At 39.1% G+C, this 288,358-nt stretch overlaps 11 protein-coding genes and 2 long non-coding RNA genes across 19 annotated transcripts; 3 read left to right on the top strand and 10 right to left on the bottom strand.

Annotated features, from left to right (window-relative positions):
* Positions 1-8,533: 8,533 nt before the first annotated feature.
* LOC141546113 (membrane-spanning 4-domains subfamily A member 4A-like) lies at positions 8,534-20,289 on the bottom strand. Its single transcript, XM_074273684.1, has 7 exons — positions 20,014-20,289; positions 17,440-17,611; positions 16,466-16,597; positions 15,110-15,166; positions 13,874-14,032; positions 11,315-11,416; positions 8,534-10,198 (listed from the first exon to the last, which is right to left on the bottom strand). Exons 2-7 carry the CDS (start codon positions 17,593-17,595, stop codon positions 10,127-10,129), a joined length of 678 nt encoding a protein of 225 aa, XP_074129785.1. The 5' UTR covers positions 17,596-17,611; positions 20,014-20,289; the 3' UTR covers positions 8,534-10,126.
* Positions 20,290-24,030: 3,741 nt separating this feature from the next.
* Positions 24,031-35,931, bottom strand: LOC141545710 (membrane-spanning 4-domains subfamily A member 4A-like). The gene is made up of 7 exons (XM_074272922.1): positions 35,803-35,931; positions 34,316-34,487; positions 32,252-32,380; positions 27,481-27,537; positions 26,793-26,951; positions 24,817-24,918; positions 24,031-24,261 (listed from the first exon to the last, which is right to left on the bottom strand). Exons 2-7 carry the CDS (start codon positions 34,469-34,471, stop codon positions 24,127-24,129), a joined length of 738 nt encoding a protein of 245 aa, XP_074129023.1. The 5' UTR covers positions 34,472-34,487; positions 35,803-35,931; the 3' UTR covers positions 24,031-24,126.
* A 1,955-nt stretch (positions 35,932-37,886) lies between these two features.
* Positions 37,887-49,775, bottom strand: MS4A3 (membrane spanning 4-domains A3). Of its 2 annotated transcripts, none has more exons than XM_074272694.1 (7): positions 49,581-49,775; positions 45,949-46,107; positions 45,253-45,390; positions 43,020-43,076; positions 40,868-41,023; positions 39,583-39,684; positions 37,887-38,563 (listed from the first exon to the last, which is right to left on the bottom strand). In XM_074272694.1, the coding sequence occupies exons 2-7, from the start codon at positions 46,102-46,104 to the stop codon at positions 38,447-38,449; spliced, it is 726 nt and encodes a 241-aa protein (XP_074128795.1). In that variant the 5' UTR covers positions 46,105-46,107; positions 49,581-49,775; the 3' UTR covers positions 37,887-38,446. The 2 variants fall into 2 exon arrangements, with proteins under 2 accessions (XP_074128795.1, XP_074128796.1); XM_074272695.1 differs by having other exon boundaries at positions 45,958-46,107; positions 49,581-49,728.
* A 2,073-nt stretch (positions 49,776-51,848) lies between these two features.
* Positions 51,849-60,129, bottom strand: OOSP2 (oocyte secreted protein 2). 2 transcript variants are annotated; one of them, XR_012483080.1, is made up of 5 exons: positions 59,988-60,129; positions 59,288-59,370; positions 57,746-57,924; positions 54,685-54,800; positions 51,849-53,599 (listed from the first exon to the last, which is right to left on the bottom strand). XR_012483080.1 is itself a non-coding variant. In XM_074272696.1 (4 exons), exons 1-4 carry the CDS (start codon positions 60,121-60,123, stop codon positions 53,464-53,466), a joined length of 567 nt encoding a protein of 188 aa, XP_074128797.1. In that variant the 5' UTR covers positions 60,124-60,128; the 3' UTR covers positions 51,849-53,463. The 2 variants fall into 2 exon arrangements, 1 of the variants encoding a protein (XP_074128797.1); XM_074272696.1 differs by lacking the exon at positions 59,288-59,370 and having other exon boundaries at positions 59,988-60,128.
* A 6,570-nt stretch (positions 60,130-66,699) lies between these two features.
* Positions 66,700-80,184, bottom strand: LOC141546329 (uncharacterized). Its single transcript, XM_074274070.1, has 8 exons — positions 80,066-80,184; positions 78,204-78,382; positions 76,124-76,230; positions 75,239-75,433; positions 74,757-74,809; positions 73,094-73,193; positions 67,894-68,018; positions 66,700-67,009 (listed from the first exon to the last, which is right to left on the bottom strand). Exons 1-7 carry the CDS (start codon positions 80,133-80,135, stop codon positions 67,958-67,960), a joined length of 765 nt encoding a protein of 254 aa, XP_074130171.1. The 5' UTR covers positions 80,136-80,184; the 3' UTR covers positions 66,700-67,009; positions 67,894-67,957.
* Positions 80,185-85,802: 5,618 nt separating this feature from the next.
* On the bottom strand, positions 85,803-93,161 carry LOC141546630 (putative oocyte-secreted protein 1 homolog). 2 transcript variants are annotated; one of them, XR_012483342.1, is made up of 5 exons: positions 93,017-93,161; positions 90,021-90,199; positions 88,448-88,554; positions 86,895-87,080; positions 85,803-86,179 (listed from the first exon to the last, which is right to left on the bottom strand). XR_012483342.1 is itself a non-coding variant. In XM_074274594.1 (5 exons), exons 1-5 carry the CDS (start codon positions 93,084-93,086, stop codon positions 86,095-86,097), a joined length of 612 nt encoding a protein of 203 aa, XP_074130695.1. In that variant the 5' UTR covers positions 93,087-93,161; the 3' UTR covers positions 85,803-86,094. The 2 variants fall into 2 exon arrangements, 1 of the variants encoding a protein (XP_074130695.1); XM_074274594.1 differs by having other exon boundaries at positions 86,895-87,065.
* A 15,731-nt stretch (positions 93,162-108,892) lies between these two features.
* Positions 108,893-113,185, bottom strand: LOC141546821 (uncharacterized). The gene is made up of 5 exons (XR_012483428.1): positions 113,047-113,185; positions 111,827-112,005; positions 111,161-111,264; positions 110,278-110,457; positions 108,893-109,141 (listed from the first exon to the last, which is right to left on the bottom strand). It is a non-coding gene; the product is annotated as an uncharacterized LOC141546821 (long non-coding RNA).
* A 5,412-nt stretch (positions 113,186-118,597) lies between these two features.
* LOC141547010 (uncharacterized) lies at positions 118,598-125,593 on the bottom strand. Its single transcript, XR_012483490.1, has 5 exons — positions 125,480-125,593; positions 122,646-122,824; positions 121,936-122,036; positions 121,082-121,228; positions 118,598-118,862 (listed from the first exon to the last, which is right to left on the bottom strand). It is a non-coding gene; the product is annotated as an uncharacterized LOC141547010 (long non-coding RNA).
* An 11,136-nt stretch (positions 125,594-136,729) lies between these two features.
* TCN1 (transcobalamin 1) lies at positions 136,730-155,903 on the top strand. Its single transcript, XM_074273762.1, has 9 exons — positions 136,730-136,841; positions 141,008-141,187; positions 142,830-142,964; positions 144,025-144,174; positions 149,084-149,247; positions 150,241-150,424; positions 153,274-153,466; positions 155,318-155,436; positions 155,666-155,903. Exons 1-9 carry the CDS (start codon positions 136,763-136,765, stop codon positions 155,725-155,727), a joined length of 1,266 nt encoding a protein of 421 aa, XP_074129863.1. The 5' UTR covers positions 136,730-136,762; the 3' UTR covers positions 155,728-155,903.
* Positions 155,904-163,785: 7,882 nt separating this feature from the next.
* CBLIF (cobalamin binding intrinsic factor) lies at positions 163,786-178,756 on the top strand. Its single transcript, XM_074275329.1, has 9 exons — positions 163,786-163,864; positions 164,383-164,559; positions 166,055-166,168; positions 166,718-166,858; positions 172,585-172,766; positions 175,208-175,376; positions 176,201-176,402; positions 178,161-178,279; positions 178,688-178,756. Exons 1-9 carry the CDS (start codon positions 163,786-163,788, stop codon positions 178,747-178,749), a joined length of 1,245 nt encoding a protein of 414 aa, XP_074131430.1. The 3' UTR covers positions 178,750-178,756.
* Positions 178,757-184,043: 5,287 nt separating this feature from the next.
* Positions 184,044-187,835, top strand: MRPL16 (mitochondrial ribosomal protein L16). Its single transcript, XM_074274024.1, has 4 exons — positions 184,044-184,260; positions 184,959-185,024; positions 185,624-185,772; positions 186,797-187,835. The coding sequence occupies exons 1-4, from the start codon at positions 184,206-184,208 to the stop codon at positions 187,280-187,282; spliced, it is 756 nt and encodes a 251-aa protein (XP_074130125.1). The 5' UTR covers positions 184,044-184,205; the 3' UTR covers positions 187,283-187,835.
* A 270-nt stretch (positions 187,836-188,105) lies between these two features.
* Positions 188,106-242,007, bottom strand: STX3 (syntaxin 3). Of its 4 annotated transcripts, none has more exons than XM_074274021.1 (11): positions 241,540-242,007; positions 223,988-224,071; positions 211,652-211,751; positions 210,630-210,704; positions 209,495-209,562; positions 207,335-207,443; positions 206,533-206,606; positions 204,835-204,969; positions 202,358-202,468; positions 191,457-191,566; positions 188,106-190,615 (listed from the first exon to the last, which is right to left on the bottom strand). In XM_074274021.1, the coding sequence occupies exons 1-10, from the start codon at positions 241,567-241,569 to the stop codon at positions 191,489-191,491; spliced, it is 864 nt and encodes a 287-aa protein (XP_074130122.1). In that variant the 5' UTR covers positions 241,570-242,007; the 3' UTR covers positions 188,106-190,615; positions 191,457-191,488. The 4 variants fall into 4 exon arrangements, with proteins under 4 accessions (XP_074130122.1, XP_074130120.1, XP_074130121.1 ...); XM_074274019.1 differs by lacking the exons at positions 188,106-190,615; positions 191,457-191,566; positions 202,358-202,468 and adding exons at positions 194,314-196,518; positions 199,609-199,724; positions 202,590-202,700; XM_074274020.1 differs by lacking the exons at positions 188,106-190,615; positions 191,457-191,566; positions 202,358-202,468 and adding exons at positions 194,314-196,515; positions 199,609-199,724; positions 202,590-202,700.
* A 34,669-nt stretch (positions 242,008-276,676) lies between these two features.
* OR10V1 (olfactory receptor family 10 subfamily V member 1) lies at positions 276,677-279,881 on the bottom strand. The gene has a single exon (XM_074276345.1). The coding sequence runs from the start codon at positions 277,824-277,826 to the stop codon at positions 276,885-276,887; it is 942 nt and encodes a 313-aa protein (XP_074132446.1). The 5' UTR covers positions 277,827-279,881; the 3' UTR covers positions 276,677-276,884.
* Positions 279,882-288,358: the final 8,477 nt, after the last annotated feature.

The following is a 288,358-nucleotide window of genomic DNA, read 5'->3' as shown; positions in this document are numbered from 1 at the left end:
AAATTTTGTAAGGGTCAGTGTTGAAAAATTATCTATGCATATGTTTTGCAAATAAAAAGCTTCAATAAAAATTTTAAAAGTAATTGTTAAAATTAAAAAAAAAAAAAATAAAGGGAAAGGGAAGCAAGTTTTCTATATGAAACTGTCCAGATGACTTCCTGGCAATGCAATTGTGTTAGCAACTGGGCTCTGAATCCTCATCCCTCCTGGGTAGGTTTTAACAGCAGAGTTCTCTGGCACATAGATAGAGAGAGCCATGAAGTTGTTGACCTCTAAAGCCCATAAAAACCCTATGTATGAGTCTCTGATAGGTGCAAAAATAGAGTTGTAGAGAGATTTAGAGCAGTAAAATTCCAATGACTTCATCCTTCTGTGAAGGGCTGCCCTGGTTAAACAGGACAAGAAAGATGGCATCATGAGGACCTGGATGCCCAACTTCTCATATTCACTTATTCTTCTTATTCATCTCTGCAAGAGGAGCTAGAATGAAGGAATAGTTTATCTATGTGTCTCCAGAGCCCAATGCCCCAAGATACCTCTTACTTCCCTAATCTTAATCTCATTTGCACAATGGAAATATCTGTCATCCAAAGAAGGGAGAGATTCTGCCACCAAAATGAACAACCTTATCCATGCATTGGTCCAAAATATTATTCCAAGTCAAGAGGCTTTGTTGTACTTGAGAGCTGAACAATTCTTTTAGCATTGGGAAATTCAGAGCAGTAAGACCCAAGAGGGCACCAGTCCATTCCTCTTGTCCCCAATATCCAGAAGAGAATTGGAGAGTCCTTCTGGCTGCCACTGAGGTAAATGTATTTGTGAACGACCAGGGACTGTCCACTGTGTAGCATCCCTGGTCGCTTACCAATCAGTACCACCACGATGTCCACCGTGTGGCAGTTCCCTTCAGATCTCAGGAAAGAGCTTTCTGAAAAAACTGTAATGCTCCACTGTCTGTGCACACGGACAAAAATATCTTTGATTCTCATTTATGCTCTTGTAATTAAAGCTGCTCTGTCCTGTAATCCCAGAAGGTAGAGCTGACAAAGGACTCCCTCAAACAAACAAAAAAAAATGAATACTCCTCCTCCCAGAATGCTCCCCAAGAGAACTCGCCCCAAGCAGAGAGAAGACGGATTTCTTCCCACCCTCATCTTCCCTAAAATCTAGTTTTTGCCAGAACCAGTTAGGGGATCACTTATGGGTACTTTCCTGAACTCTCGCTCAGTTCTCCCAGGGTCTTATGGGCTTCAAGTCTCCCTCCTCACACTTTGCCTGCTTCCCCTAACATATTTACCATCTCATTGTGGTTTCCTCTGCTTTAAAGAATTTATAGATGAGATGACAGCAAGGAAAGTTTCTCAGCAAAGTGGATTGTTATTTAAACAACATAAACAGTAACTAATCTTTAATTTTTCTTGCAAGAAATCTTTTCTTCTATTATTAATTTTTAAAGTTTTGATTATAGTCCAACAATCAAAAAAAAGAAGAAATTATCGTTTCGGAAATTGAATGGCCAACTCACTGTTATGTTTTTTATTTTTTAAAGAAATCTATGTATACTTATTTCTAAGTCTGATTTTTCTTGTGCAGCAAAATAACTGTATGGATATGTATACATGTATTGTGTTTAACATATACTTTAACATATTTATGTATTGATCTACCTGCTATCTGGGGGAAGGGGTGGGAGAAGGAGGGGAAAAGTTGGAACAGAAAGTTTTACAAAGGTTAATGCTGAAAAATTACCCAACCATATATCTTGTAAATAAAAAGCTATAATAAAAAAAGAAATCTATGTATAGTCAGGTTATATGATTCAATAGTCAAAAAGCTTTTATTAAAACTTTGCTGACATGTGAAAAGGTGCTTTAAATCACTATTTATCACAGAAGTGCAAATTAAGACAATTCTGAGGTACCACTTTATACCTCCCAGATTGGTTAAAATGACAAGAAAAGAAAATGATGAATGTCAGAAGGGATGTGGGAAAAATGGGACATTAATATATTGTTGGTGGAATTGTGAACGGATGCAACCATTCTGGAGAACAATTTGGATCTATTCCCAAAGAGCTATCAAAATGTGCATACCCTTTGATCCAGCATTGTTTCTACTGGGCTTATATCCCAGAGAGATCTTAGAGGGAAAGGGCCCATATGTGCAAAAATGTTTGTGGCAGCCCTTTTCGTAGTGGCAAGGAACCGGAAATTGAATGGATGCCCATCAGTTGAGGAATGGCTGAATAAATTATGGTATATGAGTATTATGAAATATTATTTCTCTGTAAGCAATGACCAGCAGGATGATTTCAGAGAGGCCTGGAGAATGCTGAACAAAGTGAAAAGAACCAGGAGATCACTGTAGATAGCAATAACAAGATTATACAATGTGGCTCTTTTCAGCAATGAGATGATTCAGGCCAGTTCCAACGGTCTTGAGATAGAGAGAGCCATCTGCCTCCCCAGAGAGGATGTATGGATGACAACATACAAGTTTCACCTTTTTATTGATGTTTGCTTGCATTTTGTTTTCTTTCTTATTTTTTTCCTTTTTTGATCTGATTTTTCTTGTGCATCATGATAATTGTGAAAATATGTTTAGAAGAAATGCACATATTTAACACATTGGATGACTTGGTATCTAGGGGTGGAAATGGGTGGAAAGGAGGGAAAAAATTTGGAACACAAAATTTTGCAAGGGTGAATGTTGAAAATGATCTTTGCATGAGTTTTGAAGATAAAGAAGCTTTAATTAAAAAAAAGAAAGAAAGAAAAAAGAAAAGAAAAAAAGAAAAAAATTTAAAAAGAGTTTACTGAGCATCAGGCACTGTGCTAATTGTTGGGGATACAAAAAAAAGCAAAACCAACGATCTTTTCTTTAAAAGGGGACCTGTTCTGACAGAAAAGGTGATATGTAACTAAATTGAAGATAATTGCAGAGAGTGGTTGGCACTTGTTTGTCTGGAGGTGGAAGAAGAGAGAGTAGATCAGAAAATCCTTTTGCATAAAGTGGGGTTTCACCTATCTTGAAGGAAGGCAAGGAATCCCAGAAGGAGAGGTGAGAAGAAAGAGAATTCTTCCCATGGGGCAGAGCCAGTGCAAAAGCTCAGTGAAGGTTATGGAGATGGAACGCTGTGTACAAGAAGCAGCAAGAAGAATGGTGTGGCTGGGTGGAAAGGAAAATGTAGGATGAAATCAAGTTATGAAGAATTTTAGATACTGACGAGGACACGTTATATTTGACCTTAAAGGAAGGAAGCTATCTGGAGTGAGAAAGATCTCAAATTGCACCTTACTTGCTTCCTGGCTGCTTGATTCTGAACATGTCATTTATCCAATTTGTCTCTGCGATCCAGAGTAACCATAAAGAGAAAATGATAAATTATCGGAAAAACATTTTCCAAACTTGGAAGAGTTATGAAAATGTTAGATATCGTTGTTGTTTCTGTTGAGGAGGTCCTGAGTATCTAGCTAGGGCTGGCAGAGAAAGCCTGAAGTATTGATGAGATTAATCCCCGAGTCAAGCAGGGAAAGGTACTTATGGCAGCAGTTCAACTTTGTGGAACCCCGCTCTGTAGAGGTCATGGGGAGCCTGTCCAGTTGGAAATACAAACTATGCCAAACTATTGAGGTTAAATTTCCCCTGTAAATCTGTCCATGGCTCATCCATGGAAGGAGGAATCCCTTTCACGCTCAGCCCGCCACTCTGATTGATGCTGTCTTTCTCCTCACCCCTCCCCATGCCTCACATGCCTTTGTGAAGTCATTTTGTGTTTTTGAATGTCCATCTCCTCTCATATAAGTGAGAGTCAAAATACTTTCCTTCCTCCTAACCTCATAGGATATTTATAAGAAAAATGCTTTGTAAATTGTAAAATGCTCCTAAAATGGAACATATTATTTCATTGCACCAGCTATATGCTTTGCTTCACCTATTGATACATAGTCTGATTTTTTTCCTTTCTCTGCTCTTATTTTTTATTTCTTTTTGCAGCATCTGGGGAAATTACAGCTGTTTTTAGTAATAAAATTCAACAAACAAGTTAAAAAATAATTTTGTGAGATAGGTGGGCTATTATTGTTCTCACTTTATTGATGAGAAAACAGGCTGGGAAATGCTAAGTGATTTGGTCAAAGTCATCCCTATAATTATTATCAGGAAGTAGTAGTATAGTAGTATAGTAAGAAAGAGGTCCATTCAGTTCTTTCTTACTCCAAGCGCAATATTACTGTGCTCACATTCACTTTTGAGTTTGAAAAGTGCCAGATGAATGCTGTATACACCATGTAATGCTCCCAATAATCCTGTGAGGTATGTCAGAGAGCCCTGACTGGCCCCATTTTAGTCAAGAAAGCAGAAGTTCAGTCTAGGCCTGCATAGATGCCAAGTGCCAAAGATAGGATTCGCTCCTTTCTAGAGCTATTGCTCCCATAAAACATTAAAACAAAAAGTCTTTAAAGGAGACGTTGGTGGTAGGGGAAGGGCAAGCTGTGGAGGGATTTACAATTTTGTAGGAAGAAGAATCTTGGAGTATAGGGTGACTTCCTCTACAAATGGGTCACTAACAAGGGAAACAAAGGAGAAATAACTGTAGTCAAAAGCAAAGATGATGGAGCTCTCAGATCATTGGAGGTAGAATTAGAATCAATTCTCAGGTAAAAATAGAAAGTTCCAAAGGCTGAGAGATCTCATTCGCTGGGGAGAGAAGGAGAGCCAGATATGTGCCACCATCTCCATCCTTTCCCTTTCCCTCGTCTTCTTCGAATCCTGCTTCCCATTATCCTTAGAGCATCTGAGGCAAGTTAGGTTGCCGAAGAAAAATATGTTTCACCCAGCTACACCCAGAGAAGGAACACTGGGGATTGAATGTAAACTGTTTGCACTATTGTCTTTCTACCCAGGTTACTCGTACCTTCGGAATCCAATTCTCACCGTGCAACAGGAAGTTTGGTTTTGCACACATGTATTGTATCTAGGTTATACTATGGCCCATTGGATATGTATGGGATTGCCTTCCTGGGGGGGGGGGGGGGGAGGGAGGGAGGGGAAAATTTGGAAAAATGAATATAAGGGACAATGTAAAAAAAAAATTACTCATGCATAGGTACTGTCAAGAAGGATTGTAATTATAAAATTAATTTAAAAAATATGTTTCACCTACATTTTTGCTGATTCTGTTGTGAGCAAATACTGAGATTATTAAGGGAGACAAGAAAGGGGAAATGAGGAGTCCACGAGCAAGGCTGAAGAATTCCAGTAAAATATAGTCAATGCGCTCGATATCTCATTGAACAATAGCTAGTTAGGAAATAGGGAAGCATGTGGTCTATGTGAAACTATAAACATGGCTTCCAGGCAATGCGATTGGGTCAGCATTTGGGCTCCGAAGCACATCCCTCCCTTGGAGGTTTCAGCAGCTGGGCTTTCGGGCACGTAGGGAGGGAGAAGTGTGAAGAAGGCAGCCTGTACTGCCAATAGGAAACCCCACACAAGAGTCAGAAAGAATGCTGAAGGAAATGCTGGGGTAAAAATCTTTGGCATCCCCTTTACACTAAGACCTTGGCTAAACAAGGCAGGAAGGATGGTATTCTGTGGGTACTCACTAGCTAGCTCCTCATGTCTTCTCATTCCTACTTCGAAGCTCTTTCATCCCCTTTCCTTCCATCTCTTTCTTGATTATGACTAGAGTACAGGATATCTCTAATGTTTGATTTTCAAAAACTTTTCCTTTTTTTACTATTTCCCCTTTCCTCATCATTCATTCCCTTCTAAGCTCTTCTTTTTTTGAGACCACTAAGGTGACCTTTCCCTCATTACCAGCCCTTTATCGGATCTCCATGTATCACTCTTTCCATCCTCCTCCGCCCTTCTCTGTTTTCACATATCCCTCATGCTGTTATGTTTTTCTATAAAAGAAGCATTCACCTGTCACCAATTCTATCCACCTTCACTCCTCTCTCTTCGTATACTTTTAGAAAAAAAAACTTCTTACTGGTCTTTCTGCTATCACTGTGTTGCTGTTGCTGTCTGCATTTGTTTTCATTCTGCTATATTTCCGTTGTTTCAGGGTATTCAAGAAGGAAAACTCTTTTCATTTCTGGTTTTCTTTTTAAAAAGCTTCAACTTCTTCTTGATCATTTCACACCTGTCTTTTGTCCTTCAAGGTAAAACTCAGATTTGAAAGACAGGTCATCTTGAACTGAATTCTGAGCTCCTGTGTTCTTTGGATCATATTCCATTTCTCCCTTCTTGTTCTATTGGATGTGGAATGAAATTGGGTTATTTGAATGGTCTTTCCCTTGTATCTGGAAATCTTTTTTTTGACGGCAAGAAGAACTTCTTGTTTCTGAACTAAAGTGCTAAATATAACCACTGTATTTTGGCCTTTACACCTTCATTTTTATTTGCTTGTTTAAAATTTCCATTTTTCTGGAGGCCATCTGTGAATTCTCAAGTACAACTGTGTTTTTTGTCTTCAGAAGTTTTCTTTATTATTTTCTTCATTGTGGTGCTAATTTTTTTAATCCATCATCTTCTTCTAGAAGAACTCTGAGCTTGATTGTTTTCTCTACTCATCCTATTTTCTTTCTTTTTTTTTTTTTTTTTTTTTTTTTCTGTGCCCAGGATCACACAGCTAGGAAGTATTAAGTGTCTGAGGTAAGATTTGAACTCCGGTCCTCCTGAATTCAAGGCTGATGCTCTATCCATTGCACCACCTAGCTGCCCCCTACTCATCCTATTTTCAAGATCCATATAATTTGCTTACAGAGTGAATATATTCCTTTAATGTTCTTACTTTCAGCTTCTCTTCTTCTAGGTTAGCTTTCACTCCTGTATATTTGCATTTTCAGCCTATTATTCTCTCTTTTGTTTCTTTGATGAGACATCATTAAAGATTCAATTTTTTTCTTTCCGCTCATTATTTTTGCTAGAAAAAATAATCGCAAGAGATAAATTCTTCTCTCACAATTTTAATTTCTCTCTTAAATAATTTTAGAAGTGCATTTTGCAGTTCTGTAGGATTTTCTGTCTCATCAAATATTGATTCATTTTCCTTCATTCTGCAGCATTTATAAATACCTGAACTGATTTAATAGACCCAGAGGCTATATTTTCTTCGGTTGTTAGTTTTTCTCCTGTTGATTTCTGTGTTTATGTTCAAGGTCTTTGAGACTGCTTCTTCCTGGAATCTTTGGCACTTTAATCTCCTCCCTCCACCCTTATCACTCATTTCCTGGCCCTTTCTTCTTTGACTGTGGTCAGGATTGGACCTCAAAGCATCTCAGCCTTCTCCCACTTGAGTGATTCGGGATTCTCCACCTTAGGTAAATTTCCCAACTGATTTTGGGGTGGAAAGAACTCGTCCCATAAGATACTATACTTTTCCCTCAGAGTTACTGGCATATTACAGAGCTACACACACTTATCTGGTCTTGATGACCTGTTCTCCTCCTGTTCCTTAATTCTCTGTCCTGACACCAGCAAGACAGGGCTTGCTTTCCCAGGTACTGACAATTCAGAGCTTTGCAGTGCTGGTTCTTTGGGGTTGGAGCCCTGAGCAAGCTTTTGCTCCTGAAAAACTATGGTCAAGCTAGCTGCTGAGGTCCAGGGGAAACTCTACAGTCGGAAGCCAGGGTTCTAGAGCACTGAAAAGAGAGGAGGAGAATCAAGGAGAGAGTTTTGATGAACATTTGTGTTGTGTCCCTGGCTCTGTTAGTTGAGCCTTGCTGATAGTGTGGGAGGGAGGGCTCAGTAAATATCAATTCTTAAATTTTGTTTTGTTCTGTGTTTTTTAATGTTCTTTTGATGTCCAGGGGTTCTGGACTATAAAAACAGCTAAAATTCTTTATATTTGGTACATAATTTCTGTTTTGGAGAGTCATGAGAATAAGAGAAAATATCTGTTCATTATCTTATTGTTCATCTGACCCAGAAGTGGCCCCTACTGTTTTAATACTCACTTCAGTGATCTCTCCCAAACAGACTACAGACAATATTTGTTTGCCTTCTTATTTGTTATAAGAGGTAATGAAGGGGCAGCTGGGTAGTGCAGTGGATAGAGCACCAGCCCTGAAGTCAGAAGGACCTGAATTCAAATTTGATCTCAGGCACTTAACATTTCCTGGCTGTGTGACCCTGGACAAGTCACTTAATTCCAATTGTCTAAGGAAAAAAAAAAGATGTAATAAAATCATAGTCGTGAACATTTTAACTATCACTCTTTGAGGATGATATGAAGAAACCAAAAGTTCAGTTGCTTTTCTGTACTTATTATTAATTGTATTGGCTTGAGAGAAATAGTGAGAAGACTGAAGGAAAAGACTAAAATAATTCTTTGACCTTGAGAACTTTTTTTTAGCTCTTACCTTTTAAAAAGAAACAAATGTTAGGAAATGAATTTTGGGGAAGATACTTTAATTGGTATTTTGAAAGAGCTGAATATGAGCTTCTTTTTCTAGAATGAGAAGTTAGTACCAGTGGTTAAAAGAGACACTAAATTTGATTCTTGTCACAACAAACTCATTTTCAGTCATTTTGAACATTTTTATTATTTATTTCATGGTTACTAAATTGTACAAACCTAATATTGATTTAAATCAAAATTATTGAGGAAAGGTAGCAGTTTTTACCAAAAGGCATAAGGAAAAGCCCATGGGAAAAAAGTTTTCTCTAATTTATGTAACAAATCTTTCTTAAACTGGAGAAAGGGACTCAGAGAGGAGGGATTAATTCATATGAGAAATGATGCAGCTTTAATAATGGTGAAGGAATATCAGAACACATGCTATTTATTTCCCTAGAATGTAAATGAGGTTATTTAATTAAATTGCCTTCATTTTATATGGAAGGAAAATGACTCCTAAAAGATGTTGTCATTTTTCAAGGTTCTCCTAGTGATTAAAAGTCAGAGATCTTATTTCCAGGCCCATGATGTCTGTCTTCCACTGAACGATACTATTTGAACCCTCATGTATTCAGAAAAGCTTTGACTAGAATGGTCGTGACATGGTATATGTGAAGGGCTTTGTAAACCTGGGAGTGCCAAGTGTCATCAAGGTAGAACTATGAGCATTGTGTGAGCTGGCGTAAAGGAGAACTGAATGTACATTTAGCTTTAAACTCTTATCAGTTGTGTGACTCCCCAACCCTCTTAGTGGATTATAAACTTAAAAGCACACCTAGGACTGGACTTCTGCCTGGTGGCTGCAGGTCCCATTGTGGGCTGGGAGATCTCAGGGGATGACTTTACACTCCACAGTCACCAAATCTTCAAAGAAAACAAACATAGAAATTGACCCCTGGTCAGAAACTCTGTCATCTTCTAAAAGATTTGGGTTTTTCTTTATCAAACAAACTGAGGTTCAGAAAAGGTAAGACTACGGCTTCATAAATGCAGAGTTAGGATCTGCATCAACAGCTCTTGTGACTCCCAATCCAAAGGGGTCCATTTTTGGTTTTATTTGTTTTTTACAACATACTGAACTGGAAAACCTTCAAAGGAGACTGGTGGTAGGGAGAAGGAGTAGTTGTGAAACCATTTCTGATTTTTTGGGCAACTGTGGGGACAACTGTGGGGGAGATCAGAGTAAGTTCTCCTAAAAATGTCTCATCCATAGGAAAATAAAGTAGAAAAGAGATATTTTCTTCATTGGCCAAGAGGTCAAAGAGCCAAGATGATGGAACCTAGACTATTGGAGGTAGAATCACAGTAAATCATCAGGGAAAAGCAGCAAAACATTCCAAAGGTTGAAAATCTTCCTTCATGGGAGAGGATCTATTTGTGTGCCTCCATCTCCATTTCCTCTTCCCTTAGCCTATCCTATTTCCCAATATCCATAGGCTCAGACAGGCTAGCCTTGGTGTTCAGCCAAAAAAAAAATATGATTTACTGACATTTTTTCCTGATAGTGTTGTAAGCAAATATTGAGATAACCAGAGTTGTTATGGGAAATGAGAAAGCAAATGTGATTAGACTCTGGCCAAAGCTGAAGGTTATTGCTTAAGAATTCCAAGAAATTTACTCTGCTTTGTTGAGAAACAGCCAGTAATGGAAGGCGTCTTCCTTGGGAACAGGACATGTGTTTTGGATAGTGTCTCGCAGGCACTGCAGGAGTCTCAGCAGCTATACTTTGAAGTCTTGTCTGTTCTCAGGGTTCTCTGATGCTTGGGATGGAGAAGACATGACAATGGTGACCTGTAAGGCAAACGGTAACTTAGAGAAGTCCCCCACGGAGACAGAGAGGTGATGCAATTGTCAGAGCAGAAAGTCTCTAGGGACGTCACCTTTATGCCGAGGACTGGCTCTGGCTACAAGCGGCGCCTACAAGGCTGCCATTCTAAGGACGTGGCTGGCCAACTTCCCACACACACTTAATTTTCCAATTCACTCTCAACATTTTTCTCCTCTCTTCCCACCATCTTCCCTTTGTACTCTGTCTCCAAGGTCACTCTGGAATGGAGTGATTCTATAACTGCCTTCTTCATTTATGCTGAATACAAAAAAATGACACAAACCTAGAAAGCCCAAGATAAACAACCAATGAGACGTGAAGATGGGCCCTCTGTCTAGGTGGGCCATATCTGGGTATGTTCCAGTAGGTTCCTTTCTAATCAAGGGGCATGTCCCACACCTTTCCTAAGTGGATGCAATATTCCAGATAAAGACTCATCATCACACTGTCATCAAATTGACCAAAGCCCTTCCAATTTCTATGTCTTTTATTTAGAACAAATATTCCTCAACTATTTTATCCTTCTCTAGGATACAATATCTGCCTAGTTATAGGGTGAATGATGGATTTTCAATTGAATAATCCTGGTGAGGGAGAAAATCGGGGAAAGTTTCCCTACATTGTGCCTCTTTAAGACCTGAGAATCTGTGCAGCAAGATTATTGTGTATATATGGATACATATATTGGATTTAACATATATTTTAACATGTTTAACATATGTTGGATTACTTGCCCTCTAGGGGAAGGGATGGGGGAAAGAGAGGAAAATTTGGAACACAAGATTTGTAAGGGTTAATGTTGAAAACTAGCCATGCATATGTTTTGAAAATAAAAAGCTTTAATTTAAAAAAAAAAAAAGACCTAAGGATCCTTCATATCCTCAATGGTGGCCCCAGAGAATGGTTGGTCTCTGACGATGGATATGATGCTTAGGAGTATGGAGGCAGAGACTCTTATTCTCTCTGAAGACAGATTGTCTTCCCATTAGTCCTTGAAATGACCTAGCTCCCGATCCATCCAGGAGAAGCCCTATTGCAGTCCCACCAAAAGTGATCGCTTCATGATATCAGTTACTCACCCCACTCATACTACAGCAGGTGGCTTTGCAGCCAAAGCTTGAAACTGTAAGGGAGACGACAAGTTCCAAAATAGTTAGGATCAGCAGGATCCCATTGATTCCCTGGAGAGAGGGACCAAACAGAAAGTGTTGAGGAGTTGACACAAGACCCAACTTCTAATAACTCAGGAAGAAAAAAAATAAAAGAGCAGATTAAAGGTGAGAAAAAATCTAAGATATATAAGAAGCTCTTTTCAAACCTTAAAGTGCAATACAGATGGTAGTTTTGTTTCATTAGCTATAATAATCTCACAATTAAATATATTTGAGTCCCATAAAATACTTTCCTCATGATAATTCTGTGTCATATATCGTACAAGGATGACCACCCTGTTGTGCAAACTGGCCTATGATCACACACCATGGAGCACTGTGTTCTGTCCCATACATAAGTTAAGCTGCCATCCATCTGGGTACATCACGGATGCTCAACATAGGTTTGTTGATAAAGGAAAACTTAAAACGTCTAGAAGACAGAGTTCTGACCAGGGGCCAATTTCTATGTAAGATTTGGTGACTGTGGGATGTTGAGTCAGTCCCTGCAGTTTCCCAGCCACCGGTCAAAAACCCAATCTGAGTGGATTTAAAATTTATAATCCATTAAGGCGTAGGAAGCAAAACCTTTTATTAGAGGAGCTCTTTCTTGTTCCTCATTTGTAGTTTTTGCCTAAATCATCCATTGATCTTTATCTCTTATTCATTCATTCTTTTCTAATCTCTATCCAAGCTAAATTTTGACATTCTCCCTTTCATTCTTGCCCTGCTCTCTCCCTTTATAATTGCCCTTGCCCGCACTGGCAAAAGACCAGAAATAAGATCGTGTTTATCTGTTGATTCTTCTGTTCCTTCAAAATTCTCCTCAAAAATCATTTTTAAATGGAAAGGGATCTACATGTAAAAATTTTGTGACAGATCTTTTTGTGGCAGCAAAGAATTGGAAATTGAGGGGATGCCCATCAATTGGAGAAAAGCTGAACAAGTTATTATATGTGACTGGAACGGAATACTATTGTTTTATAAGAAATAAGCAAATGGATTTCAGAAAAGCCTGGAAAGACTTCTATGCACTGATGCCAAGTGAAGTGTGAGAAGAACATTGTACACAGTAACAACAACATTGTGTGACGATCACCTGAGAAAGACTTAACTCTTCTCAGCAATACAGTGACCCAAGATAATTCCAATAGACTTGTGATGGGAAAATGTTTTCCACATCCAGACAAATGGAGACTGAATGCAGATCAAAGCATGCTATTTTCACTTGCTTTTGCGATTTGTTCTTTCTTGTGGTTTTTCCCTTTTGTTCTGATTTTTCTGTCATGACACAACTAATATGGAAATATATTAAACATGATTACACATATATAATCAGTATCAGACTGCTTGGGGATGGAGGAGGAAAAGGAGGTAAGGAGAAATTTTTGAAATTCAAAATTTTACAAAAAATGAATGTTGCAAATTATCTTTACATATAACTGGAGGGGAAAATCAAATGCTATTAAGTGAAAAAATAATCCAAAATTATTTTCTCGACACCACTTCCTCCTTCAGTCAAAAATAGGTTCCCTCTCCTCAAGCATTTCCTGAAACTCTCCTTTATATTTATTTGCCCTCTTCCATCACAGATCTCTTTTTTCCCTGCTTTTATTTCCCCAAAGAACAAACAAGAGAGTAAGTTCCTTGTCAGCAGGAGTTGTAGCATTTTTTTAATTACCTTCTTATTTCCTGTGCAGAGCTTATTATCTCATAAGTATTGAAAACTACATATCCACCAAATCAGTTCCAATTGATCAGAAATGAACAGAACAAGCTACATCCTGCGAAAGAACGCTGGGAAATAAGTGTGGACCACAACATAGCATTTCTACTCTTTCTGTTATGGTTTGCTGGAATTTTTGCTTTTCTTCCCAGATTATTTTTACCTTCTTTCTAAATCCAATTTTTCTCATGCAGTAAACTGTATAAATATGTATACATATATTGTATTTAAAGTATATGCTTTAACATATTTAACATGTATTGGTCAACCTGCCATTTAGGGGAGGGGGTAAGGGGAAGGAGGGGAAAAATTGGAACAGAAGTTTTTGCAAGGGTCAATGTTGAAAAATTACCCATGCATATGTTTTGTCAATAAAAAACTATAATAAAATAAATAAATAAACTTACTAGAAAAAAAATAATAAAAATAAAATAAAATACCCAGATAATGTTCTGAAAAAAAAAAAGAAAGAAAGAAAACTATCTATCCAGATCCTTAATTGTTGAATTGAATGAAGTGGGAATGAGCTGAACTGAATGAAGATACTAATTGCTTTTTGACCCTTTGGAATTCGCAGAATTCATGTTTCTGAGACAGAACACAAGAATGACCAGAAATATTAAGGAATATCCTTTTCTTTCCTCACTCAAGCAAACTATCTCAGAGGTTCAGAGTTCTTAGTGTCTTTGCCCTGGATTGAAAAAAGATTATTTACTCCAAAGATCCATGGTCAGAAATGGCCCCAGTTGGAAAGCACTCACCACAGCTAGCAATATGCCCCCAACACAGGATTCAAGGACATTTGTATGATGACAAAAATAATAGGAGGACCGTTCGTATGACAAGCTGAATGAGAGAAAGATGATTCCCAGTACTGCCGCCACCGAACTTACAGCATTCATTGCCAGGCTGGTTTGGACCTGAAAGCAAGCAAAAATCCACTTCTCAGTCAACTCATTAACATGGAGTCATGGAGCTGCTTCCGTGTATCCAGTCCTGTTTGAAAGACGGATGTGCCTCCAATAGCAAGAGAAGGATATTGAGCACCTGGATGAGCTACAAGTCTCTCCAGATACAAGAACCAATTTAAAAACTTCTTCGTTCTCAAAGTCTTTTGAGGCAATACAACATCTGCATTGGGACCCTTTGTTGTCGTTCAATCATTTCAGTCATGTTGTACGCCGTGAATTTGGAATTTCTTGGTAAAGATACTGGAGTGATCTGCCATTTCCTTCTCCAGTTCATTTAACAGATGAGGAAACTGAGGCAGAGTGAAGTGACTTGCCCAGAATCACACAGGATTTGAAGCTGGATTTGAACTCATAAAGATATCTTCAAGTCAAGCAATCTATCCACTAAGCCCCCTTTATTTTTATATTAATATAATTTTTTACAATTTTTTTACATTTTTATATTTTTATATATTATATTGTATATTATATATATGTTTTATATATATTATAATATATTTATATATATATTTTATTATATATTATATATTATAATTTATATTATATTATTTACATTAATTTTTACTTTTATATAATTTAAGAGGTCAAAGGGACTGAAAAATCAGAATTAATTTTTTTTTGGTTGGTTTGGCCAGAGGCATTATTACCAGGTAACAACCTGAATAATAGAGGAATAGCCAATAGGGATCTATACCCTCCGTGACCTCAAGTTACAAGATAGGCCCTAGGGCATTGCTCAGATAAGCCTATTACACCCCAGTTAAGGGTTACTGAGGCTCTCTCTCAATGAGGCTATGCCTTTGGTCAGCTTTGGTCCCTGATTGAGAGGAAACATTTCATGAGTAGTTGTGCTTCCATATAGATAAGAAGAAAAAGACCAGGAAAGATGAGATTTCCATCTTCATTCTCTGAACTATACTTATATAGTTTTCTTTTTAAAAATTCCAGAAAAAAATTTCTAGAGGGTGAAAAAAAAATATCAAAGACACTTTCTTGAGCTACAGACATAGAGAGAATGTCACTCACCAGTGCATTTGTGGTTTTGTTCTCTGCAACAATAGAGAGGACACCAGAGATGATGAACTGTGGACAGAAGATGTAATACATGAATGACCTAAAACCTTCGTTTCAGTCTCCTAGGGGCAGCTGTCACTGAGATTTTCCTTTTCTCTCCCTGAGAACTTGATGTCTCTGACCATTTCATTATATCCTCCAGTCACTTCATAAATATTTGAACAAGGATTAATTGTCAGGCTTCCCTTCTTTCACAATGAGAATTATGACAAATGATTCTGAATTCAAATAACCATGTCAAAAATCAAAACAAAGTCAGTCTTTTATGAGCCATAAGAGTTTCAGAAGAAAAAAGGCTCCTCAGATGTATTTCTCTCTCTCAATCTAACGATACATATATGTGTACATAGGCATTTATTTGTTTCTGTATGTATTTTTCCTCATGTATGTGTGTGATGAGATTCACAAATCAATGTGGGGACTTGAGAGAAAAGCCCAGCACTGACTGATTCATGATGTTGTAGTTTACCGTGGTCTGTAACTACCTTTACATATAGTGGGTTTCAGTATTAAAATAATGTCTGACTAATATATGATTGATGAAGTTGTGAAATGATCCAACCATTCTGGAGAGCAATTTGGAACTGGGCCCAAAGTGCTATCAAAATGTGCGTTACCCTTTGACCCATCAGTGTTTCTACTGGGATTCTATCCCAAAGAGATCTTAAAGAAGGGAAAGGGACCCACATGCTTATAGTAGCCCTTTTCGTACTGGCAAGAAAATGGAAATTGAATGAATGACCCTCAATTGGAGAATGGTTGGGTAAATTGTGGTGCATGAATGTTATGGAATATTATTGTTCTATAAGAAACTGCCAGCAGGATGATTTCAGAGAGGCCTGGAGAGACTTACAGAAATGCTAAATGAAAAGAGCAGAACCAGAAGATCCTTGTATAGAGCAACAACAAGATTATACGATGATCAATTCTGATGCACATGACTCTTTTCAGGCCAGTTCCAATGATCCTATGATGAAGAGAGCCATCTATATCCAGAGAGAGCACTGTGGGAAACTGAGTGTGGACCACAATATAGCATGTTTCACTCTTCTGTTGTTGTTTGCTTGCATTTTGTTTTCCTACTCATTTTTTTCCTTTGTGATCTGATTTTTCTTGTGCAGCATGATAATTATATAAATATGTATACATAGATTGGATTTAACATATACCAATTCTTCCCTCTCTTCACCAGTGGAAATTGCAAATGACAAACACTGGGCATAAAGATCATTTTGTAGACCAATGAGTCTCCAAGGAACAAAAGGGAAAACTCCATATTTCAGAATTAGCTTCATTAATTCTACTCACAAATATTGTCCCCCAGAATATGTAGCCAGTGTGAAGCAGAAAATGTGTCTCGAAATAAAAATTTCTCGGAGGAATCAAAATGAAAACCATTCCTAAGGCGAAGTTCATTAGAGCAACAATGATCTGGACAGTCTAAAAAAGAAAAAGATTTTCATGAGTACATAGAGGACTTATTCACTTCTCTCTAGATACAGAGTCAAGAGTCTTTGTCCTTTCCAAAAGTGTTTTTTATCAGATCCTTACTGAGCATGAGCAAGAAGTCACAGGAATTGGCATGTGGTGGAGATTTAATAAAAACTTTTAATTTTCTAACAGATTGACTGAAATTTCAAGTCAGAAAAAATAGGATCAATCCCCAACTCTACTCGCTAAAACCTCGAGCACTTTGGACAAGTCCTTTGCTCAGTTGTTTTTCAGTCATGGCCAACTTTTCATGATTCTACTTGGGATTTTCTTAGCAGAAATGCTAAGTGGTTTGCCATTTCCCTCTCTAGCTCATTTTACAGATAAGAAAACTGAGCAAATTAGATTAAGTGATTTACTAGCATCACACAGCTAATAAATATCTGAGATCAAGTTTTAATTCATGAAGATTAGTCTTCTTGATTCCAATTCCATTCTATCCACTCTACTATCTAGCTGTCCTCCTCAACTATAAAATAAGACAGTTGGACTAAACAGTTTCTAAAGCCCTATTCAGCTCCAAAAATCCTAGAATCATATAAGAGCCAGACAAGCAGAAAAGTGTAATGGATAGACAACTTGCTGAAGGATCAGGAATGGGAATAGGTCCTCCTAACTCTTACATAGATTGACTATGTAATCCCAGTTATATTATTTAATCTCTTAGCAACTCTCTAAGATTATAAATGGTGGGTTCTTGCCTAGCTATATTGGTAGAGGGAATTCTTATTAATTCCTCCCAGTCAGAAACATCTGAATCCACTTTCCCAAGAATAGGGACTTTGACTCACCCCCAGCACTTTGGGCTCCCCTTTCAAGAATGCCTGGAGGTGTGCTTTCGATCGAAAAAATGGCATAGATCCCTTCCCTGTACCCTGAGGTAAGGAAGCGAGACCTGACTGGGGAAAGGTTGGAACCATTCTCTCTGGAGTTGTCTGGGAGTCCATGAGGCCACTGATGATGCTGTAAGAAGAGAAAAGAAATCATATGAAAAATGGGTTCAGGGTGCCCTTTCCTTCAAAAAAAAAAAAGGATGGTGGAAAGTGAGTCAAAGAAGCTAACACAATCCTAGGCTACAATGAGAGTGTCTAAATAACACCCTTGGCAGGTTTTGCCCTGTCAGACCACAGTCTGGGGTCCTGTAATTTAGGAAGAACATTGATAAGCTGGAGTATACAGTAAAGTCCCACCGGGATGGCCAAATGGCTTAGACCGTACTATTTGAGAATTGATTGAAAAAAAAACTAGGAATCGTTAGCCTGGAGAAAAGAATATTTAGATTGTTTAAAGAATAGACTGAGGCAATGGACGTGAAAGGCAAGATCCAAAGGCAAGGAGTCGTGTCCTTCCTAGGGGAAGGTAACCCTGACTATAAAATACTTACTTTTAACCGTTTTCCAGCTGTGAAGATGAGTTTAGTAAAAATTGAAATATCCTATCCTGGAGGATAGCCCTGTCCATTAAGGCTGGGTCCTGGTCAAAGATCAGAGCAAGGTGAACTGGCTCATGGGAACTTTGGGACCGATCAGTCTGAACCAAACTAAAAATGCACAGCTGGCACTTTGACTCAGGTTCCGAGTCCTCCGGAGTCTCCAAGTTGAGAGAACTGAGGAAGTGGAAATGTCTGAATGAAAATATGGGTGGGTAAGGATCTTCAGTCCATCCTTCTCATTCTTAACTATCCCAGATGCTTAGACTAGGCTATATTCCACCTAGACAGTAGGACATTATCATTTACAAAACTCCTTAAACCTACTCTCCCAATCCTTTCTCTTTACTTATACCCAGAAAACAATAAGCAAATCAGCCCTGAAAAAGGCTCAGAAACTTGTGTCCCTATAGCTTAACGTGGAGGCAACTTTGTCAGCCTAGAACAAAGTACCCTTCTCAGGCTAGCATTTGCCCAACTGTCTCAACTTTGAATTTGTGTCTCCATGAAATATACCTAGAGTAGTGCTGAGGTTGGCACATAGCGTCCATTTAATATATATTTTGTTGATTGGCTGATCGGTTGATCAATTAAAAGGGAATTCATTGAATAAAACATATAAATGAGGTTATCGAGCTTACTTAAAGGGGGCTGGGAGAAACAAGCTTTTATAAATCAGCCCTATTCTGATAATGAAAAGGATCCCATTAATAATCTCACTTTTTCTCTGTTCCAGGGTAGGCGAGGCACAGAGGCCACAGCTCAAGCCTATCTCCCCAAGGCAAGGGGTGAACAGACTTCCCCCAAAAAAACCCTCATTCTATGGGGACTAGGGAGGTCTAGAATAGGGGAAAAAGAGGAAGAAATGAAGTTAATCAGCTAAAAGACCCCATTCCTCTCTGATTCCTTGATTCGATGGAGCACTGAAGGCTTAGTAACAAATCCAGCTATGCCATGAAGAAAGGAGTAGAAGACTACAATTCCTCCTTTTCCAAAGCTTGCCCTTGTCTAGGGAGAAGGAATGGACAAGACAAGAGAAGTGGAGGAAAAAAGCAATCTGTGAACTATCTCTGGAAAAGTCTAAGGGAAAGAAGTGCTTTGGAAGGATTACTTCAGGAGCCCCAAATGGTCAGGAAGTCAGGCTTAAAGTTGTTGTTTACCTTTGAACTGGGCTTTGAAGAATATTCATATCATAAGATGTGAAAAGGGGAAAATAGTGCTGCAAGTGGATCTCTGTGAACTCTGACTGCCAATGTTCCCCATCTCTCATCCTGCACCCTCTTAAGACTTTAGAAAGGGCTTCAGGTCTACATTGTAGGAGTGAAGCTAGCATGCATACAGATCTGAAATTTGTGCAATGGGATTTAAGTGTCTATTTTAGGATTAAGAAATTTCCACTTCCCCAGCCTTAATCCCATCTGCACAATAAAATGTGCAGATGACTGTCACCAAAGAAAGGGACCTTGTCAATATACTGGTACAATTTTTTTTTCCTTTAGTTTAAGAGACTCTGGTTGCAATGAATTCTAGACTGAAGAATTCAAGGCAGAAGGATCTTCAAAAGGACAATCATCTATGCTTCTTGTTTGCAAAAAACAGGGCAGATTGGAAGACTTCTTTCGGCCACCCCCAAGCTAGAAGTCTTTGTGAAGGGTTGCCCAGTGAATATCTATTTCCTTCAAAAGATCCCAGCCTGGGCAAGGCTAGGAAGACCCAGAAGGTCTCTGCTCAGAGTCAAAAAATCTTTTATCTTCATCTTCTGGTAACCAAACCTGATCTGTCGGGTCTGGCTTGGAGGAGAGCCGACTAAAGAGCTATTTCAATCCTAAAACATGAGCATTCCTTCCTCAGGGCTCTCTTAGACTCCTTCCAAAGCCATCTTCTCTGGTTCTAGCTTCTCCTAGAACCAGGGATGGGAACTACGCAGAGTTCTTACCTCTCCTCCTCACCAGTTCATCCAGAGTTTCCTGGCCTTCAATCTTCCTCCTCACGGTCTGATGAAGCAAGGATGGAGCTCCTCTGGGGTTCCAACCTGTTTTGTATTCCTTCTTCCTCCTGGTACTATGCCCCTCCTCCTGGTCTTCTCTTACATATGTGCTGGTGATGACTGCAGCAAGCAGTTTCCAGAAATCATGAACTATTGCTTTCCAATATAGGAAGTGACATGATAAATTTGTGCCACAAATTCGTCTCATGTGTTATGGGAGGATGTGAAAAGATAGTAAGACATGGATAAATGGATGAATTGCATTTTGAATTAGTGGAGCTCAAGTGAGAAGAAAGAGGAGGAGAAGGAGAAGGAGAAGAAGAAAGAGGAAGAAGAAGAGAAGGAGAAGAAGAAAGAGGAAAAGGAGGATGTAGAGGGCTAGAAGAAGAAGGAGAAGAAGAAAGAGAAAAAGGAGAAGGAGAAAGAGGAGGAGGAGAAAGAGGAGAAGGAGGAGAAGAAAGGAGGAGAAAGAGAAGGAGGAGAAGAAAGAGGAAGAAGAAGAGAAGGAGAAGAAGAAAGAGGAAAAGGAGGATGTAGAGGGCTAGAAGAAGAAGGAGTAGAAGAAAGAGGAGGAGAAAGAGGAGAAGGAGGAGAAGAAAGGAGGAGAAAAAGAAGGAGGAGAAGAAAGAGGAGGAGAAAGAGGAGAAGGGGGAGAAGAAAGAGGAAAAGGAGGATGTAGAGGGCTAGAAGAAGGAGAAGAAGAAGAATGTCTATATATAATCCTGTACTTTTTCTTATTCCTGTTGAGCAGTGTACAACTTTTTACGACCCCATTTGGGATTTTCTTGGCCAAAAATACCAGAATGGTTTGCCATTCCTCTCTCCAGTTCGTTTTACAGATGAAGAAACTGAGAAAAACAAAGTTATATGGCTTGCCCAGGCTAATACATCCAATAACTATCTGAGGCAATTTGCCTTTTTTTATCTTCCTGGCTCCTGGCCCAGAAATCTAGCACCACCTAGCTGACATGTTCATCAGTCTTCATTCTCAGAATAACCAGGTTAGTACTGAGTCCAGCCCTGTCTGGGGAATCATTGCTTAATGTACACCCTGTGCCAGGTCCCCAACTTCTCTTGTCCTCCAGAGCCATCGGGGTCCAGTGGCCAGACACAGATCAGGAGGACGGGAGACGCCCCTAATGCAGTGGGAGACCTGGGCTTTTTCTAAGCTAAAATTTTAACAGATCTCAGGTAAGATTTTAACAGATCTCACTTTGACTGAGGCCGTACCCCTGGCAATGTAGTTTACCTAATTTCCTTCTTTCCTTCCTTGCTACCTTCCCTTCCTTCCTACCTTCCCTTCTACCTCTTACCTTCCTTCCTTCCCTCCTGTCTTCTTTCTTTCCTCCCTTCTCTCCTTCCTTCCTTCTTTCCTCCCTTCTCTCCTTCCTTCCTTCTTTCCTCCCTTCTCTCCTTCCTTCCTTCTTTCCTCCCTTCTCTCCTTCCTTCCTTCTTTCCTCCCTTCTCTCCTTCCTTCCTTCTTTCCTCCCTTCTCTCCTTCCTTCCTTGCCCATTCCCATCTTCCTCCCTCCCTTTCTTCCTTAATGTCATGGTGTTCGCAATCTAGATTTCTTTTCTATAATTTAAATGCCAAATCATTCTAGCTTTCATTGATTGACCCCATTTGGTCTTTGTTTTGTCCCTGATTGCCTCAGAGTGAAGGACAAACAACAGCAGCCTGTATTCTTTGAACAGCTTACGCTCCCAACACCTGTAGAGCATCAGATTTGTAAGTGGGATGCTAGCAAAATCCATGGCTACCTTTTGTTCTGATTTTTCTTTCACAAAATGTCTAACATGGAAATCTGTTTAAAATGATTGTTCATGTATAACCTATATCAGATCACTTGATGCTTTGAGGAGGAAGGAAGGAAGCAAGGGAGGGAGGGAGAAAAAACTGTGAAACTCAAAATCTTATAAAAATGAATGTTAAAAACTGACTTTACATGTAATTGGAAAAATAATACCATTGAATTTAAAAAAAAAAAGAAAAAAAATATCCACGGCTACACACCTGTGTCATGTTCTTATTGCTGTGGATTTACAATAGGCTATATAACAAAATGTTATTTTTAAAAGTATGTCCTATTATAACTGCCCTATGAAATTTTAACATTAACAATTAACAATACCATGCTAGTTTACATAGTTAAGTGTGTTCAATTTGAATTAAATTTTAATGTAAAGTTTTTTTCTCCCTGAATATTTCCAGAAAAAAAATAGAGGTGAGAAATTTTCAGGACTTCTGCAGATGCTAGAATTTAGGCCAAATGTGCTAAGTGTTTCATTTGTCTAGTTATCCAGGCAATCCTAAAAATGGTACACAATACAGGGGTCGTGTTTCCTTCCACTGATGTGCCATGATTTGTTCATCCTTTTGATGGTCACCTACCTGATTTCTAGTTCTTTGTAAACACAAAAGAGCTGCTGAAATTGTTTTTGTACATATGGAGTTTTCATTTCTTTTCTCGATCTTTTTGAAATATAGAACCAGCAGGAGCACTGTCCTATCCTAATTAAAACATAAAATTTTACATTTAGGGGCAGCTAGGGGGCGCAGTGGATACCAGCCTTGAATTTAGGAGGACCCGAGTTCAAATGTGATCTCAGACACTTAACACTTCCTAGCTGTGTGACCCTGGGCAAGTCACTTAACCCCAGCCTCAGGGGAAAAAAAAATTTACATTTATCTTTCCTGCTGTATTTTTTTCAATTCTAGCTGGCCAATCATTTGCTGGATCCCAACCATCTTATACAGAACGCTTTCTATATGCCCAGGCTTATTTTTGTCACATGAATATTTGAAAAGCAATCTCTCCAAATCACTGATATCAATTTTAAAGCAACTCAGAATCATAGAGCGGTCCAATATCCTGATTAAACCCTCAATGTGTCACATAATTCTTTAAGATACCTGTACTGATTTTCACCCTTGATTATTTTGCTCAATTAAACTTGAAAAAAGAGGGCATTCGTAATAAAGGTCCTATTGATTCTACTAGTGTGCTAGAAGATAACTTCCATACAACTTTAAATAAACCCAGGTTTATAGGGAGAATTTGCCCTGTGGTGGAGCTAAGGACTTTGGGCTTCGATTCTCATTAGCTAACAAGTCAGGAAAACGTACTGAGTGTAAGAGCCTTTGGCTGGATGACAAAAGACCCTTTGGAAAGTTGGCTATACCACAGCACTTCCTCAGAAACTGTATGTCTTTAGCAAAGCTACCAGTCTCTCTATAGAATACTTCCCCATTTTCACAAGAGTAGGGAAATGAGGTACTTTCTCTCTGTACAACAAGGAGATAATGGCCGTAGTAGAAAGAACATCGGATTGGGAGACAAGAATCTAAATTTGATAATTACTGGCATGAACCAAAGAAATTCAGGTAACTTCTTTGGGCTGACAGAGGGTTAAACTAGCTGATCTCTAAGCAAGTTAAAAAGTAAGACTTGCATCTGATTCCCTACTAGAGTTCCTTCTCCTATGCCACATTGAATTGGGGAGCCCTAAAAAGGAGACTTTGGTGGGAGGGGAAGGGGACGCTGTAAAGGAGTCTATGGTTTGGTGGGCAGACTTTGAGATCAGCAGTAAGTAATGATTCACTGACAGGGAAGCAAGTAGAGATGAGGGGCCAGAGGCTAGGGCGGCCGCCAGAGCAAAGATAGAGTAAGATGGAGCCCTGAGCCCTGGAAGTGAAGGCAGTACCTCCTAGGAGGAGGCAGCGGATGTTTCAGAAGCTGAGGATGCTCATTTAGGAGGACAGCTTGCGTTCCAGTTCTGTGCCATCGTCCCCAACTCCGACAGGGATCCATAGGGTGGCTGGGGCAGGCTGGATTTGGGGGACAGCCACATTAAAACAAATTCACTGATATTTTTATTGATATTACTGTGAGCAAATCATTGACATTATTAGGGGACTGTTAGGAGAGAAAGAAAAGAGGAAGTAAAGAGTCCACAACAAAGAAATCCAGGAAATCATCATTATTTTTTTTTTCTTTTTTTAAAATTGAGAAACAGCCAGCAAGGCAAAGAGCTTTCCCTAAGAACAGGGAAGCATGCACTCTATACAAAATTGTCAGGATGGCTTCCTGGCAATGCACTTGGGTCAGCAGTTGGGCTCTGAACTGTCCCTCCTTTGCAGGCTTCAGCAGTTGGATTTTCTGGCACAGAAGGTGGGGAAGGCATGAATACAGTGACCTAGAATGTCAACAGAAACCCTGAAGTGAGTCACCCAAAAGTGCAGGAATAAAGCCGAAGGGACTGCAAGGGCAGAAAATGTTCTAGTGACATGCCCTTTATGCTAAAGTCCAAGCCCAGGCTAAATGAGAGAGGAAGGCTGGCATTCTAAGGGTGATGGACAGCCAATTTCTCATGTCCTTCCATTCTTTCTTTGTACTTGCCACCCGTCCCTCTCCCTGCCTTCTCTTCCCTCCATTTTTCTAGCTTCTGACCACCTTCCCCTCAGATTTTCTCACTCTTTCTCCAAGTTCACTCTTGGCTAGGTTGCTCTCTGAACTTGCCTAAAATATAGAGGGAGAAACAAAAGGCTGATCCATAATTTTCCCTTTTCCAAAGATCTGGTGGTATTCCAAAATAATCAAATTATCCCAATGAATGAGACTTAAGAATATGTCTTCACTCTCCATTCTTAAGCCTAAAAAGGAGCCACTTAGTGATGCTCCAAGGTGAGGGTAGCTTCATTATATAGTCCCTCCAAAGGGACCAGGTCACCCCGTGACTTCAGCTACTCACCCCACTCTGATTACAGCAGCTTGTCTTGCAGCCAAAGCCTGAGACCACGAGGGAAATGATAAATTCCAAAATAGTTAGGATCAGAAGAATAAGATTGATTCCCTGAAAAGAGGAACCAAAGAGAGAATGGTGAGAGGTGGACATGAGATCGACTTCTAACAACTCAGGAAAAAAAGGAGATAAAAGGAAGTATTGGACGGGACAAGATAGGACATGAGAGATTGTCCTAAAACAAAATTTAAGATATATTTAAAGATCTTAAAGTATGATATGAATATTACGTCCTAAAACAAAATTTAAGATATATTTAAAGATCTTAAAGTATGATATGAATATTACGTCCTAAAACAAAATTTAAGATATATTTAAAGATCTTGACAAACTTTAAAGTATGATATGAATATTACGTCCTAAAACAAAATTTAAGATATATTTAAAGATCTTAAAGTATGATATGAATATTACGTCCTAAAACAAAATTTAAGATATATTTAAAGATCTTGACAAACTTTAAAGTATGATATGAATATTACGTCCTAAAACAAAATTTAAGATATATTTAAAGATCTTAAAGTATGATATGAATATTACGTCCTAAAACAAAATTTAAGATATATTTAAAGATCTTAAAGTATGATATGAATATTATGTCCTAAAACAAAATTTAAGATATATTTAAAGATCTTAAAGTATGATATGAATATTACGTCCTAAAACAAAATTTAAGATATATTTAAAGATCTTAAAGTATGATATGAATATTACGTCCTAAAACAAAATTTAAGATATATTTAAAGATCTTGACAAGCTTTAAAGTATGATATGAATATTACTTATTTTGTTATGAGCAATAATAATAAATCCTATTTCAATGGCATTTTAAGATCCACAGAGCACTTCCCTCCCAATAACCCTGTGTGACACATCATGAAAGGATGACCCCCCCCATTTTGCACATCAGCAAAAAGGATCCAAAATGCCCACTGGCCTGCCTAGGATCACATAAATATTCTTCCCTTGTGCTCCATTCCATATACAAACTAGACTGACATCCATCTGGGTATGTCATGGATGCTCAGCAAAATTTTATTTGACAAAGGAAGCCTCAAACTCCCTAGAAGTAAACAAAGTTCTAACCAGGATTCAATTTCTGGGTCTATTTTCCTTATAGATTTGGTGATTCTGGGAGCTCAAGCCATCAGTAACTCCCTGGTGCATCGAGCCCATAATGGTACCTGTAGCTATCATCCAGAGACCTGCTCTTGATTTAAATGTTTATCATCCACTAAGGGCAGGGGAGGTGAACAAGGGCATTGGTAGAAGATCCCTTGCTCCCCACACTTGCCCTTAATCTCTAGTTCCATCTCTATTGTGATCTTTATCTCTTGCTGTAATGATTTTTCTTTCCTGATCTCCATGCAGGCTAACTTTATCCAGGCCAGCTCTATCCCCGTATCTTTCTCTGTTCTCTCTCTTTTCAATGACCTTCCCTGTACCAACCACCAGCAGGAAAAGGCTAGTACGCCCCATGTTTATCTGCTGAAATCCTACTCCTTCAAGAGCTATCTCAGGTGGGCCATTTGCTCCTTAAAGACTGTCTTGACTCATCTTCCTCTTCTTAAACTGAAAATCAGCTGATTCTCCTTTAATACTTCCTGAAACTCTCTTTCATGAGACTTTGTCATCTCACACATGGTAATAACTGCTTATTATTATTATTATTATTATTATTATTATTATTATTTCACCAAATTGATGAGAATGAACTGAATTGAATGGAAATGTTATTTGCTTTTTGCCCTTTGGAGCTTTTACATTTACAATTTCTGACTCAACTCACAGCAATAAGACCAGAAGTATTAAGGGATCTCTTTTTTGGTTCTCAACCCAAGGAAATGACCTGTTCTCAGAGTTAATGCTTTTGCCCCAGTCTGTAAAGATCTATGATCATATTGGCCCCATGTGGAAGTACTCACCACTAATAAAAAATGACCAAAAACACAGACTTCATTGTGATTATTTCGGTAGCAGGAATAGTAAGTGTGATCAAACCATATCAAGTTGATTGAGAGAAAAATGATTCCCAGCCCAGCCACCACTGAGCTAAGAACGTTCATTGCCAGGCTGATTTGGATCTGAAAACACATAAGAACAGTCAACCCCTTAACATTCGCCCGGGGAATGTTCAAGATACACATGTGCATCCAGCAATAAGAGAAAGATGCCTCTATTGAGCACCTACTATGCATAAGACTATGTCAGACACTGGAGATATAAGGAATAAAGGGAAATTGCCCATTTTTCAAAATTCATATATTCTACTAGGAAATGCAGCATGTATGTGGAATACTTTTCTTTACATTAAGATAATTTGAGATCAAGGGAACTGAAAAGTCAAGAAAACTTATTTTTTTTCTCTGCTGGTATGACTTCAGGTTTTACCAGGTAGCAATCTGAATGATGGGAAAGCAGCCAAAAGGGATTCACACATAGACTTGTGATTCTATATGGTATTGGCCAAGCAAGCGTACTCCAGGCCAGCTAACGGCTGCTGAGATGGTGTCTCAATAATCCTTCTATTTTCCCCTCCCCTTTCAGAGCGTACAAAAAAAGATCAGAAACTTCTTCCTCTTGAGCTGCAGAGCAAGAGGGAATGTCACTCACCAGAGTATTTGTGATTTTCTTTTCAGTAGCAATGGAGAGAGAGCCAGAGATGATGAACTATGAAGAGAACAGAGAACAAATCAGTGCCCTAAAGTCGTCATTTCTGTCCCTACTGTGTTCACCCTTGCATAGTCAGTCACTAAGACTAAGAAATTGATGTTTCTGATGGCTCCATCAAACACTTCAGGGGCTTCCTAAACATTTAGACAAAGAACAAATAGACTTCTTTCATAGTGAGAATTAGCACAAGTCACTCTCAGATCAAGTAACCCTGCTAAAAAGGGAAAAATTTTTAAAAAGGTTTTTTTTGATGACTTGGACTTGGAGAATGTTTGGAAGAAACAGAGAAAGGGTGAAGGGAGGAAGAGAGAGAAAGAAAAGTGGAGAGAGGCAGAGAAGGAAGAGGGAAATAGAGATGTGTACGTGTGTGTGCATGTGTGTATTTATATATAGATATGTGTATAAGTAAAAAAGGTATGTGTGCCTCTAGATGTACATGTGCTTATAATTGTGTTTGTCTTTGCGTGTATCACTGTGTATATAAGAAGATTCATAAAACATTCTGAAGATCTGAGAGATCTTTGTTCTGTCACAAACACACACATACAAGATAGATGGATAGATAGATGATAGATATATAGATTATACATAAATAGATGATAGATAAACAAATGATAGACATACATATAGATGAGAGATACATAGATTATACATTGATAGATGATCGATATATAAATGATAGACTGATAGATGATAGAGAATAGATAATTGACAGATAGACATAGATAGATTATACATAGATAGATGATAGATAAATAAATGATAGATTGATAAATAGATGATAGATCATAGATAATTGATAGATAGACATAGATAGATAGATAGATTATACATAGATAGATGATAGATAAATAAATGATAGATTGATAGATAGATGATAGATCATAGATAATTGATAGATAGATAGATGACAGATAAATAGATAGATTGATAGATAGATGATAGATCATAGATAATTGATAGATGATAGATAGATAGACATAGATAGATAGATTATACATAGATAGATGATAGATAAATAAATGATAGATTGATAGATAGATGATAGATCATAGATAATTGATAGATAGACATAGATAGATGGATTATACATAGATAGATGATAGATAAATGATCGATTGATAGATAGATGATAGATCATAGATAATTGATAGATGATAGATAGACACAGATAGATTGATAGATTATACATAGATAGATGATAGATAATAGATAATAAATGATAGATTGATAGATAGATGATAGATAATAGTAATTGATAGATAGACATAGATAGATGGATTATACATAGATAGATGATAGATAAATAAATGATAGATAGATAGATGATAGATAATAGATAATTGATAGATGATAGATAGACACAGATAGATTGATAGATTATACACAGATAGATAAATAAATGATAGATTGATAGATAGATAGATAGATATTGATAGATAGATAGATTATACATAGATAGATGATAGATAGATAGATTGATAGATAGATTAGATAGATGATAGATAGACATAGATAGATAGATAGATAGATAGATAGATAGATTATATATAGATAGATGATAGATCATAGATAATTGATCGATAGACATAGATAGATGATAGATACATAGATAGATGATAGATAAATGATAGATTGATAAATAGATGATAGATAGATAATAGATATAGATAGATAGATTGATAGATTATACACAGATAGATAGATAAATAAATGATAGATTGATAGATAGATGATAGATCATAGATAATTGATCGATAGACATAGATAGATGGATTATACATAGATAGATGATAGATAAATGATAGATTGATAAATAGATGATAGATAATAGATAATTGATAGATGATAGACACAGATAGATAGATTATACACAGATAGATAGATAAATAAATGATAGATTGATAGATAGATGATAGATCATAGATATTTGATAGACATAGATGGATTATACATAGATGATAAATGATAGATTGATAGATAGATGATAGATAATAGATAATTGATAGATGATAGATAGATAGATAGATTATATATAGATAGATGATAGATAATAGATAATTGATAGATGATACATACATACATACACATATATACATACTAAAAGGACTTCTTTGAAAACCGAACCACTGGCTGAGCTCATGGTGCTGTGGTGAATGTGGGTTCTGCTGTTCCATTGCATTTAGCTATATTTGGTTTTGAAGTCTACAGCTGACAAGCTAGTTTGGGAATATGGGAAGATCACAGAAAGCTTGTTGCAATCATACCTGGCATAAAGGTAGAGCTTTTGAGTTGTACATAATGGGGTCAAAATGAGGTTTTAAATACAGAAGGTTTGAGGAGACAACAGAAGCTAAAGAAGAGAGGAGATGAGAAGAACAAGTTGGACCAAACTAAGCACAGAGGATCGGAAGGCAGAAGAAAGCGTGCACTTAGCAGCTGCTTAAGGAGACAGGTTGAGAGTAAAAACTGCTGCTTTAAAGAAGGATGGAAGGGACTCACAAGAGTAGCTGTGTCAGATGGAATCATGGGAGAGAGATGACTGAGGGGAAAATCTACAACTGCTGGGAGCTCCTTTTGCTGAGAGATGATTGGAGAAAGTTGAATCCTCTCCCATTTGAAGGATTTTCAGAGCTTATTGCCATCTGGCTCCATCTACCTCCTGAGAGAAGGGAAACTTTTCAGGGAAGCGAGGTGGGGCAATGGACAGAGTGCCTGCTCTGGGGCCAAGAAGACCTGAATTCAAACACTGTCTGGGACACTTATTAGCCATATGCAGGCCTCAGTTTCCCCACTGGTCAAATGAGCTCCAAATATAGTCACAGAGAGTCGGACATGATGAACAGCCACCACCGCCTGTGAGAGGAGAAACCTTCCAGAATTACCCGTGTTTCCCTAAAGTATTCTATGTGTTATATTACATCTAGGTTATATTGTGACACATGTAAAATGTATGGGATTGCTTGTCATCTAGGGGAGGGAGTAGAGGAAGGGAGGGGAAAATCTGGAAAAATGAATACAAGGGATAATGTTATAAAAAAAATTACTCAGGCATATATACTGTCAAAAAAATGTATAATTATAAAATTAATAAAATAAAAAAAATTTAAAATAAAAATTAAAAATAAATATTCTATGTGTGTGAAGGTACTAGGTGGCACAAAGGGGAGCCAGCCCGAGGGTCAGAAAATACAAATCAAATCTGGGTGATGCTAGACAAGTCCTTCAATTTCTGTTTGCCTCAGGTTCCCCATCTGTAAAATGGGGATACTAGTAAATAATAATAATAGCAAACAATAAAATTAATAGCACCTACCTCCTGGGATTGTGGCTAGGATCAAATAAGATAATTATAATGCCCTTACCACAATCCCTAGTACATCATAAGCATTGTATAAATATCAGTTCTTCTTGTTGTCTCAAAAGAAAAAGAAAGATGAGATTTGCATCTGCAATCTCATGATAAGTGTGGAAATATGCATAGGAAAATTGCACATGTTTAACATATGTTGGATTACTTGCCACCTTAAGGAGAGTGTGGGAGAAGGGAGGGGGGGAAATTTGGAATACAAAATTTTGCAAGTGAATGTTGAAAACTATTTCCATATATTTTAAAAATAAAAAGCTAAAAAAAAAGAGCAAAAAATAAACTATGCTGCTATATTTTACTTTTTAAAGTAAGCATAATAATTATGAAGGATAGTTGTATGATAAAAGAGCTTAATATTGTTTCCACAGGGGCAGCTAGATGGTACAGCGGATAGAGAGCACTATCCCTGGAGTCAAGAGGTAAAATGCATCCTCAAACACTTAACACGTCCTAGCTGTGTGACCCTAAGCAAGTCACTTAACCCCAGTTGCCTTGCAAAAATGTCAAAGATATTGTTCTCCCAGCCCAAAAGTCAGAGAGATTTGGGTTTGCCTAGCAGCTGTGAGGACGAGGCGCAGAAATGATAGCAGAGTTCTTTTGCCTGGCAGGTGATGCATGGTACAGACTGCAATTGTAAGAATGAGAGCAGCAGAGATGTTAGTCCAGAGTTGAGTTGTCCTTTGTCTATGGGTTTTCCTACTCAAGCTACTTCCTGCTGTTTTCTATGTGCTCACTCTCCACAATAGACAATGACACATTTATGGATGTATTATTTCTATGTTCTACTTTTTCCCTCTATTAAATATTATATTTATTAAATATAAATTTAATAAAATTAATTTAATAAAATTTAAATTTTTAATTTAATAAAAATTAAATATTATAATTATTATTGTTTTTCTTATTGATAAGTGTTTTACATTTAAGAGTCAAGGATGACTGACTTTGCACAAATGGGGAGCCCTCTAATAAATCTCAGGGGTTCCAGTGGTAAGTCATAAGGATGAATCCACCCCTGAGCTTGGCTCATGACCGGGACTCTGAATGATTTTGTATGATAACTACATGACTCCTCCCCTGGGAAAATCTGGCTTTACAGCATAGGGACCATTTGGGTGCATGAGGCAGCCCAAAGAACGATGGGGAGTCCATGCCTTTCTCAGGCTACAACTAAGCAAATAAAAGTTTTACACTTATTATGTCATTTTAAAGGGAAATGATCTGCTGATAAGCTGTTCCGGAGAATGCCTGAAATATTGAAAATTCACTTTAATATTATAGTCACTAGGTTCAACGCGAATAACTCTGCATTTCAGAATTAGTTTCATTGATTCTACTCACAAATGCTGTTCCCCAGACTATGTAGCCACTGTGAAACAAAAAAGATTCATGCATATAAGGATCCATAGGAGTCAAAATGAGAACCATTCCTAAGCTGAAGTTCATCAGGGCAATGATGATCTGGACGGTCTAGAAGGAAAAGAGATTCTCGTGAGCACACAGAGCACTGATTCGCTGTGTTCTTCTGCCTTCCTCAAATGTTTTCCTTTCCAGAATCTCACTGGGTACATCCCACAGTGTCTGGCATGTATAGCAGAGGCCTAATAAAAATCTATAACGGGGATGTCAAGTCAGAAAATAAGGAGCAACTTCCAGATCTGTTACATAAAATCCCTAGAAATTGACAAATGTCCTGTTTTTTCACTTCTTTCTTTAGATTGTGATCTTTGAAAGCAGGAATTATATATTTTTTCTTATTAGTTGTATCCTCAGGGATTAGCACAGAGCCTGACTCATAGTAAGCACTTATTAATAAATGTTTATTGGATTGAAGTAAGGCTACTGACATCCTTGAAAGGTAGTTTACTTCTCTGCCCTCGGTCAGACTGTCAATCGATAAACATTGATTAAGCATTTACTTAATAATTTAATCAATTTTATTTAACAATTTACTTGCCAGACAAGAGGTAAACCAAAAAGAGAACCTAATTAAGCAGTTGTAAAAGATTTATATAATTTCTTTTATGCTATCAGCCGTTTCAAACGGTTTCCTTGCTCTTCTTGGTCCAAGAAGCCCGCTCTTTCCAAGATATAAGGATACACTAAAGAATCTGCAGTTGGGAGAGCCAATGGCCAAACTAGTTGTCAGAAGGATTTGTCCTTCTGAAATTAGCCCTGCCTCTAACTCAGAGCTTGATTTAATGTTTTGTTGATTGTCTAGACTTAGTTGACATAGTCAATTAGGCTAATGTAGATTAAACTTTAAAATGTCCTGCATGCATTTTTTCAAGAACCTATTATTAAATATTTATATTCCTGATGCTGAACCAAGAAAACATGAGGATAAACAAAAGGCCGTAGAAATTATATCGATGGTTGGCATTAGTGCATAAAGAAATGATCCACTCAATTTAGAATCCCAATGCTGAGACGTTCCTGTTTCTTTTTTCTTCCTCTTCCCAAGAAGCACTTGGGCACTTATTTACCCTAATTCCTGCTAGTCATTCTTACATAATGCTGTCATCAAGGATAGAATAGGAAGAAAAAAACTTCATAAGAAAATCCCTACTTTACTCCCTAGGACAACAGGAGGGAGGCAGGCATTCCAAGTCAGCAATTTAAACCCTCCTCACCCACTCAGGTAAAAAAAAAATCTCTCTCTTCCCCTTCCCTGTCTAAATTAAAAGGATTTGAGACTAGGGACCCACGAAGTTGGTACAAAGTCCTGGATCTTCCTTTGGTCTAACTGGTACTGTTTAGAGCAGGGCAAACAGGGAGAATGTCCATCTCTGATACTAAATAAATATATCCCAAGTGTCATTCTGGCTCAAGCTGAGGTCTGCCAAGCTTTGAGAAGGTCATATTTCTGAGGCAACCTGGAGAATGGAAATAATATTGAATTTTAAGAAAGGAGAAGTGTTCAGATTATGAGCATTTCTCCTTGCTATCCTCATACCAGCAAAAGTTATTGACTCTCTCATTTACTCATCCACAAAATGGGATTTTCCTGAGATGCCGACTCTTGAGAAAGTATTGGGATTGGAATCATCTTCTTGGGTTAAAATTGTGGGTCTGTTATGTCCTATCTCTATGCTCAGAGTGTGTCTCTAACCCTAGCAGAGTCTCAGTTTCCTCAACGTAAAACAGCTGGGGAAGGCTGGAGTAAATAATTTTTGATATCCATTTCATACTTCATGGTATCAAAGTCTGTCTTATTAATATTTAAGTTAATCATCCCACCAACATTTATTTATTAAGCTCTTACTCCTTGCCGGGCACTGTGCTAAGCTCTGCAAAGACAAGACAAAAGCCGTTCCTTCTGGCTCCCAAATCTACAAATCTCTAAGTTCCTCCCAGCTAGAAACATGTGCGTGCTCTCCCAAGAAATGGGGAACTCGGACTCACCCCCAGTGCCTTGGGCTCCCCTTTCAGGAATTTCTGCAAGTGAGCTTTCGATTTATAGAGCTGCATGGGCGTCGCCAGTGGAACCTGTGAGAAGTTGATGAAACCTGGCTGAGAAGAGGATGGCCCCATTCCCTTCGGACTTTGCGGGGAGTCCATGAGGCTCCTGGTGATGCTGTAAGAAGAGAACAGAAGAACATGAAACCTATATGTGTCTCTCTCCCCCCCCAAAAAAAAAAAAAAGGAAGTTGGATTGGGAGCTAAAAAAAAATTAATGTTCTCGGGTTATAGTAAGAGAGGAGAGCCTGGAATAATGAATTTGACAGGGCCGTATTCTTGAACCCAAGTCAGATCACCCCTGGACTGTTGGGTTCAGTTTGTGGTTCTGTGTTTTAGGAAAAGCCTGAGAAGCTACAGAGGGCAACTAGGATGACTAAGACTTAGCCACATTATGGTTGATTGAAAAAAATGAGAATGATTATTCTGGAAAGGAGATTTAGGTTGTTGAAAGGATAAAATGAGGAAATGGATATGAAAGACCTTGAGCAACATAGGATGAGATCTAAAGACAAAAGGTCATGTCCTCCACAGGGAAAGGCAGCATTCCTGAATCACCACTACCGGACATAGATTATCCACATTTCCCCCCACCCCAGTTAGGCAAGAATTCATCCTCTTCAGCCTCATCCTGGATATTACCAAAGACCTAGGGGGAAGGAGGCTGGTGGTTGTAGACCTTGAATGGAACTTTAAATTAAGCCACAAAAATATAGAGGTGAGAAGGGTCTCTCACCTCTAACATCCTTTCCCTCCCATCCATCTGGAATCGTAATGGCTCATTATCTCCATTACACAGTGATGTTTAAGAGATAATATTACAAGAAGGGAGCTAAGACCGGGAGAATCATCCCTTCTTCCTTTTCCAGAATTAATTTTATCTGCACAAAAAAAAAGCTGCCACCAAAGGAAGAGGGGGATTTCACTCATTCCATAACCCACCTTGTCAGCCCATTGATGCAAAATGTTTGTCCCTAGTTTTGCCTGAGAATCAGGCAACGAGCTCTGGGCTTAGAAATTAAGGCAGAAGGCGTCCCAAGAGGCCACTGAACCACGCGCTTGTGCCTTATACCCAGGGCAGATCCAGAGTCTTCTGGCTGCTCCTGAGCCGAAGGGTTTGGGAGGCACCAGGGGCTGCTCAGTGGGAAGCACCAGGGACAGCCCATTCCCTTCGGAGGATTTCAGCCTGAACAAAATCAAAAGGAGCTTTCTGGAAGAACTATAAAGGTCCAGAGGCTCTCCTTTCAGTCCCAAAGAACCTTTTATCTTCATGCTCTGTCCCGGGATCCCCAGGAGATGGCTGACTGAAGAGCTGTCAGACCCAAAACCTTGAATATTCCTTCCCACTCAAGGCTCCCTTGGGTTCCTCCCCCATCCCCATCTTCCCTTCACTTTACCTAGAAGCAAAAATGGGAACCATCTAGCATTCTTACCTGGCCAATCCACTAGTTTTTCCAAGTCTAAAAGTCTCCCGCCTTGCACACTGCCTCGTCAGTGGATGGAGTTCCCCAACAGGAGATGTTCCTCTGCGGTTGCTCTCTACACTATCTGCCTGCTTCCCCCTAACACATTGTCCTTCCCCCTTTAGTTTTCTCTGTGCCTCAAAGGATATGCTGATGATGACTAAAGCAAGCAGAGTTTCGGAATATGGTGAATTGTTTCATCTCCAACATAGGAAGTAACTAACAATTCCTTTTGTCTCTGCAAAAGATATATTTTCATGCTTTATTTTTGTAACTTTGATAATGAATTCAAGTTATAAACCATAACATTTTTTCTTTTTTATTAAAGCTTTTTGGTTTTCAAAGTATATGCATGGATAATTTTCAACATTCACCTTTGCAAAATCTTGTGTTCCAAATTTCCCCCCCTTTCCCCTATCCCCCTCCCCTAGAGGGCAAGTAATCCAATATAGGTGAAACATGTGCAATTCTATACATATTTCCACAATTATCTTGCTCCACAAGGAAAATCAGATCAAAAAGGGGAAAAGTGAGAAAGAAACAATGCAAGCAAACAACAAAAAGAGCAAAAAGGTTATGTTGTGATCCACACTCCATCCCCACAGGTCTCTCTCTGGGTGAGATGGCTCTCTTCATCACAAAACCATTGGAACTGGCCTGAATCGTCTCATTGTTGAAGAGAGCCACGTCCATCAGAATTGATCATCGGATAATCTTGTTGTTGCCGTGTGCAATGATTTCCTGGTTCTTTCACTCAGCATCAGTTCATGTAAGTCTCTCCAGGCCTTTCTGTATTCATCCTGCTGGTCATTTCTTACAGAGCAATAATATTCCATAACATTCATATACCATAACTTATTCAGCCACTCTCCAACTGATGGGCATCCCCTCAGTTTCCAATTTCTAGCCACCCCGAAAAGGGCTGCCACAAACATTTTTGCACATGTGGGTCCTTTCCCTTCTTTAAGATCTCTTTAGGATTCATTATGAAGAGTCTAATCTCTATTTTCAGATTCAACATTTCTCTCCTTTACATTTTCTCCATTGCAACAAAACTTGACAACTTCCTGTTCCTCACGATGTTGAGGATGATGTAGAGGGGATTCTCCTCGAGGGACAAGCTGGATGATATTTTTATTGAAATTCTGTGGAACCAACCAATAACTGATTCAGGCTGAAAAGAAAGGGAGTGTGGCAGAGCAGACAGAGACTAAGCCTCCAAGCCAGGAAAACTTGGATTCAAATCCAGACTCCCATACATACTGACAAGCCAGAGAGCCTCTCAACACTCTAGTCAATTCCCTAAGACCATTAGTTTAAAAGGAGGAACAAATTTGGATTGTTAGAAGGAGTTCCCTCGCCCAGATGGTTTCTTATACCAATAAAATCACAGATCTATCTTCTATCATTATTTTTTTTAAGTTGCTATAAATATTGTTGATTTATGGTAAGCTTGCAATCTTCTAAAACTGTAAATGGATTGAACTGGTTCTTTAAGGTTCTCTAAAGTTACAATGACTAGTCAGTGGTCCTAATAGTCTTGAAAATTGAAAGTACTTCAACTCATATTATGTTCTGTCCATTCAGTTTCATTTTCCATGTGCATACGGTCCTTCAGGAGATCTGGGATGTAGCCTGTCGATCTTTTCTGTGAGATTTGGTTTCTCTCTGTCTCCAGCATAGAAAAAGACTTTTACCCCTCCAAAATAATTTGAATTAAAAACTTTTATAGTTTGTTCTCTGTAAAGGAGATTCGGTCACCTGTCCCAGATTGGGCAAATGGTAAGGAAGCATCAAAGATTATTGATGGAGCAATGGAGATTCATCTATTCCATTTCTATCTAATAAATACATCTAATATCTATTTATCTATAGCTAATAAATGCTTGGTGTAGATGCCACCATTACTACCAGCTTTGGAAATTTCCAAATGGATGAACAATGAGGGAAACAACTTCATTAAATCCTTCTTGCCCCCAACATACTTCAAGGACAACTTGTTATCCCTCAAAGAGAGTGCATTCTTTCATGGCCCAGAGAAAGGAGATATTTAGTACATTTAGCACACAGATTTCATGATTTATTGGAAAATAAGGAAAAAATAATGTTGTGTTTCAAGCCAAACAGCTATTTCGAATCACAGGATATTTAAATTTGATGCAAAAGGGAGACTTCTCTGACTATGCAGCAAACTGAAGAGCTAAGGAAATGAATGGCCAACTGCAGTCTTCATTTCTGTATCTATTATGGTTTCAGCTGAGGAAGATGTGTCCCTGATGACAGCATCCCCAGTCCAGATCATTTTTAAGTGTCAATCTCCGAAGTTCTCCCGACTTGAGCTGAATATGTCTCTGATATCTCTGTATGATATATATCCAGCATATTCTTTGGTCTCTAAGTCCTAGACAGCTAGAGGGGAATGAATATTCATCAATAGGATTTTCATGATAGCAAACAAATCCTAATGGAGACAAAATGGCAGGTGAGGTTTGGAAAAGGCACAGAGGGGACCTGATCCGGAAGTCATATTATATTGAAAGTTAGTAAGGTCCCGCAGGATCAAGTCTGTTCAACTGTTAGCTGTAAAAGAGTATTTCTGGAGACATCCCTAGGACTATTTGCTTAGTATCTCAGTGTCATTCGCTGGGATTGAGGCTTGCAGGCCTTCAGGACGCTGTTCAACCGGGGATATCTCAACCACCACAGAAGAATCAGAAAGAGATGAAATCACCTGTAACATGAAGCCAAAGAAAAAAAAGAAAAAGAAAGTTGTTCATTGTCCCTTAATGACCACCTTCCATCTCCTCCCACCATATCATCAGCCTTGTCTTTTGACACTAATCAAAGAGCATTTGTGAAGCACTTGGGAGACGCCAGACACGGAACTTGCTGGGCGTACAAAAGCAACTGGAAATAAAAGTCAGCGATTCATCCAAGTGGAGAAAGAACAGGAGTATCCAATAGGAACCCAGGAGGCTTCCACAGAGGAGATGGGATATATAACACCTTAGACGAGGTTATAAGAGACTTCAGCCTGGAGAGCCTTGGAATGGAGCCTTGAAACTATGGATTGTGAGAGGGGGGAGATCGTTCTGGACGTGGAGGAACAACAGACAGAAGGCACCGAGACAGAAGGTGGAGCAGACATGTAGGAACCCAAGTGGCCAGAATGGCTGTATCCCAGCAGCAGCCAAGGAGATGGAAGAAGAAGACTAGAGAACTGACAGGGGACCGCACTGGGAAGCTCTTTAAAGGGAAAAAATGAGCCTGGATTTGGGGCTACAATAAGGGAGAGCTGTCAGAGGTTATTGGACTGGGAGGGAGGTCACTCTGGTCAGACAGATAACTTAAGAAAATTACTTTGGTAATTAATGAGAAGATAGATTGGAGGAGAGAAAGGGGAGGTTGAGAGACTAATTAGAAGGCTAGAACAAACTCCAGATGAAAAGTGATGAGGAACACCAATGAAATGCAAGTGCAAGTAGGAAGATAGGCACGTATGTGTGTAAGAGAGAGACAGAGAGACAGAGAAAGACAGAGACAGAGAGACAGAGCAAGACAGAGACAGAGAGACAGAGAGAAAAAAAAAGACAGAAGAGAGAAAGGGGGAGAAAGGGGAGAGAAAAAAAGGGAGAGGGAAAAGGAAGGAAAGAGAGGACATGGAAAGAGAGAGAGGGAGAGAAGAAGAGAGAGAAGGGAAGGAGGGAAAGGGAGAGCAGAAATGTCAAATGTGAGGCACAGAACACATACCTCATCAGAATCACAACAGTTTGCTTTACTCCCCAAGACTGTGAGAGAAATGGTAATGCAAAATTCTAGCACAGTGAGGATCGATATCAAAGACAGGAGCCCCTATGGAAATCAGTGTGAAAATCAGATCAACCAGTAAATCACAAAGGACAGTTTTCTAATTCCAATTTAAGCCTGGTTTTTCCACTGGAACAAGCACCTCTCCAGCCCCGTAGAGTTTTGTATCTGTAAAAGGATTGCCCTCATCAGAGGCCTAGATCATTGCCTGACTAGGATGCTCTTCCTCTGACTGTTATTGCAATGATCAATTAGAATCTTTCTATATAGCACAGATCACCTCCAATGCAAAGCTGAATAAGAATATGAGCTTCTGGGTGGTAGAGACTGGCTCATTTATTTTGTCTTTGCATTCCTTGTATCTTGTAGGGTTTTTTTCCCTTTCTCTTTACTTCTTCCTTCCCTCCCTCCCTCCCCTTTTCTCCCTCTCCTCCCTCTTCTTCTCCCTTTCTTCTTTCTTTCTTTATTTTGATAGGGCAGGAGTAGGGATCAAATCTGTTATTTCAATGCTACAGGAACTTTAAATAAGAAATCCATCTACCAATAGTAGTGTTAAATTATATTCTTAGAAGAAATTCCCACAAGAGATTAAGTGACTTGTTTAGAATCACAGAGAAAAACCTAGGTATTCCTAACCCAAAGAATAGAAGTCTATCCATTATTCCATACTGCCATAATAGATTTTTAATAAATGACAATAGAAAGAACGGTAGACTCAAAGTTAACAGAGACCCAAATTAAAATTCCACGGCTGCCATTAACCATCTAGGTGATTTCTAAGCAAATCATTTCACCTTCCTGAGCCTCAATGCCCTTATCTATAAAATGATATACTAATTATAGATGGAGGAGGTATGGTTAGTTTCATTGGCAGGACTTCTCTTACTATCAATTTGCCAGATCCAGTTCAGATACTTATACTACACAGTTCCCAGGATTATGGGATAATGTCTGTCCCTTTAGATCTTTCATACTTCCTGACTCCTGAATATTTACCCAGTCTCCATCATTTCTTCCCACTTGGCTTCCAGTTTCATGCACTCTCTCGATTTGCATTGTCTCCATCTGCTGACTCTACCGTTTCTAATGTTTAAGCATTCCCATTTTGATTTCAGCTCTTTTAGTCCCAGTCAATAATCCTGCACCCCATCTTTCTAGCTACGCCCACAGTTCGGCATCATAAAATCACTATCTGTCCTTGCAGAATATACACTCCCAAAAGACTTACATTCGATGTGAAACTGGTCAAAGTGCACACATTAGGAGCTGCTGATAAACAGTGGCTGACTTCCCAACCATTTACCAAAAAATTGATGATAAGAAAAATGAAGCCGGTGAATGAGATTGTTGCACTGGCAACGTTCATTCCAAAACTGCTTTGCACCTAAAAATGATCACAGGAACATTGAGTATATATGGGACCCTATATTTTTCTGGGCAACACAGAACTGCATCTGATTATAATTTTTACTTTTAGGATGACCTATTCTTAACTCTCACATTTCACCCATAAAGAAACAGATGAAAAGAGGGAAAGTGTGATATCTGAAGTCACACTGGGATTTATTTGAATCTAATTCTTGAAATTCCAAATTTATTATTTTGTTATTCGCCTGTAGGTGGCACTGCAGTGGATAAAGTGCCAGTTCTGGAGTCAGAAAGACTCATTTTTATGTATTAAAATCTGGTTTCTGTGTGGCTCTAAACCAGTCACTTAGCCTTACTTGTCTCAGCTTCCTCATCTATAAAATGAGCTTGAGAAGGAAATAGCAAACTACTCCAGTGTCTTTGCCATGAAATCCCCAAATGGGGTCACAAAGAGTTGGACAGAACTAAAATGACTAAACAACAAGATATGTAACTAATGCAAAAAGTTATTCATGAATTGAAGCTCTGGTTTTCAGAATATGAGATAGATGGGGAGAAGTATAGACTTTTCCCCTACAGCCTTCCATATCACTTTGTATTGTATCTTCCTAGTACATTTGGGCAACATTTTAAATTAGTTATTTTTTTTGTCATTTCTCCCCCTATTAGACTGCAAAATCCAACAAGATAAAATCTGAGTCTAAATATTATATATCTACAGAATGTGGAAGATTATTTTCTATATGGGAGATAGTTGATAAGTATTTCAAGTGTCACCATTTAATAAGACAAATCCCTGGCTGCTTTTTGTAGAAAACTCATGAAACTAGTTGTAAAACAAAGATATAGAATAACAAAGTCATAATAACTGAATAATTTGGGGAAGTGGGTCTGGACCTATAATTTTAAAATGTGGAGATCTCCCTCTGTTGAAACTTCTTTCACAATTGTCATCTCTTCTATACCTTAGTTTTAGAAAACTGACTGGGAAAGTGAGAAGTTGAGTAGTTTTCCCACGGATACATAACTAGTATTTTTCTAAGTCAAGACATAATACCAGAGTTCCACAGATCCGAGTCCAAATTACTACCCACAATACCTTTCTTCTTCAATTGATGTTATCTGATGGTAATACTAGGGGTGAAGTTAAGAAATTCCCATCATTCATCCTTGGTAATAACATCTCCTTCTAAGGTAGAGTTTCCAAGTTTGCTTTATCCATTCTCTTAAATTATTTTCTAATGAAATTCTTGCAATCTTGCATGGAGATTTGCCTCAGTTTCCCCTTTTATTAAAATTCAAATGCTATATATCAACTACCTACCCCCCTCCGTTTTTCTTATAACCCACTCCCGTTCATGTATTCTTCAGCTGAACAAAAAAGCCTCTCTCTCAGCTCTGGGAATGTTCTCTGTCCCCCATACCTGGAATGATCTCCCTGATTATTTCCACCTGTTGACTTTCTTGGCTCCCTTTAAATCCATACTAAAATCCCATCTTCTAGAGGAAGTCTTTCCTAACCCATCTTAATTCTAATGTCTCCCCACTGTTAATTATTTCCCATGTATTCTGTAGATAGCTTGTTTGAATATGATTGTCTGCTTGCTGTCTCCTAGATTGTCAACAGGGGCAGGAATCTTTTTGTATCTTCAGTATAGTGATTGGCACATACTAAGCATTTATTAAATATTTACTCACTGACCAAAGTGGCCTTGGCAAATATTTCCCAAAGGGCCCTGTTTGCCTCTTGTTAGGAAGCTTTATATCCCCTTGTTCCCAGGGCTCACCATATCAGTGCCAGATCAGTATGGACATCCAATAAGCTTCAGATTCAGAACTCGAATGATCTGCCAACCTCAGCTTACTCAGTAAAATAGACTTAGAAGTTCTAGCCATCATGCCCCAGAGCCAGCCCCAATGAAAGTTCATTGAGTGAAATATCTTCCCTCAGAAGGAAAAAGATTGGACCCTTTCCATAATCTTAGAGATAAAGCAGGAATGTCATCACTTACCAAATTTTTTGTGGGTTTTCCCTCAGCTACAACGGAAATAGATCCTGAAATGATGAACTGGTTATAAAAAAGAAACATCATAAAGAAATGTTAAGTTTCAACCATATTACCCTCTTCTTCTCAATGTGGGCTCACAAGTATTCAGCTAAGAAGCAAGATGCTAGCCCTCTCCTCTTCCCCCATCCCGAAATCATGATAAGACCTGGATATGAATGGTGACCTTCATAGTTCCACGTAGTATAAATCCGAGAAAGCCATTTAAACTCTCTGAAACTCAGCTTTTCTTACTATAAAATGGGGATAATAATAGCACATCACTCATAGAGTTATAAGACTCAGATGTCAGTTGATTCACAATTTAGAAGCACTCTATGTACATAAACTATTTTTATACTTATTATTGTTACCATTAGGCCTCATAGATGGCTATCCAGCCTTAAATTTTCGTTCCTTGTGATTTTTCTCCATTCTTTCCGTAAGTCCTCCACAGAGAACATGACTCCAAAATCCGAGGTCAATATGAGGCTCTTTTGACATTTCATAGATACTGATGCAATTCTCAGACTGCTCCCCATACTCTAACTCAAAGACCAGCCTATCTCCTTATGTTAAAATTTGTCCATCGGGATGCATTTCATTTTATTTTTTTAGATTTGTTTGTTGTCCACATTTAACATGTATGGGACTGCCTGCCATCTAGGGGAGGGGGTAGAGGGAAGGAGGGGAAAATTCAGAACAGAAGTGAGTACAAGGGATAATGTTGTAAAAAATTACCCACGCATATGTACTGTCAAAAAATTATAATTATAAAATTAATATTAAAATTTTTTAAATAAATAAATAAAATAAAAAATAAAAAAAAATTGTTGTGAGGATCAAATGAGACAATATTTTTAAGTGCATAGTTATACAACTATATGTAATTATTTCAATGGGAACTTAATAAATGCTTATTTCCCTCAAAAAAAATTGCTTGTTGTCCTTCATTCTTGAAGAGAACTAAATACATCACTCTATTACCATCCTAGTATCCAACTGTGGACCAGAGCATGGAAGGCTCTACCATGTATTGGGCACAACCTAGATTCCATGATACCAGAGCCTTGTTGGGTAGAAATCTGTCTTGCTTTTACAAAAGGGAGAAACGGAAAAGTGGAAAACCACTGGCTTAAAGACAACCTAGGTGGTGTAGTAGATTGGATTCTTGTCCCTGGAGTAGGGAAGATGTGAATCTAAAACTAACCTCATTCATTATCTGTATGCTTCTGGACACATCACTTAACCTCTCTCAGCCTCAGTTTCTTCATCTATAAAAGGGGAATAACAATAATGCATCTATACCCCCAAACCAAAAAGCAAAAGCTTAAAATACCATATATATGTGTGTGTGTGTGTATAAATTATTATTTATATATATATATATATATATATATATATATATATATGTGTGTGTGTGTGTGTGTGTATAAATTATTTATATATATATGTGTGTGTGTATAAATTATTATTAATGATAATACCATATATATAATATCATATATATGGTATTATCATTAATAATGATAATTCTTAGTTACAACTATTAATATTGCTAATAAGTGCTAGATATTATCTATTTACATTGATAAAACTAGCTAGCATATATATGTATAAATATATAGTACTTTAAGTTTTGCAAACTATTCTGCATGTAATATTTCATTTTATTGTCATGACAACCCTAGAAATGGAATGCAGCTGTTGTAATTATTGTTATGACACAAGAAATCAGTGACAAAATGTGACTCAGACTCCAGTCCCAGAACTCCTGCATTACATCATTGTGTCGGTTACTCTGCCTTTTTCAGAACTTTTTAAGGTTTTCACCCTTGGGCGGAGAAACTTAAACCACAAAACTATACATCTTTTTTCCATAAAATTCTGCAGTATACAGGTGATCACTGACAGAGTTGTTTACTTCCAAATTGTGAGAGGGTACAGCAATGTTCAGTAGTTTTGTGTCATGAAACTGAGTGCTTTATAAACTATAAGATCACTATAAGTCTGAATTTTAATAGTTGTGTATATTCATTCAATAATTAATCACTCCGTGCCAGACATTATGCTATGGACTGATGATACAGACATACCTGTTACAGTTCCTATCTTCAAGGAACTTAAATTTTACTAGAGGCAAAATCAACATGAACAGAGAAAAAAGAAACCCCAAATGTTAGTAGCTGATAGTACTTACAAATGCAGCTCCCCAGAAAGGGTAGCCTGTGTAGAAGGTAATAAAGAAAGATTTTCTGGGGAAATCAGAAGCAGGTTGGAGTAAGCCTAAAAATATCCCTAAAGCAAAGATCAAACCCCCATTCAGGATCTGGAGAACCTGTAAAAAGAAGAAAGAAAAAAGGAAATTGCCTCTTTATTTTGTCTAACCCGAGAAGATGGTTAAAATTAAGGAACCATAGTGAATGACCCAAGATTTCCTCTTCCTCTGCATTCTACTCCTTGCTCTACAAGGAAATCAATCTGACCACTTCCCACTGATCCCTGGATGAAACTATAATTATTGACCTCACATGAATATCCTCTCCCTAACTTTTAAATGAATCTGGAGAGGGAGAATATCTGGAACCAAAGAGGTTAGAAAAAGTCAAACTGCCATTAGAGGGTGTCAGGTAAAGGATTCAAAGTAAAGGAAAAGGCTTAAAAGACCTGGAGCTAGGAGGGACCTTGAAATCATCTGGTCCAATTCTCTTATTTTACAAATGAGAATTAAAGGTCCAGCTAGATGGAAGAAGGGACTTGCTTGAGATGGGAGACCCAGGTTTCAAAACCAGTTCTCCTAGCTCTGAATCTAGTTAATCAAGTCTCCATCTCCTGCCCTTACTGTGTAAACTGGTTATTCTGTCTGAACTCTCACTGAAAGCAGAGGTTGACGTACTCCAAGGACCTTTGAATCTCCCTTGAGCATCTTCAGAGATTGATCCAACGGCTTATAAGGAGATCTAGCCACCATCTTCCGTCCCAACCTCATGAGGTGAGCATCGTGGTTTGCGGTGGTCACACATTGTGGACTCTTTTCAATCTGCTGCTCCATTGGCTGGAAGACAAAACGATAGAGAACCATCCCGCTCCATTCCTCTCTCTCCAATGCAAGAGAGTGATTGCCGCTGCTCCTATGCACCCAACAGAAGCAGTTCTCCAGTGGAGTGCTGAACGTTCAACCTTAATCTGAAATGTTCTTTTATAATAAAATTACTGTAGCCTGAAGTAGATGTCCTAATGAACCGAAATGAGTAAACTATTTGCTTAAATGGTGAGAAAATTGTTCTCTGTCTGTATACATATATTGTATTTAACATATACTTTAACATATTTAATATATATTGGACTACCTGCCATCTAGAGGAGAGGATGGGGAGGAGAGAAAACGTGGGAACAGAAGGTCAATGTTGAAAAATTACCCATGCATATGTTTTGTCAATAAAAAGCTATAATAAAAAAGGGGGAAAAAAAAGAAAATTGTTCTCTGTCTCTTTCTTTCTCCCTCCCTTTCTTTCCCTCCCCTCTTTCCCTTTTCTTCCCTTCCTTTTCCTCCCCTCTCTCCCTTTTTTCCTCTCTTCCTTCTGTTCCCCCTTTCTCTGTTTCTCTCTTTGTATGTTGTCTCCCTCTCTGTCTCTCTGCCTTTTTTTGTCTCTTTCTTTCTGCCTCTCTATCTCTCTGGCTCTGTCATCTGTCTCTCTTTCTCTTTTTCTCCCTCCACCTCGCCTCCGGCCCACTCTTTCTCCCTCTCATATATGTGTGTTTGAATGTGTATATACATATATATATATTACATATATAATATATATATTTACATACAAACATATACATATATGCATATATAATAGGATACAAGTGTCAATACACATACATATCATATAATTTAATTACACAATTTACTCACCATTTGAATCAAAATATAGCAATTTAAATACATAGCTACATCTATATGGAGATATCTATGTATATAGTTATATAGATATGAATATGGGGGAAAGCAAATCTACTCTAAAAAGTGATCTTCTACACGAGAAACTAGCTTCTCATCAAGCCAGAGTAGTTGTGTTGTCATTTGTGTTATAATAGAGAATATTTCATTATACATTGGAGCCAGACGGAGAGGTGATGTCTCTCACTAAGCTAAACCTATAGCACAACATCCCAAAGCAGGTCTTATTTCATAATGAGAATTTCTCATTTCATAATGAGAAAATAGAGATAGGCTGATTATGCAACAAGCTGACAAATGGACAGCCTGAGTCCTTCACAGGTTGTCATGAAAAGTAAAAAGTTCTTCAGGAACTTATCGATACCATAGGTCACTCCTATTTGGAAAGGACAAGGATTCCCCAAGCTCAGCCCCCCTAATGGGTTGTGGACTGTATTGATGGAGAACATCTCCATACTCGGGATGTTCAAAATCACAGATTCTCAAGCCCAACTTCCTCATTTTATAAGTTAGCAAATTAAGGCCCCAAAATGCTTAAATGATTTGACCAGATTCACACAATGAGAAACTGAGGTAAGATTTGAAGCCAGGCCTTCTTCACTCCAATTCCAACACTGTGCTACAAATCAGCTGATAGTTATAAAGTGCTTAGCGCATAGTGGGTACTTCAAATTCTCTTTCATTTCCATCAGTAGAAGAGCCTGTAAGTTATAGGGTGAATTTGTCATGGTTTTATACATTCATATCATCATAGCACCTTGGATCTGAAAGCCATTTTCTTCAACATCATCACTTTATAGATAAGGAAACTACATTTCAGAGAAGTTAAATGACTTGCCCCAGCATCAGGGACAGGACTACAACTCCCTGACTTGAAATCCAATACTTTTTCAGTATTCTACACAACTTCCCTCGTTATATTAGTAATGATTCATTCTCATTCTCTCTCTCTTTTCTTCCCTCTGTTCCTCCCTCCCTCTTTCCCTCTCTCTACTCCACCCTTCTGTGTCTCTGCTTCTCTCTGTCTTTATTTTCTCTCTTTCATTTTCTTTCTCTCATTTTCTGTCTCTCTGATTCTATATACATCTCTCTCATTTTCTATCTCCATGCATCTCTCATTTTCTGTCTCTCTATCTCTATACATCTCTCTATTTTCTCTATCTCTATAAATCTGTCTCTTTATTTTCTGTCTCTCTGATAATCTCTATGCATCTCTCTTATTTTCTGTCTCTCTATCTCTATACATCTCTCTATTTTCTCTATCTATAAACCTGTCTCTTATTTTCTGTCTCTCTAACAATCTCTATGCATCTCTTATTTTCTGTCTCTCTGACTATCTCTATGCATCTCTCTTATTTTCTGTCTCTCTGACAATCTCTATGCATCTCTCTTATTTTCTGTCTTTCTAACTATATACATCTCTATTATTTTCTGTCTCTCTGACTATTTCTATGCATCTCTTATTTTCTGTCTCTCTGACTATCTCTATGCATCTCTCTTATTTTCTGTCTCTCTGACAATCTCTATGCATCTCTCTTATTTTCTGTCTTTCTAACTATATACATCTCTATTATTTTCTGTCTCTCTGACTATTTCTATGCATCTCTCTTATTTTCTGTCTCTCTGACTATCTCTATGCATCTCTCTTATTTTCTGTCTTTCTAACTATATACATCTCTATTATTTTCTGTCTCTCTGACTATTTCTATGCATCTCTCTTATTTTCTGTCTCTCTGACTATCTCTATGCATCTCTCTTATTTTCTGTCTTTCTAACTATATACATCTCTATTATTTTCTGTCTCTCTGACTATTTCTATGCATCTCTCTATTTTCTGTCTCTCTGACTATCTCTATGCATCTCTCTTATTTTCTGTCTTTCTAACTATATACATCTCTATTATTTTCTGTCTCTCTGACTATTTCTATGCATCTCTCTTATTTTCTGTCTCTCTGACAATCTCTATGCATCTCTCTTATTTTCTGTCTTTCTAACTATATACATCTCTCTTATTTTCTGTCTCTCTGACTATCTCTATGCATCTTTCTTATTTTCTGTATCTCTATTCATCTCTCTCTTATTTTCTGTCTCTCTAACTATATACATCTCTCTTATTTTCTGTCTCTCTGACTATTTCTATGCATCTCTCTTATTTTCTGTCTCTCTGACTAGTTCTATGCATCTCTCTTATTTTCTGTCTCTCTGACTATCTCTATGCATCTCTCTTATTTTCTGTCTCTCTGACAATCTCTATGCATCTCTCTTATTTTCTGTCTCTCTGACAATCTCTATGCATCTCTCTTATTTTCTGTCTCTCTGACTATCTCTATACATCTCTCTCATTTTCTCTATCTCTATAAATCTGTCTTTTATTTTCTGTCTCACTGACTATCTCTATGCATCTCTCTCGCATTTTCTGTCTCACTGACTCCCCCTCTCTGTCCCTCCCTCCCTCTCTCTGTCTCCCTATGTCTAGCATGTAAATCTTTCATTTCCAAGGATGCTAGAAGCAGTCTACCAATAGAATCTTTTTAGAGAAGCAGGCAGACAGGCCCCAACAAAGAAGGATTTGCGAGAGCTACCTGGAGGTGATCTTGGCAGATTTCAGCCTTGTTGCACCCCTATGTCTCCTGGATGTCTCTGCTTATAATGGTGGAGGAAAACTGTCCCTGCAAAACATTACGTCTTCACCTTCTTGAAAGGGTTACCCAATACTTGGTTTGGGCAATAAAGATGTGTGTGTCCTCAAACTTATCCAAACAGCTTCTGTCTTCCCCTTTAGTCTAAGCAATCATGCAGGAAGTGGTGTCAAAAAATTACGAAACTAAGGGAGAATACATTCAATTTTTGGTTTGCAAGGTCAGCTTTATACATTAATTGGGTCAAAGCTAACCTTGAAAAGTCCCATCTCAGACTCTCCTTTAACTCCAGTAGTTAATTGGAACCTCCTCAAAAAAAGGGTGATTAATATCTTTTTGGGGAGAGAAGAAGCATGTAGTATGTCTCAGACACGTGCTCAGCACTGAATATAAATACAAGCAGAAAAGCAACCCCTTCCTTTCAGGAGCTTATGTTCTAATGGCCGAAAAAAAGCCCAAGATAGTGGGTCATATTTGTTATAGTGTTATAGTCTAGTGTTATAGAAATGTTGTCATCATTATAATTATTATTATTTATTATGCATTTGCATAGTTCACAAAGCTCTCTCCTCACAGAACCACTGTTAGCTAGGATTTTAAGTCTATGTTTTATTCTTTCCATTTATATTTATTCTTCTGTTCCTCCATTCAGACAATAGAGGAACAGAAAAGTCAAAATGACTTTCTCTTCCTCACACAGGCTCCTGTTTGAATTAGGAGTCTTCATTAAGATCTAGGCAGAAGGGAGCAGCTCAGTGGCGCAGTGGGTAGAGCACCAGCCTTGAATTCAGGAGGACCGGAGTTCAAGTCTGGTCTCAGACACTTAACACTTCCTAGCTGTGTGACCCTGGGCAAGTCACTTAACCCTCCAAAAAAAAAAAAAAAAAAAAAAAAGGTTCTAGGTTCTATAGCAAAGAGTACCATGAGGAAGAAACTCATGGGAAAAGGGATCTATAGTAACATGGATGTCAATGTTCTTGGCTCAAAGTGGCACTTTAGCTGGGACCCAAAGGAAGCAGAAAGGCCGAGCTCTACGAGGGAGGAATGCCGGGAGGAATGCCGTTCTGAATGGGAGACAGCTAGTGAAAATGCTCTGTTCGATCAATAACAGAAAATAAGAATGGGTGTTGATTTGTCTTCTACAACCTATAGTGTATAAATTTTGTGATATGTTATTGTAGTAAATACTAATATTTTATTTCAACGTTTGCATCGATATTCATTGATACTAGTTTATCATTTCCATTTTGACTCTTCCTGATTTATATACCAGGATTATATTTGTATCATACAGAGTAGATATGGCAGCATCTCTTTTTTTCTATTTTCTTTTTCAAACAGTTTATGGAATATTGGAATTAATTGTTCTGCAAATATTTGCCTGAATTCACTCACTGCTTTTTTTTTCCCTTTGGAAGGTCATCTATGGTTTGTTTAATTTCTCTTCCTAAGAGAACTTAAAGTCTATTACCTTTTGTTTAGACTTGGTCATTTGTTTTTGGAAATATTCATAGAAATAAAAGAATTGCTCAGATCATTTTCCTCCTATTTCATTGACTGTGAATTTGTTTTTGTTTTTTTGTTGAAACAGTCATTTGGGTTTTTTTTTAATAAAACTTTTCTAATGATTTATCTACTTTATAAAATATTGCATAACTATATAGATTCCTAGTTTTGTTTTCTCTACTTAATATTGGGGTTTGCTTTCAGTTTTGTTATTCTCTCCTTTGATTTTAAGGATGGCTAAATTTTAATGTTTAATAGATGATTAATTTCTTGTTTTGGGGGAGGGAGATAGTTTGTAGATCATCTATATATACACTGATGACAGTAGTGAGGAATATAAGTTTTCCACTGTCCAGGCTTCTTGGATTTCCCTCCCAACTTTTATTGGGAAACAGAAGAGAAATAGATAGACTTTATGAATGGGACAGTTTTAAAGATTACATCTGCCTTGATGTCAAGAGTACATACTGTACATGCTCATTAGCTTGACTTGACTTACTAACTTTATTCTGTAGGCAGTCCTTGCTTCCAGGAGTTTTGCTCTTGTCGCTTTCTTCTAATCTTTCTTCTCCCTAACCAAAAGGGACAGAGATCCCAAAGCTGACACAAGATAGGGCTGCTGTCGGGAAACAGCAGAATGTGCCACAAACATACATAGACTGTGTTTAACAACTGCTAAAGAACCAGAGCCACGGGGCCCACAAACTTAGTTTTTATTCCTTTCAAAGGAACAAGCAACCAGAAAAGTTCACATTTATATGAGGACATATATTATATAATATTTACAGTAAGAATAGTATGGTATTTTTCAATGTATTTCACATTTGATCATCAGCAAGTGATTAGTTTTAGTCATATCCAACTCCCTATTACCCCACTTGGGGATTTTTTGGCAGAAAAACTAGAGTGGTTTGCCATTTCTTTCTCCAGTTTATTTAACAGATGAGGAACTGAGACAAACAGGGTTAAGCATCTTACCCATGATCACATAGCAAGTATCTGAGACCTAGAGCAGCTAGGTGGTATAATGGATAATGTGCTTAGCCTTGAATCTTGAGTTCAAATCTGGGCTCAAATACTTCCTAAATGTGTGACTCTGGACAAGTCATTTAACCTTGTTTGCCTCCGTTTCTCAATGATGAAATAACTGCAGAAAATGGCAAACCACCCCAATATCTCTGCCAAGAAATCTCCAAACGGCGTCAGGAAGAAACAAGCCAAAAAAGTCATTGGTATCTTATTATGAATAAAGAGACCCATTCCTGTGACTTGCTGTGTGGTCCATTTAGTCCCTTTGTCCACAGAGGCAGCAAAAAAGCAACATGAGGTTTATTAGAAAATGCATTTGAAAAAAGGAAAAATCTTAAGATGCTTTTTAGCTTCCAGCAGATATCTACAGCTTCAAAGTGTATCTACAAGTTGTGAGACTTACACAAGATAGCACCATGATAGCAGTGATGGTGTTTACTGCTAAATCTTATAGTCCTGGGCATAGATAACCCACTATGGCTGTGGCAGAGACGATGACAGAACGTGAATATGAAGACCAGCCATGGAATCAAGAAATAGTTCCCGGGAGAGAATGCAGAAGGATTTAGGGAGCAGACCTTGCCACAGAGAGGCTTCATGGAGTAGAAAAAGCAAATTTCTTTAAATCCATTCCATAAAGATAGAAACACAGAGAGAGAATTAATTTCTCTTGCCTGAATTCATATAATCTTTTGCACTTATCTTACTTTTATTTACATTATAAATTAAGTCTACAAAGTTATTTGTATGTCGTTTACCTCTATCAGAACATGATCTCCAAAAGGGGACTATTTTTTGCCTTTCTCCATGTCCTTGACACAGTGTAATAGACGGCACATAGCAAATGTTTATTGATTAAGATAAAGATTTTCTATTCTTTGTGTCCTTTTTATCAGAATGAATCTCTCTCAACTCGCAGCAAACAAGCATTTATTCTAGTACTTGTGTTCAATACAAAAAAAAGACATATGATAGTTCTTGTTCTTAATGGTCTTGGGTGGTCCTATCCAAGTGATACTAGACATATATGAATAACAAATAATAATTACAATTTAAATACAATAAATTTAAGCAGAGAAGACCTAAGCAATTCAAGATAAGGGGAAAAAACATCAGAAGAGTTTTGAGATAAAAAATGGTGATTGAACTGGGTATTGATGGGTGAATCCATTCCAGGAATGGGAAACTGTCAAATATAAATGATCTTGCAATAAGAGTCCCAAATCACAAACTTTTCAATAATGTCGAAATTCACCTTCATAAATGCTGACATATCTTCGGCACGATGGATTTATATCTCCTGAGGTTCTGAGCTAGTTCCCGGCGATACGCAGATTTTTGGATCTGGAGATAATAATGAACTCAAGGATGCGCTGTCCTGTGGATCTTGCCCAGGGGGCCATAGAGAATACTCTGGTTGTACTATCCTGTAAAAGAGAGGTGAAGAAAAGGAAATTTACAAAAGGTCAAGATCATTCAATTATAAACCATTTATTATAACACCCTAATGTGCTAAGTACCAAGAATAAAAAGATTAAAAAAAAGAAAGAAAAAAAGAAAATATATCCTGTTCTCATGGAGTTTACATTTACAAGAGAAAGCAAATTGTATTATTTAACTGGTGAAATAAAGGAAGCAGGAGAGTTGGGAATCCAAAAGATCATTTTGGAATTGATATTTTTGCCGAGTTTTGAAGATCAGATTCCAAAAAGGGAGAGAAAAGAGTATATTCTGACCAGAATAAACAGCCTATGTAAAGGCAGGGAGACAGGAAATAGAGTGTTTTGTATAATGAGGAGGAGAAAGTACTTTGATTGGAGTATAGAATACAAATGGAATAATGTATAGTATGACTAAATGTCGGTCGGGCACAGATTGTGAATGGCTTTCACTGCTAAAGGTATTACGTTATTTTAGGTATGACCCTTGTGCTACTAATCCCAGAAATTATCAGAATGGTCCTTCAACCTTCCCCCCTCTTCACCAAATCCAGGTATTTTCCCCCTTGGAATTTTGGGAAATATGCTTCATATTGCACCATCACTACCTGCTCTGGAATAATAAGTTGTGGGACTATAAATTATCCAGATACATGGTCCACAATTCAAGGAATCTAAGCAAATGGTAATGCCCTTGAGAGCATTGTCTGCTGAAGATGTTTGGAGAAGGAGAAGAGGAAGTTTTTAAATTCTAGAAACAAAATACTTTATATCTATTTGATTAATGAACACATACTGAATTGACCCTGTTTAAATTTACAAATAAGATAGTTAAATCAGGGAGAAGAGTGAATCTGAATATTACAAAGGTAGTCAAGTAATACAGTGACAATTGAAACAGAGGTTTTGGGATCCAAGACCACAATTTTTTCTGGGGCCCCATCTTGCTTCTCCTCTGTAGTTCCAATCCTATTCCAGGGTTTCTAACAACACTGACTAATTGGCAAGGGGGAAATAAGCCACTGTCCAGTTGGGAGGATATTAAGATGAATAATAACAGCTCTGGAACTTACCTGCTTACTACACATGATACATGGAAATCAGTCTTTGAATGATAATCTTGTAAAAGTAAAAAGCACTCTGGGTCATAGTGGACAATAGTGTGAAAAATGACTTTGGTAGCATAAACCTGAGGGGCAGAAAGAAAGAATTTCTGTAAGAGTATCAAAATTATCTCCCCTCTGCCCTAACTTCCATCTTTCTCTTTCTCCTGGAAGCTTAACCCTTTGAACATGCCTTTGATCTTCTTAACTTTCAATCTCTTTATGTACTGGCTGTTCTGCTTTTTATAAAGAAGTCTGGCTTTTATTCAGTTTTTAAAAGACTCCCCCCAAAAAAATAAATAAATAAAATAAAAGACTCCAATTGACTCTAGTGTCTCCTCATGCTAAGTTTTTAGTTTTCTCCTCCTTCCCTTGGATAATTTACTGGGAAAAACTTCCTATACTCATTGCTCCACTTTATCATCTTTTCCTCAATTCCTCACACCATAAAATTTGGTTTTCGTTTTTCCTATTCGATTTGAACTGGGACTTCCAAAGTTACCAATGATGTGTCAATTGACAAATAGCAGCACCCTCCCCAGGTTTCCTTCTATCTCATTCTGTAGTCAGTGAGCCAATTGGCCAAATCCTATCCCACCACCCCTACCGATAACTAGGTCTCTTTCAATGTGTTTATTCATATTATCCCAATCTTTTGCAAATTGTCATCCTTGTCCCCAAGACTATAAATGGGTATGAAAATCAGAGTTCTGTGTCCGCCCTTTTTATTCCATCTATTTTTTCCATCTTTTAGAAATTTAACTTTTTCTAGAGTAATGACATCCAGATCTATAAATCTAGTCCAATTTTCTCTATCAAGACTTGTTTTGACAATTATTATTTGTCTGTGGTCATCACTACATCAAGTTAAAAATAATCCAAAATAGACCGTATTATCGATTCCTATCCTAACAGAGCACTCGCATTTTGCTAACTATGCCTACCATCCTAGGGGGCAGCAAGCTCAACCAACTTGTAATAATCTTTGGCTTTCCCTCATGTCTTCCATTTGTTCTATCTTGAAAACATCTTGCATAAATAACTGTATAGATATGTAAACATATATTATATTTAACATATACTTTAACATATTTAATATGTATGGGACCACCTGCCATGGGGGGGGGGTGAGGGGAAGGAGGGAAAAGTTGCAACAGAAGGTTTTGCAAGGGTCAATACTGAAAAATTACCCATGCATATATCTTGCAAATAAAAAGCTATAAAAAAAGAAAATATCTTGGATAAGGGGCTTTGACTTGATTGGACCAGTTCCTGAATAGTGGGGATGTTTTTACAATGTCAAGACTTTTCTTTTTTTCCCCCAAATAGTGGTAAATTTCCAATATTTTCTTGGAAAAATCTGCAAATTATAATAATAACAGCAATAAAACTGTAACTTTTTTTAAGTTTTAGCATTCACCAATTCATACTAATAATTAAATATTAAAAAAATGAAATGCCTTGCATCTATCCTAAAAGTTCCTCTCACACAGCTATCACCCTAATAAAGGTCTTTATTATCTATTTCCTGGATTACTATAAGAATATCCTCCAGTCTCCAATGCATTCTCCCAACAGCCTGTAATTGCTATTCCTAAAGCACAGGAAGCATCAGATCTAGCTTCTGCTCCAGAAGTTCCAATGACTCTTTAACTTCTAGGTTTAAACATCAGCTCTTTTGTCTACCATATAAAGATCTTTGCAATCCAACTCCTGCTTAACTTTTCCAAGCTTATTACATGAAATAGTACTTATAAAGTGCTTAGCACAGTATCTAGAATATTTGTTGTTGTTGTTCAGTCATCCCCAACTCTATTTGGGGTTGTCTCGGCAAAGATCCTGGAATTGTTTACTATTTCCTTCTTCAGCTTATTTTACAAATAGTCTTCCTGTTTCTAAGCCCAGTGCTCTATGGTGCTATCTAGTGGTCTACTTGGAACATAGTAAGTGTTCAATAAATGCTTGTTCACGTTTCCCTTTCTCATGTCCTACATATTCATTACTTCTTCCAACTGGACTAGTTCCTTCACATAAATTCATTCTATTTTCAATTTCCATGACTGGCTCCAGGGTCCAGATAGTTCTCTCTAGCTTCATCTCCGTTTCGATCTGCAGGTTCCTTCCAAGCCCAGATTAAGTGTTCTTTCATTTTTTTAAGTGCTATTTAAACGTTTATTTCCATCCCCCCTTATCTCAAGTACAACAGCTGACATACAGTGACCACTTAATAAATGCATTTATAAGTTGAGATTACCCAAGAAGTAAACCTCTGGATTCACCGTGTAAGAGTAATATACCTAGAGTCAGTCTGCTCATCTAGAAGCAATCATGAAAAAGACTAGTTCTTCCACTTCCCAGATTCAATCTAATGGAAATGTTCTTTATTAGCAAAACAAGACCCAATTGTTTAGGCATCCTAATTCAAGTAAGACCTCTAACGGTGGAAACTGTCTGCCTAGAACTGTGGGGTGAAAAGATTAAACGGTAAGTCTAGGTGTAAGGAAGCGAAAACACTATTAAGTAACTCAGAGAGATAGTTAAAAGTAAATATTAGCCGCGAGTTCATATTTTTTCACCTAGAGTTTTTCAATTTAAGTGTTTTCTAGACATCATCTCTTAAGCACCTAGTAACAATTCTGGTAGACTCCCCTATGTGACTGATCCATACCCGAGCTCCCTTAGGGAGGGATGGCTCTGATCCAGGAACATCATACTTTGGCTCATAGGGTCTAAGTTGAGTGTCAAGGATAGATCCAGACAGATCTTTCCAGGCAAATGGGATCCATGTTTTTGGCCGTGGAGAATCTCCAAGCCCTGTAGCAATGGATATTGGGGCTTATGTGGTACCACCAGTTCTTTGTTCCCACACATACCTATCCCTTAGACTCATACTAGCATTGGCTCATGGGAAATTCACTTTATTTTTCTCTCTAGACAATACTTTACAATTCAAGATATAGTTCTGATCAGCTAGCCATGGCAACAGAGAATAATTCAACAGTTGGTTAGCTATAGCGTGTACTTCACTTACCTTTGTTTCAATTCCGCACTCTCTCACAGAGTAATTGAACTCAAATTCAAATTCTCTCATATTATTTACTTGGCAGTTATTTCCCATTGTCAGGGCATTAGAGCTCACCCATATACCATCATTAAATATGATTTTCTTCACAAATACCTGAAGTATGTGAAGATTGCATTCTGTTCTCACTGTAGAAAGACCAAAGAATTATTTCACATAGTCTAAATGCAATCAATGGCCCCAAGACATGATTGAAGACTACCAATTAATTTTCTGATTTGTACAGTCAAGAAAAATGTAACCAAAAACTGATCCACAAAAAAAAAATGAGCTCATATTTTTGTAGAGTTTGTATGTTTGCAAAATTCTTTATCTATAATATCCTATTTGACAGTAACAAAAATCAGTAAGAAGATAGAGTTATGATCTATGTTTAACATGTTTTCAAGTTTGGTCTCAAATATTGGAGGGGAAAAAATAACAGATTTGGAGACAAGATAACAGAAAAACTAAGCATATGCACCATGGCACGTAATACCAGACTAAACAATAACTACACATTTCCTCCAGAACATCATCCAGATTGGCTGTTATAGAGTATGACTAGAAATTAATTTAATACTTTTCCAACAAGTATCAGTACTTAAGTACTCTGAACTCTATCAGAATTAAACTAATTTCAATCAAAGTTGAACATAGAATAGTCAGTACATGGCATAGCTCAGGACTTCTTAAACTTTTTCCACTTGCATCCCTTTTTTCTCAAGAAATTTTAGGGAACCCTGGGTTGAAATAAATGATTCTTTTCTATAGAATCCAAAAATGTTGTAAAAGTAGGTTAAAAAGAAGAAAAGAGGGTGCAAAATGCCCAAATGAGCAATCTCAACACACCACCATTCATTTAAGCATTGGGATATGAGTGTCCCACAGCCATCATACTAAAAATCCATTACAAGAAGTAGAAATTGGATACACAAGAAAGTAACTGAATAACCTGGATACAAGAATGATGGTAAATAGGCAAACTAGAAAGTAAAAATGAGGAGAAAATGAAAGCTATAAGCTAACAAACCAAAAAGATTGACGAGAGAAAAGTAAGAAATGAATCAATGAAGAGTACAAGATTCTAAGACTGTGAAAGAGATGAGATCCAAGAAAACTAATTATGAAGGGAAAATAGTTTGGAAGAAGGAAGAGAGAAAACTGAAGAACTGGATGTCAGACATATTGAGTTGTGCTCCACAGGACAGTCAAAAGGAAATAATATGACCCCAATTAAATATATTATTGGACCTTGGATCAAAGGTAACAGCTAAAGATATAAAAATAGAAGCGAGTCTATTTGAAATAGGAATCAAAGCAATAACAATAAAGTGATTCTCATGAGGGTAAAGGAACAAAATATTAAGCACTAAGAATTAGAAGACAGCACCAGGGAGAGAGAAGCAAAGCAACAAGGGTCAATCTCTTCACACAATCCTCAGGGAAGGGGAAGAAAGGGTAGATAGAAGAAAATAAAAGAATCTATATATTCTAAAATGTTTATAGTACCTCTCTTTGTAGTGGTCAATAACTGGAAACTGAAGGATGATCGAACAAGTTGTGGTATATGATTGTGATGAAATACTATTGTGCTATAAGAAACGATGAGTTCAAGGATTTTAGAAAATATGGAAAAACTTGCATGATATAACAACCCCATATAGTAACAACAATATCATTCTAAAAATGACTTTCAGCAAATGACTACTATAAATACCCAAATTAACTCTAAAAAATATGAAAAAGGAACTATCTCCATCCAGAGAAAGAGCTGATGAAATAGAAACATAGATTTATGTATAGAAATAGATAGATAAATATGTATGACTGTATATATTTATTTGTGTCTAATGGTAAACATCTCTAAGGTGTGAAGAGGGGGAAAAAAGAAATTTATAATTTTGTTATATATTTGAAAAATAGCAATAGTACATAGATTTACTGCTTCAATGCAAATTTTCTTTTATTGTGTTATGGAAATGCTTGTTTTATTCCATAAATTTTAATTTAAAAAAAATTTAAAAAAAGGAAAAGCAGCTACCCAAAAAATATTCTCCATTTAACATGTGAAATGATGGGTTTAGCTTTGGACAAATAACACAGGGAAGAGCTTACATCTCAGGAAGTCAATTTTTCCACAAAAAACTACAGCCTCAAGAAATAGCTATTAAAAGCCCAACTGGAAACTGCTATATATTCTCCCATGTACCTGGAAAGCTTTGGATCCAAGCCCGTAAAACTAAAACACACAGCACTCTTAATCTCAGAAATCTCTTCATATTAACTGAGTTTAGAGAAAGGCAAATATCTTCAAGAGAGAACAAGAAGTTGTGTAGAGGGGTCATTAGCTCAAGTTACTTTTGTAGATGACACCTCTCTCAGGTGTCTCCAATGTCCCACTGTTTCTGCTGTTTTCTCTACCTTATCCTCATTTTCTCTACCCCTGTCATGATAACAGCTTTTCTCTATTAAGTCAGGTGTTCAGTCAAAGGTTTTAAAATTCAAATCAAATCAAGTTAAATCACCTGATCCTTATTAATTAACTATTATGTGTCAGGGACACAAAGAAAGGCAAAGTACAGATTGAAAACCTCTATGAACATTAAACATATCAAGGAAAAAATAGAAATGAACTTAGCCTGAAGACAGTATGGCATTATGAAGGACAGGGGAAGGTTTCTCACAGAAGATGAGCTTTGGGGGGGGGGGGCAGGTAGGTGGTGCAGTGGGTAGAGCACCAGCCTTGAATTCAGGAGGACCTGAGTTCAAATCTGGTCTCAGACACTTAACACTTCCTAGCTGTGTGACCCTGGGCAAGTCACTTAACTCCAGCCTCAGGGAGGGGGGGGGGAGATAGAGTGGGATCTTTTTTTGTTTTTAGAAGTTAGCTCTTTGTAAGAATAAGGACCACTTCTTCATTAGAGACGTGATTGAAGTAATAGAGAGAAAAGGCATAATATGAGAGATGAGAAAGGAAGAGGGAGCTCTATATGACCTCATTTTTCTTCAGTGATAGATGAGACAAAATTCTCAGATGAAAACGCATGAAGAGAAGTAGAGAGAGAGGGAGGGAAAGCATGAGACATTTGAGAAGAGAGGAAAATATTTTGAAAATCTGCTACAGTGAGTGGGACAGTGAATCAAGAGGCATGGAAAGAGATCCCAGAAAGAAAGTTTACAGGAACATCATTCCAAAGCTACCAGGTTAAAGAGAAAATATTGGAAGCAACAAGAAAGCAAATTTAAATAAGTATGATGGAGCTACAATAAGGATTACACAAAATCTAGCAGCTACTACACTGAAGGATCATAGGTCTTGGAAAACTATATTCATAGAGCAAAAAGAGCTGAGGTTATGACCAAGGGTAACTTAGTGAAGTTAAGTATAATCCTAAATAGGGGGAAAATGGATATCTTCAACATAGAGAAGAGCTAATCCAATTCCAATTGATCAATGATGGACAGAATCAGCTATACCCAGAAAAGGAACACTGGGAAATGAGTGTAAACTGTGAACATTTTTTGTTTTTCTCCCCAGGTTATTTTTACCTTCCAAATCCAATTCTTCCTTTGCAACAACAACAACAACAAAATTCGGTTCTGCACCTAGGATATACTATAAGATATTTAATATGTATGGGAATGCCTGCCATCTAGGGGAGGGGGTGGAGGGAAAGAGGGGAAAAATTCAGAACAGAAGGGAATACAAGGGATAATGTTGTAAAAAATTACCTTCACATATGTACTATCAAAAAATGTTATAATTATAAAAATAAATAAAAATTTAAAAAAATTAAAAAAAAATCTGCTACGGTGAGTGGGACAGTGAATCAAGAGGCATGGAAAGAGATCCCAGAAAGAAAGTTTACAGGAACATCATTCCAATGCTACCAGGTTAAAGAGAAAATATTGGAAGCAACAAGAAAGCAAATTTAAATAAGTATGATGGAGCTACAATAAGGATTACACAAAACCTAGCAGCTACTACACTGAAGGATCATAGGTCTTAGAAAACTATATTCATAGAGCAAAAAGAGCTGAGGTTATAATCAAGGGTAATTTAGTGAAGTTAAGTATAATCCTAAATAGGGAAAAAAATGATATTTAACAAACTGAAAGACTTTGCAATTTTTATATCAAAAGTCCTAGAACTTAAAGGAAAATTTGACATATAGCATCCAGGAGAAATATAAGGTAAATATTAAAGACCAATTATAGGGGGCTCTATACATTAAATTGTTTCCTTAAAAAAAAACCAATTAGGGGCTATAAAAAGATTGCCTTGCTGCTGGGAGGGTCCAGTTAAAATTGCATAATGTATATTTTCAGTGAACCCAGGAATTTTGTGACTTCTCCAGTGTCCTTCAGCAGCATGTGAATTGAACTAAAGGAAGTGGATAATGGGCATAATACAAGCTTGGGTTTGGTTTATAAATAACAGGACAAAATAGGATAGGTAAAAACATAAGGGACTGGAAAGAAGATGGTATAGAGCTAAACTGGTTCACCAAGTTATTCAAGATGTTATGGCCAATGCAAGGGTAGTGGCCTGGGAAAGAACTGGGAGGTGGAGTAATTTGAGGTCAGTTCAAGTGAAAATGGTCCATTTTGCAAAGTCTATAAAGCAGAAGCTCCATGAGGATATTAGGAATGGTACTTCTGGGATTTGAACTGAGCCTAGTATTACGTCATACATATGAAAATATTCAATGAAAACTGAGTAGATCCTCTCAGATCTGTGGAGAAGAAAGGAATTTATGACCAAAGAAGAATTAGAGTACATTATGGAAGGCAAATTAGGGGGTTTTTTTGTTGTTTTGTATAATCAGAATTATATTAAGTTAAAAGGTTTTTATACAAACAAACCCAATGCAGACAGGATTAGAAGAAAAGAAGAAAACTGGAGGAAAAAATTACATCTAATATTCTGGATAAAGGCCGCATTTCAAAAATATAGAATTAACTCAAATTTATAAGAACACAAGCCATGCTCCAATTGATAAATGGTCAAAGGATTGAACAGACAATTTTCAGATGAAGATATTAAAACCATTTTTACTCATATAAAAAAAATGTTCTAAATTGCTATTGGTCAGAGAAATGCAAATTAAGATAACTCTGAAGTATCCCTATACACCTCTACAATTGGCTAAAATGACAGGAAAAGATAAGGATGAATGTTGGAAGAGATTTGGGGAAACTGGGACACTAAAACTGGAGTTGTGAACTGATCCAACCATTTCAGAGAGCAATTTAGAACTATGCTCAAAGGTCTACCAAACTATGCTTACCCTTTGATCCTGCAGTGTTTCTACTAGGCCTGTATCGCAAAGAAATCATAAAAATGGGAAAAGGACATATGTGTACAAGCATGTTTGTGGCAGCCCTTTTTATAGTGGCAGAAAACTGGAAACAGCGGATGCCCATCAGCTGGAGAATGATTAAATAAATTATGGTATATGAAGGTTATGGAATATTATTGTTCTATAGGAAATGATCAACAGGATGATTGCATAGAAACCTAGAGAGACTTACATGAACTGATGCTGAGTGAAGTGAACAGACCAGGAGATCATCTTATACCACAACAGCAAGATGATCAATTCTGATGGGCGTGGCTCTCTTCAACAATGAGATGATTCAGGCCAGTTCCAATAGATTTGTGATGGAGAGAGCCATCTACACCCAGAGACAGAACTGTGGGAACTGAGGGTAGGTCACAACATAGCATTCTTACTCTTTTTGTCATGGTTTGCTAGAATTTTTTTTTCATTTTTTTCCTTTTTGATCTGATTTTTCTTGTGCGGCAAGATAATTGCATAAATATCTATACATATATTGGATTTAACATATATTTTAACACATTTAACATATAGTGGATTGCATGCCATCTAGTGGAGGGGGTGGGAAGAAGGGAGAAATTGGAACACAAGGTTTTTCAAGGGTCAATGTTGAAAAATTATCTTTGCATGTTTTGAAAATAAAAAACTTAAATTAAAAAAAAAGGCTTTAAAAAAAGAATAATGTGACTACTTGACTTGAAAGCTATAGTCAAAAAAAATGATCAAGTCAGTGGCTAAGTCTATTATCATTGAAATATTTTCCCAAATGCAAAAAAAAAAAAAAAAAAAAAGAAAGAAAGAAAGAAAGAAACTGTTTATCCTCGGGACTGATCCATTGTTGAAACCAATGGCATTGTGTGCTTCTTGACTTCTCTGCAGTATTGTACACTATTAACTAATTCATTCTTCTAGATGTCTTTCCCTCTGTAAGCTTTTATGTCACTGCCAAGAGCATTAGAATTGGAGACAGAAAAGTTTCATTCAGATCCTTTTTCTCTTCTTTATTATGTATATGAATTCAGGTATTTATTTCATTTATCTACTCCAGACCTAAACTGTATCATCTGCAATTTGAGGCATTAGTTCTAGATGTCTCCCAAGGTCTGGTGCATTGACTTTTGAAGGATATATTGAATTTCCTGACATGGTGACTGTCTAGAGAATGATCTATTCAAATCAATTAAAACTCATTCCTTAAGCCCCAACTATGGATCAGGCACTTGCAGGACCTACCCCAGAACATTACATCTCCCAAATTTTATACTGATCATTCTGGTACCACTAATGGTCTCCTTATCTCCACATAAGATCTCTAGGTTCCTTCAAAGCTTAACTCAAATATCTTTTTCATGATGTTCTTGATATTCTCGTCTTCCAAGTTTTCCTATATTTCCAAGTCTATGTTTTGTTTATGCTAAATTATACGTATTATTTCTCCTGAGAGAATGCAAGATCCTTGTATTTCACTTTTGTATTTATACTCTTCCAATAGTCCATTAGTGTCCATAATTTTCCACTTTCCCAATGCCATTTACCATTTTCCTTTTCTGAGCTTGGCCTAGAGTCAAAAACTCATCTTCCTGACTTCAAATTTGGCCTCAGACACTTACTATCTGTGTGACCGTGGGCAAGTCACTTAACCCTGTTTGACTCAGTTTCCTCATCTGTAAAATGAGCTGGAGAAGGAAATGGTCAACTGCCAAGAAAACCTTAAATGGGGCACAAAGAATGAGACATGACTGAAAAATTATTGAACAACAAAAATAAGCATTTATTATGTGCCAGGCACTGGGAATACAATACAAAATTTATAATTGAATACGGGAAGGCAAAGGAAGCTGGAAAGAAGGAAACAAAGAAAGAGGTAGGATAGGGGCATAAAGAATTAAAGAAGAACACAACCTGATGAAAAAGGAAGAGATAGCTGGCCTAGACTCTATCATTAAGTGGAGCCTGGGAGGAGCTCTCTCTACCTTCAAATCAAAAGAATTGACCGGAGAGAAATTATTGGAAGCTCCAGGGCAGAAGTGATCTAAAAAGTAAAGAGGTTTCTGGAGCAAGATGGAGAAAAACAGAGAAGTACAGCCTTTTCTGCTATTGGTTTATGGAATTTTTCTCATTTAGGTTGTTGGTATCCTAGACTGTGGAGCTAGCTAAAATTGCTTTATCTTTTGCACTTAACTAACATTTTGGTTTGATAACTCATGAAAAAAATATCTAGTCCTCCATCATATTGGTCACATGACCTGAAGTCTAAATGTTCTGTACTTTCTCAGGAATTTTCTTCCTTTTTTTACGTGCATTTTTCAACTGTCCTCTTTTGGGAGGGAGGAAGATGTTCATCACCATTGTTAACCAACCTACCATGACAGCTGAAAGGATGAGGGGAAAACTATTCTAACACTAATTAAGCACAAATATATACTATGTACATTTACAGAAACGTTTCTGAACCATGTGTGACATATTCAGGATGTAGGTAACAATTTTCATCAAATGAATATATTCACGAATATATTCATCAAATATAGTCATATTTTGATCATTGCTTTGATTCGCATTCTTATGTTTTCTAAGTCATTTTTCTTTACAGTTTTACTGTTTACTATATAAATTGTTCTCCTGGTTGTTCTTTACCTTGTACTCCCATAACCTCAAAAATAGTCTTTTGTCATTTCTTATAATTCAATAATACTATAGACCATTTTAAAGGATCCAGCCTGAGGTGAGAGAAAGCTAGATGATGTCCACACGGTCTCCAAGTGCTAATAAAATTGCTAGAAAGCTTGTCATCCTTTTTAGTGAGAAGTCCAAAGTCATCAAACTTCTGCAAAAGACGCCTAGGAAAATAGAGCCAATATACAACTCTACCCTCCATCTCCAGCTTGGGCCATCATCATGTAAGTGGAAGAGTGTCAGAGAAAGTCAAAAATAGCCAAATGAGCCTCTCCCAGAAAGGGACAGCCACGCACAGAATCTTTACGTACCAATGAGTGGCACTAGATACTCTATCACAAAGCTGGGGTCGCCATCCCAATTCCAAAGCTAAGTCATGGTTTTATTCTACACTCACCGAGGTAGATTGCACTCCCAACTTCTAAAAAATTGTTACTGCAGCTCTGTAGCATTAAACACTTTTTCTTTTTCTAGAAATACAGGAAATCTGCCGATTCCAAACATCAGGCATCCCAGATCCCACATACGGATATCAGTTCTTGTAACAATTTAAGATTATGGCCAAAAGATAAAGAAGCAATTCTTTCCCTCCACCCCTTCAGTTTCCTTTTATTTAGAGAAATCTTATTTTAAGTGATTTTTTTGCCCTATCTTCACACCCCAGACAAAAGGGGCAAATGCCTACTATAAGATATGGAAATTGTCAAGATGGCATACCAGTTTTGTCCCTTCAAGGTGAGGGAACCACACAAGCTGCTCCTATTCCCTTCTCCTGGAGTCCCTAGGAATGGTGGCTCATGGTGTCTCACTGGATTTTATCCAGTTCCTTCCCTGCATTCACGCATTTGGTAATTAATACGGCAACAAAATCTCAAAAATATAAATACACACACACGACATTAGATTTGTTTAAAATCCATGAAATTCTCTTTTTTGTTATTATAAAAAATGTAGCAAGGGATATGTTTATTTAAAATGTATACAATTTAAAACTATCTTCAGACATTTCTGAGGACAGGCTTCGTAATTCTGAATTCTTGCGGGTCTCCATCTCAGTTGGGAGCCTCGTGCGCTTGAATGGGCTCTTTGGATGCTCTGAAGCTGACTTCTTGCTAAGGAAATATCTCAGCAAACAGCCAGCCTCATATCTCCACACCAGACTGAGTGGTAGCGTGTCGAATTCCGAATCAGAGTGTGAAGCAGAACTCGGTCCCTATTGGATAAGAAAAATAGGATTAGAAATCGGACCCTGCCATAGCTTAGGAAACAGTTACTTCCTCACCTCCATCCCCAAAGCAGAGCCATGGTCTTGGTAATTCCCTCATTCTCTAGGGTGTCTGGGACTTCCCCAAAGGGACACTAATATTCTTTTGTGTCTTAAGGATTAGAACTTGACCTGAGATTTCATTGATTATAAAAACTATCCAGGTAATAAAAGTTTTCCATACCAAGACAAGGAAGGATCTGACTTGTAAACTTAGAGGTGCCTAGGGTCCTTAGAGGTCAAATTGCCACGTGTCCAATAGCCAAAAGGTGTCAGAGCCTTGAAGACTTAAATGCTGGTCCTCTGGCCCACAGGATGGCTGCTTCTTGTATTTCCTCTCATAAATAAGCTTGGATAACTCCCCAAAGGAGAGGGCCTCCTGCTACACAACTATCTGCCACGTGCCTCTTCTCCTGGGTCTCCTCCTTGAATTTGGTTTATCTTATTATCCCTCTTGTGCTTTTCCTTTCTGCTATGTACATTCTAGTAAACTGGCTAGTATTCGGGTGCTATCTAGAACAAGACCAGATATCTAGAACAAGAAGTAGAGAAGGGAACCATATAAAAGAATAAAAACTCTGGATTTCACCAATTCCACTATCAATTTAAAGGGAAAACACTCAACAAGATTAGCATCCATCGAACATGGAATAATCAAAATGTAGCCGGGATCAAGCTAACTCTTACCTATCAAATCAAAGTAGATTTGAACCATCAAAAATGATAAAGAAAGGTCGTGTATGTGGACATTCAATAGGCAATAAAAAGCTGCTCAACAATGGCAGTTACTGGATAATCAATAGTCTCATAATTGCTTTACTCTTGCTACTGACCTGCAAGTGGAATCCAGCAGAAGAATCCAACAACACCACCCTCCACTGTGGAAATATTACTTTCCTAGTCAATCACAGGAGATAGAAAGGGAGTAAGATCATCTGAATCCAACGAGCATGATACCCTGCAGACAAGGGGAAAATGTTTTCAATATCAAGATTAAACAAGTGAATATGTACAAAGTGCCCAATACAGCAATGCTCCGGGGAGATATGAAGGGTAAAAAATCAGAAGTCTCTGCCCTCAAATAGCATATGTTCTCTAGGGAAATATGACATACGTAGAAAAGTTTATAAAATTAAATATAAGGTAACATTAGGGAGAGAGTAGCCAATGAAGGAGGAATATCCACAAAGGGTTCTAATGAATAATTGTGCTTTAGCTGAAAATTGAAGGATATTTTTTAAAAATTCTTTAAGTGGATTGAAGTAGGGGCAGGTAGGTGGTGCAGTGGATAGAGCACCTGTCCCGAGTCAGAAGGAGCAGGTTTCAAATCCAGCCTCAGACATTTAACTCTTACTAGCTGTGTGATCCTGGCTAAGTCACTTACCCCCAAATGCCTCACAAACAAACCAAAAATAATTTAAGTGGATATAGGTAAAAAAGTATATGATAAGGCAATTCTAATTGACTTGGAATGGAAAATACCATTCCCATGAGGAGAGAAAGAGAACTATGGAGAGTCAATATGGATTATTTTTGCCTTTTTTTGTTTTATGTTTTTTTCCCTTTTGATCTCATTTTCATTCATGATATAATAAATATGGAAATATGTTTAAAACAATTGTACATATTTAACTTATATCAGGTTCCTTGCCATCTTGGGGAGGGTGGGAAGGGAGGGAGAAAAAATTTGGAACACAAGGTTTCACAAAAAATGAAGGTTGAAAACTATCTTTACATATATTTGGCAAAATAAACACTATTGAAAAGGGGGAAAAAAAGAAAGTTGGTGATAACCATAACAATGGAAAATAAAGTATTGTGTTTAGATTAGCAAAATAATCTAGTTTGATTGGGCCATGAAATAAGTCAAACACCGAGCATTGCTTAAGTGCCTACTATTTGCCAGACACTATGCTTAACCTTAAGGATACAAGCAAAAAGGGAAGAGAAAGAAAAGGCCAAAAATTTGAGAAATTTCAGTGATTAAAAAAGCAGTAAGTTTTCATCTATAAGTAAGGGAAATTCAAGAAATTACTTTCGACATTGCAAGTTAGCATTGAGTATAGAAACATATGTTCAGAATCAACTACAGAAGGAAAGCCTAATTATGGTGCCTAATTATAATACCAATAGTTGGCAATTCAAATATCACAAAACTAGAAATTATCTCTCAGTACCCTTAAGAAGAAAGCTTGGATGATTAAATTTGGAAGCTAGAGGACATGGAATTAGAAAGAAAGGGGAAAGAATATCTTCATCCATATCCTTCAACAGATAAAAGATAAAAGCTAAAGGAAGTCTTTGGGTTCCTTCTCAAGCTTGTGGCAAATAACCTTAGCGTGGGATAAGGCTGAGAATAGGGCTGAGAAGCCTGAATTTGGCAGTAATTAGCTTCCCTAATCCCTAGTTAATGACTAAGATACTTGAGAAGGAACCCAAAGACTTCCTTTAGCTTTTATCTTTGACAAAAACAGCTACTGACTCATTCTGAAATGTGATTTTTTTCAGGCAAGTCCTTAATCAATGATTTCTGTTGAAGGATTTGGATGAAGATATTCTTTCCCCTTTCTTTCTAATTCCATGTGCTCTAGCTTCCAAACCAGCAGGAATCAAGCAGGATCAAGAAGGATCTCCACTTCCCTATGCTGTTCTTGTTTTACATATTACCTGAATACTAGCCAGCTGACTAGAATGTGCATAGATGGAAAGGAAAAACACACAAGTGGAGAAGAGAACAATATATTTGGGTAAAAACTCTATATTTCACAAATTCCCCTATCAATTTATGGAGCAAACACTCAACAAGATTAGCATCCATTGAGAATGGAATAATCAAAATACAACCAGAATCAAGCAGACTCTTGCCTATCAAATCTTATCTATCAAATCAAAGTAGATTTGAACAATAAAGAATATGATAAAGAAAGGCCATGTACGTGGACATTCAATAGGCAATAAAGAGTTGCTAGAACAAACAATGTTTTGTTAGGATGGGTTGGAAAAAGAGGGGAAGGGAAGGTGGGGAGATCAATTAAGAAGATGCTGAAATAATGGTATGATAATTAAAGTAATGACAATATAGACTAAGCAAATGACAGTGAGAAGGGAAAGAAAGGAGAAATTAAAGCAAAGCTTTAAGAGGTTTAATTTACTGTCTAGGAGTCAAAAAGAAAAAAATGTCATAAGAAATCAAAGTCCTCAAGGCAAGGAAAGTAGTGGGGTTATTGAGGAAGCTGCAATTTTTTTTCAGAAAAGGAACTCATTTTGAATGATGGATAAATATATGTTTCTATATTTATTATATATAATGATATTATATTTTATATATAATATATTTTTATATTTCTATAATATATATATATATATATATATATATATATATATATATATATATATATATATATATATATATATATATATATATATATATATATATATATACACACACACACATATAAATATAAGGTTTTGATTTTAGACATCTGGAACTCAGAGTAAGATGAAAGCCAAGAGTAAGGATCCAGGGAGCACTGGAAGATGACTCTGCCACAATATCAGATCAGCCTTCTCACACCTTAGACAATTCCCTCCACCACTGAAGCCCTTTCTGCTGCTTAGTTGGTTCCAGAATCTCCATTTCTAAGGAGATGTGCAGGCAAGCAACGTTCACTCCTTTATTCCTCTCTGAGCTCCAATCTTAACTATCCAGAGTTCTTTCTACAAGATGCCTCTACATAGATTCCTTCTCCCTTCTCATGCTTTGTAGTTTCATTTAATGTATTGTCTTCTTCTATTAGAATGTAAGCTTTTTGGAGATGGTTTAACAGTGCTTAACATGTAAAAAATATTTAATAAATGCTTATTTTAACTAGAAAACTAGATAACAAAAACATAGAAGATATCATTCAGTATTGAAAAAAATAAAGTATCCCATTGGCCAAATGTTAAAGTGATTAGAAGCTAGGGCTCATAAAAAGCTAAGTTCACAAACTATCAGCTTATCATTTAACTTTTATTTGGAGAGATCTGGTAGGACTTTGAGGTTTTGTAACTGTATGAGAAGCCAATCATTCAAAATTGAGACATAAAATAAAAATATAAAATACACAGATCCCTACCTAGAAAGAATGTATAGAAGAATTCAAAGAGGAATTTAAAAGTCAAATGACATTGCGGAAAAAATAAAAATAAAAACAAGATTATGAAAAAAGTTAGCCAACTAGAAAAGGAGATACAGTCTCAAAGATGAAAATAATACTTTGAAAATTAGAATTGGGCAAGGAAAATCCAGTGAAGCTATGAGAGAATAAGAAATAGCAAAACAGATTATAAAGAATGAGAAAATAGAACAGAATGTAAAATATAAGAAAAATGACAGATCTGGAGAACAGATCAAAAAGAGAAACTATAAGAATAATTGCGCTGCCAGAAAGTCATGACCAAAGGGAATCTTGACACAGTGATGAAGGAAATAATTCAAGAAAATTGTTCTGGAATGATTGAATATGAGGGGAAAGTAGAAACAGAAAAAATCCACTAATCACCATCTCAAAGATATCCTTTGTGGAAAACATTTAGAAATACTATTGACAAATTGTGAAACCACCAGAAAATTTTGCAAAAACAAAAAACAAAAAACAAAAAACAAAAAACAAAAAACAAAAAACAAAAAACAAAAAACAAAAAACAAAAAACAAAAAACAAAAAAACAAAAAACAAAAAACAAAAAAACAAAAAAACAAAAAAACAAAAAAACAAAAAAACAAAAAAACAAAAAAACAAAAAAACAAAAAAACAAAAAAACAAAAAAACAAAAAACAAAAACAAGAAGAGGGAAAGGGAAAGGGAAAGGGAAAGGGAAAGGGAAAGGGAAAGGGAAAGGGAAAGGGAATCAAATATGCTGAAGCTACAACTAGAATTGTACAAAACTTAGCAACAGCTATAACAAAAGCCCACAGATCTTGGAATCATATCTAACACAATCCAAAGAACAAATCCAATTTTTGGCCTGTGGCCAAAATATCATATCCAGCAAAACTATAATTTGGATGAAGAAAAAATGGACATCCAATGAACTTGTAGATTTTCAGGACTTTCTATCAATCAAACAGGAATTTAACAGAAAATTTAACATGTGAGAGCCAACATTAAAAATCAAATTTAGGAAACTCAATATGGACAAACTGTTTGAATGTGGACAAATAGTTTGTTTTTCTTTACAAGGGAAATGTATACTATATGTTTAAGATTCACATCAACAATAAGGTAACTCGAAAGAAAGATTGGCCGAGTTAAGGTAAAAAATAGTAATCATGTGATACAAATGAGGTGCAGAGAAGGAATAAGCACAGAGGCATTAAAGGGGTGAGAGGAACTCATAATTCTGAAAACCTACTCACAGCAGGAATGAGTTCAAGAGGCAACACTACATATCTACAATATCACCTTCAAATCCTATAAAGTAATAAGGGGACAAAGATGGGTGGATGGGGAAGCAAAGAGTGAAGGAAGAAGACAAGGAAGGGATCTGTGGGTAGAGGGAAGTTAAATAATAGCAAGACAAATTATGGAGCAAAATTTAATTTAAAAAATCAACAGGGATAGGAAAGATGTGGATGTGTATAAGTAGGGTATGTGTGTCTAAGTGTATGTATTTATGTATATACCTACATATATATACATAAATACATTTGTTCTTAACTGTAACTTGGGGTAGGAAAGATGAAAAAGAACAAAATAAATAAAGTACGCAGCAGAGAACCAAAGAACAATTTACAAAGAGCTAAAGAAAAGCTAGATGCTCATGAATATAATTTCTTCTACTAATACATCTACTTTCCTGAACTGATAATTTGTTGTTGTATATTTGAATCCTCCCTGATGTTCTGCTGGGCAGATGACAATTTTCGCTTTTGTTACTTTATTTTGATTTGTATTCCTTTTTTGTTTCTCTTTTTTGTTTTCTTACTCTATTTTTTCAAATAAAATAAATTTTAAAATAGGTAAATAAATAAATGAAGTTCGCTCAGTTACCTAATTCTTCTTTGGTCCAAGTCAGACAGATTAAAATTCTCAAGACTCCTAATCCCAGAAGAGTCTTTGTGACAACAGATTCCAGGGCAAGGCTGCTGACCTAAACATAAAATAGTAATCAGTGAGAAATGCTATCAACTCAAGTAAATTAGTGCCTGATGCCCCACTCAAAAGTTTCCAAAGACATATTCCTCCTGATAAACCTGGGAAAATCTCTCCCATCTTATAAAGGCAATGACCTCCATAATCAACCCAGGTAATACGAGTCAAAGGTACCAGTTGTATGTGTCCACTGGGCAAAAGAAGGCACAGATGGTGGATTTGTTGGGACTTTTACAGTACCTGGCCTGCTGACATACACGGGGAAACATATAGATTCAAGGAGTTCATAATAATCTACATATTCTGCCTTGGGCAAAAGTGACAGTGATGTCTTAAGACACAACTGCGGACAAGAGAAATAATTGCAATAAAAATTTTAAAGTCTTTCAAGAGAACAGAGTTTGACTATAAAAATTCTTAAAGAAAATGAAATAAATGTTATTAATGAAATGAATACATTAGAGGAGAGAATTGCAGAAAGAAATGAGAATTTTGGAGTAAAGACCTAAAGAGAGAATTAGTAACTTAATACAAGAGATACAAACCTTATCCAAGAAACCAGAAAAGATGGCTGAAAATGTTTACTTAAAAATAAAATTAACACAATATTTAGCAACTACTATCATAAAGGAGGAGAATGTACGAGTAAAATATTCCAAAAGGAAAAAGAGACAAGAGTTAGAATCAAGAACAACTATTCTACAAACTACGTATAATTCAGTACTGAGGGGAAAGTAGATCTTTTCTAAAAGAGAGGACTTTTATATAATCCTGATAAAGGCTGAAGCTGAGTATGTGCACTGAAAACCAGACAGGAAATCTGCAGTACCCACAAACTATCTTTGTGGCAACAACCCCCTTTTTCCCCCAATTAACCCTGTATCTGTCTCAGGTCATGATTCAGGAGGCTTTGTGCTAATAAAGATGTATTGGAAACCATTCTTTAAAAACAAGGGCACAGGGTATACAGTATGGATTTAGGCATTTCGTTAATTTTCACCTTCAGATACCCTTTATTTTGAAAGTAGACTCTTGTACTTCCTCCCACTCCAAGCAAAGGGATAAAGACTCAAGAAAGAGTTGCTGCTACTAATCATTGCTCCTTAATAGGCATGAAGAGGCCATGGAAAATGCTAACTCTTGCCACTCTTATCACCTATTGGGTTGAGAAGCCAAGAGAGTCGAGTTGTGTTCCCTTCTCTTGGGACATCCAGTAACAGTAGCCCACATATTCAGCCTAAGGTTTTCCTTATCTTCACTTATTTTGTTAATAATGTGACTCACCCCAAATTAAAGACACTGAAGCATATACATATATTATTTATATTATATTATGATAACCATGCAGTTGTTTCTCCAAGAGATCATAAAAAAGGAGCAGATAACATAGGATTTATTTATTTAAAAGAAATGAAGGTTTAAAACCAATTAAGGAGCTTCCCCAGTATATGTGTGGACAATTTTAGCTTCCTAAAGGTCACTACCATCTGAGGATCATAGACTTAGAGATGTTTGGAAGTCCTGAGTAAGAGAATATCTCCAATAACAATCAGTTTAATACCTTGCTTCCAGCATACAACAACAGGGATCAAATGAGGGGTGAGAAGTAAGTCCCTGTGGAAGGAAAAAATATATATATCAGAAAGCAGACCCTGCCATTGGCTGATTTGTGTTGTAAGACTGTAGCATCAAATTCAAATAAAAATGAAGGTCCTTAACTTATACATAAGAATCCCTTCTGGCTAAACATAGACTTAGAATATTAACGTTATCTTATATTTTTATTAATTAATTAATATATTTTATTAATTGATAAACATATTTTATTAAATATTCTCAATTACATTTAATCTAGTTGGGTTGAAGTCAGGAACGCTAGGTTTATCCACCTGCCAAACTGCTTTTTTCATCCCCTTCTCTAAAGGGGTTTGGAAGACTCCCCCAAAATTCTCTAGGCAGGCAGTCTACGTGCTACAGAGGCCGCTCACTCGGCCTTTTGGTGTCGGCCTGCTACAATCGTTCTGACAATGAATCCCCACTCACCTCGTTTCTTGAGATACTTTTAGAAGTTCAAGCAGGTTCCTCCCTAGTAAGTGACACGAGACTGAATCCCAGTAGGTGGGTCTGCTAACACCGTGTTCGGTCTTTTGAGGACTGTTCTTTTGGTTTGACACAGGAGTTGATTTGGGAGGATTTGAATTGGGAGGAGAGACAACAACATTCTGAACACGGCTTTTCCTAGAAATGGGAAAAAAATCTTGTTCAAGATGTCTGAGAGAGATTAACGAGATTAATCTCAGAGCACTGTGAAAAGTTTCTTCAGAAAGTAAGACTTCAACTGAGACTTGAAAGAAGCTAAGAAGAGATAAATATGAGGAAGAAGAATTTTCCAAGCATGGGGGAAAGCATGGGAAGTAAGGAGAGGGAGAATGGCGAGCCAGAATAGCAAAGGGGCCATGGTCACTGGATTACAGAGTATGTAGAAGGAAAGAACCTATACAACTATTGGTGTCGGAATTGACAGATTAAATAGGGGGCTGAATGACAATTGTGGTCAGACTGGCTTTCAGGAAAATGACTTTGACAGTTGTGTGGAAGAGGGACTAGAGTAGGGAGAGACTTAAAGCAGCATAGGATATTACCACACCCCACAAGGGAATATATGAGGATGGTTTCAGTATCAGAGGATAGAAGGGACTTACACTAGAGATGTTACAAAAGAAGAATTTACAGGATTTGACAACGAATTTGAAATTTGTGTGGGAATGAGAAAAAAGAATGAGTTGAGGATGATTCTCTGCTGTCAATTCCACCTTTTGTTGAAGATTGATGGAAATATAAATTAATAAGCTAGAGGAGAGCTAAGCCAGAATGAACAGATTAATTGGATATAAACTGTAAAGTAATAGAAATCCTATATTTACTCACATGGGCAGTATACATGTCAAAGGAAACTCAAGTGACGGCCGAAGATGATTTTGAATGTATGGCTTGTAGAAGAGACTACTGTCATATCTAGTATAAGTTTCATAAATCTAAAGGACAAAGAGACACTAATTAGAAGAAGATGCTCAGTTTTATTCCCTGTAGCCTTAATCCTATGTCCACATGTCAATCCCCAGATTTGTTCCTTCAATCATACCCCCTTCCTTCTCTATTTTGTGATCTTCCTTTAATCAACTCACTCCTTCTCTATTACCTACTTTTTAATGCCGACATTCCCTCCAGTCTTAAAAAGCTTTCACTCGATCCTAGTATATCTTTCAAGACAAAAGTTTCTATTTTTTTTAACCTTTTACAGCTAACTTCAGAGAATATACATTGTTCTTCATTCCTACAGCTCTTTGATTTCTTGCAATCTGACTTCTAGATCCACCACTCAAATAAAACTAGTCTTTTCAAGGATGTCAGTGATGCATTATTTGCCAAGACCACTGACCCCCTCTCAGTAATTCATTTAACCTGATTACATTTGACACTGTTGTTCACCTTCTCCTCTGAGGAATTAATTCTTCCTAGTTCCTCATGGGGCTACATGGTCCCTCTCCTAACTCATGAGTCATTATTTTTTAGTCTTCATTTTCAGATCATCCTTCTGCATTCTTTCCCTCTCCTTTCCTTCCCTCCATGTCAGCTCCCAAGAGTTCAATTTTCAACAGTTAATTGATTCCATAAATGGAAATTCAGATTTCATCTCTCCTGACTCTCAACTTATCTAAGCATCTCCACCCAAAAGTCCCATCAAGCTCAATTCCAAATTAAAGGTCATTAGATTCCTGGGGGGAAGGAGGGGAAAAATTAGAACAAAAAGTTTGGCAATTGTCAATGTTGTAAAATTACCCATGCATGTATCTGGTAAATAAAAACTATTAATAATTTTTTAAAAGGTCATTAGATTCCCCTTTGAACTATGCCTTCTGTAATCTCCAATTCTGCTAAGAAAATCATAATCATCCTAATAATTCAGAAAGACCACCTCAATTTTTCTTTATTCACTTTCAGATAGATTTATGTTTAGTAAACATAAGTCAAACTTTTAGATAGATCAGAGGCTATCAAAAGTGATAAATATCTCACTTGAGCTCTTTATAATGGAAAAACTTCCAATTTGAAGGCTTTTAAGATATTTCCTCAGGGACTAACAACAAGCTGAGTGATGTCCCATATCTCATTTGACAGGTTCAGCACCAGTCAGGGAGTGGACCTCATTCAAGAACAACAGATATACCTGGGATAGTCTTAAATATAAAGATCACCAGATTCAAACAGGCTTTCCTAGGAGACCTGTCACATAAGTAGAGAATCTGGAATATGTTGAGACTGAATTTTATTTTTTTTAAATAATCAGTTGAATTAATTTATTAAGCCAAAATAATAAGTTTAGACTTATTATATACATTTTTTAGTCAACCAAGTATAGCAATTTTTAAATAAAAAAAAATCTGGACGTTTGATAAGGCTAAAAAAAGATGAAGAAAATCACGTTTGAAATTCAACCTGTTTAAATATCTTTAGAATATTGTCAATATATTTCTACCTCAATTCTTGAAATTTATGAACATGATTTTGGATTAATTATAGCAATGCTGTGCCACATAATGCCTGAAGGGAGACTGGGCCATTCTTCAACAAAAAGGGAGAATTTTTTTTTTCCTGGGTAAAAACTTGAATATTCAATCAATTCATTATGGACAGAGACAGAATTTTCAAACATATCTGGAAAAGATAGTGAGTTTGCCTAAACCGAGATCCTAAAACCCAAAGGAAACCATCTTAGTCTGACATTAAAAGCCAGAGAACTTTTAAGTAAGAAGGAACCTCTCCTGAGAATGATGATCAAGGACAAAAACAGTCTCTATCTCCTATTAGTCTTAGCCTTAGTAATCATGCTACTTAGTAGAAAATTTAGTTTATTTTCCATTTGGATATGTAAGTTATAGGGTAATAGACAGATCCAGAAAGACTTGGGTAGATTCAATGTATGACTACTACCGTGATCATCTCTTACCTTTTTCTGGATCCCACAGTGTCTCACAGAATGCTGTAGCTCATACTTATCTTCTAGAACGTTAGTAACTGGACAGCCTAACCCAAGAGACAGGTCTTGAGATTCCACAAACATACCATCACCAAACAGGTCTTTCTTCACAAAAACCCAGAGCACATTTTGACTACATGCTGTTGCCACTATGGAAAGACAAATGAAAAATTAGAACCTAGCTCTAATCACAGTGAAGGGCACCGTCAACAGAATTGTACTCTCTTGGTCTCTGTGAATAGCTGGAGCCACACAAAGCAGGGCCAAGAAGCAGGTTTTAGAGATCAAGGAGCAGTTTAATCACTTTGATTAAGGAATCACCTTGAATGAGGAATACCAGGAAATTCCCCTGGACAGGAGACCTGTTGAAGGAAAGGTAGAAATTTAATCGAGAGGGAAAGGGGAAGAGAAAATACAGTACAATTATTTTCACGATCTGAGAAGTTTCCTATGACAAGCAGGATAATATGGATCTAATTCCCCATATTCCCCCATCCTGTTGGATCAGCTCTGAAGTAATTGTTTCAAATCTTGGGGGGACAGAACTAGAATAGGTTCTTTGAATCACTTCACTTAACACACACAGGAGATCACTGTCAAGAACTTGATCATTTCAAGCCTCATTGTAAGGCTCTGATTTTCAAGCCAGAAGAAGCAGCTCGGAGAAATCTAGACTATTAGTTTATTCATTAAACATGTCATCTTGATAATTATGAAAATCATAATCATTTTCCACAGCCCCCAGAGAGAATAAAGTTAGAACAGCACCAGTTGATTTAATAGAAAAAAAGCAGGAGAAATCAAAGACATGAACAGTCTTCAATGATAGATTAAACTGAAAGGAAGGGCAGAGAGAGGGAGAAGGGGGAAAGGGAGGATTTATTAAGTGCCTACTGTGTACTAGGCACCAAGCTTAGTAATTTACAATTATCCATTTGATCCTTACAACTCTGGGAGGAAGGTGACATTATCAACCACATTTAACATTTGGGGAAACTGAGGCAGAGAGCAGCAAGTGACTTGCCAAGGATCACATAGCTAAGATTCAAACTCAAATTTTCCTGACTTCAGCTCTGGAGCCTTATTTATTGTGCCTCCTTACTTTGAAGAGCACTTCTTGAAGAGCACTGTTGGGATCACTGACTAATTAGATGAACATGAGTTCAAAAGGCTCTACCACGGGTCAGACACATTAGGAACATTTGACCACCTTACTATTTCTGGGAAAGAAGAAAAGGTAGAATAAATGAGGACTCCATGGAATTATGAGATTGTTGAAGAAACAGAAGCTATTCTGGAACAAAATTCATTGTAGCAGCTGAAAAAGAGGAATACAAAGGGCTTGATTTCAGACAAGATTGGTTGAGAGGAAGAAGCCAGTCATGGGGAAGGATCCTGCTACCAACTGCAAACAAAAACCTTGAATTTGTACAGGAAGACATTGAGACCGAAAGGATTCAGATAGGAGATTCAGCCACTGTGGAGTAAAAATGGAAACCATGGGAATGGGGAGATTCTCATAAAGACAGAGTGAAAATCAAAACGAGAGATGTTTAAAAAGAAGCATCTTCGGTGAAGAGGCAGAACCAGGAAGAACAACAAAAGATGTCCTACAACAAATACTATAAGCCACAGGCCTCTCATTAACCAAAAACAAAAAACAAGGAAAATAGCTCAGAAGAGTTCATTCTCTCTACAACCCTAAGAAAGCTGAGTATGAGCCAACTAACAGCTCAACAAGGAACCAGATATTCGAAATATTATTATTTCTGATATCTATCTTAAAGTTGCAAAGCACTTTACAAATGTTAAATCATAAACAATAAAGATACCTGATTTTTCTTGGACCGAAGCCAGACAGAAAAGGAGGCACAGAACTCCTAGGGCCAGAAAGGCTTTCATCGTTCCCAATCAAGCAAGGTTGCTGACCTCAACCTAAAACAAGTAAGCTGGAAGGAGACCCAAGCACTCAGGTGATTTTATATAACATCCCACTCAGGTGTTTGCAATGATCTCTTCTTTCTAGGTATTCAGGGAAATTTTCAACTGGAATTCCACAATTAGCAGGGCATTATTTTATTCATTCCCTAGTCATTTTTTAAATCTCCTTTCCCACAAACAGTGTTTTAACCTCTGACTATTCCATTTGTTGGTCAAATTGGTCAAATTCTTTTTTCTTTCTTTTTTTTTTTTTTACATTAATGTTAGATTTATTTTTAAGCCAGCAAAAAGAAACAGAACAAAACCAACCAGTCACACAAACTTGTAAATTCTTTTTTCTTAATGAGGATCAAGTTATTCTGATGCTTTTTGCTTTGTGGTATAGTTTAATATAGTTTAATATTCCGCTAAACCCCCTTCCTTCTTTTTTTTTTTTTTAACTATATTTCCTGGAAACTACTGATCTTTTGTCCCTTCAGTTGATTTTTTTTTTAACTGTATCAATCACTCCTTTGGTAATTAGATTGATGTGATATTAAATAGGTAAATTAAATAATATTGTCCTTAGTGTTACATTGCTTCAACCTACTCATGAATAATTAATATTTATTTGTCCATGCTTTTAGATGTCTTCACATCATTTTTAATAATTTATTTATTTTTATTTTTTCACTTTTTATAATGGTGATTTGGTTTTTTGCTTCTGAAAAAATAAAATTAGCTGATGATATTTTAAAATCTAGTTTTATTTGTTAATTAAAAGTTTGGGGATTTTAATTTGGTTAACCTATTCTTTATTTTCAGGATATGGGTTGGATCAAGTTTAGAAACAGGATTAGGATCTACTCTGGCATTTAATTGGTATTTTTAATTTGTTGAGTTTTTAGTTTAAAAAAAAAATGAGCTATTATTTGTTCTTTCTCTTTTTGTATATAAAAGTGATTAGAGATATACTTTACCATAATTACTTTGAATTCATCCTTAAATATTGCTATGCTGATTTTTGTCATTTTCATTAATAAAAATATCAATGGTTTATATGATTTGTCCTTTGATGGGCCAATTCTTCAGGATTACCTTTTTAATCTATTATTTTGTATTCCTATCCTCAATGATCTTTGAGTATCATTTTTATTACATTGCCATCAATAAATAGCACTCTGTTTTCATCATTCTCTCATCCTATCTGTCTCTTCTTCTTAACAATATGGCTACAAGAAGAGTTGAGCCAATATGGTGGAGCCAAAAAGGAGTGGACAGCTTTCAGAGATTTGGTATGCAGCATTGCATTTACTCAGCTGGATCAGAACATTCACAAACATCAAGCCTGGTTTGATGAAAATGATGGAGAAATTCAGAAGCCGCTAAATGAAAAATAAGAACTCCTCAGGGTTTAAACAGCAGGATAGTTTGTCTGTCTTTAAGAGGGCAGCATTTAACTTTATCAAAAGTAAAGTACAAGCAAAGCCTAGAAAGATGCAGGATTCATGGCTCAGCAAGAACGCTGATGAAATTCAGTTTTACACCGACAGCAACAACCCAAAGAACTTTCATGAGGCCATCATTTCATCTTCTCAGTGCTGGTGGATCCATAGTGATTAATGATAAGACATGATTCTGGATAGATGGGCTCCACACTTCCATGGCTTTTTCATGGGCCATCACCAAAGCCATTAACCAGATGTCTCAGGTTAAAATCAATCCCTCTCTAGCTGAACTTCCAACTGAAGAAGGGATTTTGGATGCCATTAGGCTCCTTGTCTGTGGCAAAATACCTGGTGCTGATTCTATTCCAATTGAGATTTGCTCAGTGTTTGGGAGGCTCCAAAGGAAAGGGTGGGAGTGAAGTATTAGACTACCAAGATGGAGGTCTACAGAGCCATTCTACTGAGCTCATTGTTGGATACTGGACAGGCTACCAGTTTCATCCAGAAACCCGAATCACTTTCGTTTGAATTGTTTGAGAAAGATCCTGAAGATCATCGGGCAGGAGAAAGTACAAAATGTGGGTTTATTCTCAAACTAAAATGCCAATTTTACTGCAGAGAGCACGACTCCAGTGGGCTGGCCACATTGTTTAAGTGCCAAACAGATGCTTACCTAAGCATGTTTTACAGAGAACTCACCCAAGGCAAGCTCTCACACGCTGGTCAGAAGCAGAAATACAAGAACACTCTCAAGAGCTCTTTGACGAACTTTGGAATTGATTGTGTAGCATTGATTATGACACAGGACTGCCCAGGATGGTGGGCCCTCATCAAAGAGGGCACTGTGCTCGAGAAAAGCAAAATTAAGGCAGCTCAAAAGAAATGAGGTGCACAGATTTAGAGAATCCACCTCAAATATTCACAAGCTTGCATTGGTCTGAGCAGCTGGTCTAACATTGTAACTTGAAACAGTGAGGTCATTTTGGTTCTCTTCAAGAACAAAGATCAACCGAGAGCCAGCATTTCCAAAAGTAATCATTTTCTCCATCTCCATTCTCCATTCTCCATCTCCATCTCCATCATCTCCATCTCCATCATCTCCATCTCCATCATCTCCATCTCCATCATCTCCATCTCCATCTCCATCTCCATCTCCATCATCTCCATCTCCATCATCTCCATCTCCATATCCACTCCCTTAATTTGCTTTCCATTGCTAAATCGAGCATTTATTGTGTTACTAGTATATTATTTATTTCCCATTTATCCTGTATGAGTTTTTCTGTATGTTTGCTTGCTTATTGTTTTATTAGATTGTGAGATCCTTAAAGGCATGCCTTTTTTATTGCTTTTCTTTGTATCCCCAGTGCTTAGCACATAATAAGCACTAATAAATGCTTCTTGAGTAAATGTTGATAATCCAATTAGATTTTAATGCTTTGATGTTAAGGGTCCTTAAGGAAATATAATTTGTATGGCAATATGGTCATCATGTGGTTTTTTGTTTTGCCTGTTTTGAATCTTTAATCCCATATCGTGATTTTTTTGTATACATGTCATATAAAACTTAGGTATATGAATGCCATTTTGTTGCTATTTAATAATCATCAGAGATCCATGTAGTCACCAGATAATGGGAGGCAATAATGTTGGGGTCTAGTCACGTGAAGAATTCACAATGGCCATTCTCTTTGTCAAAGGGCAGGTTTATTTAGGGAAGGGATTATGGACAAAATGATGGGATACAATAGACACTAGAGATGATAAATATGAAATAGAGTGGATGAGAATATAAAGACAAGTTCCTCAGGGGAATCCACATTTAGCCAGTAGAAAGGGAATGCTCCATGAGGTTGGGGCATGTCTTTAGCCAGCAGGTTAAATCCTGAGAGGTATTTAGCACCCTAAAGGAGTTAGTTATAAGGAGAAGGGGGGTGAGAAGCATAATGAAATTAGGGGAGATACCACATGGCAATGGGCAGGGGGGTTAAGGAGAACAACAGCATGGAGCAGAGTGCTTGGCAGATTAACCCCAAAAAAGGCAGTAGTAAAGACATGAACATAAGTTGTTTTATAGGGAAAATTTAGCCTCAGGGACCTGACATAAATTGGATTTTTGACTGGATTATCTCCAGAGGGTGGGACCACAGGACTAAACTTCTCTTGGAGTCTTTGCCTTACCTATCCCAGAGAACAATTTAATTTTTATCAATACTTCCTTATCTCTATCATACTCACCATTTAAAATTTCATCACATACTATCTACGTTTTCAAAAATTCATTTGAAGTCCGTAATTTTTTTCTTATTTTGGTTATATTTGTTAAGGTATAAAAAGGAAACATACAAATTCCCTGATGCGATAGGGAATTTTATCTGTTTTTCCTCCAAACCAATTAGTTTTTCCTTTAAGCACCTGAATGCCATGTTATTAGGCACATATATGGTAAGCAATTCTAATAATTCTATAGCTATGGTGCCTTTGAGCACAATTTTCTTGCCTATCTCTTTATTTCTCTTTACTGTAGCCTTTTCTGAAATTGTTTAGTACCCCTACTAAACTATACCACTCGGAGTCCTTACCTTGTGACAGAGATAACTTTGTGTAATAAAACGAAGCTTAAAACAAAATGGCATCAGATCAAGACAAATCTCTTGCTTCTATCCTTCCTTCATTGAACTTCATCTCTCCTGCTTCTCAAACTCTAGTTTTCTATTTAAACGCTACACAAGGGCCACATTTTACATAAGGCATTACTGATTATTACAGCCTTCTTCACCCATTAGAATTACTTTATCTGAGGAGTCTCCCCATACAAATCCAAATAAAATGCAAATTCCTTAAGAAATTTTTTTTTAGGGGGTGGCTAGGTGGCACAGTGGACAGAGCACCAGCCTTGAATTCAGGAGGACCCGAGTTCAAATCTGGTCTCAGACACTTAACACTTCCTAGCTGTGTGACCCTGGGCAAGTCACTTAACCCCAACCTCAAAAAAAAAAAAAAAAAAAAAGAATTTTTTTTTTTTTTTTATTCTTCAAATTAAGTAGGGGGTACCCTCACACTAAGTGTTTAAAACATGTTTACATTTAAATGGAAATAGGTGAACAAAGGGTTATTACTAAAAATACATTCTTTCCAGTGACTAGATTTAAAAGCTCTTGAAGGATAAAAGAAAGGAAAAGTAAGCTATAAGGGCAATGCTGAAAAGACAATATTGAAGAAAGGAAGGAAATTGAACTTAGGACAGAAGACAACACAGAATCTGAACAGCAAAAGAGCATGGCAAAAAAAAAAAAAAAAGCACAACTTTTTTTATATTGTTTAATGAAGTCTTTAATCACATGTTTATTAAAGAAATTACCAAAGTTTCAGGTCCACTTTCCCCATAATAAAATCCAATCCATCTTCTGGGAAAGTTGGAGCTACACAACAGTTCAACTCAAAAGTAAATCTTCCACTCTCTAGAGGGCCACAAATAATGCCCACTTTAAGCAAGTGATAACAGGAATTGTGGAAGAATGGTATTCTTAGCTTTTCTAGTGGTAAGACAGACTTCAGTCAAAAGGTCCATAAAACAAAGCCCACTTTCATTCCTCCCTTTTCAGCTTGTCCCTGTCTGTCACCCTGAAGAAGCATAGGAGGAAAAAAAAAAAATAGGCAACCAACCACAAGGAGAGAAAACTATACCCAGAATACTTGTGATTTAATGGCGAATACTAATGAAAATAGAATGGGATTCCTGGAATCCTTTATTTCCCTAGCATTCCTAACTTTCTTTGTTATACTACAGTTAACTAAAGTAGACACTGCTCCTAAATAAATATAATTAATAAAAACAAAGATGAAGTTTGTCACTCCTTTCCTAAAGATACAGGAAATCTGTTATATTTATGAGCTGTTGGCCATACCAGGGATTCCTTTCTTCATATATATCCCACTATTCTTTGGGACTAAAGACTATAAAAGGAAAAAATAAGACTCATTCCTTTGCAGCAGAGCCACAGTTAGGTCATTCAGATGTTCACTTCAAATCCTTGATAGACAGATCCCCTCAGCCTGGGAACAGACAGTCGTTGTTACTGATGGCTGCTGCTTCCACAGCTCACTAAGCACAAGCCAGTATACTATTAGGGCATATTAGGAGCCAGGAAAGCTGACCTTTGTATCTCTGGAAAAGGGAATAAAGTAAAAACAACACGTATTTTTAATCAAATATTTCCATGTTTTATTTGATTTATTAGCACAAATTAAAATTGTCAGTAACAGATTAAAGATGAGACATGAACATTAAAATTTAAAATCCACACAGCCCCCTTCTGCACAGGAATCATAAAATAAGGGCAGTGCTAGAGATATTTATTCCTTAAAAAAAAAAAATTTTAAAAGGACAAAGCTCAGCAGGGAGAGCTTAGGCAATGCCAGCTTCTGAAGTTCAGAACCAAAGTTATGAGGCTCACAAAGTTAACTGGCCTTGGCTGCCCCTTCAGTGTCTCTCAAGATGCAAGCAGTGCAATATCTCCATGGCAAAGGCGGCAAACTGAAGAGTGCTGAGTCAAGTTGAGGGAGGAGACCAAGTCACTGTGCAAGGGAGTGGAAGTAAGAAACAGATTCTGCCATTGGCTGATTTAATGAAGCAAGAGAACAGGATATTTTTCCCCCACTTCAATCCCAATAGTGGAAAAGTCTCTCCCATCCCCATCCATGTGTGCTTCTGGCCCCCAACTCTCTCTCTCTACCATAGGATTAACCTTTCCTTCTTATTACTTCTTCTCTGGCAGGCAACTATTCTACATGGTATTCTCTCATTCTCTCAATATAGATGTAGATCTATATCTATATATATATATATATATATCTTGATAGATAGATATCGATAGATATCAATAGATAGATCGATAGATAGATATATCTCGATAGATCGATAGATAGATAGATATTTTCTTGCCTTAAGGTTGAGTGTATATAGCCATACACTCAACTACAGGAAATATCTATATAAAAGAGTTCCTTCTACCAACATAAGTCAGTACCTGCTACTCAACTTGTAAAGGAACTTGTTTAGAATCTTAAGCTAGATGGCTTACCCAGGATTATAGAAACAACTAGCATCAGGACAAGATATGAGCCCAGTTGTCCCTAGCTTCAAAACCAATTCTATCTACTATTGTAATCTGCTTCTTGGCTCCCCTACCCTGAACAGACTCTTTGAGGGGGAAAAAAAATTCCTAAAGCTACAGAGTTGTCTACAATGACCCACTGGCCCAGGGTCCCCTCAAGAGGTTAACTTCCTTACCAAGATTTAACCTGTCGTTCTGAAAGGTCATTTTGCTGGTTTTCCAGCGTTTCCCGGAGTTTCGGAGTCCAATAGTTGGAGCCTATAACAGAAGGCCACATTTTCACGGCTCTTCTTTTTTTTTCTGGTAGAATGGTCTCATCTTCCTCTGAGTCAGAGAACTCTATTTCCCTAGAAATAGGAGAACTACTTTCTCTAAGAATATGATCAACCAGTAAAGATGCATTAAGTGCCTATTATATACATTTTAGGGAGAAAAAAAAAAAAAAAAAAACAAAGAAACACAACCATTTCTGACTTCAATCATCTTGTTTTACCACCTGAACCATACCCATGTAGAAATGCTCACATAAAACATATAAAAGATTGTTTTGAAGATGTTGAATAAAGATTTCTATAGAATTAGGAATTGAGCAGAAATGTGAAGGAAATTAAAGCTTAGAAAGAATATAGTTGAAGGAGTTATGAAAACTGCAATGCAGCGGGAGAACCAGCAAGAATTTCTGTTCTTGATACAGAGTGAAATAAGCATAATCAGGAAAACATTGTACACAGCAAAAGTAGGATTGTGCTATGATCAAGTACTACAGACTTGGTTGTGAGTGGTTTAGTGATCGAAGGCAATCCCAATAAACTTGGGATAGAAAATGCTATCCACATCCAGAGGGAGAACTATGGAGACTCAATATTAATCAATATATGCTCTGTTCACTTCTCCCCCCTTTCTTTTTCTCCTCATTGTTTTTCCCTTCTCCCAACATGATTCAAAAGGAGAAATATATAAAAAAAGAATTTATATAACAAAAAATATTATGTTTTCACATGTAACGGGGTGGGGTGAAGAATTTCTGATCTATTTTATTGGGAAAATTGATAAGGGAAATAATCAAAAATAAGGGCTAGAAAAGTATATTGAGGCTAAGTTTGGAAGAGTTTTAAAACTTAAAGCATGATTACATTCTTGGGAATATAGTCCCATTCTATTCCTTGGAAGAATGATTTGACCCTTCAGCTTTCCTTTCAGTTTTCCCAGCCCTGGAATTTGTCGTCTTAGATGAGGAAATTGGATAATGGGTTAATTCTTGTTAACTGTGAAAGAGAAAGTCTAAGTATAAATATAAAATATAATAATATAATATAAAATATTATAATATAATATAATATGTAATATAAAATATATAAGGCCCTAGGACAACTTCCCAAAGTAGAAATCAAGTTCTACAAGAACAGGTGCTTATTTCAGAGTCCTTTTTATATCTTCATCAGCTAGCAAGAGTACCTTACATATTGGGACTTAAGGTTTGCTGAATCGAGTCTATTTTACAAGGGAAATAAACTACTCAATCATGCAACTAACAATAGTTTTTCTATCCTAAATCTGCCCATTTCTATTTTCAAATCCAGGACCTCTGTGTGATATCATTTTGCCTTTCCCCTGTTAGTTCTAATGTTTAGGGGCAACATCAACTAGTAGGCAAGAGGAAAGCTCAGTTAAGATGTCTTTTTAATAAGAAGATTAGTTTGATATTAGAGACCTCAGCTATAATACTTACTTGAATACTTTGCAGGCCAAGGGGAAATCACGTGAATGATAACCAAAAACAGGATTTAACGGGACATAATGGAGATTTGTTTTGTAAATCACATGTGTTTCAAAAACCTAAAAAACGGAGAGAAACCATTTAGATGGCTTTCAAAATGTTATTTCTTGCACCTTTGATTCTCTCATCCCAAAATGTACCTGATGTACACCTCTGAGTCAGAGAACTCTATTTCCCTAGAAATAGGAGAACTACTTTCTCTAAGATTATGATCAACCAGTAAAGATGCATTAAGTGCCTATTATATACATTCTAGGGATAAAAAAAAAACAAAGAAACAAAACCATTTCTGACTTCAATCATCTTGTTTTCTCCATAATTTGTTCTCCTCACTCTATAGTTTCCTTCTTGCCTATGTATCAAACAGCCTAAAATTCCCCCAAACCTCAAAAAGCCTTCACTTGATTCTAGCATCCCCTTCCAAATGTAATTGTCTAATGCATCTAGCATCCCCTTCCAGATGTAATTGTCTAATTCATCTAGCATCTCCTCCCAGATGTAATTGTCTAATTCATCTAGCATCCCCTTCCAGATGTAATTGTCTAATTCATCTAGCATCTCCTCCCAGATGTAATTGTCTAATGCATCTAGCATCCCCTTCCAGATGTAATTGTCTAATGCATCTAGCATCCCCTTCCAGATGTAATTGTCTATCTCATCCCTTTCACTTACTATAAGATCTGTGGTTCCAATTTCTCACTTTTTCCTGCTCTCTCAATCCCTTGAAGTCTGGCTTTTACCCCATCACTCATCCAGAGTTGCTTTTTCCAATGTTAGTAATGATGTATTAGTTACCAAATGCACTCACTTCCTCTTAATTCTTCCTGATCACTAACATTTGACCTAATTGACAAAAACAGGGTTTCTTCATGGTACTGTTCTTGTCAGCTTCTCTCCCCACCTAGCCATTCTCACACTAGCTGGGACTTAAGAAATGCTTGTTGAATTGAGTCTTTTCATTTTATAAGAGAAATAATCTACTCCATCATGCAGTTAACAATAGCTTTTTCTTTCCAAATCTGCCCATTTATGTTTCCAAATCCAGGATCTCTGATGTAAAGGGCTAGAACTGAGCAGATGCACTTAACTGAGATCACCTAGCACTTAAGGTTATTACCAAAGGGACAATTCTCTATTAACATGCTTGGAGGATGACCCTACTGGATTCTGTGTTGGCTGGCTCTGTGGGTGTGGACAAAGAAGGGGAAGAGAGATCAAAGGGTGGAGTAGGAGAGACAGGATCATTCTTTGGAGGTGGAAAGAGAGAAAGGAGGTGTGTAGATTCCTATATCTATTCCCCTGACAGGACCCCAAAAGACCAAGAATAAAAAAAATCCCTTTTCCTATGGTCACAGAGCTTCTCAAATAGCAAGACACTGGCTTTCCATCTCCCTTCCCAGATTGGCTCCTTGATCTTCATCACAGCATCATTTAGTAGGAAATTCAGTTTATTTTCTTCAATATATTATGGGATACAGGCATAGAAACAATTTTCAAGGAATTGGCCATCTAGGCCACTTCTTACCAAAAAGGTAATCCCACACTCGGACACAGAATAGAATAGCTCAAATGTATCCGGCAACTCACTGTTAACCGGACAACCGGAACCAAGCGTTAGTTCTACGGCTCTCACGGGTACTCCAGATCCAAATAGATTTTTTCTCACTGTCACCCGAAACATGAAAAGGGTGCATTCCACAGTCACTGAGGGGGGGGAAAAAAATCAAAGATCTGTTTAGACCTATCATTTATTGAATACACTGTACAGACAATAAATACTTTTTAGCACCTATTATGGGCTAGAAACTGATTTCTTCTAACCAATGGTTCCAGAAAAAAACTAAAGCCAAATTAACAGAATTTAGTTTTGCAGATGAAAGCAAAAAGCAACCAAAGACTGATCAATAATAATCACAGTATCAATTCTCATTTATATTTTTACAAAGCCTGCAATATGTCTGACCTACAAGATCCCAATTAGTACTACAAATCATGATAGTAACTGCCTTATAGCATACCCTTTTCTCAATCAAGCTTAGTTCTATGGAGGAAAAACTCAATTCCCTTCTTTATGAAGTATGAAGTTAGATCTTGGGCATATTATATTGAACTGCTTTCTGTCCCATTCCCAACTTCATTTGTTACAAAAGATGGATCTCTGAGGAGAAAAAGTTGTTTAAAAATGAAAGCAATTTAAAAATAAAGAGGCTTTAATGAAATATTTTACAAGTTATTCCCATTTTTACTCAATAAACTAAGCCTCAGGGAGATTAAATAAGTAATCCAGGTGCACGTTCACATTGCTAATGAATGTCTGTAGCAGAAATATTGCTACAGGATTGTAGAGCAATGGTGGGCAAATAACCCAGATTCTATCTTCCACTTTTCTCTATGAAGGTTTTATCTGCTTGTAGTATTATCTCCAAAGAGAAGAAAATCACGGGTTTGCTGGACATTGCTAGTGGGAAGTATAAGATGCTGACCAATTAAGATAATCAACCGCATTTGCCAGGGACCTTTATGAACTGATGCAGCATGAAATAAGCAGAATCAAGAGAATAATTTCTATAATGAAATTGTAGAAAACTTAGAAAGACGTTAGATCTCTAACCACGAGTCTAAAATAATGAAACATACTATAACTATCTAATGGAGATCTGAACTAAAAATGGAGAAAAGAAAACTTTCAAGGCAAGTAATATGGGAATTTGTTTTGATGGAGTATAGATAATGAGATAAATTTTCCATCTTTTTAAAATTTATTCAATATGAGAGAAAAATAGTTATTTAAATAGCAGTACTTTCAAGAAACAGGCAACTCCAATTTCTTTAAAATTCCTATAGGCACTAGCTATTTAGGAAAAGAAAGGAGCAAAGCAGAGATCAACAGCCCCTATTTTCAGAGGGGTTAGAGTCTGGTTGGGAAGATACAACATTGAACCATATAATAGACTCAAAGGAGTGTTTAAATACAGTATAGAGTCAGGAGATAACTTAGGCTACGTCATCCTATTTAGGAAACCACGAAAGGCAGGAAAAGTGGGTATGAGTCAGAATCCAGGTTAGAAAATAAGATAATTGGTGAGTAGTTAGGATCTGGTTAACATTTTGAGGCTGAAAATTGAGTAATAAAGCAGTATTTCTATGAGAATTAAATTTGAAGAAGGAAAAAGTAAAAAGACATGAATTAGAAAAATAATGAAACAACTTTGGGTTCTAGTACTGAACACACACAGACTGGGCAGAAGGCAATGAGAAGTTAAAGAGAAGAAAAAAAAAATCAGTGTAGTAATTGGATTCTCATTGACTCAGTAAACCTCAGAAAGATTCAATTAAGTGAGGATCGAATGGTTTTACAGAAGAATGGTAGGATTATTAAGAAGGCTGGATAGGCTCATTGTAAAAGAGAGGAAAAGTAGAAATCTAAATTGTCTGGCTATAAATAAGTTGTACTGCAGGTAAGAAGACAATCAAAGGGCAGGATCCAGCTTCTAATTAGAAATGATGAACTTGACCTTGAATTAAAGGAAATTTTTGGAGACAGAATTCAGCTGCAATGACATAATACATGAAGCTGTATAAAGTGGTTCTCTTAGGGATAGGATAGGCTACGTTCTGTGACCAAAGATCTAAACTCCATCGTTTTCAGTCATCTCACATGTAAAATCTTAGGCCTTCCCCTCAAAAAAGAGATTCAACTGAGTGTGAATCACAACATAGCATTTTTACTGTTATTTACTTACATTTTGTTCTCATTTTTTTTCCTTTTTGTTCTGATTTTTCTTAGGCAAACATTTATACAATTATCATGCTGCACATATTGGACTTATTTTAACATGTTTAACATACTGGATTGTTTGCCATCTAGGGAAGGGGGGTGGAAGGGACAGAAAATTTTAGAACATGAGGTTTTGCAAAGATTAATGTTGAAAAGTTATCCATGCATATATTTTGAAAATAAAAAGCTTTAATAAAAAAAATAATACTTTTTTTTTTAAAAGGGAGATTCAACATTCACAATTAGGAACCTCAAGTGAACAACAAAGAGAATAGGGGACAGAAAGATGTCACAGAATCTCCCTACCCTTTGAAGCAGGGAGAAATAATTAATTAGGTTTTAGCACTTATGGGAAAGGTCACCATTACATATATCATTCTAATTACATAATATATATGTATTTACACAAGTTAAAGGGCCTAATAAGTATGTGTGTACATACATACACACACACACACACACACACTCGTGGGGAAATATCTTTCCTAAATAATCTGCATGAACAAGAATAGCAAATAAAGGACATTTTTCATCTGACTTAGTAAACTACCAATTCTCAACAACCAAAATATAAAAAGAACAGCATAAGTTCAAAGTAGGTAATATTTTTAAAGGTAGTTTGTTATCTTACTATTACAACCTACAGAAAGTTGAAATAGCTATGCAGCTAATTACTAACAGTTTAATAATGAACCATTCATTTAAGAAAGAGACAATAATGACACAAAATTCATCCATTTTACCTGGATGATAATCAGCCCAAATCAAGCAAGCTAAAAGGCACAGCACTCCTAATCCCAGAAAGGCTTTCATTGTATCAAATCTCAGAGTAAAACTATTGACCTAAACAGAAAATGAAAAGTTGAGGAAAGTACTCATGCTCCATGTGATTTTATAATTGATTATCCCACTCAGGTGTCTCCAATGATCTCCTTCCATTAGCTCAAGGAAACCTCTACTACCTCAAGAACAGAGACCTTCTGCATAAAATCAGGTGTTCAGCATTAAAGGGCCTAATAAGTATTTCTCCCTATTGCAAAGAGTAGGAAACTCTGTGACACATCTTTCTGTCCCCTATTCTCTCTGTTGTTCATATGAGGTTCCTAATTGTGAATTCTGAATCTCTTTTTTGAGGAGACCTAAGATTTTACATGTGAGATGACTGAAAATAATGGAATTAAGATAATTGGTTACAGAAACTAACAATAGAGATTCTGTTGTTGACCATCAGTCATGAACTATCCTTGTCAGGAAAAAGAATACTTCAATGTAGATTCCGTGGAGATTGATCTGTGACCAATAGCACTCATTACCTCAATAGAACAGTGACCCAGGATGAAGATGTTGGCTAAATGGGGCATTCCTACTGGATGTATCAGGGAACAATCCCCTTGGATACTTGGAAACTTGACTTTGAGTGGAGAGAATTGTTTCTTAGATCACAGTTGGAAGTGATTAAGAATATGGATGTCAAAGCCAAAGTGGTCTTAATATATCTCATTTTAGGAAGAGCCAGGTCTAGAATTTTGACCCCCAATAGTCATTCTTGGATCCTTTTCTTTCATTACGGAGTTGGAGGAGGACTACAAAGTAAGGATGGAAATGAAGCTTGTATCTCTGGTAAAGAAACAGATGGGACTAAAACAGAAATAAGGCCTGTGCCTCTGATAAAGCTAATGACTTACTCGAAAACTTCACAACCAGTCAACATTGTTGAAATCCAAGTGGAAACCAAAGGAAGCACTTGGAATCCTTTCCCAGCAGTTTCAGGATTAAATTTCAGAGGAGAGGGGCTTGATATGGACCCTCTATGAAGACATCCTCATGGTTTAGCTTTTTCTGTTCCATATCCATGCAAAGTTTTATCCTACACAAGTAGCTAGCCAACAAAAGTATGGGATTAGTGGAGCTGCCTATTTGGACTAATACCTGCAATATTAACCACTCTATCTTATCCAAAAGGCTGTAAAACACTCCAAATAGCTCTATATTGTCTTACATCCCCTCCCCTGTCAGGATTTAGAGGATAAAACTGTTCTGTATTAACTTAAAGTATGGGATTCAGAGTTTGTGGCCTAGAAATGATGATTATATAATGATTGATATCAGAAGCCCTTAAGTTAATCACCTGATGGGTAAAAAATCTAGGCTATTCTTATTCTCAGGCACTCTCAGGACATTGTCTATGCCTTTCAGGGAAAGGGGGAAAATTTAATCAAGATTCTGTAGGAAACCTCACCCGGCCCGGACACGGAAAGGATTGACAGATTGATAGCTCTTTCTCGATTCTGTTGTTACTTATTTGTTGACTTTATCTTTTTTAAGACATACTCAATATTGCCACGTTCTTTTCTGCTTTGGTAACAGCATTTTTACCTAAAGACTTCTTTAGCTGTATCTTAGACGTATTGTTTCATCATTATTTTTCTTACATATAATAATTATTTCCATGATTTCTTGACCCACTCATTATTTAGAATTTTATTGTGTCTTGAGGGCCTATGTCTTTTGTGCTTTCTGAACTGATTATAATTTTTGATGCATCATGATCTGTAAAATATATGTTAACTATTTCTGCTTTTTTACACATATTAGTAATATATCTGCACTCTAATCCATGGTAAATTATTTGGATCCAAATTCTATGTGGTGCTGAGAAATAGGAATATTCCTTAGCAATCCTATTTGGAAATGTCTTTGCTTTAGTTTCTCCAATGATTTGTTCAATTTTATATTTTTCCTTGTATTTATTATGAGTTTTTCGGTAAGATTTTCCAAAACTAATGGAGGAAGTTTAAAGTTTTCTACTATTTCCAATACAGTAGTATCACTATGTGTTTTCTTATGATTCAGGTAATTTTTCCTTGGTGAATTTTGATGCTAAGATACTTGCAACAAATAATTTTAATGTTGACAGTTGTTTGTTGTCTATAGTTCTTTTCAGTATGTTTTATATTGCAAATTTTTGTTTTTTGCTAAGTCTGTTATCAAGATTGCAGTTCCTGCTACCTTGGACCTAAGACATGAGAAATTTTATTGCAGTCCCTCATTTTGTGTGCATGTCTTTATTTAGCTGCTTCTAGGAAGCAACAGATTCTGTAGGTTTTTTCCATAATCTGTTACTTTTTTATTTCATTGGATTGTTAGATCTATTCATATTTAAAGTTGGAAGTTGACTTTATTTTCCTACCTTTGTCTTTAATATTATTTTTTTCTGAATTGAAATTTTGTGTTTCTTTTCACCTGTTAAGTCAGTACTTGATCTCTCCAATTTTACTTGCTTGATCTTTTTGTTGAAGTAAGCCTATTCCCACAGGTTTACTTCTCCTCACCAAATCCTCCTTTCCCCATCCCATATCCACGATAACACCTCATATTCCCATTTGTCATGCTTTCCTCACTTTTGGAGGGTTTTTTTAAAATTCATTCCCTTCCCCCACTTTATCCATTGTTTAATTCTTCATTTTTTCTCCTTTTGTAAGGAATAAGGTAAAATTATCTCTCTCTTCTCAACTTCTTTTGTTAATTGTTTTCATTTTTTCCCTAAAAACATCCCTCCTTCTTTGCATTAATTCTGCTCCTTTTAATGTCTCTTCAGAACTTTTGTTCTTTGATTCATGGATCTTTTACTTATTAATTTCCTCTTTATTCTCTCTATTTGTCATGGAGTTGAAGGCAAAATTTTGAGTTTCTTCTTCTAGCTTCTTTGTTATTGGGTATTTTTCTTCCTTTTTTTCCTTCTTTCTTTTTTTTTTTTTTTTTTTTTTTTTGCTCTTGCACAATCTCTCCTTTTCCTCTCTTAGAAATGTTAAGTCCCCTGTATGTGCCAAAATGTTTGTGGCAGCCTTTTTGTGGTGGCTAGAAACTGGAAAATGAATGGATGCCCATCAGTTGGAGAATGGTTGGGTAAATGTTATGGAATATTGTTGCTCTGTAAGAAATGACCAGCAGGAGGAATACAGAGAAGCTTGGAGAGATTTACATGAACTGATGCTGAGTGAAATGAACAGGACCAGGAGATCATAATACACTTCAACAATGATACTGTATGAAGATGTATTCTGTTGGAAGTGGATATCTTCAACAAAGAGAAGATCTAATTGAGTTCCAATTGATCACTAATGGACAGAATCAGCTACACACAGAGAAGGAACACTGGGAAATGAGTATAAACTGTTTGCATTTTTGTTTTTCTTCCCAGGCTATTTTTACCTTTTGAATCCAATTCTTCCCATGCAATAAGAAATTCAGTTCTGCACACATATATTGTATCTAGGATATACTATAACACATTTACATGTATGGGACTGCCTGTCCTCTAGGGGAGGGGGTGGAGGGAAGGAGGGAAAAATTCGGAATAGAAGTGAGTGCAAGAGATAATGTTGTAAAAAATTACCCGTGCATATGTACTGTCAAAAAATATATAATTATAAAATTAATTTTAAAAATAAAGTATAATTAAAAAAAAGAAATATTAAGTCCTGAAGAAAAAAGGGAGAATAGGAATATTGTGCATAAATTTTCCTTTATCCTCTGTGATCTTTTCCCCCATTATCCATGAAATCTTTTCTCTAGGTCCAAGTCCTTCCATCCTCCTGTGATCAGTTGCCCCCAGGAACTCTATATTCTTTTCACCTGAGGCAGGATCCTTTCTATGGGGAACCAAATTCTCTCAGAGTTTGTGGTTTTTCTAATCACCAAATCTTTATAGGCCTTACCCTTTTAAGGTTCCTATATCCTATTATAAAATATATCTTGCTTCCCTGTCCTAAATTGAGATTTCCACATTTCTTTCATTGTTTCCATCCCTCCCTTTACAATGGCACCCATTCTTCTGTAGGCTCTTCTCTTCTTGAGAGACCCCTGTAGGAGTTTTCTCTACCTGAATCCAAATTGGGGCTCAGACACAAGTGAATAACTAGTTTTGCCTCATCTGTAAAACTAGCTGGAACAGGAAATAGAAAACCACTCTATCTCTGCCAAAAAAAAAAAAAAAAAAAAAAAAAAAAACCCTCAAATTGGGGTCATAAAGAGTTTGACATGATTAAAAAACAACTGAACAAAGTGCTTTGTAAACATGCCAGTTTATCCTCATAATGACCCGACAAGGTGAGTGTTATTGTAATCCCATTTTAGAGGCGAGGAATGTGAGATACAGAAGTCAAATGACTTGCTCAGTATCACATAGCTTCTAATTCAAAACTAGTTACAGCAAAGATGAGGAAGAAGTCATTTTAGTCACATTTAGTCACGGGAGACCACCTGCACAAAAACAGAGTCAGAAAATGGAATCGTGGCCAGAGGGAAAGGGCCAGTAGTTCCAGAATAAAGTGTAGAAGGAAAAAGAGTGATAAGTTTAGCAAAACAATCAGCAAATGAGTTGTACATGGGTTTGGCTGGAATGGAGGAAAATGGGAAAGAAGAGAAAAGGAGAAAAGACAATGGGGATTTCCAAGGAAAAATGTTTTACCTACAAAAAAAGGATCTAAAAGCATTCAGAGTCAAGTCAGAATGAGTTGAAAGGTCAAGACAAAAAGATTCAACAGAAGGAAGCAAGACAATGTGGTGTGCCAGAGCTAGAAGACCTAACCCTTGGTTGGTATGAAGCTGGTATGAAGTTCTCATCCTAAGAAAAGTGGCAACTCCCCACTTCATAGGCTGCATCTTGCATTTTTTTCACACATTGGCTAGAGGATGAGAATACCCCCAGGGCTCTCAGGGAAAGGGAAATGGCCATTGGAAAGAAAAGAGAAATTCTCTGACTTTGGATTAAACCAAAACATGCTCTTTTTCTACTCCCTTCCACACTTGTAAAGTAATTTAATATTGACCTATTATTTTAAGGCAGTAACACAAGCCGTATACTAATAGTCACCTTGGATGTATTGGGTGAATATATAAGCTTTATTGAATGATTCTGAGATATCTCAATGATCAAGTCCATTTCACAGAAATCCGGAGCAAGGTTCCAGTGTCATAGCTTGCAAAGTGAAGATAAACCGATGTAAGCTGGTTTGTCATTTTTTGGGGTTTTTTTGGTTTTTTTTTAAGAACACACAGGCCTTCCATTCAGAAACTATATGAAAGACATCACTGCCTTTGTTTACCCAAGAGAACTTTGAGTTTTTTCTTGTTTTTTAAAAGCCGGAGACGGCTTTCACAGAGGATCAATAGGCATTATCCCAATTTCCTGGAGGTCTCTGGGCAAGCGTGGCTATGGAACCAGGGAAGTCCTGAGACGACATCTAGAGGAATAGAGTCATGGGCTACAGAGCAAATTCCATGACTCCAGGAGAGAAAAGATGTCAGTGACAAGAGAGGGAGGAGGAAAATAGTCTCCTGGAAGACTAAAAAAATTATCATACAACCACTGACAGAGGAACCAGCATAATCAGGGGCTCATCACTGTCTGTCAGGACTGTTCTAAACCCCTGGCTTCTTTCTCCAGTCTCTTACTGCTGACATCACTTAACCCACAGGTTTGGCCACATCCCATTCTGCCCAACTGACAGGTCAGAGGCTCCAAAACTAATCATTTGATGCCATGCCCCTTTCCAACCTTCACAAACCTTAATCTACTTCACACATTTGATACTCTTACCAAACTGGTCTGTAATTCAGTATTCCATCTCTTCCTTCTCTGCATTCAGGCTACCCTCAGTCTCCTTCCCTCACTCAATCTGCTTTTCAGAACGTTTACCTTCCTTCAATGTTAGCCCAAGTGCTAACTCCCCTATCAGGCTTTTCCAGAATTTTGTTGCTGGTTTTTTCCTGCATTCGATTACAAATTAAGTCAAGGCAAACTACAACTTTCAAAAAATAAGCTCTCTGAAGGCAGTCGCCTTCAGTGACACTAGACTTCTTGATGTTCTTTGTACAGCTCCCCATCAGAACAGTTTTGTTGGTTGTGTCCCAAATGTTCTCTCTCTCCTCCTGGCTTCCCTGCTTCCTTCAAGTCTCACATAAAATCCTGCCTTCTATGGGAAGTCTTTTCTGACAACCTTTCACTTCCTTTTGTAAATTATCTCCAATTCAAATCATAGACATAATTAATAACTTCACCCAAGAAAATGACAATAATGAGACATCATACCAAAATGTGTGGGATACAGCCAAAGCAGTAATTAGGGGAAGTTTTATATCTCTACAGGCCTACTTGCATAAAATAGAGAAAGAGAGGGCCAACGAATTGGGTTTACAACTAAAATTGCTAGAAAAGGAACAAATTAAAAACCCTCAGACAAACACAAAACTTGAAATTCAAAAAATAAAAGGTGAGATTAATAAAATTGAAAGTAAAAAAACTATTGAATTAATTAATAAAACTAAGAGTTGGTTTTATGAAAAAACCAACAAAATAGACAAACCCTTAGTAAACCTGATTAAAAAAAGGAAAGAGAAAAAGCAAATTGATAGTCTTAAAAATGAAAAGGGTGAACTCACCACTAATGAAGAGGAAATTAGAACAATAGTTAGGAGCTACTTTGCTCAACTTTATGCCGATAAATTCGATAACTTAAATGAAATGGAAGAATACCTTCAAAAATATAGCTTGCCCAGATTAACAGAGGAAGAAGTAAGTAGTCTAAATAGTCCCATCTCAGAAAAAGAAATAGACCAAGCTATTAACCAACTTCCTAAGAAAAAGTCCCCAGGACCAGATGGATTTACAGGTGAATTCTACCAAACATTTAAAGAACAACTAACTCCAATGCTATGTAAACTATTTGAAAAAATAGGGATTGAAGGAGTCCTACCAAATTCCTTCTATGACACAGACATGGTACTGATACCTAAACCAGGTAGATCGAAAACTGAGAAAGAAAACTATAGACCAATTTCCTTAATGAATATTGATGCTAAAATCTTAAATAAGATATTAGCAAATAGACTTCAGAAAATCATCCCCAGGATAATACACTATGACCAAGTGGGATTTATACCAGGAATGCAGGGCTGGTTTAATATTAGGAAAACTATTAGTATAATTGACCATATTAATAATCAAATTAATAAAAACCATATGATCATCTCAATAGATGCAGAAAAGGCATTTGATAAAATCCAACATCCATTCCTACTAAAAACGCTTGAGATTATAGGAATAAATGGACTATTCCTTAAAATAATAAGGAGCATATATTTAAAACCTTCAGTAAACATCATATGTAATGGTGATAAACTAGAACCTTTCCCTGTAAGATCAGGAGTGAAACAAGGTTGCCCACTATCACCATTACTATTCAATATAGTACTAGAAACTCTAGCCTTGGCAATAAGAGCCGAGAAAGAAATCCAAGGAATTAGAGTAGGAAATGAAGAAATCAAATTGTCACTTTTCGCAGATGACATGATGGTATACTTAGAGAACCCCAAAGACTCTGCTAAAAAGCTATTAGAAATAATTCAGAATTTTAGCAAAGTCGCGGGATACAAAATAAATCCACATAAATCCTCAGGATTTTTATACATTACCAACACAATCCAACAGCAAGAGATACAAAGAGAAATTCCATTCAAAATAACAGTCGATAGTATCAAATATTTGGGAATATATCTACCAAAGGAGAGTCAGGAATTATATGAGCAAAATTACAAAACACTTGCCACAAAAATAAAGTCAGATTTAAATAATTGGAAAGACATTCAATGTTCTTGGATAGGCCGAGCGAATATAATAAAGATGACAATACTCCCCAAACTAATCTATTTATTTAGTGCTATACCAATCAGACTCCCAAGAAACTATTTTAATGACCTAGAAAAAATAACAACAAAATTCATATGGAAGAATAAAAGGTCGAGAATTGCAAGGGAACTAATGAAAAAAAAGTCAGAGGAAGGTGGTCTAAGTGTACCTGATTTAAAGCTATATTATAAAGCAACAGTCACCAAAACCATTTGGTATTGGCTAAGAAATAGACTAGTTGATCAGTGGCATAGGTTAGGTTCACAGGGCAAGATAGTGAATAAAAATAGCAATCTAATCTTTGACAAACCCAAAGATCCCAAATTTTGGGATAAGAATTCATTATTTGACAAAAACTGCTGGGAAAACTGGAAATTAGTATGGCAGAAACTAGGCATGGACCCACATTTAACACCACATACTAAGATTAGATCAAAATGGGTCCAAGATTTAGGCATAAAGAACGAAATCATAAATAAATTGGAGGAACATGGGATGGTTTACCTCTCAGACTTGTGGAGGAGGAAGGAGTTTGTGTCCAAGGGAGAACTAGAGACCATTATTGATCACAAAATAGAACATTTTGATTACACCAAATTAAAAAGTTTCTGCACAAACAAAACTAATGCAAACAAGATTAGAAGGGAAGTAACAAATTGGGAAAAATTTTTTACAGTTAAAGGTTCTGATAAAGGCCTCATCTCCAAAATATACAGAGAATTGACTTTAATTTATAAGAATCAAGCCATTCTCCAATTGATAAATGGTCAAAGGATATGAACAGACAATTTTCAGATGATGAAATTAAAACTATTTCCACTCATATGAAAGAGTGTTCCAAATCACTATTGATCAGAGAAATGCAAATTAAGACAACTCTGAGGTATCATTACACACCTGTCAGATTGGCTAAGATGACAGGAACAAATAACGATGAATGTTGGAGGGGCTGTGGGAAAACTGGGACACTGATGCATTGTTGGTGGAGTTGTGAAAGAATCCAACCATTCTGGAGAGCAATCTGGAATTATGCCCAAAAAGTTATCAAAATGTGCATACCCTTTGACCCAGCCATACTACTACTGGGCTTATACCCCAAGGAACTACTAGAGAAGGGAAAGGGTCCTGTATGTGCCAAAATGTTTGTGGCAGCCCTTTTCATAGTGGCTAGAAGCTGGAAGATGAATGGATGTCCATCAATTGGAGAATGGTTGGGTAAACTATGGTATATGAATGTTATGGAATATTATTGTTCTATAAGAAATGACCAACAGGAGAAATACAGAGAGGCTTGGAGAGACTTACATCAACTGATGCTGAGTGAAACGAGCAGAACCAGAAGATCATTATACACTTCAACAATGATACTGTACGAGGATGTATGCTGATGGAAGTGGATTTCTTCAACATAGAGAAGAGCTAATCCAATTCCAATTGATTAATGATGGACAGAACCAGCTACATCCAGAAAAGGAACACTGGGAAATGAATGTAAACTGTTATTTTTACCTTCTGAATCCAATTCTTCCTGTGCAACAAAAAATTCGGTTCTACACACATATATTGTATCTAAATTATACTGTAATATATTTAACATATATAAGACTGCTTGCCATCTGGGGGAGGGGGTTGGGGGAGGAAGGGAAAAAATCTGAATAGAAGTAAGTGCAAGGGATAATGTTGTAAAAAATTACCCATGCATATGTTGTGTCAAAAAATGTTATAATTATAAAATAAAATAAAAAATTAAAAAAAAAAAATTATCTCCAATTTATCATCTGTATATCACTTGCACATAGTTGTGTGCAAGTTGTCTCTCCTATTAATCTTGTGAACTCCTTAAGAAGGGGTACCATATTTTGCCTTTCTTTGTGATCTCGGCGCTTTTAGCATAGTATCTGAAATATAGTTAAATCAAATGCTTATCTGATTTTTCCCGTTTTTGAGGCCTTCTCGGGCCAAGGTCCTAGAGTTCTTAGAACACATAGGAATCAATTTAATGCTTCAGATAAGACTTATCCCAGTTCTAGTGATCCAACCCACAGAAAAATGTAACAAAGGAAAGGAAAGGTATGTTGTAAATAGTACTTGTGAAGAAATATTTTTAGCACCATACAGAACTTATTCAAAAATCAACCATGTTTTAAAAGACAGGGCCATTGCAAATAAATATTAAAAAGACAGAAATTATAAGGCATTTTATAGACCAATAGGGATAATACATTAGACAAGTACAATAAAAATAATAATTGGACCATAAAGCAAAAACAAGAAGACATTAATTTAAATGGAGATTTAACATTGACAGTATCAGATCTTAAACGGTATTATAAGGTGGAAATTATCAAAACTATCTGGTACTAGCTCAGAAATAAAATGCTGGATCAGTGGAATAGAGTATGTATACAAAATGTTTGATAAAGGTAGATTTAAACTTTGGAGAGAAAAATTATTTGCTAAAAAAAAAAATGCTAAAAAGTAGTATGGTAGAAACTAAGTACAGAGAGACAGAGATAAGGGTGGAAAGAAAGATGGAAACTAAATTGATTTACTTTTAAATGCCATGCCAAACTACCAAAGAACTAGAAAAAATAATAAAATGTTTCTAGCACAAAATGTCAAGAATACTAAGAGAATCATTTTTTAAAACATAAAAAGGCAGTTTAGTAGTACCAAATGTTAAGCTATATTATGAAGTGTTTATCATCAAGGCAATCTGATAGAACATAAGAAATCAAAGGGTTGAGCAGTGAAATAGATTAGGTACACAATATACAGAAATAAATGATCATAGTACTCTCTTGTTTGATAAATCTGAAGATCCAATTTTTGGAGGCAAGACCTCATTATTCAACAAAAATTGTTATGGAACCTGAAAAGCAGTCTGACAGAAACTCTAGTTCTCTCTTCTCTCTAGTTTTCTTTGTAATTTTATGTATTTAATCTCAGGAACTTGAGAACAGACTCTGAGGAAGGGCTTCATCACACTGACTGCCCATGAGATCCAAGAAAACAAACTGAGGTATGCTCTCCCAAATCAGCTTTGAAGTCCCTGTCCATGGTATCTTTCCCTTCTCCACACAAGCTTTCATGGATGTAGAACTTTCTTGGAGCTTCATAGAAAACAAATAACCAAAGAAGAGTAAACTGAAACTTTACTCTTTCTGAAGAGTAAATTTAACTCAAAGCTAAAACTCTCCATTAAAGTGGCAGATAATTATTAGGCAAGTAAAAAGTGCTTGAGAGGCAGAAGTGCGTACAAGTTCAGAGTCTGCAGAAATAAGATCCATATCTTACTGAGTTTGTGCCAAAGGGAGGAGTCTGACTGATCCAGGATTTGAGGGGCCAGTAAAAGAAGCCCTATGCAGCTTCTTAATCCTTTGTACAAGATGTGAGACTTGAGCTGGATGTTAGAGAGGCCAAATTTGGAAGGGAGGAAAGTACTATATATCACGTAAGACCAAGGAGTTTGAGAGGAAGTGAATTTAAGGACCAGGAAAGAGATGATGTGAAATGTAAAGAAACACAAGGCTGGGGCAGCTGGGTGGTGCAGTGGATAGAGCACCAGTCCTAAAGTCAGGAAGACCTGAGTTCAAATTCGACCTCAGATACTTAACATTTCCTAGCTGTGTGATCCTGGGCAAGTCTCTTAACCCCAATTGTCTCAGAAAAAAAAAAAAAAAAGAAAGAAAGAAAAGAAAGAAAGAAAGAAAAAAGAAATACAAGGCACTGTGCTACCTGCAAGGAATAGAAAGGCAAAAGTGAAAAATCCCCAGGCTTCCATGAGTTTGAGTATTGTTGGAGCGATAAAGATGTGTATACATTTAAATTAAATGCAAAATAGATTTTTGTTAATTTGGGGAAGGAGGAACTAAGGGGGTCAGGTATGGCTTTGTATAGAAGATGCTACATGAACCAAGTCTTGAATCCCCTTGAAACTGAGAATGAAAGATTATCCAATTTAAAGTGTGGTACAGGCAGCTGGAAGGAAATATGGGGCTAGATCTTGAAGAGGAAAACAACGCTGGATATAAACTAAGGATTTAGCCATCAAGACTGAAAACGAAGAAAAAGAAGACATTCAAGTGAGAAATATCTGAAAAATATCCCCAAATCCAACAAAAAGAGAACATAAGAAGAAATATTAGGAGGCAGTTGAGTAGCATAATGGAGAAAATAACCAACCTTGGAGTCAAGAGCAACTGATTTCAAATCCTGCCTCAGATACTTACTAGCTGTGTGACCTATGGGAGAGAGGAATGGCAGAGACCAGACTTGATTTATCTGAGCTAGAATTCAAAGACAGTTTCTTAGATTAGATAAATTAATTAGTTAATTAAGAAGTGGGTGAAGGGGGGCAGGAACAAATCACAGAGGAGAGATGTAAGTAAAGGGTGGGAATATTCATTGTGTTACTGTCAATAATTCATTTTTCTCTGGAAAATTACTGCCTGGGAGGTTTGTGAAGTCCAGTCAAGAAAGACAATCCACCCATTGAAATTGGCTTTTTAAATAGACAGGACATTCACCTTACTAACTTAATGTTGAGGCTACATCTGGGAAAATAAGAATAGCCCAATTAATCTCAAAAGGAGTTTTATTTATTATTTATTTATATTTATATTTATTTATTTTTTAAATTATTGTTATTATTTATCAGAAATCAGAAATATTTATATATTTATATATTTATTATTATTATTATTTATTATCAGAAATCTCAGAGGGGAGTAAAGACTTGCTGAGAGGGAAAAAAAAAGGAAGTTGAGGAATTTTGTAGCGTATTTCCCCATCCACTCAAACTCCTCCCCATACTCAGGTGCTTGTGCTTATCTATTCCTTTAGACAGCTCTGAAGAGTACTTTATCAAATTCCTAATCCTGCTTCTTAAAAACTGAAACTTGCCTTCCTCTCTGGGGTTCTGGATCAAGGAGCCAAAAAAGATAATGGCCCCATTTGATCTCAAGTTCATGCTGTATATCACTCTAAAACTAGGAATGGTCTGCCTGAAGAATTAAAGACCTGCCATTGATCCAGGAGCTGACTTCAAATATCTGAAGATTTATCACAGAGAAGAAGAAAAACACCACTTCTTGATCTTTGGGAACCAAACTAGGAAGGAAGGAACTACAGAGGAAGATTTAAGGGTGGGTACACTTTTGAATGCAGTAAAAGTTCAGAAAGAAAAGAGTCCAGTAGAGCATCTGATGGAAGAAATTTCCAGGAAAGAAAGTGGGCTTCCTCCATAACAGTTTAAAACACCTTTGGCAAACATAGGTCTCTCTGTTGTATACCCAGCTTGACTATGGGGTCAATAAAAGTGATCTCTATTTATTACCTTAACCTTCAATGAATTATTGTTGTTCAGTCATGTCCGACTATTTATGAGCCTTTTTGGGATTTTCTTGGCAAAGATACTGGAATTGTTTGCCATTTCCTTATCCAGTTCATTTTATAAATGAGGAAACTAAGGCAAACAGATTTGTGACTTGCCCACAATCACACACTTAGCAAGTATTTGAAATCCGGTCTTCCTAATTCCCAACCTAGTGTTCTATCCACTGTACTGGTTAGCTGCCCTTTTCAATAGATCACAGGTAATTTTAATATATGCATTGGAGATATTTGCAGGAATCGAGACTTTCAGTTGTCATTTGGGTCTATTGAGTGATTTTTTTTTAAGTCTATAGGCTACAGTCATGTATTGCCAGAATCTTTCAGTTTAATGGAATTGTTCTTTTCTTCTTTCTTGATGTCTCTCAAGCCCTTGGCAGATTTTGCCATTAACTTTCAATTTTAATTAAATTAAATTAATTAAATAAAACTGAACGAGCCCTTCGGAATCTTCCTACTTTTGAGATAATTTCATCAGATTCATTATTCATGCCCCGACCTGTGGGTATTGTCCGGGGCTATTCCTATTCCTTCTGTAATATTCTCCTGATGACATTATCGTATCCAAGATACAATTATATAGGCCAATGACTACAAGACTGACGTTTTCTCCTGAACTGCTGTATATCATCTTTCTGTAATTTTTCCAGGACTTTTGTCAATCTCCCTGTCATCTCCTCTGATGTTGAATTAGGACCCCCTCGCTATGTCATGAATTATATTTAAGGGTTCTCTTCCATATGATTCCAATGACATACAACAAATTCTATTACTGAAGCTTTTCCCATTTCCTTACATTTCTGTCTATTTTCCTGTAACATGAAACCTCTGATGTTGCTTAAGATTTGATTGGTCTCTGGACACTTTTCTATATTCAATATATATGTTGGGGCTCTGTATGGAGGTGAAATGGACATCCACATGGGTTTGTCTACATGCTCTTTACAGTGAGGATTCGACATTTCTCAGGGCCTTGCCCTTCCCTCTAAGTACGACCTTGATTTTTGCATGATGGAGGGCCAGCTTGGGGAACACGAGACAACCACTATGCTCTCCTCATAGAGAAAATATTGTACCTTAAATACATGTATTCATTTTCCTCCACCCACACTAGCTATTGTTAGTTTAGAGTAAGCATATTTCTGATCACTATTCCTTAAAGAAGGGGCGTCCTACACATATCCAAAGGCTTGATTCCTGCCTATCTGATACCAGTTACACACACAAAAAAAAAAAATCACAAATGATGAAATAAAGAATAAACCCATCTATTCAAGGAGATAAATAGAAAATGCCAAACAAAACAAAAATCAATAAATTCTCCCTAGGAAAAGATCTCAATTCAAGAGGACTTAAAATTACCTAAGCAACCTGAAAATCAGGAATATGTTGAAGAGCCAGCTTTCCCTTACATATTTACCTTCCAAAGTCAATTTTATTTCCCTTCAAGAATATCTAAAATGACGGATCCACTCTCAAAAGTCTGTCTTCTTCCAAGCTTTTGTACCAACATGAAGCATCTATTATTTCCTTATCCTCTCCACTAATGAGGAGGGTTTTATGCCTATGCTGCAGGCTTTAACCCACAGATGCACATGTATCTCCTCACCTCAAGATACAAAGTTTCTGGTGTCTTTTAAAATGTAATAACTAATGGCATTTCTATAATCATAGCTTTTATGAAGCATTTCATCAATATGATTTATGATTATATATGTACACACACACACATATATATATTATATATATATATAAATATATATAAAAAAGGTTTAGCAAGGCTTTTCTATGATCTTTAGGGTTATAAGTTATCTTTTTAGGATAAATCTTCCAATGTGAAAAAATATTTTATCTATTGCTGTAGTCCTACAATCTTGACACATACAAGATTTCTGTGCATTATAAATACTCTGATATAGATAAAATAAAATGAGGTACTACTGAATGCTCTCCCACATAGCATGTGAATTTTATGAATTATATATTTTATTGTGGGGGCTGCTGAACGGCATAGTAGATAGAACCCTGGACCTGATCAGGAATACTCATTTTCCTGCAGTGAAATTTGGCCTTAGACACTTTCTTGCTGTGTGACCCTGGGCAAGTCACTTAACCCCAGCCTCAGGGAAAAAAAAAAAAAAAGAAATTGTCAGCTATGAGTGAAAGTTTGTGAGGCGTGCAGCAAGCGAGTGTTATTTCCCACCCTTAGTCACAACCTGAGAAAGATTATGTAGGTTTAAAGGAAAGTGTATTCAACATCTTTCTAGTGGCCTCACATCTTTGACATATCCTTGGTGTTCTATCAGAACAATTAAATCACATTTTATGCTTTAGTAGCTTAGGGTCTTTTTCTTTTGTGAAAACTTCAACCCAAGGATATTCTGAAATTTCCCATGGAAATACTTTGAGATGAGCCCCATGAATGATACCAAGAACTTTTCAATAGTCCAAGCAGTTCCACAGAAGCCTGGAGCTGTGGGGTTCTGAGCCACAGCTTCCAAGAGAAGGAACGGCCCAGAATACTTCAGAAAACATTCAGCTGACTAGAATTTGAGCATATGGAATATGGCCTTTATTTAAAAGTTTTTTTGGAAAAGCCACTAAAAAGGTTCACAAAAGTATGGGCAGCTATTTACAACTTCCAGTGCAGAGATCCCAGGACCCAATGGCCCACGGAAATCCTGGGGCAGCACGGGAAGGGACAGGGTTACTGGCTAGATGATGAGTTTCTTGTCCTCAAGACACAGGGTAGACCAGTGACAAGGTGGGAACTGGGAAAGCATTCCTGTGAGAAAAGAATACTGGAGTTAGCAAACATCCATTCACAAAGACCATGAACTATGCCCAGAGTCAAGAACTCATCAGTTCTAGATTTCTGCCTTCCAGAGCAACATTACATCTGTGGAATAGACAAAAATCACCTAATCCATAGATCTCACCACTTCCTTCTGTCTTCCTAATCCTTAGAGGGTACAAAGGCCTAATAGAGGTGTTGGAGAGTATTTTCTTACCTCTCATACCTTGCTCTTAACCTGATGTTTTTCTTCTCACCCCTCTCCCATCCTTCTTTGCCCCAGCTCCTGACAAAGATCATTAACATCTCAGATTAGGCTTCCCGTTTCCAGAAATCTGATGAAAGTTAACCAAGTTTACTAACACTTATGGCAAAAAAAAAAAAAAAAAAAAAAAAAAAAAGTTCTCCCCCATTTTATAAAGAATAGCATTTTGGGGGCAGCTAGGTGGCGCAGTGGATAGAGCACTAGCCTTGAATTCAGGAGGACCCGAGTTCAAATCTGGTCTCAGACACTTCTAGCTGTGTGACCCTGGGCAAGTCACTTAAACCCAGCGGAAAAAAAAAAAAAAAAAAAAAAAGAGAGAGAAGAGTAGCATTTTGGATAATGTCCCAGTTTGGAATCATACTAGGAGTTAGTCTCCTGAGATTCCAAATTAGAGTTATCATTGGGACTTATTTCTTGCTCCAGGCCATTTGATTGCTCCATAGAAATCACAGGAAATCAGACCAATATAAAACATTTGCTGAAAGACTCTCCCAAAGGAAGACAGATCTTAAGAGAAATTGAAACCAATGTGTAAATAAATGGGAAGCTTCAGAGTCAAGAACTGGTATCAATTCTGCTAATGCCTCATACTAATTATAGGAGTGAGCAAACCACGAAGACTTTGGTGGACAGCTCTTCTTTGAGTTTAGTAATTGACCTATATATAGCAGATAGACTTGGATCCCTATAGCCATCAATCAGAAACAACCCGTAACAGCTACCCCCCAAATCCTGCAGGAGGGCAGGAAATGACTGCAACAAGCTGCCTTGTTCAGGTACTTTGCCCCTCTTCGAAACACTCTTCTGCTATGAAGCACTTGTTCAGGATCTCAGATATTTTTACAAATTTGGGCATCCTCACCAAGCTAGAGTCGATGCGCCTAGATCCTGGGGGCCACTTTGCCCCTCCCTGTGTCCAATATTTTGCAGAGTCCTTGGGGCAAATGAACCAAAAAGTTGCCGGTGAGAAGAGTCATTCACTCCAGATACCCCAACTGAAGGAGGAGGAAAATTCGTTATGAGAGGACGTTTTGGGATTTCCCTAGGGGGAAAAAAGTAGGGAGAAGAAAAGATTAAGTTAAGGTTTAAGAGGGAAGGACAGAATTAAAGCTATGAGTTTGAAAAATAACAGTTCTTAGTTCCTATTTCCAAATATTTCTCCCATGGCTCTTTGTTTGCAGAGGGGAGTGGGGGGGAGGTTGTGACAAGAATCCTTTGCTGAATTATTATCTTCCTCCGTTATTAAAATACTGACTCCAGCTCTACAGCTTCCTCTCCCTGAAGGGGGCTAGGACGACTGATACACATAAATACAGAGGCATCCCTACCAGATTCCCAGAATATTAGCTACTACGCAAATTGATCCACAGCCTTTTCCAGCATCATCTTCGAAATCCATATGTTCATTTTGCTAAAGCTCCATTTAATCTTTCCCCACTGCCCAGCTCTTGCAGATAGAAAAGAGTGACATACTATTGCTGTTCTTATAGGAATCTAACACATAAGGATTTTTAGGGGGGAGAAGGTATTTCCTTGGACCTGGATTGGGAAGAGGGGTAGAAATCAGAGTGACCTCTGGGTAATTTACAGAATTAATGACTCCTAATCCTATTTCTTTTCAAAATTTATAGAAATTTCAAGTCAGGAGACCAGAAGAAGGCAAGGTATACTAACTTCCCCTCAAAAATGGCCTAAGGAAGAAGAAAAGCTAAGAGAGCAGGACATAGAAGTTGTACTGTACTCACTTATCTAGTGTACACTTCACAGGTATGTCATGATTTCCACCTTCTATGTGGTCTAAGGAAATACAGTGAAGAACACTGTGAAAAGTAATCATGTTCCACTTCATCTGATGAAAAAAATTGTTAGGAATAAATGTTTTAAATAGGATAAACGGAATATTTAGAATCTCTAAAACTAGATCACAAGAACAAAGAGGCTTTTTGGAAGATACAGCTCTGGGGAAAGGGGTCACACGGGCTTTGTATCAGATTCCCAAGAGGATTTGGCCCAGGACCCAGAGAACAGAATATCCCCCCTTTTCTATGGGGGGCGACCAGCCAATTTTCTTTTATTTATCCTTTTTTTTTCTTCCCCAGAGCATCAAGTCCCAATAGGAAAGGTGACCTGTCCTCTGACAACTTGTGTTGATGAACTGTAATTTTTATTGTGAAGTGTCATTGAACTGACCAGCTTCAGCAGCACGGACACAAGCAAAGACAGGGCTATGCTATGGCAGAGCTTAAAAGATAAAGTGTATTCAGACACCTTTCAGTTGTCCACAGGTAAAGATGGTGCTGTGAAAGGGCCTCCCACCAGCCCATGGAGTGGAGAACTTCTGCACCAATTCATGGCAGGGATGACTCCAGCAAAGGACTATGGGGGAGGAGGAAGGAGAGCATCATTCTTACCTCGCTTTGTATCCCACACTGGAAGACCGAGTAAAAGAAGAAAAACTTGTCTTCTAGGACTGTAGATACTTGGCAGTCTTCTCCCAGAATCACCTGCTGAGGATTCAGAATTACCCCATTCTGGAAAAGATCTCTATCCATTATGACCTGAAAGTAGTCTGGGCCACAGGTTACCCATACTATGCAAAAAAGAAAAATCTTCATTTTAAAGAGGGAAACAATATAACATCAGAGAAGAAAGCATAGAAGTCAGGTGGCAGAGTGCAAAATTTGAGGTGACTCCAACAGAAACAAAGGTTCTGCCCTTATCCTGCTTCTCCTATTTGAATGGAGAGTGGGAGATAACAAGTGGACAAACACCAGAAAACAAGCAAGTCTTCCTTTATCCTCCATCTCTCCATTCATTTTTTCTTTTTTCTCTGAGGCTGGGGTTAAGTGACTTGCCCAGGGTCACACAGCTAGGACATGTTAAGTGTCTGAGACCAGATTTGAACTCAGGTCCTCCTGAATTCAAGGCTGGTGCTCTATCCACTGCGCCACCTAGCTGCCCCCCATCTCTCCAAAACTGGAAGATTATTTCAGAATTTGAAGATTGGAGATATCATAGACCCAAGGGATTCAGTCATTTCATAATTGAGAAACAGAGAAGATCACGAAATAGAGCAAGATACCACATCCAATGTGTTCATTTTATAGATAATGATGAATATCAGGAAGATTGTGTCACTTGCCCAATGTCAGTCAAAAAATACCTTGAAATACAAAATTTGAAGTCAAGTTCTCCAAATGAGCTCTTTTTACCATACCCCACAAGTTCAGAGCTACAGAGCCAAGAATAAGCCTCTAGATTTTTTTCATTATTAATCTTTCAAGGCGTTAAAACATTAGATTTAAGATCCAATGGACAAGTGTCTACATAGATTCAAACCTCACTTCTGGTACACTTCAACGTGTAGCGGTTACAATCTTCTGTTCAGTGACAGTGCTCTTAATAAGAGCAACTAAAAATATATTTGCCAGGAGACAAATAAAAAGGCTTGAGAGGGAGACGAGAGAAGGAGAACTAGAGAATTTTAACTCGGAATACCTAGAGAATACAAACAAGTCATTTATTCCCGGAAGAACTTCTCCAGATAGTTGCCTATGAAGCCCATTTTACAATTATATTGTGGCTATTAAAATTTTTTTTTTAATTTAAAAAGTAAGCTAGACCAATTTACCTGGATAATCTTGGAGGAGAGCCTTAGAGAAGAATAAAAATACTATTATTAATGCAGCAAAAAAGTTCATGGTTACAGATCCCAGTGAGGGCTACAGATCTTCTGAGGATACAAAGAAATTGGGAGGGAAGGAGGCAGATTTCCAAGTGATTTTATAGTTGATGCCCATCCACTCAAACCCTTAAGCCACACCAGGTGTCTGTAGTTATCCACTCTTTGAGACAACTCGGAGGACTTCCTTATCACACGCATTTAATCATCACCTCTGAAGACTGAGGTATTTCCTCTCTCAGATGTTCTGAATCAAGGGCCCAGTGGTCCAAATGGCCTCAGGTTCATGCTATGTTTGGGAACTGAGGGTACTGAGGCAACTAAAAAAAATTTGGAGTCATGTGATATTTATCTATAAAGAATTCTCACATAGAAGACCAAGTAAATGCATTACTTTGCCCCAGAAAGCAAAATCTAAAAGGATGCCGAGAAATTACCAAGATAAATTTGGAATGGGTACATTCTGCCATTTCTTTGAAAGATCCGATAGGAAGTGAAATCTGGCGGAACTTTTAGAGAAAGGAGTTACCTAATAAAGAGGCTGGTTGTTCTCCATAATAGTTGAAAACACTTTAGGGGTTCATGGTGTTTTATGATTCTCTTCATATTTATAACCAGGAAGTCATCAATGCTATCTCTACTGTTTTCCTTTTCACTAAATCTTGAATCATTTTAATATCTGCATGGAAGTTCCATTATGGAGAAGAGCATTTACAATGCTTTGTTTGCTCTCCTGAATCAAAAGTTTCAAATCAAAATCATCAACAATAAGTACAACGAAATATACCCCTACGTCAACTGGATATGTCTCCATTTCCTTCTTGACTCTTGCATTGATTAATACATTTTCTAACCCCTTCTGGATGCTTTTTTCCCCCAGTTTTCATAACACTGCTCTTTTGTGGTCCTCTTCTTACTCATCCAATCCATTTGGTTCATTATCCAGGTCCTATCCCCTAATCAGGGAGGTTCCTCCGGGACCCCATCTCCCCTACTCTTCTTGTACTCTGTGTCTTGGGGATATCACCATCTCCTCGATTTCTATGCAAATAACCCTGATTTATACATTTTATACATGATTTTATACATTCATACATGATTTATACATCAATTCCTCCTCTTTTCTGAGCTTTAATCCTTCAACTCCCACTGGTAGCTGGACACCTTCACTTTGAATATTGTATAGGCATTTCAACCCCAACCTCCAAATGAGTCTTTTCATCTCAACTTCCCCGTTTCTGTTGTACCGGCCACCATTTTTGTAGTAGCCCAGCTATGCAACTTCAGAATTATCATTTACTCTTCACAATTTGTTTCCATGGCTTGTCAATTGAACTCCCCACTCTCTAGCCCCATATCTCTTGCATCTGCCCCCTTCTCTCTGATCTCTCCACAACCACTGAATTTCACATCCTCATCAATGCTGGCCTGAACTATCAAAACATCCTTTTCATTAGCCTTCCTGCAGCCATAATTTGCTTTCTCATATTCCTCTGCCACATGCATTGAGGCTAAACTCAATTACCAAAAGGCAGATCTTATCATGTCCTTTTTTATCTCTAGAAGCTTCAGGAACTTCCCAGTGTTTTTGAATAAAATACATACCCTGATTGAGTTTTTTTAACTTTTTTCCAATAAGTCCATAGTGATTTTTTTTTCAGTTTTATTACATTATAGACATTCGTGGCACACAGAAAGCATGTGATAAATGCTTTAAGCAAAAAGGAGAGTAAGATTATTCTGGCCTGACTTGTTCATGAGGAAGCTATGCTGGCTTTTTGTTTTCGGTTATTTTGCTGTCTAAATGCTCACTTCCCATCCCCTATAATAATACCAGTTAATAGTGCAGGCTAATAATAAAGGTCACGTAGAAGGGAATTCTAGGGCTGAGATCTGTTGGAGTGAAGGGAAATAATATCCATTAGTCTCCAACATGACCCCATTCACCAACTGATTCCTTTCCTATCCTGTAAATGCAGGTACGAATAAAGTACATTATCTTGTTAAGCAGTGCTTGATACAGTCACTGTCATATTACTTGCCAGACTCCAAGATCAGCATTCATGAATTATATTTCTTTGACTGATAACCCCTTCCTAAGGCAGAAAAGTTCTATTATTTCTTTCCTTTCTATTTGAAATGGTTTACCTAAATACAGCTCGTGACCCATCCTGTTTTTTCCCATTCCTCACTTCTATTCCCATGCCTTCATTTGACTTGGCTCCAAACTTATCTTATTGTCCCCCAAAATGGAAGGCTTTTAGCTAATTAAAGTCCAATATACTAAATTCTTTGTATGCTTTAAATACTTTTAGGTTTTGTTTTGTTTTTGCTGAGGCAATGGGGGTTAAGTGACTTTCCCAAGGTCACACAGCTAGAAACTATTAAGTGTCTGAAGCCAGATTTGAACTTCAGTTCCTTCTGACTTCAGGGCTGGCACTTTATCCACTGTGCCATCTAGCTGCTCCTTTAGGTCAGACTCTTGCAGAAATTTTGAAGTATGCTCAGTTTGAGATAAAACCAAAGCATTCTAGAAAACTAACTGAATCAGAAAATTCTTTTCCTAACTGATGAAGTATACCTGCCAAGGCAAAGAATATTAGTCCTAGCTACCTTCTACAGAAGGTCCTTCCTGATTCCCCTTAATTTTAGTGATTTTCCCTTGTTGAATATTTCCTGAAAAAATCTACTGAGTTGACTTGGGAAAAAAAAAAAAGTCACAAAGGGAAGTTTTCATCCGAAGAGAAATAACTGGTAGGATTATATTTTCAGAGGTAAAGAAGAGAAAGTGGTTGTAGTTGGTTAGAGATTACTCTGGCTATGATTTGTTATATTTGTTAAAATACTGAAATGTTTGTGGGTGAGGCCAGAAATCATTTGGCTTTGGTTTATACAAATAAGTGACAAATATGATCATATCTTTTTGACCCAAAGATTTCCCCACTAAGCTTATATCTTAAGGAGACTACATGTAAGAATAAAGTTCCCATATATAAGAAAATATTTATAGCAACACTTTGTTGTAGCAAAAACTGGAAAGAAAATAGATGCCCATTAATTTTAAAATAAACAAATTGTGATACATGAATACAATGGCATTTTTCTGCTGTTAGAACTAGAAAATGATGAAAACATGGAAATGTTTATATCATGTGACATAGAATAAGCAGAATAAAACAAAATGCATGAATGATCCAAAGTAAGCAGAAAGAACCTACCACAAACCAATTATCTGTATTTGCAAAATTCCAAAATGTCCTCAAAGAAAAGATGTAGAAAGATATCCCACCCCGATCCTTTACAGAAGTGTGGAAGTTCTCAAGTATGGTACACTGAATCTATTGACACTTTATAGATAGATAGATAGATAGATAGATAGATAGATAGATAGATAGATAGATAGACAGACAGACAGACAGACAGACAGACAGACAGACAGACAGATAGATAGATAGATAGATAGATAGATAGATAGATAGATAGGTTTTGTTGAGTTTCTCTTCTTTTTTCTTTAAAAAATATTATTTCTTATATGGAATGGCTCCTGGACAGAGGGAAGGATGCTATGAGAAGTTTTTATAATGTAATAAACAAACCACATAAAAATTTATTTGAAAGGAAATTATTTAATACATAAATGATATTCCATAGACCAGGGGATACAGAACACCACAAACCAGGTATCTTGCCTTCATAAACTTGACAATCCTATGGAAACTATGAATAAAAATATCTGATGCTGCCTTGAACTTAATAAACACCAACTGTATGTGTATCAACTATTTTTAGGAAGGTGGGATCATCAATGAAACCTTACCCTTATCCATGATACAAATATTTGCTTTAGTCTGTGAAGAGAAAAAGGCCATGGAGAATTAGGGCACTCAGGGAAAGCTTCCTGAAACAGGTAAGACTGAGCATTTCAGAAAAGCAGAAGACTTGCAGGGTCCCACCATGTTTTGGAGCCATCCAAACGTAGCCTTTTGGTGGAATGGTGGAGCAAATGCATTGGGGATGTCCTGAGGGCATTCACTGATATCAAGAAGGAGTTCTGCTAATTGAACAGAAAGTTTGCTTCCTTTCCAAGAGTAAAGAGGAGGTAAGACCCAAGGGAAGACAAAAAAACAAAAACACTTTTCAATATGGATTGTGCAGTGTCTTTTTTTCCTCAATCCTTGATTTTGTCATGTTAAACTAAAGCATATCATTTAATGTCTTCTAGTTCTCCTGAAGTCTTTAGGAATTTCACCAAACAAGCTGGTGTAAATGTTTACCAACTAGATCTCAAATGTATTAAATATATATATATGTATATATATATATATATATATATATACATATATATATATATATATGTATATATATATATATATATGTATATATATATATACATATATATATATACATATATATATATTTATATAAACATACTTAAGTTTAGCCTGCCTTATTAAAATTTTCTCCATCTCATTTTCTTTAGAAATAACAAAAAAAAAAAAAAAAAAAAAAAGGCTCCAATTCATAGCTTTGCTGATTTCCAAGGTATAAATACACACACTGAAAATATTCAGGCTGGCTCCAGCATACATTCTGATATTCCCTAAAGAAACCCTGAGTGGGAACACGAGTCCTTTTGTGTGATCTTTAGACCTGTTCAATAATGAGATTCCTGGGGCATCTAGGCGGTGGATAGAGCACCAGCTCTGAAATTAGGAGGACCAGAGTTCAAATCTGGCCTCAAACACTTCTAGCTGTATGATCCTGGGCAAGTTACTTAACCCCGATTGCCTCAGCTAAAAAAAAAAAAAAAAAAAAAAAAAAAAAAAAAAGTTTAAATAGTTATAATAATTAAATATTATATAATAAATAATTGTGATCATCAAATCCCTTCTATGAGAAGCTACAATTGTGATTGCAAGAATAAAGACATTTCCTTTTGAAGTTTTGTCTTTAAGAAAAAAACCACACAAGCAGCCACTGCTCTAAATATTTCTCATTAAAAAGCTAGCCTAGCTATCAGTTGGGGAATGACTAAATAAGCTATGGCATAAGAAGATGATAGAATACTATTATGCTATAAGACATTAAGATGGGGATTGTTTCAAAAAAACCTGAAAAGTAAAATGAGCAGAACCAGGAGAACACTGTATACAGTAACAGCAATATTGTAACAATGATTAATTGTGAGATGTGTAATTCTATAATTCAGTTCAATAATCTGAAACAATTCAGAATGGCTCATGATTAAAAATGATATCCAGCTCCAGAGCAGGAATTGAAGAACTCGGGGCATATTGAAGGATGTTTCCCCCAATTAATCTCTTGCCCTTTTTTTTTTTTTGGCATCATGGCTAACATGGAAATGTTTTACATGATTTCACATGTATGATGAATATATTATTTCCTTCTCAGTGGGTGGTAGAAAGCATTTTAAGCCTAAAATAAGAAAAGTTGAATGTTTAAAAATGAGAAAAAATAAAACTAGAAGTTAAAAGGCAGTATCAATTCTGTTTATTTAAAAAACATTAATTTTAAAACCAAAATAGTAAAAAAAAAAAAAAAAAAAAAATCAGATTCTTGGTAGACATTATCACAACTTTCTAAAAATCCTCTTGACGAGAGGTGCCTTTGCTTCATGACAGTCTTAAAGTAACTCTGAGCCAGCATCCTGGTGAACTGGTAAAAAGCTGGTCCCCTTTCCCTCTAGCATAGCAGAGGTCAAAGACTAGAACTCACAGGCAAAGGATTTTGGCAGAAAACTGTTCCTGTTGGAAAAGAAAGATAAAGTTAGCAAATAGAAATTGAAAGACAAATTGGGCTATACCCACCAAAGCCCCCTCAGCACTTCCTGCCTAGGTTCATCGACACCAATGACTTCCTCCTATATACCTTCCAAAATCCTGTCAGAGGCACAGGTCTAATCCCATCACTTTAACCCACCCTAAAAGACTGCTGTGTCTCCCTATTGATTTAGAGGACATGTAACCCTCATCCTGGTATTTAAGGTCTTCTATAGTACTCTCTTATTTTTTCAGCCTTCTTATACCTTAGTTAGTGAAGAACTTCCATCTACCAATGCAGACTACTAGCTGTTCTACAGCTTAGTTTAAAATATTATTATTTTATATTATTTATATAATATTATATAAATTATATATTATATTATTTATATAATAAATATTATAATTATATTATATATTATATACTATATTATAATTATATTATAAATTATATATTATAGATCATATATATTATGAATCATATTATAAACATATGTATTATAATTATAATTATTATATTGTAATTATTTTTATATTATTTATATAATATATAAAATTATTTATATTATATATATATATAATCATATAATATATTATTTTAGACTAAGCTGTAGAACAGCTACTGGTCTGCATTGGTAGAGACATATAGATAGATATAGATAGATATATGCATATTATATATCTATCTATATCTATATATATTACTTGCCCAGTCATATAGCCAGTATGTCAGAATTGGGACTTGGGACAAGGCCAGCTATGTTTCAGTATCCTAAGCACTTACTAAAAGTGTGTTAGAACCAATTCATAGGAGATACTGAATAAAGAGAGGAAAGGAGAGCTGTGGCCTTGAGACAGAAACTGTAGACAACTGGTTTATCTGGTAGAGATGTCATCTTATTCTCCCCACAACTGATAGGGGCCCCAGTTTCAGCTATGTCTTAGCTATGATCAAGTTCATAAAATTCTACACACACACACACACACACACACACACTCACACACTCACACACTCACACACACACACTCACACACACACACACACTCACACACACACACTCACACACACACACAAACACACACACACACACACAAACACACACACAAACACACACACACACAAACACACACACACACACACACACAAACACACACACACTCACAAACACTCACACACACTCACAAACACTCACACACACTCACACACACTCACAAACACACACACACAAACACACACACACACAAACACACAAACACACAAACACACACACACACACACACTCACAAACACTCACAAACACACACACTCACAAACACACACACACACACACACTCACAAACACACGCACTCACAAACACACGCACTCACAAACACACGCACTCACAAACACACGCACTCACAAACACACGCACTCACACACTCACAAACACACACACTCACATACTCACAAACACACACACACACACACACACACACACACACACTAATCTAATAGTGGCCTTGAAACCAACTGAATTACTGAGCTGAATATAAGAATATTCTCTTTTTTTAGGTGAAAAGCAACAACTTCTCACCTAAAAGTATCTGATGTTTTTTTTAATACTATCTTTAGAGTCTTAATCAATGGATTTCTCTCCACAAATCTCACTTTCCTGTTATTGGCCTCAGGACCCTTTCCATCTCAACATAAGCCATCACTCAACTTGGAGTGTCAAATCAGAGAAGGAAATACATTCAGACCTGAAAAATGAGCTAGAATGGAGAGAGCCCTCCTAAGACAGATAGATTAGGCAAAGAATCACTAGAATAAATGAATGATGGTCAGAGGACCAGCCTCAAAGCCAAGAAAACCTAAACAAATGTCATTACTAATGTATCCTATTAGTTTAAGCCTCTAGCATGCCACTTAACCTTTCAATACCATCCTAGGAGAGTTTTGTTTATCATAATTCTTAGAGGAGGTTCTATAGCAGGAATTCCCTCCCTCCTTATATTGATGGATTTATTTCTCCAGACCAAAAAGACTAGAGAAACAGTTTTTCCACTAGCTATACCCAACATAATGTGCTAAAGCAGCATACACATTACAGACAAGCTGCTGGATCAGAAATTCAAAAACATTCTTCCCCTTACAACGTGCCGTTTGTTCCACCATAAAGTACTTCTTCAGATATTAAATCTGAATAAGGCCTAGTTTTCTTACCAAGGTCCAGCTCTTGATAATCATAACAGATAATTAGTATCATCATTAGACCCTGAAGCACCAGATGCTCGAGAAGATTCCCAAGGACTATACGTTCTAATAATACCAGAACTTGGGTGAAAATGTAGCCGTCTGGTATCCTTTTCCCTGAAAATAAGGAAGGAGTTAAGTTGGAAGTTGGAAAGTCAAGAATTGTCATCACCTACAGAGCAGGCTTAAGCTTATGTCCTCATGAGATTGAGTTTGTAGCCAGATAGTTTTTCCTTTTTACTTTACCATCACTAAGTTTTTTGTTTTGTGGGTTTTTTTATTTGTCTTTGTCATTGTCTTCACCATGCTAGAATAGCTGGGCATAGGTCTGCAACTTTACCTTTATAAGAATTAGGGCAATGCCATAATATGACACCTCGTGTATTCATAGGAATATGAAAATAAGGCTCTCTAGACAGAAGCACTGACTGAAAGGCCTGAAAGGGATTTCAGGCACAACTTCTTGGTAAATTATGCGTTTATCTTCCTAACTCCACACTGGTTATCCTTCTCGGAAACAGAGAGGGAGAAGTAAAATGTATTGGCCATCAGTGCTTTTGCAAAGCAATGGAGAGTGGGGTGATTCTGGAATATAAGGAACAGGGATCTTCATCATAGTGGGCCTTGGAAGCATATGCATGGGTAGTAGTTCTGTTGCTAATTCCAGGGCTAATTACACTAACAAATTAACACCAATTTCTTCTAAATCCAAAGGAATCCCAGAACTAAAACAAAATAAATTTCCCAGTGTAGACTTCTAAAATCTGTAGTCTATTGAGGAAGGTTAACCTTAAATAAGCCACAATTAGACATTCTGGGCTCACCTTGTAACCGTACAAACCACAGGTATCATTAGAGAGGTAGAAAGCAAATCTTCTCTGGTCACAGACACATAACTGCTGATATTAATCTCATCGGGTGTTATCTGAGAAAACAAAGAAAGTTTTTACATTATGTGAACACCATTTCAATGGGATAGGTCCTCATCAAGTCCAAGGGACTGCATCTATTCCCCAAAAGACAATATAGACCAGGTCCCAGCTAATGGAAACCTCCCATACTCATTGAAATAACCCCACTCAACTTTCCTTTCCCCATGGTTCCTCAAATAACTGAAGGTAATAAATAAAAAGTCACCCTCACTTGACCTAAGAGTGGGAAGAGACAGGATCCACTCTGAGGAAAATGAAACATTTCATACCAGTGTAAACCTGTTGGCCTTAATGACCACCACTGAGCGAAGCTGGAACTGAATTCATCCAAAGCTAAGAGCCCACATTATCAAAAAGGCACCAAAAGCTCAGCCTTGGCCAAGCAGCCCCTTGGAAACAAGGGGAATTTGCCTATGATAGGATTGGATCCATTACTTGTGGGGACAGGAAGGCACTAGTTCTTTAACACATTATACAACCATTCCATTCTTCATTGACTGGCAGGAATTTGAGTTCATTCACCCATAAATGACAACTGAGGAATAAAACCATAAAAGGAAGGGGAATGAGATGACCAAGATAATGGGCTTAAAGAGTCTTACCTCAACATCTATCCCACATTGCCATATTGGATAGATCAGGTATAATCGATGTAAAGTAAGACTATTTACTGGGCAGTCATTTCCCAGAACCACCTGGTAAGGATGTAGAATTATATCATCGCGAAAAAAATTTCTGTCCACCATAACCAGCAAATATTCAGAGGTACAAGATAACCATACTGTGGAAGATGAGAAAGTAAAGATTCTGGTAAAATCTTTAAAATACAGCATTAGTCAGAGAAGAGCCTAGAGGACTATCAGATGGGGAATAGGGCAGATAATGAAACAACCATTCCCCCCAAAATTACAGCTTTTCCCATAATAATTTACCACCCACCTCTGATGTCCATTTCTAGTGAATCACAAAATGATTAACCCAAAGACAAACTTAGGTAGTGTTAGGACTCGATAACACAAAAGGATCTTTATTTCCCATCTTGAGCTATTCTGTACTCTACCACACTACAGGGAAGATACCAAACATAGAAATTGTTCAAAGGAAGGATAATTTGAAACAGGGAAATTTTAACTATTCATAAAAATTTGATAATTTAGTTGTCTTCACTGTAGAATGGGAAATAAAGAAAATATTAGAAGATGACAGGAAGTATTTGTTAAATGATTTTAGAGAGAAGAGCTAACAAAATCTTATATTTAGGGTTTCTGAGTAGCAATGATAAATGGGAGTCTTGGGCCAGAAAGAGAGTGTCATTAATAAGGGCAGATAAGGGTCTATTTTTCTTTTTTTTAAGAAACCTCAAATTTCTTCAAAACATCTTTAAACTGAAAAGGAAGGAAAGGGAGGAAATTGTCTAGATAGATTTTATATATATATATATATATATATATATATATATATATATATATATATATATATATATATATATATATATATGTATATATGTGTATATATATGTGTGTATGTATATATGTATATGTGTGTATGTATATATATACATATATGTGTGTATATATATATATACATATATATGTGTGTGTGTGTATATATATATATATATATATATATATATATATATATATATATTTTAGATAGACAGATGGGTGCCCAGACAGATAGATAGATAACTAGACCGAGATATCTATCATGTCAGATTCTGCTGAGAGCAGTTGTAACATGAGAAAGGGAGAAATCACAGTATAAGAAACACAGAAATTTACAGAAGAAAAAAACAAGAAGATGCACAATAAATCTTAGGAAATTGTCTCTTATTTTTGTGAAAAGTATTATTTGAATGTACTTCTGATATCCCCAAACAGCTAAATAGTGGATCTGTGCTTCCACAGTGAGAAATCACCAGTTACAACTAATAGAAGTGACTTGAATGAGAAATTATACAAATACAAATGATCCCCAGACTCTTTTTGAGTGTTAGTGGCTACTACTATAAGATTATAACTCCCACAACACAAGGAAAGGATTAAACTACATAAACATGGATCAATCGTAGATTCCACAGTTGAAAGAAATTAAATTTAAAAGCTAGTGGTATTGAAGGGAAAGACAGTAAGATAGCTGGATTTCCATTAGTGGCTAGCTTTTTTGTAAACTCTAATTACTATTAATTGGTTCTTTGATTTTAGAGAGATGTTAACTAGTTAAGTGATATGGAAAGAGCATTCTAAATGGGGGCTTTGAATCTCATAACTTGAGGAATCTACTCCCGAGGGGAATAGTAGCTGAAAGCTTCTGGGGACCTGATCTACTTAATTGTTCAGTTGTATTCAACCCTGTGACCCCATTTGGGAGTTTCTTGGCAAAGACACTAGTGCGCTGCCATTTTCTTCTCCAGTTATTTGAAAGATAAGAAGACGGAGCCAAATAGGATTAAATGACTTGCCCAGTATCACAGGGCTAGAAGTACCTGAGGACAGATTTGAACTCAGAGAGACAATTCTTCCTGACTCAAAGCACAGCATTCTATTCGTCTACTTGTGTGTATACACATATATATGTGTGTGAATATTAATATTATGTGACCTATTTGTGTGTATATACATATATATGTGTGTGTGAATATTAATATTATATGACCTATTTGTGTGTATATACATATATGTGTGTGAATATTAATATAATATGACAATATTAATGTTGTCATAATATAATATATAAACATTATATATCATCTAGTATATGTATATATAATATTATATGTAATATATGTAAATATATCATGTAAAATATGTAAATATAATATGTAAATGTTGTGTAATAATGTGAATAATATGTAAATAAAATATGTAAAATATGTAAATAAACATATCATCTAGGTATGTCTATAATATGCATGTGTATATGAATCAAGATAATCCAGTTTGAGAATGGGAGAAGTGATAGGTCACCTAAGAGGAAATGGCGTAACAGTTGGAAATATGGGACTTTGAAAAAGAAAATCGGACTAGGCTTATATAGTTAGGGTTTGTCCATGCATTTTTTTAAATCCCATATCTAAATCCCTAAGGAAAAATAAGAGATCTCTGAGAGAGATCTACAGTCAGAGCAGGAGGAAGAAGAGGAGGGGATCCTAAGATCACTAAATAAAAATGGATCCTCTTAACTTAAGGATCCAAAGCCATTCTGTAGCCAAAAAGAAAAAAAGGAGAAGATTTGCAGTAAAGGATGAGGAAGGAGAAAGAAAAATAACCAGCTTTCAACTCAGATAATAGCAGAACAAGTGATTTATCCCTAAAAAATGGCACCTTTCAGAGACTACAAGGTCCATATACTAAGTACAGACGATGAATTCAAATACGACTACCAAAAAACAACAACAATGCACACACAAACAGAACACTCATCTCCACCAACTTACTTGGAGTATTCTGAAACTGAGCCTGGGATAGTGAAAAGAACAATACTGCTAACGCTACAAGAGGCTTCATTATCACATAGGCTAGACTGGGCTATAGACCTTCTATGAGAATGAGGAGTGTGAAAAGCTTTTAAACCATTCTAAGTGATTTTGTGGCTGTTGCCCCACCCATCCAACTCTTTAATCTCACTCAGGTGTCCACAGTTAGCTACACCCTCCCTTCGATAGCTCACAGAAAGCCCTTAGTTCCCACCTCATGAAGACAATCATTTCCTACCACTCAGGTGCTTTGAGTAAGAAATCCAAATGAAGTAATAATGGATCACTTGGCCTGAGGTTCATACCATAAGGTATTCAAGAACTGCTTCTATGATGAATTATACTATGATAATTAACTTCAAAGATTTGGAGGATTGTTACTTTGACAAATAAGTTCTCCTTGATCATAAAGGACCAAGCTAGGAAGGATCAATAGAAATTTCTGAGGTAGAGTTAGCTTAGATAAACATAAGCAATATTGTGAAAAATCAGAGGGGGAAAAGAGTTGGATCCAATTTAAGAATAGATGATCCCAAGATCATCCAAGTGAAACATATAACAGTTGGAAATGTGGGGCTGGGCTTTGAATAAAAAACTGGGCTGGAAGCATAGACTTGAGATTTGGCCATTTAGAGGAAATAACTGAAGCCAGGGGATACGCCTAGGGAAGAACAGATCTTTGGGAAACATCGACAGGCAGGACCTGCCTGCTTGCCACCTATCTACCCTCATGATAGATTCAAGAAAGAAATACTTGGGAGGGAAAGAAGAAGGAAAGGAAGGGAAGGAGGTGGAGGAAAGGAGGAAGTGGAAGAAGGAAGGGAGGAAGGGAGGAAGGGAGGAAGGGAGTGAGGAAGGAAGAAAGGAAGAAAGGAAGGAAGGGAAGGAAGGAAGGAAGGGCAGGAAGGAAGCAAGAAGGAAGGAAGAAAGGGAAGGAGGGAGGGAGGGAGAGAGGAAGGAGGGAGAGAGGAAGGAAGGAATGAAGGGAGGGAGGGAGGAAGAGAGGAAAGGAGGAAGGAAGAGAGGAAGGGAGGGAGGAAGAGAGGAATGAAGGGAGAAAGAACCTACTTATGGGCCAAGAACTATTCTAGATACTTTATTAATATTGTCTCATTTGATCCTCCCAATAAACTTGAGAGGTAGATGCTATTATTATCTCCATTTTACAGTTGAAGAAACTAAGACAGGTGCTTAAATGATTCATTCAGGGTTACACAATTAATGTCCAAGGCTGTATTTGAACTCAAGTTTTCCTCATCCAGACCCAGTCCCCTATCCACTGTGCCCTTACCTGCCTTCAATCTAAGTCCTTCCCTATTATCAATCCCTTTTAGATCCAAAGGGAGCAAGAACTAAAAAGTATCAGAGGCCAATGCACCTGCAAGATTATCAAACATATTCTATACCAAGGGGATAAATTAGGAATCATCCATAGGGGATAGTATGTCTTTGCTAATCCCATTCCCCTTGAAGGATTTATAAGAAAGTTGTAAAGAAAGCCAGAGTGAAGTATTTTTCTCCTGCTTCTCTGTTGGATAAAATAAATGTCTGTACTATGTGTATTTGTAGTCTTCTCTCCTTGAATAAGTTCAGATGAGAGTAAGATTCAAATCATTTAACCCTTGAATACCCCTTCAATGTATAAACTTTTGCTTGTGTACCCCATTTCTGTGAAATAATTTCCACATTCTTCCTCTCCTTTCCCTCCCCATATCCCAGCGAATTCTTCCTCCCTACCTTTCCATTCTCTTTTTGAGATCCTCCAAACATTAAGATCACACTACTGAATTATAAGGAAGCTAGGTGGCACAGTGAATGACATACTACGTCTGGAATCAGGAAGACTGAAGTGACCATTAACCTTAGCATGTTGGGCATCTTTCTGGGCAACTCTTCACAATGAATAATCCCTCCCCAAATTGTCTTTCTATTCTAATACACAAGTATTTGTTTGCTATGTGTATTTAGGCAGTTTTCTCTCTCCACCTTCCTCTTTAAAGTCTTTTTGGATTAAATTTCCTTGACTCCTGGGGGGACAATTCATACATATTCTTGTTCACAGACACTGTAATCTGTAAGCAGGAGTTCATTCTTGCTTTTTAGTGAGTCTAAATGTAAGCTTTTTGTAGGTATTTCCATTGAAGTTCATTTAATGAAGGAATATTTGCTTTCCCTGTCTAGTTCCAATGGTCATTTTATTTTCCCCATGACAGAGTAAACATACACTAAATTTGTCTTAAAACAAATTTATTATTTATAAATTTTTAACATTCTTTTCTTTTTACCTTTTGAGCTCCAGATTCTCTCCTTCCCCCCAATCCTTCTCCCATCCACAGAAAAGGCAATCAAAATTAGATCGAGTATATATATATATATATATATATATTCATATATTTATGAATATGTATTTATGAATTTATGAATGAAATCATTTTTTTAATTTCACATTACCCAAAAAAAGTGATAAAGTTTTACTTCAGTTTGCACTCAAAGATCATTAGTTCTCTTTCTCCAGAGTATAGCATATACTTTCATCATCATGGATCAAGGATATATATATATATATATATATATGTATATATGTATATATGTATATATATATATATATGTATGTATGTATATATATATATATATATATATGTATATATGTATATATTTATATATATATATATATATAGGTATGTATGTATATAGGAATGAAATCATTTTTTAAATTTTGAGCTCCAAATTCTCTCCTTCCCCCCAATCCCTCTCCCACCCACAGAAAAGGCAATCAAAATTAGATCAAGAGTATATATATATTCATACATATGTATGTACTTATGAATGAAATCATTTTTTAAATTTCACATCACCTCCCAAAAAAAGATAAAGTTTTACTTCAATTTGCATTCAGAGATCATCAGTTCTCTTTCTTCAGAATATAGTATAGACTTTTATCATAAATCCTTGAGAATTCTCTTAAATACTTGTATTAATCAGAATAACCAGGTCTTTCACAGCTGAGCATCATTTCATTGTTGTTATGATGTGCACAGTGATATCCCAGTTCTCACTTCATTTTGCATCAGTTCATTTAAGTCTTCCCCGGGTTTTTTCTGAAAGAACCACTTCATTCTGATGGAAGTGGATATCTTCAACATAGAGAAGAGCTAATCCAATTCCAATTGATCAATGATGGACAAAATCAGCTACATCCAGAAAAGGAACACTGGGAAATGAGTGTAAACTGTGAGCAGTTTTTTGTTTTTCTTCCCAGATTATTTTTACCTTCCGAATACAATCCTTCCTTTGCAACAACAACAACAACAAAATTCGGTTCTGCACATATATATTGTACCTAGGATATACTATAAGATATTTAATATGTATGGGAATGCCTGCCATCTAGGGGAGGGGTTGGAGGGAAGGAGGAGAAAAATTCAGAACAGAAGGGAGTACAAGGGATAATGTAAAAAAAAAAAAAAATTACCTATGCATATGTACTGTCAAAAAAATGTTATAATTATAAAATTAATTTTAAAAAATTTTTAATTCATCATTTCTTATAGCACAATAATACTCCATCACGATTATATACCCCAACTTGTTCAGCCATTCCCCAACTGATTACCATCCCTTCAATTTCCACTTCTTTACCACTACAAAAAGAATTGCTTCATTTTGTGCATATATGTTCTTTTTTTCCTCTGATCTCTTTGGATTATACATCTAGTAGTGATGTTGCTCTGTCAAAAGGTATGCACATTCCCTTTGATCCAGCAGTGTTACTATTGGGCTTATATCCAAAGAGATCTTAAAGGAGGGGAACCGACCCATATGTGCAAAAATGTTTGTGGCAGCCCTTTTTGTAGTGGCTAGAAGCTGGAAATTGAATGGATGTCCATCAATTAGAGAATGGTTGGGTAAATTATGGTATATGAATGCTATGGAATATTATTGTTCTGTAAGAAATGACCAACAGGATGATTTCAGAAAGGCCTGGAGAGACTTACATGAACTGATGCTGAGTGAAACAAGCAGGACCAGGAGATCATTATACATGTCAACAACAATACTGTATGATAATCAATTCTAAGGGCGTGGCTCTGTTCAACAATATGAGTCAAACCAGTTCCAATTGTTCAGTAATGAAGAGAATCAGCTACACCCAGAGACAGAACTGTGGGAACAGTGTAGAACACAGCATAGCATTCTCACACTTTCCGTTATTGTTTGGCTGTGTTTTTGTTTTCCTTCTCTGGTTTTTTTACCTTTTTTCTAGATCCAATTTTTCTTGTGCAGCAAGATAACTGTCTAAATATGTATACATATAAAGTATTTAACATAGTTTAACATATTTAACATGTATTGGACCTCTTGCCATCTATGAGAGGGGGTAGGGGGAAGGAGGGGGGGGTTGATGTTAAAAAATTACCCATGTACATGTTTTGTAAATAAAAAGCTATAATAATAATAACAAAGGTATACACAGTTTTATAGCCCTTTGGGCATATCATATCCACATAGATAATGTTTTGGGGGGTTTTTTGAGGCTGAGGTTAAGTGACTTGCCCAGGGTCACACAGCTAGGAAGTGTTAAGTGTCTGAGACCAGATTTGAACTCGTGTCCTCCTGAATTCAGGGCTGGTGCTCTACCCACTGCGCCACCTAGCTCCCCCAATCTAGATAATGGTTTTGACACACACATTGCCAGAGGTATCTGAATGCTGTGAATGCTATGACGGAAGATTGTGAAGATCACCAGGATCAGATACCAGACAGTGAGATCCCTTCTCAAGCTAAATAGCCGAGCATTCAAACTCTGTTGCAGAAAGTCCAACTACACTGAGCTAGCTATGTCGTTTGATTGCCAGATGTACACTTGCCAAAAAGACGATTTTACAGAGAACTCACACAGGGCTGGGGCTCACAAAATGGTCAGAAAAAGTGATACAAGTGATGTGGTCACCCGACAAGGCTTAGAAGAGTAAAGATGAATTGCAAAGATTGTGAAACATCACAAGACATTCTCCCTGCCAAAAGGCAAGCATTTATTAATGAGTAAAAATCATAGACAAGATCCAAATATGATTTTGTGCCATACTTTGGGAAGGAGTGATTTTTACAGACAGAAGGAAGTAAGCAGAAACCAGGAGAGAGTTGGGGTGATAAGGGGAGAGTTAGGGAGATGCTTGAAGGATAAAATCAGGGAGGAGTTGGAGAGATGCTTTGAAGGATCAGGACAAAGTCAGGGGAGAGTTGGGAAGGTAGTCTCGGAGTAGATTGAAGAATTTTGGTCTTAGGAAGAGGACAAGCTGGTTTAAGTTCCCATCCCAAGGACATTCTCATTCTCAAGGTCTCTCTTAAGAACATCAGAATTGATCGGATGGCATGGGGACACTGGCATAGGACCTCCCAGCATGGCGCGCCCTCATCAGAGAAGATTCTGTGCTCTACGAGCAAACAAGAATTGAATGAGTTCAGAAGAAAGGAGAGATGCACAAAATTAGAGAAGCCGCCCGAAATGTTCATAGGGACTATTATATCCAACCTGATCAGACAGTCAGACACACTGTAATCCGACTCCAACATAGTGACGTCATTTTGGTTCTCTTCGAGAACAAAGAACAACCAATCCCTGCCGAATCCTGGGTGAAAGAAAGGTGTGGAGACCTCATAAACAGAACTATTGGAAGTCAGTAATGTACACTATTCAAGGCATAAAGTCCGGAGGCAATAATCTTGGCTTTAGTTCATCAACTTCTCTAAATATCTACTTTGTTCATTTCAACTTTCTTTAACCACAGGAAATGATTTCTTCCCTATCTTGTGGCATTGACCCCGTCTTCTCTGTTCTGGACGTATAGAAACAGCTGTTTGCAATGGCCCCTTTCCTGAGCCTGCTTCCTTAGGGGTCCTATGGCCCATGGAGTCATGGGCCAATGGCACCGCTTGCCAAGAGACCCTTTGGAAATTGTCCTAATGTCTGATGATGCTTGTCTTATTTTTAAAAATCAATGCTCTTTTAAATACACAGAGATTGTGCTGACCTTTTCATGGTCCATCTCTAGAGGAAAACCTGTCTTTGTCTTTTCTGAAAAACAAATCCATTGTGTAAATCTTTAGCTTTGTCCCCTGAGGATTGGAACCACAGCTCTAGGATAGCAGGGAATATAATTCATCTTTGAGGAGTCCTCAAGTCAGGCTCAAGAATACACCTACTCAGAAAAGGGATCCACATGTGCAAAACTATTTGTGGCAGCCCTTTTTATAGAGGCAAGGAACTGGGAACTGAATGGATGCCCATCAACTGGAGAATGGATGAATAAGTGATGGTATATGGATGCTATGGAATATTATTGTTCTATAGGAAATGATCAGGAGGATGACTTTAGAGAGACCTGGAGAGACTTACATGAACTGGTGCTAAGGGAAATGAGCAGGACCGGGAGATCATTGTACCCAATAACATCAATATTTTACAATAATCAATTCTGAAGGACGTGACTGTTTTCAAAAATGAGATGATTCAGACCAATTCCAATTGCTCAGTGATGAATAGAGCCATCTATGCTCAGAGAAAGGACCATGGGGACGGAATGTGGAACACAACATAGAATTCTCACTCATGTAATTATATAATTAGAATTTGCCAAAAGTGAAATAAGCTGGTTGTGGGTTCCACCTCCCCTAGAAATCTTTAAGCAAAGACTAGGCGATCATCTATTGGATGTGGAATTGATTGCTATTTGAGAAGGCTTGGCACAAACGGTCACTGGGGTCTCTCCCAATTCTAAAATTCTAGGATATTACATAGATGAATTAAAAATCACTTCTTGAAAGCAGGGACAGGAGGTTCTGTGAGCCCTATACAATGCTATAGAGAGAGCCATACACATAGAAATATGCAGTATAAATTGACTGAGCATGGGTGAAACCATATCCCCTGCTATGGGTACTCTACCATACAGTAATTGATAGGCTACAGAGAGGTCAAGAAGGATAAGGATTGAGAAAAGACCAGTAGATCTGGTGATCAAGAGATCATTAGTAATTTTGGAAAGAGCTCTTTCAGTTGAGCAATAAGGTTGGAAGTTGAGATTATAAAGAATTAAGAGAGCGAGATGCAAAGATTATACATTTTTCTTATAGAATAATGGACCATTTTGTTTCATTATGATTTATATGTAAAATTTTGGCTTTTCTAAATTTATATATGGTTTCTCTGTGACCCAGCACATGATCAGGTTTTTATGTAGATTCAATGTGTACTTGGTAAAATGAATAATGTTTGTATTTCCAATGAGCTCTATCCAATTTGTTTAATATTTTATTCAGTCCTGTAATTGCTTTATCTTTTTATTGGCTTTATCTTCTGACAGAGGAACACTGAAAGAATAATTTACTTAATCTAATATTGTGAGCTTCTCCTTTAACAATTTTACCATGAGATAACGTATGTAAACATTTGAAGTTGACACGCTCCCATTTTAGAGGGTATCTTTATGAAAAGTTTCCTTTTATCTTTCTCTTAATGCTTCCTGGTATGAATTCAATTTTGTGTGAAATCAATGTTACTTCTACTATGAATCAGCTGTAGCAAAAGATATTTTGATCCAAACACTCTCTTAACCTCTGTATTAAAAAAAAGTATTCAATAATTCTATTGACAGTCTATTTCTGGTTTCTATTTTTTAATTCATTCTATGACTTTTTTTCTTTTTATGGGAGACTTCTGTCCCTTTAGTTTTTGATTATTCAAGGGTTGTTTTTTTTCTTCCTATCATGGGGGAGGTAGGAGAAGGGGGAGGAAGAAAGGAAGAATAGTATAGCAGAAAAAAAGTGCTAGACTTGCAATCAAAGAATACTTGGGTTCAAATCCTGCTTTCAACACTTTCTCTTAATTGTGAACCACAAGAAAACCATTTTGCCTTTCTGAGCCTCAGTTCCCTGTCCTCCTCACTGAGTTGTTGTGAGAATCTAAGGAAATGATGTGTGTAAAGTATTTTGTAAATCTTAAAACAATATATATAAATTGTTAGGATTATTCAATTTGTCAAAAAGCAATGTATGTAGTCAGTCTAGTTAAGGAGTATAGGAATTATATATATTAATACATTTTACATATCTTAGGTATAGGAATTATTAGATAAAGTTAGATGGATTCTTACATTAGGCTTCAAACTTTAAACTACAAGCTCTAAATTCAAAGCTCCCTGGTTGTTTCCCCTCCTCCCCCCACTCTGAGGCTGGAGTTAAGTGACTCGCCCAGGGTCACACAGCTAGGAAGTGTTAAGTATCTGAGACCACATTTGAACTCGGGTCCTCCTGAATTCAGGGCTGGTGCTCTATCCACTGTGCCACCTAGCTGCCCCTCCACCCTGGTTGTTTTAAAGTTCATTTGCCTAACCCCAAGAATTCTGGGACAGGACCTCCACCCTTTTCAGTGATGAGGGTGTCCAGCATGGTTGGATATCTTGACATGATATGGAAAGTTCCTAGACTTATTTTGTCTTTCCAGACCATCCTCTCTTGCCTAGCATGAGGAGAAGCCCATCTTATGTCCACTTAGTCAACAGAGATGACCCTAGCTTTGTCCCACCTGTGACTACCCATGCTGATGCATCATTTCTGGCTTTTCTGGTGGGTCAGAAAGCAAGGTCTGTCAACCAAAGAGACCATGCATTTCTCCTTGCCACTTCCAAATGTCTGGATATCAAGCACCATAAAACCAAGGCCGAGTTGCCAGGAGGTATCTCACATTGTGAGGAAGACCCAATGTCCATTTCATTAGAGAGGACCAGGAACCTTTTAATAAAGTGCCATTGGCTTGGAGATCTACCTCAGTGGTTTTCCTTGCAGACTAAATAATTTTGGAACTCACAGTGATAAGGTTTGCTTGTTGTCAGGAATCTCACAACTTGGGTCTACTTTAAAGAGGCTAGGAAAGGGCCTGAATCCCAAGATAGGCTCCCCCACTCACTGACTGCAGATAATGAAGGGGCCCAGGAGGAAACTGGAAAGGCTCTGTAAACTCTAGAAAGACTGGGCAAGGGAAAGTGTCCTGGGTGAAATGGTGGCAGAGCTGTGGTGGCTGTTGGAACAGCTCCTTACCACAGACGTCTTCTGATTCCTGAAGGCTCAGTGGCATTTAAGTTTCAATTCCATTCCTTAATCCTGCTGAGCCAACTTCCCGGCTACTTAATCCAACACGTCAGTCACACTGGACTGGACTTTCCACTTTTCTCTGAGTGCAGTCCATGCTCTGCACCTTTGCTCTTCATATAGATCCTTGCGTGTGGAATGCCCTTTTCCCCATCCCCAATATTTTCCTCAATTTCTATCCCACAATCCTTTGGGGCTCAACCCATGAATCTCTAGGCTGGAAGTTATTTTATCTTCATCTTCTCTCATAATCTTTATACTGTTTTTATTCACTTGTCATATTTTTTATTTGTATCGTATTGTCTTATACATATTTTATCATCTCTTACTAGACTATAAAATCCAATAGTGAGTTATAAATCTTAATAGCACCGTCTTTGGAATCGGATGATCTGGAATAACCATCAGTAAGTCACCTGGCCTCTCTGGGTCTCAAGTTTTCTCATCTCTTATATATAATAATTAATAATACTTATTTGCGAAATGGTTGCCATCTTTAGGGCAGGGGAGGGGAGGGGAAAAAAAGGGGGAAAATAAATTTACATCACAATTTTGTTGTATATTTGAAAGGAATAGTAAGCTTTACATTGTGAATTTGCAGTTTTATGTGTGATCATCTTGTTATTGTACAATATTATGGAAATGCTTGTTTTAATACATAAATTAAAAATAAAATAATTTAAAAACCTAAAAAAAAAAAGTTTTCTCATCTCTAAAATGAGGAAGTGGGACCATATGGCCTCTAAGATTCCTTCTCCTTCCAAATCTATGATTCTATGAACTATCTGGGTAGTGAAAATAGAAAATCTGCATTTGTAAAGCCTCCTGTAAATCCTGGGTCATGCACATTATTTTCTGGGCTCTACATGAGCATTCTTCGGAGTAGGGAACTCCACCATGAGGAAATTCTACGTGCCAAGGCAGATGGGCACATGTTCAACTTTAGTTTTGGAGAGCAGCCTGGCACTGACAAATCAACTGACATGCCTAGAGGCACCTACTGTGACAGTGTGTGTCAAAGACCTGACTTAAACCTCAGACTTCCTCACTCTGGGATCAACTCTCTATCCACTGCACAATACACAATCAGAACTATTTAATAAATCTCTACATGCATGTGCTTACTCTTCATGCTGAATGACAAAGGCATCCAACTAATTTTTTGGCTATTTTACTAATTTATTATTATTTGACCTACACTACTGAATATTTTGTGACTTACACCAATTATCTTGGTCCAGTCCCACTTGTCTACTGGGCACAGTGTTTTCCCCTGAGAATCAGTGGTGAGGCAGAGGAAATGAGATAAAATGCTACAAAAGAGGGGACAGATAACACTGGAGAGGCTGAAGGCAGGAGGACTGATGGCACAGCTATAGGAGAAGGATCTTCCCACTTTATCCCACTCATTATTAGCAGCCAAATAGGGAAATAATCGATAATTAAGGTCCTACGAGATCCCAGGTAACAGGAAAAGCAGTAGGGATACAAAGTCATAATGGGTCTCCATTTCCTTTGTTATAAAATAAGAACCTTACGACTAAAAAATGACATCTAGTTTTAATTAGCCATTTATAAATATCTCATTCGGTTCTTGCGACAACTTTGTGGACAACGTCCATTTTATAGATGAGGAGATTGTGAGATACAGAGAATTCTAGTCACTAGCCCATGCTAGTCATTAAGGGATGGGACTCTACCAACTATGGCGGCTCTGGATCTGGGGTCTCATGACTGTGGTGAAGACAAAGGAATGATTCCCTGGAGGACAATATTGGAAAGTCCTTGAAGACAAAGCCCATGACTGATTGTTAGTTAACATATGGTAGACATGAGTAGACTACAGCAACTCCCAAGTTCCGGGGAAATTTGATACCCATGCCCCTTTTCTGACTCATTTCTGGGCAAATACCTCCCCAAGAGCTGTCGGGCACAGCCACCCTCCTGGCCTTTGCTCAACTTCTGTGTGGCAGAAAGGGGTGAGGCAATGTAGGGGAGGAGTGCCAGTCATTCTCTACTCGTTGCCCAATATATACCCAGACTCACACTTTGTAATCTAACACGGTGGAGGAGGAAGAGGAGACCACAAGTAGAAAGATGAGGGTCTCCCAATGGCTGGCCCCAGTGGGCTTTCTCCTCTTTTCCCTCTTCCCAGCTCACCTCTGCAAGATCTGTGGTAAGTGAATTCTGGCTCACTGCAGTACATTAACAGATCCCCCCTAAGGGTGAGGTGATATATAGAGGCATCAGACTATTACTGACTCAAGGGGGCATCCTATTCCAGACCCTCAGATTGATGGCCTTGCTTTTTGAGAGCAAGAACTCAAGGCTGTTTCATCAAGGCTACTCCTGAAGGTGGATATATGAAGGGGGTGGCTGTTGGGGGCAAGGAGTTCATTTCTTGCAAAGCACAGAATAACACAATGGAAATAACATTCTATTGTGAGGAAGAAGCTACTATTTAAAAAGCTATGAAAGGACACTAAATCCAAAACCCCATCTAATAGATGAGGAATTTGTTTAGTAATTTCAGACCCTCCATGGACCCTGTTTGAGTTGAATGGTTGGCCATTTCCTTCTCCAGCTCATTTGACAGATGAGGAAACTGAGGCAGAGAGGGTGCAGGGACTTTTCCAGAGTCATACAACTTGGAAGTATCTGAGGTCAGGTTTGAACTCACAACAGTGTCTTATTTTGCTGACTCCAGACCCGAAGCTCTATCCACTGCTCCACCTAGCTGTCCTGGGAAAAGTGATTGGAGGTCATGAAGTCCAACCTCTCGTTCTAGATGAGGAATTGATTTGGTCCAGGCTGCTCTTTAAAGTCATCCATTTCTCAGTTGTGTTTCTACAGAGGAGATTTTCTTAGGGAATCTTTGTCTGGTTTGCGACTTAGATGCAAGTCACAACGTGCAAATCCTGTATCTAAAATGTACTGGCTGTGTGATCTTAGGAAGGTCTTGTAACCATTCTGAGCTTTACTATCCTTATCCATAAAATGGGACTAATAATCTCTTCACTCCCCTCCTCCTAAACTTGTTGTGCATAAACCTTTCAGCCTCAGAGAAACACGAACCCTGGACTAAAGAACATTAAGGAAGGAACAAAATTCACCAACGCACAGAGGGCAAAAGCCCAGGAATCTGATGGGAAGTTGGTGACCAGGAACTTGGGGCAAGCTCTCCACTCCAGGAAGGGTGCCAAACAGGATGTTTGTGAAAAAATATCCAGTAAGGGGTAACAACACAGTACTCCTATTGTGGGTACAAGGAGTGGGGTCACTGACACTGTCCCTGTCCCAGCCCCCCAGCACACCCTCAGTCCTGGCCTTTGATCAGTGTCAAGGCAGAGAAACAGAGGAAACTAAATCCTAATTCCAGGATAAATGAGCCAGAGAGAAGAGAACAAGAATAGCCCCTGCTTCTTAGTTTTCTCTCAATGGGGTCCTTGGGTGGTCCCGTGACCCTAGATGATAGTCTCTTACTCCTTTGAAGAGCGCCTGCCCCAGAGATGAACAAGGTACTTTTCTATCTGTTCTCCTAAATCTTCTGAATCTCCCCAGTCACTTCTTTCATCCCTTCAGACATAAGTACACCGATGAACATTTAACAACTAGATCTCTGGAGCAGAGGAAATATACCCAGAACACACTTTTAAGTTTACATTGCATTACTGACATGTTCTTTGTCACTTTCCTAAGTCTATGCAATCAACAAAACAATACACCAAACCGTAATTTAATAGCCTTTGTCAATCTTCCAAAAGTAAATGTTCACCTTTGAATATTTAACAATCAACTCTCCTAAACTGATGGGACCTGACTCCAGCATAAGTGCTGTAAAAAGCTCTCTGGCATCCATCTCTAGGAACTCAGCCTTCCCCTGCTCCTGATCTTAGTCTTTCTGCCCTGGTTGGTTTGACTGATGCATTCCTTGTTTACCAGTTATTGGGAAAAGGCCGGTCCTATCTCTAAGGTAAGAAAAAGTAGCCAGGAGAGAGAGGAAAAAAATTCTGATTCCTGGATCTAAGGACTGGGGTTTAAATCCCACATCTGATGCTAATTACCCATATGATCTTGGTCAAGTCAAGAAACTTCCAAGGACAAGTAGGTGACACAATGGTGAGAATGCTGCGCCTCGAGTCAGGAAGAACTGAACTTAATTCTTAGGGGGAAAAAAAAACTTTCAACTCTACCAATTCTTCTACTATTGTTCCATGTTTCTCCTCCCTTTGATGGCCAAACTTTTGGGGAAACTCTTCCTCCTCTTCCTCTCAGTTCAATCAATCTTTAACCCTTTGCAGACTAACTTGATCTCATCACTCAACTAAAGCCGATCTCCCCAAAGTTACCAGCGACCAAAGTTCTCAATGGTCAAATCAAGACAGCATTCACTCATAATATTTGCTCTCTTCTGGGCCTGTACTCTCATCCCTCTTATAAACAACCTCCTATGTCTCCATCAGTCCTTAGGTTGGAATGGGAGAATTATCCGTCCAAGTCTGGACTCCACTGTCACTCCCCAAAAGGGTCAGGTCTAGAATCACCAGGTGATTTTTGTCCAGAACAGCAGACATCCCTCTCCAAATCTGCGTACCTTGGATAAAGTTTTGCACTTTTTTTTCTTCCACATTTTCCCTCAAGAAGTCTGATTTCATTCTTTCTTCCTTCATTTCTTCCAACTTCTTGGAGTCTTTATGGCTACCACTTTGGGGGGGGGAGGAAAATGAGATCACCTTATAGGTCAAGAATTAATGTCTACTTCTAGGTCTTGGTGCTGGGGTTCGCTCAGCGGATTTCTTCATCACATGGGAAGCCTTCTTCTATTTGTTCATAACTGCTCGGGAAGACTGGTCAATGGTTGTGCTCTTCCTACTGATTCTCTCAAGGTTCTTGTCATTCTGTTCCCTCTGTGGAAGGCCCAGGATGCACATGGAAGGCCAATGGCCACACTGATGTGTGGTACTTAACCCACCCAATAAATTTCAGAGATCTCTCAAGGTATAAAGAAAAAGTTTTAATTCGTTTCTCATGAGAAGTCGGTGTCACTCCCACCATACAAGAGGTGAAAGCGGGGAGCAGAGGCAATATATACGTTCCCTGATGCAACACCATCCTCCCCTGCTAGCTCATCCTCATTGACTGAGAATGTGACTTTACATTCTAAGCACGAACGCTACAGAGAATGGGGAAGCAATCCATACATTCAAACTTAAATAAAGACATGCCTTTGGCTAACTCTGAGACATGTGCTCTCAATGTATGGGCTGAGTAGATAAGGGCCTGGTCAGTCTGATCTATACATTCCTAGAACTATTCTACTCACCCATGTCCCAGGAACTGTTTGTCATAGAAGAAAGGCAGGGGAAAACAGGAACCTGATCCCATAGCTTGATTAATTTATACTTTCCTTTTGAAGAAATATCAAACTCTTCCCATTCACTGAGGTCTCAGGACTCTACTCCCTTTAATTGTTTCCTCCTTCCTCGTGTTATATGTTATTGACTTATCTGTTTAGGCATTTAGTGTCCCCAGAAAATGGAAACTGCTTCAGAATAGAGATCATTTTTCTTTGTTTTTAGTTTGTGCCTTTCACTTAGTTTATGTTTAATAGATATTAGTTACATTGCAATGGATTATGGTCACTGGTAATGGGGAGAAGAAGAGCTGTATCATGCATATAAAAAGGAACAAAGGAAAGGACTGAGAGGGGGCTGAACTTGCGATCAGGAAGACTAAATCTAAATCTTTTCTTGGACATTTAACTAACTTACTAATAAGCATGTCTCAGACACTTACTTCCTTTTGTTATTCAGTCAATTCAGTCTTGTCCAACTCTTCAGGGCCCCAATTAAGGTTTTCTTTGGCAAAGATACTGGAGTGGTTTGCCATTTCCTTCTCCAACTTACCAGCATAACCCTGGGCAAAGATTTCAGCCTCAATTTCTTCATCTGTTAACTGAGGATAATAATACTGTCCACTTTCTAGGACTGTTGGGAATATCATTTGAAATAATGTATGCAATGTGCTTAACAAACTTGAAAGTGCCTTATAAATGTTAGCAGTGATATTGATGATCGTGATCGACCTGAATCCTAGTCCCAGGGATGGATAATTCTCCCATTCCATCCTAAGGACTGACTTGCTCTATGCTCTTAGAAGACTACTATCTCTCCCTGGGCCTCAGTTTCTCCATTTGTAATAAATAAATAAATAAATAAATAAATAAATAAATAAATAAATAAATAAATAAGAAGGGCTAGATTACATGGTACTAAGCGTGGCCTTTTCCTGCTATGACTTGGGTACATGCCTGGGATTTTCTTTTTCCTTCCCTTACCACAGAGGTAAACAGTAAACAGAAGGACATGCTGGCTCCTCTAATAAACACAATGGTGAATTCCAACGAACTCTACCCAAGCATAGCTCCCCAAATCCTGATGGCCCTCAAATTCGTGAAGCAACACTACTCAAAGGCTGAGACAACCTTCCTGAACCAAGTTAAGCTAAACATCATGCAATGTGGTAAGAATGATGTTCTCCTTTAAAAGAACAAGATGAACAAAAAGGAAGGGGCCCATCCAAGCTATCCAATCAGTGTTGGGTAAAAATAGTCTGCTTATAGAGTAAAGCTTTAATTAGCAAGTTTGGATTTGTTTTGCTTTTGTTTAATATAGTTTAACAAATGTTTCCTATTTTATAATTTTTGAACATTATGAATTTTAGGATACCTTTTGGTTTCCTGTCACCTACTTTTCCAAATATTTCACTTCCTACTCCCCTACCCAGAGATCTTTACCTTGTAGCTAAAGTTTTTAAGAGAAGGGCAAGGGAGGGAAGATGAAAAAAACAGTTCAAATGAGTCAGTATGTGCAATGTTCTATACTCTGCAGAAAAAGCTTTCTTGAAACAGTACTGTAGCATATCACGTATATGTACATATCATAATCCTATGTTAGAGGAGGAAAATAAAGCACAAAGGTTAATGACCTGTCCATGGACATTCAACTAGTAAGTGTGATATAGGAAATAAACGGCAAGAATAGAAATAGTATTGTAATGGCTGCTCCAAAATCTACAGAGATCTCCTTATCAGTCAGTTTAATAATCCTATCAAAAAAGGGCTTAGCATTTGTCATAGGATTGTAGATTTAGAGCTGCAAGGTCCCTTAAAGGTAATTGAGTTTAGTGCCCTTTTTTTACAGATATCGAATTCTGAGACCCACAAGAGGGGAAGCAATTTACCCAGGATCACACATTTTATAAATATGTGAAGCAGGATTGAAACCCTAATTTAAAATCTAGTATTGTACTTAGGCCACATCGATATCCCCATGACCTCTTCTCACAGAAACCATGCTCCCTCTATGCAGTCTTCGCCAATGTTTCTCAATATCCACTAACCAATGTTTCTAAATCTCTATTAAACATCTTTTATCCAACACATTTTAGAGCTTCACCAAGAATTAGAAGCCAAGATTGAGGGTAGTTAGCTTGCAAAATATTCTTTTCCTAAGACAACATTTACTTTTCTGAAGTCCTCTCTCATTCTCCATGACTACAGAAAAGTAAATGGCATCTCATTCTTCAAAATCTAGGAAAGAGGAACCTACATCAATGAGAAACTGGTAAGCTTTCTAAAATCCATTATTTTAAAGATGTCTATGTCACTTTGCTTTGGTCAGATCACACCTGGAGTATCATGTTCAGTTCTGGCTATCACACTTGATGAATGTCATTGATGATCTGGAGAGCATCCAAACTGATGATGAAGGACTTGGAGTCCTTCAGTTGAGGAACTGGGGCTACTTGAGCTGGAAAAGAGAAGGCTCAAGATATAATGCCTGGGTGTTCAAGCATCTGTAGGAAAGACTGACTCTTTCTTTTTGACTCCATGTTGGGGGGAGAGGTACAGGAGCAATAGATTTAAAAATCACAAGAATTCACATTAAGAAGCAGTGAGTTCCCCTCTCCAGAGATTTTTAAGCAAAGGCTGGATAATTCCTTTCATGGATTTTGCAGAAAATTTGGAATGGATTCAATGGTCAATGAACATTCTCCCAAGTTTAAAATTCTGTGATTCTCTATCAGACTGGAACTTGCATCTAGTTTTTTTCTGTAATAAGATCAACTATATCAAAGTCATTCACCTACTGTTTCCTTTAAGATGGCGCTATATCTTCAGGACAGTTTGCTCTGGATTTACTGGCATTGACTGCTGCCTGCCAGACATGTATTATAAAAGATTATGAATTGGTCAAAAAACTTGAACAGAAGTTCCAAGCGGAAGTAGACAATATTGGTAAGAACCTCTCTATCAAAGACTGCTTTTCTTCCTTCATTCATTGATCCACTTCTTTGTTCTAGCTTTTCTCCTGTGTTCTACTACATCTTTGCAGACTAACTAATCTCCCTTTCTCTGTGTCCATGGCTTCCTCTTTTCTATCAATCAAATATTTACTTCGGAGGACTATGTCCTAGAAACTGTCCTAGACACCATGAAGGATTTCCTAGTTCTCTATTCCTTGGGTGCATAACAAGAAGACAAGATAATGCGCAAGAGAGTAATAATGACAGCTAGTATCTGAATCTACAAACGTATCACAGTCAGACTGATACAAGAAGACAGAGAAGGACTCGTACTGTATTTTATTGAAAGACATTTCTTAGAGAAATAGGAATTCAGTGTTCTATTTTTGGTATAGGGATTGATTTAAATGATTGACAATAAATCAATGAGCATTTATTAAGTGTCAGACACTGGAATAAAATGAATTATAAGGCATCTATAAAATTCACAATAAACATTTCAAGCATGAAATTCCATGCTTAGTACTTTCACAATTTTAGCCCATGAAAAATAAATCACTCTGTTACTTCAGAAGGCAGCCTCGAGACCAACTGGCAGATGTTGCAAGGTGCATATTCCAGCTCAAAAGATTTAGCTAACATTTAGAACCATCCAACATTGGAACCTATGCCTTATGAGGTGATGAGGTCCACACTGAAGTAAGGGTTCAAGCACAGACCTGGTAGACAACTGTCAAAGATGGTACACGGAGAATTTCTGCATCCAATAAGAAGTTAGACGGCATGATCTCCAAAGTCCCTTCTAATTTTAGGATTCTTTCAAAGGTCCTTTCTTCCTCCAGGGGATAAATTGCTATCCAGGTTTTAATTTCAAATCTTCAACTACTTTCTCTCCATGGTCTCTCTATTATCCAAATTTCTTTAATGGGGAGCAGTGATGGGGACTGAAAGGAGTAGGATGAAAGAGGGAGAAGAAAAAAAATATTATTTGGATATATATCTTTCTTATTTTCCTTCTATGGATAAGATATTTATTCTTTGCTTCCCATCAGATAAACATGGCCACCCATTGACTACCTATTACCAGCTTGGCTTAGATGTCTTGGCTTTATGTCTTCTAAATGGAACCTATTCAACCTCCAAAATTGTTGATCTCTTTTCTGTGGAACAGAAGTATTCTTATGATAACCAGTTCTCTGTTGGTGAGTAATAACACCAGACTATCCTTCCTACACAAAATTCTGTGAGAAATCAAAATAGAAATTTAGAAATGTCCCAGATAGATATTTTAGGGAATAGTCAATCAATCAAGAAGCATTTAATAAACTCCTATTATGTGCCAGGCACTGTACTGAGAAGGAGAAAGCTCTTATATTCTAAAGGAGACAATATAGATAAATTAAAACAGACAAGATAAATATAGAGTAGATAGAAGGTAACCTTGGAATGGTTAGCACTGGACTCTGAAGGGACCAAGAAAAGTCTCCTCAAAAAGATGGTAGTCGTAAAGGAAGCTAGGATTCTAAGAGCAGGAAACTAGGACGGAGAGCATTCCAGACATGAGAAACAGACTGTGTCAAAGAAAGGAGACAGGAAATGGTGTCTTGTTTCTAAAGAATGTCCAGTAGAGTAGGGTGGAAAGTGCTGTGGAGAAGAATAGGTAAGGTTGGAAGGGGTCAGATTATGAAGAGCTTCTAATGCCAAACAAAAGATATTGTTTTTGATCCCAGAAGTAATAGAGAGGTACTGAAGTTTACTGAGCAAGGGAGTGAATGGAAAGATTTAAGCTTTGGGAAAATTATTTTGGCAGCCAAGTACAGAATGAATTTGGGTATGAAAGGACTTGAGACATAGAAACCACTTAAGACACTGCTGCAGTAGTCCAGGTAACATGATGAGGGCCCTGAGTTCAATGTAAGTTATATAAATAAATGGAAGAATGGTGTGAATATGAAAGACATTCTATGGAAATAAATAAGATTTTGTTACTGATTGGGTTATGGAGTGAGCAAAAGAGAAGTCAAAGATGAAAATGAGGTTCTAAAACTTGGTGACTAGGATGATGGTAACTGCTCTTGACATCTGTTCAGAAGAGGACAGGGATTGGGGGAGGCAAAAATGAGATGTTTTACACATGTTGAGTTTGAAATGCTCTTGGGTCATCCAGTCCAAGATTTCTAATAGATAAATGGTGATATAGGACTGGGGCTCAGAAGAAAGAAGAGGAAGTGAGAGACAGACAGAGAGAAAGAGAGATAGAGAAACAGAGAGGTGGAGAGGGGGGTGGAAGGGAAGAGAAAGAGAGATAGGACTCATCCTTTTGTTCAGTCATTTTTCAGTTATGCCCAAGTCTCCATAAACCTACTAGACACTGGAGTGGTTTGCCATTTCTTTCTCCAGCTCTTTTTGCATACGAGGAAACTGAGACAAACAGGGTCATACAAGTATTAAGTATGAAGCCAAGTTTGCACTCACAAAGATGTCTTCACAAACATTGGCCCGTACTCTATCCACTGCCCCATTCTGCTACCTACATAGAGAGAATAATTGTATAGAAATTAATGACAAAATCAAATGAAAGAGTGTGAAGGGAAAGAAGCAAAAGCAGGATAGACTCTTGATTAATGATTATAACTGGAATGAAGACCCCAAAAAATGAACTGAAAAGGAAGAGGTAAGACAGATGTGAAGAGATCTAAGAAAGAGCTGAGTAAGGAAAATGCAGAAAAGAGAATTTACTCAGCAAAAGGTAGTCAAAACTGTAAGAAAGTGCCAAGAGGTCAAAAAGGATGAGCATTGAGAAGAGGCCATTACATGTGGCATTTTAGAGATCATCAGTAACTTTGGAGAGAACAATTTCTGTTGAATGATGAGGTCACAAACTCTACTGATGGGGATTTAGAAGATTTAGGGGGAAAATGAAGCACTAAGGAGTACAGATGGCTTTTTCTGGGGAGTTTAGCAGAAAAGGGGAAGGAGTCGGGGGTAGTGTTTTAAAGAAATATGGAGGGAATGCTTGGGAAATGACCTTAATTTTTTTGGTGAAGCAAATGTCCTTAGCAGAAATTATAGGGAAAGGGAGGAAAAAAGCTACTTTGGTGGGTAGAAGAGGGAGAAGTAATGAGTGCCTGGCTAGTGACATAACTAGTATCAATTTTTAACAGACCCAATTACATGGGGTCTATTTCAAATAGTCACAATTTCATGATCCCTTCCAATTCAGTTTTAACATCATGTCAGTGAAAGTGAAGGAGATATATGGTGGGAATGATCCATAGCTGGGGTTTGACAAATCAAAATTAGCCTGAAGAGAAGAGAATAAGAGATTCAAGAGAAGGGGATCAGGAAGAGTTGAACTGTTTCAGTCAAAATGTGGAGGAGAAAATAGTATAGCAAGAGTAGAAATGAATGCCTCAGGAAAAACCTGATATCCACTCCTGTCTGGTATCCATTGAGGAATGGAAGGATTGAAGGACATGAGGATGGAGATTTAGACATTGAAAGATATAGAAGGTGATGGAAATATAAAGAAAATTTTGGTCATGTGATGTAAATTCAGAATTCTTGATGGTAATAACAGAACACTTGTTAGTGACAGTAAGACCAAGGGTTTGTAGCATAGGTGGAATGGAAGGGTTGGTTGTAAGAATCGAATAAGTTGTGAAAGTGGGAAGTCCCCAGAATGAGGTAAAAGTGGGGAGGAGAGGAAGACTATGAACTAGGCCCTGAATTTATTGAGAAAGGAAAGAGAATGGGGCAGCTAGGTGGCGCAGTGGGTAGAGCACCAGCCTTGAATTCAAGAGGACCCGAGTTCAAATCTGGTCTCAGACACTTAACACTTCCTAGCTGTGTGACCCTGGGCAAGTCACTTAACCCCAGCCTCAGGATGACTGGAATTGGGTCATCAATTTCTATTAAATGAACTACAAAGGAAGAGAAGTCAGAGTGATGACCATAAAGAGATAGTGGCAGTGGGAAGCAAGAAGTATTCCAGCTCCCACCACAACCAGTGAGTAGGGAGTATGGAGAGGGTGGCAAGGGAAGCAGTATAATCAGAAGGGAATGCCAGAAGAAAGAAAGGGTTAAGATGAAGGGGAAAGTGTTCATTATGGAAATGATCCTGAAGATCATTGGAACATTGGAAGAACCAGAAAAATCTGGAGTAGGACATTGGCAAAGCAGGAAGGAATTATTAAAGGGACAAAAATGAGGAAGCAGAAAGAAAAAATATACAGACTAAAGTATTATTTCCCATTCAGGGAATTGGGACATCTGGGTGCATTCTGCAAAGACATCCTTCCTTTTTCTGGGTTTCCTCACTAATTTTACCAATCTTTTGGATGGAAGGAGATGAGATGTACAGAATAAGTAGGTGAGAATAGTAATAGAAGAAGAAAGATCATTGCTGGACTGGATATATGGACACACATTTCTAGAAGGACTGAAGTACAGAGAGCTTTGGCAAAATTGCTCCAGTCGACATATTTCATGGCTCTCATCAACTTGCCATCTTTGCTTTGGCAATAGTGTGTCTAGAAGTATTCTACTTACATCTCACCCTCTCACAGATCTATGTCTGGAAATAGGAGTGTAAATACATTAAGCACACAGAACAAAGGCAAACCTCAATTGAAAAAGAAAACCAGAGCAGAAATTTCATTGAGGTTGGAAGTAGTAAGAACTTGCTCTGCCTAGGAAGATCAGTACCTTCTCTGAAACTTAAAATGCCAGAGAATTGATTCAGATAATGCATTGATCTATCATTTTGGGGAAATTTTAGCTCACAGATAAGTATTGAAGTCATGGGACAGTAGTGACCACAAAAACAATCAGACTATCGAGATATGGAGAAGCAAAAAGGGATTTATTATGATCTTACCAGAAAGGGCAATTCCCAAGAGATAAGGTATGGTCCGTAAAAGAGTGCAAAGCACAAACTGCAAACACAGGATTATATAGACCCTAATAAGAAGCCCTCATCCCACATTCTGACTTTTTTTCCCATTGGCTGGAGAGTTCTAATTTAGAAATTAGAATTTAGAATTAAATATCGACCCCAGAACACACTTTACCCAGATTAGGTACTTAAATGCTAATGAAAAGGGGAGGGGGGAGAGACAGAAGGGAAATGTTTGTTTATCTAAAATAAGACTGCCTGCAGTTTTAGCTATAGCTCAACTTGTTATTGCAAATTCTCAAGTCACAAATAGGGTATAAATGTATGGGATTGCCTGTCCTCTAGGGGAAGGGGTAGAGAGAGGGAGGGGAAAACTCGGAAAAGAAGTGAGTACAAGAGATAATGCTGTAAAAAAAATTACCCATGCATATATCGTGTCAACAAAATTATAATTATAAATTAATTTAGAAAAAAAAAACAATTAGGGTATAAGACCTTATGAGAAATCTTCACTCAGTGTATCCCATTCAATTCATTTAAATGGAAATTAATTCAATCAAAGAACCACTTTGCATTGGGAACTTATATTCCTAATTATAATTAGGAACAATTATAATAATTATAATTATATCAATTATAATAATATATAATATTATACAATGTCATTATATATAATGATATAATTGTATGTAATGTCATATAATATAATTATATTATATTGTGTATATAATTGTCATTATATAATGACAATTATAATAATGTCACACACATGCAGCATTATTAGGAATAATATATACACAGAATAGGACTGAGCTTCACAAGAGAGGGAAGACACACATCTAGAGAGATTACTGGGGACAAAAATAAAAGATAAAATGTATTGTGGAAACATTACTAGCTCTGACTCAGAAGTCCTGGGTTCAATTCCCCTATCTGTAATTTATTACCTATATGACATTAACTTGCTGGGTCTCAGTTTTTTTTTTCAATCTGTAAAATGATAGGATCAGAGTAGATGATGTCTGAGATATCCTTCAGTTCTAGGCCTAGGAATCTGGAGTAAAACAATGAAAAATATATTTTCCCCAGGTTTTCATCTACTAGCCTGGAGTAGTCTGGGATAACAGAGAGATGCCTACTTAACACACACACACACACACACACACACACACACACACCCCTGCGCTGTTTTTCTGACCTGAATCTCTTAACAGACACTGGGGCACTTGCTGTCCTGGCTCTGACATGTGTGGACAGGAAGAACCCAGGTGTAGAAGAGATCAGAAATATTACAGAAATGCTTGTGAGGATGATCCTGAAAGAGATAAAACCAGATGGCACTATTGGAAATATCTACAGCACAGGACAAGCAATGCAGGTGAGTTTGTGAAAATTAAAAACAAGAGGTCAACAATAAGGCCATCCCTTGCTTTGGGCCCTCTGTTCTCAAGAGGACAGAACATGTAGTTCAAGTATCAAAAGGATGTTCTGTCTCTATGTGTGTCTATCTCTCTCCGTCTTTCTTTCTCTGTCTCTCTGTGTCTCTGTCTCTCTCCTCTGCCTTTCTTTCTCAATGTGTATCTGATTCCTTCTGTCTCTGTCTCTGTCTCTTCTTCTTCCTTCCTTCCTCTCTCTTTCTCCCCTACTCTCTCTTTTTATCTCTTCCCCTCTCTCTTTTTTCTTTCTCTGTCTCTCCTTCCCTTATTCTCTGTGTCTCTGTCACTCTCGTTTTTAAAAATGTTTTATTGATGCTCTTCTTTTTTATGTTACTGTCACTTCTCAATGGCATCTTCCTGAATCCTTCCCAACATAACTCCCTCTTAAAACAAATGAGTACAGGTAAGCTAGACAAAGCACCATATCCCCTTTAATGAAAGTGCCTTTTCTGTCTTGATTATCATCAATTTATCCTGTCTAGATCCCCTAAAATGGACTGGGTTTTGCTTCTCTTTATATCCTCAGCATTATCCTCACTTAAAATACAGTACGTAGTATTTTATAGACTCTTAAAAAATGTTTATTGACTGACTGACCATACTAGAAGAGCTAATACGCAGTACTATTTCTTTTACATCCTATTCATCCTTCCTCTAGTATTTAGCACTCAATAGATACTAAAATAAATGTTCATTGACTGATTATTTGATAGAGCAACAGAAGGGATTGGGATTAGTATTGTCCTTCCCTAGAATTCTTTAAAAACAAGAGACCTTTATCTACTAGGAAAATTTGTGGATCTAGTGTCCTTTACAAAAAATGGAGGGGAGTCAAAAGAGACTGCTGTCATGTTCCCCTAAGAACCTTCAGATTTCTTCCTAGTTTCTTAAATTGAGATTTTATTTTTTGGTTCTCTCTTTCTGAATCCTATTAGGCCCTTTTTGTGACTTCAAAGTATTATAAGGAAGAAGACTGGAACTGCACTAAGACTCTTAAAACTGTTCTAAATCATATTCCTCAAGCATTCCATAAGCCCATCGCTGCAAGCCAGGTGTTGCCTGCCCTTCAGGGAAAGACTTACTTGGATTTAACCCAAGGTTCCTGTCAGTTCAATCCAGGTATAAGCATCCTAAAATGGACATCTTTTTTCTTTCCTAAGAGGAAATCCACCCAATGAAAGTGAATCATAGGCGTGTGGGTCCTAATTGAAGCCTCTGGAGATGATTTGTCCATGAAGCTATTCTCAGCCCAATATCTGGAAATGAAATGGTTAACTATTTTGAAGAGGGAAAGTGACACCTAACAGAATGACAGATTGGATGATAGTCTCCTTAAGCCATTGGTCAACAAGGAAGGCTTTGGTGAATTGGTTCAGTTTTCAAAGTAATTCTGCCCTAGACATTTCAGTCCTCCTTCACTGGTCCCAAGGATTGTTGAGACTCAAAAGGGGACCTCAAAAGGTTGGGGTCACAGACTGGTGCTGTGAGGTGGCTCAAAGGAATATGCAGGCTTGAATCCATATCCAAGCCAGGGGAAAAGTTTATTGTAATTGTAATACCAACTGAAGCGGGCTCAGTTTCAAAAGAATTTAGCAAAGAACCAGAAAAAAAAAAAAAAGATAAATTTCTAGGACAGTATTAGAGAGACCAGAGCTTCATGTTACTTATTTGCTAATTTTATGGCTTACAGATAGGTTTGAGGGATGGTCTATTCACTATTGTCTCAAGAACTTGGTAATCACTGACCGGCAGATTATCTATCTGACAATCAGCAATATTTGTAGGATTATCCTAAGGCCAAAACACTTTAAAATCATTGATAGACAGATTGTTAGAACAATAATACTCTAGGGTTAGGAGACCTCAGGATCACTGATATATCTTCTCTAAAGTCTAAGGGAAGAAATATATAACTATATTATTATATTCCTAAATCCAGAAGACTTTAGAATCATTGAACGATACATTTGCAAGAGGACCTCAGGATCACTGCTATATTTCTCCTAGAAGCTGTCCCTCACCAGGACCACTAGAATTCATTTCCACATTGCTTACTTTTCTAGGAATAAGGAACACAGCATCATATAACTTCCTTTCAATTAAGGGATGACTCTAATGAATTGTGACTTGATGTTCTGTATGGCAAAAACTATAGAGATCAGATAGGATGACCCTAAATGAACATGAGTGCAAGAAATAATCAACAAGCATTTGTTACTTATTATAGACTAAATATGGTGCTCAGTCTTTCAGATAAAGACAAAAATGAAATAAACTGGTAAAAGTTCATAAAATAAAGTTTCTCCCATTTATCTATAAAAATATTACAAAGTACCCTCTTTAGAACCATCTTGTAGATTGACTGTACATATTTCTTCCTAGTCTATAGATGAAGACAGGAAGGTAGATATGGAGGAAGTAATCTCCAAGGTCACACAGCTAATCAGTGGCAGGTCTGGGATTCAAATCCAGGTCTTTGCCCTTTCTCAGAGAACTGGAGCTTATTCAAAGGGACAGCCAAAGAAGAGAGAGAGACTTTTTTCTTTATTTCTCTGTTCAACTTTTAATAAATCTTGGGAAAAGTCGCAAGAACCCAGTTCCCAGGTTTTCCATGCTTTATATTGAACCTGAGGGGCTGAAGCAATGTCGGCTTCCACTAGGAAGCTCTATTGCACTTATTTCATGTCCTAGATTTGATGGAAATGGGTAGAAGAGAGGAGCACATCAGAGACAATACTCCCACCATCTTTTTAGGTGCCTCCTCAGTGTGACAAAGCACAGTGCATTTGGTCATTGGTTTGAGTCCTGATTGATTCATTTCTGCAATCATTTCTGCTTTGGTCCAAAATAAATCTTCACTGGCTGATTCTTTGATATAGACCTGAGGGTCTTCCCTCCTCCCAATTTATTTAGATTTTTTTTACAAGGTGAAAGATTCTTTGCCTCAATGGTTCCTTTGCCTTCATCATTGAATGGATATTGCCTCAATCAAACTGAGTCCTGAAAATCATAGCTTAAAAAGGCCCAGGTCTCCCACAGCATCCACAGCCATCTCCAGTCATCCTGATCTATGTCTGGTCACTGGACCCCAATGGTTCAGGAGGGGAAAGTGAGACGGTGACTTTGCACAGCTCTTTCTCACTGAAATCCAACTCACTTACATGTCATGATCCTTTTCCAAGAAAGAAGGACAAACAAGTGCTGCATAGAAACTCCTCTAGCTAGATGACACAAGGGCTGCTTTGGGACACCACAGTGCACAGAGCATGAGGCTAGAGTCAAAAAAATTTAATTTTCTGAGTCTAAATCCAGCCTCAGTTGTGTGATCCTGGGCAAGTCATTTAACCCTGCTTGTCCCAGTCTCCCCATCTATAGAATGAGCTGGAGAAGGAAATGGTCACACTAGTCCATTATCTCTACCAAGAAAGCCCCAGATGGGATCATGAACAGTCAGACATGACTAAAACAACTCAACATAACAAGATGCTTTCTATTCTCTATCTCTGTCTCTCTTTGCCTGTTTCTCTCACTATTTTTCTAAATCTATGTCTCTGTCTCTATGTCTCTACCTCTGGCTATCTTTGACTCTGTCTGTCAATATATCTGTTTGTCTCTCACACAAACAGACTCACACACTCACACACACAATACTCTCCTCTCTATGTGCGTTTCCCTTATCAATCTGCCCAAATATATAAGGAATTACACCAAATGACAAGACAAGGCCATCAAATTACAAGTCAACTAACAAATGGAGCTAACCTTCTCCAGAACTGCCAAAATGTTGAGTCTTAATTAATCAAATCAGGAAACTTTGGGAAGGGCAAGAGCTGGTTTAAGGAAACAGACCCAAATGGAGCTGGAATGGACTTGGAGCCATCCAAGGATCTGATCTTTTTCTCGTGTTCTACTTGCCATTTAACCATTACATATCTGAATGTTGCTCTCTGCTTCTCTGTCCCTGGCAGATGATATCAACAACTCTAACCCCACAATTACAGAATCCACTCCCCAGTCCCACGAGAATATTTCAGTCAAATATCAAGTAGTGGATTTCATCAATAAGCACTTGCAGGAATCCATTGACATCTCAGTGCCAAAGGGCTCTTTGTTCCTGGATGTGATGGAGAAAGCTGAAGAACAAAACCAAACTGCATTTCGGTATGTTTCTAAAAATGACTTATATTCAGCTTGTACTATGGATTTCCTACTTCTACAAATAATTCCAGAATGATAAAACTAGTTGTTCTGAAACCTAAGGAAAAAGCAAGTCTAGGTTTATTAAGGACTTTCTAGGTCTAAATACCAAAGAAGAATAGCCATATGGATGGCTAGGGATTTAAATGCTTACAAAACACCTGGAATCAGATTGTGTAAGCAAAATCTGGTTAGATATTTATTATAAAGTCATATAAAAATTAGGAGAAAATGGACTCCCAAGAGTTAACTTAAAATTGCTTAAAACTTTAATCTGGTAAACAAGTAGGATTAAAGTAGTGAATTTTCTTTTTAATATCTTGATAACTACATTTCAATATAATTGGTTTTCTTTGTAATTCTATATATTTGATTTTATGAATAAGAAAACCTTATTGGAAAAGAGTTAGACACGTGAAAGAAAAAAATTAGGAACAGAGACACACAAAGAATGAGCCCATAGACTGACAAAGCAGAAGAGCCTATGACCAAAAAGGGGGGGTAAGGGAGTGGATGGGGAATGAGAATCTGGTTCTGGGTCATTAAGAAAGACCTCAAGACTTCAAGAAAACAGAAAATCTAGTTTCTTGCTTGGAACTTGTCCTAGTGTACATAGCAGCACTGATAAGAGATTTTTCCTTTTTATATACTACTACTAATAATAATAATAACACTTATATAATGCATTAAAGTCTGCAAAGCACTTCACAAATGTTACCTCATTTATCTTTCTGTTCAATTTAATTTTACTTTGTATTAACGTATAATCTTATCTATCTAATAAAACAAAACACAAAACAAGTTAGAAAAAAATAACGGATTCCTGTAACACCAGAATATCTAAAGCATATAAGCACCAAATACACGAAGGCGATTTCAAGTACCCCAGAAGTTCATGTAGCAACCTATGAAGAGGAGCATAGAGATGGTGATCTTTCTTATGCTTTTCTGCAGTCTCCCAAGTTTCTGTCCTCATATCTCAAAAAGTAATTAATTGGCTTTAAAAGAGGTATAACAACCACAACAAAGGAGGTAATGTGCGCTTTGATTGGACCTTAACTAGAGTATCTTGTTGAGTTCTAGGTACTACATTTTAGGGACATGAGAAACTGAAGCAATAGGGATGGGAAGATGATTGGGATTATTAGCCTAAAGAAGAAAAGGCTTTGAGATAATTACTTAGAAACACTGGCTTTGTAAAGAAGAGATCACACTCACTCTGCTTAGCCTCAGAGGCCAGAAATAGAAGTAATAAATAGAACCTGAAAAGGGTCAGATTTTGAATCATAGGATGGAAAATTTAGAAGCAGATAAAGATAACCCAAAAGTGGAAATTAAAGCAGCCTGTTCATTTGTTGAATAGATAGCACAGGGTACAAATAAGGAAAGCCTGAGTCTAAATCCTGCCTTGGATGCTTAATGGTATCCTAGCAAAGTCCTAACCTCTGTCAGCATCATTTTCACTATCTATAAAATATGGATGATAGTAGGACCTATCTCACAGATTGTGAGTTAGATTGTAAACTCCTTGAAGGCAGGGAAATAGCTTTTGTTTATTTTTGTATTCATATTGTGTTTAATAAAAATTGACTGATTGGGGTGGTTTGTGAGGATTAAATGTGATATCACATATAGCAATTTATTATATTATTATTATATGTATTATATATAATATAACATATTATAGCCATATAAATGCTAGTTATTTCCAAGCAGGGAATTGGGGATTGCTTGTTATACACATAGAAGCAGATTCCTATCAGATGACCTGTCAGATCTCAGAAACCATGAGATTATATGATTCTGTTATTCTAGGTTCACAACAAAGTCAAGTGAATGGGGTCCATATGTCACTTCAGTTGCTGGTATTGAAGCCAGCAGTAAAGACAGAACCTACTGGAAGCTCCTGAATAATGGTCAACCACTGAGCCAAGGTGAGCAAAGAGGTGACAAAGAAGAAGTAGCAGAAAATTCTCTGAGCACTCATTTAGAATTCTGCAGTGTGTAAATCTCTGTTTCTGGGGAAATTTTAAAAAAAAATTAAATGCCCTTACAAGGGCTCACAGGGATGGAAACCAACACAAATCTATAGAATTGCTCCTTTATTTGAAAACTCCAGTTTTGCATCATCTGATTTCAGTCTTTGCTCATTTCTCCCTACAGGAGTTGCAGAATTTGTAGTATCTGAAGGTGATAAACTGGAAGTCAGGCTGAGTAATTACTGAAGGAAGCAACAGTGAAAGAGTCATCCAACTTTCTACCTGTGGAGTCCTTCTCAGAATTCTTTTGGGAAACAGAGAACACCCTGTCTTTCTTCTCAATGATCTTAGCCCCCATGGGAATTCAAGTAGATTTGTGCTCTCTCTCTTTGTCTCTCTCCTTACATAATAAAAATTCAAAAGAATAATAGTATCATTAATCATTTCTACTAATAAGAGGGCTTTGGAAATTAAAGAAATGAATTTTTGTCCAGCCACTATTAAGAAAATCTAGGCAGAAAATATCTGGCATAGCTTTAAAATACATAGTACTTCCTCTGCTTTTATCATTTATTCCTTACAACAAGCCTATGAAAAGAAGAAAAATAAATAAAGATCTCAGGATTTCAAGCCAGAAAAAATCTCTGGGAAAATCTAATCCCATCTCATTTTAGACATCAGAATTACAGGGGTTTGGATCTCAGTCTCCCTTCAATTACCTTTTGTTTACTTCTCTGTATAGATGTCATTTTCCCCCCAGTCCAATGTAGCTTCCTTGAGGACAAGAACCACTTCAGTGCTTTCTTTGAATCTACAGTGTCTTGCATTCATTCATTCATTCATTCATTCATTCATTCATTCAACAAGCATTTTCAAGCGCCTACAGTGTGACAGGCTCAAGACAGATGATTTAAAAAAATACAACAGGAAGCTCTTCTTGTTTTATTTTTTTTGATATTAGTAATCTCCAGAGTCACTGAATAAACCTTCATTGCTATTGCAAAAAATCTTATGATACAAGCATAACTATAGAAGTTACCTTGTGGGAAAGGAACCTTTTAGTTGGCATTTTGTACTGAAACAAATGCATTTTTACCAACAAACAATAAGCACAAGATCTTTTATTTTCTTTTATCATAAAAATAGGGCTTCCTTTAGTGTTCATTTGTAGATTTTAGCAGCAGCAAAACATATAAGCTAACTTTATAGTATAACATATCTTTTTATTCTTTTTCTAATTTGGCATTAATTTTTATCTCTTAATAAAGATATACTCTAACTCTGTACAGATAAGTAATTCAGAAATGGCACCCATATCTATAACCTGTTATTTCCTAACTGTTGCTATCATTCATTTCACTTCTTGTGGTGTTTGATATCTTTCAACTCCCTCTTTAAGGCAGTATTCATAACTCACAGGTTTGAGACATGTATATCATCTAAAGTCTTTGCCTGTTTTCATTTTTTGACTCTTTTCCACATTTACCAATCTCTTTTTGCTATGTATCTTTTTTCTTTAAAGCTGTCAAGCATCAACATATAAGTTGAGATAAATAATAAAAGATGTACAAAATAATACAAAAGAAAATAGCTCCTTAAAAATTAGATTGGTCAAGTGGAAGCTAATGACTTCATGAGACATCAAGAAACACTAAAAACAAAATCAAAAGACTGAAAAAATAAATTAATAAAATAGATGAGTCATTTGGCTAATTTTATTTAAAAGCAGAAAGAAGATGAAGGTGGCCTAGCTGTACCTGATCTAAAACTATATTACAAAGCAGCAGTCACCAAAATCATTTGGTATTGGCTAATATATTAGTTGATCAGTGGAATAGGTTAGGTTCACAGGACAAAATAAGGAACAATTGTAGCAATCTAGTGTTTGACAAACCCAAAGATTCCAACTTTTGGGATAAGAATTCATTATTTGACAAAAACTGCTGGGAAAACTGGAAATTAGTATGGCAGAAATTAGGCATGGACCCACACTTAATACCACATACCAAGAGAAGATCAAAATGGGTCCATGATTTAGGCATAAAGAACGAGATCATAAATAAATTAGAGGAACATAGGATAGTTTACCTCTCATACTTGTGAAGGAGGAAGGAATTTATGACCAAAGGAAAACTAGAGATCATTATTCATCACAAAATAGAAAATTTTGATTACATCAAATTGAAAAGCTTTTGTACAAACAAAACTAATGCAAACAAGATTAGAAGGGAAGTAACAAACTGGGAAAATATTTTTACAGTTAAAGGTTCTGATAAAGGCCTCATTTCCAAAATATATAGAGAACTGACTCTAATTTGTAAGAAATCAAGCCATTCTCCAATTGATAAATGATCAAAGGATAAGACAACTCTGAGATACATACCTGTCAGATTGGCTAAGATGACAGGAAAAAATAATGATGAATGTTGGAGGGGCTGTGGGAAAACTGGGACACTGATACATTGTTGCTAGAGTTGTGAAAGAATCCAACCATTCTGGAGAGTAATCTGGAATTATGCCCAAAAAGTTATCAAATTGTTCATACCCTTTGATCCAGCCATACTACTACTGGGCTTATATCCCAAGGAAATACTAAAGAGGGGAAAGGGGCCTGTATGTGCCAAAATGTTTGTGGCAGCCCTCTTCATAGTGGCTAGAAGCTGGAAGATGAATGGATGTCCATCAATTGGAGAATGGTTGGATAAATTATGATATATGAATGCTATGGAATATTATTGTTCTGTAAGAAATGACCAGCAGGAGGAATACAGAGAGGCTTGGAGAGACTTACATCAACTGATGCTGAGTGAAATGAGCAGAACCAGAAGATTATTATACACTTCAACAACGATACTGTATGAGGATGTATTCTGATGGAAGTGGATATCTTCAACAAAGAGAAGATCTAATTCAGTTCCAATTGATGGACAGACTCAGCTACACCCAGAGAAGGAACACTGGGAAATGAATGTAAACTGTTTGTACTTTTGTTTTTCTTCCCAGGTTATTTTAACCTTCTGAATCCAATTCTTCCTGTGCAACAAGAAATTCGGTTCTACCCACATATATTGTATCTAGTATATACTATAACACATTTAACATGTATGAGATTGCCTGCCATCTAGGGGAGAGGGTGGAGGGAAGGAGGGAAAATTCCGAATAGATGTGAGTGTAAGGGATAATGTTGTAAAAAAATTACCTATGCATATGTACAGTCAAAAAAAAAGTTACAATTATAAAATTAATTAAAAAAAGAAAAAAGAAAATAAAAAAGCAGAAAGAAAACCAAATTATTAGAATAAAAGGTTGAATGGACAATCAATGAAGACAAAATTAAAGCAATTATTATGATCAATTTTTCCAACTTTACGCCAATAAAACTGATCACCTACATAAAATGAATGGATATTCACAAATATATGAATTGCCAAAATTAATAGAAAAGAAAATAGAATGTATTAGAAAAAACAAATTGAACAAGTCATAAATGAACTTCCTGAGAAAAAAAAATTCCAGGACTATATGGACTTTCAAGCGAATTCTACCAAAATATTTAAAGAACAATTAATTGTAATACCATATAAACTAATTTTTAAAAAAGATTTAAAAATAAAGAAGTCCTACAAAATTCCTTATATGACACAAAAATTGTTTTGATATTTAAACCAGGGAGAGCAAAAACAGGAAAAGTATAAATTCAATATCCAAATAAATGTTTTAAATAAAAGACTAACAAGGAGATTACAGCAATGTATCACTATTACTAGGTAAGATTTATACCAGGAATGCAGGGCTAGTTCAATATTTAGAAAACAAAAAGCATCCATATGAATAAAAAAAATTATTAATGCAGAAAAAGCTTTTGTAAAAATTCAACACTCCTTCCTATTTAAAAATTAGAAAGCATAGGAATAAATGGAGCTTTTCTTAGACAAGTATCTATTTAAAACCAAGAATAAGCATTCTCTGTAATAGGGATAAACTAGAAGCCTTTTCAACAAGAGCAGGAGGAAAGCAAGGACCACCATTATTATTCAATATTGTATTAGAAATGTTAAACTATAACACGAAAAATTGAAAGAATGAGAATAGGCAATGAGGAAACAAAACTGTTACTTTTCATAGATCATGTGATGGTATGCTTGGAAAACCCTAGGGAATCAATAATATTAACAATATTAATAACTAGCAATCATATAATACTTCAAGATTTGCAAAGCACTTTACGTGTTATCTCAATGTTCACAACTCTGTAAGAAAGATACTACTACTGTCCCCATTTTACAAATAAGGAAACTGAGGCTGAAAAAATGTTCAATCACAGTGGGTAAGATTAAGATAGAAATTGAACTTAGAATGGATATTATTATGTTGACTCAGTTTGTTATGACCTTGCTTTCACCTCAGAATACTTAGTAAATGAATTTCAATTTATTTTGAAATGCCTTTTGAATTTCATTATCGCTTGTATGCATTCTGACAAAAACTATTAGGAAGTGTTTTTATAAGATTTTTTTTTTTTTAAGAGATTAAATGGCAAATTCGTTTTCTGGAAAGTCTGGTTTTACAACCTGCCCCGATTCCTTATCAACGCCATTTTCCTCTTGTCGTTTACCCAGGTGTTATTTAAATGATTCTGTCTCACAGCTGAGAGACTGCAAACACCCCAAATTTGCTGACAGAGCCACAATCTACCAGCCCCAGGGCTGCCCCACAGGAGGACTGCGGACTAGGTGATTGTCCTTGCTACCTTCTCGAGGCAGGGAAGGGCCACCTTCGGGTTACCACGTGCAGTAGGATGTCCCCTGAGAGAGAAGACAGAAAAGTCTTTTCCCTGAAATATCCTTAATGCTCTCTGTCCCAGATCTGAAAAAGTAGCCTAGAGAATGGCCATCCATGGAATCCACAAGGGTTAATAACCAAGTCTGGCCCTGATAGAAGAAATACTATGTGGGAGCCTTTGGAATCACCTCGCTGGACTTGGCCGTGCTGACTGTGGCCACTTGTCTCTCTGAGGTTCAGGTTCCTCCTTTAAAAGTGATAATAATAACAATTCCAAGGAATTGCTGTGAAACTTAAAACTGAGGCTGCAGGCCCAGGCAGGTCAACGCAGGGCCCCTCGGCCGCCATCTTTCCTCGGGTCCTGTCAGATTCAGACAAGAAGTAGAACCCAGGACTCTTGGAAATAGTCTCCTCGCACACTCAGGCCCTGGTTTTAGCCCAGCCCCCACAGTCATCGTCCATGGGAGAAATCACTGTGGCGAAGGGTCCACTTCCCCCATCACCACCATCACCAGCACTGACGGCATCAAGGGTCAGACGGGCACAGAAGCCCTGAGGGGGGCAGTGCTCCCGGGACCGGGCTCTGCTTCCAGACCAGCCCTCGGGCCGCCATCAGGGATGACGGCTCCTAGGAGAGGGGGCTGGCCGTCCTCCCCAAGCGCCCAGCTAGCTGCCACTTACAGAGCACTCAGGCCCACCCGAGAGCAGCAGAACGCCCGGGCACAGGCAGGAGACGGAGGTGTCCCACAGCTCAGGCCATCACCACCATCTTGATCACCGTCTCCCCACAGACCCAAAGGGAGCTAGCCCAAAGCCCAGCACCCCGGCAGCGACCTCTCTCCCAGGGCCCTCGGCCATCATCCGAGGGAGCAGCGCCTGTGGAGATGCTTCCTGTCCACCGCCCCTGGGGGCGCTAGTCCAGCTTCTAACGCCCAGAAAAAAATCGTCTTCCTACCCAGGGCCAGGGTCAGCATCAGAAACCGATAGGACTTTGTCGGTGGAAAAGACTTTAAGACACGGCATTGACAAGGCCTCTGTCCCAAGGGCCACGGAACCGGGACACACAGCTGAAACCTTCCCGTCAGAGTGGGAGCTCCCCGAGGGCGGGCCCAGCACGCAGCAGTGCCGGGCACCTGGGAAGGCCTTAATAAGTCTTTATGTATGAGCTCACTGTAAAGCGTGTTTAAAGCATTCTGCAAGCATTCAAACTGTTTATAAATGTCCTAGAAAAAAGCCCCCAATATTCTCCTACAAAGTACTGTCTACCTTTGGTGAACAGTAATTCCCATCCCAAAAAGCCTTTGTGCTGGCTGCCCCGTGTCTGGGACACGCCACAGCTTCGCAGCATCGGTGGGACGCGCTCGCCCCGTATTGGCGGCATCCCCGGGACACGCTCATCCTGTAATTGCGGCATCCCCAGGACACGCTCGCCCCCTACTGGCGGCATCCCCGGGACGCGCTCGCCACCCACTGGCGGCATCCTCGGGACGTGCTCGCCCCCTACTGGCGGCATCCCCGGGACGCGCTCACCCCCCACTGGCGGCATCCCCGTGACACGCTCATCCTGTAATTGCGGCACCCCCAGGACACGCTCGCCCCCTACTGGCGGCATCCTCGGGACGCGCTCGCCCCCTACTGGCGGCATCCCCAGGACGCGCTCGCCCCCTACTGGCGGCATCCTCGGGACGCACTCGCCCCACACTGGCGGCATCCTGGGGAAGCACTAGCCTCCTCTTCACAGAATCCATGGGACACGCCCACTTCCTTTTCCTCCTCTTCTCAGCATCTCTCACCTCTTCAGTGGTGTAGCTGAAGCACTATTTTCCACAGAATCCCTTTCTTAATTCCCTAAGCTAGAGGTCTTCCTCCCACTCCCCTTGAATTTCTATATCTGTATTTATTTGGAATATATGCGTCTACGTGGTTGTTCCCCCCATTACAATGAAAGCTCCCTACAAGTATAATTTCATTCATCTTTGTTGCCCTAGAGCCCAACGGGCGCATAGTGGGGATTTTATGTCTGATGGAGTTCAGATGAACACCCTCCGCTCGTGGCTCCCACTGCTTTTGCCAGGTCATGTTACTATGCACCTGTTCTTGCATTTTCTGGAGTTTTTTTTATTGTTCTTATATCATTCAACAGTCCTTGGATGTCATCCTATTGCTATTCCTTTTTTTCCCTCAATAGTATTTTGTTTCTTCAGATAAATGTAGAGATAGCTTCCAACACCCATTTTAGTAAGATTTCGTGTTCCAAATCTGTGTGTGTGTCTGTCTCTCTCTCTGTCTGTCTGTCTCTCTCTCTCTCTCTGTCTCTGTGTGTGTGTGTCTCTCTGTCTCTCTCTCTCTGTCTCTCTCTCTCTCTGTCTCTGTCTCTCTGTGTCTCTCTGTCTCTGTCTCTGTCTCTCTCTGTGTCTTCTGTCTCTCTCTCTGTCTCTCTCTGTCTGTCTCTGTCTCTGTCTCTGTGTGTGTGTGTCTCTCTCTGTCTCTCTCTCTCTGTCTCTCTCTCTGTCTCTCTCTGTCTCTGTGTCTCTCTGTCTCTCTGTCTCTGTCTCTGTCTCTCTCTGTGTCTTCTGTCTCTCTCTGTCTCTCTCTCTGTCTCTCTCTATCTCTGTCTCTCTGTGTCTCTCTGTCTCTGTCTCTGTCTCTCTCTCTCCCTTTCTCTGTCTCTCTGTCTCTCTCTCTCTCTCTCTCTCTCTCTCTCTCTCTCTCTCTCTCTCTCTCTCTCACCTCCCCTTCCCACAAGCAATCTGATCCAGGTTATTCGTGCACAATTCTTTTAAATATATTCCCATATTTCTCATGTTGGACAAGAAAGATCCTGCTATTATTTTCACGTGGTGATCTATGAACCATTGTGCGGGCCAATAAGATGACTGCTTCTTGTAATTGGATAAAATTATTGGGAAACAAGCTTGTCTTCCAGACGCTCCCTGCAAACATCCGTAATACATCTAGATTGCAGGTCTGACGTGTTCATCAGCCAATTGTTCTCATGCAACTTTTACTTCATGGCTATTACTATTATGGTTGCCATTATCTCATCTTTCTCAGTTAGTTAGATTGCATTTACAGATAAATGGTCCACGAATAGGTGTCTATGCAGCTATGATTCTTTCACTGTTTGATATTCTACAGACTATTGCACTTTTTTGTCGATTAAAAGTAGTAGGCAAGTCATTTCACCTCTCTGCACCTCAGTTTCCTCATCCACAAAATGGGGATAATAAAGGGTTATTTTGAGGATCAATAGCACTAGAAAAATAGTAGTACTTATTGTTACAGTTATTATTATTTACAACTCTGGAAAATCTAAAGATGCTGTATCTATTGCCCAGATGTTTCCTTCCCAGGACAGCTTCCAGAAAGTCACCTTGGAGGGTCTGTAGAAGGCAAACATTGATAAAAATGTAGGGAAAGACTACCAGTCGGACAAAAGAGGGGAGGTCAGGGTTCTCTGAAAGAGGAGTATATAAAGGGCAAGGCTGGGGAAGGGCTCCAGTAGAAGAGCCTCCACAGAAGATGGTCCTGTTTGCAATCCCTGTCCTGAGCCTCCTCTGGGCTGTGAGTGGGGCCCACACCCTCACCAGGAGTGAATGCTGTGAGCACTATTTCATCCTCGATTTGAAATGTGACTGGGGGTGGGGAGGACGAGAATGGGAGGTGGCTGGCTGAGAAGCAAGATTTTCTACTTGTTCTGCATGGGGGTTAGCTGAATTCCCAACCCCACTCCTTACAGAATGTAGGCTCCCTGAGGAAGGAAGTGAGGATCTTAAAAGGGAAAGGAAGACACTGGGTTTTATTGTAGAAAAGTCACTCTGGGATCCACTGCAAAAGTGAAAGTGATGGTGGGAAAGAGGGCCTGGGTCCTGATGGGTTCTGATGGAGCCAGAGAAGGTGAGCTTCACTCCCACTTACTACCTGTGTGATGCTGGGCAAGTCACTTAATGGCTCTCAATCTCCATTTGTTCATCAATAAAATGAAGGAGTCAGAGGAGATGATCTCTAAGGTCTCTTCTAGTTCTCAATCTATGATCTTATGATAATATGATCCTGTGTAAAATGTGTCTCTGGGAAGAAACATAATTAGCTGCTTGAACAACTGCTTCTGGTTCCTAGTTATTCCTGCAGAAAAGCAAGCCTTGGTGGATGACCTCCAAGATGACATGGAGAGTTCCGTGACTCCATCCTCCTATCCCAATCCAAGCATCCTGATTGCCATGAACCTGGTTGGGGCCCACAATCCAGAGGCCCAGAAGCTCCTCACTAAGATCATCTTGTCCACTGATCCAAAAGGTAACACACATTGGCAAATAAATTCCATGAAACTTTCCAAATCCCCGTCCTTGTAAAATAATAATAAATCAACTGCAAAGAAAGCACTTAGTAAACCAGAGCTTGTAAAATGGGAGTTCTTCCTCTCCTCAGCTCTATTTTAAATTCAAAAACCATTAGTGAAGTGCCTTCTCCATACAAGGCATAGCTCTCCCAAGTCATCACCCAACTTCTGTTTGAATATCTCAAGTGAAAGTAAAATCATCCCTCCACCCTAGATTGCCCATTCATTTTTGAACAGCTTTGGAAGTAGGAAGTTCTCTCCTATAAGGAAACAAACTCCCTATCCACTACTCCTAGCTCTTTCCTCTAGGATTGTGCCAAATAATTCTTTTTTTTTAATTTATTTATTTATTTATTTATAATTTTTATAATTATAACATTTTCTTTGACAGTACATATGCATAGGTAATTTTTTACAACATTATCCCTTGTACTCCCTTCCTGTTCCGAGTTTTTCCCCTCCTTCCCTCCACCCCCTCCCCTAGATGGCAGCCATTCCCATACATATTAAATATCTTATAGTATATCCTAGGTATAATATATATGTGCAGAACCGAATTTTGTTGTTGTTGTTGCAAAGGAAGAATTGTATTTGGAAGGTAAAAATAATCTGGGAAGAAAAACAAAACAAAACAAAACAAACAAAAGCAATGCTCTCAGTTTACACTCATTTCCCAGTGTTCCTTTTCTGGGTGTAGCTGATTCTGTCCATCATTGATCACTTGGAACTGGATTAGCTCTTCTCTAGGTTGAAGATATCCACTTCCATCAGAATACAGTGCCGAATAATTCTAAAATCATCTCCAGTAGGTATCAAGAGCAAGTGGAAAGAGCATTATTCCTAAATTAGGGTACACTAGGTTCAAATCCCAACTCTGATGCTTTCTACCTGGGTGACCTTGTGCACTAAGTCACTCAACCTCTTAGGGCCTCAGTCTACTCATCTATAAAATGAGATTTTGGAGTAGATGACCTCGCTTTAGAACTATGATTCATGTGAAAACTCATGAGATATTTAAATGCATTCAAAAGTCAGAGCCAAGATAACAAAGACAGGACTTTCCTGAGCACTCTCTCAAACCCCTCAAAATTCTACAAATAAGAACTAAACAAATTTTAGAGCATCAGAACCCATAAACACATTGAAGTTTTTTTCTCCCCCAGGTTAGACATTCCTTCTTCTTATTCTTCTAAGCCCCTGAACTACCTTGTGGTCATTTGCTTGAATGCATTTTCTGTATGGCAATGCCAATCTAGTTCCAACTTTTTTTTTTCCCATAAGAAAAGCTATTTCTCAAATTTACTCTCTTGTAAACTTAAGAAAAATCAGAGTTATCTGGACAAAGTAATAATGAGCAATTTACTCACCCTCACAGTGGCCCTGTCTAAGAGGCTTTCATGTCTGTGAATCAGGAGGTGAGTTCTTATCCATATTCCCTTGACTTCTCTGCAGATCTTACCATTGGTCAGTTGGCCCTCAGCATCATGGCTCTCACCTCATCCTGCCAAGATCCTGGAAACAGACTCTCAATTCTGAAAATGAAAATGGAGGAATGGAAATCTTTAAGTAAGAGGGGATTTGAATGGGGAATAGGGAGGAAGTGGCTCTTCCCTTAGAACTCTAAACCCAGAAGAAGGGAAATGGGGAAGCTGGCAAGGAAAGAGAATATGAACTTCCCCCTTTTCTTTATGAAGATAATTACAAATTCTAGAGGTTTGCCTACAAACTTCTCTCCTCCATAGAAAATAGGAGTCACTTAGGTACCTAGAACCCTAAATGTGGAATGAAAACTCTGCTTCTGACACTTACTGGCGGTGACTGTGAGAGAGACAATTAATTTTGGTCCTCAATTTCCTTATCTACAAAATGTCAAGCGATAGAAAGGAATTCATTGTATCATGTAGTAACAATGTCCCGATGGATGTTAATATTACATCTATTCAGCTCCATAGCTTTTACGTACTCTATGGAATTTAGCCATTACCCATACACCTCTCCTTCCTCATTATAGAAGGGTTTTCTGGCAATCTTACACTGACACATTTTTCCTTCCTCCTTTTCAAAAAGAACCTCTGTGAGCCAGGCTTACCTTACTGGTACTCCATTCACTTTTAGGCCCACAAGATCCACATTCAGTCTTCTATGGACCCAGCCTGGGACTTTTGGCTCTGTGCCAGAAGAACCAAGAGGACACCTTAAAACTAGCTGTCAGATTTTCCAAGATGTTGCTAGCCAATGTCTCCCCTTTCAACATGGGTGAGTGTGGTGCTGCTCCAAACCCTCCTAAGATGGAGAAGGGCTAGGAGCGAATATACTAAATGGCAGCTCTGAGACCCAAAGGTAAGTAGCAAATAAAAGATGGGAACAAAGGAGGAGCAAAGTATCATCTGCTGACAAACAGGTAATGTAGATGACCAAGTCCAGTGCCAGAAAGGATTGTTCCCAAATCGAATAATTAATTCACAATTATTTCTTAAGTCCCCGTTCTATACATAGCACTTAGCTAGGTACCGTAGGTACAAAGAGAAAATAAAATGATCCCTAATCTCAAGAAACTTATATTCAAATGTGGGAAGTTTATTTATATGTATGTATATGTACATATAAACATATATAAATAAATGTATGTATGTATACATGCATATATATACGTATATTTATAATTATATACAGAATAAATATGAGAAATAAATGCAAAATAGTTAAGTAAAAGGTGTTTGAAAGAGTCCTAAATCAAGAATAATGTCAGCAAAAATAGACATACAAATATACATACATACAAAAATATTGTATAATGCAATATACATAGCACCTCAAGATTTATAAAGTGCTCTTATATACATTATCTCATTTATGCCAATTCAATGAGTATTTCTTAAAGGTCTACTATGCAGTTGCAATCAGTCAACAAGCATTTACTAAGTGTCTACTAAGTGCTGGACTCTGTGCTTGATGCTAGGGGGAAAATACAAAGAATAAAACCATCCATACTGAAGAAGCTTCCATTCTATCAGCAGAGATGACATGTAAATTTATACAGATTGATTATAAAGTAAATATAAGATAATTAGGGAAAGGGCTCAAGCCCACTGAAGGTATGAGGAGCTTAAGCTCCATCTTGAAGGAAGAGGGAGATTCTATGAGATATGAGGAAGGAACATATTCTATAAATGGAGGATGACCACTGAAAAGGTATGGAGATAAGAAATGGGAGGCTGAGGGGGAGGAGAGAGGAATTAAGTGGATAATTAAATCAGATCACGGAGAGCAACAAAAGGAATAATGGGTAATAAGTCTGGAGGGATAAATTCAATTAATTCAAAGCTAATCGAATGGTCTCTGTTTGATCCTAGAAACTATAAGGAGTCAGTCACTAATGGGTCAAAAAGTGACACAGTAAGATTTTTGCTTAAGGAAAACAGCTTTGACAGCTGAAATAGTAAATATTTCAAAGTGGATGTTTCAAAAATGTTTCTAACTTAATATTTTCAAAATAGAGCTCTTTATCTGTAAAGGATACTAGGTGGTATAATGGATAAAATAGTGGGCCTGGCATTAGAAAGATCTGAATTCAAATCCAGTCTCAGACACTGCCTGCAGCTGGGGAAGCCACTTAATCTTTGGGTTTTTTTATCATTTTATAATTTATAATAACACCAATCTCCCGGGGTTGTGAAGATCCAAGATAATACTTGTAAAGCACTTGCTGCAATGCCTTAAGTGGGTGTTCAATAAAAGCTATTATTATTATTATTATTATTATCATTATTATTATTATTATTATTATTATTATTATTATTACCAAACCCACCCCTCTTCCAGGCTTCCCTATTTCTGGCAAAGGTACCACAATCCTCCCAGGCTCACAGGTTTATCCCTTTTCATTTTCCTCAGTTCCTTAAAGTTACCCACCTCATACAAAGTTGCGGAGACCATTTCTACAATATCATTTATCTTCATTCCCAGACACCATGATAGTTGAGACCAATGGTCCTCAAACTTTTTAAACAGAGGGCCAATTCCCTGTCCCTCAGACTGTGGGAGGCCGGACTATAGTAAAAACAAAAGCTCACACTCTGTCTCCGCCCCTCGGCCCATTTGCCATAACCCAGCGGGCCACATAAATGTCCTCAGTGGGTGCATCTGGCCCGCGGGCCGCAGTTTGAGAACTCCTGGTTGAGACTTTTACTGTTTCTCACCTAGATGTTTTCGATGGCCTTCTAATTGAACTTCTTGCCTCAAGTCTCTTCCTACTCCAGCCCATCCTCCATTCAGCCACCTTTGGAACATCCAGTTTGAAATGTTCACTACGCAGGTGGTCTTATAGTGTTGGGGTTCAAGGGGAATCCCAAAAATATTGATTTTCCAGGCCGGTATCACAAGATATCTCAAAAGAATTTGCAAGCTCTGGCTCATCTCCAAATCAAGGGACAAAGCTTATTTTATTTGTAAGGCAAATTAGAGCGAGCCAGATTGCGAAAGAAGTTAGCAAAGAACTAGGAGCAGGAAAGTTATTTTATAAGGGAAAGTGAGATATGCTCATTTGATATGATTTAGAGGTGGAATTGAGGAGTAAGCCAGTTCTGACTTTGTGCACAGGGGCAGTACCTCTGGGAAGTGCTCATGGGAAAAACCTTCTGCAGGTGTGTTTTTAGACCGGAAATATCACTAGATCAAGTAGTGAACACTCAATCTGTTCTGCACCTGCAGTAGCTTTAAATGCTTCATTATCATTGCTCATTAGTTTCAGAAACTCTGAGCAACAAATTGTTATCTGATAGCCAGCAATATTTGTGGCCTCAGCATGGTGGTCAAATAAAGTAACTGGGGCAAGCAAGATAGCTTAGAGGAAGAAATATATCATTTCTTAGTCCATCACTCTCAAAATCAGGTAACACTAGGATTACTGCTACCTCCTACCTAAGAGTTGTACCACATCAATGGTACCGAAGCTCAGGGAAGAGACTAGGCCTGGATATTTAAATCTGGAAGTCATATGCACAGGAACTGACCAACAGAATGTGTGTAGAGAGAAGGAGGCCCAAGACAGAACATTAGGGAGCATCCATGCTTAGGAAGCTTAATACGATGAACCAGCAGAAAATTGGCAGTTACCTGATAAGTTACTAATGACTAGGACTGCAATGACCTTGAAGAAACAGGGAAGTTCATAAAGAAAATAGGTTTGATGGGGAAGATAATGAGTTGTATTTCATATATATTGAGTTTCAAACATAGATGGGGCATCCAATTTAAAATGCCTAATATTACAGATGAAGAAACTTTGATCCATAAAGCAAAGAGATTTAACCATAATTCCACAGGAGTGAGTTTCAAAGATTTCCTTCAAATTCAGTTTCCAACCGATTCTAACTCTGGAATTTTTCTGTAGTTACCATTTAGCCTTTTAAGCAGCGTCAAGGTCAGAAGAGTATGGTGTAGATCAGAACTTCTTCAACTTTTCACTCTCGTGACCCCGTCTCACCCAAGAATGTTTACATAACCCTGGAGATATATATTGTATACAAATCAAACATTTACTGATAATAAATCATAATTTCATAACCCCCCACATTCAGTTATGACCTCCTCCATGGGGTTACAAACCACAGTTCTAAAATCTGGAGTATAGACAATGAGCTGGGAGTTAGGAGAACTCAAAATCTAGTCTCTATTCTGCCACTTACTAGCCGGAGGATTCCTGATGAGTCAAAACCTCCTTAGGCCTCAGTGTCCTAATCTTCAATAGTGTATCTCTAGCCAATGTCCCTTCCAGGTCTAATCTTCAATGAAACAAATGCATAACCCCCTATTCCAGGGGTCCTCAAACTTTTTAAACAGGGGCCAGTTCCCTGTCCCTCAGACCGTGGGAGGCCGGACTTGAGTAAAAAGCTCCCACTCTGTCTCTGCCCCTCAGCCCATTTGCCATAACCTGGCAGGCCGGGCTGTATAAACATCCTCAGCGGGCCCTAGTTTGAGAACCCCTGCCCTATACCCTTCTTCCAAATCCCAAGCTGTCTCTTGATAGCAGGTAGCTCCTCTCTGAAGACCTTAGCCCCTGTTTTTCCAAGACACAAAATGTTAAGAACATCTTATTGCTTCTCTGGACAAATATATAACTATTTACAATCTGTAACTTTTCTCCCTATAAAGCCATAACCTCCCTCTCTTTCTTCTCCATAACATAAGATCCATCCCATGCTTTAATCCAACATTGAGCTTAAACCCACTTGTCACTTCCTGCCCTATCTGTCTCTTCACTGATTCCCTCATTCAAGTCTGAATTTCACAGTTATTTCTTGGGTGACTTTGATAGATAGATGGGAAGAAGGAGACTCTTGATCACCTTGGCAGAAGGCTAGTTTGGGCCTGCAGCGTGCAGGCCCGCCCATAAACTTTTGAAGGGTTTGCTCATCTCTCTGGTTAATCAGTATGGCCCACTGCTAAATAAACTACATTTCAGCTTTCAATTGGAGGGATGTAGATTAGAAGACAAACTGCTTGAAAGCAGGAATTGTTTCATTCCTACACTACATCCTGCCCTCTAACACGGCACACATACTAGACATTTAATAAATGCTTGTTGTCTGGTGTAGTCAGAGAATGGCTGAGTTTCAACTTAGAAACTTGTGGATCATCTAATCTAACCCATTCCTGAAAGGGATTTCCGCTCTTACCCAAGAGGCAAGTGGTTCATTCGCCTTCTATTTAATTTAGACCTATGTCAGGAAGCCAAGGAAGCGCATTCTACTTTTATATGGACCTCATTATGAAGAAGGGCTTCTTGAAATCAAATCTAAATTTGCCTTTTTACAAGTTCTACCCATTTCTCTTGGTCCTGATCCCGGAAACAAAAGAGAAAAAGTTCAATTCCTTCAACACATTAGCCTTTCAGATACTTTAAGAACAATAATATTTCTCTATCCTCCTCTTATCTTCTTGCTAATCACAGCTTTCTAGTTGCTTCCACCAAGCTTCATAAGATACAGGCCCTTCTGGTTGCCTTGAACATTCTCCAACATCCTTAATAATAGTTGGGGGGGCAGTTAGGTGGCGCAGTGGATAAAGCACCAGCCTTGAATTCAGGAGGCCCGAGTTCAAATCTTCCTCAACACTTAACACTTCCTAGCCATGTGACCCGGGGCAAGTCACTGAACCCCAGCCTCAGGGAAAAAAAAATAATAATAATAATAATTGCTAGTTGAACTGAAATTCATCTTGACATTTTGCCTTTTCAGGCCAGAACCTGCTTACTCATCCATTAATAGTTAATCACCAATTACTCTAAAGCAGAAGTTCTTAAACTTTTCTAGTGTCATCATAGTTTCCTTTGACACTTTTGTGAAGTCTCTGGATCCCTTGTTAGATTTTTAAATTTCATAAAATAAATACATAAGTTATAAAGTCAATTATTTTTAAATAAAGTTCTATTTTTTCTAAGTTTTTGGTTCTCAGATTAAAAGCCTCTGCTCTAAAATAGTTACCACAGTAACAATCCCATAGCAGTAGTTTAATGATTCTTCCTTCCCTTCCATAACACCATAAACGAAAAGGATGAAAATAATATTTAAGTCATGTCTTGCCCCTTGGAGGAGTTTACCATCTGGTCAAGGGACAATAATTCCACAGGAGTGAGTTTCAGAGATTTAATTCATAGAACAGGAACTAATGACAATAAAGGCAAGGATTTAGAGAAGAAACAGATCATGTCCATCTCAGGCGAATAAAACAAGCTTCTTGGAAGATTCCACCCATTGAATCTAAGCCCTATCTCCTTTGCCTCTTTGTGTCCCTAGCACTTAGAGTTTATGTGTTTAGTATATACTTATTGAAGCAATAAAATTAATGGAGCTGAGGTTTTTGAGCTGTGACTTACAAAATGGATAGACATTGAGAGGGGAAAGAAGAAGGGAGGAGAACAGACATGGAGAGGAGAGCAGGCATTTATGGAAATAACAACCCGTCTTTCACATGTTCTGCAGATACTGGAGCCATGGCAACCTTGGCCCTGACTTGTGTGAGCAATATGGTCTCTGAAGATCTGGACGATGAATATAATCAGTTATTTGGTAATACATTAACAAGCGTTATGGAGAATATCAGCAGGAGAATTGAAGACAATGGCCTCATTGGGGGATCCTACAGCACAGGCCTAGCCATGCAGGTAACCAACAAATGACCACTGGGAAAATCTCAGAATTTGGAAATGGTCAACTGGAAAAAATTAATCCACAATGTCTAGCAGTGTGATATCCACTAAATTCTTTCATTAAATCTCTTCTTTGGGGAGCCAGGGTGAAAAGTACTGGCTTTCTATGAAGAGTTCTGAGGTTCAAATCCAGTCCATGCATCTCTTCATGACCTTGGAAAAATGACTTCGTTTCTTTGAGCCGCCGTTTTCTCCTTTTAAAGTGAAGTGGACAAGATGGCCTCCAACTCTAACTCTATGATCCTATGATCATTGATGAGTCTGACTCTGTTTTCCATTGGTCAAATGGGAGTAATAATAACTGATCCTTTCCAAACTCATAGAAATGGAATGAAAATTCAATGCAAAAAAGATTGAGACTCTTTATAAGGAAAATGGTACAAAAATCTAGGGAAATGTTTCAGGTTATAAAAGTTACATCAATTCAAGTATCATTCATTATCAGATGTGACTTAATGGTTCTAGACATAGTTTTAGACTTATAGATCTGGAGTTTTAAGGTAACTCCAAGGCCACCTATTTCAACCTTCTCATTATACAGAAAAGATCATTGAGTCCAATGGGCAATTAGCATGGATGTGATGCTGACTCAATTTATTGCTACCCTATTAATGAGCCTTCTTCCACTTTTACTCCTTGCCTTTATTAATTAATTGTATTCTAGACGTCATCACCCACTGAATATGTTCTTATGAGTCACAAGAATTTTTGATAAAAGGCAAGCACGAATTCAAACACTGATAACCAACGTCACCTGCTTTTGTCAGGGAGTTGGTTACACAGCTGGTTCTTTTATTCCATAATGTCACTATTTTAATATTTACCCAAGAAGTTTGCAAGCTGAGTCTTGCGATCATGGGATTGTATATTTAAAGGTAGAAGAGACCTCAGGGAGTCATAAAGTTCAACCTCCTTCTGTTACAATTGGAGAAATCAAGGCTCAAAGGAGTTGTATGACTTTCCCAGAATCACACAAATAGTTCATAAATGACAAGGGCATACTTAATGTGTAGTGGAGCCCAGTGAATGTCCTGAATTCCCAGAAAAAAAGTCTCATTTCCTGGTCAAATTTTGAAGTCAATTTGGGGTCAAAGATACAGACAAAGAAGGGATGGCTGAAGCTGCAGGCTTCAGGGCCATTCAGACACCTGTTATTCTCTGGGATAGTCACATGGCACAGTGGGAGTCTTACAGACCTGAATTTGAATCCTGCCTCAGATACTTACTAACAAGATGGCCCTGGGCACATCACTTAATCTCTCCTAGCCTAGGTTTATCCAAATGTGCAATGGGAGAGGCAGCTAGGGGGCGCAGTGGATAGAGCACCAGCCTTGAATTCAGGAGGACCCAAGTTCAAATCTGATCTCAGACACAACTTACTGCTGTGTGACCTTGGGCAAGTCACTTAACCCCAGCCTCAGAAAGAAAAAAAAAAAAAAAGTACAATGGGGATAATAATAGTATCTCTTGCAAAAGGTTGTTTGTTTTCTCATCTATAAAATGAGTTGGAGAAGGACATGAGCTCCAATATGTTTCCAAGAAAACCCTAAATAGGATATTAGTGAAACGAATGAACAACACATCTTTGAGAGTTAAATAATCACATTTGTCATTGACAATCAATGTGATGCATACATAGGGCGTGCTCTGTAGCCATTCTATCAAACCCAACTTGCACTAGGAAGCCATTGGCTTCTTTTCTCCTCAGGGTTCTAGACATAACCCATGAGAGGATGAGGGGTGTACTATAGCTTATGAACCCCCACTGGCGTGTTTTAATTAGTAGCAATTAGCCAGCTAGATTTAATTAGCTTTTAGAAGCAAGTATTTACTAAAGTAATAAAAGAACATTTGGTACAAACTCTCCTTACTTCCAAATGGAATAACATTCCACCCAAAGACAGAGAATCTAGGGGAAAGTGGGCCCAAGCTTGAAGAGAACGTGCTGGAAATCCTTTTCTCTTTCCGTGGAGTCCCCAAAGCTGCCTTTCCTCAGTGTATCTAATTTGTCTTCAGACACCAGTGAGAAGCCCAAATCCTCCAGTTCACAAGGTCGTGCTCTGGTCAAAGAATTGGGGGAGCAGAGACACTAGAGACCACACCTCACTCCATGAGCAATAGTTTGTCTGGGGCTTCACTAGAACTACTGGCCTGATACCCCACCCAAGGCTGGGTTAGGATCTGGCTTGCTAGTTTACAAAAAATCCACAGATCATAATGGGAATACTTCAGTTTAACACAAATGCTCCACTTCCAATAGAAATTTCTCTCCTGATAATGGTAATAACGGCCAGAGTATCTTGCAAATTATTTTACATGGAGTGGAGTGATTGATTGCCTCAAATAATCGTCTCCACATCATTATTGTCCCTAGAATATTTTTCTTCCTTTCCCAGGCCCTCATTGTGCAAGCTGAAGAGAACTGGAACTGCCAGAAGACCATGGAGACAGTCCTCAGTGAGATTGAGCAGAATAGATTTAATAACCCCATGGCCATCTCCCAGATCCTTCCTTCCCTGAAGGGCAAAACTTATTTAGATGTGCCCCATGTTATTTGCCCTACTGGTAAGCATGCCTTTAAAGATCCAAAGTTCTTCATGGCAAGATTTAGGAGTTCCCCAATAGATATCAAGTCAGACAGCCAATCAGCCTACTATGTGCCAGGTACTGTGCTAAGCACTGAGGATACACAGAGAGATTTTAAAGAAAAAGAAGTCCCTCCTCTCAAAGAGCTAAGGGCCTAATGATATAGCTTATTGCTCCATTTTTAACAACATAGCAGCCAGATAATTCCATCTGCACCTTCCTCTCCTGATAACCGCACACTTAGCAAGTGAAAAAACAATCCACTCCATATTGATCCCTTGGCATCATTACTGCATTGCCAGTGGTAGTACAGGACAGATTCTTCAGGATCCCCTCCACGCCACGGAATCTTCAGGGCCCAGTTGACTACTGTTCTGTGTGCTGTTTCCTAAAGCTTTTCAAGCTCTAAATTGCCAGTGTCCACATTAGGCCCAATTCTGGGCCTAATTTTCCACACTCCCTTGGGTTATTCTGAGACTTAACAGCAGAGTTTCTCCCACTGTTGAGATGACTTTGGCCTTGGTGTTTGTTTATAGATGCACTTCTGTAGCTGTCTAAACAAACTCTTATTTATGTTTCTAAAATATCCTAAAGAGACAGATCTCACACCCAATTTGGACATTGTCTTGAAATAAAAGCATGGCGAATGGCCAAGGGAGCTTCTACCAGACTTAAGGTGATGGAAAGAATAAAAGCAGAAGCTTCACTTGCCATCTGACTTCATCAGAACAAGTCAGAGAGCCCATGGGGCACTGTGTGGGTAAGGCCTGAAATCTTACAGAGCTTCATCTTCCTCTCTTCAGGTCAAGAGGAGAGGCAAACTCTCCAGGAACACCCTAGCCCCTTCTCGCCATCAGCTTCTAATATCACCGTGATTTACACAATCAATAACCAGCTGAGAGGCGTGGAACAGACCTTCAAGGAAACGGAGGTCGTCAGTGTGAAAAAGGGATCTCTGCTCCTTGTTGTTCTAGAAGAAGCCCAACGCAAAAACTCAAAGTTCAAGTGAGTTAAGCCTGTAATTTCCTCTGAGTGCCCTGGACACCATTTCCTTTTCTCATTTATTATTCACTGGACAAATATGCATTGACTGTGCAACTTCTATATAGCACTTAACCCTCTCTTAGGCTGTTTCCTAATCTGTAAAATGAAACTGAACTTTTGAGATCCCATTTTATTTGAGGGCCATGATCCTTAATGTGCCCATGTCTCAGATCTTTTTCTAGTTAAATGGGGGTGAGGATGTTTGTCTACTGCTTCACAAGAAAGAAATGACAGTTTTACATAACATAGATTTCAAGCTACCTAGGAAGAAAAGTCATACAAAAATCCAAGGAAGCAGTGTTTTAGTAAGATAATGGAAGGTCTCATCATTCATTATAAGAAGGAATGTAATGGATCCCCCAGAAAACTCTGGACATCCCTTCTTAATGCCAGTCAAGGGTAGACATTTAGTTTTATATTATATTAATTACATATAGTATGATATATATGTATTTACATATAGTATATATAAGATTATACTAGTTTTATATTAATTACATATAGTATATATAGTATATATAAGATTATACTATACTATTGTATAAGACTACGCTAAGACCCATGGAAAATACAAAATAATGATAAAACATAGTCCCTGAAGAACTTTGCAGTTGAGCTGGAGGCCTGCACAGGTAAAACATGATATAAATGAGAAGACGCCAACAAGAAAATCAGAGCACTTGTCTGGAAAGATGGAAAGGTCACTGTGGGCCGGAGGAATCTGGAAAGGTGTCTTATACTGGGAAAGACTTGAAAAGAACCTTCAAAAATAATAGACTTAGTTGAGGGGAAGGGCATTCCAGAAAAAAGTATGGCAGAAACTGGGTAGGAAAAGAACTAGAAAACCTATTCCACCTATCACTACCATAATGATAAAATAATGATAGACAATACTAAGACAAGTGATATCTGTCAGCATAGAGAAACTATGACCACTTTGATTTGAAGAACTCCTAGGGAGTCATCTGAGGCACATACAGTTTAAATGACCTCTGCAACATCACACATGAAATGATTGAGTGACTACATGAATGAATGAATGAATGATTGAGTAAAATTGTATTTATTAAGCATTTATAAAGCGGGACAACTGGATGGCCCAGTGGATGGAACATTGGGCCTGAATCAGGAAAATTCATTTTCCCAAATTCAAATCTGATCTCAGACACGTACTAGCTGTGTGCTCTGGACAAATTACTTAACCTTATTTGCCACAGTTTCCTCGTCTGTAAAGTGAGCTGAAGAAGTACATGGCAAAACATTCCACTCTCTTTGCCAAGAAAATCCTAAATGGGGTCACAAAGAGTCAAACGCAACTCACTGACAAGAACAAATGGACAAAGTAAAAAGACAAATGGACAAAGCTAAGAGCTGTGGATATAAAATGTAAAAGTAAGGCAGTCATAAAGTGATCTTTTAGCTCACCTTCAGCTGCACTGTTCCCATGGCCAAACCAAGAAGCCCTTATTAAATGCTTCTGTGTATGCTGTGATCCTGAGGATCAAATGAAGCAGATGGTCATTTCTGTAGATGAGGAAACTGAGGCAAACAGGGTGACTTTCCTAGGGTCTGAGGTCTGAGGTCATGTCGCTGTCCCAGAGATCCTTCATATACAATGCAGTATCTCCACAACAAATTAGATTCCATGGGTGCTTGTTCCATTTCTTTCTATAGCTAACCTGAAATGTTTTATCATCTGAGATCTTATCCTCCTTACAGATTTGACTCCAAAATGACATCTTGGGGGCTTTATGTCACCGCCATCAACAATATTTATGAAGTAGAAAACCACAGGACCTACTGGCAATTCCTTAGTAGCAATACTCCTTTGGACCAAGGTGGGTGAAGGCTAAAACTCGGGGCCTTGTGTTGGAGTCTGAGAACATGGCAAAGGAGGCCCAACTTTGGGGAGCAAGTGGGGAGTAAGGGAAGGGGAATAAATGGTCATCAGGGATTCACTGGGTTTATGGGAAATCCCTTGATATGGTCTCATAATCAAGGCGAGGTAGCAGAACACATAGGCTTTATCAATGAGTTAGATAGCACTGGTATTTTCCAAAAGTCCTCACTTAACAGTGATATGCTATTCATTTCCCCTGAATATACTGCGCATCCTAAAAGTCTTAGTGTATTTTAAGCCATTAGGAGCTGGAAACTGCACTAAGACTTTTGGACCATCCTGTATAAATGGCCCCTTCTTTATGGATGTTTCTATCTCAACTCTTTCTTGGTTTATCTCCCCACAGGGGTCAGCTACTACATCCCCCATGACAAAGAACATATCACAGCCAACTTCACACAGTACTAAGATGATGTCCACGCTCAATTTCTTATCAACTTTTATGGGGAAGACAGATTTATATTAACTACACTCACGTCGTACCTGTACCTGCCCTACAAAGGTCAGCAGTGATTACCCAGAAATAAAAGATGCATTGAGCAATTGTTTAAATTTCTATTTTATTCCCTTTGGTCTCAGGAAAGCCTATGCCCTGAAGACATAAAGTCAGTTTCTCGGCTCTCATGGAAATTATTGGAAGTAGTAATGTGAACTGGGTTGGCGGGGAAAGCAATGGGGCAAGAAGATTTCTATAGAGGGCTTAAGTTTAATGTTCAAAGTGGGCATGATGGACAAGTACTGAACCCAACATCAGAAAGAACTGGTTTCAAGTTCCTCTTGAGAGAGAGGATTGATCATAGATCCGAAGCTAAAAGGGAAGTTTCTAGGGAAACTGAGGCCCAGAAAGATTAAGCCATTTGGCCAAGGCCATACAAGCAAGAAATGACAAAGTCACGATTTGAAATCAGGTGCTGTGACTGCAAATGCAGTATTGTCCCTTTGTGAACCTCTCTGAACCTCAGTTCCCTCATCTGTAAAATGAATCCATACTAGCACTTGCTTCTCAGGGTTTTTGTGAAGATCAAAAGAGATTTGTAAAATGCCTTGCTAACTGTAAAATGATAAATAAATGTAAACTATTGGCATCAATGCTCTATCCAAATTCACTATTATTTAGAATGTGATGGTGCAGAGAGGCCCAAATCACTTTCTTTATTATTTAAGGCAACATAAGCACAAATGATGATTTAGGTGCTACAGGATGCTTGATGGCATAGCAGATGCAGGTCTGGACCTCAGAAGCCAGGAGGACCTGAGTTCAGATCCTGCCTCAGACACTCACTAGGTGCTTTGTCTACCTCAGTTTCTTCATTTATAAAAACAGGGATATCACCCCCTCTCTACCCAGAGTAGTCAAGATAAAATATATTTTAAACCATTTAGGCAAGTTTAAAGCATTATGTAAATATATTTTTATTATTTTTTTCCTTACACTCCCCCTTTTCCCCCCCAAAAAATCCATACATCTTGCTTAAATTAACACAGGGTAGTGACGGCCAGTGTAAAATAAAAATGCAATTTCCCCTAATTTGGGAGCAGAGAAAGTGGAGGGGACAATTCCAGCATACTGTCAGGATCAAAGAAAAGGGTTGTTATCAATATGTGCTCCTCTGCTGGTCCCTGCAGATGAAACATGCTCCTTTCTCCAGGGAAACAGAGCCCTGTAAGACAGGGTACCATGTTAGGAAGATGGAAGATAGCCATTCCTAGCAGAAGCCTGCCCCCTTGTGGTACCACGATCCCGTGATCCTATGGTGTCTAGAAATTCTAGACAATCCTCATGTTCCCAGAGTTTCGCAGTTCTTTACGCATAATATGGAAGCAAACTGAAGCCACCGTATTCCCTCTTTTAGAAACATTTAGTCATTTTTCAATTATCCTGTTCTTAAAACTTTGGGTTCACCCAAGAGAAGCCCCATGAGTCTTTAATATACCGTTAGAAAAAATGTCCTATTTTTCTATCTCCTTATCAGTCACGCAGATGGACTCCTCCCTGAAGTCATTAGCATAGTGAGTGGACAAAGCCACAAGTCCTTGACTGGTTCACCTTCACCAAATTCGGGTAATTAGAGTAAAAGAAAAAAGAAAGTCCTGATCATTATTGCAGGGGCAACTAAATGGTGCAGTGAGACTAGTAGTTATACTATACTCTTCTCGAGTTCACATCTGCCTCACTTAGTGGGATCCTGGGCAAGTCACCCCACCCTGCTTGCTTCCGTTTTCTCCTCTGTAAAATGAGCTAGAGAAGGAAATGGCCAACCATCCTAGTATCTTTGCCAAGAAAATCCCAAATGGGGTCACAGAGAGTTGCACAATCCATATAGAGAATAGGAAAGAATTGACAGAGGGAAAGCAAGTCAAGGAAGGTTTCCTGTAGAATGAGACTTTGGTTGGGACTTGAAGAAAACCAGGGAGATCAGCAGTTGGAAAGAGGGAGAACGTTCCAGGCATGGGGACTGCCATAGAGACCCCCAAACTGAGAGACCCGATTGCCTTGTTCATGGTAGCAGGATTACGCGGTGAGCACTAAGGGTTAAGAAAATTGGAAGGGTAGGAAGGGGTAGTTTATGAAGGACAAAGCCAAAGAGCATTTTGTACTTGATCCTTGAGGAGATAGGGAGCCACTGAAGTTTGTCGGGTAAGGGGCTGACTGAGCTTTAGGAAAATCCCTCTAGTGGCGGAATGGAGGATGGATGCGGATGGAGAGGCACCGGAGGCAATAATCCAGGGTGAAATGAGCAGGGCTGGCACAGGCGGTGGCAGCACCGTCAGAGAGGAGGCCTATTTGTCAGCTGGATGGGGGAAGGAGGGGAGACTCCCACTTTATGAGCCACAGGGACAAGGGATGGAGTTGCCTCTATAGGAAGAAGGCTGTTTGTCAGCCATATTTGACTCTGTGACCCCATTTGGGATATTAATGGCAAAGATACTGGAGTGGTTTACTATTAATTCTCCAGATGGGAAACTGTGGCCAATAGAATTAAATCAAATTAAATTGCCTACTCAGTCATGTGCCCTAGGTCCAATTCTCTACCACTGAGCCCCCAGCTGCCTCCAGGGAACTCCGAGTTTAAGTGATCTTGCCCTAGCTAGCAATGATCTAATGTTGGATTTTAACTCAGCTCTTCCCAACTGCAGGCCGAGTTCTATCCGCTACACCATCTGGCAGTCTGGAAGGCAGGGGGGTCGCAATAGGGAAAGTAGGAGGGTTGATGGCGAAGGGAGCCGGTGGGTAGTGTTCCCTACTGTGGGGGTATTAGTAGCATTTCTCTTAAGATTTCTGCAATCTGTGAATTAAATCAGAACCTGTCGCATAATCTGTGAATTAAATCAGAACCTGTCGCATCAGTGTGGGGCAGACTCGATGAGTGGGAAGATTTTAAATGTCAGCAAAACAATCAAAGTATCAGATCAAAAGATATTTATTTTTTGTGGGAAAAGTTTGCTCTCAACTAGCAGCAGAGGATCCCATTCGAGCATGGCTTGAAGAAGAGCTAAAACCCTAACTCTGCTATGCCTGTGGTAAATCTCATTTGTCCATTACTCTGGGTCAGCCCAAGAACCAGATTCGAACGTAACTGGAAAAGATTGAACAAAGTCACACTATAACAAAATGTTAATATGTGATTTTCTGAGTAAATATCACCCACAAGGATCCCTGTACGCTGTTTAGCAGGCTATTTTTGAGTTTGACTCCCCATTACATAGGAAGTAAATATAATTTGCTTTCTTCTAGTGACAGTTGTCCCACATACATCTGTTCAGAGTCCGGATCCCTCATCAAGTACTACTATGTGCCAGGCACGGGACACCAAGACATAAAAGCGAATCCCTGATCTCCAAGGGCTCCCAGTCTAACAGGGGAAGCACCATTCACAAACAAGCTGTAAGGGAAACAATCCGAATGAACAGCACTTTCATTTCAGAGATTGGCAAAGCACCATCGTGCAAGCCTCCCTCTCAGGAACTGAGCGTCTTAGCCTACTTTCTGCTGCTGAGGGAATCAGTCACGCGGGAGGGCGGAGCTCAGGGGGAGATGCTGGCTCATCACTCTGGGCGATCTTGGGGAGGCAGCCTCATCTTTCCCATCTGTTTGGACATCTCAAAGTCTCGGTGGCGCCAGAGACTCAGAATACCCTCCCGGAGGCCCTGGAGGACATAGCGGAAAACTGCTTTATCCGTCTTTAACAGGGCCTCTCAAACTGCGGCCCGGGCCAGATGCAGCCACCGAGGCCGCCAGGTTCGGGCAAATGGGCCGAGGGGCGGACAGTCCGGCCTCCCACAGTCCGGGGACAGGGAACCGGCCCCTGTTTAAGAAGTTTGAGGACCGCTGCTCTTGTCCGTGTGAGCAGTCACAGCTGGATAACTGAGCTCTTGAGTGAAAAGTCATCCCCTCTCTACCTATCTGATTCACTTCTCCATGATCCTAAAACAGGCCTGGGCAAGTCCTTGAAGTCTTTCCAGCTTGCCGGGACGCCTGGGCCAGGCAGCTCAAGAACAACTCCCGGAGGTTTCCCGTAACTAAGTCACTACTCAAGTTTTCTCAAGTTTCCTCCGTGCAAGGCAACTACTAAGTGCCGGAGAGCCTGGAAATCCGAGGAGGCCGAGGGGCCACCGGGTAATCTGAGATTAATACTCTGTGCAACCGTGGTTAGAGTTAATTTCTCCCTTCCAACATGGAGGAAGTCACAGGTGCAGACCCAAAATTTAAAAAGCCAGAGCAAGGCCGGGGGCATAAGGAAAATCCAAAAGAACCCGCCCTCGGGAAAACGAGGAATTATCTAGAACCAAAGAGACCACCGAGCGCTTCCATTCAGCAGCCGGGGAAACTGGGGCATGGGGTTTAGGGGAAACAGAAAGAGCGCCCCCACGTAAACAGCGGCCGACATTTACTGCTGGGTGAAGCACCGAAGTGCTCGGGCTGAAGGAGCCTCAGTCCTCCTGAATACGGGAGAAACGCTGAGTTAAGACAGCACAGGATCGGGCTCGGTCTGCGTCCCCCTTCTAAGACCGGGCGGGGGGAGGGGAAGGGGGATGTAACCACCCAAAGAGGCTGCAGACGTGGAAGCGGGGAAATCTTCCCCATTGCTGACATCCCAGGCCTTTGACTGAAGAGGCCTGAGCTTTATCGAGCCCAGCTTCCTAACCGTGGCTATGAGTCCCATAGGAGGTTTCATAACTGAATGCGGGGCTCGAGAAATTACGGCTAATTATCAATATATGTTTGATTTATACACCTAAGTCACAGACAGCCCGGGTCACGTGAAGAGAAGCCCCGCCCTTCCCCACCCTCGTTTTCCAGATAAGGAAACTGAGGACCCAAGACCGCGAGAACGGTCCGAGCTCCCAGAGTGGGAGGCGCATGAAAAGGCCCTTTTGCAGAATGAGAAACTGAGGCCCAGAGGGCGGGGCGGAAGGGCAGCCGGCAGGCCGAGGGCGCAAAGTCCGTGGAGAGGAGCGAAGCATCCGGCGGCGGGGAGGGGGTGGTCGGGGTCCTTCAGCCCGAGCCAGGCCAGGCAGCTCCCAGCCGGGAGGAAGGATCAGAAGCTCCAAGATGCCAACTAACGTCGCCCGGGAAAGTTCGGACGTTCTCGCAACGGAAACTCACGAGTGACGGCCCAGGTTCCCGCCCCTCCCGCCCGTTGCACCAATCAGACACGAGTTGGTCCCAGGCGGCCGATCCGGGAAGTGTGCTCCAATTGGAACAAAGGAAAGTGAAGAGGGCGAGGCGATGACGCAATTTCCCGTCTATCATGGCGGCGCCCTGAGAACCGGTAGACGTCCGGCGGTCCTTTCCCGACCCTCGGGACCCATTTGTCTCTGTCTCTGGTGACTCGGCCCGGGCTGGACCCCGTCTCGCAGCCATGTGGCGGCTCGTGTCGCGCGTCGGCGCTCCCGTCCTGAACGTGCTCCCGTCAGGTCAGGCGTCCACCCCGGCTTCTGGAACCCCGCTGCGGTCTGCTGCGTGCGCTCCCCTCCCCCACTTCTGTCCCCGAATTCTTTCTTCCCCCCCCCACCCCCACCGCGCTGAGCTCCGGCTCCCGGAGCCTGGAGCGCTCGGAGTTCGAATCCCCCCGCCGTGACGTAACTCCCCCAGCCTCACTTTATCTCTTGTGAGATGTGGTCCGCCAGTGCTGCGGGCGCTGTGATTGGCCCACGTGACCTCGGACGGCTCCTCCCGCTCCCGCGGTGAATTCTGAGGGTCCTAATAACCACAGGTGTATGAGGAAAGCACATTAAAGCGCTTACTGTTTATACCTGAGCGGGAATGCAGAATGCCAACGGAAGCCAGACAGTGCTAAACGGGAGAGACGGCGTTTAACCGGGCGCCGGAGCCCCCGGGGGCGGGGGAGGGGGTTAGGGGAGGGGTGCTAGTGCACCCTGCGGCTTGGGTTCCCAGAGTCTGTGGGCGTGGAAGCCTCTGCCTCCCGGGACGGGTCTTTGTTCCATCCCTCCAGGGGCGGACCCAAAGGCAGACCCCGGTTCCGCTGCTCCGGGCCGGGCCGAGCCGGGCCTCTGTTTGCAGACGGGGAGGCAGGTGGGGGGCGGGGAGGCCCCAGGCCCGGTCCCGTGGCTCCCGGTCATTCCTGAGTCGATCTCCGCGTTTGGCGTTTCAGGTCCTGCAGCCGCCCGGCCCCTCGGCGCGGGCATGAAGACCTTCCTCCCAGTCCCGACCTACGAAGGTGAGAGCCGGCCGGCGGTCCAGCGAGAAGCCCCCGCCCGGGCCCCCTTGGCCGGAGCAGCAGAGTTTAAGAAGTCATTGTTAAGCCGCTCCTGTGGGGGGGCGGGGAGCTGTGCGGGCACTGAGCGCGGAAGCAAACCGTGCCCGTGCGGGGGGAGGGGGCCGCCCCTGGGAAGTTCTGGTCACCCTCGGGCCCAGGTGGAAGTTCACCTCCCCCCCTTTAAGCAGGAGGGGGTCCGCAGGCAGGACTTTTGGGGTACGGGCGGCCTTAAAACAGGAGCTCTCGGTGAACTTTTTAGAGTTCGTTTTAAAACTGCCTTTAAGAAGTCAGGTTTAAGGGGCTTCCCCAGCCAGCACTCGCACATGTAGGGTCTGGGGGCTGTCGTATCGCGCTCGACCCCACCCCAGAAAGGTGCAGTTAGTGCTGCGCCGGAAAGCCGCCCAGGCCCACGGCCCTCCCTGGGTGAGTCGGGGGGCGGAGCCTCCACCATGCCCTCCATGCAGAGCCCCGTAGCTGCTGGCCCGTAACCTCCCGGGGAAGCTGGTGCTTCACTGCACCGCCCCGGGGCTCCGTGATGTGACCTCTGCCCTTCTCCTCAGGTGTCACTATTCCCGATAAGCCCAAGCTCAAGTTTATTGATCGGATCCCAATCGTGCCAAAGGTGAGACGGGAGCCCAAGAACCTGAACGACATCCGGGGACCGTCCACCGAAGCCACCGACTTCACCGAGGGCAATTTTGGTATCCTGGTGAGTGACCCGAGAAACCGGCCGTGGGGTCAGGAGGTCAAGCCCCAGCCTCCTCTTAGCTGATTCTGACTCCTCTGCTCGAACCGGCGCCTCCCCTGCGGCGCTGCCTCTGCACTGGCTCCCGCCCCCTCCAGGGGCAGCCCTCGTTGACCCCCTGAAAGCAGCTTTCCCTGATCTCTCTCAATACCGGGCCGTCCTGTGGAGATGCCTGCCCGTGTCCCCTCGAGCTCCTCGAGGTAGGAGACTGCTTGTTTCCCGAGCCCGGCTCTTAGCAAGTGCTAAATAAGTGCTGGTGGGTATCTGCCCCGGCCATCAGGAGAGTCCCAGGTGGAGGACAGTGCAGGTCTAGCCTCAGACACGTCCTGGCTTAGGCAGGCCACGTAATCTCTGCCGCAATGATAAGTGGAGATTGTAATGGACCTGTCTCCCGGCATTGTTGTGATGAAACGTCGCTGACACACGGGGGAATACGTGTGACCGGCACTTCGTGCTGATGCCGTCTCCCATGGCCCGCGAGTACTCGTCTCCAGTGTCCTCTGGCTCGGTCAGCATCCGGCCTGACACAGCGGGTGTCTAACAAGTATTTATGGTTTTGAATTTATCTGTACGTCTTCTAGTACAGTCCCAGAGCAGGAAAGGAGAAGCAATACGGGGATCAACTCCACTGAAATCAGATATCAGGTGCTTTTGCCTCCTGGCCCCAACAGCGTCTTGGGCACAGTTGTCATGGTGATGCTTCCTCTTTGCAGTCCGGCTCCAGCCTAACTCGAATGTAACTTCCTGCCCTCTGCTCACTCCACTGAACCTGTATTAGTCAAACAGGCTTATTTACAATTACCCAAACGTACCATCCCCGCTTTCATTTCTGCCTTTCCTGGAATGTCGTCCACCCTTCCCCCAGGATCTCTTCACTGTCTCTTTAGGAGAGACCTTTTCCAGTTCCTTCAGTTGTTAGTGCTCCCTCCTAAAATCCCTAACAGCGGACGCATGCTGATTGTTTTCCTCCTTCCCCTCTCCTTTCCAGGCCCTGGGTGGCGGCTATCTTCACTGGGGCCATTTTGAAATGATGCGTCTAACAATCAACCGTTCCTTGGACAGCAAGAACATGTTTGCCATCTGGCGCGTCCCCGGCCCTTACAAGCCCATCACCCGCAAGGGCATGGGCCAGCGCATGGGCGGTGGCAAAGGCGCCATCGACCACTACGTGACGCCAGTCAGGACCGGCCGCCTCATCGTGGAGATCGGGGGCCGCTGCGAGTTTGGCGAGGTGGAGCCCTTCCTCAAGCAGGTGGCCCACAAGCTGCCCTTCCCAGCCAAGGCCGTGAGCCGAGAGTCTCTGGAAAAGATGCGGGAGGAGCAGAGGGAGCGGGAGCGCAACAACCAGAACCCCTGGACCTTCGAGCGCATCGCCTCAGCCAACATGCTGGGGCTGAGGAGGGTGCTGAGCCCCTACGACCTGACCCAGAAGGGGCGCTACTGGGGCAAGTTCTTCATGCCCGAGCGGGTCTAATGCCCCAACGCTTCCCGGCGCTCCCAGATGAACAGATGGTCTCTGCGAAGCTCTGGGATGAGGAGAACTTCAGTTCTCTGTGCGTCAGGCAGAGTTGCGTAAGGGTTGGCTCTACAGAAGTCTTAGCCCCTTTAAAGCGGCTCTGAAACACGGGTCCTTGCCTCAGAGCCAGGGACACCTGGATCACTCTGGGACCCCGGGCAACACTAGGCTGCTCCATGCTCTTGGCAGCCAGAAGACATGGTCTGCATAGGTAATGGGAGTTTCTTCTCTAAAAAAGAATCCTTATCACAGGGGCCCTTGAATCTCTTTTGTAAATCTTGGAACCTTTTGGAAGTAGGATGAATCCGATAGAAACCCTTCTCAAAGTCACGTTTTTATATAGAAATGTTTCTCAAAATCTAAAAAAGAAAAATCCAGAGACCCCAGATCAACCCCTACCCTATTTTCCCTATTCCTGTGAGATCATCCACAGGGATGGGGGGAACTTCCAGTGTGGAAATTCCCTCCCATTGTTGAAGTTTAATAAAATTTCTGTAATTTATAGTCATAAGAAGTTTTCTGTGACACTGAGATATTGAAACTGAGTTAATAAATTTAAGTAACTATTTTGTGTTAAGTACTGGGGATGCAAAGACAGCCTGCCCTTCCCATGGTTGCCGGCTCTTGTAGCAGAGACAGGCCTGAAACCTGTGTCCACTAGGGCGCTGCATTCCTCCATCGATAGGTCATAGAGGAAGTGGTAATGGTATAAATCGGCAGGATGGAAAACAGGAGGAACCAAAGAGAAACCCTACCTTCCCCACACCCAGATTCATGAGACTCCATACACAAACTTTGGGCGTAGCCATCTTTATGCAGTGTGACTTTTATTTGTTAAATTCATACCCTCAACAACTCTGTCCTTTCCATACAACAACAGAGAGATTAATCCGGGCCTAGATTTCCTTGTCCAGGTGGACACCAGTCCTTCCAGATGATGTTGGTAAGACAAGCACTGAGAACCTTATAGCAGGTATCCTTGATGGTATCCGACCAGCTCCTCCGCTCCATTCTAGGCCAAGCTCCTTGTGCATGGGGTCTGTAAGCCCCTCTCTCTGATTCTCCCTTCCTCCCATCACTTAGCACAGTGCAAATAGAGTCAGTCACCCTATTTGTTGACTTAAAGCCCCCAATTCTGTGTGGTATCACTAACAAGTGCCTTTCTGCATGGAGTCAGGGGTGAGCAAACCATCTCTTTACAGTAGAATTACATGCAGGACCACCCTGTGTCAGGAGGGGACCGACGGAGATGGGACTGATACTTTCAGCAGAAGATCATGACTCGGGGGGGCCTGAGAGATCATTCAGTCTGCTACACTTTTTACAATTGAGGAAACAGAAAAATTAAATAATTTGCCCGTGGTTACATATCCACTTTTTTATAGAATTCAAACCCAGGACTCCCTGAGACAAGCCCAACACTATGCCACCACTTTGAGCCCTCAATCTGTGCATGAGTTCTATTCCTTGGAATGATGCCCTTGTTCACAAAAATGAATGGGGGTGGCTCCTTAAAGTACCTCGCAGTGTATCCTTTCAATGTGTAAATAATCCCATTTCAACCAATCGCAATTACCTTGAAGTCCCTGCTCTGTTCTGCAGGGCCTTGGAGACAAAAGTGGAAACCAAAGGCTATCCATCACTGCACACCAAAATGCTGGCCAGCAGGGAAGTGATTGGAAGACAAGCTGCAGGGGGAAGTGAAGAACCAGCACCTTCACCTAATCAGGAATCGCCAACTACAGCGCCAAAAGCATTCCCTGCTTTGGAGTGGGGACCTGGCCAAAATCCTGCCTCTGCTACTTAAACTAAGGGGACCTCGGTCATGCTTTCCCCATCTGAAAAATGAGGAAGCTGAACCAGGTGGTCTCTAAGATCCCCTCCGGCTCTAAATCTAAATCAATGGAAGCACTTGAAGAGAGAAAATTTATATAATCTTGAATAAGCGTTTTGGGATTCAAAAGGCAAATTCCCTACTTATCTGGAATATCCAAAACCCACATGCTTACAAACAAAAATAGGTTCTTAAAAGCTGGGAGATCCAGGACAAGTCACTTCACAGCTCAGTCTCAGTTTCCTCCTCTGAAGACTGAGGGGATTGGACTAGACAACCTCTGAAGTGCCTTACATCTACAACCCCAGTCTTTCTGTAGGCTGAGTTATTCTCTACCCCAATTAGCCTTTTTTCCCCCTAAACGGCCATTAGTCACAAGGGGGCGCCATGGGATTAGGGACTGGATTCACAATGTTGGAATATCTCAAACCATCAAGTCCAACCCCTTTCATTTCACCAAGGATAAGGTCTAGACTTATCCTAGATCACAAAGCTAGTATGTTTCTAAGACAAGATTCAAAACTAGTTAATGACTTTCAAATTTTGTTATTTATTCAACAACCACACCACTTAGCAACCCATCATTATGGATTAGTGTAAATCCATCTCCACCCCAGGAGGAAGGGTCTATGGTGCCCTCTCCAGATGCTTTTGGATAGGAACATATTGGGAATGGGGATAGATATTCCCAGTGAAGTAAAGACAAGCCATCCCCCGAACCCTGTTTTACAACATTAAAGTCCCTTCATTGCCTAGATTGGGATGGGGGCAAATTTGGTTAATCCGAGGACGGAGTGGGTGGCCGATACCACTTAAAGAATTTCTTCTACTCGACTTGCATTATTAACTGGATGGAACTAGTAGGCCCTGGGAGAGAGGCTGAAGATAGTGAGAGGTTAATAACTACCCTGAACAGAGTTAACAAAATTGATCATCCACAGATCAAGAGCTGGAAGGGGTCTCTGAGGACTTCATTTTATAGATTAGTAAACTGAGGCCCAGCAAAGTAGGAATTTGCTCACCAAAGCGAGTGTCAGAGGTGGAGATTTAAATCTAGGTCCTCTTACTTGAGAATCAGCATGCTTTCCATGGTATCAAGAAGGTCGTCTTCAAGTTGGAGCTATTGTGAACGCCTGAATTTAACCAAAAATGTCAAAAGTGTACAGCCTTTCTGTTGTCCTTTCTTCCTGAAGCTAACTGCCTATTCCTCCCCTAATCATTTACACTATTAACTCCTACTCTTCAACCAACTTGATTCACTTTTTCCTCAACCTGCCCACCACTTCTCCAAGTGTCTAAGAGGATATAAAATGAAAAGGTAGGCGTTTGGCTGGTGGCTGTCCAGGGCCACCAACTGGGACTTCTCAAAGGAGAGACAGAGTAGCCAAGAAATCTTCAGTGGAGGGATGGCACCACCAGGTTGGAAAAAGGAACTGAAATGTTAATCCAGGATCCATCTAGAACCAAAAAAATAAACCAAAACACAAAGTTGAGGGAAAAGTCATAAAATAGATAGTAATGTCAGCCAATATGACTAACTTCTCATTATATAGAGTTAATTTAATAATATTTCATTCACATCTCTTTGAAATAATCCTAAATGAGAATCTTTCTGGCAGAAATTAAAATGCCATTTAGGTCTACTTCAAACCCTTCTTCCCAAAAGTTTAAAGTCTCCCTTTCTCCGAATTTTCCCCTCAGGAGAAAGTAAGCACCTTGAGAACAAGAATTACTTTCATTCTCATCCCCTGTGCCACCTTACTTAGTGCTTATTGAGTGAAACAGAATCATCATTTTGCAAGTCAGAAGAAGATCCAGAGGGGATTTACAGAGACAGCTGGCCTGGATACTGAAACTAAGATTCTCAAGGACCTCAGGGATGCCCCTTTACATGGAGCTCTTAACCACCTGGCAACTGTCTCTATTATTCCCCCCCCCCCCCCAGATTGCATTAGTCTATCTCTCCAGCCCTCCTTTTCTTCCATTTGAAAGATTTCTCTATGCATTTTAAGTTCTTAGAGGGCAGGGACTTTTATTTTTATCTTAATATTCTCAGCATGTGAAATGTCTCCTGATACAGTAAACACTAAATAATTGCTGGCTGATTGCTCATTATAGCAGTCCACCCTCATCAAGGCATTTTTCTATGAATATCCCAAATTAACAGGAATATCTAAGAATCCAGGAATCACTGGACACATACACCCATCTGTCTCACTTAATGGTAACCCTGCAGCTGGACCAAGCAGCCTGTTCAAGAGGGAGACTTTCTCCATCCTCTCCCCACAGAGGACTCACCTGAGGCAGGTGGTCAAGGTCAAAGTGGGCCTTCAGGCAAAGATGCTCCCAATGGTGGACGCCAAGATGATGGCGAGAATAATGCAGCAAATCATGATCATTATCTTCTTCTGCTCATCCGGGAGAAGGAAAGAGAAAGCACAGAAGCAACATAATACCAATGTACAAGGAGAATTCTGTGGGAACTGGAGCTCCCAGAGCAAATGAGGGCAAAGGAGAGACAACGGGAAGGAAACAAACAAACATGGAACTGGCTTTTGGAATCTATTAAAGTGCTGCCATTGAGCAATTTAGCTCAAATATGGGAAACCCAAGATGAATTCTATGAGATCTTTAATTTAGAGCTAAAAAGGCCCTCGGAGGCATCTAGCTCAACTTATTCCTTCACAGACAAAGGAACCTAAGCTCAAGACTTTCCCCAAATCATACAAATTCAAAGTGTCTTAGGCAGGATTTGAAGTCAGGTCCTCCCGCTCCAAGTCCAGTATTCTATTTACCACTTAATTTGTTCCTGTGTTCAGAAGCCAGAAGCCAGACTGCAAGATTTAGAGTTGGAAGTAATCTGAGGTTGTCTAGAGCCCTCCTCTTACCCATGGCACCTGGAGATAAGACCCACAGTGATACGGGTAACAGGAAAAATCCAAGATTCCAACCCAAATCTTCCAACTCCAATGCCTTTCCCCCAGCTCTTCAATACTAGCTTTTGGTCAGTGGCAACCAGAGAATGCAGAACCAGCTACCCAGAAATTTATCCCCTGGCTTGTAGGGGAAACACCCACACATCTGCCCTGCCTCCAACCCAGATGGAGTCTTCTCCATCTTTACTTCCTCAAGGACATGACTCACTTTCTGGGTGAGTGATCTTCAAATCTGAAAGGTTGTCCGAAAAATTAAATCAGTGGCTCTGATGCCAAAATCCGAGACTAGGAGGTCTTCCTGTGATCGCACCCTCCAATGGAAGACCTCCTTCACTTGCTGACCCCCCTGTCTTTCTCCTATTCCATCCCTGGGTAAGTACCACCAGCTGCTTCCTCTTTTGCTATTCCCATTGAAAGAATATTGGAGGAATGAACCCTCACTCTGACATCAAAACCTTTTTCTGTCTTAATTTACTTGTATTCCCCAAAGCAGATTTCCCAAACCTTTCCCTCAAGGTCCCAACTACATCCCATTGCTTTGTGAGCAAATGGCCCGACTCCCACTTTAGTGAGGCCATCTGGAATGAGCTTCATAATCTCCCCTTCCTTTCCCTTCTCCCCTCTAAGCCCATCTCCTCTCCCATTCTCTCCCCTCCAGTGATAGAGAAGGAAGTGCCCTCCTTCTATCAAGGATAACTCTCCCATCTATGCTCTTGATCTTGGCCCCTCCCACTTTAACAATTTTATTCTCTCCCTTTATATCAATACTTTCTCCTTGGTCTCCAAATCTTCCCTGGTCTCTCCTACTTTAAATATGTAAACATATATGTACATATGTAGACATGCATAGTGAGCTAAATTAACATGTATTCTATATTTGCAAAACATTTTTTTAAACCCTTCAAGCTCTGACCACCCTCTCTACTCAAGCTCCAGTCTGCCTTTCCTCCCCTTCACCATAATAATTCCAGAAAAAGTATACTACATTGATTTAATCTGCTTTTTCCTTACCCACTCACTCCAACAATCAGGTTTCTGTCCTTTGTACTCTACTGAAACAGTGACTTCCAAACTCGATTCCAAATCCTTCTCTTTGACCTTTTAACAACACTTAACCCAACTGAAAACCCCCTCTTTCTCAATACTCTTTTTCCCTCTTTGCTCTCTCTGATATCTGTAACTGTTCTGGGTTTTGTTTTTTGGTGGGTGTGGATGAATTTCCTGATTCCTTATGATCTTCACAACTCAAATATTTAGAGCTATAAATAACCTCAGATCATACTATTTTATGACAGAAAAAAGAAATAAAAATTAAAGAGCTCAATTGATCTGCCTGTTGTGATATAGCAGATAAGTATCCAAGGCAAGATTTGAACTCGGGTCTTTGACTTTCTTTAGTCACATCTTCTATGACAGTGGTTCTCAAACTTTTGTTTTCAGTTTCTTTATATTAAAAATTATTTTTATATGAAAAATTACTGAGGATCTGTCCAAAGAGTTTTTTTAATGTGGATTATATTTATAGATACTTGCTACATTCAAAATAAAAACTCATTTTGAATTTGTAGATCCCCTTTAATGTTTAAAGCCCCCCAGAATTCTGCTCCATGCCACAGTGCCTCCAACCTCCTAAATATACTTTCCTCCCAACATTCCATTCTCAGCCATCTTCCTCCCCTTCACTCTCTCCCTTGGTCATTTTTTCCATTCACATGACTCCAATGGTAGACAGTGTCTCCCAAATGTGTCTTGATCCTCAATTTCTCCCCAGAACCTCAGTCCTACTTCAACAACTGCTTGTTACATACTTCATCATCAACTGTCAAAATGTTGTACCTCAGCCAAAAAAAATCTCCCTCCTCCTGTAAGTTCTCTATTTCTTTTGACATTTTTATCAACTTAGACAACTCAGGCTCTTGTTGACCAGCTCCAAAACACCTCCCATCTACTCTCTTTTCTATTTCCACTGCCAACTGTCCCACAAACTCTTAAAAGGCAGTATCTTTGTCACTTTATCCTTGAAGTTCCCAGAACACAGCAGGGTAACTCATATTTGGCTAGGCAGTTCATTTAATTTCACGCCCGTTGTTCTGTGCACCAAGATCCACTTCCCAAGGCGATTTCATTTGTCATATAGAATTTGAGCAAGACCTGAAAATAGACATCCCATCACTGGACATCCATGGGAGAAGGTGGAGAGAGACAAGGCATTCTCATAATCAATATAAATTCATTTATTTAAATTAATAATAAAATAATCAAATTTCCATTAAAAAAAATCAAAAACCTTCACTTCCAGACACATAATGCAATTCCCAGCCTCACATAAAATCAAAGCTGTGCGTGTGGGTTTGCTCCCTTTTGGCACCAGAGCCAGTCTCCTCTTCAATGTCAAACGTCACAGCCTTGGGCAAGAATAGTGCTGTAACCCCTGGGGCTCTGTCTACACATTGAAGGGCTTAGAGTGGACCCTGGAAAAGGCACTTTTGGACAGCGAGCGGCTTGGATTGGAGATCCTGCTCGTCCTTGGAGTCATTAAGGTTGAGGGTTAAGTCGATGAAAGATGAAGTTTGAGAATAAACCTCATGTACCCGGTGAGAAATCAACCAGTTAATATTGGTATAAATCCAGTATCAGCTCCCCGAGAACTTCCCCACTAACGCCTACGCCAGAATGGTCTAACGAAGAGTTTCAACGCCATTGGCTCCCCCGGGATGAGGGAGAGACCAGTCCCTCTTTGCCAAAAGGAAGGTGCATTAATAGCAAAAGCCATTTGGTCAAAGCCTACTCCTAACAGAGTGATTAACTCAACAAAGCCCTCCTCAGTCACCCCCAATGCCCCTTAATCTCTAGTGAGTCTTGGAACAAACCAGACCCACGTGTGAGCCAATGGAATAGGGATGATCTCGAGATGACGCTATCCCAAAGCAGCGATTTGCCCTAGACTCTTCTTCCCTACAAGGGCCCTCAGGAAGAGTACGTTTTGATCTGTGTTTCTCCCAAAGCTGCACAAAGAACTAGTTGTTCCCTCATCTACCCCTGAGAAGTCACTCAAACTGATTCTAGAGGTTATACCCAGAACCTCCCTCCCTCCCTCTCTCATATACACACACTCACTCTCCCTCACTCTCACACACACATATATATACACATACACACACTCACTTTCCTCTTCTTCTCTCTCTTCACACTCACTCACACTCACTCTCTCTCTCCCCTATATTTAAGGAACCAAAAGACAACATTGGCCATTCCTGCTAACCCCCAGAGGCCCCTCAGGGGCACATCGCTGAGGGGTCTTAAAGGAGTACGCCTTCCAAAAGGCCCCAATTCTTACCACTCCCAGCCCCACCTCCCCTCCAGTTCCTTCTGGAACAGTAATCCGGAGAATCAATGAAACTACCCCTTAGCACCTAGAGTATCAGAGGGAAAACAAGTGACAAGGAGCCCTGAACCCCACCTCACCTTGTGATATCACCAAAGATTAGGTCTTTCCCACTGTTCCTCCATAAACCAGTTTTCACACATTGGTGCTCTGGCTGCCCCCGAGGCAGAGAGCCACTTGACCTTCTCCATTAGACACCAACTGGTTTCCAAGACACCGGCTCCCAAACACAGCCAGGGATGGCTCAGCCTTGGCAAACAACCTCAGAGACGACATCATCCCAGTCCCTCCTTTGGTAAACAGTCACACATGAGAATGCATACGTATCTACCAAGGAATCAAAAGTCCACACTGGCTTCCCGAGAGGGCAAGGAGTCAGAATCTGAGTTTCAGGCCCCAGTTCTTACCATCACTCCACCTCGGTTCCCTTTCTAACCCCGGTCCCTAGGGAGCATGACAAAGATCATCGGTAGCGCTCCACCAACAGTGGTGACCGAGGCTCAAGCCCTCTCCTCGCCCAGAGTGGCAGAGGCAGACTGATTTCCACTTTGTGTTTTCTTAACCATTTGTTCAAAAAATAGACGATAAAGAAAAAGTTGCAGTTCCTGAGAAAAGACTATTCCATGAGGTAGAAAGCAGCATCCTGGAAGCCGTGTGAAGGGGGCTCCCAAGTTGCAATTCCAGAAAAGGAGGCCTGGGAAGGAAGCATTGCATAGGTGGAGAAGGGTTAGCAGGTCACTCCAAAAAGGAGATCTGGGCTTGGATCAGGATCGGCCGGATACCTCCTGGGCTCGGGAAATGGTAACCCAGTCCCAAGTTGGGGTTGACTAGGGAACAAAGGCTTGTGTCCTGCTCACTCTGCGGAGATCTTTGAGAGGCAACTCCCATCCAGTCCAAAGGAAGAGGTGCAGGGGTCCGGCTGGGATAGGATCGGGTTCTAGGAGAAGCAGGGGAGGAGACGCTGGTCAGTGCACAGGTGGCCGGTGAGGATCGGCAGGACTCGGAGCAGGCCAGGGAGGTGAGGGGCAAGGAGGAGCTACTGGAAAAAGGGAAGAACAGCAATGGGGAAATTCATTAACAACTAGACAAAAAAGAGCCAACTTACAAACCCCAGTCATTTAACAGGGAACGAGACGTCCCCATTCCTAGGCAAGGATGCTCACAACTCTTTTCTGGGCATAAGCCAATCCCCAGGGCAGAATGCCCAGACAGTCTGCTCAGGGGAAACCAGAAGCTTAAGGTATGAAAGAATGTTGGAGATCATTTGGTTTAGGCCCCTGATCTTTATCCAGACAATGGCACAAGAGAGGGAGGGGGGGAAGAGACAGAAGCAGAGGAGAGAAAAAGAGACACAGAAAGACAGAGAAAGAGAGACAGAGACAGATAGAGAGACAGACAGACAGAGGAGAAGAAAGAGCTGACAGAGAAAAGAAGAGAGGGAAGGAAAGAAAGTGAATCAGAGAAAGAGTGAGGAAAAGAGAAAAGAGACAGCAAATAGAGACTGACAGAAACAGAAAAAAGAGAGGAGAGAGGAAAAGAAGAGGAAAGAGAAACAGAAAGAGAAAAGAGAGAGAGGAGAGAAGAGCAGAGAGAAAAGAGGGAGGGAAAGAAAGAATCAGAGAGAAAAAGAGTGAGGAAGAGAGAAAGACAAGGAGAGAGACAGAGACACAGAGAGGAAAAAAGAGATGGATAGAAACAGAGAAAGAAAAGAGAAAGGGAAGAGACAGAGGAAGAGAAGAAGGAAGAGAAACAGAAAGAGAAAAGAGAGGAGAGAAAGAAGAAAGAGAAAAAAAGAGAAAGACAGAAACAAAGAAAAAGAAAAAAAGAGAAGAGAGAGATGCCCTTCCCCTAATCTACTACATGAAGATGATATCATTAGTGCATCTTTTACCCTTTACCAGGAGATTTCAGAAAGTCTACAGTGGCTCATGCAGGAAGACCAGGACATTTTTTAAATTAATAATATAACATTTAACTAATGATAATTATTAATAATTAATAGCACCATTTATATGGTACTTTACAGTGTGCAAAGCACTTTAAAAATATCTCACCTGATCCTCACAACAATATGGGAAAATAGATGTTATTATTATCCCCATTTTACAATTGAAAAAAATTGAGATATAGAGATTTTAAGTGACTTACCCAGAGTCACACAGCTAGTATTTGAAGTCACTCAGACTCAGACTGAATCCAAGTCCTGAGCTCTAAGGACCACATCATGGTGGTGCTCCCAAGAATCTAGACCACTCCCCACCCCACAAGGAGGCATCACAGTGAAAGTATAATGAAGATTGCCTGGAAAGGGGAGTTGCAATTTACATTTATATTTATTTTTATTTTTATATCTCTGTTCATTTATGTATTATATATGTTAAATATTATATTTAAATTTGTTTAGTTTATATTTTTATATTATTTATTTACATGGTATTATTTATATTCATGTATATTATTCATATTCTCTCCATTGCTAACTTGAGACTCAATGTTCAGTCATTAAGGAGCCTGGGGTTCATTAAGGCTTACGGAATTCTTACAAAGGCTAATTCCAATATTTGAAAGCACTTACAGCCCTGGCATTTACTAATTCCAACAGCCTCCAACTGGGTAGCTGAGAGAGAGACAGAAAATGAAGACTCAGCAGAAGCAACGGAGCCAGTGGCCTGGGAGGCCCAGCCCCACAGTCCTGCACCAGGGCTTTATTCACAGTTCTACTTTCTGTTTTCCTAACCAGACAGTCCCCCGGCCCCGCCCTATGACCACCACCTCATCTCCTCTCCCCAAAGAAAGCAGAAGGTTAAATGCATCGAGAGTCCACGCCGTCCTGTCACATGAAATGTAGACGTGAAAAAGAAGGAAGTAGCCTTAACCAGAGAGTGTTTGTGAGGCTTTTGGGAAGGGAAGAAGGAGAAGAGGCAGACAATGGAGGTGGAGGGCAGGAGGCAGGGGATCATAGTTTAAGAGCTGAAAGGAGATTTCGAGGCCATCTCATCCAGCCCCATTTATTTTACCCTTGAGGGAACAAGCACAGAAATGAAGCGATTTTGCCCAATGTCACACAAGTTTCAGAGCAAGATCTGAATTCGGATTTTCCTGGTTCTAAATCTAGTTCTCTATCCAGTGTACTACATTCAGCTCACTAGTCCTCGAAGGCTCTCTTCCCGTGTACAAGAAACTGAGGACTAGAAATGTCACTGCTGAGAATTTGGCTTGGGCAGTCTTACAAACAGACCACACAAATCATCCTGAAGAGGGCTAATTAGTTAACCAATAATCCGTTAATTGTTCCCATTTCTGTAGCAATTAAAGGATAATAGCACATTTTCTTCCCAATAACTCTGACATGGACCAGACAAGTCTGTGTTACCCTTCTTTGTACAGATGTGGACAGTGAGGTTTCAATTAAATGACATGGTAATAAAACCAGGCCTCAGACCCAGGTGACTCCCAAGCAAAGGGCTCTCTCCACGACCCCACCCCTTTGCCTTTCCCTCATCAGCTGACTGGATAGCAATAGGAAATTTTAAAAGCAACAATTCCATGTTTTTATATCACTTTTCTCTGAGGCTTTCCACATTAAAAATACAAGACAAAAGACATTCAAAAATTTTTAATTACAAAAAGATAAAGCATCATTTAAAAAAACCCAGCCTCCCCCAAATGCAAATGTGATAAAGTCAAGGAAGAGCCCAGAAACCAAATCCCAAATCCTAGCCTCTCAACTGCCCAATCCCCAGCTCCATTTACACAGGAAAGGAGCAGACACAAAAGTGGAGCAGATATAGAAAGCACGTTGCAAGATCCACCAAGCCGGTGAGGGTTCAGAAAGAAACCAAGCGCCAAGATAACCCAGACTCTTTCCTTCCCCCAGATTCACTGAGAAAGGGAAAGTGTAGCCCCAGAACAAGACTGATTAACAAGAACATGGAAAAGCCCAAGCACAGACCACAGCGACCAGCCTATGGGGTCAACTGTCCCTCGTGATTCAGCTTAGGAATTCCAAGAGGCTCTGAGATTCCCAGAAGCAGGAGAGAGAGGAGCAGATGATGAAATCAAATGTGGGTTAGTTCTCTCTCTGAGGATCGACAGAGCCCCTGAAGATGAGTAGGTCCATACTACTTACAGTTCAGTGCCAGCACTCAATGGGAGCTGCTGTTATTTCAGCCCGACGGAAAGCCCGATGATCAGAGCTAAAATGCCCAGTGCCACCACAACTATGATAATGATAATTACCATTTTCTGGAGGGGAGGTATAAGAGAGAGGAAGAAGAAATTATAAATAACCAAGAAGAGCAAATTAACTGGCTATGTCTTGTTACAAAAGAGAAGTTAATTAGCAAGTCTGATAATTGATGTGAGGAGCACAAAAAATACTCTCAAGTCAACTTTTTAAGACAATTTCAGTTCAGGAAATAGTAGAACTTGTCATACCGGGAAATTCACTGCTGAGGAGGTCACTTCCATAGTAGTAAATTGTCTAAGAAAAGTCTGAAATAGGGGCAGCTAGGTGGTGCAGTGGTTAGAGCACCAGCCTTGAAGTCAGGAGGACCTGTGTTCAAATCTGGTCTCAGACACTTAACATTTCCTAGCTGTGTGACCCTGGGCAAGTCACTTAACCCCAATTGCCTCAGAAAAAAAAAAGAAAAAAAAGTCTGAAAGAGCTTATTGGCCACCTGATATTTATTACTTTAATTATTGAAATGAAGATGGAACATTCAATTATTTCCACCTGCTGATAGCAAATATTATCAACACTCTCAAAATTTTGGTGCTCTGGGACAAAGTCTCTGTTGCTTCACCTTTGTTATAGCTTCATTATGAGCCAACACATTCAGCCCTAGGTCATCTCTGCATTGAAAGAAGTTTTCAAGAGAATCAGGCGGCTATCTCTTTGAAGAATAGTGACATTGGGGCAGCTAGATTGGTGTAGTGGATAGAGCACCAGCCCTGAAGTCAGGGGGACCAAGTTCAAATCTGATCTCAGATACTTAACACTTCCTGGCTGTGTGACCCTGGACAAATCAGTTAAGCCCAACTGCTTCAGAAAAAAAAAAAAAAAAAAAAAAAAAAGAGTAGTGATAGCTTCTGACCTCAACAAAATATGTCAAGAGACTGCATTTTTAAACATTCTTAAGTGAGAATGTAACTTTCTTGAAAATAAAGGAAGTTTTGTTTTTGTTTTTGTATAAATGAGGAAACCAAAAAGTCCCCCTTTATAGAGAGCTTCTTCCCCTCACTGTACAGATGAAGAAACAAAAAGTTCTTCATTGCACAGACTGAGGAAATTATCCTCTTCCCAACTCCCATTATATCCAATATATACTAGGGGTTAAATATACTCTTGTTGATGGACTGGTGCCTAATAAATGTTGACTAGTACTGAACTAAATGCCAGCAGGGAAGGATACAAAATTATTTCCAGTTCCACATAACAATTACAACTACTACCACTACTATTACTACAAATATTATTTCTACTATACTACAACTACTACTCCTATTCCTATTCCTACTACTACTACTGATAGATGACATTTAAATAGAACTTCTAATTTTTACAAACATACATAATCTCCTTTGATCATTACAAAAATCCAGGTTCAACAGATATATGTATCCAGTTTATGAATGAGGAAAATCAGCTCAAAGAGATAAAGTGACTTCCCTAGTGTCACACAACTTACAAGTATCAGAGGCAGGATTTGAACCTAGCACCCTGTCCTATACCAAACAACTGGTCACCTCTCCTTGAGGATTAATAAATTGAAAGGGATGCGGGTTATTATCACCTTAGTATGTGCTATGGGCGTGCTATGAGATAGAACTCTAGAACAGCAAACTAGATCAAAGAGATCGCGAGACACAAGACTTGACAAGCTTCTGTGGAGAAGAGATTTCCAGATAGAAAACAGTTAAGCTTGAGGAGACAACAGATGCCAAGAACCAGGTAGAGAGAAAAGTCTGAGAAACTGCCGCCGCTTGAGCAAAAAAGTCTTTTGATGCAGAGTCCTGATTATGAGAGACCTGACAGAATTGTTTCTATTTCTACAAAGCCCATGCTCACATTACCAAGTTAGTACAGGACAGAGCCAGGACCACAGCCTAGATCACCTATGGCCACGACATGATGCTACGCCACCTCTCTTAAATGCCATCATTGTGCCAGGAGAGGGGTTTGGAAGGAGGCTCATTGGTCTTTAAACCCAAGTCTCCTTTGTCATTCTGATTGCTGTCTGGGAGACGAGACATACAGCTACCAATCAGTCCCAACAAGCGGTAAGATTTTGGCACTATTTTCAAAGCATGGGTTCTGTTTATAGATTCATTTTGTGAAGAGGCTTAAAGACTATCTGGCACAAATGAGGAAACCAAAGGTTCCTATTGGACAAATGAGGAGACTGGGGTCCCAGTATAAGCCGACATTGTACAGATGTCAGTCTCATTGTACACATGAGAAAACCAGGGACAGATAAGATCCCCTATCATACACGTAAGGAAACTGAGGATCCCGTGTATGGATGTTCCTCATAGTTTAGTTAAGAAAACTATACCAGGGGTGTAGTTACTTACTCTATGGTCACGAAATGAGTAGGAAGCCTGTAACTCAAACTCAACTCATGGGACTCCTAGTCCAGCACTTTCTATATGCCTGAGCCTGTGTGAGAACAGGATTCATGCCAGTCCAAAATGAGAATAAAGGAATGGTAGTGATTCTACTGGGAAGACTGAGACAGAGGGTGGACAGACAGGAAGAGCCAAGAATAAAAGGGCAGTAGTTATCCTACCGGGAGAACTGAGGCAGAGGGTGGACAGACAGGAAGGGCTGACCACAAAAGAAACAAGGCAGGTGGGGCCAAGGCTAAGGCTCTCACCCTCCGAGCTTCACTCTGGTATTTCACAGCCTTTTTGGTGTCCGCCACAGCCGTCTCCACGAAGCCTACTGACTGGTCCATGTTGTTCTCAATGCGATCAATCATGGCTCCCTTTCCAAGAAAGTGAGAGGCGGCAGCAGCAGAAAGCAGAGGCGACATGGTAGAAAATAGGAAGGAAAAATAGCAAATAAAGTGGGCACTCTCTTCAGGTGAGGCCCCAAGGTTCTCTCACCTTCCGGGCCTGACTACGATATTTCACCGCCTTCTTGGTCTCATCTCGAGCCTTCTCCACATGGTCCACTGTGTGCATCACATTCAGTTCTATGTTATCTATCATCTCCCCCTGCGAAGGACAGGTATTGGTCACATTCCGCAGGAGGCCCAATGACCCCAAGAGAGAAGCACCCCCCATGGCTGATTACTCAGAGCTAAAAGTCCACTGACTTCAGATAGGACTAGAAGAGGCCTTCACAGTCATCTTACTTATGAGGAAACTGAGGTTCAGAGACAAAATGCCTTGCCCAAACGGCATCATAGATTTAGGGAAGGCATCATCTGATCCAACCTGCTCATTTAACGGAAAGGGAGGCAATGGAGTTTAACACCATTAGACCTTATCTTCAGGGCACATTTCTTATTTACTAAGGGCTTAAGAAACATTCTCTCATAGGATCTTCATAATCTCTGAGGCAGAAAAGTACCAATATTTTTACCCTTCCTTTGTAGATGAGGATGCTGAGGCTGACAAAAAGTTGTTCATTATCAAGGAAGAGGGTCAGGAAGAGAAAAGCTTCAAATGCCTAACCCATTGCTCTCATATCCTACACTTCTTTTCCCAAGTGGGGAGCTAGTCAGGACCCCATTCTCTCCTAATTTATTTAATCTCTTTCTTAGGGTCCATCCTTAATGGGATCCTGGTTTTCTCACAATGATCTTATACCATCATTTAAGACAGAGGTTTTTAATCCAGGATCTTTGAACTTGTTTGTTTGTTTTTAATATTTTAACAACCATTTCAATATGATTGGTTTCCTTTGCAATCTGATTATTTTATTTTATGCATTATTCTGAACAGGGATCCATAAGCTTTATTGAACTTCTAAAAGAGTCCATGTAACAGAAAAATCTAATAAACTAAGTTCAGCTCTGAGAGACGGAAAAGTTTGGCCCGCCTTCGATCCTCCTGTTCCCTCCTCCAGGAAGGAGTCTCGGAATGAGATGCCTTAACTCTTTCATATACTCATCACCCCCATTTCTTGTGGCAAGAGAGAGAAATCTAATCCTCTCTTCAATCCATTTCCTGGTAAACAAAAGTTGAAGGCCCCATGCTCCGTGCACGAAGATGTCCTCCACCTCCCCCATCATTAGAGACCAAAGCAGAACAAGAGTGCACTCACCATTCCCCTAGTCTCACACCCGATCCTCGCATGGCATTGTGGGCAAAAAAAAAACACAGAAAGTGGAGAAGGAGAACTTGAGAAGTGGGTGCTGAGGTCTGGAGGGGGACCCGAGATCAAGTAAGCTCAACAGAGAGGGAGAAAAGGAGAGATTCCTACCCAATAGGAGCCTGGAACTAGCTTTGCTAACTAGTCAGTAGGCAAGTGGGTTAGAACCAAGCTTTAAAGTCATGTGCTAATTATTATTATAGCAGTTCTATTATATAGGGCAGAGGTTCTCAAACTATGGCCCGAGAGGACGTTTATGCGACCCACTGGGTTGTGGCAAATGGGCTAAGGGGCTCATGCTTTAGTTTTTACTATAGTCCGGCCCTCCAGCAGTCTGAGGGACAGGGAACTGGCCCCTATTTAAAAAGTTTGAGGACCACTTTACAGTTTATACCTCACCATAGCATATCAGGGGGACCCCCTGTAGGCAACTAACTAATGGAAGGACGTGAACAAAAATCATCCAGGATGGTGAGCATGAGGAGATTGCAATATGTCCCCGAGGAGGAAAAGGACCCACATGGATGGGGTCAGCGATCAGCTGGAATATTCACAGCTCACAAAGCATTTTCCTCATAGCTACTCTTTGAGGAGTCAAGGTGTCACTTATCCCCTTTTAGCAGATGAAGAAACTGAGGGTCATAAAAGTCACTTGCCATACATGCAGCCAGTTTGGGCCCAGCCAGGAGCTTAGATCAGAAAGAACCTTAAGGAAAATCTAGTCTCACTGTTTATTTCACAAATGAAGAAACAGAATCTCCGAGAAAAAAGATGAATTGGCCACGATTAGGTGGGCAGTAAGAGGCAGGGCCAGGATTTAAAGCTAGATTCCATGCTCTTGCTACCATTCTATGTTGGTTCTAGGCAGGCTGCCCCCTACGGAGGTCCAGAAGTCCTCTTGGTTTTCCTAAGCTGAGCTGTTCCATCCCGTCAGTGGTCACTGAACCATCCTCCCCACACTTCCTGCCTCCTTCCCTGGGTCCAGGGCTGTGCCCTCTGCCAGCTCACTGCCCCTGCCCGATGTCAGGTCACCTGGTTTTCCACCAGCATGGCGATATCCACAAACATGTCGTGCAGCTCCTTGATGCTGCTCTCCAGCCGGACAATGTCCTTGTGCCGTCCTTCAATCTCACTGAGAGCTTGCTTGGAGATCTGGGAGTCAATGATCTGCAAAACATCCCTACACATGACCTACGTACCCCTCCCAACATCCTCTACCAATCTAGTCTTCTCCGTCCCCATCTCTCTGTCTCTCTCTCTGTCTCTGTCTCTTTTTGTCTGTCTCTCTCTCTGTGTTTGTGTCTGTCTCTGTCATGTCTCTCTCTCTGTCTTTCTTTTTCTCTCTCCTCTATCTCTGTCTCTCTGTGTTTCTGTGTGTTTCTTTGTCTCTCTTTGTCTCTGTCACCTGTCTCTCTTTGTCTCTGTCACCTGTCTCTGTCTCTCAGTCTCTGTCTCTGTCATGTCTCTGTCTCTCTCCCTCTCTCTGCCTCTATCACACACACACACACACACACACACACACACACACTTCATTCAAACTGTTATTCAGCACCTATTAGATACAAAGCAAGAGGGAACATGGCAGAGTAAATAGAGTCTCTAACCGCCTTGGAGTTCAAGTCCTGCCACAGACACTTAACTGTGTGACTCTACACAAGTCACTTAACTCCTGCTTACCTTAACCTTTCAGGACACAACTAGCTTCTCTACTGGAAGGAATTTTTTTTTTTTTTGTTTAATAGGCATCCTCCACAGTGGGAAAAAAAAAGTCCCAGGTCACAATTAGGTTTAGTATAACCCTAAGCCCACCCCCTCACAAAAGGTCAGCGTTCTCTACCTAGGGAGCCCGACGTGTCATTTTACTGGCGGGAATTCCCATCGGGGACCTTTCATATCTGAATGCAGCCCAATATGTATTCTCTGACTTCTGGGGCATTCAAGAGAGAGTAACTCAGGATCACTAGGGCCCATGTGTCAGTCAACAAGCATTTATTAAACACCTACTGTGTTCCAGGCCTTGCACTAAATGCTGGGGATTTTTTAAAAAGACAAAAACTCTTCCCCTCCTCACGGAAATCTCATTCTCCTGGAGGAGACAATACCTAAACAACTTCATCAAAATACATATGGCATAAATGGAAGATAATCTCAGAGAATTAGCCGTGGGAGCCGGGGGGAAGGACCAGCAAAGTTCCACGTCCTAGAAACAGCCAAAAGAGGGATCCAAGATGACTTTTGAAGGAAGGTGGGAGGTGGAGAAAAGAGAGCTGGGCTTCAACAAATGTTTTTCCACTTCCAAGACTGGCTCTCTAACCAGCACACTCCACAGCCACCAGTTCAAGGGCCAGGGCTCAGACCCAGCCCTGGAGCAGCTTTACAATCTCACTTAATTCTGCTGAGACAAAGGGAAACATCAAAAAATCCAGACTGAGCGCTCTAGGGAAACTGAGGCTGGAGCAGTCCCTTTTAGCTGCGAGCTGGGAGGGACAGGAGGAGAATAGGAACAAAGGCATCCTGCACTTTATTTTTCCCACCCGAGGGTCCCTGCCCCTAAGGCTCGGCTCTAATGTAAGCTCCTCAAGGGCAAGAACTGCCTCCTCTTTGTCTTTGTCCAGCAGCTTGAACAGTGTCTGGTCCAGAGCAGGCGATTAATAAACACCTGCGATTAATTGGTGGATCCCCAGCCCTTCCCCGCCTGATCCCCCAGCCCCCTCTTCTCAGAACACTCACCCCAGAAGTAAAAATGGCTGGGTTCCCGCTCTCCAGCATCTCCTCCAGTTCCTCGTCTGTGGTTTTCTTGCCAGCTTTAGCCCAAAGGAAAGAGAGTGTCAGACACAGAAGATCAGAACAGATCCTTTAACAGGCGTCCTGAAAACCAGGCCTAAGGGGAGCATGTTGTAAAATCCAGGGGAAAAATCAAAGCTTCGGTGAGTGCTCCCTCTCAACTGCTGGGACTAGACCAAAAGTCAGATGACTAAGAGCATCCCTGCACAATGAACCAAGAATATACAGAAACCAAGAATATATGGGGTTTGAAGTCACTGACACTTACTAGCTGGGGGACTTCGGGCAATGCTCCTGCAGCCTCAGTTTCCTGGTGTGTTAAATGAGAGGGCAAATAAATGAGAAGGGCCTCTTTAAGGTCCCTTCTAGGCCTAAGCAACCCTATAGGTACTAGCGCACTCCAGGCCCAGGAGAAAAAGAGAATTCAAAATTTCACGGCTGCTACGAGCCATGAGTAAAGACTTTTTTTTTTATTTTAAAATAAAGATACATAAAAAAAAAAAAAAGCTTTGGATCTTAAGAAGGGAAGCCCTGACACAAATGCCCCACTGGTCTAGGTTTCTGATTCCAAATTGTAATGGAGCTAGAACCTGTCTTTTCCACGTTCCCCAGGATAAGGAGCACAAGTCCTGGTATGTGACACCGCCTGGGGCTGGCAGCAGAAACCTGCCCATGGTAGGTGATGGGCGGCCACGAAAAGGAGGGGTTGTAGGACAGGGAGAGACCCACATCCCCTCCAAAAACCTACTAATTTCCAGTTGCCTCTGGATGCGCCCTTTACTGCGTTCTCGGAAGTCCACTTGGGCTTCGTTGTACTTGGTCATCACCTCCACAAACTTCCTGGAGAGGACCGAGTGCTGTGGGAAGAGGAAGGGGGCGTGAGCTGTCTCTAAAATTCTCTTTTTTTAATTTCTACCCCAACCCAACCTACGCAGAGCTTACAGAATAGTGATCCTCAAAATATGTTAATACTTTTTTTTAAAAAAGCTACAGTGGCTCCCTAGAACTTAGAAAATCAAATCAAGATAAAAGCACATTCATAAAGTACTTTAAGCGTCACAAAGTGCTTGACAATATTAATCGGATCCTCACAACAACCCTGGAAGGCAGCTTCTATCATTATCTGCTACTACAGAGGAAGAAAAATAAGGCAGATGGATACCCAAAGTCCTATGACTAAGAAGTCTATGAGGCAACATTTGAACTCAGGTCTTGAATCCACTGAAAAACCAGGATCCCAAAGCCAGAGTTGGAAGGACCTTCTGAGGCTTAGTCCAATCCCCTCATTTTACATTTGGGGAAAGTGAGGGTCAAGAAGATCCACTGACTTGTGAAAGATCATTTGAGTGGGACATGGAAGTGACAGAATTTGAACCCAAGTCTCCGGACTTCACGTCCAGCATTAACTTGACAGTTCTATGTTCCTAGCTCAGAGATCCAGCTTCACTTTATCCAATATCATCTCTGACTACACTAGAAACCCAGAGAGAAGTCTCCTTTATTATCAAACGTTTTCAGACCGTTGGTCTAGAATTCTGGAGTTCTTAATTGGAGATCCATGAACTTAAAAAACAAAACAAAACAACAACAACAAAAAAACCCAGAATATTAATAACTAAACAAATTATACTGAACTCATGTTGATAAATTAATTTAGCTATAATTTATGTATTGTTTAATATGTATCTAGATATATTTATTGTTTAATATTATATAACTCACAAATGCACGTGTGTGTATGTGCGTGTGTGTGTGTCTGTGTGTGTGTGTATGTGTGTGTGTGCGTGTGTGTGTGTGTGTGTGTGTGTGTGTGTGTGTGTGTGTGTGTGTGTGTGTGTGTGTGTCTGTATTTGGGCAGCTAGGTGGCACAATGGATCTGCCCACAATCAGGACAACTCATCTTCATGAGTTCAAATCCGGTCCAAACACTTACTAGCTATGGGACCCTGAGCAACTCTGTTTGCCTCAATGTACTCATCTGTAAAATAAGCTGGAGAAGGAAAAGGCAAGCCACTCCAGGGTCTTTGCCAAGAAAACCCCAAATATGATCAGACATGATTGAAAAATGACTGAAGAACAAGTGAATTATTATATTTACATTGATTAATTTCTGGGTAATTGGTTTCCTCCGTAATCCTCATTTATTTTTTGCTTTATCTTATTAAACCATGCTACTGAGAAGGGATCTCCAGGTTTTCCCCAGACCGCCCAAAGACTCCAGAACATGAAAAGATTAAGAACCCCCAGTTTAGAGAAAATCCTCCATGGTACGTGCCCTTATCACCCCAGCTCCCACTGACCTCTCCCTTCCAGTCCTACACTATTTATTATGATCCCCCAAAACATTCTATTTATTGCTATTCAATTCAGATCCTGGCTCTTTGCCAGTTCTGTTAGCGAGGTGACTCTGATCCATCACTTCATGTCTCTGGGACCCCAGCACCTCCTCTTTTATAATAAGGAATTAGATTACTTAGGTCACCTCTAAGATCTCTTCTAGCTCTAAAGCCTACAAATGCCCTCTGAACTCTGATCGCAGCCCTTCCCAAACTCTGGGCCTTCCTTCTGAGACTACCACCACTAATCCTAATCCATATCTTGTGTACATATATTATTGTTTTCCCCATTAAACTGACAAGGACTGTTTGCTTTTTGCCTTTCTTAGTCTCCCCAACACTCAGCATGGTGCCTGGCAAACAACAGGCGTTTAATCAGTGCTAGGCTAGTCGACTGACTTTTTTAAGTGTAAGGAATCCCCTTGACCAAATTATCAACACCTTAAGGACAGGGACTACATGTTTCTTTTATTCCTACACCACCTAGCATAGGGTTAAGCCCCCACAAATACTCAGTGAAAACTGACTGATTTAATCCCTTGAGAGCAAAGGCAAGAAGCGAACCACTGCACCTGGGACTTCCGTATCCGCAGATCTGCCGACGACCGCACCTCATCTTGTTCTATGTGCCTCTCCATGTCTGGAAATGGATCAGAGAGTTATCGAATTTCCAAGTTAAAGGGATCTCACGGCCCATCTAGCCCAGGGGTTCTCAAACTACGGACCACGGGCCAGGCCCGCCGAGGACGTTTATGCGGCCCGCCGGGTTATGGCAAATGGGCTGAGGGGAGGAGTCAGAGTGGGAGCTGTTGTTTTTTTATAGTCCGACCCTCCCACAGTCTCAGGGACTGGCCCCCTATTTAAAAAGTTTGAGGACCACTGATCTAGCTCAACCGACACCTGAAAAATAACTGTTTCTGCAACAAAACAAGGGGGCATCCAGACTTTTCCAGAAGCCCCCAACTGGAAGAATTTCCACCCCTCCCAAGGCAGTCCGTTCTGCTTCTGGACACTCTCCTCAAAATAAACTTTTCCCCAAAAGCTTAAATCTGCCTTTTTGAAACTTCTTCCCATTGTTCCTACTTCTTCCCTCTTGGTCCAGGAAAATAATTCTAACTCTTCTTCCACATCATAATACTTTCAGCTCAGTTCTCATCAGCCCTCTCCCACCAAGTGTCTCAACCTTTCTATCCCAAACACCCCCAAATTCTTTTAACCAATCCTCACGCAGCATGAACTCAAGAGCCTTTATTTCCCTAGCTGCCCCATTCTAGATGCTCTCCAGTTTATCAATGGACTTTATAAACTGTGGACATGTTCTACAAGAGTACAAGGCAACAGAACTCTCCCCACCCCAAACAAATGTGCTCCATAACCCAGTCCAGATCAAATCATGTCTTCCCCCCAGTGAGAAATCATGTCACCACCCCCAATTAAATAGTCCCATCGTCATCTGCCCCCATCACCCCCACCATGATGCCCCCAACAAAGTGGTTCCTGTGCCACACCAGGGGATGCAGGAAGTTGCATGCAAGGAGTCCCTGGGAAAGAAAGGCTGATGGGGGAAGACAAGAAGCAATTCCCAAAAATACTGATCAGTCAAGAAGCAGGGGGGAGGGAGACACAGTTGGCCGTGAGCAGGGTCCCAAGAGTGGGAAAGGAAGTGCTTAGAAATCAGAAGGGTCTCCGAGATGGTCTCTTTCTTACTCTTTAGCTTGTTCCGGACATTGTTGGCCATTTTCTTAATATCCGCCGTTAGCTGTTCCAGGTCATCCTTTGTTTCTGAGGACACAGAGGCAGAAGAAAAAAATTGGAGGGGAAGGAGTTGTTTGTGGATATAAGAAGCATCAATGGAGAAAAGCTGGAGCTTTCAGTCTACCCAAAGTATTCATCACAAGAGCTTGAGAAAAGCGTCCTCAGTAATCAATAATCCTGACTCCTCATCTAAGACCCAGAGAAGGAAAATGATTGGACTGAAATCATACAGACATGAAAGAACCAAGAAGAGATGTTGTTACTCATGAAAGAACATCCAACTAACATTCACCAATCCCACTCTATGACTGTATTACCCTGAACAGGTCACATGCTTCTAGGGTCAGCTTTCTCCTCTGCAATTATGAAGGGGCTAGATCAGATAAACGCTAAGGTTCCCTCTAACTCTAAATCTAGGATTCCCTGATTCCAAAATCTGTATATTGTCATAAATACTTTGGTTCAAAGGAAACAAATTCTAATCCCTGGTCTCAAGAATTCACAATCATTTCAGAAATAATTACAGATGTTTCACAATTAAGTACTAAAAACTGTCATTTTGACATTTTAGAAGATTTTAGAAGTTCAGAGAAGGGAGGATTCTAGAAGAGCTGGAATAGTTCCTGGAACTTCACGGAAAAGACAGGATTGATCTGGGCTTTGGAGAGTGGCTCCTATTTGGATTAACTAGGACAATGCTAACAAACTGGGGTGGGGGGGAGTAAAGGGATTAAAAAAAAAAAAAACACAGATGGGAAAGCACTATATGAAGGAGAAACAGCAGGAAGCTCATCTGCCAGAAGATGAGTATTAAGTGAGTGATGGAGACAAGTTAAACAAGTAAATAGGAACCAAAAGGGGAATACAAGGTAGAAGATGCTATTCATGTAATCATTAAGCTAGCAGCACCTGTTGTGACTTGACCAGGTAGAAAGAAACACCTTGTGGTGAATCAGTTCTAGATGAACACTCACTTGGTTCTGGGATTGGTGCTGAGAGGATGATGCTGTAAAGTTTCTTAGCTCCTTCCACGTTCTCTGCGATCTTGTCGATGTTGAGCCGGGTTTCCTCAATCTAGAAAGAGAGGGAGAAATACCCTTGTTATTGACAAGACAACTGTTGAATTCTTCTTAGTTTCCTGTTGAATCCACTCTCTTTTCCAAGCTCTGTCAAGATAGAAATAATTAAGTGGATCTTGGAATGGCCAATGAACATGCCTTCCAAGGGTGATGGAGTCCCTTGTATCTTCCTATTCATTGCCAGTGGAGCAAAATAGTTTGGGAAAAGTTAAACTTTCAGTTGGAATATTTAAGCTGGGATCAAGCAGACAGATCCAAAGAAAGGACAGAGCAGGGGTTCTTAACTTTACGTAATATCTGGATCCCTTAGACAGTCTGCTGATGATGCCCCTGGACCCTATTTCAGAAGGTGCTAAGTCGAGTCAGAGTTTAATGAAAAATAAAGATGTCCATGTTTTTCCCATCTAAGTTCACAGACACCTCGCCAGGCCCCAAATCTACCCACAAGGATTCCTTGAGGATTATAACCTCAGGGTTATAAGTATCCAAAAAGATGAAGCCACAGGGAAGGATCGTCACATCTGGAGGATCTGGTCTCAAATTCCAATTCTGTCATTTACCAGCCAGATGTTCTCTCTGGGTCTCAGTTCCCTCACCCGAAAAGTGAAGAAATTAGACTAGATGATCTCTAATCAATCAATCCCTAAGCCTCTATTAAGTACTAACTCTGCCAATGAAGTCTTCCTGGGCACATACCAGAGATAACAGGCCTATAAACTGGTCATTACACCTTGGAAATCATGCTCCTGGGGGCATGAACTGGGTGATTATTTGGCCTCTGCACATTCCTGGCCCTGATTGCACAAAAGCAAGGTTATGAAATATCCAAGTAACATTCTGTCCTTGGGATGGTCTCATGAGACAGTCCTGAACCCAGCTAGTGAGCACAGAAAGGATGTGTGTGTATCTGTCTGTCTCTGTGTCTCTCACTCTCTATAGATAGATAAATACAAGTCTGCCTATCTCAGTTTTTTTGTCCCTCTGTCCCTTTCTGTCTGTCTCCTTGTAACAAGATATAGGAGCCCAACACTATGGGTGAAGACACAAAGAGAACTGATCCAGCCATCTCCCTAATGGACATACGATAGACCAAAATAGCCACAAAAGTACTTTTATAGCAAAAACTAGGAAGAAAGAGGGTGCTCATTTTATTGGGTAATAGCTGAATAAACTACGGTATATGAACATAAAGAAATGTTGCCTCTAGATAAAAGAGGAACAGCATTCCCAAGTAAACAAGACACTGCTCAAGAGTTGAAGTCAAAAAGACCCAGAATTAAATCCTACCTGAGACTCTGATTAGTTTTGTGACCCCAGGTTATGGCTGAAAGGGTTAGAGTGACTGACAGTTTAGATCCTTTCCAGCTTCAAATCACTGCTTATGAGAGATGATTTCAAAGTATTAAGAGAATCATGGGAAGACTTGTTGAAGTGAACAAACTAGAGACAATGGCTATAATAATATAAAACAGCATTGAAAGAGAAATGAATTCGGATTAGTTATAACCGTCAGTATTGACACCAAATCACAGATGATTAGCTACACATTTCTCTTGGCAGATGGATGTGAGTATGAGGGATGGAGAGTAGGGAGAAGTATCACATAAGAACAATAATTGCCCATATTTCTATTGTGTCTGAAAATTTTTAAAGCATTTTATGTAGGAGATTGAATTTGCTCCTCACCATAAGCCATTTTACAGAGGAGGAGACTTAACTTCTCTCAGCTTCTGTTTCCTCCTCAGTAAAAGGGGGTGTATGACTGCACCCACCATTTTTTGATTGTTGTGAAGATAAAATGAGAAAATATCAATGCTATGACTGTTACTACTGTTACACGAGTTTGTTCACAGTTACACAAATAATGTTTTAAATGATTGTACATGTACAACATCAGATTGCTTGCTGTCTTGGGGAGGGGGGAAATAAGGAAGAGAGGGAGAAAAAATTTGGAACTCAAAATCTTACCAAAGTAAATGGTGAAATGCATCTTTAAATGTAATTGAAAAATTAAATAGATAGATAGATAGATAGATAGATAGATAGATAGATAGATAGATAGATAAATGAATAAATAAATAAATAAATGAATAGATAGATAGATAGATAGATAGATAGATAGATAGATAGATAGATAGATAAATAAATAAGTGGGTGGATGGATGGATGGATGGATGGATGGATGAATGAATGAATAAGTAAATAAAAATAAAAATAAAATAAAATACTATTAAAGCAGGGGGAAAACATATCCCTACCATGGAAATAGTGATGATTTTTTCCAGACTGACCTGGAATGCACTTCTAGGCCTCCACATAATACCTTTCTGGATGATTGAGTCCGCCAATGCTCTCATCTTGCTCATCTTTGTGGACCTAAGGTCATTTCATCAACACATACAGGTAGCAAAGTAACTTTAGTGGAGATGGAAACAAATCTAGTTTTTCTAATTCTCATCTACTGAACCCCAGTACCCTAACTATTGAACCCCACCACCTTTCCTCCTTGTCATTGCTTGACATGACCTTCAAGGGTCTATTGAGAACCCAACTCAGTTTCCTCCATGGTTGAGTCCAATCCAAAGATAATCTCTTTCAGCTCATTTCACCATCCCTCTTTTCGAAAATCCAAGCACTATCAACTTTAAAAATGACATGTTTGGGAATATAATGAGATCAAAAGTCATAGGCTGGGCCTACTGAAGGGATTAGTTTTCTCAGAAAAGCTCTAAAATGTATTTCCTTGGGCCTACAGGTTGACAACAGCTGGAGAATAGTAAGAGAGTACTAGATTTGGAGTCAGACTTAGCTTCCTGAGATCTTTCTAGCTGGGTAAGCCAGGAAAATTTCCTTCCTCTCACTGAACTAAGGTTTTCTCCAGATCTAACTTCCCTGACCCCCTGAATCTTGGAGCTACAAACCTCTTGGTGACCACCCAGTACAATAAAGTACTTAGCATATAGTAGGTACTTAATAAATGCTTGTTGACTGGCCACAAGGGAGGGTCTGCTGTTCTGAACTGAACTTCCTGGTGACCATGTATTCAGGGAGACTAAATGCTTAATTAAGCAAATTTTAGTCAACATTTAATGGATGGAGGTGATTCAGCTTAAGGTGAATTTATAGCATTCCTCAAATATAATATAACCTCAAAATCTTTCCCAATTACAAAATGATTTCCTGGAATTTGTAAAAGACTCTGTTGGCAGCACTAGTTGTCCCCAACTGAACAACATTTTAATAGTACCTCATGTATAAGGGTTCCAGGTCTATAGATACCAACTAATTAAGAGTTCTGCTATATAGAAGGGACCAATAGAAAAACTCATCTCTGCAGCTATATAGGCTTCCCTAACTAAAGATCTCAACAGTCTCATTCTTTTTTGAAACAGCATGGTAAATAGCAATAGTAAATGGAAAAAAACAAACAAACAAACAAACAAAAAAAAAAACAGATTTAGAGTCAAGAGAATCTGCATTTGAATTTTAGACTCAGGTCAGGAAAGAAATGGAGAGATGGCTGGCTCCATCTAGCCCCCAGGCACTACAAGAATACTTTTAACTCCATGTATCTGTAAAATATAGGGCAACTAAGTAGATAGAATGCAGTGTCTGGAGCCAGGAAGACCTGAATTCAAATTCAAACTCAGACACTTACTAGCTATTCGACCCTGGACAAGTCACCCTGTCACTTTGCCCTATTTACCTCAGTTTTCTCATCTATAAAATAAGCTGGAGAAGGAAATGGCAAACCGCTCGTGTCTGTACTAAAAAAATTCCAAATGGGGTCACAGAAGTCAGACATGACTGAAATGACTGAACAATTAAAAAAAGGATCCAACCAATCCTGAATCCCATGATCCCCTTTTGTCTAGCTAGCACTTGTGTTTTTTCTTTATTGCACTTGTAATTTATTTCACTCTAATTCTAGAGTCCTGTGATTCCCCCTTTGTCCAGCACTTTTATGTTTTTTCTTTATTTCACTGGCGTGAGGAGCCCCTCTACCAAAGCAGAGCAAACTGTTCACTAGCTGATTATGTTCCAGAGCTCTTGTGTCCCTTCCAAAACCACAGTTCCTGCTTAGGGTCAGTCACAGCCACTATGAATCAGAGGCGAGACCTGAAACCAGGTTTTCCTAATTCTGAAGTGAGCCTGCCAGCCATAATGCCATGTTGCCTCTTCTTCAACATCATCTTCAGCAGCAGCAGCAGCAGCATCTTCACTCTTTCTTTCTTTCTTCTCATTTTTTCCCTTTTTTAACTCAACAAAAAATCTTTTGTTCTCAAAAGGCAAAGAAAAAATACATTTAATTATATAAGATTCTGCCTGTAAATCTTTTCTTCTTATTTTTAGACTTTAGCAGCAGCATCTTCATTATTTCTTTCTTCTCATTTTTTTTCCTTTTTTAATTCTTAACAAAAAAATCCTTTTATTCTCAAAAGACAAAGAAAGAATACTAATTATATAAGATTCTGCCTGTAAATTTCTCTTTTCATGTTTACACTTCAGCAGCAGCAGCATCTTCATTATTTCTTTCTTCTCAATTTTTTTCCTTTTTTAACTCTTAACAAAAAAAAAAAATCCTTTTACTCTCAAAAGACAAAGAAAGAATACTAATTATATAAGATTCTGCCTGTAAATTTCTCTTTTCATGTTTACACTTCAGCAGCAGGAGCATCTTCATTATTTCTTCTCGTTTTTTTTTTTCCTTTTTTAACTCTTAACAAAAAAGTCCTTTTACTCTCAAAAGACAAAGAAAGAATATTAATTATATAACATTCTGCCAGTAAATCTTCTCTTCTCACATTTAGACTGGGAGCTTCTTGAGGCAGGGACTATCTTTTGCCTTTCTTTGTATACCCAGCACTTAATACAGTTCCTGGGACACAGTAGGTATTTAATAGATGATGCTGACTGATTTTGATTTTCAGTGAAACTGAAGTCGACAGAAACCTGGGAGAAATCCCTATGACTATTCTGTTTTGTTTTGTTTTTAACATTTAAAAGTCTGTAAACTATTGCACAGAAAAATCAATTGACAGCTCTTTGCAACTAAATAAATGTACCATTATACATCCCAATCTTCCACAGCCTGAAAGCCTTATAATTATTAAACGACTTGCAATTACTCCTGACCTTCCCTGGGAAGTCATCACAGGCCACCTCGGGAAGTCACTTAAGCAAAAGCAAATCCCTCAGACTTCACTTTAATGTTTGCCCCATGGAACTAATTATAACAACATTACCCTAATCACTGCCCTCATCAAGATGGGCAAGAGTAGATCATTCCCAAAGACCTTCTGCCCTATGGAGCCAATTAGGGAGGGGTCTAATTAGGAAATGGAAGTCCAGTAATTTACTGCTCAGGAGAGGAGGCTGATCGCCCTGGGGTGCAGCACAGAAGTCTCGCAAGAAGACCAGGAGAGAGAAGATGCTTTTTAGCTGACAGGGCAGGCCTCCTGCATGGCTCATTTTGCAATGGAAGTGACCTTGGCTTCTTGGAGACTATGGAGCCAAACCTAAAGTCTGCCAGGTCTGAGCTAAACTGTTTGGCAGTTTTCCAAAGACCAATCTCATTAATTGCAAGAAGGCTCATAATCTGGATGTTAATCACCAGATAGGAAGGGAGCGGGTGTTTGGGGGGACTTTGGCCAGAGCAACTCCCAGAGCTCAGTAGCCAAGTCATGGCGGAGCTGGGATGAAACCATGATTCAGTGGAAAGAACGCAGGTTTGGAGTCAGGGGAGTGGGTTGAAATCCCAGTTTGTGGCACTCACTAGTGGGGTGAACGTGACTGGTTCGTTGTGTATCAGGGTCCTTTTCTGTAAAGGAAGACAATTGGACTCTGACCTCTAAGGTCCTTTCTCTAAATCAATAAGTCTCTGAAATCTCAGAAGTGACGTAAATCTGTACAACAGATGAAAAGAAAGGACAGAGAGAGGATCATAAGGAAAAAAAATTGGAGTTTTCATTATTTCTCCGAATATCCATAATGCTATCAGCTATCCCACTGTGGAGCTAGGAGTGGACGGTTCCACCAGAGCACAAAAGGATGCTAGGATTAACAGCTGGAAGGAACAACCCCCTCACTTAGCTCAGGGAGAAGATGCTTAGCAATAATCCACATCTGGCTCACAAAACAACAGGCCTATGGGCGCAAAGGGTACATCAAAGCCAAAACTTGAACTCAGGCCCTCTCCCCCACTACAAATATATCACTCTTTCCATTATCTTGTACCACCTCTCACAGCAATCCATTTTTCAGATTTTTTGACATCTTTCCTTGTTCCAAGAACTTCTAATCTCCAATGGGAGTTTCCAAATCAAGTCCTCTTTTGTTCCACACAATGATTGCTCAAGCAACATGAAATACATTCGAAAATTGGGAAATAGTGTGGCACAAACTAGGCCTTGAACAACAGCTAACACCCTATACCAAGATAAGGTCGAAATGGGTTCATGATTTAGATATAAAGGGTGATTCTATAAGCAAATTAAGAGAACGAGGGCCAGTCAGATCTGTGGAGAAGAAAGGAATTTATGGCCAAAAAAGAATTAGAGAACATTATGAAATACAAAATGGATAATTTTGGTTATATTAAATTAAAAAGGTTTTGTATAATATTTTTAATTTAATATAAGCAAAATTAGTACAAACAAAATTAACCTAGACAAGCTTAGAAGGGAAGCAGAAAGCTGGGGGGCAAATTATATATGAAATACAAGTGAGGGGGCTTGTGAAAAGGTATAGCATGTCATTGACTCCAATCCCACCCGTCTGAAGCTGATGGGGCTGAAAAAGGAGAAGTAGAATAGAGACAACAGCACAAACATTATTTCCAAAGGAATTTTAAACAATGTCAATTAATTGAGGATACCAAAAGAACCAACAGACTACTTTAGTTAGAAAATGTTTGATCTCACTGCTAAGCAGTCAACACATTTCCTCAACAAGCATTGATTAAGCATTTACTACATTATAATCAATGTGCTAAGTGCTAGGACTTAAGTTCTCTGTCTCAAAATGCTTATATTCTATAGGAGAGACAACATATAATATATAAAATACGCACATGTGAACATAATACATATAACATGTATGCATGTGTAATACATATATAGCATTTAGTTACACATAAATATATATACATAGCAGATGAATGGTCATCTCAAAGGGAAGATTTTAGAAATTGAAAGTCCAGGAAAGGCAGAAAGAGGGACCTGCAACCAAGCTATATAGCCAAAGAACAAACTAATTAGAATACAAACTCATTTTTCAAACCTTGTGAAAAACAATGGTGGAAAACTGTAAGCAGTGTTGTCTCAAAAGACAATGAGAAATAGTAAAGGGGAAATCAAGTCTACAGAAGCCTGGTGAAGATTCAATTAATTCAGAATATATGGAAGGATTCTGAGAAAGAAACTGGAAGGAGGACAAGAAGGAAATAAAATGGGGAAAAGATCTGTCAAGATTCCATAGCAATCATTTTTCAACTAATGACAGGAAAGTCGCTACATTTCGATTGGGACAGCATAGTCCTTGGCATGTTAGATGAGGAAATATTAATTACATTAAAGAAAACAAAAATTGGATCAAGCATATGGGGAGAAGGTCCAAATTAAAAGTGACAAAACCTTGAGGCCATCGATGGCTCAATCAATAAGATCAATAAGAGAAGATACCAAACATCCCAAAGAAATCAGGGACGTGATTAAGAAAAAGTAACCAATAAAATAACAATACCTACAAAATCTCTATCTCTATAAAAATCCATATAAGAACAACCTCTGTGCATGTAGAAGGGATGAAAAAGGAATGGACCCCAGCAAACTGGATGAAAAGACTTTTTTAAATAGTATAGGATAAAATGGAACAATATATTCCACTTCTAGCTCAGAGTACAATAAGCAAAGCAATCCTACCATTCAACATTCATTCTGACTTCCTGTCCAAAATCTCTTTCCTAAACACCATCCATCTCTACTTTCCTCTATTAGAACAAAAGCTACTTTAGGGCAGAAATTGTCCGCCTTGCTTGTAATTGTGTCATCAGAATTTAGCATACTGCCTGGAACAAAGAAAGGATTTATTAAATGCTTTTTCATTTAGTAACTTATTGTTTTATTTTTTTGTTGGTTAAACATATTTATTAACTTTTTTAAACACAGATTTCTTTATGAATCATGTTGGGAGAGAAAAATAAGAACAAAAGGGGAAAACCACAAGAAAGAGGAAAAAAAAAAAAAAACAGGAAAAAGAAGTGAGCACAGCACGTGTTATTTACTTTCAATCTCCACAGTTCTTTTTCTGGTTGCAAAAGGCATTTTCTATCCAAAATTTATTGGGATTGCCTGGGAAATTCATTAATTTATTGCACAAGACTACATAATCAGTGCTGGTAATTTCCACTTTATATGTCTGTGGCTTCATTGTGTGATATTGGACTACAAACACAAGTCACAGAATCACAGAATCTCTGAATTGGAAAAATATAATCTCGTCCAACACAAACAGATCCAAAAAGTCATTCTACCACACCCCCCTTAAACCCTTGCTTGAAGACTTCCAATGAAGACGACCCTCCTGAGGGAGCCCATTCTACTTTATTCCCAACTTTCAGCACATTGTCTAGCATACAGTAAGCACTTAATAAATGCTTACTGACTACAGGATGATAGTTTTCCTATCAAGTATAAATTTGTCTTTTTGCCAACTCCTACCCTTTGTTGTTCCTAGTCCTGTTACTGGGAAAAACCATGCAACTGTTCTGGGTCTCAATGTCCTCATCTATAAAATGACCCTTGTGGCCTGGGTGACCGAGTATAGACAAGCAAGCCCTTCTTCCTGTTCCCACACACGGTCACAGAGTTCAGAGTCTCTCTCTTCCGCTTCCAAGAAGAGATCCAAGTCAGAAGACTTCCTGGTAGGGCAGGTGCCACTGGCCCAGCCTCCTCAGGAGACATCACTCAGCTGTTTCTTGTCCAAAGAATGCAATTAACTTAAATTCTTTCATTCTTAACCCAATAAAAGCCTGTCTCTCCACATTTCCCACAGCTTAGAGCTTTAAATTTACAAAGCAATTTTTTTTTTTGCTCCAGTAAGTAAAGTCAGCAACAAGAACAGTATTTTTCCCCTTTACAGATGAAAACTAAGCATCAAGTGTGAATTGATTTGGGAGGGCCAACTAGGGAGCAGAATCATGACAAGGTCAAGGTCCCAGGAGCCAAGATCTCAAGCTGGAAGCCACCTCCAAAAGCATCTAGCCTCACTCCTTCATTTGACAGTGAGGAGGATGGTAACGTCCAGGGAAACTAAGTCACCTGCCCAGTTCCCAGAGGTGAGCCTCAGAGATAGAGAGTGAATCCAGGTTCTCCAATTCCAGAGCCATAATCTCTCCATTATACTCAGTGCTCCAACTAAAACACAGACTCCCAAGTCTGCATCGAATGTTCTATTACTTTACAGTGAATTTAATTCAATAGCTGGACTTCGAAGTTATAGTCATTTCAGGATGCTTGGCTTTCATAAGCTATCTGAAAATGGCTAAGTTAACAAAGTCTTTTTGCATGTCAAATATGGTTATTTAAACTCAGAATATATTTAGATACCATATATAGAAATACAGAATACAGACTTTTTTTTTAAATTCTTATAGATTCCTCAATGAATGCAGTTGTCTGAGGACAGTTGAGGACAGCCATGGGCTTTGACTTCAGCAGGACAAAGCCAGGGCAGGAATTCTCCTCCACCTGAGCAGCAACCCCGATCCCTGAACAAACAATCTTGGGTGACTGATTGGAGCTAGTCCAGGAAACATGTTTTATCTCAGGAGCACCTCCAAAGATAAGCAAAGCCTGGGGGCCATATCAAAGGGGGAACCTTCCCTCAGAGATTCGTGGCAAAGAAAGGCCTCATTTCCTGGGATTTACAGCGTTGTCTGGAATGTGCTGGGGCCCCGTTATTGTGGAGATTTCTAGTCCACGAGAAGAGAAGATAAAGGACCAGTTCATTATGTTCCCTCAGGCAGGCCTTATCCAAGAGAAGCCCTTATACTCACATACCTGGACTTTTCAAAGGGCTTCAGGATGGGAAGAAGCATTTGGCCAAGAAGAAGGTCAGAGGAAGGTGGGAGAGGTAGAAATGCTAGCAGAAGAAGTAGATGCAGTCCCAAAGTCTCTGTCTGCTGCTAAATGAGCCCCTTTAAGGTGCCACAGAAACATCAGTTACAAGAGATTGCCACCATTGTTATTTTTGTTGGTCCTTCATTCTTGAAAAGGACCCAGGTCATCAGAAGACTAGCATATATATGAACTGGATTTGATTGAGGCAAGAAACTTCAAAGTTGCCATTTTCTTTCTCCTCCAGACTCATCGGAGTCCATTGGGAAGATATAGATCAGGATAACTGGAAATGACCCAGGAAACCTCGGTCTTTTTTTGTGGAAGGCAACATCCATTGAGTAATTTAAGCCAGAAGAACTGAGGTAAAAGATGGCCTTGTTGAATTTCTCAAAAGAATCAATCAAGGTTTCTCACCAGAATAGAAACCATTGACATTTACACTCACTCTGAGCCATCAAAACCCCAAAATTGAACAACTGAATCTCTATAGAAATAAGAGAGAGGTTTTATTCAAGGAAGAACAGTTGTGGGGAAGGAAGGAGAATAGTGATAACAATGCAAAAAAAGAAAGAAGAAAAGCATCAATGAAGCATTTTTAAAATGCAGAGAAGAGAAGGAAGTTTAGAAGGGGACAGAAATAAGCAGGGTAGTAGTGGCACTATCATGTTAAATTTAAAATATTCTTTCCAAAAATAAGTTAAATATAATTTGCCGTTTCAAACCAATCTGTGATCTCATCTGAAAGTTCAGAAGCTCCCTCCAGCAGACTGAAATCTTTCCACGGTTTCATAAACACTCCTCTTTTTCTATTCTTCTTTGCATATGGAATCATGTTTGATATTGGTTAATTCATAATTTTAAGAAAGAAACTTTTTTTAAATATCTAAGTAACATGGGAAATCTTGGAGTTGTGGATCTCAAGGAGTGGCTTTTATTTCAATAAATGCTCCAGGATCATCACTGAACAATATTGATAAGTAATAATAATAATAACATTTAGATAGCACCTACTAAGTGCTAGGTACCATGCTAGGCACTTTAGAGTTATATCTCATTGGGTCCTGACAACAATCATGTGAAGCAGACGCCGTTATTATCCCCATTTTGCTATCCACTAGCTACAAGTGTCTGAGGCTGGATATGAATTCAGATCTTCCTGACACCATGCCTGGCACTCTATCCACTGAACCACCTAGTCCTCACAGGACAAAGTCCAGGGCAGGGCCCAGACGAGAGTTAATTTTTCTTGAGGCAATAGCTTTCGAGGAAATGGCTCCACACACATGCTTATCAGGAGATAGAAGCTGGTGTTGCAAAAAAACACCAAAAAACAGAAAGATGACAGATAATGGGATGGCTTGACACAAGAGATAAGAACAGACTAGCTAGAAGAAAGATTACCAGGGAAAATGGGCCCAAAATGTCTTTAGCATGTTCTCTTGTCTAAGCTACAACAGCAAAAAGATCCTCGAACATGAGCTAGACTGTGAGCTTCCTGAAGGCAAGAAGTGTTTCCACTCTGATTTCTGCGTATAAATGCTTGATGACCTCCAGTCTCTCCCACTGGCATCTTCCTGACTCCTCTTCCCACCAGCAGTGAGGTGTTTTCTTCCCCACTGCACAAATCTAAGGCAAAGATTTCAGAGAAAACAAGCTGACTTTTCCCAGTCCTTATCGGATCTTCCCTTCTAGACAACAGTTACAAGATGCTTCAAGAAGATGGAGTTGTTCTGACCAAGGAAAAGGATGGAAAGCTTCCCCAATCCGCCCACACATGCATTGTGTTTACCCCTGCCAGCATCCAACTGGCACGGCCAACGGAAGGCCCGGTTCGACCCAAAGGATAGTGGAGAAGAAGGATGCACACTTGTGAGCGCAATGAGAGAAAGCTACCTCCGAAAGAGAATAAAACATCCCCCCTCTGGGGGCTTCAACATAAGAATCTCTAACGGGAAAATCTATAGAAACATTTGCCACCAGAGGTTCTGAAGGAAAGATTGCGTACCAGGAAGATGGTGGGGCTATCCCCATCATCCCCACTACACAAATGAAAAAACGGAGACCTAAATGACAATCATGTGACAATCAAAGCCAAATCTTCTCTACCCACCTCTGAAAAGAATTCATCCATGAAGGCTGTGTTGTCAATGGCGATCTCCACCTCATCGTCGGCATCATCCTCCGTCAGCTGCTTCTACAAGACAAAATGAGGCACAGAATGAAAAATCACGAGCTTCTGTTAGTCCAGTCCCAAGTAGCACCAACGATACACCAGCTGTCTATACGAGGACTTCCTCTTATTCAGACAGCATGAGGCGGAGGAAATGAGATTTTATTGTTCCTGGCAGGAATTTTCATATTTACAGTGGGAAAAAAAGGAAATTCTCCCTCCAACAACCTCTGAAGATTTTAGCTCTGCTAATCTCATCTACTTCCTCTGCAGGTCACAAAGAATGAATTTACCTCCAAGATGCAGTTCAAAGTTACTTTATTCTGTATATGTTGATCAAAATAGGTATTCTCTTTCCTCTGTAAGAATTTAAGCTCCTAGGGAAAAAAGATTGCTTCATATTTTGCATTTGTGTCCCCAGCACATAGTCCAATGTGTGTCACTTAGTAGGTGCTTAATAAATGCTCATTGATTTCTTAATATGATGCTGGACTTGGGCAATTTGGTCACATATTCCTACAGATGGTCTGTCCGGAAATGGAATTATGCTGTACTACCCCCCATTTCCCTATTTAGTAGGTGCTTAATAAATGTCCATTGATGTATTAATACGATGGTGGGCCTGGACAATTTGATCACATATTCCAGATGCTCTGTCTGGGAATGGAATTATCCTGTAGAACCCCCCACTCCCCTACATACACACACACACACACACACACACACACACACACACACACACACACACACACAAACAAACAAAAAACAAAAACAAAAAAAAAACACAACTACTAATCATGGAACAAAACACAGAATTAGAAGGAATCTGAGACATCCTCTGGCCCAACCCATTCCTGACCAGGTATCCCCTCTATATCGACCCTAACAAGGTTAGCCATCCTGTGGTGTGATGGAGAGCCCGCCACCTTCCAAGGAAGCCCCCGGTAACCTGACTAGGGACAGAGAAGACCCAGTTTCAAACCTCAACTCTGCTACTGACCACCTGAGTGACCTTGGCGAGCCACTAAACATTTCTGTAATTTAAGGTCCTAATCTCCAATGTGGCAATAAGAGAGACCGGGACTCGGTCAACTCAGAGCTTCTCCCAGTTCCAGATCCTAAGCCCCTATGTTGAACTAAAAACTGTCTTTCTGTCACTTCTACCTCCTAGAACCAAACAGAACATGTCCAATTCTTCTTCATATGGAAATCTTTCAAACAGCTAACTCTCCTCTCCTCCATACCAGCTGACTTCAGGGAGACCACCTTCCCATTTTGGCCTTTAGCCTAGTTATTTTACAGGCCCAAGGTCTCCTACACTTGAGTACTGTTCCAATGAACTTGAGACCTACTTCCATTCCTCCCATGCTATGGTGGAGGTTAAGACCTCTAAAATCCAAAAAAATCCCCTGGGATTCTTTCAGGCCCTCAATCAAGGCCTACCTTGGCCTCTAAGGACCAAATATTGATTGAACCTAATCACTTTCCAGGCAGATGAAAATAGGGGTAAGGCCCAGGTAGGCCCAAAAGATAGAGGATCTGTAGGAAATGACTTCCTTATAAAAGTAGCATCGTCAAGTGTCAGCTTTGTTCTACACTAACTGGATGTCACACTGAGGAAATCACTCTCTTTGGACATCAGGTTTGTAATCTGCAAAAGGAGGTGATAATATTTACCTTACTTAACTCACAGGAAAGTACTTTGAAAATCTTAACAGCCAATAAAATGGAAGGGATTATTCTTCTACAGTTTCTCCTCAGAAAGAGGATACTTACCAGCTGTGTGATTCTGGTTAAATCACTTAAACTGTATCTGACTCAGTTTCCTCATCTATAATGGCATCAATCTCACAGGATTGTTATTAGGATTTATTGAGACAATACATATAAAGTACTTTACAAAGTGCCTGGCACATAGCATGAGTTACATAAATGCTTATTCCTTTCTTTTCCCTGTAAGACAGAGATTCAACATAGTACAGAAACAAAGGCAGAAATCTTCATTTCCAGAGAAAAGAGGGATCTCTGTCCCTCTTCATGTGGAAAAAGAACCAAGCCAGCTTCATAATAATTTGCTAACAAATATTCAATCATTCAACATTATTGTTATTGTTCACTCGTGACTCTTTGTTTTTTTTTTTCTTTTTCTTTTTTTTTTTTGTTGTGTTTTTTTTTTTTTTTTGAGGCTGGGGTTAAGTGACTTGCACAGGGTCACACAGCTAGGAAGTGTTAAGTGACTTGCCCAGGGTCACACAGCTAGGAAGTGTTAAATGTCTGAGACCAGATTTGAACTCGGGTCCTCCTGAATTCAGGGCTGGTGCTCTATCTACTGCACCACCTAGCTGCCCCCACTCGTGACTCTTTGTAATCCCATTTGGGGCCTTCTTGGCAAAGTTATTAGTTTGCCATTTCCTTCTCCAGTTTTTGCCATTTCCTTTTCCAGTTTGCTTTATAGATGAGGAAACTGAGGCAAACAGAGGTAAGTGACTTGCCCAGGTTCATAGAGTGTCTGAATCCATATTTGAACTGTGGCAGATGAGTCTCCCTGTCTCACATCTGGCATTCTATCCACTGTATCACATAATTATTAAAAGTGCCTAAATATACCAGGGATGCAAAAAGAGGGCAGTCTTTGTCCTTACAATCTATTAACGGAAATGGACCAGGCCAGGAACCCTGTATGTACTAGGATTGCACATCAAAATATAAGGAAAAAAACTTAGGAGTTCCCTGGCCCTTCCCAGTTCTAATGTTCTATTGTCCCCTCCAGCTCCCACAGTCTATGTTCCCTACTAGCTCTGACAATCTGTGTTCTATACTCCCTCCCAACTCTGACTTTATGATATAGAGTTTTATCTGTAACTATAATCCCCTAATGGTTCTTCTCCTTAGAGAGAATAATCTACAAATAATTCAGTAAGAGACTGGAAGATCCTTCTGCCCAAGCCACAGCCTCTACCCAGATTTCACGGTGACCCCAGAAAAATCCAGCCTTCGATTCAAAACAAATCAGGCAAGGCACCCGACTGGGGCACAGCTGGAGAGGGTCAGTGAAGGGCCCCTGCCCAGTGGAACCCAGAGCCAAAAGGGACAGGGAAGAGGGGAAACTAGGTACTTTGGTGGAGCTAATCCCGCTCTTCCACCCCACGTCAAAGGGATGGCCATCCACGGGCCCCTTCTCTTCCATCACATGAGCTTGTGCCAATTTTGAAAGAGAACTTTATCAAAAGCGAAATCCCCACGTACGTGACTATGGAAACCTCTCTGACTGAGGCTGGCTTGGCCAGAGCTGACCACTTCCCCTCCTCAGCCTCTGCCACCTTATCTGGGCCCCGGCCTGCATCCTTTCCAGAAGTAAGAGATCACTCACTTATCTACATCAGCACAAATCTACCCCCGATCTGACCACCAAGGGCACACTCTGACACACAAAATCTTCAGTCCTTTTTACTTCAAAGTTCTGTACAAGATGTAAGACCCAAAGAGTTATAACTAGGAGGGGTCTTGGCAATCATCCGGCCAAGGGATCCTTAACCTATTGTAAGTGACTTGATCAGGGTCATATAGCTAGAAAGCATTAAGTATCCGAGAGTGTTTTTGAATTCCCTCTTCCTCACTCCAGAGCCACTGCACCCTCTAGCTGCCCCAGATCTCCAATTTTTAAGAATATAAAGACTTAATGCTTTCATTTTACCAATGATGAGCCAATTCTAGAAAGAAAATTAAAATGAGTTGCCCAAATAGGAAAAGGAAGAGCCAAAATTATAACTCGGATCCTCTGACTTTAGCTATCTTGCTCTTTTCACTGACTTAGAACCTTCAAGGCCATATTCTGCGCCATTGAGTCCACTTTCCCCCATTTTCCACAGTAACAATCCAAGGTCCCTTCCACTTGTGATGCCCTCGGACTGTAGGGCAGAAAGGCCAGGAGCGAAGGCCCAGACTGATCCGGGGTGTCCCAGAAGAGATTCGAGCACTATTCTTTTCCCAGCAATAGCAAAGGAGACAACAGATGGGAACTCTGGCTCAGTGATCTATTATTCTATCTCTATGTCTGAGAACCTGTCGACTTTTTAATGACATTCTAAGCCCCTCTAGAGCAGGAGTTTTGTTTAGTTTTATATTTCTTTGTACAAATATTTTGTGTCTAGCACAAGGCTCTCCACATTCAGATAATGAATGTTTCCACAAAATTTCCAAAAAATCCCTACTATGGACAGAGACCTGTACAACTAGCTGGTCTTGCCAAGACAAAAACAGAAAAACTTAGATTTCACTAGGGAGAAATAACGCACATACAGAGCGATCTAAAAATACAGTGATTGGTGGGTTTGGGGGGGTGGGGAGATTCATTCAACCAACAAGTATTTATTAAGCACCAACTATGTGTCAAGCACTGTAAAATGCAACAATTTCAAATAGCAACAATAACTCAGTTTATAAAATGTAATGAGAGCGAGGGAATGGAAAAACAACTGGGGAAAATCAAGATCATGGGGTCAGATATCAGTTAGTCAAAAAGCATTTATTAAGCACGTACTATGTGCCAGACATTGGTGCTAATCACTGGGAATATACCCCCAAAAGAACAACAGTTCTTGTCCTCAAGATCCTTAAATGGGCAGGTGTGACCTTGGAAGCAGCAAGTTAAATCCTAGCTCTGAAACTTGTTATGAAACTCCACTTCTCTAGGACTCATTGTAATGAAAATCCAAATCTCACCATACAAAGCATTATCTAGATGAGAGCAATGGTTATTGTAGATGATCTCCATTTTATTATGGGGGAAATTGAGGCTCACACAGAGCGAATGCATTGCTAGTAAGTAGCAGAGCCAGGTTGCCAGCTTTCTTTCCCCTCATTAATGCTCACTCAGTCTTCCCAAGGTCAAAACACCCCTATTTCTTCAGAAATAATTAGCCATTACCCAAGGAGATCAGAGGAGAAACAAGACACAGTGTGGGCAGAAATATAGCCAATTAACCCCAAAAGATGCAGGGCTTTGCCAGGATCCCCAAGAATCCTGAACCTCCTCCCCACATCAGAGAAAAGACTCAGCTCAAGCACCCACTCCTTCCAAAAAACTTTCCTAGACATTAGTTGAGTCCATTCACACATACACACACATTCTCTTTCTCTGCATTCACACACACATTCTTTCTCTCTTTCTGTTCTCTCCTCCTCTCCCCTTCCTTTCTTCTCTTTTTCACTCTTCTTTCTTTCCTTCTTTCTCCTCTTTCTCTCTGTCTCTGTCTCTCTCTCTGTCTCTCTCTCTGTCTCTCTCTCTGTCTCTCTCTCTGTCTCTCTCTCTGTCTCTCTCTCTGTCTCTCTCTCTGTCTCTCTCTCTGTCTCTCTGTCTCTCTCTCTGTCTCTCTCTCTGTCTCTCTCTCTCTCTCTCTCTCTCTCTCTCTCTCTCTCTCTCTCTCTCTCTCTCTCTCCCCTCTCTGTCTAATTCCTTCCCTCCCTCACTCCCTCCCTTCTTCCCTCCCTCCCTTCTTCTTCCTCTCTCCAAGCACTAGGTTTTTAGAGTTTATTTAAATTGTACTTGTCTGTGCACATATTCTCCCAGGAGAATATGATTTCCTAGAAGGCAGGAACTGTTTCCCTTTTGTAAGCTTAGTGCCCAGTACAATGACCGGTACTAGTAGGAAATTCTTATCTGTTGACTGACAAATTGGTGGGTTTTTACAACTTAACAGGAGCAATAGGAGATGCCTGGAGAACTAAATCATAGATTTATTAATAATAATTCTATCTAGAATTTTTATAGACCTACCGGGTGCCTGGTACCGTATTAAGCACTATTATTATTACTAAGCTATTATTATCCCTGTTTAACTGGTGAGGAAATTGAGGAAAACAGGTTAAGTAGCTTGATCAAAGTCATACTGCTAAATTAAGTGTCTGTGGCCAGATTTCAACTCAGGATTGCCTGACTCCAAACCTGTACCACTTCGCTGCCTAGAATTTAAAAGGATCATTGAAGTCATCCAGTCAAACCCTTCACTTTACAGATGAGGAAACTGAGGTATAAAAGTGAGTTGCACAAGATAAGTCTGAGATAGGATTCAAAATCCAATAATCATCCAATTAACCAATAATCACCAAGTATTTATTAAAGCTCCTTATATGGGCCAAGGGATGGAGACCAGTAAAGGAAATGGTCTCTATTCCCAAGATGCTGCCATGCTGGTCTTCACGGATCAGAGACACGGGTTGAAGGGCCAAAAGTGAATAGAGGGGAAAGCCTGCCCTGGACTGAGGGGGGCTACTCTGGTCTGGAGTCCTGGCCTCCCTCCGCAGGCCTTCAAGGGACGGGCCGTTTTCTGTACCAGCCAATACACTCCTGCAGGCTTTCTCTAGAGTAAGAGGGTCAGAGACTCCCTGGAGGCTACAGCCTTGACTTTCCTAACCTTTTAAATCCCAATCTTCTCCCCTATAGACTTGACTAAAAGGGACAATGGTACTTATCCCTGATGCGCAATCCCCCATTCTGTGTTGTGGGCTCAGAAGATATCAGAGCTGGGAGGGTCTTAGAACAAGGGAATGTCAGAACTGGGAGAGGTCTTAGAATAAGGGAATGTCTAAGCTGGAAGAAGTCTTCAAATCAGGGAATGTCAGAGCTGGGAGGGTCTTAGAACAAATGTCAGAGCTAGGAGGGTCTTAGAACAAGAAATATTAGAACTGGGAGGATCTTAGAACAAGGGAATATCAGAACTGGAAGAAGCCTTGGAACAGGGAATATCAGAGCTGGAGGGTCTTAGAACAAGAGAATGTCAGAGCTGGGAGGGACCTTAGAACAACAAATGTCAGAGCTGGGAAGGTCTTAGAACAAGGGAACATCAAAGCTCTCCTGCCCAATATCTCAGGTGGGTAACAAACCAACAAAATTAAACCAAGTTAGATGCTGAGTGAAATGAATAGAACCAGAAGATCGCTGTACACCTCAATGCTGTATGAAGATATTTTCTGATGGAAGTGGAAATCTTCAACATAAAGAAGATCCAACTCACTTCCAGTTGATCAATGATGGACAGAAACAACTACAGCCCAGAGAAGGAACACTGGGAAGTGAATGTAAATTGTTAGCACTACTGTCTATCTACCCAGGTTACTTATACCTTTGGAATCTAATACTTAATGTGCAACAAGAAAATGGTATTTACACACATATATTGTATCTAGGTTTTATTGTAACACATGTAAAATGTATGGGATTGCCTCTCATCGGGGGGAGGGAATGGAGGGAGGGGATAATTTCGAAAAATGAATACAAGGGATAATATTATAAAAAAAATTATATACTATGAAAAAAAAATTATAAATAAAAAAAAAAAATTAAACCAAGTTAGCCATAGTAACAAATATAGTCCCAGGGAGAGATCTACCTAAATACAAGATCCTAGAGCCTGATAGACTCTCTAAGGCCTTTAAATCCAACCCCCACATCTTACAGACAGAGAAACTGAGGCACCACGAAGTGAAAAGCCTTGACATGGTACACCAACGTCAGAGCTGGGATTCAAACTCTATTCTCCCAGGGGCTCTGAGGTCGGCATCTTTCTACTGGGCTTACTTGAAGCTTATTTTTAACAAAACCCAGTCCTGTTACACATACATGGAAGCTATTATTTTTAAAAAGCTGACATTTCTCAAGTTCTTTAGCACTGACACCACGTGCACATAACAGACTTTCTCACCGAACAATCCTGTGACGTAAGTTCTAAGAAATATTTCATCCCCATTTCATGCCTTCAGAGACTTGGGTTCAAGTAAATGCTCATGAGTCACATAGCGCTTATTTAAATGTTGGAAACAAAAACTAAACCCACATCTTACTACCTATATATATACATACACTCACCTGCCACTGAATACTTTTAAGATGAGGGAATTATGCAGAAACGATACTAATCTAAGAGAAAAGAAACTTGGTTTCTAATCCTGCTTTATCATTTGTTGGGCAAATCACTTCCCCTCACTGAGTCTCAGTTTACTTTTCTGTTTTGGCAGTAAGAAATAGATGATACCTTCTATAAACAGGTAATCAATTAATAAAGCATCTCCATTGGACATTGAGGTGGCCACTAGATTAAAAAAAAGTTGCCCTTGCTCTCAGGGAGCTTCCATTCTAAGGAGTTTGGGGCAAAAAAAAAAAAAAAAAAAAAAAAAAAAAAAAAAAAAGGATGGGAATTGCTATTACACTGGGCTAGATTGCTGAGCCTAGGAAGAGAAGGACACACACTCTGTTACTTTTAGCAAAGGAAGAGGTAGTTTGGGACAAACAAGGGTGGTGGTAGTTGGAGCCACTGAAAAGTAGGAAAAGAATCTAGAGCAGGGAAAGGAGTGGCTAGGGAACCAATCTTGCTTTGTTCCAAGAGTTCTTCATATGAAATTCACAGTCCCCCAAGAATCCATGAACTTGGAGGGGAAAAACTGCCTCTTTTTTTTTTCCACTAAAATTGAGAATCTCTTTCAATGAGAAAAGTAGGCAACTTTATATATATGGAAGAAGGCGACCAAGGCTTCTGAGGGCATCCATCATATGCACACACATTTTTAAGAACCCCTAGAAGGGGATGAATTGGGAGGGAATGACAAGGAAAGGGCCACAGTTATAAAAATTGCCTTTCTCCTTCGAGTAGCCTTCTACAAAGGGCCCACCACTCAAGAAATCAGACAGAATGCTGCTTCTTTAGCAGGAGTCTGGTCCAAATGTGTAGTGAAAGAGTAGCAGAGTTTGGGACAAGTTCAAATCCCAATTCCCCTATTGTGTGAACTTGAGCTAATGACTTCCCCTCTCTAGGTCTCAGTTTCTACTTTGGTAAAATGATCTACAAGGCCCTGTCTAGCTCTAAATCTTATACTCTTTTAAAAGACTTCCTTGGGCATGTCCCTGTGTGTATATAGGTGTCCTGTTCAGCCCCGAAGGCCAAGGCTGCTCTTCCCCCCAGCTGCAATAGGATCAGGACCCATTAAAGATGCAGCCAGGTGGGTGGCAGGGAACAAGCCGTCTCCTCCACCAGTATCCCACCAACAGGCCAGACTGTGGACCCAGAGACACAGGCTGCATGCAGAGGCCCAACAAAGCTGCCTTAACTAGGACAGCTAAAGACCCCACTAATCTCTTTAGCCAGAGGTTGAACTTTATTCACGGCCTCCAGGGACACACAGTTGATCATTACCATGGGAACAGCCCAGGGTCTTTCCACAATCCTGACAGCAAGGAAATGAGGGAATCCTAGAGAGGCTGGGAAGGCTGTCCAAGCCCATCTTGGTCAGATCGTCCAGCCCCATCCAGCGCTTTGCAGATTTTTCTTGGCAGAGATCCTCAAGAGGTTTACCACATCCTTCTCCATTTCTTTCTGAGTCCCACAGGGTTAAATGACTTACCCAGGGTCACACTGCTGGTAACTGAGGTTGGATTGAAAAACCCAACTGTACTACAAGGCCATCCAGTCCAACCCATTGAAGAGCAAGGCTCCGCTCTCCAATGTACCCAACAAGAGGTACCCTCCAATTTAAGGTCCTCCAATAAGGGAGCCTCTCAAGGCAGGCTCTGGTTGGCAGGAAGTTTTCCTAACAAGAAGATTAAATCTGCTTCTTTTCAACCTTTTTTTCTGTTCCCACTTCTTGGACCAAACAGAACAAGTCTTATTCAGTCAACCAACCAATAAACATTTATTATATAATTGCTATGTGCTGGGGATATTTAAAAAAAAAGGCAAAAAACAAGATCCCTGCCCTCAACAAACTTCCCTTCTAACAGGGGAAACAACATAAGAACCACACACCTCCCTGATTTTGAGCAACTTAATAAACCTCCAAGGCTTCAGTTTCCTTATTTGCAAAATGAAGGGGTTGATCCCAATGGCCTCAAAAGATTCTTTACAGCTTTAAATCTCATTAAGGATCCTAGAGCTAGAAGGGACCTCCTGAGACCCTCTAATCCATTCAGCCAGTAGCTATGGGGCCCACACAAGTTTCACTTCTTCCTCAAAAAGATGCAGAAATAATTGGTTAGGTTGGCCTTTGTTGGCAGTTCTGGCCCATGGCACAGAGCCTAGCCCATAGTAGGTCTTATATTGACTGATTTAAGAATGTGATATTCACAGTTAATGGCAGAGGTGGAATTCAGATCCCCACTAGTGTCTAAGCTTTTCCAGGACACCAATTATTCCCTCAATTTGCTCTCAACGGCCCATTAAAACAAAGGACAAAGACAATAACCTTTTCTCGTTCTTCCTCTCTAAAAACTTCCTGTTGTGCTACATAGCCAAAGGTTGTACCACTCACTCTGAATCATGGGATAAAAACTCTCTCCTAAAAGTAACAATAGGCCAGCATTGGCCCAGCTACAATTTTTCAGTCTGCTTTCCCTGGTGAATCAAGGTCCAAGTGTGCAAAATGCAGGGTTAAGGGTCTTGGAACCATGAGCACACGAAACCCATGACTTGGTAACCATAGCAACTGGTAATCCCAATGCCAAGGTGAAGGCATTTTTGAGAGCAGGATGATCACGGACCAACATGGACTCTAAGGGCAACTCTTCTGTTCAGATTCAGTGCTGAGAATTCCAGTACCTGGGGCAAAGTCAGAGAGAGACAGAAGGGGAAGACTGACAGAGGTTCTAGGAGACCTGGATGTGGTCATCCCCATGGTGTGTGGTCATCCCCATGGTGCCACAGTGGAGCCCAGGTGTTCCACATAGGAACAAGGTTACGTCAAAGCAGGGGCAATGCAGTCCAGAGCACCAAAGGTTTGGATCTGGGTACGAAGTATGATGCTGATTGGATGTTCCAGGTCAAAGAGTCCCCCTGGATGGCTGAGGAGGGAGGGTCTGGTGGTACCCTACTCCAGGGCTCAACAGAGAGGAGAGATTTTCTCCCTACAACAGTTTTAGCCTATATTGTCAACAATCTTCAGGAAGGAGTGCTCCCACTCAGCATCCTGTGGGGAGAAAACACTCTCCTAGGTGTCCCTATCACTCCATAATAGTTATGGCTCTGAATCTTCTAATTCAATCAATCAACCAAGTACTTGTTAAAGAACTTAAAGGGCTTTGGAGTCAGAGGACTTGAATTCAAATCCTCCCTTCAAATTATCTTAGACAAATCCCCATTTCTTCCTCTGTAAAATAGGGAAGTCAAACGGAGAAGAGCTCCAAAATCCCTTCAAACTCTAAATCTATGATTGTATGACTTCTGGACAAAATACTAAAAAGCTCTCTGGACATTTAAGAAAATTAAAATGTAGTTGGGGAGAGAAGATAGCTTTTAAAAAAAATTTTTATCTTAAAATTTTAAAGTGGAAATTAAGGAGGCAATACAAAGTAGTCTGGAAAAAGTATGGAATCCAGATCTGAATTCCAAACTTGGTTCTGCTGCTGACCAGCTAAGTGATCCTGGGTAAGCCTGAGCCTCAGTCTCCTGTGCTGTTAAACCAACAAGGCTTCCTCCACAGGGTTTGCTATGAGATAATCTATGCAAAGGCCTGTGCAAACCTTAACTGGCAATAGAAATATCAGCTATTCTGCAGGCTTAGAGGTCACTTAGTTCAACCTCCTGCCCTTGGAGAAAGGAATCCACAGTGAATTCTTACCCTCAGCCCTGAAAACAAAACACAAACATGTCCATATAAGACAGAACTGGCTTTTTCCTAGTGCTAATTGTGGGGGATAAATAATAATAACTGAGGAAACAATCTGAGCTATAAGATTCACTAACAAAACAGGAATAATAAACAGCTTTTTTCAGGTCTGACCTCAGACCTCCTCTCTTAAAAATAGATCTACACCTTTGGGAATCTATGGACCCCAAGTTAAGAATCCCTAAACTAAACCAACACCTTCCTTTTATAAAGGAGCAAATTGGGGCTCAGAAAAGTAGAAGAACTTGCCCAGTGAGACACAAGGACTAATTTGAGAATAACCGGGAGTTCTAGCCTTCCACTGCCATAGGTAGATTCTTCCCGTTGAACCATGCTGTAGATCTGGACAGTTCTCCCATGAGCTTCAGCCAGATTCCTCCTCTCCCCCACCCCCATCACATTACCAGGAATAAAAATAAAATTAATCCCCTTCTCTCATCCAAGCATTTTATCTTCTGGCCTTAGCCTGCAGGATTCTATAATCCCTCTTCAATCCCTGTCACTCCCCTCTTCGGCCCAGCCTCCCTCCTGCTTACCCAGGAGGAGTAAATTCTCCACAGAGCCCCTGGCTGAGCAGACAGAAGGCCGAAATTGCCATGCATTCTGATTTCCACAGCCCGGTGCACAGCAATGATCCCCCTCCCCCAAGTAGGAAGGGGCCTGGTTCCAACTGTAATCCTAGACAAGGGGCGAACTTGACTTGTTATTCTTAGATTCCAAAAGAAGAGTCCTTTACATTAAGATATTCCCACAAGCAGAGGTCCCTGAAGACTTTCCCCTCCAAGACCTTCAGAGAAAGACCCAAGGATAGTTTTCTGTGGGGTTTTCTCCCTCTTTTTGCATCCTCTTGACCTAGTATTCGGTAGGCTCTTATGCTTACAGGACAGGATGGGATCCCCTAGCAATGGAACAAGACATCAGATAGGGCAATTGCTTGAAGTACCAAGAAAACTCTAGGTTCTTTCAAAGTCCAATTGGCTCTTTAAACAGATATCCTCACTGGGCTCTCAGAATCCTTTTTTTCCCTTCAAACCTCAGTTCCAGCCCCACCTTCTTTATGAGACCTTTCCTGATCCCCTGGCAGTAGCTATTACCCAAAATCATTTTACACCAATCCTGTACATAACTCTATAGTTATATAGAGATACTCCCGAGTATGTCTAACAAAACCAAAAGGAAGTTACTTGAGGATCAAAGCCATTTTCGCTCATCCTTTATCTTTAGTAACCAGCTCAGCCCCAGTCATAAAGGTACTAAATAAATGTTTGGTGATAACCAAACAACAAAGGAGCCCATGACTCCAAAATAGTGAAGGACACCTGGCTTTTATTAACATTCTCAATAAATTAGGTAGCTCTAATTATTTACTGATCTGAAGGAATTTTTTTCAAAAAGGCCTTTTCTACCAAAGTTCATTATATAGAGACTTGTACTTTTTTAAAGGGCCACATTTATAATTTCATCCATGTGGGGAAACCCAGTGTGGAAACTGCTCATCAATTCAGATTGGCAACTTCTGTAATTTGTAAAGAGGTATATATTCTGGAATCACCTCCCCGATATCATGGTTCTCTTCGAGAAGGTCAAGCAACAACAACCTAGAACACCAAACATTATCAGAGTTGCCAAGTTCTTACAGCAGTTATATCAGAAACAAAGCTTGAATTTAAATGTTTACAAGATCATTGAGCTGACCTTTCCACTGTCACAATTTGGGGACTGCCAAGCTTGCACATAATAGGTGCTTAATAATGGCTAGTTGGATTAGATCAGATCAGATCAACTTTAAAAAGTGGTTCCTTCAATTCCCACCATTTGGACTTCCCTACCCCCTACCTGTTCCTTCTTCCCCTTTTCTTAACTAAGACGTTGCTTAGGAGAGTGGGCCAATCCCCAGTATGCTCTAAGGTTAAAAAAAAATTGGCCTGTTTGATAAAAGAGATAGAGTACCTAAACCAGGAAGGGCCAAAACAGAAAAAGAAAATTATAGACCAATTTCCTTAATGAATATTGATACAAAAATCTTAAATAAAATATTAGCAAAGAGATTATGGCAATTTATCACCAAAATACAATGACCAAGTGGGATTTACACGTGCAGAAATGCAGAGCTGGTCCAATATCAAGAAAACTATCAGCATAATTGACCATATCGATAACTAAACTAACAGAAATCATATAATTTCTCAATGGATGCAGAAAAAAGCATTTGGCTTTTAAAAAAAAAGAAAGAAACATTGGCCTGACCTCTGCAAAGGAGAGAATTTGGTAGAGTAGAAAGGAGCACTGGATGTAGAATTAAAGTTCCTAACTCAGTATTTATTAGTTGTATAATCTTCGACATATCACTTTTTTTTATTAATTTTATAATTATACATTTTTGACAGTATATATGCATGAGTAATTTTTTATAACATTATCCCTTGTATTCATTTTTCCAGATTTTTCGACATATCACTTAACCTCAATTTTCTCATCTATAAAATGAGCAGATTGAACTAAAGTCCCTCCCAAAACCTAATCTATAATTTTAGGAGGCTCAGTAAATAGAATGTAGGACCTGGAGTGAGGAAAACTGGAGTTCAAATCTAGCCTCAGGCTCTTTATAGCTGTGTGACCCAGAGCAAGACAATTAATTCTGTTTGCCCCAGCTACCAGATATGCAAAATGACCTAGAGAAGGAAATGACCTTCAGTGCCCAAAAAACCCCACATGGGATCACAGTCAGCTAAAGATTGAAATGACCAAACAACAATAACAGCTAGCATTTAGATAGTGTTTTAAGACTTGCAAAGCTCTTGGAATATATCTTCTCATTTACATATTCTTACAACACTAGGAAGAAGGAACTATTATTCCCATTTTACAGAAGTGGAAATTATTGAGACTGAGAAAGATTAAACAATTAACCTAAAGTTAAATTATCAAGAAATACTTAAAAAAAAAAAAAAAAAGGAATAACTTCCAAAGCCAGACTGGATCCCTCTATGGCACATCTGGGTATTCATGAACAGACAGCCTACACTTATATTTCACTTCCTGGTTACTGGTGCTCTAGCAGTCTGACCTGAGAGTTTGTGTCTATGATGACTATTCAGAGGCCCAGAATCAATGATAAGGGGAGACTCAATTCTTGTGACTCTGGCCTCAGGAAGCACCAAGTCCTGGAGTGGGGGGGCAGGATACCCGTGGTGAAGCCCATGATGTCTGCCTACTACCATGCCCATGCCAGGTGAAGCTTCCAGGAAGCAGGAGCTGTGTTTATGAATTTTCTCTGAACTGTTATTTATCCAGAGTTATGTGTAATTTTTTCCTTCTTTTTTTTTTAGCAGTAGGAATGGCCCAGACTTCTATCATGGATGTAAGCTCTCTCTATCAATGCAGATGCACAACTCATCTGTAACTTAAGAAAATGATTTGAGGATAATGAGATCAGAGGCTAGATTTGAATTCAGGACTCTCTCTCCCCAATATTTATACTCTCTGCCCTAAGCCTAGTTTTCTCTCTCAACACAAAAAGCTGGAAGGGACCAAGAGGAGAAGTGAGCTACTTTAAATCAATACTAGTGGCCATCAGAACTGAGTCTAGAGTTCAAATCTCATTGCTGCTCAATTCCAAGTGTCTTCCACTCCACTCAGCCCCTGCCTTTCTATAAAATTAGTAAGTAACCAACCTCCATATACTCTAGGGCAGCTCTTTGGGTACCAAGCCAACAAGGAAGGGCAGAAAGGGTCATCATGAACAGAGAATCACATTGAGAGCCAAAGGACCTGAGGCAGGATTCTGGCTCTACTACTTACTACCTACATGATCCTGGACAAGTGATTTTCCTTCCTCGAGTCATTAAAATGAAGGGGTTAGAGCAGATAGTTTCTGAGGTCCTTCCAACTTCTCTGCCTATGGTATTCTAGGATTTGCACTTACAACCCTTAATGATAGGTCTGTGTTTGTGCTCACCCCTGTGCATATGGGAGGGGGAAGGGTGTAGGAAGAGGTTTTTCTCTCTCTCACACACACAGAGGGTGCTATCCCTTGCCTCAGTTCTTCAATCACTTCAATCATGTTGGACTCTGTGACCTCATGGGGGATTTTCTTGACAAAGATACTCCAGTGGTTTACCATTTTCCAGTTCATTTTACAGATAAGGAAATGGAGTCAAAGTAGGTTTTGTGACTTCACTGGGTCACATTGCTAGTGTCTCACACCAGAGTTGAACTCAGGAAAATGAGTCCTCCTGGATCCAGGTCTGTTGCCACACCTAGCCCAGGTCTCCCCAGACTCCTTTGCCCATCTCATAGACTCCCATGCTTCTGTCAAGCCTGGATTCCCCACTGTCTTTTCCAAGCCTTCCCTCATCTTGCCAGCTGCCCCCCTAACTTCACTCAATGGAATTAGTATTCATGTAGGAACCTACATGAGCGGCACCAGCATGCTGTCATGGATAGAATTCCAGTCTCGGCATCAGGAAGACCTGGATTCAAGTCCTGGTTTTGCCTTATTTGCTGGCTGTGTGAGCATGGGCACTTAAGCCACTCATCCTCCTCAGTGTTGTAGGCAACTCCCTGAGACTCTAAGTGCCAAGTTTCCTCATCTGAAAGCTCCTTAGTGAAGTCACAGGTCCAGACCCCGTCCCTAATTTTTTTTAATACTTTAAATGGACAGCTATTCTTGCCCCCACTTGAGAGCTTCTTGAGAGCAGGAACTGCTCCATTCTGTCTTTTCACCTAGCTTCAGAGCTGGCACAGAGGCTTTGAATAACTACCTGTCGCTTTGTTAAAGAGCAATTTCTTGCTGGAAACAACGGAATGAATTGTCTCTTTCTTGCTTCTCCCTGCAGGTGTTGAAACTGAAGAGCCCCTCACGGGACCAAGAGAGCAGGCAATTAAAGGAGGTAACAGACACTCTATACCTACTATACACCCTATCTGAAAATTTACCAAAGGCTGGCTTAGGCCCCCGGGAACGGGCTGGGCCTTCCTCTCCCCCGTTATTCCCCACAAAGTACCACAATAAACCCTGGCTCCTTTTCTTTGCCCTCCTAGCCTTCTCTGGCCAACCTAGAGGAAATCGGGCACTCTCATGTCACTTGCAAACCTTCGACAAATTGGGGTCAAAGGACAACGAACAACCTGGCAAAGACTTGGGAGGAGAAAGAAAAATAAATCTTGGATAATAGAAACCCAAGTGATGAGGAGGAAAACAGAAATCAGTCCGGAGAGGTGGGGAGGAGCAGAGCCGAGGCCGGACTTTTTTTTTTTTTTTTTTTAAGTGGAAGGAGGCGTCAGCCGCTTCATGGGAGAAGCAGGAGAGAAAAATGCCGGCAATAGAAATGGGTCAAGAGCACCCCGGAGAAAACGGACAGAAGGGGTGACCTGGATGACCTCTTTGTTCTGTACCCCGGGCCCACCTCCCCCCCCCACTCCGTCTGCCAGAACTAGCTTAGGGGACCCTGCACAAGACACCCACGCGCGCGCACATACACATAATCACACACACACTACGGGGGCCGAGGAAGAATACACGAAGACCCAGCAGTGGGGGGCTATAAGAGGGAGGGGGAGGGGGAGTCATTCACCCGTCAGAGGAGCTGGACAGACGGAAGGGGGTGCGGGGCAGCGGCCGGCAGAGAAGCCACAGCCTCCCGCGAATGAATCAGCCGGCACATGACACGAGCGGGGAGGGGGCCCGCAGCACCAGGAGAGGGGGGATCGGAAGAGTGGAGGAGGGGAAAGCCAATCTCGCCCCCTTCAAGCACAAGCGCAGCCTCCCGCCGCCCCCCTCCCCCGCAGTCAAGGGGACCACCCCCCACCTTCCCCGCAGGGCCCCTGGGGGCGGCACTCACAGCCTTCAGCTGCTCTAGCCGGTCCTTCATCTTGGCCGGGGGAGCTGCCCTCCCCGGCGCCCGCGGACAGGAGAGCGCGGCCCAGGTGAGCGCGGCCCAGGTGAGTACCGCCCAGGTGAGCTCAGCCCGGAGCACGGCCCAGGTGAGCGGCAGGAAGTGGCTGCCCGAAGTTGGCCGCAGGTGAAGGAAGAGGAGGAGGGTGATGGCCGCGCGCTAGGAGGAGCGTCGAAGTCCCATCGGGGACGGACGCCCGGCTCCCCACTGGTCCTGCCCAGCCCGAGCAGCGGCGTCTAAATCCGCCCCCGAGCCTGATCCCCGGGCAGCCTGGCGGGCGGGCGCTGGGCGGCGGCCCGACTAATCCTCCCGGACAGCGGAGGAAGAGCGGAGGCCGGCCGGCACCGCCTCCTCTACCTGGGCACCGCCCACGCTCGGCCGCCTTAAAGGGCCAGGCGCAGTCCTCGTGCCCTCCGCCCCCCGCCCTCTCTCCTTTTCCTCCTCCTCTCTTCTCATTCCCATAACCTCTTCCTCCTCCTCCTCCTCCTCCTCAACCCTCTTTTTTCCCCTCCTCTCAACTCCTTCTCTCCTTGACTCCTCCCCAGCCCCTCCTCCTACAGCCCCCTGCCTCTATTTCCCCCCTACCTCCGTCTCTAGGAGGGATATCCGGCCTGTGGCCCTCAAATAATCAGAAAAAGAACCACCCTGGGGGTAGAAAGAGCTCTCCAGAGAGAGAGCCAGAAATCTGAAAGGTCCTCAGAGTTTGGGGGGAGACAGATCATCAATTTAGACCGGAAAGCTCTGAGTCTTTTATTTACATATGTGGACATGGAGGCGAAGAGATTTGTCTTGAATTTCACAGCCAGTGAATGGAAAAACCAGAATTCGAATTCGGGTTCTCCTGGCAGTCAACTCCAACCCGAATTCTGCTTCTGTCATCCAATCTGACAAGCATTTATTAAACTCCTGCTGCGGTGTCCAAGCCCTGGGCTGATAGAAAGAGACAAAATCTGCAAATGGTCCCTCCCCTCAAGAAGCTTACGGGGAGAAAAGATGGACACGCATAAGCAAATGCCAAATATGTGGAGGGGAGGCATGTGGTGCAGGGAGGGTGTGTCTCATGAATGAAATGCTTCTAGAGCTGAACTTCGAAGCAAACGTGGATTCTGGGGGAAAAAAAATGGGGGGAGGGGACGACACTTCCAGGATGCATTTTTTTTCCAGCTTGGCTCTCTGACCGTAGAATATGTGGAAGAGAGAAGGCTGGAATGGTCTGCGGGAGTTAGATGGGCTAGAAACGCCTCCGAAATGAAAGACAGACTTTAAAAGCTCTTAGAACACTAGAGAGAAAGTAAAAAGAGTCCTCAGGGAATGAAAGAAAAGCGAAAGTCCCGTGAGATTAACAGTAAATCCACAAAGGCTGGTGGAGAGTGGAGAGTGCTCTTCAGGAAGTGGACTGGATCCAGAACAGGAAATCTGTCAAACTGGACCGGACTTCTCTTCCTGGTAGAAGGTCAACAGCAGTGGGCACCTGTTGGAGTGAAGAGTGAGTCATAGAATCAGGATGCTTTGAAGTGTAAAGAAACTTGAAAGCTCCTCTCAGCTCAGCTGATTCTCTTCTCACAGCTGCCAAAACTAAGGTCCAGAGAGAGAAAAATGGTCTGCCAAGCCAGAAATAATACCAGCGAGTTGGTGGCAGAAGCACATAATCTGGGCACTCCTGGCTCCCAGTCCCAAATTTTCCACTCCACTATCTTCTCTCAGGCATTGGATTAAAATGTCACTGTAAACTCTCTTCTTTCATTAAAGGGCTGGCTATTATTATGATTATTCTCAGCTGCTTTCTCCCAGAGGCTTTTCCTCCTTTGTCTGGAAATTGTTTTAATCCTAATCTAAACCTTGTTACCAAATTCCCTAAAGCAGAAAGATTTGAAAGGTCTCTGAGGAACAGACCTGTCCTTTCTGTAGTAGTGAGTTGTAGCAGAAAAAGTACTGATTCTGTGGCCTTGAAAAGACCAGGGTTCAAATTTTGGCCCAGCTTTCTCTATGTGATCTCAGGCAAATCACTTCTCCCGGCCTCAGTTTACTCATCTGTAAAAAGAAGTTGGATTGGATGATCTCTAAAGACTCTTTGAACTTGAAACATTTTCAGACTTTATTCCTCTTCAATACAGAAGTTTCACTTCACCCCCAGAGTCACTTCAGAAGTACTCTTTGTCCCTCTGACTTCTTCCTCTGACTGTCTGGTTCCTCCCAAAACCTCCATTTTAAGGAGCATGCTCAGATCAGCCATGCCTTCATTCATAATCCTTATTCTCCAGACTTTTTCTATCATGCCAGCCCCATAATGTCTCAACTTCCCTTTATTTTTTTTATTTTTTAAAATCATAGCTTTTTATTTTCAAAATATATGCAAAGCTAGTTTCAACATTCACTCTTGCAAAACCTTATGTTTCAAAATTTTTCTCCTTTCCCCATCCCCTCCCCTAGGCAACAAATAATCTATGTTAAACATGTGCAATTCTTCTATACTTATTTCCACAATTATCATTTCAGTTTCCCTTTAGGAGTTATTTCCCCTTTTGAGGATCTTAAGTCTTTGAAGGCAAACAGTGTCTTTCTTTTCATCTGTATTTGTAATTCTCAGTCCTTAGTCTGTGTATGGTACACAGTAAACAGTAAATGCTGGCTTGACTTGATTCCATTGTCTGAAGATGCTTTGCTTACCTCATTAAAGGGACAGTATCTTCATGTCCATTCCACTAAATACTACCTGCTCTCTATTCTATCTGACAATTTAAGAAATAGATGGGATAGGGGAATAATCATAGAAACTGACATTTAGATGATACTTCTAGGTTTTCAAATAAGTTTACACAATTTGTGGTATGGTAGAAAAACAGCTGGACTTGTTTTCTGGAGGACCTGGATCTGGGTCTCCCTGAGACACTTGTTGGCTGTGTGAGCTTGGACCAGTCACAACCTCCTTGAGTCCACTATCAGATGGGGCTCATTTTAGCACAAGTCAAATAGAAAATGTGTAAATATTTAGCAAATCTCAAAGTGTTATTGATGTAAATGCTACAATTTATTATCTCCCTGGAGATGATAGAAAACTGGAGAGCAAGTGTATCTGGTGCAAAGTTAAGTAATCTGAGATCTTGACTTTGCCTGACCAAGTCATGTGACTTTGGGCAAACAAAGTCCTGGTCCAGCTGTTGATATCAAAGATAAAGAGATGGACCTGGAGTCAGGAAATCTATCAAAAATTCAAATCTATCCTTATACACTTACTAACTAGGCTAGCCATTGATCTCTGCCTTGATTTCCTCAACTGTAAAATGGGAATAATAATAGCACCCTTTGAAGGATTGTTGTGAAGATCAAATGGGAAGATATTTGTAATTAGCATAAAGCCCAGTGTGTATAATAGCTTCTTCTCTCCCTTTCCTGGACCCCACTTTCTCACCTCTATAAAATAATAGGGTTGGAGTAGATTAACACTAAATTCCCTCCAGAACCATTCTTTGGGTCTATGATCCCTGGGTTGTTGTAGAGGGGAAAAAAACACTGGCCTTTGAATCAAAGGACTTCAAATTTTACCACTAATACTTAGCAGCTGGGTGACCTTTCCAGCTCAGATTCTATTGTTCTAGAGTCTCCAGCAATTACAATAGAGACCATGTGGCCTTTCCTAAGGTAAGCAGTAAGGCACTGAAGGGGTCACTCATTAGTTGTTCACTAGGATAAACTTTAGAGCAAGACAGTACACAGACAAATAAGAAACCTGACACAAGACATTGAAATTGTATAGGTTGTTGCTTAAATATTTGTTGAATTTAATATAAAGTATGTTTATATCCCCAAGGAAACATCTGAATACAAAAGTTCACAAGATAATTGAATTATGAGGGCACAGTAACTATTACAGGTACAGGAACTCACAGAAATTATTAATCCCTAGTTCTACCACAAGCATTGAGAAGACAAGATTTGAACACACAAAAAGATAACTAATTTTCCAAGAGAATGTGAACTCCACAGAACTAGATCACTATACACTTCAACGATACTGTATGAAGATATATTCTGATGGAAGTGGATATCTTCAACATAAAGAAGATCCAACTCACTTCCAGTTGATCAATGATGGACAGAAACAGCGACACCCAGAAAAGGAACACTGGGAAGTGAATGTAAATTGTTAGCACTACTGTCTATCTTTCCAGGTTACTTATACCTTCGGAATCCAATTCTTAACGTGCAACAAGAAAATGGGATTTACACATATATATTGTATCTGGGTTATACTGTAACACATGTAAAATGTATGAGATTGCCTGTCATCTAGGGGAGGGAGTAGAGGGAGGAAGGGAAAATCTGGAAAAATGAATACAAGGGATAATGTTATAAAAAAAAATCGTGCATATATACTGTCAAAAAATGTATAATTATAAAATTAATAAAAAAAAAATAATGAGAATGTGAGCTCCAAATGGATGCCATGGCAGATGCAGAAAAAGAGTCACCTAACTCTGGACTGGAGGGGCTGAGGCCAGCTTTCATGAGGAATTGAAGAGGCCATTTTTAGAATGTCCATTAGTAGGGAGAATACTCCCGACCTGGAATTGGGGCAGGTAATAAGTGGGGCTTTTTGTTTAGGTAGGATTTGGACTGGAGAGGCTCTGAGCTTCCTCCAAACTTTGACTTGTTAGGACTCTGTAATCTGAGTTTTATGGTTAGTTGTTGTCCTGCTATCTCTAAGAGGACTAAAATGACATTACTGTGTTAGAATCAATTGTGATGAAAAGTGCCATCTTTATTCAAAGAAAACTAAAGTCTGGATATAGATCAAAGCCTAATGTTGTCGCCTTTTGTTGTTGTAATTTATTTGCTTGGGTTTTTTTTTTCTTTCTGTGTTCTTTTTTCCATTGTGATCTGATTTTTCTTGAATAGCATGATAAATATGGAAATATGTTCAGAAGAATTGCACATATTTAACCTATCTCAGATTACTTGCTATCTTGGGGAAGAGGGAGGAGGGAGAAGGGGAGAAAATTTTGCAACACAAAATTTTGCAAAGGCAATTATTGAAAACTGTCTTTATATGTGTTTGGTAAAATAACATATAATTATATTAGAGTGGCTGATCAGACCGATACAAGCTCAGAATGCTCTCCCACAGGTCGGACATAAATAGTCCCTAAGAATATTTGGGGTGGTTTCTCTAACTTTCTCTCCAGCTCATTCAATTTTGTTTTGCACATCAAGCACAGCATCTTCTCTGATGAGGGCACTCCATGCTGGATAGTCCTGTGGCAGTGATCCCTCCAATTGATTCTAAAGTTCTTTAAGAGACACCTCGAGAGTATCCTTATAGTGCTTTCTCTGACACCTTGTATGCACTTGCTCTGTGTGAATTCTCCATATTATAGTCTTTTTAGCAAGCATACATTTAGCATTTGAACAATGCTACACCCAACAAAGTTGTACTCTCTGCAGTAGAATTGGAATGTTTGGCTGTTTAGTATTTAGAAAGGACCTCAGTGTCTGTGCTATAGAATATCACTGTCCCATAATAAAGTATGAATAATTGGAAGAAATAAAGGGAGACACATTTGAAGGGACACAGAGTGGACAAATCACAATCAAAAGAATAATATATATGTACAATCACTAAACACTATAGATGACAGGCACTTCAAACAGGCACACAGTGCTGATCTGAGCAACTCTGGACATAATGGTTGTTGCTTAATTGTTTTTGTAGTTATTTCTGGCTCTCTATGACCCCATTTGAGTTTTGTTTGGAAAACATACTGGAATGGTGTGCCATTTCATTCTCCAGCTCATTTTACAGATGAGGAAACTGAGGCACACAGGGTGAAGCAACTTGTCCAGTTTCACAGAGTAGTATGTGAATAGCATCTGAGAGGACAGCTAGGGGGCGCAGTGGATGGAACACCAGCCCTGAATTCAGGAGGACCAGAGTTCAAATCTGGTCTCAGACACTTAACACTTCCTAGCTGTGTGATCCTGGGGATCTTAACCTCAGGGAGAAGAAAATAAGTGAATAGCATCTGAGACCAGTTTTGAACTCAGGAAGATGAATCTTCCCACCTATTTTAGCTCTACAAATCATAACCACTCCCAAACTCAGGAAAATATTGAAATGAATTTATTACACACCCACACCCATATACCCTTTAGCTTTACTAAAGTTTAATTTTTGTTCATCGAAAAACAAATTTAAATAAATTATACAGATGCTAGGATCATCCATCCTGATCATTCTTTTATGCTGTTTTTCTAAACTGTTTATGCAATTTTCTTATGAGTTGGGGTTTTGTAGAATTTATTAGAATCAAAATATTTATGTAACATTGTAAAGTGCACAAAATGTCACACAACTATCAAAAACCAGAAATTCATTCATTTAAAAAATGCATTCATTTAAATTAAATAACTTACATATATATTTAATGTTAAAAGAGAAATTAATTTCCAGGCTCCTCTCTAGCTCCCTCCTCCACCATCTACATATTCTCTTGGTTCAAGAGGCAGGGTTGGCAACAGGAGGGCAAAGCTGGAATCTAGGTTTTCCCAGAAATCCCATTTTTGAGAAAAGTATGTTTCCCTGATGGGGTCATAACCTGATGGAATCATCCCAAAGACAAGGGTTAATGATGGAGAGATTCACCATGATAATTTTATTTTTGAAAGTCTTTTTATTCTTTTGCTACAGATAGAGTCAGAAACTAAACCAGAGGGGCAGTTAGGTGGTGCAGTGGATAGAGCACCAGCCTTGAAGTCAGGAGGACCCGAGTTCAAATCTGGTCTCAGACACTTAACACTTCCTAGCTGTGTGACCCTGGGCAAGTCACTTGTCCCCAATTGCCTCAGGAAAAAAAAAAGTCAGACTCTTAGCAAACTGATTTCTATCCAACAGAAACTAAACCAGAGAACTAGACATTTAATGACTTGCTGAATCCATGGCTCCTGACTCCTAGAATGTATCCTAAATATTCTGCCCAATATCCCCTTCTAATTCCATCCCAGAATTTCTACCCCTCATGGAGGGACCCGGAGCCCCAACTCCATTTTGACCTCTTCAGTGAGGAGTCATAAACCCTCTAGGTCCTTGACTTCAGGGCAGACATGGCTTCTCTCAACTCTTTGTTGAACAGATTCCAGTAAAATGGAGGAACCACCGAGCCTTTTTTATGCTTTTCTGACACTGTCCCCTACTTACCACCAGAACTGCCAACTGCCCTGCCATTACCTCCGCAGGACTTCCAGGCCTTTCAATCAGACTGTTGCTATAGCTTTAAGGGATGGCCAAAATGGAGTAGAAGGGCCTATTGTTTGTAGATTTAAGGAGAGAAGTATGGATGCTATCACTCTTGGAATTCAAATGTGGGAAATATTAATCTAGCCGTCTATTAGTGAACATTTATTAAGCTTTTCCCTCTGTGCCAGTCATAGCATGAGTTGAATTGAGCATCTGAGATTTGATGATACCAGGAAGGATTCTTAGCAATGAAATGAAAAGGTAAAAAAAAAAAAAAAAAAAAAAAAAAAATTTCTTACCTACACAAAAAGTATTTGTTTTGGGATTACTTTGTTAAAATTCATTTGGCGACAGAGTACAAGTTGGGGGATTTATATGAAGCTACTGAGATGAGAAACCTTAAACAGCATTTCATCCAATCTTTTCTTGAATGAGGAGGCTGGGGTCCTAAAACTGGACAAACCAAAGACCAACTAATATTATTCTGAACTGGCATAAAAAAGGCATCATGGGGACAGCTAGGTGGCGCTGTGGATAGAAAACCAGCCCTGAAGTCAGGAGGAACTGAGTTCAAATCTGATCTCAAACACTTAACACTTCTTAGCTGTGTGACCCTGGGCAAGTCACTTTTTAAAAAAACCCAATTGCCCTCAAAAAGAATAAAAAAAGGAAAAAAAAAAAGGCATCATGTATATGGGGAAAAAACTAAACAAAGCGCAGCCAATAAATTACTGACAATCTTTCCCCCTTGCCACTGTTGTCATTGTGTTCTTCAAAAGGTATAACATTTTCCATGCTACATTTTCATAATACACCAAACACAAGAATTATTACAGATGTATTTTCTCTCAATAGAATCTGGCTGCTCAGATTATCATATACTTGAAAATCCTCTCTTTTCAATCTAGAAAATAATTTAGAGAAACTAATTAAGTCTAAACCTCTCTTCTTACAGGAACTGATGTCCAGAAGGGAAAATGACTTTCTCAAGTTCCCATAAGAATAATATAGTCAGATGTATACATACTTTAACATATTTAACATGTATTGGTCAACCTGCCATCTGGGGGAGGGAATGGGGGAAGGAGGGGAAAAAGTTAGAACAAAAGGTTTTGCAATTGTAAATGCTGAAAAATTACCTATACATAATTTTTTTTGGTAAAAATTAATTAAATTAATTACTTAAAATTTTAAAAAATAATAATATAGTCAGGATTCAATAGTAGAAACCCTTCTAATTCTGATGCTCCTTCTACCACACCACACTCTCTCTTGAAATATTTACCCTTTTAGAGTATTATATATATATATTTTCCCCTGGGACTGGAGGTTAAGTGACTTGCCCAGAGTCACACAGCTAGGAAGTGTTAAGTGGCTGAGACCAAATTTGAACTCAGGTCCTCCTGAATTCAAGGCTGGTGCTCTATCCACTGCGCCCCCTAGCTGCCCCGAGTGGTATTATACATTGAATGTCATGGATAAATTCTTCCCACCCCAGTTATAGTAAGAGGTGTTAAGGTTAATTGATATTTTGCAAATATAGCCCATTCAGGTTATTCTCTTACAAACAGAATACTCATGAGCCATGCAATAAATAGCATAGTATTTAATTAAGAAAAGAGCAAAATAGGCAACAAGGGAATTTCAAATAGTAGAAACATTCTCTATCCTTTCTATGTACAAAGTGAGGTTCAGTCTTACAGATAGCCATGCAATTAAGAGACAGAGTATTCCCTCAAATAAGGGGGAATATTCCCCATACTCCTAGAATTATTCTAGAATATTTTAATAGCTTTAGCTCCCACCAATTAGATTTCTTGGGACAAAGTAAGCTTTAGGAATATTCATTGACTGAAAATGAACAAGACATTATTTCCTATGGAAACAGCGCTGCTTCTGGAGTCAGAAGCCCTTAGTTCCAATTCTGACTGTTTATTTTTATTAGTAATTATTTGTTCTCTCTCCTTCCCTTCTCCCCCTGTTAGGAAAAAGGAAACAAACCCTTAAAACAAATACGTACAGCATAGGAAGATAGTGATTTCCCCATGTTTACACCATGTGCCTTCCTAAACTCAGGCTCATCAGAGCATCAGAAAATGAGACTTTGCCCTCTGTCAAAAGAACTGTAGTTTTAAAAGCCTTTACCTAGAATGATTTTCATCAAATGAGCACCTATTGTCCAGTGGGGACAAGGTGTCCTCACCCTGGGTTATTCTTACGAAAGCAAAAGTCATTAGAAAACTGATTTTGTATTCTGGTTGCAGATTCATGGACTTTTCAGAATAAACTTGAAAAAAAGCACTGTGTTAAAAGTCTTGGACAAAGACAAAATCATTGTCATCGGAGCTATAACTGGGCCAACATAACCTGGTGCAGAATTTTGTGGACTCTGTTACCTGGTACAATATTTCTATGGATAGAAGCAACATGAGTTTAACTCTAGCAAGAATAATTAGGTATAACAGGAAGCTACTGAATATGATGTCCTTCAACTCTGCATTGACTACAGGTCATGAGACAAAGGTCTTACCCCATCTTCTCTCATCTCAACTAAGAGCACTCTTCATGCTCCTTGCCTTAAGTATGTTTCCTTGATATAATTATTATTTTAATGCATAAAATATAGAAGTGCTTTCCTAAAAGTTTTGAAAACATTTCATCAGTTTACAATTCCAAGTTTGTGAGTTAAATTTGACATGGTGCCTCAAACTCAACATGTCTACTATGAAATTTGTTTTTTTCTTCCATTAAGTGTATTCTCTTCTTTTTATTATTATAGCTTTTTTTATTTACAAGATATATGCATGGGTAATTTTTTAGCATTGACAACTGCAAAACCTTTTGCTCCAACTTTTCCCCTCCTTCCTCCCACCCCTTCCCCCAGATGGCAGATTGACCAATACATATTCAATATATTAAAGTATAAGTTAAATACATGTATACATGTCCATACAGTTATTCTGCTGTAAAAAGAATTGAACTTTGAAATAGTGTACAATTACCTGTGAAGGAAATAAAAAATGCAGGTGGACAAAAATAGAGGGATTGGGATTCTACTTAGTGGTTTAAAACATATTCTCTTCTATAAAATTCCCTCTTTCTGTTAAGAAGACAAATATCATTTCAATAATCTATTTTTATAACTTTGAACCCATGCCAACTCTCACCACTTCCTTACTCCCCATATCCCAACAGTTGTTCAGTCTTACCAATCCTAGCATTATAACATCTCTTACACCTGCCCCTTTTCTTCATTCACATAATCTCTACCCTTACTGGAGTCTTCAATACTTCTCACTAAGATTATAATAATAGATTTCTCGTTGATTTCTAGCCACATCCATAATATTCAGTCCATCTTTAATTCAGTTGTCAAAAACTACTTCCTAAGGCACAAATCTGGCCAGCTCACTCTCTTGTTTTATGTAAAACTGCAATGACTTGCCTTTGCCTCTAGAAAAAAACAGTACTCTTCAACCTGACATATAAGCTTTTTCAAAATCTGTCTCCATGTAGTCCTTCTAGCCTTAAATTTTATTACTTTATTTTATATACTATCTCCTCCAGCCACAATGAAAAACGAGCTGTTCCATGATCTCAACATACCATCTCTTGCCTCTGTGCACTTGTGCAAGCCAGTCCCTGTGTTTAGACTTCCTCTTCTCTTCATCACCATATAGGATGATGAGAAATAATGGTGCCCTTAATAGAAATAGGCAGGGTGGTTTTTCAGAAATAATATATTCTGTATGTATTCTCTCTCTCTCTCTCTCTCTCTCTCTCTCTCTCTCTCTCTCTCTCTCTCTCTCTCTCTCTCTCTCTCTTTCTCTCTCTCTCCTCTCTCTCTCCTCTCTCTCTCTCTCTCTCTCTCTCTCTCTCTCTCTCTCTCTCTCTCTCTCTCTCTCTCTCTCTCTCTCTCTCTCTCTGTGTGTGTGTGTGTGTGTGTATCTCTCTGTCTCTGTCTCTCTCTCCCTCTATGTTTCTCTCTGTCTCTTTTTCTCTTTGTCTCTGTCTCTATCTCTCTTTCTTATTTCTTTGTTTCCTTCTGTCTCTCTCTCTGTGTCTCTCTCTCTGTCTGTCTTTTGTCTCTCTCTCTCCTCCCCTCATCCCTTTCTCCATACCTCCCTCCCTCTTTCTGTACATCTCTCCATTCATCCCTACCCCTCTCATCTCTCATCTTCTCTCTTCTCTTCTCTTCTCTCTCCTCCTCCTCCCCTCCCCTCCTTTTCTCTCCCCTCCCTTTCTCTCCTTTTCCCTTCCCTCTCCTCCCTTTCCCTTCTCTCCCCTCCTTTTTCCTTCCCTTTCCTCCCCTCTCCTCTTCCTCCTCCTTCTTCTTTTTTTTTTCTCTCTCCCTCCCCTCATTATTTAAGTTGCTTAGAGATAGGGACTTGTAGTCCTAGTGTCTAATATAGCACCAGGCACAAATTAGATTAAATGACTATTGATTTCTTGTTTGGGGTACATTGTATTTCTTCATTGCTATTTCTGAACATTAGACAAGATGTGTATTATGACAGAAGATGACCTGGATTGGTAGCCAGGAGACTGTTGTAAGTTTCAGGAGAGTATTTTTTTTTAAATCATAATTAATGAAGTTTCTTTTGGGGGAGACCTACGAGCTGTCCACAGTGCTGACCTATATACAAAGTGCCCTCAGGAGGATAATTTCCTGAATTCTAATTAATTGATTAATATTTCTAATCAGTTCTTGATTCTTTCTTATGCACATACTTCTGGCAGGTATTCTTCAAAGGATTAGTTTGAAGTCTCTTTTTCAGTATAACCTAAGGTTGATTTGGAAGTGGAAAGGATCTAAAGTCTTCAGTCTTCGTTGACTTTTATCAACCCTGATTATGGCATTTTTCTTAATTTTATTTGTGATGGTGGTAAAAAGGTGGGTGACTTCACTGATATAAGTATCTCCCAGTAGGAAAATTCCCTTTAACCACAGTTCTCTGATATTTCATTTATTTATTTAGTCATTTATTTGCCTATTTGTTTATTTTTTGTTTGTTTGTTTTTGCTACTTAAGAATCTTAGAGAATTGCCTGGAAGCACTGAAAGATTATTTGATTGGCAAGAGTTACACAGCCATCATGTAGGACTTGAAGCCAGGTTTTCTTGACTATGAAAGTCACTCTATCCATTATGTTATGCTGATCCTCATTGGAAATGCTTTTGATTGGAAAGAAATAGAGACTGTAATTTCACTGACACAGCAGATTTCATTTTCCAATGCAGATAAATACCTTTTTTTCTTTTGGAAAGTTATAGTCTTAGAAAAAGATCTAGAGTACTGAAAGGTTAAGTGACTTCACCAAAATCACACAACTAATAAGTGTCTAAATTCAAATGTGAACTAAAGTCTTTTTGATTCCAGGCTTAGTGTTTTCCCTACTGTACCAGCAGCCACACTTTGTTCCTTTTATAAGCATATACTCTTAGTGGTAGAGAAATTCATTCTAGGGGATTTTTAAAAAATCTTCTTAGATTATCAATTCTGGAAGTACTTCATGTCCCTGCTTTTACTATACTGAGATTTTATTAAGATCTTAATATCATAGTTATACTACAATTTTTTAGACTTTAGTTCAACTTCAAGATTCTGGAAAAGGTCAATCCCTTAATCTAATCAGAGATTAGAAAGAATTCAAATGAAATTAAAGAGACCAAATTTTTTTCCAAAAAATTTTTGATTAACATTTATTTTTTTCCCCCTTCCAATGCCATTTGAAAAGAAGGGGAAAAAAATCCTTATTAAAAAATCTGAATGATCAAGGAAAGTAAATTTTCACATGTCCCAAAAGGTCTCTCTCATTCAGCATTGTATATCCATTATCTCTCTATTAGGGAGTGGAAAGCATGTTTCATCACAGGAATCATTTTGGAATTATTGTTACTTATTGCACTGATAATAATCCTTAAATCTTTCCAAGTTGTTTTCACTTGTTGGTATTATGTATTGTGGGTAAATTGTCCTCCTGGTTCTGCTCACTTCATTCTGAATTAGTTCATACAAGTCTTCCCAGGTTTTCTGAAACTAACCATCCCTTTCATAATTTCTTATAAGATGATAATATAATCCATTATATTCATCATATAAATGCTTATATAATACCTACTCTGTGCCTGACTTTGTGCTAAACACTTTACAAATATTATCTAGTTTGATCTTATAATAACCTTGAGAGAGGTAGTAACTATTATTATTCTCATTTTACAGTTAACAATAATGAAGCAAACAGAGATTAAGAGTTTTGACCAGTCAGAAAACTAGTAAGTATCCAAGATCAGATTTTACTTTAGGTATCCTGACTCTAAGCCCAGTACTATGCACTGTACTACATACCTGCCTAATTTATAAATTAATATCAGAATATCAGAAGATTACTCCTATGTTAATATAATTGCTTAATTCCAGAAGCATTTAGTAAGTATGTGCTATATACAGAACACTGGGTTATATGCTGAGAAAGATTTAGCAATTAAATAAATGGGTAGTGAAAGTCTGATTTCATGTAGTTTTCAATCTGATAATATGTCAGTGTTTCAAGGATTTGTCTTCTTACCTATCTGGATGTGACTTCCACCAGATGACACTCTTTCCACACATTAGTAGACTATCTTTATGAATTTCTGTGACCAAAAATATCAGTCATCCAGTAGCCAACTTACTTATAATGAGCCTGTTCAAATTTAGGCTGGGCTACTTTTCAGATGCTAACTGAGAAGTACTGAGAATACTAACAACTATACCAATACGTAGCACTATTATGGTGCCTTCTGTATGGCATATACTGTATTAAACACTTCACAAATATTATATCATTTGATTTTCTCATTTCTATAACACTTTAAGGTTTATAATACATAAATATATGATATATATCTATATATAGATATAGATATAGATATACAGAGAAAGATATAGATATAAATCTTATTTTATCCTCACAACAACCTAATGAGAGTGGGTGCTTTTATTAACTTCATTTTGCACATAAGTGAAGCTGAGAGAAACTAAGTTTACTTGGCCAGGTCAAGATAGGAAGTATATGACTCAGGATTCTTGACTCAAGACCCAGCATTTTATCCATTGTGCCACCTAGCTGCCATGTCCTTTGAGCAATCTTTATATTGCCCAAGAAAAGAAGTCTATCTTCTATCGCTGATATTTATCTGTATGACCTTGGTTGAGACACTTAATATTTCTGTGTCTCAGCTTCTTCACATAAAAAGAGAGAATTGGACTAGATGGTCTTTGAACCAGCTTGAGATCTATGATTATAGTGACTAAGTGATATGCCCAAGAGAACTGAGGAGCCAAAACAAGCCAGAGGAACACTAGGGCAAGTCATCACGCTCCTTTAAATGTCAGTACCCTGTGGCAAAATTCCAGGGGTCCATCCTCTCTGTCCAGAGACATAAATGGCAGAACAGAAATTCAAAAACCAGATCTTTAGACTCCAAGTTTGATGCAGTTTTCATTATCTGATATTCTTAGGATGATTTCTCAGCTGGTAAATCAACAAGCATTTATTAACTGTCTTCTATGTGCCTATGAAAAAAGGAAAGCTTGTGCCTTATCATAAGAAACTTTCATTCCAATGGGAGAGATAAAATGCAAAAAAAAGAAAAAAAAAAGTATACATATAAGACATATATAGCCATGTAGAGAGAGAGTAATCTGAGAGAAAAAGTGATCTAAGAGAAAAGGATCTAGAACAGGAACTAGTTGGAAACTGAGGAGCATCAGTGAAAAGGGAAATTTAGATTGAGTTTTAAGGAAGCCAGAGAATCCAATGGGTGGAGGAGAAAGGGGAGAACATTTTAAGGAATGGAATGCAGCCAGCGCAAAGACACGGAGATGAAAATACAAGTAGATCCATGAAGACTAAAAAAGGACAGATCCCTGGGCCCAAACTCAATCTGGAAGTATTCAGGATGGCTATAAATGAGAGCAGGACAGGAGTACTGACTAAAGGACAGATTAGTGTCACAGGGTAAAGCTAGTCTAAAGAAAATGGACTAGTCTGGCTCAGTGCCACGGAGACTAAAGACTACTTTCCTGATGGGGAAAATAATGTGTCAGCTGGCAGAGCTGTGCCATGGTCCACTGAACTGAGACAATGGATTCTATTGTGATCCTCTAATGAAAAATTCAGAAGCTTCAGGGCAGGAAAGACTCTTTCAGCTCATTTTTGTCTAACTTTATCTTGCAGAAGAAGAGACTGAGATCCAGTGAAGTTAAATGACTTGCCTAAGCCCCACACAGAGTAAGCAGCAGAACCAGAATTCCAAGTGCAGGCCTGCTGATCCTAAACTATTTCATACATGAGGAAACTTGAAAGTCTAAATCACTTCTCCAAGATCACAAAGATATTATCAGAATCAGATCTGCTTATGGATATGATTCCTCCACAAAGAGTAATTTCTTCTGGTTTTCCAGATCTTCCTAAATCCAAGTGGATCTCACTTGAATCAAGTTCTTTTACGCCTGTGTTTCATCCTCTATTAAACTATAAGTTTCTTAAGGAAAGATCTATTATCTCTTCATCTTTATAGCTTATGTACTAAACATAGACTTAGTAAATGAGCACTGAATTGAACCGAATGAAATTTCAGAATCTCAAACTTAGAAACAAAATCAGGATATCTAGTCAGTTCTCCATTGATGGGAATGGAATTGAATGAGATATAATTGTCATTAGGGGGAGATTCTGAAGAAAAGTAATCCTAAATCTTTTTCTCATCACCATCTCATCTCTTCCCATATCCCAATCCCAAAATGAAACTAGAGCTGATGAAGTTTTAAAAATGACGTGTGGGTTCTGCATGTTTCTCAGTCAAAGTCCTCTTATTTTTCCTGGACTTTGGCAATACAGGACAAGAAGCTTGCTTTCGTTCCCTATCCTAGGAAGTTGACAGCTATCTAAAATATGCAGTCTGTTAGATCTGAGTCATGCAAAGCAAATATTGGCCCGATAAGGCCTGATCTTGAGCTAAGATATGAAAGGCTGGGGAATGTGGCTAGTCATTTGAGATTTTGTTGCTGCAGTGAAGAGAATGAGAGCTGACATTTATGTAGCATTCTGAGTTATCCTTTACCTTTCAATACTCTAGGCAAAAATAAGTAAGTGGCAAATAAAGTACCAGCATTCATTAGTAAAGAAAAAAAGTTTCCTCATTTGGGAGTCCCATTTTTTTTTAATTTTTTTTATTAATTTTATAATTATAACATTTTTTGACAGTACATATGCACTGGTAATTTTTTTACAACATTATCCCTTGTACTCCCTTCTGTTCTGAATTTTCCCCTCCTTCCCTCCACTCCCTCCCCTAGATGGCAGGCATTCCCATACATATTAAATATCTTATAGTATATCCTAGGTACAATATATATGTGCAGAACCGAATTTGTTGTTGTTGCTGTTGTTGCAAAGGAAGAATTGGATTCGAAAGGTAAAAAAATAACCTGGGGAGAAAAACAAAAAATGCTAATAGTTTACACTCATTTCCCAGTGTTCCTTCTCTGGGTGTAGCTGATTCTGTCCATCATTAATGAATTGGAATTGGATTAGCTTTTCTATGTTGTAGATATCCACTTCCATCAGAATACATCCTCATGCAGTATTGTTGTTGAAGTGTACAGCGATCTCCTGGTTCTGCTCATTTCACTCAGCATCAGTTGATGTAAGTCTCTCCAAAGGAGTCCCAGATTAATGAAAGCATAGGTCTGATTCTAATCCTTTTAAATTTTCCAGAGTTTGACATTTGAGCCTCATAGCAATTATGGAGAGTATGTAGCAGCCATCTCCATTCTATGGGTAGAGAAACTGAGTCTCTGAGAGGTTAAGGGAGAAATTTCCCCAGGATCACAGTTACTGAATGTCAGAGGCAGGACTGAAGTACAGATCACTATGACTGGATGTTTTGTCTGGATGCTATCCCACTACGTCCCATCTATTCTTAGAAACTTATAGTACCCTTTAGTCATTCAAATGTGTGTTTCAACTAGCTTGGGAGTATGAGGGGAGTAATCAAAGAGCTAAGTTAGCTAAGCCAACTAGTTCAAGTCTCCCTTACCCAATTTTCCACACAATTTACTTGAAAAGTGCTTGTATTGCTTCTGCTTGAATATAGCATTATCCTTGAAGGATAATGAACCCACCACCTCCTTAAGGAGCCCACCACACTCTGAAGAGCTCTGGATGATTTTCTAGATTCTTCCCAATTTGCATTTATTGCTTCTAATTGTGCCTTCTGGGACTAAGGAGAAAAAGCCAAATCTCTCTTCCTTGTGACAGTTCTTTGAATACTTGAATACAGATAGTATGTCAGTCTTTTTTTTTTTTTTTTTTTCCCAATCAAACTAGTCATGCATCTAATCCTTCACTTTACTGATGAGAAAATGAGGCCCAGAGTCAGGAAGGAGTTTGTCCAAGAAAAGAAAAGCAGAGCCAGCTTCAAATATGAGCCTCTGATCCTGTTTTCATCACCTCATTTTTTGTTAAAATGTCCCTGAGGAGTGTTTTCCCAAGATTAAAGCTCTAATCTAGGGAGCTCAGTCACCCAGCTTAAAAACAGGTAGCGTTGGTCACAAAGGAAATTTATTGAAGAAGTGAGAATGAATCAATACAAGCCCATCCCACTTTTGGAAAAAAGACCTATAAAATTCAAGCCATCAGGTTAAAGCCTGTTAATTCCATTCTGTACATTCTTGACTACAATTGTGCCTCTGCCCCAGTTATACTAATGATTGGCGTTATCTAAAACTCAAAGATATTTACTCAGATCTCTCCTCCTGAAATACCAAAATGACTGTGCCCCAAAGCAACTCCAGGCCCTCTACATCCTTTTGACCTTAAAGATTTGTGCTGGGGTTCCTTATTAACACAATCTAGGTAAGTAGGCAGAGCTAGAGAAGGGTTTCATATCACATTGCACCTGAGGCTCTTTAGTCACCTTTGCTCAGGATGGGAGTTGAGAACTAGCAGAACTTCCACCACAGAGAAGTGATTAGAGCTAGGTCAGTGGTGGTCCAGAAAAAAAGGCAAGAGCTTTGGGAACAAGAAGCCAAGGATGTATTTTGGGTCACCAGAGGGAACTAATTTGATGGAGGAAATGGGCCCTGGCAAATTGGATCACTCCAAAAGAGAGCAATCTGGGTATTTAGAAGACCAGACACCAGAGATGGAATAGTTAAAGAATAAAGCTTATATTTAAGTGTTATGTGTGTATGTATGTATGTATGTGTATATATATATATATTTTGTTTATAATTGTTTATAAATTTTGTTAATTATTTATATTTGTTTATAAAAATGTACATATAATATAATTTATATAGATACACTAAGCTCAAGAAAGAGAAGTCTTAGTAAAGATAAGATAGCTGTCTTCAAGTATTCAAAAGACTGTATATGGCTCCATTCTGTTTGGCCCCAAAGGGCAGTAGAGGCAGCATAGGAGATGGAGAGAAGATTAGACTTGGGGCCAAGAAGACCTGGATTCGTGCTCCTACCTCTGACACTAGTTATACCACTGTAGGCAAGTTGTTTAATTTCTCAGTTCCTCACCTGGAAACATGAGGCCTCTAAGGTTTCTTTCTCCTAACTTGACTTGCATTGCAGCCTTTCCAGTGCAGAAGAGACTGCCTCAGAAGAAGGTTCCTCATCACAGGAAGTATTCAAGACAAGATCAGAGCATCCTTGAGGGCATTTTCAGCCAGGTAGAGGTTAGACTACTAGGTGATCTCTGAGAATTTTCCTTTGAGATTTGGGTGCAATACAGATACTTTATCCTTAACCTTACCACTCTCCCATATCCCTCTAGGAGAAGGCCCAAGGAATTGCATTTTTGTAAGTGAAGAAAACAAAAAGAATGACTAAGCTGAAAACTTGGACTAGAATCAACACTTAGGGACTAACTTTCCGATGTTGACATTGAGGAGCTGGAGATTTATCAGGAGACACTAACTTTTATAATGTGATTATCCAGTTAACAGATGTGGCTACCCTGGGTCTTATTAAAAGAATCTCAATTCTTTAGGGATGAGGTCATGTTCATATTAAAATGATCCCTTAGGGAGAGCTTGGAACCTCAGGTCCTAATCATCACACCGAAAGATTCCAAGTTTTCACTCAAGAAAGTTAGACCATCTTCAAATTAAGCTCAGCAAGGAGCATATGGACAATATCAATGTGGAAGAATGAGTCTGTGACAGTCTGTACCTGTCTGTCAGTTCCCAAAATACTGAGGTGAAGACGCAATCGTCTCATTTCATTCCTAGCCAGGAGCTCTTTGACAAAACACTCCCACATATTTCTCATTCTCTACCTTGTGAAGGCATGTTTTCTTGCTGGGAGCTGATGGTGTCATCTGTTTGGAGCTAAAAGGATGTTAGAAATCATGAAATCCAATTCCACTGTTTAACTGAGACCCAGAGAAGAGGAAGTCAGAGATTGAACCTAGATCTGTTGGCTCCAAATCCAGGGCATTAAAAAAAAAACAAAACACTCTACTATTCTTATAAATCCGATTTTTTTTTTTTTTTTAATTGGTAAAATGTATTTGGAAAGAGGAAAGTCAGAAATAATTGATTGGGGAAAGGCTGGACAATGTGTGACATCTGATGGGAATTTAATTCATTCTAACTTAGCAATTGTTTTAGTTAGGTTTTTTTTTGTTTGTTTGTTTGTTTGTTTTTTAATTTACAAAATCTATTTCCTCTCCCTTCCTTCCCTCATTGGAAAAAGAAAAAGAAAAAATAACACACTACTATTCTTATAGATCCGAATTTTTTTTTTTTTAATTGGTAAAATGTATTTGGAAAGAGGAAAGTCAGAAATAATTGATTGGGGAAAGGCTGGACAATGTGTGACATCTGATGGGAATTTAATTCATTCTAACTTAGCAATCGTTTTAGTTAGGTTTTTGTTTTTTTTTTAATTTACAAAATGTATTTCCTCTCCCTTCCTTCCCTTATTGGAAAAAGAAAAAGAAAACAATTGTTAATAAATTTGTATAATTAAGCAAATTTATCAGCATGTTAAAAAAAAATACATTTCACCATTTCTGAGGCAGGAGACAAGTACAGGCTTCATTATCAGTCCTCTGGACTTGGTAGTCATTGCATTAATCAGAATCCTTAAGGCTTTTGAAGCTGGTTTTTTAGCATCATTACAGTTTTTATACAAATTGTTCTCTTGGTTCAGCTTTCAACATGTGTTTCTTGAGCGCTCTTGTGTACTGAAATATTTAAAAAAAAATCTATTATAATATTAAAAACTGGAGAAAAAATTAAGAATCAGTCAGCTCCCATCCCTCCCCATGATAGTTCACTGATTCTTGAGCATCCCTCAAACATATTCAAATAACTATTTAGCCTGGTTTTGTTTCTTTGTAAAAAAAAAAAAAAGCATAATAATTAAATTCTCTTTCCCTCCCACTCCTCATCTTCCCAGGAATCTTGTGGTAATGCCAGAATTTCAACTTGGAAGAAGATGACTGAATAATCAGGAGCTACTATTGTATGTTTAGTCTATGGTAGGAAGTTCCTCCCTTCCCCTCTGACTTCCAGAATAAATACAAATGAGATGATTATTATCACACGTGGTCATCCCAAGGGAAGACTTTGCTCCTGGTTCTAGCGATTGGCTTCTAAGGTGAGTCTGTCCCTGAGTTGAGAATTCCATTAAATCAGGAATATCTTCTAGCTCCTATTCCCTAGAGTGAGTCTATGATTGATGATGCTCCTCCCTCTGATACCTATCTCACTGACTTGAGAAGTCCAAAGGAGAATGGGAAGAGCACAGCCTCTGAGCATGGAATCATTCAAATCCTTACTCTGATGCTGATGAACTCTGTGACTTAAAATATCTTCCTTAACCTCTCTGGATCTCTTTCCTCATCTATAAAATGGGAACCCTTCACTAGCTAGCCAATGATGTGGGTTCCAGCTTTAGACCTATGATTGAGATAATATGAATCAAGGAATCTCTGAATTTGACCTCAGAAGCCACTTATTCCTGAACAAAGATTTAGCTTTGAAAGTACTCAGATCCTAATCCAATCTCTGCTTATAGATCTCCAGTGTAAAGAAATCTACTACTTCCCCAGATCATGGCTCTTTGGAGTAGCTCTAATTGTTAGGAAGTTTTTTATTTTCCAAGTCCAAATTCTATGCTTTGCAATTTCACTTACTATTCTTAATCCTAAACAAATCCAATTCCTCTTCCAACTTCCAATTCTGCAAGGAAGTGAGCCCTCTCACCATCCTAGTAACCTTCCTCTCCACACTTCACAATAGACTAAAATGCATATTAAACAATACCAAAGTACCACCTGGTGCTCATTAAATTAGCAGATAATTTAAATTAATAAAATTCAAAATTTTCAATTTTGTAAAATTTAATTTTGTTTTCAACTTACAAAAATTCATTTCCCTTTTCTCTCCAGTTTTTGATGAAGAAGAAAGGAAAAAAGAAAAAGAAAACACCTCCTAGCACATATCATAGTCAAGTAAAACAAATTCCCACAATGCCATATCCAAAAAACATGTCTCAGTCAGCATACTGAGGCCATCGTGTCTCTCTCAGGAAATAGGTAGCTTAGATCAGAGATGTTGAGTATGCAGCTTACAGTACTCCCTGGTGGCCTTAAAGCAGATTAAAATGTCATTGGGAAATGTTTAAATAAAATTTTTTTAAAAACTAGATAATATTATCATATGGTTTTCTAAGTCGATATGAAATAATCAAGGCTCTTCATCTATATTTATTGGCTTCCATTTCTGGAAGAAATGGTCTAGATCATTATCCAGTCCTTTGGAATCGTGGGCGTTACTGCATTGATGAGAATTTTAAAATCTCTTATAGTTGTCTTTACCATGTTTTTATTGTTGTATAAATCCTTCTCCTGGTTCTGCTCATTTTACTTTTTATCAGCTCATGCAGATTTGCCCAAATTTCCCTGAAGCCACAATTTTCATAATTTCTTAGTAGTATAATAATATTCCATTACATTCCCATACCATAATTTATTCAACCATTTCTCCTAATCAATGGACAAGTCCCCTTACTTCTAGTTCTTTGTCATCACAAAAAGTGGGGATGTTGCTATATTTATTGTACCTTTGGGTCATTTTTCTCTGAATTTTATCTCCTTGTAGTATAAATTAGTAATGATATCCCTGGGCCAAAAAGTGTGTAGTTTAGTATCTTTGGGAACATAGTTCCAAATTGCTTTCCAAAATGACTAGACCAATTTACAGCTCCACCAATAATGCACAATAAGCCTGTTTTCCCCATAATCCCTACTATGCTTCTCATTTATCTTTTTTTGTTTTATCAAATTGCCAATATGATGGTGTAAGAAACAAAAAGTCTTACCAAGAACTCCACTGACTCACTAATGAATGCATGAAGATTTATTTCACGTTCTTGCAAGAATGAGTGCCTAAGTGAGTAGACACACTTTTGAAGCTCCAGAGGCAGCATGTTATTTCCTATCCAAAAGCACAAGTCCCTCCTGTGATTCTCCATTAACTGGATGAACATAAATCTCCATTCCTTATGACATAGCTAATTCCTGCTCCCAAGGAGCTTACATTCTAGAAGGTGGAAGGTAATACTGGAGGGTTTTAAGGGAAAGAACAAAAGATCTCAGGCGTCACCCCTGATTACAAAAGTTTTGGAGAAGGGACTTACATTTTTGGGGAGAAGATAATCTTGATTATTCTTTGATGTCTTATGGGTTTCAATTTTCTAAGTTAAGTTTCATTTCTCCAATTTAACTTTCATAATTGTGGAAACTGTATGCCCATCCATTTCTCACAATGGTGTGAGGTTGGACCTCAGAATTACTTTAATTTGCATTTCCCTACTAATTAGTGATTTGGAACATTTTAAATGTTCTTAGCTTAGATTTATCCTTAGAAAATTGCTTGTTCATATTCTTTGACCAGTTATCAATTGGGTAATAGTCCTTAATCTTACAAATTTTGTACCTTTATCACACTCATATTAAAAAAACAGCACAAATATTTTCCCAGTTGCCTGTTTCCCTTTGAATTTTAGTTTTGTAGGATTTTGTGGTGTTTTTTTTTTTTTTAATAGAAATTGCTTAATCTTATTTAACAGAAATTGTCTGATTTATCTTCTATTATCCTCTGTCTACTTGTTTGGAATTATTTCCCTTTTTACAGACCTGAAAAGTCATTTTTTCCTTACTCCTTCAATTGATTTCTAAAATCTCTATGTCTAATTCACTTAATCATTTAGAGTTCTTTTTGATGTAAAATGTGAGATAATGTTCTATACTTTGTTTCTAGCAGTCTGCTTTCCAGTTTTCCCAATAGTTTTTGTTAACTAGTGAAATCTCACCATAGCAGCTGAGATCTTTGGATTTATCAAATACTAGGCTACTTTCTTTGTTTGCATCTGAATTTTGTGTACCTTATCAACCTCTTTATTTCTTAACCAGTATCCAAATTATTGTGATGATGACTGCTTTTTAGTATAGCTTGTTGTAATACAGCTCAGACCTCCTTCCGTCCCGCTTTTTGTTTCCCTCTTCTGCCCCTTTGATATTCTTTAAAATGCTTCACAAAATAATCATTTGGTAGTTTCACTGGCATGATAATAAATAAGTAAAGGAGTTTAGATATAGTCCAATGCTGATGGGACTGAGGGGAAGCAAGCATCCAGTGACAGATACCATATTCAGTCTGCAAATTGTTACCATTTTTGGGAAGGCAATATGACGTGTTACAAAGGGAAATATAAAACTATGAATAAATACCAAATGGATTTACAATAAAGACAAGGTATCTGAAAAATGAGGGAATTTGTAGTTAGAGGGGATTTTGTACATTGTTGACTGCACTCCATACTTTCTCTATCATGTTATTAAACCTCTTCACCTTGGAAGCTTGCTCCATTTGTCCCTCACATAATAGAAATACCCTGTGAACTTGTCTGATTGCATTCCCTCCCTCCATTCCTTCCCAATTTCCTTTGTCTTCCCCTGTTAGAATGTAAGCTCAGAGAGGGCAGAAGCTGTATTTCTTTTTTTCATAAATCTCTATCCTTATCGTTTAGCAATGTCACCTGGAGGAATCGGTCTCTAACCTGCCAAAGCTGGTAACGCAGGCTAAAAACAGGAAAGTCAAGAATCAAAAAGAAGTTTAATTTCAAAGTGAGAAAAAAGGCTTACAAGCAAAGTCCTCCTGAGAAAGAAGGGCTATAGTTTAGGATAAGGATAGTATTTTTAAGAATGGAAACAACAACACTATTTCAAAATCCGATTCTTTTTGTACAACAAAACAACTTTTTGGACATGTATACATATATTGTATTTAATTTATACGTTAACATATTTAACATGTATTGGTCAACATGCCATGGAGAGGGGGGGGGAAGGAGGGGAAAAATTAGAATAAAAGGTTTGGCAATTGTCAATGTTGTAATAAAAACTATTAAAATTAAAAAAAAAAAAAAAAGAAAACAACAGAAAAACAGGATCCAACACAGTCATTCTTGAGTCTTGAGTAAACAGTTCCCCTCATACACCCATGCTTGCATGCATTTTGGGGACGATACGGGGATTCCTGGGTCCTGTGGGAACAGTCTCTAAGTATAAGAATCATTGAGCCTTGTGATAATTCAGCAAGGTGCAGAACTAGAGTTAACATAGGGGGAATAGGAATGAAGTAGTTCAGTTCACTTAGCAAGTCAGGAGATTTAATTGATCACTTTCTGCTGCATTCAACATGCAGAATGTCAGAGGCTGTATCAGCTCCTCTGGGATTCCCAGGGAAATAAAGATCAAAGCAATAAAAAAAAAAAAAAAAAATCATATGATTTTGCCAGAGGATGAGATCATCTAGAAGGTAAGCACAAAGGATTGTTGTTAAGCCAAGCTCAGGGAAATTTTGTTTCCTGGCCCTTGGTCCTGGAAAACAGGACGTCCCCTAATATCTTGACAGTATAATGCCTATCTCTTCGTAAAAGCTGTTTTAAATCTCCTTATTGAATGAAGGGCTGACTAGTAGCTACATAATGCAGCACACAGAGGGTTGGATTTTAGTCAACAAGAATTGAAAAATCTATCTTATGCTATCTGTATGAGCTTAGGCAAAACACTTAGTCTCTGTTTGACACAGTTTCCTTAACAATAAGATAGGGGTGATAAGAATATCATCTACCTCTCAGGGATATTATGAGGATTAAATGAGAAATATCATTTGTAAAACAAATACTAAAAGGCTATTAAATGCTGGTTACTCTTATCATCCAAGCTTATGAGTTGCAACATTCAGACAAGGAACCAGCTTAACTTGGGTCTAGTTAGGACAAATTTTTTTAATCTTAGAAAAAGTATAGCACAGCAGGGTTAGAATCAGAAGGACCTAGGTTCAAATGCTGCATCAGACAGTGTGACCCTGGCCAAGTCACTTAACTCTTATGTGCCTTTGTTTTTTCCTCTATAAAACGAGAGAGGTGAACTTGGCTTGTAAGGTCCCTTCCAGTTTTAAGCCTTATGATTACCATCAGTGGTGGCTGGGAGTGGAGTGGAGTGGGGTGGGGCATTCACAGTAATGAAATTAGAGTTCTCCAAAGTAAAAGAATTATGAATACCCCAACTCATAAGTACCACTGCAGGAATTTAGAGAGTAAAGAAATAACTTCTGTCAGGAAAACTTTACAATGACAATGGCATTTTAAGTAGGTAGACAAAGAGGTTATTCCTGTTCTAAACAAGAGAGAGCAAAAAGGCATAAACAGAACTTCACATTACATTTTGTGGGATGGTAAGGAGACCCACATATAAGTCCAGATCTCATATAAAGGAACAATGGGAAAATAGGATGGACCAATGAAGAAGTCCTTACTTGAGGAAGTTGACAATGGGAAGCCATTGTAAGCTTTGGAGCAAAGCATGTAGGTCATGTTTTAAGAATATTCATTGGGGGAGCAGCTAGGTGGTAGCTAGGTGGCGCAGTGGAGAGAGCACCAGCCTTGAATTCAGGAGGACCAGAGTTCACATCTGGTCTCAGACACTTAACACTTCCTAGCTGTGTGACCCTGGGCAAGTCACTTAACCCCAGCCTCAGTGGGGAAAAAATATTCATTGGACTTTTGTATTACCCTCTAGTCTGAAAGTATTTGGCTAAAGTGAAATGCACTCCACCTTGCTTTTAATGCTAAATTAAGTAACTTTTCATTAGAGCCTGGGTCATTTACATCTGAATATAGACTTATGAGCTAGTAAAGAGGAGAAGGCTATGGGCTTGCATGAAGAATTGAGGTGGAAGTAGACCAAGAGAGTCCCTGTTCTCACTCAAGGAGAAATTTTCAAAGTATCTGGGGATTCAAGCTGAAAAATGGGGATTTGAACGAAAGGAGGGACTGACTACTCTTACACAATTTTTTTCCAAGTTCCCTTTCTTTATAGATTTCCCCCCAAAAAAGAATCTGGAACCACATCTGTTCTGTCCTCTTGAAGAAGAAAAGCCTTTTCCCAAGCTCTTACCATTCATGAAGAATTTGATTCATTTTCTTCACAAAGAGGGGAGCCCAGTGAAAAGGACCAGCGCTCAAAGCCACATTCACCTCAAGGGACTATTTATGTGATACCCACACAAATTCATCATGTCCTACTAGCTCTGTTGAGGACATTACAGAATCAATCATGTATTGTTCAGCACTCCACATTTATAATGGGAAGTACCTTTCACTTTGCTTTTTTCTTCTTCCTTTAAAAATTTGTTCTGATAAATTTTGTTTTGATGCCTTTCAAACTTCCAGAATACTCCCAACGGAAGCCTCCTATGAAACATCTGAATGAAACCATATAAAATTGGACTCAACTAGTGTTTATCACGACCCTACATGGGGTCAGGTACTATCCAGGTGCTGATTATATAAAGACAAAAATGAAATGGTCACTGAACTCTAAGAGCTTTTATATATATATATATAAAAGCCCTTTGAGGTCAGTACAGATATAGATATATATCTGACTGGAGAAATGCAAGTGGTGGGATTTAATCTGTGCATTCAATTCATTTCTACTAGTTATCTAATGTGCTTTTCATTGCATCACACCGCCTTTTAAAAGCTAGTAAATAACAGAGTAATGGGCAAAGTAGTGGATAAAGTGATGAGCCTAGAGACAGCGAGATTCATATTCTTCAGACACAATAGCTAAGTGACTCTAGGCAAGCCACTTCACCTTGTCTACCTTAGTTTCCTCATCTGTAAAATGAACTAGAGAAGGAAATGGCAAACCACTCCAGTGTCTCTACTAAAAAAAACCCCAGAAGTGATAGGGGTTGAGGTCCCTTTAAGATTCCTTTCTAATTGCCCAACCCCCATGGCTGACCTTGATTCACAAATCCTGGTCAAAAGCACCTTTTGAATATCTAGGCCCAGCCCCCATCAGCAGCTCAGCTTTCCCCAGCCCCCACCGGATCTGAGCTATCTGAAAAGCCCCAAGAACTTGGGGGTACCACCCACAATCCCCTTCTAGGTATACAAGAGCCAAGCCGGAGCTCTCTCTTTGCAGAAGCCCTCCCCACCAACACATGGTATCCTTCCGGCCACATAAGGGTTCCTGCTGGCCCAGCGGCCACCTTCAGCCCTGGTGTTTTTCTAACTGAACTTTACTTCCAAATTTCTACAATAAACCTTTTATTTATCAATCTAGGTTTTCAGGCCTGTAAATTTATTTACAAGGGATACTGCGCCTCATGGGATTATCTTACCTTTATGCCCCTTTCCTTTCCCTCATTAAAAGGAGTCAGAAAGCATTGGACAATACTAAAAAAAAACTATAAAAAACAATTACTTCAGTTAATGGAAATATGGGATAGTGAGATGGTACACTAAATATTCAACTTAGATTAAAAAAAAACTCATCTTCTGAATGTGGAAATATGCATAGAAGAATTGTGCATATTTAACCTATGTTGAATTACTTGCTCTCTAGGGGAGGGAAGGAAGGAGAAAAATTTGGAACACAAGATTTTGCAAGAGTGAATGTTGGAAAAACTATCTTTGCATGTATTTTAAAAAGAAAAAGCTGCTATTATGAAAAAAATTAAGATAATACCTGTTTAAATATGGCTTTAAACTATGCCCTAAGTGCTATCAAACTGTGCATACCCTTTGATCCAGTAGTGTTTCTACTGGGATTATAGCCCAAAGAGATCTTTGGGAGGGAAAGGGAGGAAAGGGACCTCCATGTGCCAAAATGTTTGTGGCAGCTGTTTTTGTAGTGGCAAGAAACTGGAAACTGAGTGGATGCCCATCAGGTGGGGAATGGCTGAATAAGTTATGGTATATGAATGTTATCAAATATTATTGTTCTGTAAGAAATGATCAGCAGGAACTGATTCTAAGTGAAGTTAGTAGAACCAGGAGATCATTCTACACAAGAAGAAGATTATATGATGATCAGTTCTGGTGGACATGGCTCTTTTCAAGATGAAAAGGTGATTCCAATTCCAACAGACCAGTGATAGAGCCGTCTGCACCCAGAGAGAGAACTATAAGGACTAATTTGGATCACAACATAGTATTTTGACTTTTTGTTGCCATTATTTGCTTGCTTTTGTTTTCTTTTTAATTTTCTTTTCTTTTTGACCTGATTTTTCTCATACAGCATAATTGTGGAAATATATATAGAAGAATTGCACATGCTTAACATATATTGAATTACTTGCCATCTAAGGGAGGAGATGGGTGGGAACAAGGGAGAAAAACATTTTAGAATACAAGATTTTGCAAGGGTGAATGTTGAAAACTATCTATGCATGTTTTGAAAATAAGAAGCTTTAATTAAAAAAAAAAAAAGAAAAGAAAGAAAATGGGCCTTAGATGCTTATTAGCTAATATATAAATGATATATTAAATGAATTGAATGCACAGATTAAATCCCACCACTTGCATTTCTCCAGTCAGATATATATCTATATCTATATACTGACCTCAAAGGGTGTATATATATATATATATATATATATGTATATATATATATATGCACATATATATATATATATATACATATGCATATATATAAATTTATATTATTTATGTGACCCTGGGCAAATCACTTCATCCTGTTTGCTTCAGTTTTCTCTTCTGTAAAAGGATGTGGAGATAGAAAAAAGATACACATTTCAGTTATCTGCCAAGAAAACCCTTGGTGCTAGATAGATATATTGATATATATGTCATATCTATATATAATAAGCTACAGCTACAGGTAAGTGATGAGGTCAACAATGAATCTTGCTTCCTTAGTTTACTTGTAATTCTGGCCTAAATTCATTTGAATATTGAACCAAATTAAATATTGAGCCAAGGAGATCACAACTAAACAAACTCTGCTACATTAACATGCTGTTTGATCATTTTTAGTCATGATCATTTGTCATCCCATTTGGAATCCTGAAGACTTAAGTGAACTGACCCAGAGTGATGTGATCAGAACCAGAAGAAAAAGTTGTAAAATAACTTTTTAGACACAATTTTGAAAAAGAATTTTTATCAATGCAACAACCAATCTTGACTTCAGAGAACTGATGGTTATCTCTCAAGGTTATCTGTTTTCTAAAAGCCAAGTCCCATATGTCAACACTGTAGTAAACACTGAGGATACAGAGATGCCCTCAAAGAGCTCATTGTAAGCTGTGACTTTAATCCAAATAAAAAAATAAAAACCACTTACGTGTATACAAGACAGATGATATTTAAATCTCAGAAGAAAAAGGGGGGAGGGAAAGAAAAGGGTGTTCTGCTGCAGGTGGGGTTTAAGGGACACTTTAATGGGAAATAGGAGGTAGGAACTAGGATGTGGAGTATTCCACATATGGAGGACAGCAGTGAAAATGCCCCGAGGCCAGAAATGGAAAGTGGTATTTGAAGAATTGTAAGTTTAAGCAAATTAAGCAAAGTTTAAGACTACAGCAAAGGTGGGAAGAGGCCAGTGAAACTTTGGAAGCCAAACAGATTTTATATTTGATCTTGGAAGTAATAGAGAATCATTGGAGTTTATTGAGTGGGGAGGAAGGAGTTAGACTTGCTGTGTGACATGGTCAAACCTATAGTTTGGGAAGGTCACTCTGGCTAGGGAGGAAACATTTGAGGAAGGGAGTCCAATGAGAAGGTTAGTGCAAGAGCCCAGGTATGAGATAATGTGGGCCTGAACCCTGGGTGATAGTTGTGCAATTGGAAAAGAGGACATGAACAGGAGAGATTTTGTAAAAAATTAAAAACAGCATTGATATAGCATTTTAAGGCTTGCAAAGTGCTTTACGCATGCTAACTTATTTGATCCTTACAACTACCCTAGGAAGTTAGGTATTATCACTGTCCCCATTTTACTGATGAGGAAACTGAAGCCGAGTGTGATTAAGTGATTTGGCCAACATCACAAATCTAGTAAGTATCTGAGGAAAGTTTCTCCTGACTTCCAACCCCCCCCCCCCAATCTTCCTCTACACCATCGATTTAGCAACAGATTAGATAGATTCAAGATGCAGAATGAGACGTTTTCTAATATGGATAATGTGGAAATTTGATTTGCCTGATTATGTCTATTTGTTTCAAGCCTTAATGGTGGAAGTGGGAAAAAGAGAAAATGCTTGCTTATTGTAAAAATCAATTTTAAAAACTCAATTAATTAGAAAATTTGAAAAGAAAACATTTAATCTTAGCTATTCAGCTTGATCTTTTGTTGGCTGAGTGTGGTATCTCTGACTGAAGGTCTACAGGATCTCTTTGGGGAGAAAGTCTAATCAAGAAGTATCAGCAGAAGTGTGAAAAGTGCTAAAAGACCAAATTAAAATATAATTAGAAATTGTTTAACAGAATAAATAAAAATCAACATAAAGTCAATTTGCAGTTCCCTGGGATTTGCTTCTTCTAAAAGTTGACAGCTCTGCCCTTGTAGATTGTAACTGAGATAGTCAGTGAGTGTCTCTAAGTGGGAAAGCCAAGAATTAGGATAGCCAATGGCAAAGCCTCAAAAAAAAAAAAAAAAAAAAAAAAAAAAAAAAACAAAGACTTATCACCTGTCACCTAGAGACCCTAATTCTAATCCTAATTAACCACTTTCTAATCCAACTTCAATATTGGGCAGCCAAAAGAGCCTCCTTTTGAGTTTTTGAGATAAAAAAGAAAAGCTTCCTTTAAAGGAGGCAGCTTAATCAGCATGGAGGGACAAAGAAGCTGTGCCTCCCCAGACCCGTACCCCAGGTCTTTTGCCTCTCTAACTTCAAGAAAACAAGAGGAAGCCCATCTGCCAAAAGTCCCACTTAACCTAGTCCAATAGTTCTTAACATTTTCCCCTATTAGCAGCCCCCTTGCCAGTCTGATGAAATGTAGAGTACTTAAAATATACTTTTAAAAAAATTGTGATAGAAAGAAATGCTTATTTCCACCTAAAGATTAGTGAAAATAAAGCTGTTATTTGTTTTCTCCCCTTCTTTCCCTTAAAGTTATATATTTCTCGTATAAAAGATGTGGTCATGAAGATCTTTGTTAAGTCCTTTTCTAGACTAAGGTTGCTGTGAGATTTTCTCTCTCTCACTCTCTCCCTCATAGTGTCTTCTCTTCAGTGGCATCTTTCTCCTTACTATGGCTAATTCTAGTTAGTCTGCTGTATTCTTCTATGGATTTAGCCCATCAGGCAAAAGTTTACTCATATCTCATAGCCTAATCCTTTAATGGATTCTTCCAAACTCCTTTCTTTGGTAACTCTATTGCTCTCCCAAATCTATTTCATATTTACCTCTCCCGCTTCCTATTTTACCTCTTCATTTTGTCTCCTAAATAAATGTCCCTTTTGGCAAAGATAATGGCCATTGTGAATTTGTCACATGTTTATTTCAAACTAGGAATTGCAACTCTTTCTTCATAGCTCATTTCCCTTATTCAATTCAACAAGCAATTATTAAGTGTCTACTGTATGTCAAATACTGTGCTATTATCTACAAATCTCTACCAAAAACTCAACCCAGGAAGATCAGAAAAGGTCTCTTGTAGGAACTTTGAAGGGAGGCAGGAGTTCAAAGAAAGGAAATGAGGAAGAAAAACATCCTAGGCCTGTGCAAAGAGTTTATTAAGTTTATTAAATAGGATAGGGACATAGTCAGACATAGCTGCTGTGTAGAGGGTAAATTGGAGAAGGGGAAGATTAGAAACAGAAAGATCCACTAGTATCAAGTACTGTACTAATCTCTATAAAGACAAAGACAATTTAAGGAAGATCACAAAAGACATCTGGTAAGACGTTGTACAATAACATCTTAAAGAGATGAGGAAAGCCTGAACTATGACAGAAGTATCATGGAAGTAGAAATGAAAATATTTGAATATTAATTAAATATGTGGAGTGAATGAGAGTGAGAAGTCATAGATGATGCTGAAGTGGAAATCCTGGATAACTAAAAGGATAATGATGCTTTTAACAACAACAAAAAAAAAAAAAAAAAGAGAGAGAGAGAGAGAGAGAGAGAGAGAGAGAGAGAGAGAGAGAGAGAGAGAGAGAGAGAGAGAGAGAGAGAGAAATTCAGAAGGAGATGGGTTTAGGAGAGAAAGCTAATCAATTCTCTTTTTAACATGTTGAATTTTAGGTGTCTATAGGATATCTACTTTGAAAAATCTAATTGGCAATTGGAAATTGGAGATTTAATTGGCAACTAAAACTCAGTAGAAAGAAAGGGTTGGATTAAAAAGATTGGAGAGCCATCTGCACAGAATTGAAAAATAAATTAATGGGAGTTAATATAATCACAAGTGATAAAATATAGTCAGAAAAGAAAAAATGGCACAGGATGGAACGTTAGTATCCTTATCCTCCTAGTATGGGTGTAGGATATGGATAATCTGCCAGCAAAGATGAGTTAGGAAACAATTAGAAAAAGAACCAAGAGAGCAGTGTCATAAAAACACAAAAGAGGATTTAAAAAGTGGTCCAGAGTGTCTAGTGCTGAAGAGAGGGAGTAAGGAAAGATCTATGCAATTTGGCAATTAAGAGAACAATGATAACTTTGGGTAGAATGAGTTCAGTTGAGTGACAGTCACAGAAGCTAGACTTGTTGTTTGTCCTTCATATTAGAAGAACAATGATATCACAATACTGGGGTCAAGGTACAGTGTCAAAGATTCAGTCCTAGATTTGTGCATTTCTCCTTTCTTTTGAACCACTGCAATTCTGCTTTGCTCATAAAGCATAGCCCCTTCTTTGATGTAGGCACCCCACATTGGGTGCTCTTGTGCCAAAGTCTCCTATGTTTCATAATCGATACAAAAGTTCTTCAGAGAGACCCTGAGAGTGTTCTTGTATAACTTCTTCTGACCTCTTGGGAAGTGCCTGCCTTGTGTGACTTCTCTATAAAATAGTCTCTTAATTAAACAGGCATTTGGCAACCAGGTCAAATGGTCAGCCCATTGGATTTACCCTGGCTCCCTAGCCTGGGTGGCCAAGCCCAAGATGGGTAGCCAAAAGAGGTAAGGGTTTTGGTAGTGAACACGTGGGTCTTCTGACCAGGTGTTCACTTGGGAACCAACAAGTCAGGGCATTATGTGAGTAGGTATAATAAAGGCTTTTAAGATTACATGTGGCTGTTCTTGAGTGCGCTACCGGTTATTAAACTATAGATTCAAGAGATCATGGCCAGAGACCTTTGAAGGCCTCAAAGGAGGCGAGCCGGGCAAAGGTCAGTGGTCAAAGGTACTCTGTGGGGCCTAGGACAGACTAGTAATTGTAACTGCCAGGAGGGCACATTACAAATGCCTGCAGTAGAATTTGAATAGTTGACCGTTCAGCTTGAGAAAAAAAAACCTTAGTGTCTGTTACTTTATACTGCCAGGTCATCTTCAGAATCTTCTTAAAATGATTCAAATGGAAGCAATTTGGTTTCCTGGAATAACGCTGGGAGACTGTCCGTGTTTCCCGGGCCAGCACAGTGAAGGCAGCACAATGGCTCTATGGCCCTCAGTTTGCTAGTCAGTCTAATACCTCTCCTCACCCACACTTCCCTTCAGAACCTAACTAAATCACAGAGCATTCAGCAGTATGAAAGGAACATGAAAGGGGGTGATGGGTGTAAAGAGCTTTTTCCCCACCCTTGGAGTTAAGCTGAGAAATGGAGATGAGAGGATTACAGAGTCCATTGAGAGTTGTTTTGAGAGAAAAGGGAATTGGGTGTATTTATAGGCAGAAGCAAAAGAACTTGTAGGTAGGAAAAGACTGAAAGAGAGAAGAAAGAGGGAAAGGAGAAAAGAGAAATGAAAAAGAGAATAATTGGGGGGGGGGGGGACACCTGTTAGAGGAAGTAGGTGGAAATGGAGATAAGAAGTCAGCTTTGGGGATAGGGGCCACCTTTTAATTAGACTTTTGAATAGAGGAAGAAAGAATAAAGGTTGACATCAAAGGAATTTTAAATGTGAAGAAGAAAAGAATAGAAGGCTCATGCTGAATAATCTCTATTTACTCAGTAAACATGAAGTGAGATGCTCACCTAACAGGGTGGTATGGGACAAGAAGAGATTTTTTTTTTAAGTCTGAAATCGCCTCTGAACTAAGTAGGATAATCAGGGAGGAGTAAAAGGATTGTCTTGTCAAAGTGAGGATCCAGTTGAGATGAGATAGCATAAACGTGTAGAGTACCCGGCTGTGACTTTAATCCAAAAATATATGAAAGGAAGGAGATGTTGGTAGGGTTAATCCATTTGTCATCTCCTATTCATACTAATGAATTAGATCCCCTAGAGTAAGGGTGTATTTCTCTCAAAATTCTAGGGGTATACAGGTAGTAGGTAACATACAAAGGTGGTAGGTAATATACAAAGGTAGTAGGTAACATACAAAGGTGGTAGGTAATATACAAAGGTGGTGGGTAATATACAAAGGTAGTAGGTAATATACAAAGGTAGTAGGTGACAGATTTCAAACTGGTTTCCCGGCTCTGAGTCCAGGAGTCTAATAAAAACTAACATTTTAAAAGCTGGTGGTTGAGGTCCACTTCCCAGGGACGCTGACTCCTTCATTTGCACCGGGCCCACCACAGCCTCCCCAGCGTCCTCTGGAGCGCGTCCTTGAGCTCTTTGTTCCTCATGCTGTAGATGAGGGGGTTTAGGATGGGCGTGATGAAGGTGTAAACCACGGACACCACGCGGCCCATCTCGGGAGAGTACCTGGAGCTGGGGGACAGGTAGATGAAGCTGGTGCAGCCGTACTGCAGCAGCACCACGGAGAGGTGCGAGGAGCAGGTGGAGAAGGCCCGGCGGCGCCCCTGGGCCGAGCGCATGCGGAGGACGGCGGCCGCGATGTACGCGTAGGAGGTGGAGATGAGCGAGAGCGGGAGCATGAGCACGATGAAGCTGATGATGTACAGGGCGGTCTCGTGCGCGTGGGTGTCGGTGCAGGCCAGGCGCATGACCGCGGGCATGTCGCAGTAGAAGTGGTAGATCTGGTTGCTGCGGCAGAACGGGAGCCGGAAGATCAGCACGGTGAGGGGCAGCGCCAGCAGGAAGCCCAGCGCCAGGGAGGCCGCCGTCAGCTGCCCGCAGCGGCGCCGGCTCATGATGAGCGTGTACCTCAGCGGGTAGCAGATGGCCACCAGCCGGTCGTAGGCCATGACGGCCAGCAGCACGCAGTCGGCGCCCCCCAGGAAGACGAAGAAGAACATCTGCGCGCCGCAGCCGGGGAGGGAGACCGCCGTCCTGCCCATGGACAGGAGGCTGGCCAAGGCCAGCGGCGCGATGGCCGACGTGTAGAACATCTCCAGGACCGCCAGGTTGGCCAGAAAGAAATACATGGGCGTGTGGAGCGCGTGGGTGACCCGCACCACCAGGCCGATGGCGGCGTTCCCGCCGAGGCTCACCAGGTACATGGCCAGGAAGGCCGCAAAAATCAGCATCTGCACCGGGAAGTGCGGCGAGAACGGGCGGAAGAAGAACCACACCGTCTCCGTCCGGTTTCCCATGCAAGCCGCTCCGCCGCCTGTCAGAAGGAACGAGGGCAGAAGGCTTTCAGAAGGGTTTTGTTGGATCACTTTGTAGCACTTTTAACTTGCCCATCTTCATAACCCAAAGTCCTTTTTTTCAGCACTTAGCATGCAAGAGCGGCGCGTGGGACAGGGAAATGACCTCCGAGTCAGCGCGTCCTGGACCCCGTGCTGCCCCCGAGACAGTCTGCGTCAGCACGTGAACCGGTCACCTGAACTCGCCGCGGTCCGAACAATGTGAAGACCATGAATGCATCGGGGCAGCGGGTTCTTCCGCAGAAACTCCCTCGGCCAGTGAAATCTAAGCGCTACTCCACCTTAAAATCGTGTGTCCCTGCGTGTGTGTGTGAGTGTGTGCCTGCGTGTGTGTGTGTGTGAGTGTGTGTGTGCCTGTGTGTGTGAGAGTGTGTGTGTGTGTGAGTGTGAGAGTGCGTGTGTGCCTGCGTGTGTGTGTGTGAGTGTGAGAGTGCGTGTGTGCCTGCGTGTGTGTGTGTGTGAGTGTGAGAGTGCGTGTGTGCCTGCGTGTGTGTGAGTGTGAGAGCGTGTGTGTGTGTGCCTGCGTGTGTGTGAGTGTGTGTCTTGTGTCTTAGCCCATTACTAGACTGTAAATTCACTAAGGGTAGAGGCTGACTCCCAGTCAAACACTCTTCCCTCACTTTCCTCTCCCATCTCTGTGTTATCTAAATTGTGAATCTTCATTAGCATCCAGCCTGGTGCTCTTCCTGGGGCTTAATGAATGTTTGTTTAAAGAATAAGAGGATAGATGGATGGATGGATGGATGGATGGATGGATGGATGATTGGATGGATGAATGATTGGATGGATAGATGGATGAATGATTGGATGGATAGATAGATGGATGGATGGATGAATGATTGGATGGATGGATGAATAGATGGATGAATAAATTTGAAACCCCAGAGTTAAAGAAAATTCAGGCTTAAAAATGATTAGCCATAAACTTATTCAGGGAAAGTGCAATACTTCAGTAGTTTAATAGATGCCCAACCTCATCAATATGGGCATTCCTTCCTCAGTACTGATCACAAGCCATATCACTTGTGATATAAAACTTGAATGACATAGTAATATTTCTTGAAACCAAAGCGACATCTGACATCTCTCCATCCATTCATCTCCACTCAATTACCAGTTTCTGTTGATTCTTCAAAATGTTTCCTTTATGTCTTCCTTCCTTTCCATTCCCATGACTACCACTTGAATTCAGCCTTTTATTATCTCCTTCATCTTTCTCAGCTTCTAGTCTTTCTCTCCTCCAATTCATTCTGCACGCTGCTGCAGATTCCTCTATCTTCTTTAAGCACAATTCTCATTACATTGGGCAGAGCAAAAAGTCTTTTGCTCAGGAACTTTCTATATCTCCCCATTTCCAATAGGATAAAATTTAATTCCTTTGTTTTGTTTCTAGATTATGATCTAGCACTCCCTTAGCAATCTAAAAGAATCTCCTTGTTTTTTTCATTAAAGTCATTTGCTCCAACCAGCCTTTTCCTGAGCTATGAATTAATTATAACAGCCAATAGCTAGAGAACACTTTACAATTTGTGGATCACTTTTCCTACATTATTTCATTTGAGTCCTACAGCAACGCTATCAAGAAGGGCCTACAATTAATGTTATCCTATTTGCAAAATGAGGGAAAATAGCCTCAAGTTAAATGACTTGCCCAGGTTCACACAGTCAGTAGTCATTAGACAAGATTTGAATATAGAACTCTCCTGATTCCCATTCAAGCATTTTTTCTTTGCTTACTCCCTGTCCTCCTGCCTTCTAAAATGATCATCTATAAAGCAATGCAAAGAGAACTAGGAAGCATTGTGTATAGTGGACTGCCATGATCTAAATGCTACAATGCTAAAAAGAAAAAAAGAAAAAAATCAGTCAAATTCTGATATATTACAATAAATAGCCTGGGTCCCAGAAAAGTAATTTAAGAAACACATCTTCCTCCTCTCAAGAGAAAAATGGCTACTCCAGATAGGGAATGCAGTACACTCTGTCAAAGTTGGTTGCTGTGATGTTTGACCTTGCTGAAATGCTTTTTTTTTTTTTTTTTTTTTTTTATGATAAGGAAGGGTTCACTAGGAAGTGGGAAGGGAGATAAGATTATGTCAGGAGAAAATAACTATGGTATAAAAACAAAAGACAATAATAAAACTTTAAAATCAAACATTATTTTAATCTCTCAGTGCCATTCATTTTATTATAGTTCTAATACCTTCAGTCAATCAGTAAGCATCTATTGAGGGCCAATTATGTATTAGAAACTGGGCTATGTGCTAGGAATAAAAAGTCAAAAAGAAAAGTCTGCATTCCAGGTGCTTATAGGATCTTGGATTTCATTTTTTATGAGATTCTCTAATTGCGTTCCCAAATCCAAATGGAGAACTCATCTGTAACTAAGTCTCAGAAAAAATTACTCAGAGGCATGAGGGGTCAAGTAAGTTAGTCAGGATCTGTGGCCTGTGGCAGAGAAATTGAACACAAATGTTCCTGACTCCATGGTTTGGAGCTACTGTCAGATCCATAGGATAATTTTTCAGACTTCTCCATCATTCCCAGAATCTTTTCAGACATTGTGTTATCTGTCCTTCTGTGGACCATGGGCAAATCTTTCATGCTTAGGAATTTCCTAATCCCACATTTATAACTCTTGGAATCGGGTCAAACTTCCATCTAAAAGAATAACTTAAATACTTGTATAATGTCTTTTTAAAATTATATGTTTTTAGTTTGTACATTACCTTTATTTCCAAATACATTCCTTCCCCCAAAGAGTCATCCAAAGAAATACAAAAGAAATTAAAAAGACAGGGGGAAAAAACCAATTCACAAAAAGTAAACGGCATATCATATGAGACTGATAATATTGATAACTTTTGTTATGAACATATATGTGAATGCACATATATGTGTATATATACATTGTATACACATATGCATATAATGTTTTTATATATGCATGTATATATTTATACATGCAGATATAAACTTATACACATAAAATAAATCTAACATGATTTGAGGGGGAAGGAATTAGCATCAGAAGCAATCAAAAAAGGCTTCATGTAGAAAGTGAAATGTGAACTGGACTTGAAAGAAAAGAGGAATTCTGAGAAGCAGAGAAGACAAGAAACAACATTGCAGGCACAGAATACAGCCAGTAAAAAGGAGGAAGAAGGAAAAAAGAATGCCAACAGCAAGAAGGCCAATTTGGCTAGAATATAGAATATGATCATGTATAATATTAGGGAGTAACATATAGTAAAGCTGAAAAGGTAAACTGAGGCCAGGTTTTGAAGGACTTTAAATTCCATGTAAAGGAGATACTTACTAGCTGTGTAGTTCTGGGCAACTCATTTAATCTCTTTGTGCCTCAGTGTCTTCATCTGTAAAATGAGGAGATTGAACTCAAAGTTCTACGATGCCTTCCACTCCAAAACTATGATCCTATGAGCTTAGGATTTTGTATTTGACTCTTTAAAAAATAAGGAGCCACAGAATTAATTTACTGTGGGAGTGACTTGATCAAATTTAAGGAAAATCTCCATTTTTTTTTTTTTTTAAAGAAAGAAATTGATAGGAAAGTATGGTTTACTTTCAAGGAATCTCTTTAAAGCCAAATTGACTGAAATGAACTTTATTCCATGAAGGACAGTTCTAGTCTTGCCAGATCCTATAGGAAAGGCAAGAACAAAACAAAAACTTAGTTTTGTCATGACAGGCAGCCCTATTCATCTTTAGAATTCATAATATGTTTTCTCTCTTACCAACTCAGAAAAGAGGCCGTTTTTGAGGGAAAGGGCTGTACTTTTCTATTCTTTGTCTACATGATGCCAAAAAGACTATCAGGTTTTATAGCAGATTTTTAGTAAATGTTTATAGGTTTTAAAAATCTGGCTGAATTCTGTCCCTTTGTCTCCAGCACTTAGCAGAGTGTCTGGCACAGAATAAAAACTTAATAAATATTAACTGATCAGGTGAATCGCTGATTGTGCTTATTATCTTGATCTATTTGGGTGTCTCATAGATAGAGCCAGAAACTGACTCAAAAAGGAAGAAGCAGTTTAGACACTCCACACACATTTCTTGCCTTTACTGCCTCTTTTGACTAGGAGTGCCTATTTCCTAGTTATTCCAAAGAAATCAACAGTCTCTCCCTCCCCAGCTAATTTCCTTAGTGGTGGCCAACAGGAACACATGCAATCATCCAGCTCTTTGTCAAATGAACTGATTGCCTCTTGAGACCCTGTTTACTTGGAAGGCTCTAAGAACACTCAGTCCTCAGCCTGATCCTCTTGCAATTTAGTTGGCTATCTCTAGAAACTAGATGTATTCAGTACTTCAACTGTGACAATACACTTGCTCCTTTAAAACCTACATTGCCAGATAGATTTACAAGTACAAGATGTCCCATTCTTGACTATAATATCAAATAGTTGAGTCAAATTCCTACTTGATTTAATCTTAAGAAAAAAAGAAAAAAAAAAGAGAAGAAAAAAGAAAAAGAAAGAAAGAAAAAGCATACACACGCTCACACACCCCCTCCATTTACAGTTAGTTGAACAATTCAATGGGTCAAATCATATTCAAGAATTCATCAGGCTATCAGACTCGACCAAAAATTGGGATAAAAAGTGAATTCAACAAAGTTATATGATTCAAATTAAGTCTACCCCAAAAGTCTTATATATTACTACTACAAACGAATCCAAGAAAACTTTAGTTTAGAAAAGAAATGCCATTTATATTAACCATAAAGAAACCAAGTATGTAAGTAACAACTCAGTTATCCATTTGCCCCAATAAACCACATTCAGAAATAAGGATAGATCTAAGTGATTGGAAGAAAATTCAAAGTTAATGAATAAGTTGGGGAAAAAAAAAATATATTGTTAAAAAAAACTGGGAAGGGACAAAATTTTCTAATTGAATGCGTTGATTTTATTTTATGCTAATAAAATATTAATAAATTTCTTTATAGACCTATTTAAACCAAATGCATAGGGACTAGACCTGGTTGTCATAGAAATTCAAAATTTATATGTGAAGAAACTCCTTCTACTATTACAGGTTGGCACTTTATTTGCAACTTATATTCTTAGAGAGATGCCCAGAACAATGAGAGGTTGTGACTACCTAAGATTATATAGCCACTATGTATCAGAAGTGAACATATAAACCAAGTCTTACCAGATTCTTTCTATCTCCACTCAACTGCTTTGAACTAAAGTACATATAGGAAAACAATGGGCAAGAATCAAATTCTCTTCTTGTAATAAGATGGAGAGATGAGGGCTAGATGATCATTTATTTAGGAGACTCAGAACTGGTTGACTAGTAGGATCCAAAGAAGAGTCATTGATGGTTTGATAACAACTTGGAAGATCCTTAATTAAGTGACCCAGGGATGGGTACATACCCAAGGTGGACTATAAAGTGTAGCACAAGAAGACACATTTGACCAAGCAGGGAAGAATTTATTGGATGTTAGTCATGAATAAATATGGCTTTGGAAGCTTATATCTTATGCAAAAGAATAGGATAAGTCAGGGGTCCTCAAACTTTTTAAATAGGGGGCCAGTTCACTGTCCCTCAGACTGTAGGAGGGCCGGACTATAGTAAAAACAAAAGCTCACACTCTGTCTCCGCCCTTCAGCCCATTTGCCATAACCCAGCATAAACGTCTTCAATGGACCGTAGTTTGAGAACCCCTGGGATAAGTAAAAGGGGGAGCAAGGCACTGTAGCATTGTAGGTTAAGGAGAAGGACATGAAAAAAAGAAGGGAAAAATCAAGTGGAGAAAAACTGAGGAAATCTCAAGCGAGACAGAAAAAGATGGTATTGCCAGCAAAGACCACTGGGACAGAAAGGGAACAGGATATGGCACTGAAACAAGCTGAAATAATGATAAGGGACTTCAATTACACATAGAACAGCTGAAAGCTATTGCTCAAAGTTAGTCAAAGCAGATAAATTAATAATTTCTTACCTTATTAAAATCCTTTTAAAAAGTTATGGAACTAAACTAAGGAACTACTATTCTGAACCTGGTCTTCATCACCATGCAAAAATTGGTTGCTAAGGTAGAAATAATGAGAACTTTGAGAAACAGTAGTCATTCCTTCCTAAAATTGGTGGCAAAGAAGAAGAGAGCTAAAATAAGTAAACATGCATCCTACAATTGGAGTCAAGAAGGCCCTTCCTCCTGAATTCAAATCTGGTCTCAGATACTCAGTAGTTGTGTGATCTTGGCCAAGTCACTTAACCCTGTTTGCATCAGTTTTCTCATCTGTAAAATGAGCTGGAGAAAGAAATGGCAAATCTCTCCAATATCTTTGCCAAGAAAATTCCAAATGCAGTCATAAAAAGTTGGACATAACTGAAAATGACAATAATAAGTCTCTGAGAAAGGATAGACAAGAAATCTTGATCTACAATTCTACAAGGAAAGTCAGCCAATAAAGGATGAGAAACTCTCAAGAATTAAGGTTTTTTTTAAATTCCCTCATTTTACATTATTTTATTTTATTTGTTTTTTTCTTTTTTTTTTCTCTTCTTTTTAAAAAATTTTAAAATAATGGCTTTTTTCCCCCAAATATATGCAAAGATAATTTTCAAGATTCACCCTGGCAAAACTTTGTATTCCAAATTTTTTCTCCCTTCCTCTCCCTAGCCCTCTCTCCTAGACAGCAAGTAATCCGACATATGTTAAACATGTACAAAGAATTAAGTTTTAGGGACCAAAAGAGAAATAGTCCTAATGAGGACTTGGATTTAAATCCTGTCTTAGACACGTTGAAATTGTGTGACCTTAAGCAAGTCAATTAACATTTGTATGCTTCAGTTTCCTCATATGAAAAATGTGGGGAATCTATCTCTGATTCCATAAAGGAAAATCCGGATTCAAATTCTATGTCTGAGATTTATTACTTAAGTCTCGGTTTTCTCCTCTTCAACAGTTCAAATGCTCTTTTTGTACCAACTGGAGCACTCTCTCACATGTATAACATCAGAAAAGCAATGCCAGATTTGAGGCACTGCACAGGTTAGCACCCAGCTCATGGACCCCTACTAGTAGGTTTCCTTTTATTAGCCAGCCAGAGGACACAGTTCAGCATTTCCAAAGACATTTAATTAAGCAGTGAGCACCTTATTCACCTGGTGGCTATGAGAATCAAGAGGAAAATGTCCATTCATATCTTTATAAATTGTAAAGTGCTATGGAAATGCCAAAGATTATTGTAAAAAAAAATATATTTTTTTCATAGTTTTGGAAGTTAGTAAAGTACTTTTCTCACAACCATTCTAGAAGGCAGGTGCTGCAAGTGTTGTCTTCTCTAGTGATGAACCACCCAGCAAGAATGTGCCTGAGGCAGAATTCAAATTTATGTCTCCCAGGGTACCCCACCAACTACTCATCATGCTAGGCTTTCTTTCTTACTGCTAGCCATTCTGCCCCACTCATGTGTGACTATAAGAAAGGTCATCTTGAAGTCCTCGAGAAATGTGAGCCCAAGAAAGAAGGTAAAAGTAGAATTATGTAAAACCTGTTTCTGGGAGGCATTCCTAAAAACTCTTCATACAAAAAGCAATAGAGGTGCACAATTTAAGAGTCTTTGAGAGTTCTATGAGATTAAAGAAATGAAATAATTTATCTGGGGTCCAGACAAGTTTTTTTTGTTTTTTGTTTTTGTTTTTTTCCTGAGGCTGGGGTTAAGTGACTTGCCCAGGGTCACACACAGGAAGTGTTAAGAGACAGGTTTTGAACCCAGACCTTTCTGACTCAATTTCCGCATACTTTCTAGTACAGGGCTTAAACTTTTTCTTTTTGCAATCCTTTTCATCTGAGAAATTTTTATATGACTTTGGTTATGTAGATATACAAAATAGGTATATAAATCAAACACTAATAATAAATCATAATTTTGTGACCCACACATTCAGTTACATGACCCCATATGGGACTGTAAACCACAATTGAAGAAGCTAGGGTCTGGAATACTACCCTGTTGAGCTAACTGATGTATGTATTTTTATCCCATTTGACAGAATAAAGAAACTGAGGCTCACAGTACTTAGATGACTTGCTGAAAGCCATAGGACTAGGAATTGTCTCAGTAGGATGTAAATTCAGGTCTACTGATCTCTTAGGTTCTTGCCATGACATTATACCCCTGTAGAGTTGGCTTTGAGTGTTGCTACATCAAATACAGCATTGGTTGATGGAAGATATATTTGCATTTCAGCTGTATTACTGGTTTTCTGTGATGTTGTCTTCCTGTGCATCAATATAAAAATATAAAATAAATCTTATTCACATGATGAATATAAATTAAAAAAAAAAAAAAAAAAACTTAGAAAGTAATATGGTCCATTAATTGCTTGTGGAGGCTGCAGCATAGTGGAAAGAACTCCAGGCTGGACTTAAGGAGAACTAGGGTCTATTCCCAGTTCTGCCACTAATTTGCAACATAGCTTTAATCAAATCATTTTCTTTGGTTGGACCTCATTTTCCTCACCTATAAAATGAAGGGAGAACTAAATGGCTTACAAGGCCATTTATAGTTCAATAAACTATTTGTACAAACTAGAGCTCTCACTCCCATTTCTGAGTCACTAGAAAAGTTGTCCCGGGTTTATTGCACAGCATAGGTCAGAACTCTCTCAAAATCCTAGTTCAAAGCCTTATTTCCTTTTACTAGACAGAGAGCACAGTTCAAAACAAAAGATATTTAATCAAGTAGCAACATATTATTTTTATCTTAAAGGATTTGATCTCAAAACTAGTAGGGAAGAGATTTTTCTCCCTAATGCTGTGAAGACCTTGCCTGGAGAAGAGCCATTTCCTAACTCTGCTAGGAGGCTGCTATTCCCTAAGCTGCCTGAAAGGATCAAGAAAGGTCTAGGCTACTTGGTGAAAAGAGATATCATAAGGTCAGCTCCTTAACATTTGTATGCTTCAGTTTCCTCATATGAAAAATGTGGGGAATCTATCTCTGATTCCATAAAGGAAAATCCGGATTCAAATTCTATGTCTGAGATTTATTGCTTAAGTCTCGGTTTTCTCCTCTTCAACAGTTCAAATGCAGATGACATATTACTTTTGTACTTGGGGTCAAATGGTACTCGAGATCCTCGCTGGATGATATGGGCAAGTTACTTCAATTCTCAATACCTCAGTGTCTTCATTAAATGGGGAGAATAACACACTACCCATCACCCTAGGTTGTTGTAAAGAAAATACTTTCTCAACCTTGTAGTCCCCCAGAAATGAATATGAATTATTGTTGTTAGATGAAACCTTCTGAGTGTTTTAAATTACTCAATGGAAAGCCTCTGGGAACTCTGACTGGGAAGGAGGAAAGAGTCTGCAAGGGAGGAATGAAAGGAGGAATTCCCACTAAAGACCTGTGTATTTTACAATCATCACTATTTTTATTTAAGAGCAGTCATATGAGAAAGAGATATGGTGCTATGGAAATTCTGTTGACTATAGAGTCAGCCAACTTGAATTCAGATTCTGACTCTCCTATTTATGACTAGTGTGATTTTGGGTTAATCACTTAACCTGAATAGGGATTCAGTTTCCTCCTCTGTAAAGTAAACAGGAATTGGAGTAAGGAGCCACTCAGTTCCTTTACAGCTCTAAATCTATAATTTGCCAACTTGAAGGTAGAGAATGTAAAGATCAGAAAACTGAGGTTGGGGTAAAATCAGGAAAGATGTCTTGTGAAAAACAGAAAGTCCTCCCTCTTTCCTGAGATTAGAGAAAGATGTCAATAGCAGCTAAGGAGTTTCGAGATTTGGGCTTTAGAGCAAACTAGGGTATCCTGTGCTGGACCATGAAGTCTGAATGGATCTGTTTCCTAAACTCTGGTAGGATTACTCAACCATAAATCCTCCTAGACTAATATCTCCACATCTACCCCATTTTTTTTTTAAAAGAGGGGAATGAATAAAGTAACCTCCATAAGCAGGCATCAATTTTGACATCTGAATGTCCATCACAGCAAAGTTGTCTTTGGGGGTCTTCCTCTGTTAGAAGAAAACAAACCTACCTGGCTGTCTCTATATAGAGTCTTAGCAAGAAGGTGGACAACAAGGCTAAGCATTATGGGTTTGGTTTGTTGACATACAGGTTGAATATGGACACCACCTGGGGAGTGGTCATCCCAGGTCCCAGACATTAGAGAATTCTCAAGTTGTAATGAAGAGCTAAAGGTACAGATGATGGGTAAAATCCTTTCCAGCAGGGATTGTTTCAGTCTTCATGTTTGTACCCTTAGTACCTGAGACAGTACCTAGCACATAATATGTGGTTCATAAATATTTGTTGATTGATTGAAGGGTTGAAGGAAAAATCCAGTCAAGTCAACAAGCATTTATGAAATTCCTTCTAGGGCAGCTAGGTGATACAGGAGATAGAATTCCAGGCCTAGAGTCAGGAAGACTCTTAATGAGTTCAAATCTGGACTCAGACACATACT

The sequence above is a fragment of the Sminthopsis crassicaudata genome, chromosome 6 (assembly GCF_048593235.1).
Source record: "Sminthopsis crassicaudata isolate SCR6 chromosome 6, ASM4859323v1, whole genome shotgun sequence".
NCBI lineage: Eukaryota > Metazoa > Chordata > Mammalia > Dasyuromorphia > Dasyuridae > Sminthopsis > Sminthopsis crassicaudata.
The sequence above is the reverse complement of the archived record's forward strand: the minus strand, read 5'-3'. Positions and strand labels throughout refer to the sequence as shown.

Coding starts and splice junctions, on each gene's coding strand:
- LOC141546113 (XM_074273684.1), bottom strand. CDS start 17,595: ATGGACTCCCAGACAACTCCAGAGAGAATGGTTCCAACCTTTCCCCAG. Junction 11,417..13,873: donor GGGGCATATTGCTAGCTGTG/GTGAGTGCTTTC, acceptor CCCTCTCTCCAG/GGAATCAATGGGATCCTGCT. Junction 10,199..11,314: donor CCTGCTGTAGTATGAGTGGG/GTGAGTAACTGA, acceptor TTTGCCTTACAG/GTCACCATTGTCATGTCTTC.
- LOC141545710 (XM_074272922.1), bottom strand. CDS start 34,471: ATGGACTCCCCGCAAAGTCCGAAGGGAATGGGGCCATCCTCTTCTCAG. Junction 32,381..34,315: donor GGGAGCCCAAGGCACTGGGG/GTGAGTCCGAGT, acceptor TTTTCCTTCTAG/ACCGTCCAGATCATCATTGC. Junction 26,952..27,480: donor AGAAAATCACAAATACTCTG/GTGAGTGACATT, acceptor ATGTGTTTTCAG/ATCCAAATCAGCCTGGCAAT.
- MS4A3 (XM_074272694.1), bottom strand. CDS start 46,104: ATGGAGCAGCAGATTGAAAAGAGTCCACAATGTGTGACCACCGCAAAC. Junction 45,391..45,948: donor GAGATTCAAAGGTCCTTGGA/GTACGTCAACCT, acceptor TTCTTTTTACAG/GTTCTCCAGATCCTGAATGG. Junction 39,685..40,867: donor TGACCAGTTTCACATCGAAT/GTAAGTCTTTTG, acceptor TGATTTCCATAG/GGGCTCCTGTCTTTGATATC.
- OOSP2 (XM_074272696.1), bottom strand. CDS start 60,123: ATGACCCCTCTACACAACTTCTTGTTCTCTCTTGAAGATATTTGCCTT. Junction 57,925..59,987: donor TTGGATCCAAAGCTTTCCAG/GTACATGGGAGA, acceptor GTCTTTCTACAG/TGAGAACAGAATGCAATCTT. Junction 53,600..54,684: donor GTATCATGTGTAGTAAGCAG/GTAAGTTCCAGA, acceptor TCTCTTTTACAG/GATAGTACAACCAGAGTATT.
- LOC141546329 (XM_074274070.1), bottom strand. CDS start 80,135: ATGAAAGCCTTTCTGGCCCTAGGAGTTCTGTGCCTCCTTTTCTGTCTG. Junction 76,231..78,203: donor ACTGTGGGATCCAGAAAAAG/GTAAGAGATGAT, acceptor TTTGTCCTTTAG/ATTTATGAAACTTATACTAG. Junction 74,810..75,238: donor AAAGTATCTCAAGAAACGAG/GTGAGTGGGGAT, acceptor TTCCTTCCACAG/GGACTTACTTCTCACCCCTC.
- LOC141546630 (XM_074274594.1), bottom strand. CDS start 93,086: ATGAAAGCCTTTCTGGGATTAGGAGTGCTGTGCCTTTTAGCTTGCTTG. Junction 90,200..93,016: donor TTGGGCTGATTATCATCCAG/GTAAAATGGATG, acceptor CCCCCCCCTCAG/TGACTGTGGAATGCACCCTT. Junction 88,555..90,020: donor AGTGTGGGATTACCTTTTTG/GTAAGAAGTGGC, acceptor TCCGTTTTTTAG/GTTTTTGAAACACATGTGAT.
- TCN1 (XM_074273762.1), top strand. CDS start 136,763: ATGAGGGTCTCCCAATGGCTGGCCCCAGTGGGCTTTCTCCTCTTTTCC. Junction 142,965..144,024: donor AGCGGAAGTAGACAATATTG/GTAAGAACCTCT, acceptor GCTTCCCATCAG/ATAAACATGGCCACCCATTG. Junction 155,437..155,665: donor TGGTCAACCACTGAGCCAAG/GTGAGCAAAGAG, acceptor TTCTCCCTACAG/GAGTTGCAGAATTTGTAGTA.
- CBLIF (XM_074275329.1), top strand. CDS start 163,786: ATGGTCCTGTTTGCAATCCCTGTCCTGAGCCTCCTCTGGGCTGTGAGT. Junction 164,560..166,054: donor CTTGTCCACTGATCCAAAAG/GTAACACACATT, acceptor ACTTCTCTGCAG/ATCTTACCATTGGTCAGTTG. Junction 176,403..178,160: donor CGCAAAAACTCAAAGTTCAA/GTGAGTTAAGCC, acceptor TCCTCCTTACAG/ATTTGACTCCAAAATGACAT.
- MRPL16 (XM_074274024.1), top strand. CDS start 184,206: ATGTGGCGGCTCGTGTCGCGCGTCGGCGCTCCCGTCCTGAACGTGCTC. Junction 184,261..184,958: donor CCTGAACGTGCTCCCGTCAG/GTCAGGCGTCCA, acceptor TTGGCGTTTCAG/GTCCTGCAGCCGCCCGGCCC. Junction 185,025..185,623: donor CCCAGTCCCGACCTACGAAG/GTGAGAGCCGGC, acceptor CCTTCTCCTCAG/GTGTCACTATTCCCGATAAG.
- STX3 (XM_074274019.1), bottom strand. CDS start 241,569: ATGAAGGACCGGCTAGAGCAGCTGAAGGCT. Junction 224,072..241,539: donor GGCTAGAGCAGCTGAAGGCT/GTGAGTGCCGCC, acceptor TTTGTCTTGTAG/AAGCAGCTGACGGAGGATGA. Junction 211,752..223,987: donor TGGATGAATTCTTTTCAGAG/GTGGGTAGAGAA, acceptor CTCTCTTTCTAG/ATTGAGGAAACCCGGCTCAA.
- OR10V1 (XM_074276345.1), bottom strand. CDS start 277,826: ATGGGAAACCGGACGGAGACGGTGTGGTTCTTCTTCCGCCCGTTCTCG.